This window comes from Asterias amurensis, chromosome 8 (assembly GCF_032118995.1).
Source record: "Asterias amurensis chromosome 8, ASM3211899v1".
Classification (NCBI taxonomy): Eukaryota; Metazoa; Echinodermata; class Asteroidea; order Forcipulatida; family Asteriidae; genus Asterias; species Asterias amurensis.
This window is the reverse complement of record NC_092655.1, coordinates 3939060-4169837: the sequence shown is the minus strand read 5'-3', so window position 1 is coordinate 4169837 and position 230778 is coordinate 3939060. Positions and strand designations below refer to the sequence as shown.

Here is a 230778-nt window from a genome sequence, read left to right as displayed (position 1 = left end):
AGGACATAATTGCACGCGACACTGGCTTTTTACTCATATTGTTGATTTGTTAGAGGAATGAAAATAAATTGAATAAAAACCAACTTGTTTGTACTTTTCATTGTTTCATTTGCGCATAACTATAGATACATTTTGTTTCCAAAACCCTGATAAACAGTCCATCATCTAATTGGACTTTGTTTGCCCCCTTAACGGAAAGACCACCTGCAAACTTCAAAGACCTACTGGGTGGTTTTCTTTCTTATAAAACACTTTTGTTTAACTTTGTATTTTTCTCCCTCAAAAATAAACTTATCTTTCTCCTATTCCTATAACAATATTGGTGGTATATTTATTCCCCCCAAACCTCGTGGACTCTTTGGTGTAACATTTTGCTTGCAGTCTGTTTAGTCCCACAAATATTCACCTGGCGTAAAAAACTGTCTTCTTGTTTTCCAAAAAACTTTTGATGAAAACTTCCAATTGACCTTGAAACTCCACTGAAGAGAACAAAACAAGAGCCTAATTGAACTATGTTGCAAAAAGTATTAGAAACAACATATATTTAACAGGACACATGACAACAAATAAACAAACTCAAACAACTCAAAATCTGTTGGTGTATTAGTTTATACTTCTGTTAATATAAGAAAACATAAAATGTGTACATAATATTGTTACAATTACCATAATTATAATGAAAACTGAGCAGAAACCTTAAACCAATATCTACGCCTAAACCAACACAACTTTCACAAAATGTTTTGCTAATATCACATGTATTATTCTTCGAAAGACATGGAATATAAGTTTGTGAGAAGAATTGCTTTCTTCTTTTGCTCAAAGCTTTTTTATTCCCCAAATTCTGATCCAGAGGGGTGGCCATAAGATTAAACTTCCCCTCTCAACATTACAGCGAAAAGGAACTTGAAATCAAAGTGAATATTTCTTACAATATCAACATGCAAACATAGCCCGAGCCCGAGCTGTGGTATAAAAGTTTTCCCTTTTTACACAAAATTTGTTTCAAATGGAATTCCACTTTGAAAGGGCAAGGCCATTTTTATTTTGCAAAAGGGCACTTCCATTGGAATATCTTAAAAGTCAATGGGAAACTTTTGATGGGACACTTAGGCCAAGACCAGGGGGCACTGCGCTAATTTCAAGCGCTGGATTTCTAACCCTTGGTTTTAATAATATAATAATCAGTTATTTATAAAGAGTTGATTGGTTAGGAGGGAAAACACATCATTTTGTTTCCGGAGGAGTGAATAAATAAAACTCGTCTAGTTTTAAACCAAACACATACAACAAACAAGCTTCATAGATTTCATCAAATTTTTATGAAAGTACAAACAAAAAGTCGGGAACTTTGTGCACATTCATACAGGCTTATTTTGATTGCCATATTCAAAATGATGAATACTTCAGGATTAAATATTTGTGGAGTCTTTGAATGGTACTTCCTCAACTTTCAAAGTATTTCAGAAGAAGATTTAAATAATTAACAACCCCTTCTCATCCATTAGCTTTCACATTGTTCAATGAGTACCTCACCCATTAGCTTTCACATTGTTCAATGAGTACCTCATCCATTAGCTTTCACACTGTTCAATGAGTACCTCTCATACATTTTAACCTCATTACAGCTATACCCCTCATTGATCCGAGTTTTCACAATGCACCTCCATAACAGTGTCTGCCTCTCATTATGTTAAGCTTTTCTGTGAAATTATGATTCGTGCTCAATCACCTTGGGTTCCATTTGGCTAAGCTATACCTCAAGTGCTATACCTCTCACGGTAAGCATTCAAGTATACTAATGAACCTCTCGTTTACATTTATTTCAAATTATTCAATACGAAGTCTCATCTGTGTAATTATTTTCCACCAGTTCCATGACACCCTCTCATCCTTGACAGCTTTTACATGTTACCATGACAACCTCTCATCCATGTATGCACTCATGAGGTACCATGACTACCTCTTCTCAATTATTTCTCATGGGCTCCCATTATGTTCCTAGCCTAGTCTATCTTTTGCCAATCATGCGACATCACAACCTGTCTTCCCCGCATCAACCATCGCCTCTCGTGCGTTCTTTCATGAGGTACATACCTCTCACCCAAAGGCTCCACCATGACTATCTCTCAACAACAACTTGTATGTATGTGGTACCTAAAACACTTGTAAGCTGATGTAAGCTTTCATGTACCTCTAAGTACCTCAAACAAAAGCTTTTTATGTAAGCTTTCATAAGTTACTATGAGGAATGTCCACGGCCAACACCTCTCGTCTGAGTAAGTTGTTTGTGTGGAGCTATGACTATCCCTCATACATGCAAGCCTCACAACAAATTGGTACCTCCAGATCATAACACATTTTATGTTGTACCACACCCTTCTCTTATTCAGAGACATTTTATCCACCTCTCATTTACATAACCTTCACTTGATGGTACCATTCCTCACTTTCCTCATCCATGTAGACCTCCTGTGGTACACCTCGCACATTATTTTGATTTGGTAACCTCGCACTCGTGCACGCTGCTATTTGGTATTCGACAATCTCTCATGCAGGTAAGCTTATTTTCATAAGCTTAATGTACAACCATATACCTCATTTATGTACCTCTCATCAGGTGAAGTTTGCAGCAGCCCCATGTGTAATCTCTTTTGAGTAGTCTTGGTTCTGATCAGAACCAGAACTAACAGGTTCTTTTTAGAACCCACACAACTTAACATTTATTTACACATGGTGCTACCCACAAACCTAACCTAATTATACTCCCACCATGCAAAGTTTCAAACCCTAGAAGTACCTCTCGTCCATATTAACTTTCATGTTTACATTCAAGACTAGCTTTCATGTGGCACCAAAGACTTTTATGTGGCATGTTTTTAATGATATATTTATTAAGTAGGCCTATTTTTTTTAATAGTTTGATAACCCAACGAGAAAATATATCACTCAAGTTCAGCTAGAAAACTACTGAGCGTGAGCCTGCTAATTGGGGAACAACATAGTCTACATCTGTGGAACTCACTGGGGGAAAAGCACATAATCTTTAACCTAGAATACTTACCGTTTCAAAGTATTGAGGTAGTACCAATTTTAAACTGAAATAATACATTGATCAAGTTTCAACAAACTTGTTTCAAAATCTTAAGAACATGAATGTGCACAAAATAGGATAAAACAAAACTTGCTAATTGAATAAATATTCCCATAAGTGCCTACCGAATTTGATGAAATTTCCAGTTCGATAATTAATACGACTGTACTCCACCAACAAACAAAACAGTATAAAAACTGTGGCAATAGACATCACTACGCTTAAAAAAGGCTCTGTGTATAGGAGGCCTACTGCTTTTCAAACAAAAACTGAGCTGTTTTGATTTTCCACTAGTAATGCTTCAATGCCTCTTAAATCCCAAGTGATTAGAGATAACCATTTAAAACAATTATCATGATAATCTTCAAATATCACATGCCCATCACTTGTTAATCTATTAAATTGTTTTGTATGAAATAATTACCTTTTTTGTTAATTATTTTATAAAATAGCAGATTGTTCTCTTAGTGTAAGTTGGACAACAAACCCTAGACATACTAAAATATTGCACAAACTAAAAAACAGAAAATAGAGGTATGTGACATTTTCATCTTAAATACCTTTTTGATCTTTTGTACACATTAAGACAATCAAATTTTAAAAGGGCAAAGGCCTGATTTATCAGCACCATGATTCTTTGAGTAGATAATTTACAAAGTAAACTAAAGTCTGCCATCATGGCTGTCTAGTTCCACATGTGCAATAGCATCTGTGGCTCACTGAATCCCATCGAAATATGAAGGGGAACCTGACTATTTTTTGTATGGGAAAAATACAAGATGGCTGCTAAAGAATGAAAGTTGGTCGTACAAATCACACAGTCGATAGTTTAAATTTAAATTACAAACAAACCATGCACAGTGAGTTTTTGTGGATGGTTATATTGACAAATCAAAAGGCTACATGTATGATGATAAATAATCAAAAATGAATAAAATTCTGAGTTCTAGTTTCTTCTTTGGTTTATAGACTGCAAGTCTTGGAAGATTGGGACTCATTAAAGTGCGCAAGTTTGTTTCCTTCACACCTTAAAGCAATGAATGTGGGACCAAAGTGGCTCCAGAAATTGAATGAAAAAGTGCAAGACTTGCACAGCCTTACAGTGATATGGACCAATAGCAAAAACAAACGCCAGCCCTTACCATTGTTTATCACTGGAGGCTAATAAACCAACACAACTGGCCCCTGACTTATTAAGACTGCTCATCCTTATTTTCTTAAAACATTTCCTTAAAAGGATTATTAAAATTTGTTACAATAACTTCTTGATTAAACCAGTTCCTGTGCTATATAATAATTATTATTATTACGTGCAGTGGAATATAAAAACAATATAAAGAGAAGAAATTATTTTTCTATGGCCTTGATACAATAGACACAACGACAGAGTATGGCTCAAAAGCAAAATAGAAGCGATGGAAAAATGTTTTTTTTATTATGGACAATATTTACAACAATATTTTCTATAACAAGTTTCTATTACAGTCAATACTTGGATATTTCAAGTGAAGTTCACAGTTACAAACCTATGTTCCGACATCCCTATGTTCAAAAATTCCAAAGTTTGTATCATTAAGAAAAACAATTTCTTGGGGGATTTGAGAAATAATCTTAAATTTGAATGGCTTGAGGTACGTGAACTACGTGAACCAATGCTGTACAGTATCACCTAATGCAATGATACAAAACTCGACTGTGCAGTTATTTCAGAAGCTTTTTATTATTTTGAGAGTTGCATAAAGATTGGCTTATTTTCATGGAACTTGCAGTATCAGGGTGAGAACAGCGCTGAAAATCCATCTGTTTACAAATTTGAAGAAAATAAAGGAACTATTCTGTTGCAGCACCTACATCAATCGGTATCTATAAATGACTGGATAGATTTTCTGAATAAAACAAAACAAAACAAAGGCAAGCACTCGACTTTAAAAAGTTGTTTTTCACTAACAAGTTTGATAGAATGAGTTGGTTGTGGGTGGGGGAGGGAGTGGGGGGGTGGGTTGTATGCAGATGAGTTGTACTCGAGGAACAACTAGAGGCAGAATAAGCAATCACAGGCCTGATACTTCACGGAGGCAAGAAGGTGATTGCCTCCATGCCCTTGGTCTTTGCCTTGGTGCCCTTGATGGCCTACTGATGCTCCAGAAGAAATTTACAATTTCCTCATAGGGTGCCCTAATGCCTTGGTGCTCTTGCACTTTCAAAATTGAAGCATACAGGCCTGCAGTACTGCTATGAGCCACAGTGATTGATACTAAATTATAACATGAACTATTCAGACAAAATATCGGAGCACTCTGCCACTATCGTGAAGTTTGTTGAGACATCCAACTGCATGTCTGACGCTCTGCATGGATGTTCAGAAATAAATAACTTTCACGCCCACATATTTATTTCCTAAGTCATGATGTGATGATATCAACCTTTTTGTACAGAGGATAAATTCAGCAGCTCCTGTGGTCTTTTTTTTGTACAAGTGCTCAATTGAATAAATTGGATACAAAAATCAATAGTTTGTTTGAGTAGCTGAGCTACAAAGTATAAAAACAAAACAAAACCAAAGCAACACGATAGTGAATTTGTGGTTCGATAGTTAATACATTAAGGTAATTGATTCAAACTTCAAAGCGGAAAAAAACAGAATTGGAATTAGTCTTTCATCCATAATGCAACAGCTATTATACATTGGTCAATCTGTTTATGCATAGTGTGCATTCGAGTGATGTAGAAATATCTAGTCTTTTTCTGACAACTGCTGGAAAAATAAACTGCTTTAACGATTTTCGTTATATGATATATTTGTGTGGAAGAACCACCAGTTAATAGACCTTATGCATATGACATCATTTGCGTTTGGCGCCTTCACCTAGAGATCAAAAGGAGATTGTTCATTGGCCAATCGTGTCAGCATGCGTACAAATCTGTGCATTTTCATTGTGTCATCAAATTACCTGCAAGATGGCGACTGAATGACGTCAATGCATAAGATCTATTAAGATAATTAGCTGCCATTATGTTCCCATACTGTTCCCAATAATATCTGATATTATGCCAAAGGGTACACCTTCATGATTATGATCACACTATAGTTAATGGTCCCATGACACCCAGCCTATCAACCAAGATGCAGTCTCTATGAATATGGCCTAGCGAACCATCCCAGGTGAAATAAATAATGGATACATTTTCCTATCCTTGTCCAAACCTATGTTATCCATGCAATGGCAATGTAGGCATAATCTGCCTCATGGTGACCATGGACCATGTGGGCAGGTAGAAAAAAAGATACGACTGTTCATTTTAGTGTCAAGATTTATCCATACAGAAAGGTTCAGGGGTTGATTTCACAAAGATAGTCTTAACTCATAGGACTGGCCTCGAAGATATTAAAAAACTTAAGGCTAGTCATAATTACTTGTCCACAGTCCTAACTCGAGATAAGACTCTCCGTGAAATCCACCCCAGGAAGGGATTACTTACATCTAAGAGTCCAAAACAGGAATGTCATTTTGTGAACTTGTTATCAACAGAGACTCTCACATCATCATAATGAGATCACAAATTTAAAATTAATTTGAAAAATAATAAATATGCTTGGCCACACCTTTTAAAATATCTACTGAGAAACAAACATGCTATTATACTTGTAACAACACTCAAAAAGAAAAAACCCGAACCAAAACACAATAACTAAATGAATAAAAAAACTGGCTTGCCGAACAGAAAGAAAATGGCATGAGTAGGGAATGCCTTGAGTAGGCTTAGCTGTGAGTAAATAATCACCACGTGAAGAGATAAGAACACAATATTTCACAGAGAGCAATAATGTAATTAAGAACCTTCTAACTCATCACTGAATGAAAATGAATATCGCAACTATTTAATAACGCTTGGATTTAGAGCATTAGTGCCCCAAAACTCTCCATTCAAACCAACTATCCTGTCGTTTATGATTCACAGAGGACGATATCATCTCACATATGTACTTCTATAATGCTCCCGAGGCGTCTGACTGTATCAGGTTTTTCTTAATAAGCAAGTGTAATGGAGCCAATCAGCACATTAGAAGCGGTATAAATATTGCAGTGATTTTTCGGGGGGATATCGATGGGCAGCCGTGATGAAATTAAATTATTGATGGTTTGTACGGTCTGAAGAAGTAAAAAAAGGTTAGGAAAAATGTTTAAGCTTTGGTCCATGGACTTGAAAATAGTATATTATTGATGGGGAAAGGAATGATATTTAAGCTAAAAGATTACTCAGTACATGTATAATTAACTGGTATCACTTATTTCGAGATATATTTCTGACTACATTACATTCTGAAATACCATCCTCTTTATGACCATTTTGGAAATAGAAAAATTTTGAACATCAAAAAAAAAAAAAAAAGTGAATATTTTGAATCTGATTAAGATTTCAGGACTGAAGCCTTTCTCAGGCATGTGGCAGCTAAAAGCACACAAATTTGTCAAACAAAGATGTTTTTCTTTCATTAATTTCTAGCAACTTTGATGACCAGTTTAGGCCAAAGTTTCACAGATTTGTTATTGTATGCATATGTTGGGATACACCAAGTGAGAATACTGGTCTTTGACAGTTACCAATAGTGTCCAGTGCCTTTAAAGACCTTTCGACTAATAACAGAGTCTGCAAAGAGCAAAAAGTATCAAATGACCCGACCACCTTTTAGTAATGCGAGAATCACAATTCATAATTGCGCCAGCTTGCCAGGGAAATGTAAAATTGATGAAGCTTTGATGAAGGTATAATGTTGAGGTTATTCCCAAAATAAATATGACATTCACAGAGTAATATCCTTATAGTTTGTACTCAACTATACCAATGTACTCCCTCCCCATGCCCAAATAGAAAGGTCAAACTATTTTAGCGGCCTTTATGTATCTTTACAGCATGCAGACTAATGATATTGTTTCAAAATAAGGTTGAGTAAAAGTGCACCACAAACTATTTACAGAATATATATAAGATAATTGTGTACAGTCAAAAATATAAAATCACATGTAGAAACAAAAATAAACTAGATGAAAATAAATGTTATCAAACACAAAAGAAGGTTTGCAGTAGCGATACAGTGGAGAGTTGTTTGTGTAAACCTTCATTCGTGACTTATTTTCATCATGCAATCAACTGGATCCTCGGGGCGAGATGATAATATTTGATCAGAATTCTTAAACTGCTGGGCAGTAGTGATATTACAAACAACACAAATGATAAGCTGATATTTCAGAAAGAGTAAACCTAAGCGTTTGGTTGTTCCCAAGGAATAAATTTTGCATTTTTTTTTCTTTTTGGTCCCCAATCATTGCACAACTATTTTAGTGTCTGATCATATCACTGGCTGTGTCTTTGACTAGGCTCCTACTTTTATGTGTATTAGGCAACATCAACAAATAATAATAATAGTAATAATAATAGCCCATAATAAAATAGAGTCTCTATGCGCTTCTGTAAAGTAAAAGATGGGTTTTAAGTTTAGATTTAAATTGTTTAACAGTCTTTGACATTGGTACAGTCTTTGACATTGTCGGAAAGAGAGTTCCATAGTTTAGGTGAAGCATATTGGAAGGAACGTTGACTGTTGAACTTTGTGTTCATACAGTGTGTCAACCTTGTTTTGATAATAACGGCTCTATGACTAGTATTTATTTCTTTCCTTTCATTACAAACAAAACTGAAACTGATCTCCAGGGCCCAATTGCAGAGAAATGTAGAACACTTTAAACCAAAGTGTTTTCATATCAAGAATTATACGGACACTTTGCAGGGAAGGTGGAGTGAGTAGGTATACACATTTAAACCGGGGACCTATAACAAAAGATGACAATAGAGGTGTCCCAAAATGCAGTTGCCTTTAAATATATTTCCCAATTCATTTGCGATGGGAGGGGAGGTTTAGTCGTGTAGTTGAGATACATTTGGGTGAGATTATTCCACTTTTACAAATATGTGTTTGTCATTCCTACTAAACTATTAAGATCATACAGAAAAAAAGCAATGACTACCTTCTTGTGGTTATATTTTATAGACAACAAAAGACCACGGATAATGAGCCAGAATAACATGTTTACCCTACAGAACCCTACAGCTTGGATACTCCATCAAACCACTGGGTAAACTCAGCCTTTATCTTGGGGGGACAACTTTGGTGGGTCTTGATCAAAAACTAAATAATCAAACAGAGAATTTTATCATGTGCTCTAATTAATTACTCCTGCCCGAATACAAAATAAACGCACGATCGCTGATCATCTACCTCCTGATGAATGATTTATGAAATGCTTTGTCGATATTTTACTGGCAGGCACTTTCCTTTTTGAGTAATAAAATATTTATAGTCATTACGGATACAGACTCGCTACTTTATATTCCCAGGCACAAGACATTAATAAATATCCCTTCTCTCTCGCTCTAGGACCTCTCCGTAAATATGGAGATGTTTAGAGAGCAACATCCAACCCCCTTGGGTGGCCGACATTTTAATGAGGCAAAACGAAAAGGAAAAAGACGTGACAAGGGAAAGATAAAGTCTCATCGGTCTTGAACTATCATCTACATAACTCAAGGACGTCTGATCAGTGAAAGATATGGTAGTTAGTAGTATTTGAACAGCCAAATCTTCAAGAGGACTCCTGGGGGTTCAATATGGATTGTTCGGCTTCAAACAAAACTATAATTGTCATAACTCCAGTATATTTTAAACAGCGAACAGAGATTATTAAAATGGTTTGGCTTTCAAAATGTCTACATTTCCCCTGTTGTGAATGTCCCTATTTCAAGTGAAATAGGAATATGCATTTTCTATATCTTCTTGGCTAGATCAAGAAGGGGAAGAGAATGAACATTCCATAAGGATGGTTTCGTCCAACAATGGAACAAACACAGCGGACGATAATTATTTCAATTGCGACAATTTCAGTTAGGAACATAGAGTTTGAACTGCCTCTAGCTACCGGGCAGTCTCGATGGTCTAGTTGGTCTAGAATTGCAAAGGTCAGGGGTTCGAACCCCAGCCCGAGTAATATGCATTTTGTTATCACAGAACTATGGAGAGTATCACAGTGCTAACACACATCGATGTATATGGGTTAAACCAAAATTAATTAGTTCAGTTTCTTCAAGACCTCTTAAACATCTTAAAACCACCATGAGTCGAATATCCACTGCGACTCCTTTAATTTTCTCCATACCTTATGTAGATTCTTTATCAGTTACTAAGTGCTTTACAAAAGCCTCTACTGGGAAAGTAAAGCGACTCCCGCGTACCAGAGTCGCCAAGTTCCACTAACGAGAGTAGACATCTCCCGTCCCCGGATAACGCAGCTAACCCATAGGCTATCCAAGTATTTTGATCCCATCAGTGTTTTGATCCCCGATGCAGTTTTTCCTTGGCATTCAATTCTGGAGTTTCCAAACTGTGACGTTGGAAAGTTGGATAATCAATCCGCCGTTTTTACCCTCAATGTGACTTTTGGGAAATCAAAGTATGATTAAAATGACCACAGGTGAATATTAAGGTGTGGACGACTGACGCCGCCAAAATAACACGCCGTATCAGAGATTGTGATTTCGGAATCGTTGATGCTGATTGTCTGCAGGATATAAGTTTGGCGAAAAACAAACCGATAGATAATGGTATCCCTGCGTGACTTTGGATTTATAGATGGAGAGCCAATGGGTGAAAACCTTAGGCATAGCACATTTAAGGATATGAATTACAGTGAGTTTTGCTCTCAAAAAAGGTGGTTGGATAAAAGAAAAAGTGATGAGTAGAAATATCTTAAACCACAACATAGTAACAATACACTTTAAAACAAAAAAAGTAACAATTCCATGAGTTGCTGACTTCAAACACAGCCTAAGATGATTTAGTGAGTTAATAAGTTATAAATGTGTGTAAATATAAGATAATGAGTTTGATCGTTTTGTCAACAAATGTTTGCTTTCGGTTCTGAAGTAAGGAACTAAAACTTAATATTGTCATCCAATGAAATAAATGTGTGCAAATACAATTGGGGATAAAACGGTTATATATACATGTATACATAAAATGGTTACAATGTACATTGTGTGTAACATATAAATGAAGCATTCACAACAACTGGACAAAACATTGCAAACAGGTTGCCCATTATACAAATTTTGCTGCATAAATAAATAAAATGAGATATGTATTCAAGTATACATGGAGTCATATACATACACCAGTGTTGCTTGGTCAGAGCATAACTAAATAATTGGCCAAATTTGTCATATTTTTTACCGTATTTTTGACCGTATGAGGGCATATATTAACTGAGTTCAGATGATGCAAGTGAAAAGAAAAGAACTGGCTTTTCCTGTTATTATGTGTTTTACAACAATAAGATAAAACTGTAGCTGTGATAAGAAAACTCGCTACTGAAAGCACCTTCATGCGGTCAAATAAAATTTTGCTTAGCAGACTTATTTGCTAAGCACCATTTTGGGCTTTACATTGTGAAAATTGGCCCCTGTACACATGTATGTAGCCACACTGAGGCTCGAGTGAAAATGGTCGGGTCCCCCATTACGTTGAGTGGGAATCACGATTGGTTATTGCTGTTGAATACGGGGAACATAGTCATGATCAAGGTGGCAGTATTATAAAGTGAATGTTGTTTTACTGATGAACTATGGATATGTGGGAAAACTGTGATGTGTGGTGTTTTTGTTCATTTGTTTTCTTCAAAATAATGCTTTGATAGAAAGGCAGAATATAATTTTAAGCACGATAACGCAAAAAGAAGTTTCTATTCAAATCTATGATCATAATGTGGCCCGGAAGAAACCAGTCTGGTCCCATTTTTACAGTAGTGTGAATGTCACTATAATGTTCAGGGGTTTTGACAGCAATATTCACAGCATGATAAAGACCTATAGGCCTAGATCTTTCTATCGTTGATAGACAAACCAAGCTGCTAGGCATGGACCACCGAATGTTAGTAAAACACTCCATATGTTAACAGTTTGAAACAAATTCAACATTTCCTGCAAAATTTTAATCAAATAAAATACCTCCAATGATTATGTTTTTGTTTCCAACAAATTCAACACTTGTTTGTGTAACATTTTTACAAACAGTAGCTATCTTTTTTTCATTTTCATTTATGGCTTTCCATAGTTTTCCCAACATTGGTTGGCAAAAACATGGGCTGTGACACTGCAATAGAAAGGTATACAGGTCCCAGTGTATACATTAAACATAGAGTCCCATAGCAGCATTGGAGGCCAACCATTAATTCCCGATTCAGACTCAATTAGGAAGGCCATGGCTCATCCGGACTATGTGAGCATTGATGACATCAAGATCTAGCCAGAAGCTCAAAGATTAAAACGAACTTTGAGACAGTATTGAGTTTCAAGCAATAAGCTAGTCTGAGAAATAATGCCACCAATGGCGTTCGGCAAAGAAGACGATATCCAGTAATGGGTTCACATACACATGTTTATTAGGACTGTCGGGATTAAAGGCACTGGACACGTTTGGTTATAACTCAAAATATATATTAGCATAGAAGCAGCGGATAGCTGTTAGGAAACATTGTGAGGAAACGACTCCCTCTGAAGTAATGCAAATTTTTGAGAAAGAGGTAGAATTGTACAAAAATATTTGAATCTGAGAAACACTTCAAGCCTGAAGCCTTTTATTTCTCAGGCATCTGCCAATACTCAAATTTGGTGCGACAAGGGTGGTTTTTTTTTTGTAGTTTTTTTCTTGCAACTTCAATGGCCAACTGAGCCCAGATTAAGTTTTCACAGATTTATTTTGTATGCATAGATGTTGGGATACACCAAGAGCAAATACTGGTCTTTGACAATTACCAAATGTGTCCAGTGGCTTTAAGACTGGCAACATGAAAAGATTTCAGTGACTCTAGATCTATTTCAGTGGTGGGCTAAACAGTTTGAATATTTTCACAGTAATGTACCCCTATATGCAAGCAGTGTCCTGCCACATCTAGAAAATAAATCCCACACACTCCATTGATGGAACTTGTGCATCACCATCTAGAGGGGCGGAGCTTCTAACCTACCTCCCCTCTCCCACTGATGCTCACGCCAGGCATTGACGAGAAGTATCGCCACTATAACAAATGTATAATTGCTCAGCAAACAGCTGCAGCGATCCAATTAGCAAGCAGTACAGTCATGTGACAGATGGGATTGTAAACCACACCTAGGAAGCCAAACCCGTCCAGGGGCCACTTTCAAGGAGCTAACTGAAACAGAAATTATCGCTGAATAGTTTTTCTGCTAAGCAAAAAAAGGCATGATACAAGTCACTGATGGTACATGGTAATACAGTATTTTGGGTGGTAAGCAATGTTTTATTGGCTTTAGTGGATCTATGTCATTGGGCCCTGGGCTCCATTTCATAAACAGCTTATTGATCTGATGAACTGCGAATAATTGCTGAACAACTCATCTTAGAGGTATATCTTAGCTCTTTGGGAAATTGGCTCCTGGTCTTGTAATATTTAAAAAGCTTTTAAGAAAATGGCCTACATTTTAGACCAAAAGCAAGGATTTGAGGTTATAGGAATTGAGGCGAAGAAAAAAATTAGATTAATGGTGGATAGATTACCATTGAATCCATCAGTGACATGACAATTATAATGAGTTGTCTTTCTTTACCATTACTGTAATAGACTATGCATGTCTTGCGGGTATTGAACATTAGGACCAGTTGAAGTGCGCAACTTTGTGATCATTCCACGTTAAAGCAATGTACGCGAGACCAAAGTGGTCCAAAACACCTTTGAATACGTGCGAGACTTGCATGGTCTATAGTGTAAATCCGCAGACTGCTCCATATGTATGTATATTATATACAAAGTTATGTTAAGAACTACTTGTGTTACTGCTGCACCGTTGGGAGTTCTGTTTGCTTATGTGCTCCACTAGGTGCTGGTGACGGCTGTTGTTGTTGTTGTGGTTGTTGTTGTTGTTGTTGTTGTTGTTGATCTTGCGATAATGCATTCTCTGTGGGTGGTACTTGTGTATCTAAGCTGGTTGCCGTGTTATCGCCGGGCTGGTTAACGGTTCCATCCTCCGGCTTTGTTTCACTTCCATTACTCGCCGGTTCTATCTTATTCGGCCTGTTGAAGGTTTACAAAAATTTAAAAGAATTATTTCCAGAATAAGCATATAAAATCACCAGTTTGAAGAAAAAGTTGTATTTGAACTGATCTCACTTCAAATAAAGCATGATATTACACGGTCACCCTAAACTGTGGTCAAAGACATTACCAGAAGATTACAGAAGAATAAAAGGGGACCAGTTGCTTTATGACTTAATGTTTCTTTTGCTGGGTACCATACTTCAGCTTACATGTAGAAGGGATCTGCCATAGGCCTACTTGATTTGTGCCATACACGAATAAATTAACAAATTCCAGGAGTTATGAGCGAGGAGTACTGCCAACTGCGGAAACCGTGAGATTAATCACCAGTGGGAAAGAGGTTGCTCGAGGTAAATTTCTTTGTCGCAAAGTTCTGAGTCGAGCTGGTACACATTTACAAGATTTGGCTATAACTGGTGAGTCTGCTGCCATCCTATTTAGTTTCCACAACTGTTGTAAGTATTTTTCAGAAATACAATACTTTCTAAATCTGAATCATTTTTTCACGTATATATCATGGAAAAAGGTGACAATTACTGACAAAATTGCTCTCATCAGGCCCAGGATTCCCTTAAAGTGAAAAAAAAAATAATAATAAAATAAATAAATACAAACAAAATAAAACCATCATGACAGATGCAAGGTTGTTAACCGCTTTTGTGTTTTTTGTCCCCAAAGCTTAAAAAAACTTCTTGCAATTTCAATCAGGAAAAAAACTGTCGAACGATAACACAAGACAATGTGACATAAAGATCTTCGCTCCTCAAAAACTTCCTACAAGTAGTACAAAGCTTTTCTATCATCAAGTACAGAGGGTAAACCTTAAGGCAAGCCACTGATAAAACACACACAAAAACATCCACACAAAAAACCCTCTACATTTAGTCACAGCAATACAAAAAAGATAGAAGTACATCTCCCGAGGGATGTTTCTCCGTATACAGACGACTCACGGGGGCGCAACAAAAAAAGGGAAAACTCCTCACAAGCCTCGTCAGTGTCGGAATATCTTTTCCAAATTTCTACATTCCCTTAGAGAATTAATTCAATTACCGTCCGACAATGACTGCGCCTTGGGGGTCGAATAGACTCTCATAAACATGTATCCATCAAAAAGAAGGTAAAATCATGGGGGTGCATGCTGAAAATTAAGAAAGGTGTGTTGCTTGGAGGAGTTAGTTTCATTCACTGTTTTCTTAAACAGCTGGAAATGGAACAAGGCCTGGATGCGGATACAGGGGCGATGGAACTTCACCAGTTAAATATTTGACCCAAATAACGCAACATTTTTTTCCTTGCAGATGCACTCTTCTAGAAGTACAATTGTACCTGCATTGAAAACTGCAAATAATTGCTCACAATACTCTCATCAATTGTTAAGAATTTAAAATCTAAAATGACTTAAATTCTTAAATCCTTGAGAAATGAAACAGAGCAAATTGGTTTTCTTCAAAACACACACAAGAAAATGTAGATGATGGATGTAAGTTTCCTGTCTGCTAGAAAATTGTTCCCCTAAAAAGACTTCCCAAATGACGTCTAGCACCAAGACTATTGGAGAAAACCACACTCTTGTGGAACAGGTGGTACTCCCTCAAGGTGTGGTTTATTAAGTTGCACCTAGTTTAATAGAACAAGCAATTAGGAAAGTATGCCCCCGGTGCACCAGTCTATGTCCACCAGCTATTCCTACCATTATACGTACACAACGTTTTAGCCATCGGGACATTTTTTGTTTGCCCTCAGAGAAACAGCTTGGAAGGTTAAGAGTGTTCAGTTACCTCATAAAAATGAGACAGTGCGAAAATGATATCAAATTTCTTGAACAGAAGATAAAGACAAAAAATCCTCATACACAGGCATCTTCAGGCGCGTATGCTTCGTTTTTGAAAGGGCAAGGTCACCAATGTACTTTCTCTTTGGTAAATTTCTACTGTAGCATTTCAAGGGCACCAAGGCAATGATCAGGGGTCATGGATGCAACCGCCTGTGATGCCTCTGTGAAGTATCAGTCAATTTTGAACGTACACAAAGATAGTTTTCCTGAATTCATATCTTACTTTTCTCTGTTGTACACTTTGAACTCTGCATTCAAGCTGTCAAGCTGGGCCTGCATTTCCTCATCCTGTAGTAAACATAAAACAATAAGAAAGTTGTCTTTAAATCAGATTTTCCAGTATACTTGTTTCCCATAAATAAACAGGTTTTCTAGTTTACAGGTTTGATAATTACATAAACAGGTATATTACAGATTTTCCAATATATAAACAGGTTTTCCGGTATACATGTTTTCCAATATAGGTTTTCCCATATACATTGTATAAACAGGTTTTCCAGTTTACACATTTATCAAAATATAAACAGGTTTTCCCATTTGTAAACAGGTTTTCCGGTAAACATGTTTTCCAATATAGGTTTTCCTATATACATTGTATAATTAGGTTTTCCTATATACACATTTATCAAAATATAAACAGGTTTTCCCATTTGTAAACAGGTTTTCCGGTATACATACTTTCCAATATAGGTTTTCGCATATACATTGTATAAACAGGTTTTCCAGTATACACATTTATCAAAATATAGGTTTTCCAGCATAAAGGTAGGAAGCTCTCACCATCAACACCTCGCTCATATTTCAAAGATGGTGTGGCATTTCCAAAGGGAATAACTGAACATTTCAATCATTGATACAGTATTTCGTAGCACGCTACATGTTTGGAGTCACGCGTCAACCCTCGGTGGAAAACTTGTCCACTTCAAGTTCTCTTATTTCTAACAAGACTACATACATCACAATAAACAGCAATCTTGTGTCAGGCGACTTGCTTGATACAAAAAAATGGACGTTTGTAATGCACAATACCCATATCCTGCGCATTACACACAAATTTAAATATAAATGCAAAGAGAAAGTACAAATTACTCCAACTACACAGCAATTATCCTAAACATTGGTTTTAAAAAATGGGCTTCAAGGCCAATTTCAGTTTTGTTATCCAATAGATAGACTTCTTATTAACATGGGAGGAAAATTATAATTCCCTTGCCTCATGTTAAAATGGTGTAATATGCCACTGTGTTGAATTGCCTCCAAATGCATTGTTCGTCTGTATTCAAAGAAAGATTGATGAAAGTCAAGTTCAGTTTTGTAATCCAATAAATAGACGACTTATCAACATGGGAGGAAAATTGTAGGTCCCTTGCCTCAGGATAAAATGGTGTCATATATCACTGTTTTGGATTGCCTTGAAATGCATTTTTTGCTAAATCCAAAAACAGTTTGATAATAGTCAAGTTCAGTTTTGTAATCCAGTAGATAGACTGCTTGTCACATGGGAGGAAAATGGAAGTGCCTAGCCTCCCAATAAAATAGTAGATCATGTCACTGTGTTGGATAGCTTCCAAGTGCATTTTTTTATACAAAAATAAGTTTGAAACACTTTTCAAGAATGGTTTTTAAATTATTGTACAAAGATAATTTTTTGATTCCTATTTAGATAATAAGCAATAACTTTTCTGTGCTTAGCAAATGTTAGTGCTTACGCGCTTCAGCTTCCTTACTTTACTTTCAAGAGAAGAAAATACTAGATGGCTATTAATAAAATGAATAATTTCTTCTGAGAAGTAACAACGTTTATCACGGGCTGTGATGAACGACACAGCACGCAGCTGCTACATTTTTAAAAGCGTGCCAAACATCGCCTTTAACGTGAGCTAAACCCCACAGCGCAATATCCACAGAAAGCCATTTTCTCCCCGCTACACAATGCGGACCGACCCCTTTCACTTATTCCCATAACATTTTGTTATTCACTACAAACAAGCTGACGTTTTTGCAGATTTGGCCAGTCGGAGACAGAACGGTGCCTAAGACTGCCGGAGGCGCTTGCCGTCCACCTGTGGCCAAACACCCATTAAGAGTTTGGCAAACACCTGCAAACAGACACGTTTAACAAGAACCTGCTGACAAAATTCATCTTAAAGGTAGTATTTGACCCCCAGATAAACAAAAAAACATACCAACATTATTTTCAAGAAACATGTTTAAAAGTAGAATATAATGATCCGACACACAAGTATCACCGAAGTCGCAGGGCTTTCCTTTTACGTCGCGAAGAAAGACGGATGACCATTTTGTGGAGTCAAAATTTTGACTTCATAAAATGGCCGACCCTGTTAGCCAGATAATTAATCCGTATCCTTCCAAAATATGAGTAAAGTCATGATTCTGTTTTTGCAGGTAAATTGCAAAACATGTTCTTATACAAACTAGTTAGCATAGAGCTATGCTGAAGAGAGAGAATAACCGTAAATTCCTTTAAGATGACGCACAGTAATGAAAGCAAGGGTTAATTTATCAAGCAAACTGCGATCTCTGATTGAAGATGATAATAGTGAAAATGTATTTTAATGGATTTTCCCCCTTTCTTTTTCTCTAATGTGTCACATCGAATGTCTTAGGGTATACATTGCCGTTGAAAAACCTGGCGCCAAATAAATACTCTCAAATTAGTTGTTATTGGAAAATGTTCAGAGTTTATGTTCAAGGCTACAGATTTTTCTTTGTGGAGGTAGACAGTTACACATTCTGCCTGGATTGCAATTACATTACAAAAACAGATTTAGCCTTCGAGAAACTCTGGGGTCAAACTGATGAGCCAAAAACTATTTTTTTGCATTAACACATACAGTGTAGGTCCCTTTGGTTGGTAAAAACACATTTAATTGAACATATCAAGTTTATTTATATAAAATATTTCTCAATTAGTCTTTGGTGAGACGAGAAATGAACTAAAAATACCCCCCAAAAAACAGATGGAATAAAACCCAAATAAACATCCTTTCTAGTATTCATGATTGACAGGATTCAACCTGCAGGGCTTTCATGTTGAGAAAAAAAAAGGAGAAAGAAAAAAAAAGGAGAAAGAAAAAACACCGGCAGGCATCGCAACTGCATCTATGCTACACTCTTAAGGATACATACAATACAACTGTAAATTCAGCGTCATTATTCGAGAGAGAGAAGGGAGGGGGGTCATTGATGATGTATACTTAAACACATTTTCCTGCTTCCTTTTGTCCGACGGCAAATTAAGAACGAATCCAACGGGGACAAGGACCCTTGATGTGACATCAATATTCATATATCTTTGGGGACTGTTGCAGCAAACCACCGGAATGGGATGGTAGCCATTAACGGACAAAAAGAGAACAAAAAGATGGGTCTCACAACTGCTCATGTCCTGGGCACAATTTCATAGAGCTACTTTTAAGGAGAGAAAGTAGCTAAGCGCAACTAAAGTTTGCTTTACAGATTAAGGTTACCGGCCATACTACCATGTCACATGTTCAATTTGTGCCTGGTATCCTGTCCATTTCTGCTTAGTGGAAAATCGTTCAGCAATAATGTCTGCTTAAGCAGCTCTATAAAATTAGGCTCAGGGGCAGATTTCACAAAGCAATAAAATTCATTGCAAGACAAATTGTCGGTTTTACCACAGTGATTTGTATTGCGGGTTTTACCACAGTTATTTGTATTGTGTCATCACACTTTTACTTAGCAACTGCTATTGATTTGCAGTCGAGATCAATTATATCTCTTTGTGAAATCGGCCCCTGATAGTGCAACAAATTCTGCATGCTCCAAATGTCAATGTGCAAATCTTTAGGTCAATTTCGTAGTCAATGACGTTAACCTTGACCAGATCAAGGCAATCGATTATTGAGACTTGCTTCATACTCGGGGAAGTTGATAATAAACAAGATTGTGTGTCAAGCGACAAAAATATATCCAGAAATCATTTGAAATATGTGATGAAGGTTAAGTATCTAGAAGTAGAACAGCTGTTGGGCTCATTTTTCACAAAGCACTACGATTCATCTTAAGAAGAGTTGTCAGTGTAACCATAGAGATTTGGTATATTGTGACATCCCATTTTACTTAGCAACAATGATCGATTTGCAGTTAAGATCAATCTTAGCTCTTCGTGAAATCGAATCTATGCCCCTGAATATGGCTCTTGAAGGGGCACAGCAATTTGTCCTGTGTGAGGAAAATGTAAACTTGTATTGGAATTTTGTAAAGGGCACCATCAGCTATTTTGGGGCCTGCCTTTAAAAAAGTAAATTGAAGGAAGGACAAATGCCCCTTCGGCTTTCTTCGGCGACAGGGCAAAATAAAAACATTACACTTAACAGCAACTCTCTTGCATTGACTACATTTTCAAAGTGATGGCATCTCAAACTCATCCTGAAAAAGTCAGGCATACATGGAGATATTTCTAATGATGCACAGGTTGGTATATAAATGGTTGTTTCATCGTTATTTGTAGACTTTTGAGATGCTGGTGGCAGCAGACATAACACTCCTTTACTGCGGCTTTGAGCATGCACATACATGCTTAGTATTGAGCGTGTAGCTCTGAGCATGCGCAATACTAGCGAGAACTGTGAAAAGTGTGTCCAAAAGTCTCCCATTTAATGTGCCAGCTTCTCTCTCTTCAACTTACAATATCTTTTCCTTTGGAGCTCTGCTTGGCCAGGCGTTTCTTCTTCTTATGCAAGGGTTTGGCCTCTATGATCATCTCCTCAAGTTCAAAGGTCGGGTCACAGTTCAAATGATCCTTCTGTTGAAATAACAAATATAGAAATGGGGGAGAAAATCAGTATGAGTTTCTATTATCTTTGAATCTAAACTTGTTTGTGTTTTATATGGCCTTAAACATGAGTGAGAGTCCTAGCTACATGGTAGTAATCAGATGTGTATGGCTTCTGCCTGACTGGCACCCAGAACAATGTATACAAATGTAGACGAATGGTTTAATCATTACGACATACATGGAATCACAATATGGTCAAAGAGGCTTCATCAACAAGGCCAACGTCAAAGAGCAAAAAAGTCCGCAGGTCAAGTGTGACTGCCTGCTTCTTAGCAATCAGTGAGGGACCTTAAAGTCACTGGGATGGATTCCACAAAGAGTTAAGATTAGTCTTATCTCGAGCTAAGGACGTAACTTAAGACTAACCATACAATTTTACTATCTTCTAGAACTAGTCCTAACTCTTTGTGAAATCCACCCCTGGTCACTATATAAAGTAACATAGTTACTTTAAAATAATTGTAAGCTTCAAAACTTACTTGGTAACTAGCAATTGAGAGCTGTTGATAGCAGTATAAAACATTCTGGGAAACGACTCCCTCTGAAGTAAGTAGTTTCTGAGAAAGGGGTAATTTTTCACTAAAATAATATAAGACTACAGGCCTGAAGTCCTTTATAGGCATCTGATGAAAGCACACACATTTGTGCAACAAGGGTGTTTTTTTTCTTTCATTATTCTCTTGCAGCTTAGATGACCAATTGAGTCCAAATTTTCATGGTTTTTTTTATTGTATGCATATTGTCTGGATAATAGGCAATCCCTAGTTGGTTAAACACAAACAAAAAGTCTGGTCTTTGACAATTACTAATAGTGTCCAGTGCCTTTAAACAGTCTGGTTTCTGACAACAAGACACCCATGATGTTAGTCTCAATCTATCCATACGACATGTCATCGTTGCTAGGCGATACCTTGTTTTCAACGGGACTCTGGATCCAGACTTGAATTTAATTTCTCGAGTGGAGAGCACGTAGTTAATAGATCTCATGTCATTTTGCTGGCTTGATTGTCAAGGCCAATGCATTCAACATAGTCATTGCTCATGGTGAAATGGTACAGTATTTGCAATTGTTTGTCTTAACCATCAGATCTAAGATTATGTCACGATCCAATATTGTACCTCCCAGCCCTTTTCAGGGATGACTTTTATTGAAAAAAAAAATGTTTTTGTCATTACTGGGAACTTTAAGTAAAAATTGTATCTTTACTAAATGAGGCATACAAAGTCATTCTTGAAATTTAAATTATTATTTCAAATCATTTTGTTCATTTTAAAGTTGGTTTACAAGAAAGGATGCAAAATAGTTTAATGTGGTAAAATATTTTGCCTTTGAGAAAGACTCTGCCAGGGTTTGAAACGTCAGCATTAAAGGAACACGTTGCCTTGGATCGGACGAGTTGGTCAAAACAAAAGCGTTTGTAACCGTTTTTTATAAAATGCATATGGTTGGAAAGATGTTTTAAAAGTAGAATACAATGATCCACACAAGTTTGTCTCGCAATTGCGTGGTTTTCCTTCTACTGTGCGAACTAACATGGTCGGCCATTTATGGGAGTCAAAATTTTGACCCCCATAAATGGCCGACGTGTTAGTCGACGAGGTAAAAGGAAAACCACGCAATTTCGAGGCATGTTTGTGTGGATCATTGTATTCTACTTTTACAACATCTTTCTACCCATATGCATTTTATAAAAAACGGTTACAAACGCTTTTCAAAGACCAACTCGACCGATCCAAGGCAACGTGTTCCTTTAAGTATTTTTTGCATACCCTTGGAAAGAGCAATTTGAAAGCTACTTTGGTAATAATTTTCAAATCTTGACTGACTCCAAGTGTTTTTAATGTTTACCTGTAAGGAACAAAATGCCAAACTGTATTTTAACAGACAAAACAACTTCAAACGCTGACACTACCGTTACAATCTTAAAAAACAAGGTCTTTGAAAAGGTTTTTGAAAAGGTTTTTGAAAGGTTTTTGAAAGAAATAACGCAATTTATTACCCAGGGTCAATACCATGGTGGTATGACCCTACCTTTAAAATACATACTGTACACATCTGTCTGATACATTTCTTGCTGGGGGGGGGGGGATGGAGATATTTCTTATATTAAAACAAAATAGAAATAATATCGAAGTCTTATATAGCGCACGTATCTACCAAACAAGGTACTCAAGGCGCTGAGTATATACAAACTTTCAGAAAGATAGGTTATTGCAGTGATTAATTCTGAGACCCAATTATTTAGCACCTTATAAGGGTTTACAAGGTGCTACGGCGCATTAAGCAGCCACAACCAGGAACACCGGGGCGAACCCCTTCTCTTTTCAATAAGTGCACTGGGTTCTTTTACATGCGTTACACAACACAGAAAGAGAAAAGGAGAGATGGGATCCTAACTAGGACTGTTTCATTGTCACATATATTACTAGCTAGCGGGGAGAACACATGACGAAGTAATAAAGAGTCTACGCTGTCAAATTAAGCAGAGGGTTGATCAATCATGGAGGAAGTGAAATTGTATGACAATTTTGTTGATGCTGGCTCCACGGTATTCAATGCATAATGCAGCATTTTCATTTTTATGATTTAAAGGTAAGGTGTGGTGTTGGTGATGTTGGTTAAAGAATGTACTGTTTAAAGGCACTGGGCACTATTGGTAATTGCTCAAAATAATTGTTAGCAAAAAAACTTACGTAACAAGCAATGGAGAGCTGTTGATAGCATAAAACACTGTGAGAAACAGCTCCCTCTGAAGGAACATAGTTTTTGAGAAGGAAGTAGTTTTCCACTAAAATATTTGAATTTGATTTCGAGACCTCATAACTAGATTTTGAGGTCCCAAAATCAAGCATCTGAAAGCACACAACTTCTTGTGACAAGGGTGTTTTTTCCTTCATTATTATCTCCCAACTTCAACGACCATTGAGTTTAAATTTTCACAGGTTTGTTATTTTGTGCATATGAGCAGATTTCACGGTTTAGCTGGAAATTTCTTCAAGTGCAAGTGCATACTCTTCACAACTACATGTAGGTAATCTCCGCTTAAACAGCTAGCGCCGAATTCAGCGCTTGCACAGTAAGCGGAGAACAGTGGGCACAGAATGAAGCGGTAAGCAGAGCCATGAAAGCAAGGCCCATCCAGTTGATGATAACTTTTGAAGGATTATACTTACAGGGGGCACAAATGAAGGCTTGATCTTCATGTCCAGAACGGCGTCCCAGTCGGCATCGGACATGAACGGATGCTTACACAATGCCGCTAGGCTGATAAGTCTCTGTTGGGGATCTCGAACCAAAAGCTGCAGAATCAACAAAAACCATCGGTCAATTCTTTTTAGTAACAACATCTTGTATTTGAACTGAGGGTGTCTTGGGAACTATCGAGGGAGATGGGTGTACTTTGGGAATGTGGACAACTTGATCCGGGGAAAAAAGATGGATTCCTTAATAAGTTTGGGATGAGAGATTTTATTGATGGCTTTCATGAAATTCGTAGGAATCTTTGGAGCTGTCCCCTCCAAACATAACAACATTTTGCGCCATGAATGCTATCATTCACCGACATGGTGCACTAGAAATGTTCGTTATTATTATCATTATTATTATTAATAAAATACATAAAAAATCCTTAGTAACCAAACACATTGTTCTTTCCTAGTGGTTCCTTCTTTAGTGCATTTGGGTGTTTCGTTTTCTACATGTATTTGTGTGGTAATGTTGACCACTTGATACCAATGACTTTAACATATGTAACCTTTGCTAACAAAAAGAGTGACTGCGTACATTCAAGGGCCATTGTGGCAGGCAAGATACTACACTGATCTAAGTAATATTTTACATTTTGAGTCATATTGTCCACAAAACATGGAGTTATAAAACAGCTGGACAAGTTTTGAGATAGTAATAATAATAATAACATGCATTTATATAACGCTTAATACATGGTTTCTAAGCGCTGAAATATAAAATAATTAAAACTGAAGGGGCACCAAGACCAAGACCAGGGGCAATAAGAAACCTATTGTACAATGTTTCAAATCGCTTCTAAAACTTGTTTACCTTTAACCTTCATCTATTCTTGAGCAGTGTATACTAAGTATCTTAAAGGTTTGGGGTCACATCGTTCTTCTTTTGCTGAATACTGATAAATGGGAATTAGACAAGGGTTTCAGACTTTCTGAAAAAAGGAAACGTGACAAGTCAAGACTGTAACCTGCCGATCAAGTCATGATGTGCCACTTTCAGCTGAGATGAAGCCGTTTCTATGCAATCCATGAGGAGACATGTAAACAAGGTATATGAACAGGATGAACGTGATTTGAATAGAGCCAAGACAGTTTCCGATCCTCCAATCTTCAACTACTTTTATTATAGACGTCATAGCTGTAAAGGTTTGCAGCGAACGTTGCATTCGCAAGCCTTTTTTTCTGAAAGTAACACCAGGGGTCGATTTCACAGAGAGTTAGGACTAATCCTAATTTATAAAAAAAATGTATGGCTAGTCCCAAGTTAGGATGAGTAACTCCAGATTAGACTAGTCTTAACTCTTTGTGAAATCCACCCCTGTAAACATAGATTGGGAGTTCTGCTCTGAACAGAGTACCAGTGCTGTAGCTTATCTTGATTGATGCAACGTCGGCAACCAGACACCTTTTTAGCAAACATGGCCAATTGTTGTGGTACCAGCTGCTAACACATAGGATTTGAACTGCCTCTGCCTCCAGCTTGGTGGTGTAGTAGCAAGACATCTGCTCTAGCCAGGCAAAGGTCACGTCTTTAAAATCTAACCCGAGAATTTTTTTTTACAGAAATTGGGAAAGTACTGAATATACAGTGCAGTGTTTAACACAACATGGTGTGTAGGAGTAAAAACAAATAATACTCTTCATCCCGAAACAGAACTAACATCTATGGCCAAAGTTGTAACATATCTTGTATTCACAAAGCTGCAGTGGAGTGTAAAACACACTGAGTGCTAATTGACATCTTAAACAACCCTGAGACAATTTAACCAGCCATGGCTGCCGCAGTCCCGATACCTGTTGCAACTCTAGACGATTTGGGAAACACAGAGTGCTCCTCTTCATGTCATCACAGTCTCTAAAATATTGGTGCCTGCGAGCAACAAGAAATTTACATACACGTCCTAGGTGTGTGTGTGTCTATGCGAGTAAATGTTAGCGACTGGACCCTGATGGAAGGCACACAGTGTTTCAAGAGAGAAGTGATTGGTTGTAATTGTGCTGCTGGCGAGGCTGGCGTTTATACAGGTGGGTGAAGCATGTCTGGCCGGAAGGCCAAATACTTCAAATAGAATCATCTAACCGCAGCTTCAGTTTCTCCCTTGGACTCATGATTTATTTTCCCCACAGGAACTTGATGTCTTCTGTCGTAGAATTTCAGCATGTGGTTTATTCTTTATTGTTTTTTAGTTTACCTTTGGGTAACAAATTGAGTGGATAGCGGGACTTGAACCTGCCACCTCCAGATTAACATTTCGGTGCTCTACCAACTGAGCCATCTAGCTTTATGTCAACGCTATCCCTTATTCAGGTCTGATACTTCAATGAGGCAATGGAGGCGATTGCCTCCATGCCCCCTGGTCATTGCCTTGGTGCCCTTGAAATGCTTTAGTAGAAATTTACAATTTCCTTATATTAAAGGGTGCCCTTTACCAAGGAGAAAATGCCTCGGTGCCCTTGCCCTTTCAAAAACGAAGCATTTAAGTCACATATATTGACAAACTTTAAAGTGCATGCAGTGATCCTGCTGTCATCGATGCATCATCCAAGACTTGACCGTTTTGTTTTTACAATCAAATAACTCTCCCCTGTTCATCAAATAGTGCACCCCGGTACTCGCTCAAAACCTGGCATGTTCGTGTAGAAACTCAAAATTCCATTACAATAATGCATAGAGACAGATTGCCAAGTAACTGTGTACACAAGGTTGACTCGTGTGAACATCAGGTTTACATAACACAAGGGTCTCATCTGTTATGGGCTGTCCACAATGAATAACCTCTAAACATGCAGTGCGTTCTTTCTGTAATTATACATGTACAACCTGGCATGATGATCAATACGTTGTTTTTACTAAGGGTTGGGCGGGGGGATCTTTAGAAAAATTCCGTTGAGACTGAAGGCTCAGGCATGTCATGCTCCTCTCAAACACATGATAAAGGACGACTCCATCCTCAACTTATTTCATTCCATTTACTAATTCTGCTTGTGAAGCGAAGGAGTCCAAGAAAAGTAACTTTAATCACTGTACTAGCCAAGAACCCAATGGAGAGAAGTCAAGAAGGACATTTCAGTTTTAGATGAAGGAGGAAAACCCCAGATGATTTCTTCAAAGGAAAACCCACGCAGCCAGGTAGAGATTGAAAACCCATATCCTGAGGATACGTATAAACTGGCATCACATAAATGAAAATTTGTGTTGTTTGACTTGACAGCCTCCATCTGCCTCAAACAACAAAGAGGGACTTGGGTTGGGAGGTTGAAAGGGGCTTGACAGAATCATAAAAGCATCAAAATATTGTGCACAAAAATACAAATTATAAATAAATGTCTCCTTTTTTAACGCCTTCATCAACTGAAAATTGTAAAAGTAATGACTCCATTCTAAAATGATTATCTATTACAAAAGGAAATGTTTTCCATTTTTTTAATGCCTTTGATCAACTGAAAATGTTAAAAGTAAATGAATCCATTTTATGATGGTTAACATTTGTTTCCAATTAATTGTCCATTGAGGCATTACACTTTTCCAAACGAACAGTTGTGACATTTTAAGATAGCAATTACTAGGTGAAACATGTTTAAGATAGCAATTACTAGGTGAAACATGTTTAAGATAGCAATTACTAGGTGAAACATGGACTGTTATTGCCTGCCTTTGAAACATAATAGTTGTTATGCTGTGATGATGAAGTTTATTGTACATCAGGTCAACTCCTGGGCAAGTCCACGAATGAAAGGCATTTTAATCAATACAATGCATTGGATGGAAATATGTCACTTGGAAAGTAATTTACTTTCCTTTTAGCGGAGGAAGTTGAGTGGAATTGATTGAAGACAAACATCACAATCTATTGTGACACGTTTAGTAGCTAAGAAAGAAGTCTTGCATATTTTTTATCCCGCTTGCGATTGACTCCACTAGAGTAGAGCTGACAACATTTGCATCTTGCAATCAGGGAGATGTTATTAATAATAATATGAGACATTAAAGAGTGCATAGTGCAGGAGCCTCTATGAGCAATGCAAAACATAAAAACAATAAACCAATAGTTGTAAAAAATACATATTCTAACAAATGAGTATTTTTAAGTATTTCGCTCAGAGTGCTGGTCAGAATTTTATGGTTCTGGGTGGTGGCTGCCCAGCAGCGCCCAATATGGCTACAACATTGACGCTTCACTATGATACAACATGTCAATTGCAAATTTGCTACAATGTACACAAATGTGTACCCATCCACAACAAGATTTACAACAATCCTCAGTCTTTTGTTAATGTTTCTCTTCTTAGATCTATAATCCTTATGGTTTAAACACTAAGAGCCACTGTATGTAATGGTATTCAACAACGACCCCCACCTTCTCCCCAAAGCTCTTATATAAAAATATGAACGGGAATATTGAATAGACAACGACTCAACTTTGAAAATTATGAAAGAGAACTTAATACCTTCAGTACAGTAGATTACTGAAGGGCAATGTATTTATTGCTTGTGAGTATTTTGCATGAAATGCAGATGAAGACCTTGTGCGGCGAAATCAGGGAGCTCAATGTACAAGGAGAATATTAAGCTGTGGTGAAAAACATTTGCCTGTTGTCTAATCTGCCCGAAGGTTCAAATATAGTGATTCTAAATCTTGATGTAGATTGGAAAGATATACTGAAATCACTCTCAACTGACTGAGAGAATTTTGATGATGATTCTTTGAGATACGCTCGATCCCATGGTGAAAACTTTTATCATTCATTTCTTCCTGATTAACATCACTTGACATCTTCAAATTATTTTTTAAAGGGCTTAAGGCACATGGTCAAGAAGTTAGCATGCATTTAATTAGGTTTTTTTTTCATCTGTGAGCTCTGCTGAGTTGGACTGCTAAGGCGTTCTCTTGAATCAAACTCAAATTCTAGTGGCCGGGGCGTGGCGTCAAAGTGTGGTGGAAACCCTGGTGTGATACTTGTGTCCTTGAGCAACCTTTTTATTTCATTAATTGCTTCTCTTCACCTTAGAGTAAATGGGTTCATATCAGGGCAAAGATGGTTCTTGTGAACCAAAGAAAACAAAAATCCTTGTTCACCAGAATTCTGAAACATGAAACAACCTAAGGAGGGTATAATAAACCTGTCTAATACGATCAATACCCAGGCCCTCAAAATCCCGCCCCAAAAAGAGAAAAAAAATCCTTAATTCTACACTCTGGACCAATGTTTGAGGAAGGTCTACTTACCTAATAAGAACATACCCTGTGATGACCCCCCGCCGCCCAAAAAATAACCCTGGCTCAAAAAAATTCTGCAACATGTATCAAAGTAAGTATACTAACCTGTCTAATAAGATCAGAGAGAGCTGGATTCCACGACGATGGGTAGTGTGGATGAGTTGATTGATACATGTGCATCATATCACTGATGGAGGAATTAGAATGGATGTCATACGGCCTCTGTAGGGATGGAACACCAAACACCAGCAATCCAGACGGGTGATCGAGCCACAACCGCGGACAAGATGACAACACCGAGACGACGTCGACACCGATGCACAGATTCATGTACGTTGAGAGAGGAAAGAAAAAAAAAACGGAAAAGAGCGAGATAAAAAGATGGCAATATACAAGGTAACAATCAATGTTCTTGGTTTTCAAATTGATCCCCGGCACACACCGGTGATTTATTCAAAGTTCCGGTGATAGGGCAGATGGTTGCATCCACTCAGGGCCAACGCAATGGAGTGTGCCACAGCTGAGTCTTAATCGAAGACAATTATGACTACCTGTTCTCTGATGCTCATGCTTCTTATTTGAACTTGAGTGAGGAGCAATGCTCATTCCCGTGGGGGTGTGTCCAGGGCTTAATTTCTTAAAGCATATAAAATCGCTAAGCACAGACAAATCATGCTGAACAGAAACTGGTTCCCAGCCAGAAGTACATAAAGTTCACATTGTGGTGTTTTTTTTCTACCTAACAAGTTTCAGACACAAGTCTAATACATTCGATATAAATCCTGAACATACTTTTAATAATTTTACATAAAATATCATGATTGAAATGAAACAACAACACTGGCTTAACAAAACCCACACTAATACCTTTTTGTTCTTCAAAAGAAAACAGTCCTTGTGCAAGACTACTTTGCAATGCAAGCAACTGTAAGTCAACTGGTTCAAGCGCTTATATGTGGTGAAAACCTCTTATGGTCAGTCTCAAGTATAATGTGCCGCTTATAAAAACACAGAGAATTTTGTTCCAAGACTTGACTTCAGAAGAGGACAAATAATACTGCCTTTCCTGCTAATGGAAAAACATGAGCTAACAAAACAAACATGTATGTTTTTGCATGGCATGAGAGGGTCGTCTTATCTATCTGGCTCAAGCAAGGTACATTTGAGAATCCCAAATGGGTCCTTGATCAATAAAAGGGATAACCTACAAACCTACAACTCTTAAAGGGAAGGTACACAATTGGTAATCACTCTCAACATTAATGGCAATAACAGGCCTGTATGCTGCATGTTTGAAAGGGCAAGGGCATCAAGGCATTTTCTCATTGCAAAAGGGCACCCAATGAGGAAATTGTAAATTTCTACCGGAGCATTTCAAGGGCACCAAGGCAATGATCGGGGGCATCGGGGCAATCACCTTTATTGCCTCCATGACATACCAGGCCTGCAACAAGAAACCATTAGTAGCCTTCAGAAGCTTTCAGTTTGTGGAAACACCATGAGTATCGAAGTTATCTCTTTCTCAAAAACTTTGTTACTTTCAGAGGGAGTCGTTCACCACAACGTGTATACTGTCATCAGCTCTCCATTGCTCGTTACCAGGTTACCAAGTAAGTCTTGATGCAAATAATATTTTGAGTAATCACCATACATGTCAGCCTTGCCTTTAAACGGGACCTCAATAAGTAGCAGGCCATGTGAATAATTGACCGGACCTCAATAAGTAGTAAGCCATGTGAATAATTGACCAGAGAAAAGTCTTTATTTTTCTCTCTCTCTCTCTCCCACGATCTAATCAAGCTAAGTCTGAAGTGCTTCGCTGAGTACATTTTCACATACCTTAGATTTCAAGGCAATCATCAGGCTTGGGTCTGTGCCCGGACCCTCTCAAGATTAAGTATAGAGTTTCTCCCTACCTCGACCCAACCGATGATTAGTTATATTTAATGAGCACTCTAAAGCCATGGGATGATGAGGCATAAGAAACGGAAAACACTTCATCAATCACCATCGGAGGAGAATTTGAATTCCTGCGCAGCCTTATGAAGGGATTTGTGCTCTTATCAAAAGGGTTTTCAAATGTTATTTATTTATTACTATTATTTTCTTAGGGGTTATAAAACATAACCTCTCCTTGCTATCCACCATCAAGCCATAGTGACTGATCTTGTCAGCTAGCAGGCCAGATACATCACAGAGGCAAAGAAGGTGATTGCCTCCATGCCCCCTAGTCATTGTCTTGGTGCCCTTGAAATGCTACATAGGGTGCCATTTACCAAAGAGAAATGCCTTGGTGCCCCCAAAATGAAGCATACAGGACAAAGCACAAATCATATTCTGTTCTATTTAATGCTAGCATTTTCAAAGGCAGTTTGTTGAAAACTAGAGAGTATACATTGGTAACCTGACCTTTAAAATTACAAAGCTGTACTCCTGGTCTTTAAACGTAGACTTAAGTTGTAAAAATGGTAAAATAATGGATCTAACAAGCCGACAGTTCAATGCATATATACTTCAAACCATTTCAAGTCACCTCCCATTCACATGGATGCAGAAGTTGAACAGTGTGGTAATCTAAATTAAAGATGACAGTATTTTTCCCAGACTCACAAATTGCAACCCAATCACATTTTAGGTAATTCATGTCTGCAGTATTTGCTCTTAGCCAGGCCTAGACAAAAATATTCAGGCAAACAAGAAAACGAAAGAAAAAACGAGGAGAAAAAAAAGAGAGGAAAAAAATGAATGAGGTTGCCATGAACGCCGAAAGGAAAAGCCCGGAAATAGAGATAGCTGTTTCCATGGAAATAGCAATTCACTCCGCATGGATACCTATTGATTGTGGATTTAATCTTTAAATTCTTTCTTGGATTTGTCCTCTTTCAGAGATGAAGACAGCGGAGATGGAGCGAAAGAGAGAGAGAGAGAGAGAAGTGGGACGAGAATGAATGAGTTCACATCTGACCTTTCCGCGTAACATCTCGTAGGCACAAACCCCTAAAGACCACCAGTCCACTGGAAATGTGTAGCCTTTGCAATCTGCTGAAGCTGTATTAAGGATATCTGGAGCTGTAGATAAACAGAGGAGAGATAAAAGACAAGACAGATATTGACATTAAAATCATGAAATTATAAATTAAACAAAATGTTGAAAAGCACCTCAGAAAAGATCTGAATGATAACTTAAGATATATTTCTCAATTCTTTGGGAAACTTTGACAAAATGATTGTGTTAGTGAAACAGATATTATGTTGTCTTGAAACTCTGGCTCCTAATTGAGAGCGTTTATCTGATAACAAGTTGAACAATTTCAAAGCAAAACTATACATAAATAGTCACAAACAAAAACATGAAAATGTTGTTTATAATGAAAGACCACAAGGCTGGACGGCCACTTCAAGGTGAGGGCTCACTTTACTGATTTGGGCTATCAACCCAGATCAACTGCCACTAAGGACACGTTGCCACCTACATGTACTCCTGGGGCTGAAGCAGGGCTGCCCGCTTCACAGTCCATTACGAGTCTGACTGGTTAGAGCAGAATGCACTGCCGTCCCAAGCATAATTTGTTTGTGCTCAGTTCCTTGAAAAGGTTCAAGGTTTGCATTTCTACATTCCTCCTCCACCTTCAACCTTTACATGTTTCAACACCAATCTCAGCCACTGTGTATATCTTATGGGGGAATCTAATTGAAGTTTGCTTTTAAAGTGACAACTTGCTGGGGGATGGGTTTGTCCTTTGACCCACGATTGGATGATGCATTGCTTTACACCCACAGCTGTCTGAAAAAACTTCATCACAAATCAGGCCTGATACTTCACGGTTGCCTCAATGCCCCCTGATATTGCCTTGGTGCCCTTGAAATGCTCCAGTAATTTTTTTTACAATTTCCTTATAGGGTGCCCTTTAACCAAGCAGAAAAGGCCTGACTAGTAACTTGAGTATTTGCTGAAAGTTCTACAGTGTATAACTTTCATATTTGTCCCAGTCTCAGTGCCGAGTTCGGAGACGGCCTAATCCAAGCGTCCTGAGACATCTTCTGCTGCCTCCAAAGACAAGATGAAAGGTTTTCCTCATCCTTATTGAGGAAGGTTTCAATTTCATATAATGTCGCTTAACAAAATTATCCGCCAGACAAAAGTCTGTGGGGGTACTAGACGCACGTAATTTACACCACATGACATTTCAACTGGAAATATACTTCTTAGGTATTTTTTGTTGAGTGTTTTATGAGTTTTGTAAATTCTTGTTTTTCAATCAAATTCCTGAAATGAATAATAGCATGAATTTTCTATGGAATGTTTTGCCAAAGGATTCAAAGCACAAATTCAGCAACTCTTTGCAGATGTATGTATGCTTATTTAAGCCGGTATGGAATTTCATAAAAAACAGTGGTCTCTGTTGCCCTGGTCTTGTTCTTCTTGGTGCCCCATTCAAAGTGTCCCATTAACTTCCAAGATTTGTCTTTACAAAATGAAAAATGGCAACTGTGTCGCTCACAACTTATCACGACAACAGAATTCACTTACAAAACACAATCAGACATCAGTGACACAATCCTTCAATCTTTTCAGCACGAATTTTACTATATTGCGCCTGCTGCAGAAAATATGCCGCAATGCAAAAGCTGGATTATTTGAGGCACAACTAGCAGAGTAGTAAATTTCAATAGCATAACGAGAGGTATCGATACGGCGCGCTTCCCAATAGTGGGGAGGTTGGTCTACAGTACACGTACTTATTATATTAAACTGATCCAAACAGTAGATAACGATTGTAAAGGAAAGCCAGCAATTTAACCATTCACTGAACGCATGATGTTTTGACAGTGCAGGGAAAGGAGCAAGAGTGCACATGTAATAACGTGGGTTAATGAATCGTTGCAACAGGATAAATACATCTGGATGCGTTGACGGCCGGTAAAATAACATCAAGGCATTTGCTGGACCAATAAAGTTTGTACTGTCTGATTGGGAAGGCGTTACGTTTATACTGTATTGTGGTGCAGCAGGCTTCCTTTTATCTTCTGCACGACAGCTATGTTTTTTAAATCTACTTGGCTTCTTCTTGCGTGAGGAGGTGAGATGCAAACAAGTTGTGTTTGTTTAGGTCCATCTACAATATTTTACTTCGGTGATAACTTTTATGAGTCTATATTGACTTGTGTTCGTTGTGGAAACGTACGTAGCAAAAACCTGTTGAAATAAATGTCATTTTCAAGCTAGACCACCAGACTACCAAGCGTTCTCAGTAGCTGGAGGGAGTTCAATACGTAATTTATGCAGTGGGTGGTGCATAGATTTGTTTAATTAAAAAAAATGAAAATAGACGTTAAATCTACCTACATGTTTGAACCCTTACTATACCAATGTGTGTAAAGCACTGTAAATACTTATTAATTTCACCAAGTCCTGTAAAATAAAAAAATTACACACGCATTACTTCGGTAGTTAAAAGCACTCCGCACTAATGAAGTCACTTTTGCTCCAAATACCCAGCTGTCAGACAAACATTCCACCACTTAAACCACCACCGCATCATCGGCATACAAGACCGCACTAGTATTACAGTCAGTACATGGTGTAAACAATCAACTTGAACATGTACACGTTCAAGTTCAGCGTTCTCCCTCAAACAGTGGTCCCGTTGGCCTAATGCCAGTTAAAACACCCGAAGACCAGTCAAAAACTCCTCTGGCTAGTTCATTATTGAAACGCATCCCTATTTTGTTTGAACATTGACACGTGAAAAGGTGCTGGACTATTGACATGGCTGGTCCTACTGGCTAGTCCATGTAATCACTGAAAAAATTAAGAGCGAACCCTGGTAGGCTGTTAGTGAAATTTGGCACGTTGTCCGTCATCCGGCTCCTATTTTTAGTGTAAGTGAATGGGGTGCTATTAACTACCACTTCAGCATACCAATAGCGGATTTTGTGTGTGTGTGCAATACCTTAAACGAAAGCTATTAACGTTCTCAAACCTAGAGGAAGAGCTTTTTAAAACTCAAATTAAAGTGTCAGAATTAGGTCGTATTGATCCAAAATGTTCAGCATGTTTACTTACTTACTTTCAAACAGAAAAGGCAAACCAGTGCTCAATTTCATGACACTTCTAAACGCCGAATTCTGCACAAACGATCACCGTTCTCCACTTGAAGGCAAGTGCAAAATTTTTGTGCTAGCAAAGAATGCCTAGTAACAGGGAGTACATACGCGCCCAAGCCAAAATTCCCTTCTTCCCATGAAAGAAGCTTGACGTAAGTGCAAAATTCCCTGCTACCGCAAGCACTGATTCATGCTTATGTATAAGCAGAGCCATGAAATTGCGCCCAGTTGTTTTGACGGATTAAAAGCGATGTACTACCTTGTGTGTTATGCCAACTTTAATATGAACATTAAGACCTTGCTACATGTAGTTTTCCTGTACACATTTATAAATGACTAAAACAACTAAACAGTTCCAAAAACAGAATGCTTTGCCTTTCAAGAAACCAAATAGTCCAGCATACATGTATAACGAGCAGTACAAATAGGCTCTCCACAGAGCCACCAACACTCACAAAGAGATTTTACATGGTGTCACCATGCACAAACCTTACTTTACTTATAACTGCAGTCTGAGACAAAACCAAGTAGGACTAAACAGCACAGGAAATTACACTCCTTTCAACGACTGGACGCCTAAATCTTTTCCACAATATTTCCATAACCTACATATACCCCGGGTAGATTGACATAGTTCTGTGTACACATACACTGTACATGTAATGCGTACCCGGGGCATTGTTTTCTCTGCAATATGATCGTAAGAAAATGATCCTCTTTCATAAATACGGCATATTAGTAGATATTAAGGGGGGGTCAATGCTGTGTTGTTTTTAATAATGTTCTCCCTGTTGGTTCAAATTTGTTTGAAGGAAAATTGTCATGTTGGTAAACTCCTGATTCTATGGAGAATATTTTATTCAAACATATGTTGGATATGGATTTAGAGAGGGACTTATGAAGAAGAAAAGGGCAAGGCCATCCATTGGAAAATCTCAAAATCTACAGGGAACTTTTGAGGCAAAGGCCTCCAAGGTCTGACTGTAATTCCACGCAAGATCAGGGATAAAGAATATAGTTTGCTTTTACCCTTACACCAATTAGATGTGCCTGAATATTCAGTACTAAATCCTGAGTTCCATGAAGAAACAAAAATCCAGAGGCAAATTACTTGGGTGGGATTTGAACCCACAAACTTTGCATGGCTAGAACAGACATCTTACAACTACACTAGACCAACAAGCTACATGTAAACCGGCGGCAAGAGGCAGTTCTTCAATGACATGGAGAACCTTGATCTCTCTGGCTTCAACAAATCTTGTTTCGTTTTTTTTTTTTTTTTAACTCTCTCTCAAAAAAGGACGAGGTTTTTCCCTCAATCTTTAGAGACTTTGTTGTCAACAACCAGTCAGATGCCCCATTATCCAAGCAAACAAATCTCAGCTTGAAAGAGTGCATTTAATTGAACAATTGGTCTGCACTACACGTTTCACATTTACAGCGGCGGACAAAACCTAACAGTAGAATAAAACACCTTGTTATCACGTACCACGTCGCAACCAAGAATACACAGTCAATGTTGTTTACTTTTTAAGGAAATTAATTCTGTTTTGTTTTCCTGCTCTAGTGCCTTTGATTCCAGTTTAGTTAAAATAAAAACAAGTCAATTGTTTTTACGTATTTTGAGAATCCCAACACTTTCATCTTGCAACCAGGGAGATTATATAGTTTTTTTAATATTATATTTGGTTTGCAGTAACACCATTGCCAGGTAGACTAAGTTCTTTAAAGAACTGTCTTTCTATATATTCTACATTTGTCGGACTGGTTCGGAATATATTAGGTGTTGGTGACAAATTGACGACTGCGCATACAAATGTATAATTACTGGGGAGATTTATGGACGAGGAGACACAGGGCAGACGTGGAGAGAGACAAAAGACAACGAGAGGAAAGATGTAAAATGATAACAGGCATCAGACTCTAGCTCCTTGAGAATACTGTAACTATGGCAACAAACAGCCCATCAAGCGATGGCGACGACGGCGGGTTCCGGGTCGCTGGGTAAAAAAAATCCCAAGGATTAATTTACAAGTACCACAGTTTTTGTTTGCTGGGCCTGTGATTAAAATGCTGAATGTGAAAGGGCATGGCCGTCTTCAATTGGGGCTGATCCAGGGTAGAGGGATATCAAATAACAAGGATAGAGAAATCAAACAACAAGAAGGATGAATAGGAAAGTCACAACCTTGTACAAAGACAGCTCAAGATTATCACACAAGATAGGGAAGAAAACAAAAACAGAAAACTTAATAACACATAATAGAATTGTAACAAAGTGACTGGTTACAATGAATGTACTTCACATACACAGGTAATCTAGTGCAGTTCAAATCTGATTTTGATATTTTAAATAAGGCTGGCTGTTTTACAAATAACTAAGACTTTAACACAAAGATTTCAAACCAGAAATTTGAAATAAAGCCATGGAAACTATTAAGATACACAAGGCCCTTCGTTTTTTCAAACAAATTCATCCGAGTATCCAACTGATATCACAAATGATGCATTTTTTGTTCCGTGGTGCTTACAATCTCCTCAGATCTCTAAAAATTCCAGTCTGAAGATGTTTTTTGAAGACTGTACCAGAAATAAATGGCGTAGTAAGTCCTTGTTGGCACACGGCAGTTTTGTCAAATTCCTTGCTAAATTGGTCGTTGAACCTCTAAGCTTGGCTGTACAGAAAAAATAGAAAGCTTGACACAACAAAAAGCCAAAGTATCCAGATTTCCCAATACTTAAGGCATCTATTTGGACCTACATGTACATATATTGGGACCAATCTACATGCAAGAGGTAACTATAAATGCTAAATTGTAAACTTGCGGGTACAACCATGTATAATATTTCTTTTCAGGGAGTGTTGGCTCTGAAAAGAGCTGCTTAAAACAGTCTGCTACCGGTAGTCTTTAGGAGAAATCTACATGTATCATATCATGTGAATTTCCTCTCCCAGTCTGCAAGCAAACAGTGTGCAACAATTGGCGTCAAAGGAGCCAATGTACATGTACATCAACCCAAATTTCAAGTTAACTGACAACAAAATAATTAAAAATGTGATTATACATGTACAAACTGGTGCATAATTAAGCAAACCTATCAAACAATTTATGATGTAATTAGAGGCTGGTAAGCCAAGGGAATGCGTAGGCTTTTAATCACAATTGCGACGGTCGTTTTAAAGGCACTGGACACTATTGGTAATTGTCAAAGACCAGTCTTCTCACTTGGTGTATCTCAACACATGCATAAAAAAACAAACCTGTCAAAATTTGAGCTCAATTGGTCGTCGAAGCTGCGAGATAATAATGGAAGAAAAAACACCCTTGTCACACGAAGTTGTGTGCTTTCAGATGCATGATTTTTAGACCTCAAAATCTAAATCTAAAGTCTCAAAATCAAATTCATAGAAAATGACTTCTCTCTTGAATACTACGCTACTTCAGAGGGAGCCGTTTCTCACAATGTTTTATACTATCAACCTCTCCCCCTAACTCGTTACAAATTAAGGTTTTTTACTAATAAATTTGTTGAGTAATTACCAATAATAGTGTCCAGAGTGCCTTTAAGGAAAGATCCCCAATCTGGTATTGCAATAGACAGAGCTACACAATGTTGGGAATCGATTGACAATTTTTGTTAACGACGCAAGAGAAGCCGACAGGGAACTAATATTCACTGTCTAGGTGGACTTTGTCTGCATATTTTTGATGGGGTACTTTGTTAATTAACGTCCAAACTGCATTGTGGTAAACGGCTGTACAAAACAAAATAACAAGCATTTTTCTCGCAGTTTCCATCTGCAGGGTGTGTAAGGGAGTACGTACATGTAGGTAAAAACTAGTTTTACAAATAATTTTTTTTTTTAACAGAAATATTTAACATTGACTATTCTGAACGCAGAATTAAAAAAAAAAATGCACTAGTGAAGATTAGCACCGATTCTAATAATCCTGTTACGGAGTAAATAAAATTATCGTCAGTTGTGTGGAAAGGGTAAGTGAGAGTACTTGTAAAACATGAGCCATGTAGCTGCTGCCCCAATGCCTTCAATGTATGCAGTTTTATCTGCAAGGCACATTGTACTCTTCTCAATGCATGTGCTATTTGTGACCGGTTGGAGTTGTTTTGGCTGGTGCATTTTTTTAGTGTGCAGGTCTTTTGTATTTTGTTGCTTTGTATTTCTAACTTAACTTATTTTGTAGGTTACCAAGATTGCCCGGTAACTGGAGGCAGTCTAAATCATATTGCAGTAGCGGGTAAGCTATTAAAAAAAAAAAATTTCATTTTAGAGTATAAAAAGGTCAGTATATTCTGCTCAACTATTTCAACGCACTATACGTGTAACTAATTTATGGTAAGTACTTTTCTCTGAGATAGAAGGTTGAAAGACCCACTAAGGACCCAATTTCATGGCGCTGTATACCACAATTATGCACTGAAAAGTGCAGTGTAAAGTGCATGACTCTGTGGGTCGCACTCACACAATATCGTACTGAATGATATGCGCAGAGTTCCACGGTGAGCAGCGTCTGATGACAGCCCAGGGCGCAATTTTACAAAGAGCCAAGATTGATCTAAATGTGTATCGATCTTAATTGCTCTAAGCAAAAGTGTGATGTCACAATACAAATCACTATGGCAATATTGACAACTCATCTAAACAGATGGATCATAGTGCTTTTGTGCAAATTGAGTCCAGGGGCCAATAAAACCTGTGAGCAGAGGCTTCCTGCTTACGGAGCGAGCGGTCCTTCGCACCATTCTTTTTTGTAACCATTTTGCTTACCAGAAACAGAACAAACAACACACCAACTTGCTGGCCGTTTTAATTCTTGTAATAAATCCGATGTGAATGGCAGCTCTGCCATTGTCATCATTATGACAAGCATGATTTGGTGAAAACAATTTTGTTTTATGTGGGGAGGTCATTACCAAAGTATAAGACTACCTTTTAAAGGCCCTTGACACCATTGGTAATTGTCAAAGACCAGTACTTGGTTTATCCCAACATAGATGCAAAAATCTGTGAAAGTCTGTAGAGAGTAATGAAAGAAAAAACATCTTTTAGGTTCAAAATTTGTCTTTTAATATTTGAACGAGAAATCACCTCTTTCTCAAAATCAACATTACTTCAGGGGGAGCCGTTTTTCACAATGTTTTTATACTACAACAGCTCCCCATTGCTCATATAACCAAGGTAATTTGTGTGCCAACAATTATTGTAAGTAATTACCAATCGTTTCCAGTGCATTTAAGCATTGGGTATACTACCCCTACAGTGGACATGTACGCATTTGCCAACACCACCAATGCTCTCCAAATGGTGTAGGCCAACATGTATCTAGGTGTAATGCCATTGATGCGGTACACGTATGTATCTCACCATCTCTGGATGCTTATTTATACACCGTTCTATACTCCATGGTAATTGTAATAATAGTCATCAGCGTAGCATGTACAAGTTCAATTCTGTTTATGTAAATGCATATTTCACATTCTGAGTTTTTTTTTTTTCAGTGGGGATTTCTACGCGTGAAATGCAATGCCGAAGTAAGGCAATGAGTTTGATGAATGTGAATATCAGAACGATATAATGTTTAATCATAGAGCAAGGCTGAATTTCAAACAGGCCGCTTATTAAGAAAATATTGATAACAAAATTCCCGCTTAGCAACAAACGGTACATTGAATGTGTGATAAAATTACTTTGGCTGGTAACCCTCATCATCATCATCATTGTTATTTACATGTAGGCTGTGTTCATCCAGCGTAGGATGTAGCCCTCCGTAACATGTAGACACCATTCATTTCCATTTATTGCAGTTCTAGTCCATGTTGTTCCTGCATAAACCCTGTTAAACCCTGGTAACCTTATGCTGGTCAACAAATCTGGTTTTCATTTGTTGAAAGATGAACTACAATATGCTCCATTTAACTGAACCTCACCCCCTTAAATTGAATATCCCATTTCTCAACTCATGTAAACACACCTGTATACTTCGTTTTAGAAAAGGCAAGGACACCAAGGCACCTCCTCCTTGGTAAAGGGCACCCTATTTGAGGATATTGTAAATTTCTGCTGGAGCATTGCAAGGGCACCAAGGCAATAACCAGGGGGCAGGGAGGCAATCGCCTTTGTTGCCTCCTTGAAGGTTAATATTCCCACCATATTGTAAACATGCACCTGACAGCGCTTTTTATAAGTTGTGTGTGCATATATTATTCAATATCATTGAAGAACTCACACAGGAGTTGGAAACCAATTTCCCCTTCTAAGAGACCCCCGCCAATGCAATAATAACAAACACAATATCAACCCCCCCCCCCCCTCTCATTTTCTGACAATGCTCTCCGTGACGATATATCGTCGAGAATGCATCAACTAACTGATTAACTGTTATGAGTTACCTCAGCATCATCACAACAGCTCTATAGCCCCAGCCAAGGAAACAGAAATGTACACACAGAGACGGACAATGATTATTTACGCAGGATGCAGCCTCGACAGCCTCTATGACTTCTGTTAAAACTGTCCATGTCTGTTCTGAATGTACACAAAACCCCCATCCGCCAACGCAAACAATTAGGTATATTTATTCAAAGTTTGTTTTGATGATTTGTCTTTAGCTGAAATTGGTCTGCCCTTTTGTCCGAGCACAGGAAATTTTTCTGAACAATAAGCCTTTTGTCAGATGAATTGCTTAGAAATACACGCTTGGGTCTCTGACTATAAAGCTTCAATACAAGCAGACGCCCACTGAGTTAATGGTTTGTAACTCCATTTCACATTGCCTATTTAAATGCCGGACAACTCATTCGTTTACTTGACATAATTAGTCTCATATTATTATTGATTGTCGGTTCCATTGAGTCCTCTGTAAATATACGCCGACTTTTGTACACCAAAACTACTGAATATCAGAAAATAGCGTATTGCATACTATCCAGTAACATCACACCATGGGAAAACAACCGCATCCCTTGAGGAAAATGCCAATAATGTATCGCCAAGGCCTGGATCTGAATGTTGCCAACACTCAAAAACTCATCTAACGTGTTGTGGGCGAGAGACTGCATGATCGAGGCATGCTGCACACCTTGAGTTCGAGTCAATTACACTTGTGTGAAAGGTTTAGGCATGATGCGGAGTAAGGTCGCATAATGTTAGTCACTAATAGCGATGAGGGGGATAGGCGAGAGGCACTGCGCTCTATGTCTCTGACACCGATATTGAACATAGACTGATCAAAAAGTGCAAATTAGACCACGATGCTCAGAGATGGCAAATGTCACTTAGTCTCAGTTTGAAACTACACGTCCCATCAACTGATGAAACCGTGCCATGGCTCATAAAATTAATGTTGCAACTTTTTTAATTTAAATAAAATAAAATAAAAACCATACATATTTCCTTCTCTGCATTTGCATATTGAGTGAAAATTGTGCAATACATTTTGCACCCCTCAAGAACAGCTAAGAAAATACTTAGCTTTTACACCTGGCAGGTTCCTTCCCCCCCATAATGGGAGACTTTTGAGATGCAGGCGGCAGCAGACAGAACGGCCCTTTTTTGCGGCTCTGCGAATGCGCTCACATACTTAGTATTGAGCGCGAGCGGTCTGAGCATGCGCACAACTGGCCAGAACTGTGAAAAAGGACAGTCCAAAAGCATCCCATTACCTTTCATATCTTAAATCAAAGTAGACCACAGTCAATGAATGTTTTCCCTGTAAAAATAGTGCTTAACAAATTGCTGCTAAGCGAAAGTGAGCAGGTAACCAGTCACAAATTTCAGATGTGACATGGTTTTAAGGCTGGTAACCTTAGTCTAGTAAGCATATTTGTTTTGTACTGCTTAAGCAGCTCTATGAAATTGGAACCTGATTGATTCACAACGATGGTAGTGCGATAATGTTTTGCATCTATTTACATGGATCATTTGGCATGTGGAGTAGGACGTCTTATTTTCTGCAATTCAATCCAGTTCTACTGGTATCGCTTTACTTTAAAAACAAACCATTTTATACACACGGGAGCAAAGTCAAGCTGCAATAATCAAACTAGGTCTGTGTTTCTCGGTACGACTTGTTTTCAGATCACTGCAGACGTCACGTTACGGGGAAGGGAGGGAAGACGGGAATTCACTAGGGGGGACTTGAAACAAAAAGAACGAGGAGTCATCACTGGGAAAATAGGGGTCCCCCGGGGACCCCCAGTTAGCTTGGTTATACCTCGGCCAGAGAAAAGGAGGCCAGTGCCTGGGGAGAATGTCAGAAAAAAAATCACACAGTGTGGCGGCTGGGATGAAACTGTGAGGGTTTGCAAATTGAATCAGGGAATCTGTACCGACTTACTCACCCATGTATGGTTTGGTTCCGGACATTGACGTTGCTAGACACCCTTCTTGCAATACTGTAGCTATATTGAAATCTGTTATGTGCACATGACCTGTCGATAGAAAGAAATTGAGGAAAATTAGATAACTGTGAGAAAAGTGGATCCATATTATTCATTATAGTTATTGCATTTTTGTGAGGCAGATCAAGGCCTCAGCGATGACTATAAACTGTGTTTTTTAGGATCGCGCGTCAATATTTCCGTTGCGCGACCGACTAGAGTTTGGTCAAAGAATTTGCTCACCGGATGCTCTTTACCAAGAAGAAAAGACCATCCTCTTTAATATGCTTGGAGTTAACAAACAGACTCTTCATGACACACTTATAATCTTATGCCTTTAAAAAACCCACACAAACACACTAAGGTCCTTTACTCCGTTTTTGATGGTTTAACATTAAGCAAGTGTTTAAAGACTACAGGCAAGGTATCAATGGGCATCCATAGTACCTCCTGAGAGAAAAGAACACTTGCGATGCAGAACTCACTGCTAGCAACAGAAGAAAAGTCTACGCTATCACCGTCATCTATTTCATCAGCTGGATCTTACTCCTGAGGTGTATTTAAAGGCACTGGACACCTTTGGTAATTGTCAGAGACAAGTATTCTCACTTGGTGTATCTAAAACATATGCATCAAATAACAAACCTGTGAAATTTTGACTCAATAGGTCATCAAAGTTGCAAGAGAATAATGAAAGAAAAAACAACCCTTAGTTGCACAAATTAATTTGCTTTCAGATGCCCAATAATATCTGAATGAGTTAACTTTTTCTCAAAAACTACGTTACTTCAGAAGGAGCCGTTTCTCAAAATATGTTATACTACCAACAGCTCTCCATTGCTTGTTACCAAGTAAAATTTTATGTTAACAATTATTTTGAGTAATTACCAATAGTGACCAATTCCTTTAAGATCCCTCTATGATGTTCGACTCATTTATGGAAAGACTGACCACAGTGGCTAACCATGAACTTAATTTATATGTGCCGTTACTGTTTTAACGATCAAGCCACATTTGTCCGAACACCTGAGACCACTGTTCTGAGATTAAATGCATTATAAAATCTGACCGACTTAATTGTTAACCGGAGGGTTAGAAGACAATGAGAGCAAACTGATTGAAATTTTGAGTTGGCAACCCGCTGCTTTACCAACACTTACTCAGAAGAGATTTACACAATTCTCCCACTTCATAGAAGAAGCAAATATCTCATGAATACATTAGTGTCAAGTGATGTGCTAATGCTCTATTTTGAGGCCTTTTGAAACTTCCTATTATTAACATGTGTTTTATCTTGATTTTACTGTATGTTCAACTGTATTGTAACTCAGCCTATTAGGCTGCTACATGTACAATATGCACATTTGAATAAACCAACAATAAAAAATAGTGAAAGCAAAACAAACAAAAAAACGTGTAAGTAATGCAAATCTGAGGACGTTAGTGCTTTGAGTCGTACAAAAAACACCCAAACCTTTTAATTTTCAAAGTCACAGTGGAGGAAACAGAAAATGAGGAATTCATCTGCTGTTACTCAATGACGGCCATTCGCCTCATTTAACTTCAGAAAGAAAAAGAATTACACATTCCATTCAACCAATAGTAAATCAGGAATGTTCACCTTTGGGGGGGGGGAACAAGAAATCAGTATTGCATTGTGAACACACATGACTTGAAGTTAAAGAGACAAGGTATCTACTGCGTAGTTAAAGGGAAGGTACGTTTGGTAATCACTTTTAAAACTAGTGGGAATAAAAACCTTTGGTTAGAAGCCTACAACAGCTTTTGACAGTTATCAAAGTATGTTGAGAAACATTTCACTTCTACAACGAAAATGATTACAGTCTTAATGGCCCAAAATTTGAATCTTTACTGTCGGAACAACTCTCAAATTGAATGGTTCCAAAACAATACTTTGCCTTTAAACATGAGTGAAGGTTTTGTAAATGCCAGGAATAATATAAATGAACAAATGAAAGGACGTGTGAAACACCATGCAATTACATGTACAGGCAGGCACTGCACAATTTCATAACAGATGGCCAAGTCGGTATATGTCAATGTCATTTGCTATGACATGAAATGGTACATGAAATTTCAGCAAAGATAAAAGGAGAATTTAAACCAGCTGTGGCCAGTCTGATGAAGCAAGCCACTAGTGTAGTGGTGAAACGTCACTGACAAATTTATTATTGTTTTAACAATGCTAAACTTAAATGATATCACACCACATGTACGCCATAACTTCATAACCGTGGAAAACATTCATGGGTTCGCAAAAGAAAAAAACCCAATTATCTCCAAAATCACGTATCAGAATTTGCTCAAGTTTAAAAAATGTAAACAACTGATGTCCAAACCAACACAACTTTATTTCAGTCACGCAACCCAGGTGTAAGATCTTACTAAAGTGAAAGAAAATCTGAGCACATTTTTGAAGGTAGTTAAAAGCAAAATTTATGTCACAATTTCTGAATTGAAATTTAAAAATTGTACAAATTGGTCTTTAAAGGAATGTAGTACGTGTACACTTCCTACACAAAGTCGCAAGTCCCAATAACACTATGCATTAAAGCCATTATACACTTTCGGTAAACAGTATTGTCCAAGTCCCACACTTCGTGTATCACAAATTATATATAAAAGAACAAACCTGTAAAAATTTAGTTTAACGTTGGGTCAATATTGGCCAACTGTAAACTTCCTGCTGAAATTGATCGGTAACGTTTTTTTGTGGAGCAATCTTGGTGGTCAAGACAGTTCCATTCAATGCTGTCTGGGTTGTGCTTATTGAGGTCCTTCGGGCAATGTATTTTTGTCTTCTGGAATGGGTGTTACAAGTACAGCGCGTCCGCTCCTTTATTATTTTGTAGCCAGAGCGCCAGTAGGGGGAAACAAATTGTGATTGTGATCAATTGAATTAAAGTGGTCAGGTGTTACTTGTGTTCGGTGCGACATCAACACTGGTCACTTTAAGATAAAATGTAGACGCTACAAGAACATTTCTGGTCCTTGAAACGTTCCAATGAAACTCTTTGCACATAGAAACACTTTTAATTAAAAAAGAAACCCCAGACATTTATTTCCTAGACACAAATGAAGTTAATGAGCAAGACGTGACAATACTGTTGACTCTTCGTCAACAACTTCGCCAAAGAATACAATGTGTGCATACTGTAGAATTTGTTGCTGTAATTATTTTACTCTTTTATTTTTTATACTGCCGTCGTAGATGTAACATTGTCCTGTGGGATCATTGCTTTATGCGGGCCCTAGATCTGTCATACCATGGTTAATACTAAGCTTGTAACAAACAACCTCGATGACTTGTTGGAATTGGGTTTCATTAGGAAAATGTCTTTGTACACAGCGTTCCTCACCAACCATCCAACTAATCAACTGAATGTCAAGGGGGATTTCTTTCTTGAATGTAATCAGGTGAGGTTATTTGGAAACCAAAATTAGATGTCTCCATTCTCTGGGTTCCTTCTCTTTAGATTCACTGTGAAATAATTGTTATTGACGATGGTAAAGAAGGACAATGATGTCTGTCGGTGGGAATTGTGTCTGTGAATTTAAATGTACATAAACAGGCTGATTTGATCATCACAATCCCATACAGAAACGCATCAACAATATTTGTTGTCTATACATAGACCTTATTGAATAACCCCTCTGTTGCTATCAAAGTCGCCATCTTGTAGGGCAAACCGTATGCAGGTCTAAACCGGTACATCAAAGAAGCATGCAGCACTCACGGTTTGATTTCTAGATCACATGCGCGTACAAACACACATACACGCTCACAGACACCATTTTGTAGGGCAGATATTTGAGTAGTGACCTCATATTCAATACGGTCTATTCACCTTTTATGAAAAAGCATGGTTATGTCCAAGCAGGAAGAATAATCAGTAATTGGTATACACAATCTGAGAAACATTGCTAAGACTTAAATGCTTTTGAATCCCTCTAAAAACACAAACCATTGAAGGGAATTGTTTCTCAAAATGTTAGACATAATCAACAGCTGCAGTGCTTCTTACCAAGTGAGTTTCCAGTCATTAATTTTGGGAGTATACCTTCCCTTTAAACAGTTTCTGGAGAACGTTAGAGCATTGCATTTTGAATGCGGATGAAAAGTGGTCTCAGCAGAAAACTTCCATGTATGCATTTCAAGTATTACTTTCAAAGATTGAAAGGAGAGTGTCCGAGTTGAATTACACCTTGCTCTATGATTACACACACTTGTACACCTCGGCATATGTAAAAAACAGTCTGAAAATCAAGACGCCCCAGTCATAGGTAATGCTCGACCTTTATGTAAGCGAACACATGAATGATCTGCTTACAAATGGCATACAACGCCATTCCTAATCAAGCAAATTATCAACGAGGAATCTATTTTTAAAAATACAAACCCAAAAAATAAATCATAACAAAAGAATGATTGTTAATGGCACCACTATTTGCAACTCAAAATTATTGCTACCATAAAAACTTAATTGGTAATGAGCAATGGAGAGCTGTTGATTGTATAACACATTGAGAGAAACAGCTCCCTCTGAAGTAACATACAGTGTTAATATTAATAGACCACAGGCCTGACGCCTTTTGTTAGGCATCTAATGAAGGCACAACAAGTTTGTTCTACAAGGCTGTTTTTTTCCCTTTAATTATTCACTTGCAACTTCGATGACCAATTGAGTCCAAATTCTTACAGATTTGTGCAAATGTTGGGATACACCAAGTGAGAATACTGGCCTTTGACAATTACATTAGGTGTCCAATCCGGTGCCTTTAAGTAAACAATGTCAAGAGAACTCTAGTGCTAAGTAAAAGGACTAATGGTTCACTTACCATCTTCATCCAGTAAAATATTGTCCGGCTTGATGTCCCTGTGGCATTAAACAAAATAACATGACATGATTAGAATGTTATCTTCAATTCCTTTTTGTTAAAAATTAGGTTTTGGGTTGAACATAAAAAATATTGACTAAAGCGGAACTTGAATCTCCAATCTCTGGATTACCAGGCTAGTGCTCTACCAACTGAGCTATCGACTAGCCCTTCTTTTGGTGGTCTCCCTATGTTGTTAATATCTTTGTTCAGGGTGCAAGTCAAAAGGCATTCAACCTGTAACCGTTTTCGATACAACCTGGGAAGCAACAGCCGAGGGATCAAGGTACGTGTATGGGAAGAGCAGAGTTCAAAACCATAATTTCAGGAGACAAAATTACCATGTCCATCAACTTTACAAATCACATTATGGCTTATATGTTTCAATGGTTATCAGAAAGCAATTGCAGTTTTTAATCTAAAGCTCACTTGAGTTGTTGCTATAGTACCCTGTCCTCATGAGAAATGTCTAAAATGTCATCATTAAAGGGAAATGTAACATTTAACTTTGTGATGTACTCATTTTCCAATAGATACATGTAGAGTCCTCATCATGTGAGTGAGGATAGGTTACAAGTTTCTGACTGGACCAATAAACCGGGGCAGTGCATGTATGTATGTATGCTTTATTTTTGAAAGGGCAAGGGTACCAAGGCATTTTTCTCCTTGGTAAAGGGCACCCTACATGTAATCTCTAGCAAATTGTAATTTTCTACTTAAGAGCATTTTAAGGGCATCAAGGCACAAGGGGCATGAAGGCAATCACCTTCGCTGAGATTAAATCAGCTGATCCAAGGAAAAGTCGCATGCCTGAAGAGAATGAACAGACAACCACTTATCATGGTGTTCGGCTCAAAGGAAGCCAAGTCTGAGGGCGTGGACATTCCAGTATACCATGGCAGGATATCAGCCATGGCGAACGGCTCAAGTTATTGCCATTCACAGGAAGTGCCTACTCAAATTGTCCACCAATCCCGGTGCTTATTATGAGAACCTTTGTTGCCTTTCACTTTTCAAGTTCGGGTTTCGTTCTTTGTGACATCAATATTTCCAAACCAAAGGACGAGGAAAAATAAAACTGCAGATGTGCAAGGACATTTTCCTGAACAGCGACATGAAGGCTAAAGAAACTGGACACCTTTGGTAATATTCAAAAATGTGAAAATTTGGTCTGAATTAGTTTTTGAGAAAGAAGTAATTTCTCACTTGGCTTTTTCAGGCATCTGATGAAAGCCTAATATTTGTGCAACAAGGGCGTTTTTTCTTTCATTATTCTCTTGCAACTTTGATGTCCAATTGAGTCCAAATGTTCACAGATTTGTTATTGTATGCATACGTATATTGGGATACAACAAGTGAGATTACTGGTCTTTGACAATTACCAAAGGTGTCCAGTGCCTTTAACTGCCAAAAACCACAGGTTGTGTGAGAGGAGAATCCGAAAACAACAACTTCAGCCTGTCCTGCTTTCTATGTTTTCCACAAATAGCTTAGGGCATAGAAAAGGGTATCAGGTGTGCTACATTGATGAAAGTACAGACACCTCATCTGACAGGCAAACAAACAGTACATCTGCTGAAGCGCCTTGTATTGGATAGTAGAGCTTCCAACGGTCCTGGGATTATGGAAGTAAGTACCATCTGGGGAACAACTCATAATAAATGTTGCTTCGGTGGCAATTTCTCCGTGAGCAAATCAGTGAGAATCAACAAAACGAAGCTGAAATTTCACTTTGAAATTGCTTTCTTGATGACTGCGATCCACATGACCATACAGTGTAGTGTTAGTCAGAGGGATGTCAAGATGTCCTTTGGACACCATGTTTTATCTGTCATTTACATGTAGATGTATTGTAAGTGAACTATTTGGACAACCAGTTTTTAAATTTCCAGCAAATATTGATACTTCTGTTAATAACAAAACCTGGCTAAAACTATGCACAAGACTAAATGTAATATGCAAAAATAGAAAAAAGGGAAGGTACATATGTACAACTTTTTTCAAGGGTAGGAAAAAAAAATCATTAATTGTTGGTTCTCTTGCTAGTCTGAAGAAGCCTTGTAAAAAATCCCTACATGTTAGTACACCTATCAACGATGATGTACATGTAGCACCAGTGGTACATTTAGGTAAACACAATTATGTGCAGGTTTTTCTCTCTTAAGTATAAAGCAGGCACCCTAAAGGTTCTGTGTGTATGAAGGCCACAGTCCGTAATACTCCATCTCTCTCAAACCGAGTCCGGGCAACAGGCCTATTGATTTCCCGGCCCAGTAAAATTAGGGTAAATGAATAGGGAATAATGAGAAAATGGAACAGGGACATTGGCAGCAAGTGGCCAAGGGAGATAACGGGGAGAGTATCAGGTGAATAGATCAGGGAAAAGAGACGAAGACGGCCAGCGTTGTAACCAGTAATAGGGCAAATTTTAGGGGTGGGCTCTAAATCCAATTTAGTCCACCAAGGGCAAGTGGTTCAACAAAATTATTCATGTTAAGATATGAGGGCCATCACTGCTGAAGTGCAATCTGGGGGAAATCTGTGCTGGGCAGCACTGGTTTTTTTGCTCAGAGTGCTGGGTGAAAGTTGTTAGTTATTTGGCAGGCCTGCCCAGCACTGCTCACCGTGGCTACAACACTGATTGTAACCATACGCCATATGGGGGGGGGGGGTATAAAGAAAAAGGAAGTAATAAAATGTTTACCAGTACGCTTTTGAAAAGCCGAATGAATTTAACGCATATTAAGGCATTCAGACTTAAAAAGAAAACACTCTGCCCCCATTTCATGTTGCCGCGAGTTATAAGCACCACTCTGGTTTATTATTTCTGTGCATTTTGCCGATATTAATGTTGTCATCCAAGTGACTTCTTTACATGCCCAGCTATTGTCCGGAATTACTTGAGATTTAATTCCTCTCTCTCCATATAGTAAAACCTTGATGTATTGTGACTGTATGTATGATGAAATGATGAAATGATTGAAAATGTCAGGTTTCTTTGTGGTGTCGGAACTAATTCAAAGATAAATCCTTGCTTTCCGAGATATGGGTCAAGGAGTACTGCATACTTCAAAATGTTTATTACAGACATCTGTCTATCTTCCCATTCTTTTAATGATTCTCTTTTATTTCATCTTCCCCTAAATGTTCCTCCTCCCTCATTTTTCAGGGTCCGTGGTGGGGGGGGGGGATTGAAGGAGATACCTCAATGGTGCATTTTGGCGGCCGTAACCAATAACTGTTTTGGTCATTGGCCAGTGAATAACCATTGGCCAATTCAACCAAAACAGTTACTGGTTACGACCGCCAAAACACACCCCGACAGGAAAGAAACTCAGTGGTAGGCACCACAGACATGCCTACCACAGACAGCTGATGGCAATATAAACTACTGAAACCAAGCAAGTGTCCAACTTAAGTTTCCAGTTTCAATTCCATGAAGGAGGTAACATCAGGAAAGAAACTCACTGGTAGGCACCACAGACGTGCTCACCACGGACAGCTGAAACCAAGCAAGTTTTCAACTTCAGTTTCTAGTTTCAATTCAAATGTGCAGGTGTAAGTAATTTGATTTCAAAAGGTGAATGAAGAATATCAAAGCTACTACCACAACCATGTCAAGTAGTGACCTGGAAAATAATAATACAGTTCAATGGAATGGTACTCACTCATGTAGCTACCAGCTATGTACTGTATAAAAGCTGACCAAATAATTGGTTGATTGGTTAAGATTGGTTCTCCTGCACATTAAGCAGGGCGGTACCATGTTTTCGTCAATAGTAATTTCATTTGAGGGAAAGTTAATGTCGCCGAACTTCGAATCGCGAGAAAATAAAGAATTAAGAGCGCTCTACTACAGCGAGACTCCACTCCCCTGTGGCAAGGGGAGGATTGACTTCATTCATGTCATTGCATTTTGCAATCAAATCCGCCTGCGACGCTTGCATAGCCAGGCCTGGAATTTCATCTTTGAACATGTTAAAAGGGCAAGGCCTTATTTCATTTTGCAAAGGACACTTCCATTAGAAAATGTTAAAGTCAATGGGAAACTTTTGAAGGGCACAAGGGCATTGCCAAAATCTTTTAGATTCCAAAATATAAGCAGCTGCACTAAACATTTTGTTGTGGTAATATACAAAGTACAGGTGTATCTTTTATTAGGCAAGTAACCATGAATTCGTGGACCGTTACATGTATACATGTATGCCAATTGGTTTGTCATACTATGAACAAAGAAAAGACAGAAAGAGCAGGCAAACAGTTGTAGAAACATGACAAACGTTGCATCAACAGCTCTCCATTGCTCGTTATCAAGGAAGTTTTTGTGCTCAAAAATATTTATGAGTTAATACCAATAGTGTCCAGTGCCTTTAAAGAGCATTCATCTCAGTTCCTCACGTGTTATCCCAGTCAACATCTCAATGAATTTGACCACTGAAGGGAGTTCATCGTTTGAAATCGAAATCGCTGAAAGATTATTTGAAGAATGCCCCGACTGAGGAGACAATAGGACAATGGCAGCTATATTGACTCCCATGGATTGGCAGAAGTCGAAAGGAAGCTCTCGCCGCAAATGAAATCATGGTCTGAACGTGCTTGATGAATAGCACTGATTTCCCGTTGGGAGATGAATTTTATGGGGGGGGGAGGGGGATGAAAGGCTGTATGCTTTCTTTTTGAAAGGGCAAGGGCAACCAATGCATTTTCTCCTTGGTAAAAGGCGCCCTATAAGGAAATCGTACATTTCATGGGCACCAAGGCAATGAGCCATTTTAAGATACATGGTGAACACGTTCATATGACACTATTGGGTTTGAGTAAATTTGCCTACAATGTATACACCCAAACCACTAATGACCAGGGGGCATGGAGGCAATCATCTTCGTTGCCTCCGTGATCAGGCCTTGGTTGAGATAGTTAAAGGAAGATTGGGAATAGTCAAGCCTCACCTGTGAATAATCCGATGTGCGTTGAGATAATCTAAGGCCAGCGCGATCTCGCATAGATACAACTTGACTCGCTCGGTGTCAAACTTGACGCCCTGCTGTATGTGGTAGCGGAGATCCCCGCCCAGGAGTAGGTCCACCACCATGAACATGTCCTCCTCATCCTGGAATGTGAACCACAGGTTGACCAGGAACGGATGCTCTACGTTCTGGAGGATCTCCTGCTCCTTCAGCACGTTCCGCACTGCATCCTTGCGAATGCACATTGCTTTGTTCATGTACTTCATCGCAAACATCTTCTTGGTGTCCTTCTTCTGGACTATACAAACCTGAAATGACACGGAATAATATACTTTTTGTTAAACCTCAGTCCATGGATCATGCTCATCGTTTGTCTCGCACTTGTAACACATGAGGGGACACATCGCAAGTTGACGATTATTACATGATATGTAAAAAATGAGGTGGAATGTTATGTTACTGTTTTAATATGTCTGCTGTCTTCAGGCATTTTAAACTGCAGCGTTTTTCCTTAATCCGTTTCCAAGTACCGTTTAAAACACCTGAGAACAATATTCTCAGGAGGGGGGGGGGGGGGCTTCACTACTAAGGGGCCTCACTACTAACGTATTCATTATTTTTATTGACTTGAAATTGTCTTTAAAGTGCGTCTCCGACATAATGCAATCTCAAAATTAGCTAAGCATGGACAGTATAAAATCCATGACAAACCATTAAGTTTTAGGGGAGTTTCTTTCTATGACCAAACAAAAAATCTTTGGTCTATGAGTACTGGGTCTATTCTTGTCTGATAGATCTGTTTAAAAAGCCATGTTTATGCATGTCTAGCTCCCTCTTCAATCCAGCCCAAGCCTACCCCACCGCACCCTAACACAGCGTTCAGATCCCCATGAGATATCCAGGCCTCTCCACACTCGGCTGACCTCAAACCCTTCATGATGAATGCTCTTTTATCTCTCTCTTCCCCAGTGCCTCAATGACTGATCACCTTCTTCCGGGCGGACCCAAATTCCAGGCACCGTTTCCAGATTGCAAAAGTCTAACCATTAAAGATGCAGATCAACAGTTAATCTCGGGCCTGCACTTACATGGTACCAGTTAGATCTGCCGTCCACAGTACGTTCAAGTGAGTTACGAGGGGGAGCTTTGTCATCAACTTGGGGCTCTACGAATATTGGATCAGACATTAACAGACACTTCTGTAGTATTTTGATAGAGGGACAGTACAAATACTGGCAGGCCTAAGGGTTGTGATGGCATGGATGGGGTTTCATCAAAAGGCATGGAGTATTTGGTTTATCTTCGGCGCTAAAACAAATATGAGAGAGGAAGGGCCAAATGAACATGAATAATTGTGTTGTTTAAATTTGTACAGTGGCTATCACTTTCAGTACCTTATGGAGACCAAGGACAAAACAAACAAAAACGGAAAAACAAAAGGTCTCCATAGGGGAATTCTAAAGACTGAGGTACTCGCTACACAATGAAATTGTGCACAAAGTTTATGGACTTGTGTTTAGTGCAGCTCTTGCCAAAGCATGCAAAGAATTAAAGAATGTGGAATGCAATGCCAACCTGAGAACGAAAGAAGTCCTCAGAATAACGGGACTTAAAAACAATATGTGGACTTACACACGTCCACACAGTGTTGTTTTATGTTTAGTGTTCAAAGAATTTTCTTAAAGATGGTGTCCTAAATGTAGATTGCAAGCTTACAAAGCAAATAATTATGTGGTCAGCACGATATTGGGCCCGGGCACAAACAGGTTTTAGAACATGGATGTCCTTAATGTAAGACTATGCATTTGCTATCACTACTCCTGGTACACGTACAGTAATTTGGTAATGGACTAAATATACATCCGCACAACTAGTACATGCTGTCAGATTTTTGTGACAAACCTTGGTGACAAGTTTTTAAAGAAAACATCCCTTCAGCAAGCAAGCATGCACCAGTCTTTTATGAGTCATTTCAATCAGAGAGACATTCATGCAGTCCCCTCATCAAGTTGTTTTGAACAGAGTGAATATGACAGTCCGACCTAATGCAATGAGAGTTCCACTCAGTGCGCTATGACAGCCCCCGTTGGCTTGTATCACTAATGATCTGGAGTTCCTGCTGCTACCTGTTCCCTTAGCCAAATATTGATAATCATGAAGGTGATGTTACATCCACACCCAGTAAATAGAAATTAAATACAGCGCGATGTCAGTGAGAAGATGTCTGGGACGGCTGAGCTGGAGAATGATTCAAACATTTTGTGATTACGTCTTCATAATGAGGTCCTGAATTAGACTTGACTCAAGTGCAGGGTACCTTGATCAGAGTACAGCGACTGATTTCGCTTGTATTGCAGAGCAAAATGCTACAAAAATGTTTCAGTTGCTAATCTAAAAATCATGATTTGTTACTCAGTATTGGCACTCTATTGTGCACAACATAATTTCAGTATAAGGTTTTTGCTAGATGTAAAACAAACTGTTGGATGAAGTTGTTCCCTGGAGTAATCGCACTACAGGGCTCAACATTAACGTTGGACGGGCTTGAGGCAAGTGATTTTAGTGTCAAGCCAGTAAACTAACGACTTGACAAGCCAGGTCTTAATGTTGTGGTCTTTAGTTTCCAAGTACTTCACATTAACTCAAATGAAATCTTCTCTTAGTGCTTGTTGGCCCTCTCCACAATTTTTATTATTTTTTTTTTTTTAAATCATGTGCCCCCTCTTGTGCCCCCATAATATTTTAACCTAAACTGCTCACAAAAAGTAAGGAAACTTTTTTCAATCCAGTATATTTGTTATTATTTAATACTCTATTTGTATATGGTATATATCATTGCAAAGCTGAAATGTTCCTCTTCAAAATGATACCACAATTGCAATGATTACATGTTGCTGGACTTGACCACGTTAATGAGAATGAGACAAAGTCACAAATCAAATGTGCCAAAATTAGCAATTTTGTGTTACTGTGTGAACAATCAAATTGACACTAATTTAAACAATTAAGCAAGACAACTTAATCCACTTTATTGAGACAAGAAGTTTGGTATAGAAGAAGACAACTTACTGATCTTAATACACTTTATTGATACAAGAAGTTCAGTAACGAGTGGATGATCCGAAGGCGTTGATGACAGCCTGGCACCTTCTTCTCATGCTGCACAAAAGTCTTGTGATGCGCTGATGATGAGGGATGGCGTTCAATTCTTCATAAAGGAACCTGGTTAAGTCAGCCACAGTTGATGTGTTGGTGGTTCTGGCGCGGACAGCGCGGCCAAGCTGGTCCCACAGATGTTCCATGAGATTCAGGTCTGGACTGTTAGCGGGCCAATCCATCCGGTGCACCCCAACATTGTTCAGGTAGTCAGTCACCAGTCGGGCTCGATGGGGGCGAGCGTTGTCATCTTGAAAGATGGCATTTTAGTCCAAGAGTCTGCAAGTATGGGACTGCAATCGGCTGTAGAACATCGTCTTACAAATACCCATCAAACAAGGTGTTTTTCAAGAGATGAGGGTTAATTGTTTCTGATGAGCTCACTGGTGCAAATCTTTGTGTAAATCATTAATGGTTCTGAAAAGCTTGACCGGTTTGATTATTGAGCATTACCTATTGACCATTTAGCACAGATAACGGTAATTTTGGCACATTTGATTTGTGACTTTGCCTCTTTGTTATTCGTGTAGCCAAGTTCAGCAACATGTAATCATTGCAAATGTGGTATCATTTTAAAGAGGAACAGTTCAGCTTTGCATTGATATATACCATATACAAAGAGAGTAATAAATAATAACAAATATACTGGATTGAAAAAAGTTTCCTTACTTTTTGTGAGCAGTTAAGTTTCGCTCTGAGAAAATTCCTGATAAATTTGCAGTCTGGATTATAAGCACAATGTAATAGCCTCTTCATCTTCCCCCTTTCTTTAAAAGAGAAAACAAATCGGAGAAATCAAAAAGTCAATGACTATTTGAGTTTTGACATTTGAACATCCATATGAAATTACAAGCACTTGTAATGCAAAAAGTACATGTCTGTTGTCAGGTAAGACGATGTTGCAATAACCTCCTGTAATGGCGCCCCATCTTCCCATTACTTCACGCCTCAACTCAGGCTGTCAGTGGTCAGTAATCCCAAGAGACAACACTTTGTTTTAACTGCGTCAGCTGTCAGTGTTGGTGCTGACAAGGCGCTAATGATCAGCTCATGATCTGGAGCCATGATCTGCACGGCTAAAAACCTCTGCTGTCTTCTTTAAAGATTCAGAGATTGCCTCCATGCCCCCTGGTCATTGACTTGGTGCCCTTTCAATACAGTATGTATGAAATTTCCTTATAGGGTGCACTTAACCAAAGAGAAAATGCCTTGGTGCCCCTGCTCTTTCATAAACGAAGCCTACATTAGGCCTGCAATCCATGTTCTTGCATTTCAGTTTCAACTCTTTTTATAGTTGAGGGGATCAACGACTTCATACCGTACATGTCAGAAGGGTTGAATGATTCAAAAGTCTTCTCTAAAGAAGTTTGTAAAGAACAACGCGCTGATTCTATGTTTGTCCCTAATAGACAGAGAGGAGCACATTGAACATGAGCAGTCTCGTGATTGATAGTCTATGAGACATTGCATGAAGTACAAGAGACACGTTCAAGACTTCTTGATCAACTACAGGGAGACTGCAGCTGCGGCTGACATTAAAAATAAAACACTAGTTGATGGTGCCTGCTCTCATCCTTTCTTGAAGTCCCACTAGTTTTTTCTCTCTTCAAGACCCCCATCCACACCAACAATAATTTGGACAAAAAACAACAAAAATAACAATAAATTAACAAATAATATTTCATGTAATATTGCTTCATCTTGGCATCATTATTTCAACCACTGATAAACTTGCCTTTAATTGTCCTGAGAATACATGCACCAATCCTACACACACTACATCTTTAATAAAGGGACGCTGTATGTTAAATCACTAATATTAACTAACTTGATCGTTAGGCGAACCATGTAGCTCTAATAGGCACTTAATCAAGCCTCTCAAATGATGTACTTTGAGTAAGGATGACTATAAAGAGTACAAGTCAAAAACGCAAAACAAATTACTATTCACCTGCAGCGATATGTGAACAGAGTGTAAAGTCATCAAGTGATAAACCAGCATGCAAGAGTTTCGCTCCCCAATCTTGATTCTTGTTTTGTCTTTTTCATCTTTTTTATTTTGTTTTTAGTATCTGATTCACAAGAGGGAATGATTGCAGTCAAAATACCGACAATATCTAAGATTCAGTTGCTATCACAGCCGACGATCAGCCGACACTGTATAGGGTAATTTTTTGACACAAACTTAATGTTGCTGCTACATGACGACCGGACACAAAGCTCAAGCTGTCAACTCTCTTCAAGATCCTGTTCGGATAAAAGTTGCGTGAGACGAGCATTGCATGTGGATTGGTAAATCTGGGATCGTACTGTGGCTGTATACACGTGTGGTGCATACAATATTGTGTAAATTCTAATGCTTTTTTTTTTGTTCACAGTTCAGAAATGTACCTGTACAAAGTGTGCATCTTTTCTTTTTCTTTAATTTCTCTTTGCACGTTACACTGGCAACCAATGATGTTACCAATGCATCATCCCAGTTTGGCTCGTACGTGACCTGTATAAGGATTATTCCACTCAAGACTCAGACATGTACAATTTAAAATGAGAAAGTGCTAGAATTAGCACTCCATTCCTGAGACTCGATTACGAGGGGAAATCTACAAGACCGCAGGACTTGTTGCTCAAAATGAGAACAATTTATTTATGATTTGTTTGAACAACCAGAAGACATGTAAGAGAAGGTTATACTAGAATAGAACTCAATTAAAGGTATTTTATCAGACTGAAAGCCAACATTTGAATGACATAGGCCCTACTACTTATAGAGTCTAAAGGTATTACTATCCAACTGAGTTAAGTTTAAAAAGATGATTATACTGGCCCAATACCGTGAACACTTTAACTACTAGCCTCAGGCCGGTGAGACCATAAAAGACTAGATATGAACTTCCTCAAGACATCATCCAGCTGCCCACCTTGGAGCAGTTCAAGGAGGCCATCAGTTGCGAGTAGGCAGGCATTCAGAATCATGTTTTTACTTGCACATCTCTATTTTGTATAAATATGTTTTGACACCCAATGAGTACACAAACCATCCACTTTCAGCAGCCGCACCCCTTATGCTAAACAGGCCAAGTTGACAAGTAGCTGAAGTAGATGTAAAAAGCGTGTTTTCAACTAAGGCATAACAACACTGTTTAGTTTTATACTTCCAGAGCTGTCACTCGACACTGTTTATTCCTCGCCATCAAGCACACTCTTCTTGTATTTTCATATCGGCTTTCTTATAACACTTTCAGATGCCTGGAAAAACCCGCTACATGTATTGGAATTCAGACCGTATGTTGGGCACAGCTGATGGACAGCGTTTTAAAGTGCTCTCTCACCAGTCCGGTTTTTAAAACCGGCTACAGACTTTTAAGATCTCAAATACTAGATATAAATTGAATGGCTTAAAGGCAAAGTGTACTTTTGTTTCTAAGAAACCTTTCCACTCTTATAATCCAACATGTTTATAAATGTAGATAAAACTAAGCTGTCAAGACTTAATTTCAAAAGGTGGTAGAGTTTTTGAGATATCGCCAAAATATTTGCAGAGCCTTTGACGCCCACTACCTTTATCTAGAAATACAATGTAGGGCTTAACATTTTGAAACAGTATGCAACTCTTATTCTAATTCTAATAATTCAATACCCACTGTAAAGTTATTGAATACTGCTACGGAATGCATCAATTTTTTATGGGACAAAGTGCATACTCAAGTGCAAACATGCATTCTAGCTATATTGATTTCCCACTGGGTTTAATACAAAGTATCATACATCCTAGGTAAAAAGGATTGTACATCCACGTACAAAGTATCGTACATCCTACGCAAAATCAGGGTGAGGTTACAACTTATCTGTAAGATAAACAACTAGCTAAAGAGTCTCTCCAACCATCTCCAACCGACTTCCAAGAGGCTAGATTCTGCATACTATCAAACATCAAGATGTTCATTTCTGTCCTCAATTTCACGTGAAAGTGTTAGAGTGCACGATAATTGGATTGCCTGCCACAAACATTTTGGTTCAAAGTGCTTCGTTAAATATCAGGTAGCAGAGAACTTTCCAAATTTGATTGAATCTTGGGAAATATCTTCCTGTTAACCGAATTACTTTGATAATAATGCAATTTTTTGGCATATTTTTGTGGATTTGATTGAACTGTTAGGAGCTCGCACAATTATGTTTGGACAGTTTCAAGGAAAGCCCAGGTCAAGCTAGACAACTGTTGTTAAAGGCACTGCACACTATTGGTTGTTACTCAAAATAATTGTTAGCATAAAAATTACTTGTTAACGGACAATGAAGAGCTGTTGATCGTATAAAACATCCCTCTATAGCTGTAAGATATAGAGGGATGAGAAAGAGGTAATTTCTCACTCAATCACAAAGCCTTTTTTAGACATCTGAAAGAACACACATTTGTGCAACAAGAGTGGGTGTTTTGTTCTTTTACTATTCTCTTGCAACTCCAATGACCAATTGAGTAAAAAAAATCACAGATTTGTTATTTTGTGCATAATGTTGGGATACACCACCAAGTAAGAATTCTGATCTTTGACAATTACCAAAGGTTTCCAGGGCTGTTAAGAGAGAATGTTGACTAAGGTTGGGACTGGCTCTGGTCCTGAATGTTCGCATTTATAAGCACTTCAGACTTTCACAGTTTATGGTGAACACGATGAGTGAAAGCCTCTTGTGTAAAATCACACGTGGTATCTCAATTTGGTCAATAAGCAGAGATGCACACATAAAATTTGATATGCTGAAAGGCTGGCCAATTTCCTTCTTGTCACAAGAATTACATAGTGCACATGACAAACGACCAACATTTAATCAATCCTCCCAAATCAAAAGTAATCTTGAGTATGCAGTTTATGGTTTACTTTGATAGATCTGTGTGCTACAGAGTGAAAGAGAGTGCACTTTCAGCACGCTAAATTTGACAAGCAAAATGGGATGGCGCCAAATCGTTATTGCACGATGAAACACAAAATATTATCCAGTAACAACATGTCCTAACCAATGTGCATAAAATCATGTGGATACTTCATAACCAACAACAGAGTACTGTGTAGAGTGTATTATAAACCTCTTTGCAACACCCACCCTCCCCCACTTCGATAACCACCACCCAAACAACAGGAATTATTTTTTACCTTTCCAAAGCTGCCCTTTCCAATGGCTCGTAAAATCTGGAAATGGTCAAAGTCAACTGAAACAAAAGAAAAACAAGAAATGTTGCTAATTAGAATAAAAGAAAAGCAAAAGTAATGCATGACTGTTGTTTAGACAACTTTCATGAAACCTGTGAGCACAAAAACTTGCTAAGCACAGAAAAGTATTGCTTTTGATAGAAACAGATGATCAGCCCAAATTGCATTCAGTTTATAGTTGTTGCTTAGCAAAAAAATATTTTGTCAAGCAGTGTTTTATGCTTTAAAACAAGTTTATGAAATTGAAAAAAGATGATTTAAAATAAAACACCACCCCTAAAACAAGTTGATGACATTCAGAAAGGTTTGTAAAAAAGCTGGAAGTTTGTTGTTTACAAAGGCGCTCCATTTCAAGCAGATTCGCGCTGAGAACATCTGCTTAGAGCCTACAGTATAGGCTTCCTGGGATAAGCCCCTGAGCCCAAATTCATCAAGCTGTTTTGGGGCTATTTCCCCCTAAAAAGCCACAGGGATTTTCTACTCTAGTCAGAAAATACCCACCTCAGATGTTAGCACATGCGCACTGTAAATATGCATTTGTAGGTAATTGAGTTGACATTATTTTCTGTAATAGAATTATCCCAAATCCACAAGGGTTTTCTCTCCATGGTAAGAAAATAATCATCTAATGTACAGTATACGTATGATAGCATCAAATGAAATACGCATGCGCAAGAATTGTTAGTATTTCAGAGGTGACATTTATGCATTTTCTGTAACAGAACACTAGTTGAACTACATTTGTACTTATTTAAAAAAGAAAAATTAGCCTGGCGCCAGTCAAGAACTTTGTTTCTCGCTTATACACATCATGCAATGGTACGTGGTTAAGACATGTAAGAAGACAAAGCAAGATACAGTGGGTATTTTAAACAGACCCAAGAAACACCTGGACCACGGCCTCCATTGCCCCTAGGCTTGGTCTTGGTGCCCCTGGGCTTGGCCTTGGTGCCCCTTCAACAGTTTCCCATACATGTAGACTTTAAGATTTTCCAATAGAAAGTGTCCTTTGCAAAATTAAAATGACCTTGCCCTCTCAAAGATGAAAATCCTCGCCTGATGAAGTACTATGTACAGTACAATTCCATGTCATGGGATTTTCTATGTAGAGATCACAGCCAGATTTGCCGAGAACCTGCACAGTATCTGATTCATGAAATAGGACCCATTTGAGAAAGCCTCCACTTACGTCAAAACAAGAATCAGACTCGCTACACGCACTATGTGCGAAATACATGTGTTTCTACGGGTCAATTCGGGCCTCCTGGGCAGATTATACCTGCAGGTTCTTCATTCCAATCCCTTTTCTCTTTCTACTGGTAACCAATGCTGTAACACTAGATCTTTAACAGTTAACTTCTGAGAATTGATTGCGAGCTAATGCATTGACTTGGAGGAACTGCCGATAAAAGAACCCCCCTCCCCCCCCCCCCCCCAAAAAAAAGATACCCTGATTGCATCCAGTGGAAAATCCAATCACAGTCAGCACCAATCTGCTCAATTAGACCTCTGTCCAATTTTTTCCCCCTTCTTTGGGAGGGGGGGGGGTATCTCGCCATCCCATCTGAAGACGACTTCAAGAGAGAACACAAGCTCAGAGTCTTAAGAGGCTGAAATTGCATGTCAGCTTATTAATTGCTCTCCCTCTTGTGACAGGTATCAGCTTGCACCAGGGAGAGGCAAGAGGCTCCCACATGAAATGGAATGAGCTAAACCTAGTTAATCTGACCAGGGTTTTTTTTTTCTTCTTTTTTTCTCCGAAGCAACCCTTGGCCCTGTTGTCTGTTTTTCCCCCATGGGCATGTTTTTTAAAAGTGGGTCACCACATTAGGAGTGGCTCAGACTTGTTTTGTGAAGAAAGCAGTTTAATCTGTGCTGCATTTAAATTGGAATGGGTTGACACCTCTGAGATTCTGGCGTGGCACCGTAAACTCTGTTAAATTACCTTAGATCTTAAGATTTTTTAGACTAGACATTATATAATGGTATGGTTGAAAGGACAATGCTTGGCATGCAGGAACACAAGAACACAGGTGTAAATGCAGAGCAGATTTAACATGGCCACGTTTAATTTTATGAAGTAAACATGGATTTGTACCATGTAGCTTTTGTCAAGGATTGACAAAATATCCTAAAACAATTGTACCCCTTTTTTGTTTATTTTCACACTTTCAGGTGTACAAAAACATTTGTCCAGTTTGTGCTAATAATAACAACAATAATGGTACTAAATAATATTTATAAAGCGCCTTTTACAAAAATAACAAAGTGCTGATGTATTCATGAACGTAAGGGACACACTTTAAGTGTAAACACAAGAAACTGTTCTTCCCTCCATCTTCAAGAAGCTCAGCATTAAACATGTTTACAAAGACAACAATCACTGATATTTTCGTACAAATTCTAAAATAGCCTTTTTTAATCATTATTTCAGAAGTACGTATTCGGTACAATTTACTGTACTGAAGATACAACAGATTCAACTCGGCCTCGAAAAGGTCATTCTAAAAATAACCCAGGTCAGACCCGTCTAACACAGAGTGTCCGGTCCAACACAAAGTGTCCGTAGTTTAGTACAATGAATTGAAAGACTGTACTTGGGTATAATGAGGACAACATTACATGTAGGCCGTATCAGAATCGTGGCTACAGCTAAATAGTGTACATGTACGGCTAAGACGGTTGCTAAGGGTGTTACTGAGGTTGTCTTACAATACTTCAACGTATACTGAGGTGGTTATCAAGCTCCGATAGCCCTCCTTGTAGCCACCAATTAAGACACGTCCTTCATGTCCAGTGACAGCTTCAACTTTCTAGAAAACTTTGAGAACCTTGAAGAGTGTTAAAACATGTGAAGAGCACAGCACGGTACACTTTAACACTCATCCCAATGTTTAAATAAGCATGAGACCTGCAGAACAGAAAAGACCCATCGTGCACATCTCTATTGCAGTTCATTTATTTTGTTTCAATGTTCTATAACTTCAATTGGACACGTGACATTTTGTCACTGCATTTTATTAGAAATTGAATTTACGTCCAAGGCCATTGTTAACTTATGCAGTAACTGCTGAAATTGTCGCTTGTTACTTGAGGCCTACACCACAGCCTTCTATGGGAATTTCTCTGTCAGTAGAAAATCCCACGGTCAGAATTAGCCAAGGCTGGACTCTCCTCTGTTGCATACAACCGGACAGAGCCTGAGGTTACATAAAAAGGTCCCTGACCATGGGCACAAGTGGTAAAAAAAAAAATTCTGATGAGGAAAGCTGAAGCTGTCCAGAATTTAAAAAAACTGATGGCTCAGATTTGTTATTATATCCTTGGGCGACAATGTTTGTAGAAATAAAATGAAAATTTACGTCTCTGTTGTCGGTTTATGTACCCCCTATGTGAAACTTGCACTCAAGAGCGATCTGAATCCCCGTGTGTAAGAGAGAATCTGAATCCCTTGGGAGAGATTCCCCGGGTCAGAGAAAACCCCCAGGTCAGAGAGAGCCCCCAGGTCGAGACAACCTCCGAGTAAGAGACAATCCCGGGTCAGAGACAATCTCCAGGTCAGAGACGATCCCAAGGTCGGAGAGAATCCACAGGTCAGAGTGAATCCCCAGAGGTCAGAGAGAATCCCCAGGTATGAGACAATCCCTGGATCACAGAGTCTTTTTGTCACAGAAAATCTCTGGGTCAGATACAATCTTAATCGTTGAAATAAGTATGTATTTTTATACAAGGTACAAATGATTAGACCTTTTCGAAAAATACTTTTAATACAAATGTAATGTTTACAATACAGCACATGAATTACACACTGTCAACATTTCAGCCAAAGGTATACCTCCTCAACTGTACACGTACAGTAGGCCTATGTACGTATGATAACCTGAACAGTGGAAGTATGGAGCCCTTGGACTTTGGCCATTATATTATTCTACTCTATTCAACAAAAGTTAATGTAGCCGCCAACTACAGTATTGACTGTGTGGTCTAACCCAAGTTTAAATTACATTTTTGTGTAACCATGGGATCTGTACATTTGTAGTCTACCTTTGAGGCAACAGGCAATACAATTTTAGAATCAATTTACTTGGCGAAGGATAGTGCGCCTTTCATCTAGTTAAGGAATTCATATGTGATGTGTTGTGATTTTCATGATCTTAACCTTTAACGAAACGTAGGAACTTTAAGTTCCTGGCCTATGAACCTTACAGATGAAATCTGCTATTATACATTTACGGTAATGAAACCAAAGACGCCTCATAATGTGAACAGCTCGCAAGGCCCTTTCATCACAGGGAATCTGAATATCTAATGGAAATTTTTAAAGGGGTACCAAGGCCAAGACTAGTGCAACAAGGGCTCAGGCAACCGTGTAATTCCAGGCCCGATTCCGACAAACAAAGTGCCTAATATTGCATACAGATGGGCAAGGAGTGTTGTACATCAGTACACCTTTTAACACAAGATCACAGTGCCATTGCTGTTTAAAACAAAGAATGTATGCAGGCATTTAGGAATAAACTTCATTCAATTAACAATAACAAACAAATGGCACTTCAACCGTTAGATTTCTGTCACCAAAGAGCACACCTCATGCATAAAAATTGCATTTTTACCGTTTCACTGCTCCACAGTTAGATTAAAAGAAAAACACCCACCAACCCTCAAAGCTGCACCGTGCTGAATGTAATGCATCTTGTCAGTCACCATAGCAACGTTTAAATTATATATTTATCCTGTTATCCTAGAAGCTTGTCATGTGTCTGGAGAGGCTGGTCACCTCTTGGAATCGGACCCCTAGGCAGGGATTGGCTTGGGTTTATTGGTTAAAGCAGGGATAAGGGGGAGATTTGGGTTGAGGATCAATTCATCTATGTGGTAAGTACATCGCCTCAATTTATTTTGCTTTATAAGTAAAGTATAAAAAAATTATAAATAAAAGGGGTTGGCAGTATCTCCAGGACCTTATTTACAGACCTCATTTTGGAAACTTCAAACATCAAAAACATGTGGGCATTAAAAGGATGTGGGTAGGCCTACTACATAAACACAAACCTCCACACAATCAATTTACATTCATGGTTAAAATATAATGATGGTAGAAAGCCTCCCTCAAAATATTACTAGCTGCTCAGTGCTGTAGTTTTAGAGACGCACGTAAAACAACTTCAAAAAAATTACTTTCACCTCATGAGACGGAAATTATTTTAGCATAAAAGTACAACGGATTTTACGCGACTCTTCTGAAAAGATTGCTCTGTGATTTTCAATGTTGTTTTTTTTACACTTAAGACTTATACTAATTCATCTTCATTCACAGTGAGTAGGGATTGGCCAAAAACTACAAAAAGAACCAAAACCCTTTCAAATCTGAAGAGAAATAAACCAAAAATCCATTAGAGAACCATCACTTTTTAAATTATTTTTAAACGATGTCAATCCACTCCGTATCAGAAAAAAATAATAATAAATTCAATTTTAGGAAGGTTTTATAAAAAATTTGTTCAGTGTGTCAATTCCAAATTGGTATGGCCCAAGATAGTTATGATCTAGGCTTGAGGACCTGTAACCAATAAAGAGCAGCCGCTGCTGCTCCATAAATTTAATTAGTCCGACCCATCTAAGATGGGACTAGTGTGTATTGATACAGTTGCCTAGCGACCTACTACATGAAGCTCTATGTGTGCGTACTGGTGGGTAAACGGCAGTAAATTATTATTAACGAGCTTCAAAAACAAGAAAGGACGACATTGGGAAATTTATTGTGATCAATGTTTACTCCGCACATCCTATTTTGAACATTATCTTAAATTGTAAAGTTACTAACACGTATGCCTTATTGTTAGCAAATGTAAATTTACCGCCATATGTTTTAAAATCTTGTACACTTTATGATACTACATGTATGTATTAAATACAAGCACTTTTAACAACTTAATCATAACACAATGTATGTAAAAGGTATTAAAATACCTTTTAAATACACGATGTACCTTGCATTTAATGACGATTTGATCCCACAGCGTAAATTATGCACTCAATGTTCAAGAGGTACATTAGGTCTACTAATTGGTGTAAACAACATTTTTGACAATCTACCAATTGTACACAAAAACTACTAAACTAGTCTTATTTCAACATCTAGGGCCTAAATGAATAAGCTGACACAAACATCGTGATGAGCAACATGCCCAAAACCTTCAAGGCAAAGGAGCTGCTTTGACAGCTGAAAAAAAATTGCAATTTTCTGCTTAGAAATGAGTAGATCCCAGTTACAGCTGGTGCATGTGTCGTGGCATTTTGGCTGAAACCCTTATCAAAATATTAGATACTAAGTGGTTTGTTGGTGCTCTGGAAAAATGCAGATCTACTGTGTAGCTCAATAATTTGGAGGGGGGGGGGCTACGTAGTTTACAATGCAGGTGTTTATTTCTGGGGGGTTTTACAATGAAAGTAAACAGATCCCAGTCTCGACGAATTTGGGGGTTTTAATTTCCGTCAAAATTAAACACGAATTTGGGGGTTTTAATTTCCGTCAAAATTAAACAGTACATATATTAAACTCACTGCCACCCCCTTTCCCTCCAACTAGGCTAACAAAAAAGATTTCCAATATCTGTAAAATCAATCAATTAGCTCAGTTGTAGATTCCCCAACCAAGCTCCTTATTTCATCTTGAGACAAGATGTACTGACAGGACATGGTCAACCAGCATGACACAAAATGATGGTCTCAGGGTTGTCTCGGGGATGATAATCAACAAGCAGGGATAGAAAATTACACACAGGTAGATTGCAGGCCCGAGCTCAGTGATATTTCAGCCAGTAAACTCATGGCCAGATAAGTCCAGCAGCCGATTTTATGAAATGCTAGGATTAATCTTGAGACTCGTCCTAACATTTGATGGGTTCAATGTGTCTTAATGTCTATGGATACAGAAAATGACTTGTCCTAAGTCATAAAAATCCTAAGTTTGGAAGAGTTTGTTGAAATCAAAAACAGCAGTCTTGTGAGTCTTAGTAATAAATACTAATAACTCACTGTACAGTTGTATCTTTATCTCCAGATAACTGTTTACAAATTCTAAAGACAAACAAGATAAATCTTCTCTTACTAACAAGTTTTTATGCTAAAACCAAATGTCATACCCAAATGAATTGACAATTTGCCCCCCCCCCCCCTTAAAAAAAAGAGTACATTTTGTGTGATGATTTACTCAGCAGACGCCAACTTGTTATGATGCATGAAATTGAATGCAGAGTTGCAATAAATTTTGAGTTTAGTGACGAACCTAATGATGATCGCAACACTCTAGTGACGCTCCTAGATATAGAATGAACTATTCAGTGCAATGTGAACTGGTGAACAACATGCAAACGTACTCTCAAGTTTACCAGTACCCCACTACTGAACACAGCAGGGGAAATAAAATTGGTATGGTAAAAACAAATCAAAAGGTAGACAAAAATTGAATTTACTTACTAAGGGCCCTATGGGTATAAAGCGTTCAACTTTAGTACAGTCATGCATGTACCATGTCCACACACGATTGCTGTATGGTATAATTTCCAATAAACAAAACGAATGGGAAACTTTGCCTGCGGTGGATATGAAATCACCTAAAATTGGTGTTTAATCAAATCTTTTCTCGATCAAAATTTTGTTTTGGATGGATGGCACATTGAGTTTCCAGAATTCCCAAAAGCCATTCACCTGTGTTCACTGTTTCATAGTTTAGAGTGAAAAAAATTGTCTGTATTTTAGTTTTTTGTTGTCGCGTGTCGAGTGTTTGAGGCATTTCAAAAAGATGAGAATACTGGAATATATTCAAAATTTAGTGTTTGGAACTCAATTTGGAATGGTACAGTACAAGCCCATTCCATTGTAGGTTTATATTGTACACAGTTGTATGAATGTACCATTCCTTCTTCCATGGTTGTACACGTAGCGAATACAAACAGTACACATGTCATTTAATGTAATGAACGTCATTTATAAGCTGTCCAAAGTTTCCAGCACATTACCACGCCAGGCGCAATTTCCTAAAGCTGCTTAGCAGAAAACATTGTTTTTAAAACATTGCTTTGTGGAAATACGAAGGATACAAGTCACAAAAGGCACATGTGACATAGCAGTTTGGCTGGTATTCTGGTCAGCACAATTTTGCTGTACTTAGCTACTTTTTGTGCTATCAGTCTGACCAGGCGCCAGTGGAAGCAGGGTGAAACTGGGCCCTTAGACAATAATATGCTTAGAACTGTAAACAACTATACACTACCGTTTTATTGTACAATCAGCCCAACACTGAAGGCCTACAACATTATGTTTCACACAAATATGACCCCCAAAAAATACGCAAAACTTGTGTGTTGTAAAAACAGAGAATCCAGACTCAATCTTCAGCCAATTTTTGCAACTTTTAGTGAGCACTGTTTGAATAAAGATCACAATGTAGTATGTACTCCATGTACCGTGAAGTACTCGCTCAATTAATTTGATTCTCAATTATGCAGCACAGTATACTCATCTGTACCTGTAGTACTGGAAACTTATTCAAATTAGACGGTCATTCCAGCCATGAAACTTGTTAATATTGTATTGATTAAATTAAATATTCAACTACCTCACTCTGCAATAAAGTTATCTGCCATGTCTGCTGAAACTCTTCAACAATGGACACACACATTACCAGCTATTTTACAAATATTTGCAACAAAATATTTATAAGCTGAATCATCTTGTCTTAGGCGAGTTAGGGGTCAAAGACAGGAAAACTTCATAAAAGTCGCTAAAATGCATTTACATCGCCAAGGTATTTGTCAGAATTTCAGTATTTTACTTTCTGCTTAATTTGAAAAACTTATCAAGAATGTAGTATGTTGTTATACAAGCAGCCATATCAAGGAAATTTCATAGAATATCGAGGAAGACATTCAATTCCCCCCAAAAAGTGAAAAGGAAACTGATTTTCTCGTGGCTCTGTGCACAAAACTAGGCACAAAGACACCCCAGCAGTGGCGCGCATCGCATGGCAGCGCCCAGCACTTGCGCACCTGGATCGGTCTATAGAGGGAGAAAATTCCCACGAGTCCCTACATTCTCATGAGAGAATACTACAAGTATAAAATGCGGAACAGTTCAAAGGAACATGTAACCCCATGTTGCCTTCAGGTATGATTTGGGCACTGTTGTACATGTATAAAACATCTTCCAAAAAATGTATTCATTTCATGGACAAACACTTTCAAATGCTTTCTATAGCTCAAAGCAACCAATCCAAGGCAACTTGTCTCTTAAACTGGGCACTTCTACATACATGTACCTTGGAGTGATAAAATGAAATTACATATTGCATGTAATCGAGGTTTCAAGGGCTAATTATCGATCTGTGTAAACCACGTGCAAAATAATTCACAAAGCATTAAACACTGCAATGTAAAATGACAGTGATATGGCGCGTGTTTATAACATTTTATGAGCAGACTTCAGTGAGACAGTTGAAGTGGCAGCCAGTGCACAGACAGTGCAGGCCTGCAGGCCAGGTACATTGTACACCTTTGACCACAGGCCAGCCGGCCTCCATGAGGGTGCATGATAATGTCACCCATTGCTTAAGACTCAAGTGCAGAGGACGCTTGAACTGACAGAATTTTTTAAGCAAGCTTCAAAAACAGGATTGGTCTTAGCATGGAGCTATAGCTCCATGGTCTTAGCTATTTCTTGCCAGAACTGTAGAGCACTTTACCCCAGAGGCAAATTAATTTGCCTCATGTAGGTATTTAACAAGCCATCATCTTGTATCCTTTCCTGGAGCAGCATCTCCACTGTGTTGCCGATGGCGACTGTACTTGGCAAATAGTCAGTTAGTTCTACTTGTAGCAGAATGCAATGTGGTACACTTGGTCCCATAAGTACAGTATCATGTGCAAAAAGGATACTGTCACAAATCGTGCAATATGGTACAAAACATGCTAAAATGTTCTTGTTTACCTGAATCTTTTAAGCTTTAAAAGTAAACACTTATGTTGTTGACATCTTGGCCGAATAAATAATAATAATAGTTTTAAGCTGCGAAAAAATCTGCTGGTCTACATCTACTAAAGAAAGAGTTTTGAATTTGAGGCTGACTTCTGGAGGCTCACAATATGCATCAGTGTAAAGTCATTTTTAAGTTGTTGTTGTTGGAGAGAAAGCTTGCTTTAAACATCAAGAAATAGATGGAATTATTCAACAATGCCATATTGGGAAATTCAACTCCCCCCCCCCCCCCCCCCCCCCCCCCCCCCCCCCCCCCCCCCCCCCCCCCCCCCCCGCAATGTAAGAAGCTAAAAATAATTCACAAGGGCATACTAATTATTTGTGTGTACATTACATTTTAAAGTATCTCTAGTTAAAAACAAACCTTGAGGTGTCAGATCAGTTGAGTGTACTGAATTTAAAACTCAAAAATAAGTTAAATAGGGCCTATAAACTTTTCTATTTATTTTTGCGCTGCCTTACATTTTATGAATATTTGAACCTATTAGTTTGTGCATTATTCTCTACAATGACATGACTGAAATCTCATGCAAATCAAACTACTAAAAATCTTTTTTAAATAACCATCCACATTAAACATAAGTATTGTACAGAGTCCAGAATAGCCGCGGTGAAAAGACGATCAACATCGATAAAACATGTAGTTCACAAAATGATCAAAATGTGGAACAAAAAAAAGATGATTTAAAAACCAACTTCATTATTCTATAATGCAACCTAGACTACTATGGTGTATAGTGGTCATGTATAATCAAATTGACAGCACAGCCCCCTGCAAATGTAAACCTCTAAAATAATTTAATTCACTTTTATGCTACACAGGCAATTGTTCAATACAGCTATAATTGAAAAAAGGTAGGGTCATCCTTTGGAATGACCTTGACTGAAGAACTGTGTAATTTTTCAAAGCCTCATTGTTACGATTGTAATGGCAGTAAGCAAAATGCCTGCGTTTAAGTGAAACTAATAAATTATTAAGAGTGCATCGACAAAATTTGAATCTCCATTTTTTAAAGATTCCAATTTTTGTAGTTTTTGTATTGTGAATGCTGCTGCCACAATGTGTTTGCGACTGTCACGGCGGATTCAACACTTTTGATGAAAATACCATGACGGGGCTTATTCCCTATGCTTTCTAGGCATCCTTTGTTCCAAATTCTCCCAATGTACCAGGTAAGAGAATCACAACACTCCGATTACAATAACATCATCTCTGAAACAACTTAATTATTTTTAATACTTGTTCAGTTTGTGAGTTTCTCGTAAAAAAAATATATAAAAAAAAGAAGAGAGAAATAAAATAGTTTTGTCTCACCTTCTCCATTTTCATCAAATGATAATTTCCTTCCGGAATGATTGGCTCCCATTGTGCACCCTATCTTGACGACAAGATCAAAGGTTCTACCCCACACCGGGGCAAAACACTTCCAATTAAAAAATGACAACCTCCCGACAGCAGTAACAACTGCGGCCACTCAATATTCCAGATTTGGGAAGGGGGGGGGGGGTGCTCAGTCGACGGTGTGTCTATTACACTCTGCCGGGTTCCTGCATAGCGGTGCGTTGTGTACCAAATATCACAATATGTAAACCATCCAGGAAGCTTTTTCCCTTTTGTTGTTGCAAAACCCTCTAGAATCACCAGCAGATGTAGAAATTTCCTGCAATTGTCCACAAAAAAAGTTGCTGCAGTCACAAGAAGAGAAGACTTGATTTTCCAAGCAATGATCCACGTAGGGCTGTGTATCTTCCTCCCCGACGGGCTGAGTGTTGGCTGGAGACTGTATAGCTCACTGATAGGATACGACGACACTCACTGAACCCCTAGCATCCTCACCACACAACCTTGATGTGATTGTATGTATGACAGTCCATGATGGCGTTGCCTGTATTACCACAGCAGGAGAGCCAGTCTTGTGTGTCCCTCGTCGTACATGTACGTGGTCTTACCTGCATTAATCAAAGGGCAAAAACAGGCGAAGCTATAAAATTGCATCAATGAAATAGAACGCATCTTATTGATTTAGGGAACACTGTAACCGCCAACCAGCATGTTTCAAATGGTTTCACAAGGAGTGGATTTTGTTTTCAATTTCTTTAATTTTGTTGGTATTCAATAGCTGATTGTAACCTTGGTGATTTATAAATAAACGCAGTTTAATCAGAAGAGTCAGAGTTCAAGTGGCTGTGTTCACAATCACAATGCCAGGACAAACTAACGTCACCAATTTCATATTTGTTCAATATCAAAACGGTTGTGCAGCTAATTAATTGAACATACAACATGTACTCTTTTAATAGTTCAATTTAATTATGAACTGAAATCAGTCCCTATGTTTGTATCAGTAGAGGATATCAACAAATTTCCTGTGTGGTAAAAGGAGATTAGGAATGTACTTTAGAGCTTGCATTTTAATAGGATACAATTACACTGTAATTAAACAACGCTGGACAACTACATACATTGCAAAACATCTACAAAATTTAAGTTGCAGACTATGATCTGTTTGTTTTGGTTCATTTTCTTCTTTCCTGTTTTTGTTATTTCTGTTGTTGATGGTGAGGTACCGTGTTCCTTATGGAGCAACATTGTGTTTATTTATTATAGGCCTAACGACCTGCCTCAGGGTGTTGTTGTTTACTTGTTTGTGTTTTTCTTTTTGTTGTTCTTTTGTTTTCTTTTGTTCCCCATTTTTTTTTTTTTTTTTGAGGGGGGGGGGGGGGTTTGGGGGTACAAGACAAGTGCCCCTCCCCTCAAGAAATTAATTATTTTACTGACCATTGTAGGATGGAAATTAAGTGAAAGTTATGATCAGGTTTACAACAGGATTACATGGCTGGACATTGCTCTAAGCTTAAACGTACACAATAATTACATCCCCAGAAGAAAAGGGTTAATGAGATTACTGGTATGATAGGATTAAAGGATTGTTTGAGGGACAGATTAGAAAAGGGATAAGGCTTGATAGGTGAATGATTCAATTGGAGATAGTATTGGAAGATTGTACAATTCAGCAGAGCATTCTCTATGAGTAGGTCTTTGCTCTGTCAATTTTTGTTCTACAGATTGAATTAAGTTCAATATAAACAGGAACTGAATTCCCAACAATTGTGTCCAGTTTCTGGTCATAAAACAAGTTGACAATAACAGTACGTAATTAGAACAATATTAATACTGAGTTCTTGTGAAGTGCTTTATAAAACGGAATATCAAAGCGCTTAGTATTTTTACCCTGCAGAGTATAGGGAGCTACATTTTAAGACCTTGTATTTCTTTAATAGAACCATGCAATGGTTCAAAAGGCTGTGGCGCTATGCTGCATTGATCAAACCAGGAACAATGGGGCAAACCCCTTTTCTTCACGAAAGTGCACTGGATTCTTTTATGTGATTACTCAGCACACTGGATCTACAGCTTTATGTCCCGTCCAAATGACACAGCAATCATGGTTTAGGTGTCTTGCTAATGGCGACACTGTCATGAACGGGACTCACTTTGCTGATCAGAAAGACCAGAGCTTGAGTCCGGTGTTCTTATCCACTTGGCCAAGGCCAATACTTCTTTTTAGAGCCAGGACATGCAGGAAGGTCACAAAAGGATGTCTCATATAATGAACTGGTCAACTATTCAATATACATGTAACACTACTATACTACATCAAAATCCCACCCATATGAAGGGCTGCTTCATAAAATGTAAATGAAATGAAACCCCTAACGCCAATACTTGGTCAATATACCTCATATGTACACTTGACCACAAGAGGGCCTCATTGTACATGTTGGTGATAAAATGCATTGACATCCTTTAAAGGAGGTTACATTTAAACCTTTATATTAAAGAGAATATCAATCTATGTTACTTTTCTGTATGCTTCGGCAAACATTGACTGCATACTTTGCTTTGACTGCATACTTTGCACTCGTGTGTACGTGCCCAATTAAACCTAGTCATTATCTGTAATACTCGCATTGTGTTCACACTGGTGACACACGGCCCCACATTAATATACTGTAAATCACACCACAGTAGTGAAATGTAACTGAAGTACCTACCATGTACATATAATCCATTACAGAAAAAATTTGAGCTTGAAATTCTATATTATACAGAACAAGTCAGATACATGTATCTGGTCAGGGCTGGGCAGCTTTGGCATTAGGTGAACCCTTTTTTCTTTTTCACATATAAATGTCAAGTTTATGAAATCTAAACCACTCCATAAATGGGATATGTGAAAAAAAAGACAGCTTCAATTACTATTTGTCACACTACAATATTGTGTACATGTATTTATTTATACTCGAGTGCACTGGAGGGCTATACAGAACTTACATTAAAACAGGCACTAATGTTACTGGTGTCAATCTACAGTTAGACAGTCAAGTCATATCGTGCTGTATGATGCAGAGCTTTGTAATGAGAGAGCTGTGACAACTTGTGATTAGAAGACATTTTTGTTTTAAAAACAAACAGGTCCTGCATACATGCGCATGCGGGGTGCCTGACTACATACTGCAAAATAGGTTGTGCTATGTTGTACATTGGTCCGTTAGACTGAAAATGGCTTCCAACAAGCACTTGAGAAAGAAAACTGTTACCTCGATTCGCAACTCTCTCAATACACAGGCAGCTCTGTGTAGTGCTACGTAACGACATAAAACATTAACAACATGGTGACTGCTCTCACCTCTCTGTATCAAAACCATGGTGTGTTCCCGACAACCCAATGCTGCAACAACCCCCAAGATCTATACACCAGGGTTAAGGTGAGGGTTAGGGTTGGAGTTAAGATTAGCAACATTCATTTGTCAGAATACATTGTGGGGTGTCAGAATACATTGTGGGGTGTCACAACAGGGGTGTCATGCATGGCAAAGGTTGAGCTTGAGTCGGAGCAGGCATGACAGGGGTGACAACATGAGCAGTTAAAGCAGACATTAGGGTGTAGTGGACTTAGTGTTAAAACATGGGTGTATGTCACATCCTATGGTTGTTGTAGAAAGCCACCCTATATCTCTATTCATAGGATTAAAACAAATGACCAGTTCCAAAACCAAAGTATGAAATACCAGTATGAGATCCAATGTCTGCTTTGCAACACACCCTGTGTTGTGTACACTGTACCCCTCCATGCAGTATTGCAAAAGGCGCATCTTCATGATCTTGAACGACATACAAAACTCAATAATAGCCACTGGGCTATGGTGTTTAGGACGTAGAAAACTGTAATTTATTAGTCTTTGTTCAGCTTCTCTTTGGAGGAAATGAACAAAGACCAAATAATGATCATTGATTACTTTTGAATAAAGGTCCCACAATAGATTTTTTAATTCGCTGCATATCACACGACAAAAGTGGATAGAAAACAAACACAATTTACCTTTTGTGCGATAATGTACTATTGTACCCGAACAATTCATGAATTGGCAATTCTGCTGAAAAAGCACTTTCAAAGATTCAAGGTTTCCATTGATGAAAGGGCAATGCCATGGACACGTTAAATCATCATGAATATTTCAAGAAACACCAACATCACAACAGCAGAAACAGAGGTCAAAGTTTTAGGTGGCATCCCCAAAACTCAATGCACATTTAAAGTGAAGGCATCTAGCCAGGCTAAGCCTGCACAATCGGGTTGTACTTTTTCATTTACGTGTACATAACTTGTACTGTATAACTTGTAACTCTGAAGTAATGTTGTTTCCGAGAAAGAAGTAATTTTCCACGAATTTGATTTTGATGTCCATCATAATGAGCTTTTGAGGTATCGATATCAAGCATCTGAAAGCATCCAACTTCGTGTACAGTGTTTTTTCTTTCATCAGTATCTTGCAACTGTGACGACCAATTGAGCTCAAATTTTCACAGGTTTGTTATTTTATGCATGTTGAGATACACCAATTGAGCAGACTGGGTCTTTGACAATTACCAATAGTGTCCAGTGTCTTTAAACTATGATTTTAATACCAGGGAAATATTGCTTCTTGTGTCTAGCAGCCCAAAGTTTTATGGATTAAATGTAAATAATTGTTTAAAAACTGGTCCAATGCCATTACCCAGTGTCTTCTCAATCTTTTTCAAAATCATCACTTGTCAGAAATGTCAAGCTTTTTAATCAATGTAGGAGTGGGAAATGCTTTTAAGAATGTTTTTTTTTTGAATGAATTTTAAAATGAGTTTCTAGTTCATGAACAAAAGCTTTTTCACACCCTGGTTAAGAGATGATGCAAGTATGGTCCGTAAATCCAATAGAAGAACAATTTGATTTGTACTGAAAAGGAAGCTGTGCAGAGGAAAAAGAAAATTTATGTTTTTTCATACACTGTGTGAAATTCACTGCTTTCCACTGGGACACAGTAGTGCACAAAAATAATCAGATTAAATCATCCTGGATTATCTGTTGACCTTTTCAAATGTTTTCTCAACCACCCGTCAATGTAACACAGATTGTCTCTTTGTGTGTCACTTAAAAAGGGAAAGTGCTGTGGCTGCACCCATTTATGTCAGAGACAACTAGGCAAGCATCTTCTATGAGTAACAATTGACAATATTATGTGTTAAGCCCTATAATATGTTTTATTTAAAAAAAAATATTGAATGCATTTCGTTCGTGCACTTTTAAAGAAAGATGTTCCTTAGTGAAATTTGGCTTTTACGTTTACACTCGGCTTTGCCTTAGAATTGGAATAATCCAGATTTCACCTTACGAGTGATTATGCGACCAACACTCCAATGCATCCAATAATTGAAGTATTATTTGTCTATATTATGTAAACAAGCACTACAATTATGCTTGCACGTATGAGCAATTAACCTGCACAGGTAGCCTTCATAGTAATTGCTGTTTTGCTGGCAGCTACTAACTGGTATAATGTCACTTTCAGTCCCCCTTTAAACACATTGCTGAAAAGGGAAAGACAGTAAGAATTTGTCTTTGTGCCAAAAGTCCACAAGAATCCAAATGGTTACAGGTTTCTTCAAGCAGGGCTCAAGCACAACCATGCTTAACACGTTCGTGGTTGTGGCTTCACACGTATGGAGCCGTACAACCACGCCATTGTAATGTGCACGTTTCAGGCGCAGAGTTGGGCTTCACACGTCAGTTTGTACATTATATCTCATCGAAAATTTTCAATTTCCTCATCGTATTCATATTTTTTTTTACTATTAATATTATTGAAGGGGAACAGGCCTTGGTTGGTGCCCTTGGGCCTTGCCCTTTCAAAAATTAAAGCATTTACACAGTACAGACTTGCTATGGTTTGCACAACAAAACACTGACATCCAGTAAATTTCACTCCTCTATGGTAAAACAGTAAATTACGACTAGGTAGAACTAGTCTAGGTAGTATTGTCACTGTATGTCACTGTCGGTGTCAGTAAACAAAACAATTGCACATGTTGAAGGTTGAGCTGATGCAATTGCAAGGCTGACTTCATTTTGACAGAAATACTTTTGTTCTTGAGCAATTTAGTATTTTAAAGCATTTTATGGGTCCTGGGAAATATCATGAGACAGAAACAGGAACTACTCGACTGCACACACAACAATTGTAAACACTGACTGAGTTAAACAATGAGTCACTCTGCGTGTTTTGGTCCGGACGGACACTGTGTGCGTTCGGGAGAAGGCGTTTCGACTTTTGGAAACTGCACAATTAAACATTAGAAAAGTTAGTGCAAAAACTTGCAACACTAAGTTTTTTTACACTAAAAACCGTGTGAAGTTAGTCTAAGTTGGATTAAACATCTCAAATGAAAACAAAAAATGAAAATTTACTCACCTAAGCTGGACTTCCGAGAGATTTGCCAACTACTTTACGAACTGTCAAAACGTATCATCCCAATCCAAAACAACTATCGTCTGCTCATTAAATTTCCGCACACACATTTCTAGCCTGCCTCCGGTATCGACTCCTGTAAATCGGCTAGAAAGTCAAACCAATAAAAAATGAATCGATACCGACCTCGTAATCAATCAGCACATGAGGGCGGTATTGCATTTTGCTTACTCGGATAATGGCCGACCGTTTTAGTTCGCAAAGTAAAAGGAAAACCATGCAATTTAGAGCCATATTTGTGTGGATCATTGTATTTTACTTTTTAAACATCTATCTAACCATGTACATTTTATAACAAACAGGAATGCTTGGCAGTGGGAAGATAACGGCATCTTGCCGACGCGAATTGACCAAACAAAGATAATTTTGAATAACGAAAGTTTTGTTTGGGTGGGTTAAATAAATTCCTATTTTACATAAGGAAAGTTTCGTTTAGGTAGGTTAAAGACATTGGACATTTTTGGTAATTGCCAAAGACATGTCTTCTCACTTGGTGTATCTCAACATGTGCATAAAATAACAAACCTGTGAAAATTTGAGCTCAATTGAATACCCTTGTCACACGAAGTTGTGTGGTTTCAGCCAGGTGCTTGATTTCGAGACCTCAAATTCTAAACTTGAGGTATTGAAATCAAATTCGTGGACAATTACTAAAAACTACGTTACTTCAGAGGGAGCCGTTTCTCACAATGTTTAATTTTATTATTATCAACCTCTCCCCATTACTCATTAGCAAGTAAGGTTTTATGCTAATAATTATTTTGAGTAATTACCAAGTGTCCACTACAGATAAGGTTACTTACGAGGGATGACTACGAACAATTACAGGAGCAGAACTAAAATAAACTTTGAACTGAACTCAACGGAAACAGGAACAGAAATGACCCAACGGTCCCTGCTACAAGAATCTGCTAAGCAGCCAACGCCCACGGGCATTCCAAAGGCACTCAATACAAAGTAAATATCAGAAATGCAGTGATTGGCTAATTATGTTAAAGAAACTGGACACTCTTGGTAAATCCCACCTTTCCAGGAGAAGGCAGGGCGGGACAATACTGGGAATACCTAAGGATAATACAATACAAAAACACTCTTATCGATGGAGGGACGATTGTAAGTGCTGCACAATGTAACGTAGGGACACTCAAAGGTAATTATTTTGTATAGCGCTCTCTTTTTGAATCCTCCTCACAGTCCACGTGAATTTCCCATTAGGGACAAACTTCACTGGGACACCTGCCCTCCTGACCCTTCTCATGCTCAATCTCCCTTAAAGGGAAGGTACATGTTTGGTAATTGTCAAAGACCAGGATTCTCATTTGGTGTATCCCACCATAAGCAAAAAATGACAAGCCTATGAACATTTGGGCTCATCGATGAGTTGCGAGAAAATTATGAAAGAAAAAACACCCTTGTTGGACGAATTTGTGTGCTTTCAGATAAGAATAAAACACTTCTAGCTAGAAGTCTTTTATTTTTTTAGTGGGAGATTTCCTCTTTCTCAGAAACTACGTTACTTTAGGCAGAGTGAGTCGTTTCTACCGTTAGCTCTCCATCCAATGCTCGTTACCAAGTCAGTTTTTATTATGATCTCGCCAACTTCAACGACCATTTGAGCTCAAATTTGCCCAGGTTTGATATTTTATGCATATGTTGAGATACACGAAGTGAGAAGACTGGTCTTTGACAATATCAATAGTTTCCAGTGTCTTTATTGTGGGTGTTTCTCCGGACAACTAAATATCACGCCTGTTTTATGGACAACCTTCGCTTTTGCCAGGACAACATCAATTGATACCCGTAGTCTCTAAACGGCCCCTCTGTAAAAGCTTTGAGAGGAAAACAAGCACTTCAAGCAAACTAAAGAGACTGATATTACACAAAGTTTATTACTTGAAGGTAAGAGATCTTGAAAACAAATCAACCTACTCGAGTGATCAACCTCACTGGTGAGAAATTAATTTCCTGATAGGTAGTCCTTGTATTGACAACTCACTGAGAGGTAATCGACACATTTTTCCAATTAAGGACACTAGTTTGGCCTGGACGATTTAAGGTGCATTCATGAGCCTTATGCATCGTGATAATGTTTTCAACTCTTTAGATGGATAGGCAGGCCTAGATACTTTAAGTTTTGCAAAGTGTCTGTTTGTGCACGCCACGCCCAAGCTTAGTCGAGTATCATGAATCACAGACACGCCCCTTTTCCCCAATATTTAAATCCCCAACTAATAATTACCGTTCACGAGAGGGCGTCAGCATTATCAACCCATTAGCTGGCCGTGCAGCACACGAATGGTCAGAGCCTTTGAGTATTTTTTAAGGGGGAAGACCAGCAGAAAACGACTGATCCATAAAAAAGATATACAAGTTATTTCTGAATAGCTTTTGAAGATTGAGATTGAGATAACTTTCACATCTCAACCAAAAAGTAATTTTAATCTGTGCCATGATTCGTGTTTCTAAAGCAGTACCCCGGTTGAATTCTTGTAGGCATATGTTCCATTTCCTAATCAACATACTTCCAGCTTATGACATGAAACAAACATGGCATACCAAATTCCATCTCTGAATGGTTAGTATCACTGCATATTGTCTGTAATGACTCTATATGAATTGCTCATTAAGGGTTTTGTAATCACAACAAAAAACCTACTTGGTTAGAAGTATGTAGCTTTCTATAGTAGAAAGCTTTGCTATTAGTACGTAGCTTTCCTAGTCTTCACACAGGACACCATGCAGCACCATGTGCTTAGAAACGAAGTATTAAGCGCGGTATAAATATGTATTATTATTTATTTATTATCATAACGAAGAGCATTGCGAATAATTCCAATATACTTTGAAGTTATAATAATCTGTTATAAACATCCGTTTTTTATTCCCCCAAATTTGGACCTGAGAAGCGCTACTGACAGTAACCTATTTTTATAAGCAAAGGTTTTCTTTGCTTAGCAATTCGTTATGCTAATAACAGGCTTTATGAAATTGGGCCCACGTGACCTAAAAGAATCTCATCAGGGAAATTGGACGGGAAACCTGCGAGTCTTTGGCCGTCAAAACAAGCACACACGTCACCACAGACCTTAGATCCCTGTCACAATCCAATCTTCTTCATTTTCATTTTATCCCAAATGCATCAAATTGTTATCAAATAAACGAAAGTGTACTTCAACGCAGACTACTACATCGGAGCTTGAGCCTTGAGGTTGATTACCCTATAATGGGCCGGCCAAGCCTCTCGCAATCTCCCTGAAGAAGACGGAAATGGAACAGCAATAATGCATCCCACGAGACTTACAGACGGACATTTTAAAGGCAATTCAAACAAGTATTCTGCGTTTACGGCTTATTAATGACCTTGCCCAGATATGACGCACCGCCCAGAATCCTAACCCCCCCCCCCCCACATCGAACTATCGAAAAACTACTACTATATTAAGTGTACTACCTAGACAATAAATTAATAAAACTGCTTAGAAAATACAGAAATGTATCATACAAATACAACAACTTGATAGGTTTCTTTGCCAGCCAAGAAATGAGGAGGGCCCAGCCACAACAGAGCTGAATTATAATTTGGGCTGGTAACCTGTTTCTTCTAATCAATACTGTTCTGTGCTTGGCAAGTTTTGTGTACAGACCTTGATGAAACTGGTCCCTGACCCGACCGGGGGTGGGGTGGGGGTTAATTCAGTCGGAAATGGGAGTGCCTCTGCTTGGCCGTGGATTGCCAACGTAAAAAAAAGGGAAACTCTATGATTCTAAAGAATCGAAAAACACAATATTGTTGCCACATATTTTTATAAATAGGTTAAAATGGAAAACAGAAGACACTCGATAAAACAACAATACGTATAGTATACACAAGGGCAAATCCATTAGAGTTGCGTGACTTCGCAGTTTGGGAAAACACAGTCAAAAATAGTACCCAACGTAGCGTAGCATGTTTCAAATGGTTTCAATGTCATCCTAATTCAGTCATTTGTCAGCTTCATGGAAAAAAACTACTTAATTTCTCGTTTACCAACCGCAGGGGGTAAGCCACATGTAAGTTCTTGTGTTCTTTCTCAAAAGCTTTTTTTTTCTCATTTTAGATACGTCCCTGGACAAAAATCACAGTCAAACCCAATTCGGGTGCAGCGGGCGTGAAATTCTTGCGTGACCTGTTGACAACTTGAACAAGGCCAGTCATAAATCGGGCCGATTACGAATTGGCGGTTTTGATAACACAGCAACGGCTACGACTGTTGCCCTACACTTCAACTCATGGTGCCGCGGTGATCCAGCCTTAGCTGTAGCCACTCATTCGGACACGGGCTAAGTCCCTGGTTGGGAGAAGACATGAAAGGTGCTGCAAGTATAACACCACTCTCAATCAAAGCATAGAGCTTGCTCTATGATCAAAGTTACTTAATTAACACAATGGTCATTTTATGACTGGCCTTCAGTTGAAATTTATTGTTGATGGGGAACTGGAGTTGTTATAAAATTGTTTTATTTGTTGGAGTTCACCCGGTTAAAGGTCGACTTGTTCTTTTTCAGATTAGAAGTCTGCTTTGTATAAGTGTAGGGAAAGAGATGGGAAGTAATCATAGGTGACCAGAACCAAACCTGCAAGAAGAAAGAGAATTAATGTAAAACTGAATACTGTCCTCAAGCAGGAGCTTCCAAACAACATACATTTTGAGACGTGTCACTTAGATCAATGAGACAGAAAACATAAGGCCCATTACTGGCACATTCTAATTAGCAAATTTCATGGGTTACGAGCGAGCAGCGCATGCTGAGGGAAAATAGCGTAGGAGATTGATGACACATGAGAACGAGGTTGGGGCAAACCCACCCAGTCCCGTTGTGTGACTGAGGATAACAACCTGGGCCCAATTTAAAATGGGCTGCAACAAGATGCAAAGCACAACCAAATTCGGCTTACCATAATAAGGTTACAATCCTAATGACCAAGGCACGTGTAACATTTCTGGCTGGTGTCCTGCTAAATTCCGCTTAGCAGAAAACTGTTAAGCAGTATTTTCTGGTTTAGCAGCTCTCTGGGGCCCTTGCTGAGACTGCGGTCATTTTGCATAAAACATGATCGGGTTGGACTCGGGCTCCGCCAAATAATTTTTGAGCAAATCTAAGAGGGAAATTTAGCGGGGAAATAGTATCTCAATCAAATTTCTCTGCAATATTTTGACCGAAAATCCGTCTCTGATGAGCAATGATTGACACATGCTGAAACTGCTAGGATAGTTTTAGTGAAATCCGGTTTTGTGCCATGAAACTGCAAACAGCCAGTTGAGTATACAGTCAGGGCCCTCAGGGAGAACATAGACAACTGATGGGCCTACCCTGGTTTAACAGAGAGGCCAATATGAAATGACTAACAAAGAAGCCAACAAAACGAAACATTCCAAGCGAGGAATTCAAGTTGGTTTGTTCCGTTTTTGAAGCCGCTGTAGACTTCTTTGTGCCAGAGCATGATGCCGTTTGGTTACAACCATGTTGTTGTTATGATTATTTATAATGTACAAATAAATAACACAACATGTGTAAATGCATATCCCCATCTTCTCATATTATTTCCCCCCATAAAGCCTTCATCCATTGTTGAATACCGCCTAATGACCCATGAAGAGTTCTTCTTTGGCAATGTATAATTCTGGATGACCATTCAGGAGTTATGTGTGGAATAACGGACCTGGAGGAATGCGTAATGCCTTTATTCAAATTATTTAGTAACTACCCATCGAGACGGTCTTTCAGGACCCCCTTTTCAAGAGATAATTGGGTATAGGTGTCTCCTTTTTAACGGGGTTTATGTTCGGCTGCCAACCGAAGTCGTTTATATACCGCTGATGTGTCCTTAAAGGCACCGGTAATTGTCAACGACCAGTATTCTCCACTTGGTGTACCCCAACATAATGCATAAAATAACAAAGCTGCGAGAAGCTGGACTCAATGGGTCATCGAAGTTGCAAGAGAGTAATGAAAGAAAAAAACATAATTGATGCACAAATTTGTGTGATTTCAGATGCCGAAAAAGGGCTTATTTGAACTCAATAGGTCGTCGCAGTTGCGAGATAATGATGGAAGAAGAAACAACCTTGTCACACGAAGTTGTGTGCTTTCAGATGCTTGATTACGAGACCTCAAAATCAAATTCTGAGGTCTCGAACTAAAATTCAAATATTTTAGTGTGAAATAACGTCTTTCTCGAAAACGACGTTACTTCAGAGGGAGCCGTTTCTCACAACCGACAGAACGCAAACTTTAAAGTACCAATGCCCAATTTTATTTCTCCGAATATGTTACATAACCAGAATGTGGTACTGCACGGTTTAGGTTGTAGATACCACGACAAATCAATAATGCACAATACATTATAAAAAATATATTCAAATGGAATTGATGTTGTTTTGCCACGAAGTGCCTTAATGGCCTGCACATTTTTCACAGAACTTTACACGAAACAAAATCTGCAGCTGGAATTACAATCATAAGTAAACTTTAAAAGCACACAAGCAACTAGCCAATATTGTTATATGGTTTGTGCACAGTCCAGGCCCATGCACAAATCTTTCCAAACATGTACTAATCACGATTTGAACATAACACCAAGTCACACATCACGAACCACAATCCATGATCGATATGCAATGACAAAAAAGCCTTAAACACCAAACAATTCTCAATAAGTGTTGAGACCGTCCATACGTTTTAAGGCTTCTTCCCTTTGAGTTATCAACAGAACAACTTAAGCGGGAAATCTTCCATATAGTCGCTCTGTGTGGGGGAACATAGTTCCACGAAATTGTTTTCGACTAAACAGTATAGGCCCCCTAATCGGTCGGTTGACACATATAAATGACCAGAGAAGCCTTATGACTTCATCAACCGTTCCATGTTCCTTTATGGCTGTCTTGAAAGGCCCTTTAAGGAACACTCAAAGGATTTCCAAAGATGTGATCAATTGACGTCATTAATATTCGATCGTCCTCATTAGTTCGATCTTGTTATTTAGATTCTTGATGATATCACGCCCATATGATTATTGTTTGATCTCCATATATACACCAAGTGTCAGTTTTGTGACGTACTTTCAGACAGCAATGAACCTGTTAAATTTAAGGGGGGGGGCACAAGGGGAGCACAATTGTTTTCTACGGGACACCATGAAGCAATGACAGTTCCTTGCTCTATGGGGAAGACACTACACAAAGATTGTTTATTCTAAAAACATATGTGAAAAATAGGCCCCAATGATCGGCTGGAAAACATTGTTGGTTATTTGTCATAAATTGAAACAAAGGACACTTTCACGTGACTTTATTAATGACACTTTCACTAGCACATTATTAAGGACACGTTCACATGGCATTTTTAAGGACACTTTAACAGGAAACTTTCACGGGACACTTTCACAGGACGACACAATGATGACACTCTCACAGGACACCTTTTAATGACACTTTCACTACCCATCCACAGGGCAATTTTAAGGACACTTTTGGACACTTTCACACTAGAAGGACACTTTCACAAGATACTTTCACAAGACACTTTCACAAGACGCTTTCACAGGTACATTGATGGGCTCATACTATACTAACAATAAGTATATACGCACACCTTGAACGTATAGGCTTATCGCTGCAAGCAAACATTTGAATAATTGATTGAACTACGCTATAGTCTGCTCCCGATCAATTGATCATCATAAAACAACATGCCTTGTCCATCAAAAGATAGAAGTTTTCCTCGAAAAGAACGGGTCGATGGGATGGCCTGTGGAAGATGTAAGGGGGGGGGGGGGGGGGTAGAGTGGGTGGTGGTGGTGGGGAGGTCAGCTGTAGCGAGGTGAGAGCACTGTTCTCCCTATGTCTGAGTAGTATTGATCGGGTTCTACACGCCACCTTCAGACCTTTTATTCCAACTCACCTTCAGCGCTTACTGAGCCGTCAAGGTAAACCCGTCTGATATTTCCTGCTATAGGGCCACTTAGCAGCAAAAATAACAGCAGACAAAACAGGTGTCTGTGAGTATGAATGGAAACGAACCAGGGTCTATGACATGCATGCGTGTTTAACTCTTTTTTTTTTCATGGCACATAGCCAAGAAGCGTGGTGAGCTCGTTGGCAGTGCATGATACTAATATGAATATTATTTAGACAAATCTGCTCAATTTTGTAAATTGTGTAACTTTTATCTTCTTTTGGAATTGTGTATTCTCTGTATGTTTTCCAGCGACTCGACCCTTGGTTGCCATTGTTTAAAAAAAATAAACCGTCAATGAAATTAAATGAAGTGAATATGAATATAGACTCCTCTCAATATTAATATGAATATAGACACCTCTCAATATTAATATGCAATAAAACAACAGACATTTCAATAGTGCATAACAGAGAAAGAGGTTAGTTCTCACTCAAATATTAGAGCCTTTTTTCGGCATCTGAAAGCACACATTGTGCAACAAAGGTGTTTTTTCTTTCCTTATTCTCTTGCAACTTCGATGACCAATCAGACCAAATTTGTACAGGTTTGTTTTTGTATGCATAAAGTTGAAGTGGATACACTGGCTTTGGTAATTACCAAACGTGTCCAGTGCCATTAATCAGAGTGGAAGTTGGAATAAGATGTGCGTTATGTTGAGAACGAGGTTCGCGTGACATTGCATGTATGTGCTCAACTCACTGAACTGTGAGTGGTTCTGAGAGGGCCCTTTGAAACCCAGTCAGAATTTAAGCTCCAGTCATTGCTCCATGATCAGACACTTGAGCATTGATCAGATTCATACTTTATGAATATTTAATCACTTATCCCTTAAGAGGTTGTGCATGGTTGATCCATAGTCACAGGGCGAGCCGATTTTAATGCTTGTCTTGTACGTTTTGTGACTATACCTGAAACTTATTTAATAATAAGCATAATGTTTTTGAAAGAAATAATCAAAGTGTTCACACACTGGGAAGTCTAGCATTATTAAATATTTTTTAGGAAAAAGGGGTCAATATTATTCAAATAAAAACTAAAGTCGTTGCAATTTTATACAGTGAGGCTATTAAACTGCACAACAATTTGTCATGAAAATGTGAGCATAGTTTCTAATGTAGATTCTTGACTTGAAATCTGACCCGTTTAAATGACTTTCAATCGCTAAGAACAAGATCTACAACTCTCCCATGTACTCCCAAATGAGCAATTCCTAGCCACAGTTTACGGTGTGGTTTTTAAACTTTGAAAAAAAAATAATAATAATGAAAACGTGAGCTAGTTTCTGATTAAGATTATTGGGTTGAAAACTGTTGTTTAAATTACTTTCATTCTTTAAAAACAAGATTTACAACACTCCGTTGTACTCCTCAATGAGCAATTCCCCTAGCCGCAGTTTCTACGACACAGTGTCCGACCCAGAATGTCTTGTTATCCACACAGTGATTGCCAACAGAATGTGTTGTTGTCCACACAGTGATTGCCAACACTTGTCAGTCTTATTATTGCGTCTAATCCGTTGGGACAGGAAAGGCTGTACCCGATGAAGATTCTTTTCAGCTCAGAACTCGAGATTTATCGAGTTCTGGGAAATCGACTTTTGAAACTAGAGACAATTTAACTGTAACCTTGTAGACAACTGGACCTTTCCTAACAAGTCAATTCTCGCGCTTAAATGAGATCTTAAGTAACGAAGAGCGGCGGAAAGGGGAAGAATTTTACGCTGATAAGTGGAACTTTAAGCCTTTAGACAATGGTGGGGTGCATAAGGATTGGCTCCAACGAGCCATGTACCGTAAATACTCAGCAGACCAGACACTTTCATTGAGGTATTATCCTGTGCCAGCTAAGCCTGTCACTTTTCAGTGTGCAAAAAGCCAAAATCAAAAACAAAGGTTAAACAAACAAACAAACAAACAAACAAACAAACAAACAAACAAACAAACAAACAAACAAACAAACAAACAAACAACGCACCGACAAACAAGCAGACAACAAGCATAAGAACACAACAGCAACACTAAAATTGCCAACATTTGCATCTTGCAATCAGGGAGATTGTGTACAACAATCAGTAAGATGTCATCACTGCATTCAAGAAAACTGGGCAAAGTTTCCATAATCAGAAATATTACTTTAAAAAAAATCATCAGAACATGGAAAGATTGGTTTATCTTCAGGGAACTTTCTGCAGATTCAGCAAGCGCTTCATAATCTCAGTTGAAAGTAAGAAAGAACTTCCCAAAAACATTCCGGTAGCTAAAAGGAGACATGTCAGTTAGGTTAACTTGACCACATCTGTCCACAAGGTTTGAAGTTCACATTGAATAAGATTATATCATGCACGAGGAATGGACTACATGATTATTTTGATTACTTGAATTTTTACCGGTGAAATTAATAAATGACATTGGAATTATACTCAAAATAATTTTCTTAAAACACAAAAACATATTAATATTAATATAACAAAAGGAGGGAGCACGTTTTCCACAGGTTAAATAAATTATGTTTGATTAATTTTGCGAATGAAATTTTCCAAAACCAACTAAACTTGTTTTGAATACACAGGCTAAAGTAAAAAAGTGAAAACTAAACCACTCGTTTTGTTGCAAAGAAGAAAAGTAAGACTAGATCCAGAGTGAAGTTCGTCTAACTTCACTCAAAAAGAGAGACACATATTATTGACTTTCAATCTCAAAAGAGCGAAACTTAGACAATTCACTCTTTTATATTAAGAGAGACATCTGACGTGCGAATGGGACGTGAGTACGTTGTCAAGAAACTATTCTCTTTCCAGCTCATTACATGGCACATGACGTTCGCGTCGACCATCAAGATACCCGACTATTGTTCTCACTTAACAGATGCCGACATCGCCTGTAATTAAGCCTAATTAAAATTATCCAGTAATTCAACTAAGTGGATGCAATCTGGTCGCCAGTAAAAGCACATCCGTGTGACAGCTAATTAGAAGCAGCAGTTGGATCATGAAGCTAACTAGCGGATGGTCCATCTGCCATGCATACCAAAGCTGCCCACATGATTCCGGGATCAAAGCCAGAGAAGTTGACTGACCGCAGGGACAGTGTGATGAGGAACATTGTACACTGATCAAAGAGCAAACATAGGACTGAAAATACAACAGCCTTGACGATTTGAAAACCTATGGGCGTACCCACACTCTTCCTACAGCCTGCGGGGACGAGAGGGTAAAAGGGGGAATGGAAGCACCCCGATTTTGCCGAAAAAGGCACGCCCTACTCCTTCAGCCCTAATGTACATTTTATTTTTTCAAACCTATATCAAAAGTAATGTACCCTACCAACAATGACGTCACTACCCAACGTCTGGGTTGATGTAGAACCAAAGTAGCCTGGATGTGGGTCATTAGACTACTTTCAAGTGGCCATAACTTAATTGCACATCAAATTAATACTGCTATGCCACTTCACATGATTCGGTAGTAGATACGAAATGGTCGACGGTAACTTTTTAGATTATTTGAAACACTGACATAGTTTAATGTCTCCCCATTGGAATAGCCATCACAAGACTTCAGGCGTGAAGCCTTTTATCATGTAAATGAGAGAACACAAATCTGTGCAACAAGGGTGATTTTTTATTTAATTATTCTCTTGCAACCTCGATGACCAATTGAATCCAAACTTTCACAGAGTTGTTATGTTATGCATGTGTTGGGATGCATCAAGTGAGAATACTGGTCTTTGACAATACCCAAGCTATCCGGGGGGGGGGGGTATTTTACAAAGAGTTAAGACTGGCCTTATCTCAAGTTAAGACGAGACACTCGTACTAACCTTAGACTATATATAAGTTTTTAATAACTCCTAAAGAGTCATAGAAATAGTTCTACGTTATAACTATCTTTGTGAAATTGACTCCAGGGGTGGATTTCACAAAGAGTTAGGACTAGTCCTAACTTAGAACTAGTCCTAGGAGATATACAAATTGCATGGATAGTCCTAAGTTAGGACGAGTAACTGGTCCTAACTCGAGATAAGACTAGTCCTAACTCTTTGTGAAATCCACCCCGGTGCCTTTAACCATGCTTCCAGCACTCTGCACTGCTGATCGGAAACACCTGAGCTCGAAGCCCGCTCCCTCAATTCGGCCATCAGTACATACCACAACAGAACAGCGCGTCATTTTGATTATTCATAACAAACCATGCACCATTAGGCTAAACACGAATAATTAATTGCTTGGGCTCAAACCCAATACCTATAAATAAATGCAGACACATCAATCATTCAGTGCAAGATATGTGGCCTTTGGTTTTAGCTCACGATGAAATAATGCCGGATACCATCCTCGAGAAGGTGATGATTAAAGGCAGTGGACACTATTGGTAATTGTCAAAGACTAGCCTTCACAGTTGGTGTATCTCAACATATGCATAAAATAACAAACCTGTGAAAACTTGAGCTCAATCGGTCATCGAACTTGCGAGATAATAATGAAAGAAAAATAACCTAACACGAAGTTGTGTGCGTCTAGATGGTTGATTTCGAGACCTCAAGTTCTAAACTTGAGGTCTCGAAATCAAAGTCGTGGAAAATTACTTCTTTCTTGAAATCTATGACACTTCAGAGGGAGCCGTTTCTCACAATGTTTTATACCATCAACCTCTCCCCATTACTCGTCACCAAGAAAGGTTTTATGCCAATAATTATTTTGAGTAATTACCAATAGTGTCCACTGCCTTTAATTAATCCCGAATAGAACTATTACCATAGCCCCAGCCGAGAATAGAGAGTCTTTAATCTACCCCTTTTCAAACACATTACTCGGTTCATCAATGCTCGTTATTATCCATTATGAACACTAGGTTTACACTAGATCTATTCCTCCCAGAACATTCACGACATCGTCCATTTCAAGAGCCCAATTCCATAAAGATGCATAATCTGCTAAGGTAAATTTACGATCTTTCACGGTCACCGTGCCTCTTTTTTTTTTATTCCCAAGGATAATTTATCAAGAGCTCCCTGTAACTTTAAATGTAATTCATGTAATTGTTGTTGCATGCAAAATGTCACGAGTAACAATAATTAAAATGGAATCAATAGTGTCCAGTGATTTTTCAACACAACGGTTGGAGAACTATACTTCGCTTCTTATTGAAGAAGAAAGAAAAACAACCCAGCAATTAAAATAAAATAATTGAAAGGGTAAACATTATTGTATCAAAAAGTGTGCTTCATTCAGTATTTACACCAACACAGTACAGAAAGATTAACTTTCATGTTCTTACTCCAATGGCTCAGCCCAACGAATGCCGAGCGAGGCATACTTTAAATTAAAGTGTCATTGCGTCGTGTTCAGAACAAAAAATCGAAGTCAGTCCGGGTTATCAGGTCCCCAGACCATTTGACGCTTAACTAATCCCAGTTGTTTGTTACCCCAAGAGAGAGTCACATACCATGGACCAATTGTGTCGTGACTAAAAGCAATGGACAAACATCTATAACGGCATTACACGTTATTCCAATGACCACGAATAAAACACAGATTTCTTCTTCAATAGTTCAGTCAGCAAACACTCAGATTTGAAGAAGACAAATGGATGTGATGAAGTTAACTCCGACCATCCCCCTGGGGGAGTATTCACGCACAATTCACACCAAATCGCATGGAAGCGCCACTCCTATTATCCAAAGAGGTCTGTAGGGTTCGGAGTCCTTCATGTGGTTTATATGAATCTTCTTTCTCTTTAAATGGTTTCTTAATTAATTGAAAATTTTGTTTTGCCTCTGAGAGGTATATTTGTCCCGCCTCAATTTGATAGTTGAAGGGGTTTTGACATTCTAGTTGATTTTATTTAATTTACTGAATTGGTCATCGAAGTTGCAAGCAAATCATGAAAGAAGAAAAAACATTTGTTGCACAAATTCGTGTGCTTTTACATGGCAAAAAAGGCTACAGGAATGGAGTATTTTAATATGTTTTAGTGAGAAATTACCTCTTTCTCAAAAACTTCGTCGCTTCTGAGGGAGCTGTTTCTAACAATGTTGTATATTATCAACAGCTCTCCGTTGCTCGTTTAAGTTGCTGTGCTAACAATTATTGTGAGTAATTAACATAAGTGTGCAGTGCCTTTAATTTCTATACAATAAACATTTTGCATTTCCCTTATATCAGGATATCACTATCGGTTGTTGCCTTTGGAATTAAATTGACACCCGGACCATGCTCTGGACTATCAGCGTGAAAAGTAGCATCCATGCCGGACGACGCTGCGACAATGTTCCACTCTTCAGATGATAATTGTTCGGTCAATTTAATGACATGCCGCATAATAGGTTTATTGCATTCATTTTATCCCAATAAATAATGGCAACCTTCAGGTTTATATGCAATCATTTCCTTGCTGTTGTTTGGCCAGGGTATTCAATTAGATACTCTAGGAAAAATGGCCTAGTGAAACGGAGACGAAGAAAAAGACAAAATTAAATTACGGTTGGGGGGAAATCATTGTTGATGATGCTTTTGTTTCGGTTGACATTTTGTTTGTCCAGTATAATTGGGGAGTTACGTATACTGGCAACTTTAATGATCATATTAACGATACTCGCCAACTTAAATTTATCTCCCACAAAAGAGATCTACACATGGTTGTACCCGCAAGTTGTTTATTTATAGCTTCTTCCTATAAATTTATTTCCTTCAAAATTTACATGCTTTGCATTCACAAGCATGATGTTTGGTACTCGAAAACAAGAAATAGGAAGATTTTATAAAGAAAAGGCCTACAAAGGGTTGACCTAAATGTACACCAAGTGTATAACAGGTTCTAAAACATAAGACAGACATAAGACATAAGCAAACTTTATTGATCTTCAAAAGAAGAAATTGCATTGCTCATACAAGTCTTTAAAAACACACCAAATGTGAAAATGAAACAACAGGCAGATACAAAAATAGCACAAGATACACGCACAAGGATTTAAGAATAAAAAAACATAAATTCGCCGACAGGGAGTATGTCTATACACAATATAAAAATATAGAGAACACATTTCAGGCTGTTGTAATAAAACAAATTCCAAAACATTTCTGCATGAAACTTTTCTCAGAGGTACGGTTATAATTGTGGGGTATTAAGCGATTTCAATAAAGTGGTTTCTTTTTCAATTCCTTGGTTACACGGAAATACGGCCATTGTAGAGATGACCACTAATGTATTTGCACTGTAACGTTACGATAGAAAGATCTATTCTTAATGTTTTCTTATGGATTCTTTATGTTACAGGTTTGAATCAATGTTGAAGCGCCGAATGTGCATAAAACGAGTTACAAATTATTCATTTGTTAGTCACTTAGCACCAAAAGTTTCTGGCGTTTTTCATCTGTCTTTAGCTTTTTTAGAGAGCCACTTTGTGCTTGGTGGCCCCCGGGGCTGGATGTATCTCATTGAGATGTTTCCGTGCTTAGTATATAGTGCTTGTTAAGTATTTGCCCAGTGCCGAAATTTGGCAAGGGGGTCTTTTGGGTACGTAGTTGAAGTCATGGTGTTAGCAAGTAGAAAATCAGACGTAGAATAAACGTTTACAATTAATTATTCACTTTTAAAACGTTTACTTCACGCCCAATTTGTGCTTGCCCACCATGACTTCAACTACTTACCTAAAATACCACCTTGCCAAATTTCGGCACAGGTAGGATAATGAAACACAAATAATACTGCGGCTGGAAACATCCAGCCCCGGGGGCCACGAAGCACAAAATGGCTCCCTAAAAAAGCCAAAGACAGGTAAATGAATCAAAAGGCTGGTAGTGCTAGTGATTGCCAAATGAAATGACAGCTCTTCAACGTACCAAATTATGATTTGGTTCGTATGATTGCGAATTTGTAAAATTTTACACAACTATAATTGTTTGTGTGCGCACGGGTTATTCTTAATAGTGCGTTGAAATAAGCAGTCTAGATTTCCAACGGTATCTCAAAAACGCTTCCACCTTTAGAAATACAATGTTCACAACTTATAGTTGTATTGTCTACATTTATACAGGAATTAAAATAATCAAACGGTGCCTCACTTTGCCTTTCAGATTTGCTAAATAGAGAACGCAATTTATTTTTTTGAACAGATGCTACTCATCTGCTTTTCGTTGATCTGATAGATAGGGAATATGTTTGTGCTCTCACCATAAGCAAAGTCAATTGCATTGCCCTCGGCTTACATATATTATATACCCAGCTTATTGTTTGATATTTCTAAAGAATTGTAAATACAGTCTGCACAAACGCCATGGAACACCTGCAATTGTATGTCTGGGCATAACTGCACCTTCCGGGCATCTAATGAGCCAAGTTGTTGGTCTATCATGGCCGAATCATCTCGCTCCTGTACTCCATTAAAAACGATTCCTTCAATGGTAATTCGTTTTCTCTTTATCGATTACTTAGCATGTTTATTAATGACAGGTGTGAACTGCAGTATTGTGTTTTGTGTTTCACTTTAAATCTCATCAAATCCAAGCAAACCGCATGGAAGCCAACGGTACATTGTTTTGCGCCAGAAATCAATTCAAATCCTAGAGGATTCAACACTAGACACAAACACAATCACCATCAGAAAGCAACATCACCAACACTCATACAATCATAACAACAACAACAACATCTATTAAACAATGTTACTTCAGGCAAATTGAACTCGAAACTGAACAATAAGTGACCACCATTGCTTCATTAGCCGTTGAATGAACCAACCATACCCGCGTAAATGAAATACAGACCATAGTACAATGACGCAGGGAATAAAGCTGCATAATTTAATAAATATTTATAGGATTAATAAGCACACGGCATTGAAGAATGAACCATGAACTTTCACTGATAAATTTACCATTTCACCAGAGTTTGTTAAATCATTACTTTTCTGGTAATTATGCAAATCGCAGAGACCATCGATAGACTCGGTCGTGGTTGACGCCAACATAAATATACTACATTTCACGGCACAACTGCAGTATAAAATTTACAGTTGTCACAAGGCTAAACTCTGGCCATGGGATATACTTATTTCAATTAAATGAAATCATGTATATTTAAAAGAGTCGCTGATATTTACTCTGTCATCGTCATGCAACTGTTCAATGTCCCTCCCTTGACCGCATATAATATGTATGCTAGAAGACTTCTAACAGGCCTAAGCACAGAGGGGTATATGAGTACATTCAAACAATCAATCATTACACAAACACGCATCTCAAGAATGGATGGTCAAGTTTTTGAAAAAAGGAAAAAACAGGGCACAAAGTATACACTTGTTTTGATTCAGGTAATTTTATCGAATCAAGTGGTGAATTTATATAACAAAGTTTCCGTACACACATAGGGCCTAAACATAGTTCTTCCCTATGACATGTCTTATAAAGAAGACGCCAGAACGCGACAAATGATACACGTAGCAAACAATGCACTACTTCCATAGCAACCAGTGTACTACATCCATAGCAACGGCAGCTCCCTGGTACCTAGACGTCTTTTTATGTATCACAATAGGAGCTATATAACAAAAAATGTCTGATTTTTTACTTTTAATTTGGTCTGGTCCGTTGGCGTTCTACTTTTCGCTAAATACAAAGCTGCATGGATGGACTAACAATGCTAGTGAAATCTATACACTTTCAGATAAATATTGTTAACTCGAGTTCAGGGTGGTTAAAGTCGTCAAGGTGTGGTTCGAATCCACATCATGACAGTTGTGTCCTTATCAGCAAGATGCTTCTACAATAATTGTTTCCCTCATCCAGGGAAACAATAAACAGAGCGGAGGATGATGGTTAAAAAAGCCTGGTCATTCACTACGGATTATTTTAATTAAGTGTTTTTTTTATTTTTTTATGAGAGCAATGCTTGCTCGATGCATAATACTACCAGCAACAAATGAGCGTTTAAACTATCGCATCAAAACATACAAAAACAGGGATGTTTGTACGACTGTTAGAGTGAACAGTTTTATAAACATCTCTTTTTTGTGTGTAATAGTTTTAATTCCATCCAAATTGTTTTACTCAGACTTTTAACTATGTAACTGTTCATGTAATTCTGCTCCTGTCAGCGAATTTAATTGATTTTTAAATAAACCATTGAATGAAAATAAATGAGTGTGTTCAAACGTATAACCTTGTCTTGAACAAGTATCCAAACCACACAACTGGGGCCATGACATATTATGGTCCCAGCCTTGAACAGACTCCTTACGTGACTTTATGATATTCTCTGTCCAATGAGAGTGCAATTTACAAAATTGAGGCAACACGATCTGGCCTTCTCAAAAAATGATTATCAGACATGACACCTGGGACAATTTGTGCAATGCTGTTATAAATAAAGCAGGAACTATATAGCCTGCACCAAAATGGCAGACTGTATAAGCAAAAATACGAATGGGACTAGTCGTGACCGATCTACATTACAAAACAATGACAGTGATTTTTTTGACGGTAACCAATTTCTGCTAAAAGCTACATTTGTATGCGGTTAGCAAACTTCTGTACTTTCAAGTTTTATGAAGTTGGCAACATCATAGCCAATGTGTGTTTCTTGATAAAACGTTAGTCGGTGGCATGTGATTTCCGCTGGTATGACAACAAAAACCACTATGATTTTGCAAATCAAAAAGATCCTTACATAATAACCGGTAGTAATACATGACACACCTAGTCAACAAAGAAAACATCACACAATGATAGCATTACATGTCATTTTTATTATTATTCCATCAAATACAATTTCCATCAACTGCATGATTAAGCAAAATTTCATGACAGGGTTCTGCGATACAAACAGTCAGTACATCGAGTGATTTTATTTAGTGGTGAAATGTATCTCAAAGGCTGTTTCTTGTTTCTTGTTCTATCCTTATGCAAAGCTTGCTGCCCATAATTCTCTGGGGCAAACGGGCGTATATGTGAACATGCAATTGCTCTGAAACAGTCAATGTAGATACAACAAGAGAAGGATCTCATTTCTATTTCATCAGTTCGCCTTGAAAAAACCCTATACCGTGATTCGGCTTAAAGACACCTTTGGTAATTGTCAAAGACCAGTATTCTTACTTGGTGTATCTCAATATATGATGCATAAAGTAACAAAGCTGTGAAAATGTGGACTCAATTGGTCATCGAAGTTGCAAAAGAAAAAACCTTGCTGCACAATTAATTTGTTTACTTTCAGATGCCGAAAAAAGGCTTCATGCCTGGTCTTTTAATATTGAGTGAGAAATAACCCCGTTCTCAAATACGCTAGCTATTTCAGAGGGAGTCGTTTCTCACAATGTTTTATGCTATCAACAGCTCTCCATTGCCCGTTACAAAGTAAGTTTTGAATGCTAACAATGATTTTGAGTAAGTGCCAATAGTGTCCACTGGCTTAATAAGCTACTGCAAGGCTAGTGCTGCAGGCACTCGGTGCATGACGGCACAGTGTTGTACTATAGTCAATGGCCCCCAAGATAACAATGCAAAGAAGTGAAATTAAATATTAGACATCCGGGTTTGAATCTATTTCTACATCTCATTCTTTTTGCATATCTTCACCTTGTTGGTTATGCATTCCGCATCATCAACATTCTATAATGATATGGACTTTTCTTTGTGAAGAATTAGAAACCCGTAAAGGGACATTCTACGAAAGAGTACCGTAGTGAACCACGAACTACCTACATATCCCGAAGCCTACTAGTAAAGATCGAAGCAAAATACAGCCACTGACATTTTGTCTGAATATTCTTCAAGACCATTAAATTGAATTGTTCGCCACTTTTTTTGTTAAGATGTAATGATTTTCATCTGGGATAAAGAATAATGATGTTGTTTGCTTTTCACCATCTATTTTGTGGTGGATATGCCCTGTGTGTTTGCTGAGTCATGCTGGGAAAACCAACAGGGACACAGTGTTTCAAGTCCCTCTACATTATGTGGACCTCTTTGCTCCCAGATTCACACTTCGTATGTTAAAACTTGTACTTGGTTGGGATTCGAACCCGCAACCTCGCATCGGTGTCAGTCAAACTATATCACACTTTACCATTGCTTCGTCATAAAGTCAACTTACATGTTATTGTCAGCCCCATTGGCTACACAAACTTGGGAGCTGATATTGGTTTATGGAGATCAGTCAATATTATATTAAAGGGGTTGTGTCGGCAATGATCAAAGCAGGCTTGGAATTATAAACTCTCACACACAGTAACTGCACGCGTGGGCCATCCTCTCATAAATATTACCACAGATGTCGTTTCGTGTGTGCGGTAATAAATATGGTGAGAGTTCATAATTCTATTTCGAGGAGTCACAAAAAGCAGCTGAGCACAACATATGCCTTCGACGTAGTTTACCAGTCAAAATATCATGTCACATGTACAACTTATGACTGGTATCCTGCTCATGTTTGCTTTGCACTACGTTCTGAAAAATTTAGTCTTGGTGCAAGACGTTGTTATCCACACTATCACTCAACTGTCGTAATCCACCGCTCGCTCCCTACGCTCGCCGTACACGTTACTACTTGCGACAAGACTATATGTCAGAACGTAGTGAGAACTAGTTTGGTGTGAGGGGTATAGTATAGGTAGCTGTAGGAATTGGTCACGACAACAAACAGCACCTTTAACATATGTAACAATATAAGTAATATGGCCATCATGGAAATTTGTTTTGTGACAGCAGGCATGGTTACACAATACGACTAATTAAATGTTTATTTTTTTGCAGCACTTGGCATAACAATTATTTACTCCTTAAGAAACTGTGCTCAAATCTGTATAACAAAAATTGCACATGACCAAACTCTCATCAAACTGTAAACCGGAAATATTCGTGTTTTCTTCTGATAAGACCGCGTCAATACCCTCGACGAACATATTAAAGTCCATACAATTATATGTTTACCCATTCCACTCTTGCGTATTATTACTACATGCCAACATTATCAATCTTTAAAAAACAAAAAAAATGACATTTCAGTTTTTACTTTTTTATAAAATAAACAACAAAAATAACAGTCTTCGGGTTTTTTTGCACAATGTTATAATAAGTGGATTAAAAACATATTACAGAAAATAATGCGTATATTTTCATATTTACAATCCATCGCATATTTACAGCCACTAATAGTTAACAATTTAAAACTTTGGTTCGGAGGGACACACACATACCTTCCTCGTTAGTTTGTTCCTTTAAACATTTGACATGGAGTAACACCCCCCCCCCCTGTTCCTTGCTCAATGCACCAACCAACCCGCAACCAGTTCAAACAAAGTCAGAGCTGCCAACATTTTCTCCTGCAATCATGGAGTTTTTGTACAGCAATCAGGGAGACACATATAGGATTACATTTTTAATATAATATGAAAATGGCTGGCCTGTATGCTTCGTTTTTGAAACGGCAAGGACGCCAAGGCATTTTCTCCATGGCAAAGGGCACCCTCTATTAAGGAAATTGTAAATTTGTACTGAAGCATTTTCAATGGCACCAAGGCAATGACCAGGGGTCATACAGGCAATCGCATTTGTTGACTTCATGAAGTACCAGGCCTTAAAAGGTTTCCATTACCTGGAAGACTTTCAAATTTGTATATCGATACATGTACACATTGGTTTATTTTCAAGGAGCTTCCTATGCAGAATCAGGTAGAGTTGGCAGCGCTGTAATTTTTTTTACTGGTATGATTTCCTGTTGCAGGCCTGGAATTTCATCTTTGAGAGGGCAAGGCGGCCATTCTCTTATTGTAAAGGGCACTTCCAAAATGTTTAAAGTCTATATGAAACTTTAGAAGGGACATCAAGAGTCAAGACCGAGGCAACAGGGGCCACTACCTCTGTGGTATCCACGTAACTCAATGGATGCTGTTTGGACATTGCATACTGCATTGAGTAGCATACATACTAGATCCAGTCAAAGCTTTAGAGTATTTAGAGTATTTTGACATTCGTATTCGCTCTGCACTTTAAATTAATTTCAGTGCATATGTATGTAACACTTTTACCAACAACTTGTATTTTTTTCACAATTCAACTGACAGATACCAGCACATTTTATAGCTTTGTACTCACACTGAACAGTGTTGGAAAGACATAGGAAATTAACTGTACAGTGTTTTACTCCCCTGGTTATTGCCTGCTGTTGAACCAGCTGGGACCCCCGTATTTGGTTTTGATAGTAAGTAAATCCATAAAACACAACACCTCCCATGCCTTTTCGCATGACTAACCAATAAATGCACCATTTGGTTACCATACCCGCATGCTGCTATGCATAAAGCTATACGAAACTCAACGCATGCTTACAACATAGTTAGGACCCACTCTATGCTTACAACCACCATGGCGGTATGCAACCATGGAGGAAAAATAACTGGCATGATGTTTTGGTCCTGTAGGATAGGTTAGGAGTATTCAAGTACAAGGGATTACCTATACATGAATACATGTACTTTCAGGCTATTGAATCATAATTGTTCACATTTTTTCCAGAGGCGGAAAAAAATTCGCCGGGAATCAGACTAAAGTAGTGAGAATATCCTGCCTGTTATAACAAACACACCAAACTTCAGTGTAATATTAATCATGGTATAACATCGAATGTTGACATTGACTTGTAAACATCACACTATAGCTTAGAGAGTAAACAACATGTAGTCATGGCACTGGAATCGTCCTGAAAGGCCAGAAAACATTTGTACCTCTTTTGCAACCTCAACAACTTTGTTCAGACACATAGGTTTTGTTGACAATAAATTATTACTATAATGTCAATAATTACTTTTAAAAATGCTTTATTTCAAATGACACTTGTGCCATTTCAATTTGACCACACTGGAATATTGGGGAAGAGCTATCTCAACACAGGCTCAAATTATGTTAAAAAGAGGGAAAGAAAAAGCTTCGTTTGGGTAAATCCATTGGGAAATTGAAATTATTTCAAGGCCCGTAAAATCACGAAACAAGCGACCGGATGAATATAAATTATGCATAGGACTAACAGCAAGATCAAAAAAAGGAATTGGTATTGTTATAACATGCAAGGGAAACTTGATAATTTGTTTGTTTTTTACTCCCTGAACACACAGGCTCAATGTTTTAAACGAGAAAAAGCTTTTTAGGTAAAACCATGGGGAAATTAATTTTTTTCAAGGCCTAAAAAATCACGAAACTGTTGGTTATTATAGAGCCAACGAAAATAAATATGCATAGGCCTAAACAGCAAGATTAAAATTATGCTAAAATCATTAAAAACTTTATAATTTTATGTGCTTTACTCTCATTGTATAAGCAGTTACACCGAACTGAATTGCGTATACATGTAGATCTTAAGATGGTCAGTTTTTTTCCAGCTTTGGGATTTAATCCCTAGAGCTCAAACAAACAAAATGCCATTCTTTGTTAACCCTATTCTTTTGTTGTGTACACCTTACTGGGGGTCGCAAGGGGGGTGGGATGCCATGCCAGTGTTCACCCATCTTTTCACGTTGTTGGATTCGGTTCACTTGTTGTAAAGAGGTTCTGTTTTGCATACAGATAACGGACCTAATGTACAAGACTTGTAGTTTGGCTTCCCCTACTGGAGCCATGGAGTAATTTAGAGAATGCAGCACAGTCGTTTGAGTAACATCAACAAGAATTCCTAACAAACCAAATCGATTCTTTCAAGCCTTCCTTACCTACACCCCCCCCCCCTTTCCGGTAAACAACAGATGGAGGGAAGGAGAAAAAAGAGGGACCTCAGTTTGCACACCAAACTGAAAGTTATAAAAACACAATTATTCTAACTTTAGGGTTTGGAATTGGTTCCCCCTGGGGGCAAAATGGGTTGAAATAGAAAGGGCATTGCCTGATCTTCTGTGCGTTAGAGAAATACAAATAGTATTTACTAAAGGCACCGTTTAATAGATGATAAATGTTCCTGATGCTAGACACACTTATCGAAGGTTCAGCTCACATGCCACAAAGGGGAAAGCACAATGAATTAACCTTTTTATGTTTAGAGTTTGTTTAGGGTCTGATGATGTTAGATCAAACAAACATAGAGCGAGGAACCGAAGGTCTAAACTAAAGTTAAATGTTGAATGTCAGGTTGTGTTAATAACGGTTGGTGTGAAACCGTCACTCAAGATGCACACACACGTTACCTTTAAGAGCCATGATTGGTAATGGTATGATCTTGGAGGCAAGTATAGGATCAGATTTATTCTTGAAATGCGGTTGTTAATATGAATTATTACTATGAATTTGTTATCAGTACCCATTGTCCCTTCTCTATGATGTAAGTAAGTAGTAATTCCACTTTTATTTTAAGTTCATGTGTACAAAAATGTGATGACTATTTCAAAGGTTGATTGTTAGAATGTTAGATGCAAAATACAGGATCAAGCGAGGTATGCGAAGATGTCTTTAAGAGCTGTGGTGACCCAGTGGTTTAAGAACGTTTCTTTTTCTCCTTATGGAGACAGCAAAATCATAAATATTGTAAGTCAAATCGTCGAGGTGTTAAACCACATGGCCCTTCTCGGAACCACCACATCTTAAAATGTATACGTTTCCACAAAATCTCACTAGACTGTATCTTCACATTGCAACGTTTTATAATCCTACTTAAAATACATTGTGTAATGGGATGAGAGTGTACAGTACACAAAATTAACTATAAAACATAGACACTACATGAGGCGTTCCATGGTTGACAAGTCGACTGGCAGGGACATCTTAATTCGGACTGACCTTTGACATGGATGTAGACTGTGCAAACTCGCGCGTATTCGAGCTTCCGGGACCAAGTTGGTCCCAACTATATTGAAATTCACGTGTGCGTGATTCCGTTTCTTCAGATAATAGTTTATATAAAAACTACCTCATGATGTTGATTGAGAAAGTAAAAGTATGCCATGTATACGAAAGTAAATTAACCAACAAACAAAACCAAAGAATAAGAATTGAATCTCGGGGTCTTGTGCCTCACGAATGTTGCCTTACTGACGTTCTTGTTGCCAAAAAACGGTGTTCCAACTTTATTTTAGTATCCTCGTACAATTGTAGATGTATTTATGACAACTTGATATCATGGGCATGTTTATTTGCACGAATTTGGTATAAATACAATTCAGAAAAGACTTGATTTCATGGACAAAATATAGTCTTTGTTCGTGTTAGGTTTTTTGTTTCGTTACTGATACGCGCGAGATTTGCACAGGCCTACAACTTTGGCTGCAAGCCACATGTACACGTCAATATACGTCAAGCCACTATATACTTGTAATCATTAACATGTTTAGAAGTTTTTTAGGGATGCCACTTTCTGGGTCCCAGAGGACAATCTGTCTTTGCTCATGGACTTTGTATCGGTGCTCTTCTCGGGTCCAATTAGATACACGATTAGGTATCAAAGATGCGTAGGGTCGTATGATGGGCGAGCCATCCTTCAGTTTACTGACGAGTCATTTGGTTCCACATCTACGTTTCCATTGACTTCGCGTTCACTTTTATCAACTTCATGTTTAATCTGAAAGGTGACCATGACAGAGTGCTGACTGTCGTTGTCCTCGCTACTGTCGTCGTCGTGTCCATTGACAGGCAGTGGCACCTGGCGGAATGTCACCTGCGTGCGCCTATAGAAGTTATTCCCCGATGTCCTGAATCGAATACATGAGCAACAAAGCATCCGGCGGTACGCAGGTCCAAAGTCCTTGTTGAAAAACGGATAAATAATGGGGTTGAGCAACGAGTTCAAGAACCCCAACCACAGCAAACACGACTCGAGTACTGAGTTGATCTCACACGAACAGTAGGGCCTTATCAATGTCACGATGAAGAACGGCAACCAGCAGAAGATAAACGCTCCCAAGATGACGCCGAGTGTCTTGGCCGCTTTACGCTCGCGTTTGAGTGAAATGCGCCTCGGTCCCTTCTTGATCGACCCCGAGGAGAACCTCGTACGTAATGATATGAACTCGGCTAGTCTTGGTAAAGAGGGTCTCCTCTCCTGGGAACGAGAAGTGCTAATGGTATCCTCATTTGAGCTATTAGAATTCCGTGTGGAGTCTATGGATCGACCCACATCAATGGAGTTTAATTTCACTGCCGCGCGTTTGATGGTTGCAGTCTGCCTTTGCTTCAAATCAGCCAGCTCGCTCTTCCGAGCCGCGCGATAAATCTTAAAATAAACCAATAACATAACGGAGAGTGGAAGATAGAAAGCCCCCAGCGTTGAAATGATCGTATAGTACGGGTTCTGTGAGATCAGACAGAAGTTATACTCGGGCCCGTGTTCATTTCCTCCCCATATGAACAGGGGTTGAAACCCAATAAACGCACTTGTCACCCATACGATGAGTATGAACAGTAGCATGAGCCTAGAGGTGCGTTTATTTACGTAAGTCATCGGTCTTGTTATGGCCATGTACCGATCCACACTGATCATACACAGAGTCATGATGGAGCCAGTGCACGCTAAAACGTCGCATGAAATCCACAAGTCACACACTGCCGGTCCCCAAATCCAAACTTTCTTAATTTGGTAGGCTGCCGCAAACGGCATATCCAATGCTGCAACGGCAATGTCTGATATCGCTAAGTTGATGATGAGAAAATTGGGTGGTTTACGGAGCTTGCGGTTGAGACACACAGATAAGATGACCAGTATATTCCCGAAGAGAGTTAAGACGATGACGGTACCGGTGAGGAGTAAGATCAAGACGGTGGCCCATGGCGAGTACGGTGGGTCATCCTCGCCGGGTAAATCCGTCCCATTCCCCGGTGTCCACTCGTCGGAGAGTGTCGTCAAGTCCCCCATTGTCCGGAAAACGGGCTTGTTGAAACCTCCGATTCCCACAGTCCATTCCGACACATCGTCGGCAGCGTCTGCGACAACGAGTAGCTGTAAACTAACTGTTCGTGGTCCCTCAGCAGCACCATATACATATATTGTTAAAAGACCCTGTCTTAATCAAAAGACTACTTTTCACTCAACCGTCTCGAGATCGATAGCCCATGCCAAATCCTTCCATGGTCCAGGATAATAATAGGGCGTCGTTTACCGAACTATTCTCATGGTCTCTTTTTGTTGTCCCTACTGACTTTATGTTAAATTCAGCGGGGGATCAAGATACCCATTTTGGGACCGTCCAGTCAAAAGAGCAGATACCAAACCAGTCGATTTAAATTACAATCACAAATGAAGGGATTTTTTTGTTGTTCCATGTAGATAACAAAAGGGGACTCCGGACACAAACAGTCCGGCCGTGTATTTCGGTGGGGGCACTGCCCGAGAGCCTGACTGAATCGCCTCTCGCCTCGTTAGGTCGCGGAATGATCGCTGTGGATGCTGGCCACCACCTCAGACATCAAAATAAGATCTTGTCAGTCTCGTAGCACCATAGAGTAAGGTAGCACCATGTAGCACAGCTCCTTGTCCTCGTGTAGTGTAATTACCGAAACCATCTGAAACAATGTTCCTCCCAAAGTCGCCTCAGAAGTGTTTCGAAACACGGCCTTGTTAATTCATGGTAAAACATACACGATCAATCACCGGCCCTTCTGACATCAATCATGACCACGTGTGAAACTCGTCTAGCTTGACACTTTACAAACCGAGCCCCTCACTCAAGCAAACAGCGAAAACACACGAGTGGTCAAGCCAGGATAGAAAGTGTCATGGGCCAACACCGCTGTGTGTCCGGCAGTCAGCAAGCACCACGGCTAGAATTGAGAGCAAGCTGACCACCCCATGCTAGTCAGTAATTGGGTTGGTTCGTATTGGACGATCCACGTGCGCTAGCCCGCGTGTGTCATTCATTCCGACCAGTCCATTTTTTTTGCACTGGTCACTCTCTTTCCGCAACAATAATGACATATACTTTATGTATCATGGTTATGTATGACGTGCAGTAAACTTCCTCGTTTGAGATAAAGTGTTTGACCATGGTGTGATCAGATTATTGCATTGGGGACTCACAAGGCATGTCAGACAAATAAAGAAGCCGGCTTCATACCAACAGATTTACGGGCGACACCTTCATGGTTCAAAAAAACACCTGAAAGCAAATTAATCCTGGTGACGAGGACGGGCCATCCAGCGAAACAATTTCCGCAGTCAAATCACCGACCCTCGTTTAAAGGCAAAGTAATATACATTGGGTTTTTGGGACCGTTTTAACTCAATATGAATGTAGATAATACCATGGAGGTAGAAATATTTATACCTCCATGATAATACACAATAAAACTAGCGTGTGAAAATTTCCTTTCAAAAAAGGTGGTCGGGAGTTCGAGATATCGCCAAAAAGGCCAGAGCGAATAAAGTCCACACAGGAAGAATAATCTCTATACTAGAAATACACAATCTGAGAAACATTGTTGCAGTAACGCTTTTTACATCCGCACTTTCGAAGAGACATGTTTCTAAAAAATCGTTATACTATATCGAACGCTGCTGTATGCTTCTGACAACAAGTTTGTAAATTGCATTGCCATTAAATAAAAAAAAAAAACACAAAAAAACGTTATTACAAAAAATATACATTCCCTTTAAGGGAGAAGGAAGGGTCGTATATATGCTAAAGGCACCTTCGTAAAACCTTACTCCATGGTAAAACCTATGATAAAGGAGTGTCATCCTCTACAGTACTTCATTTTATAACATGAATAGATGCAGAAGTTGCTGGAGCAACTGCTTATGACGTCTAATCTTGTCTGGGACCTTCATCCTCCGTTTGGGACAGAATTGGCGAATGGTACATTAAAATCCTCATTTTCAGACAGGGCGAACGAAATTGCATGACAAAGTGTTTTTTTATATTTGTAATGATGATAGTGTTTGGGTTTTTAAATTTACCTTTTTCTTCATTAAACTGCACTAGGACTATTATGAGAACAAATCATACAGTGGTAGTAGTATATTGACTTTAGTTTAACGAAACTTAATTCATTGAGGTATGGTTTACATTTTCAGTAACAAGATACAAATCTAAACATAAATACGTACAAGGGTTAAACCATTGGGCAACACTACGTACATGTGCAGGTTTTAATATACTTTTTTTCTGGCTATTTAATCACAACTTAACACTGATTTTTGTTTAGGATCAACCAGTTGAACATCGGAATCAAGTAGATATATGCCAACATTTATATAACATTATGTGCAGTGCAGCCATGTACAGACGTCATGGAAATATGTAGTGACTCTTGACTTTTACGTTATTTGCCGTAGTAGGACACCGGCAAGACTATGTCAGTTGACAGTTCAGCCATGTTGAGATATGACGCACCTGTCATTGCAATGGTACATTCCTCCAAACGACTAATTTAACATACAGGGTAATGGTGTGTGTAGTCTTAGCTCAAGACGTGATTATGGTAAGTTGGTTGAAAGGGGGCGCAGTTTTATAGTACTTTAGAGAAAACAAACTCAAGGTTTTACAGTACAAATACTGAGCACCTGGTTGGGAGCGACACCTGGTCGCGACAGCTTTATATACACACGTTAAACATGGTATTGAATTTATGTTTCTATTTTTATTGCAGTATCTAAACCACTTTGTCGTCAGGGTGTAGTGCACTTTTATGAATCTGAAAGGACCTTGAACAACGAGCGCTTGCGCAGAACTGCCTTAGATTACGTAATGTTATATAATGTCTATTTTTAGGTCATTGGGAAATATTATTATTACAATGGTTTAAAATGGCGGCATCATATTGTGTCTGTTCTCATTGTTCGCATAACGGTAGCTCATGCGGCATCCTAATATCTCAGCATTCGTACACATAGCTATGCCTATCCAGTAAAATAAGAATATGCCTATCCATCGAGGTCTACATTCAAATTTCCACTGGCAGGCAGGTGTAGGGGCCTACCAATTTTTGTCAAGTCACTCATTTCCCCATCTTGCACAGGGAGATATGCAGATGGTCCACTTCTTTACCAAAGGAAAGTGTTGTGGTATTATTTAATCATACCACATACACTTCCCACACAAACCTTATTTTAGAGACCCCGAAAATAATTGCATTAAATTTGTTTCAAGATGTTTATTATAGTAAGTGTAAGTACAATAAGAAGTTATTTCGTCTCAAATGCCCCGTTGATTAGAGATCAATATAAGTATTGTGACATTTTTAAACCTCCTAAGATTCAAATTTCCCGATTGCCCATTATTTTGTGAATGATGCGGCCAGAGTTGCTGAGGTGGTACCCACTTTGATCTACTAAACATACTGGGTGGATTCCATGCCTGGGCATTCTTTACTAAAAAATACCAAGACAGTTTTGAACTGTCTTAACAAGACACTTTAATCAGCTGCAACTGTTACAGGGTGTACTTTCTATTGTTTAAGTCATTCTTCTTGTTCCTATAACCCTCAGGCAAGAAAGGACCGTGAACTCATACCCCACACCCACTTTGACCGTTCAAGAACCGCGATGGATAAGTGAGATCTCCTTGGCCGCAGCAGGTCGCCTGCTCAGCCCTTGGCCCCTTCGACTAGTGACCCCCTCCACCCCCCCCCCCCCCGCCAAAAAAAAAAATCCAGTTGATGCATCGGCGAGCAACAAGTCGCCACTTACTGCTAAGAATTAAGCACCGACTGTGCCTGCTAAGCAGATAGTGCTGTTCTTTGCTTAATTAAGTCTGAAGGTACACACTCCCAAAATAATTATGGTTCACCCAATCATAAAAATACACAACAAACGTGGACAAGGCATCACGGAAAATAGAGGGCGCTCGTTTCTTATAAGCAAAAACTCAGCAACGAAATCCCAACAACGGACACTAAAGCGACGCCCTGGAACGGGTTTCCACTTGAAGACCTGACCTTAACACACTTTTACAAAAGATGGAGCATAACACAACAACTGTCCTCGTTCATACACTTGAAAAGTCAAAGTCCTACATACAAAGTGACCTCTCTTATTCCATAGAGCACCCGTCTTATAAAACTATAGTCAGTTCCCGTATAGAGGAAGGCCAATACTACGTGGACGCCAGCCGCAGCCAGAAATGCCTACCAATTCGATTTTACAACACATGAATCTGTTAAACAGCATTGAAAGAAGACTAGCACCAAACAACCATAACGGTAACTTAACACATCAGACATATTGAAGCTAATTAAAAGTTTGAGATAATCTAACAATATTGTATTACGTCAATGACGTCTTATCACTATGCAATTAACACTCTCGCCATGTATGAAGGTTGTCCCAAGACAGCTAATTATAAGCTATATATACTTTCTCATTCTTGTTTGATATTACAGCAGGATGTAAAGTATCGGTCAAGGTAGAGTGATATAAGTCCATCGGTCAAACTTTCTACCCTTGAGGGGTGCATGATACCCTAGAGTTTAGCAAGGCCTCCCACTCACGGTGATCATAGAAAAAGGACATTTTCTATATATATGTACATGTAGCGTGATAAAGTGAAACATGGGTATATGGGTAAAAACCAAACATTAATAAAGTGAAACATGTTTAGATCTCTGGTCGAAGGTCCAAGGGTGAGAGTCATTGCTGACATTGAAACTTGGATCAGGACCTTAGGGCGTATGTAAGAAATGATGGCATCTACCTTTTGGTAACCCCTGGTAGAAGTGAGGTGAGGGTACTTGAGCAATATTGTTTCTCTTGGAAAGCAAACGGCCCCCGAAAAGAAACATTTATTTGTCGTCCCCCCTCCCCAATTAAACTATCAGACACTATGAACTATTGGAGTCCGTCAAATGTGCTTGTTGTGCCCCACGCCCTGATTCATGGTCCCAGTAAGAAAGTGCAAAACGACTACAACTTATTGATGCAAGGTTAAGACGAGTTCGTCGTTAGGAACTGAAACTGGTCCTTAAGTTCGTAAGCGCATTTTCCCTCAGAAACCTTGAAGAACTTGACAGAGACTGTATTTAGGGTAGAGGCTCGAACTGAAAGCAGACAACAACTCGTCCTTGATAACTACATGTACCAAGTAACTTTATGATCGCATACATCGATACACACACGGCCATAAATAGGGCAAGGTACGACAATTACCATATACAAATAACGTGTAAGATGAGATCATTAGGTATGGAAAGCAAGTCGGTCTAATTACAGGCCTGGTACTCCACGGAGGCAACGAAGGCGATTGCCCCCATGCCCCTTGGCCGTTGCCTTGGTGCCCTAAGTGCCAAAGTTTTCTAAGATGCATTCGCATTCAAACGATCAGAACAGGCACACAGATAGTCTTAAGAACAAAAAACATTTTATCAATTCAAATGGCGGTTCCTTCAAAGCTCTGTCACGACTCAATTGTCAACAAAATTAGCATCTTACATCCGGATAAAAACAAAATACTGCCAAAATAAAACTATATTTTTAAATACTGAGTACAGTATATACCGAATCGACTTAATTGTTTTTTTTTACACACACAAAAAAAACCCAAATAATATTGTGACCAGAAAGTACTTAAGTGTGGCAGGGGTGATGGGTTGTGCCTTTGGTGATACAAGTTTAGAATTTGGAGTACAAGAAGCTATGTTTCTGTCCAAAAACGCACGGTGCTCATTAGAGGTGCAAGACTAGTAGACTGCGCTTTGGGTTGTGCATGTTAGAACAAAAATGGCGTCCAAGTGGTCAAAGAAAACTGGTCCTCCCTGTCGCAACTCTCTCAATACAGTTCAGATTCAGAGTACATGAGAAACGCACTTGGCTATAGGCCTTTCGCAGAATTACCATTTAAACAATACATGCATTAGCAACGGCAAACACTTGCAAAAATACTTGTTTTGCTGCTGATTAGTTTTTAAAAATTCAAATCTGCAATATGGCACTTAAGCAAATTTACACGTGACGAACTCTGACTGCGTGCCAAATTCCATACGTGTACACGGTCAAGGCTCAACTCAAGGCACAATCCCCAAAATGTTCTCCTTATTTTGTCCCCTTATAACCTCTACTCAGTGAAGGCAAACTTTTTGTTTTCACCAGTCATGTTTCAGGGAAACTAGAGTAAGGACTCTGATGACCCATTATGCCGATGTCTGGCTAATATCGATCCATGTTACCAATGTTAGTTTTCTCAATGACAATCGTGACTGACGGGTGAATAATAAATATAGACATAGAGAAAAATAACCCATTGTGATTTAAACTCAGCTTGGAAGTTATAAAATGCCAGTACATAAACACTTCAATGGCTATGGTCCGATATCGAAATAGGCTCTTAATAATAGATTACAGTTCAACAAAAGATTACCTATATTATTGAATGATGTTACTTGAGCTGATGTTGCTCATCGCCTGATGTCTTTACCCTTTTTGATTTCGAAATACACTCACACGTGAAAACACTCAAAACATTTCGTATCTTTCGTGGGCTTACGGAAGAAAAGTCTAAACCAATGATGAGCGTTGATTTTGTCCAGCTCTTGATACTAGTGTTTTACCAAACAAACAAACAAACAAACAAACACCTAAACAAACAAATCAACAAATATATTCATAAATAGCATTACAAAAAATGATAACAGTGCGTTTACTTTCCCTTTTGATATTAAAGTATCATACTTCCATTTAAAAAATATCTGATTATGTCATCTGTGCCCCACATGATGTGTTTTCTTTCAAAAGGTAGTCTTGAAAGTTGTTTACAGCTTATCTTTAGTCAAAGTCCTCTAAAAAGTGTTGCTCTATGATTAAACACATGTTGTACTGCCCGTCTAGCAAGCATTTTGCCACCCGCCAATCACCGTGGTCATGCCTTTTCAACGCAGGCTACAATAAAAGGAACATGTTTTTCTATCGTTCTGTGCGGGCACTTCGCACATTTTCTGTACATTTTGCCGCCTTTTCAGGGTCCCCCTGTCACCATTATGTTTCGATTAACTACCGAAGGCTTTAGATTGTCTGATTGGAAGAGATCGCGTCTTTTGGGGTCAGTGACCCTGATGGTATACCGGAATCAATGTGTGGAGATGGTGGATCAGACACATTCATACGAAAGAATCTAGGCCTACTCGTGTTAAAACAGGTATGTGTACTTCATACATGGATGGTTATTTTGGTGTTGTTTATAAAAGTGTACAGGAAAACTTTTGTTGCATCGAACGTTTCTCAGACCATTTTTGTTTTAATTTCACGATTGAACGAATTTCGACGGAGCGGTAGCTACAGAAAGTAAAAACATTTTACTTTTGGAATACGAAGTCTGGTCATTATATTAAAAAAAACTCTTTAAAACCTTTTAAATAACATTTGCATATAATGATTCTGATTGGCCAAACCAGTAGCAATTCAGACATGGTCAATCATACGTTTGCATATTCATATAATCCAATCTGCAGTGTCAATAAGTCATGACGTGGCCGACCTAACGACACGTAGACAATCCCAACCTGAAAAAAAGATTGTGTAAGTCTGTACTAAATTGCACAAAACACATTGATTTGTTTCGCATTAAAAGCATTTATTTATTTATTTATTTATTTATTTACCTGCTGTTTTTATAAGAGAACATTCACTTCTGTGAAATAAATAAAAATAATATTAAAATTTAAACTTAAGGCCTATGGACATTACCACAATTATAGATTAGAAATATGCACATAACATATGCCCACACCAGATTAAACATTGTTGGTGAGAATTGTTTTTAAAACAGTTTTAATATGAAACCTTACTGATAACAAAGTAAATATGAAACGGTACATATGAAAAAGACAAATACTTGTGAATGCAATACATGTACACGCACTGTTACAGTCCAGGAAATAGCATTCGAGTATCCAACTAAATTACAGTTGCTTATTTTGCTTGATGCAATGGATATAAGCCTGTTTCGTGCTTCCATCAAAGTAAAAAATGATCAAATTTTAAAGAAATCTAATAAGAATGTAAACCAATTCATAACATTTTGAAAGTTAGCAGAATGATTTGACAATTTTAAGAACAATAACAACATGCACATTAAAGACAGCTGAATTCAAACGAGTTTGTTTCACAAATGGCAAAAAGTTTCAAATACTTGAGTTACGTGTTGTTGGATTTAAATGACGCCTTATATTTTATTTTCATTTACTATTACGATTTTTTTGTAAGTGAAGGCAGTTGGTCCTTTGATATTCAACTGGTGAAAAACCTGTGACGTCACCGCAGAAGAATAGTAGGCTTTAAGTTAAACAGGAGGAAAACAAAATGGCTGCCATCCTCGCTTTGGTTCCAGAGAAAATAAACATGGTGCCCATCCTTGCTTTGGTTACAGGAGAAAACCAACATGGCTGCCATTGTTGCTATGGATACAGGAGAAATCAATATGGCTGCCATCCTTGCTTTGGTTACAGGAGAAAACCAACATGGCTGCCATCCTTGCTTTAGTTGCACAGTTCTGAGTTTGAAAAAAACAACATGGCTGCCATCCTTGCTTTAGTTGCACAGTTCTGAGTTTGAGAAAAACAACATGGCTGCTATCCTTGCTTTGGTTGCACAGTTCTGAGTTTGAGAAAAGTAACTTCGCTGCCATTCTTGCTGAGTTGGTAACATAAACTTGAGTCATAGAAAAGCAATTAGACGCACAACAATTCAGCTCACTTCAAACGTTCCGCTTCCCCTCTGAGATTCCATCCACCCCCTCAAACCAGTTTAATGGAGCCGTCCTGATCCCTCGGCCCATTCGCTATCGCAACATTATGTTCATACTCGTCCCTCGGCGACTCATTAAACATTGGTATAGATGCGAAAGGTGTTAATGATGCGTAACATCTGTCACAGTTTGAATGAGCTATGGGCGGATAATGCTGTCGATAACACACAAACGTAACACCAAAACCAAGAAGTGAGCCAATAACAACATCTGTGGACAAAAAAAACATGTCCTGTCTTGAGATCACCGGGAGTTACAATTTTATTCATATTTGGGACAATTTCGACAAACAAAGATTTATTTTAAATGCGAATCTATCCAAATCGCAAAACAAAATTTGCTCTCGCTTTACGATAAATCAAGCCTAGGCTAGCCTATTGTTTTTATTAACCTATACATTATATCTACTCCTTGGTAGTATAATATAATGCAAGACAGCTCTCTAAAGCAATGCCTCAAACCCTATACCACAATAGTGCTGTACACTATTCTACCTACAATATGATTTTACCGACATTACAGTGTGATGTCACAAACAGATTCTGATAACCTGTTTTACGATAAATCAAGCGTAGATTCTCATATAGTGCATAGTGTAATTAACCCATACAATATATCTACTCCACAGTAGTAGAATATAAAGCAAGACAGTTCCCTAAAGAACAAAATCTACCTGACAAGTAGACACACACACATGGTGTTACCACAAACTGAATCGATATTGATACCTAACCATGCAATGTCTCAAATCCATAGTAAACACTATAATGCTGTACACTGTTTAACCTACAGCTCCCTTAATAGATTAAGTTTAAAGTTTAAAGAATGCAATTTCTTTTTTACCCCTACACCGATGTGTAGTAAGCACTGTATACTCGGTACTTTAATTGGTTTTGTGATGAAGCAATGGCAAATCACTCGATTGGGATTCGAACCCACAACCTTTTATACTGTTCCAAGTTTCTTGTTTGAACCCAGAGGAGAAAATTGAACACAACACCATCTCAGCCCTTGTTGTTTCTCATTTATACACCTGGGTGTAGAGAAGCAAGCATCTTACTCAAGAACACAAGTATAGAGACAAACACATTTATGTAATAGAGGGGTGGGGGACACCTACAACACAGGTCATCATTACCAAGATTTGGTTTGTTATATAGCACACATATCCTAGAAGCTAGATCAAGGTGATTATCCCTATTTGTTTGGCATACTTTTAGAAGACTCCTCTAACTCCCTGGGGAGCTTACAAACTCCAAGCTACTGAAATTCGCCTTAGATAAGCCCTTATCAAACACAATACTCAGTCACGATTTTGTTGGTCTATTGAAGCCTGCTAATTTACTTCCTCAGTCTAACAACTATTACAGCAATTTGAAACTAAATATTACGATTTTGTTGGTCTATTGAAGCCTGCTAATGTACATCCTCAGTCTGACAACTATTTAGTCTGACAACTATTAAAGCGTCTTGAAACTAAATGTCACGATTTTGTTGGTCTCTTGAAGCCTGCTAGTGTACATCCTCAATAGCGATTTGCAACTAAATGTCACGACTTCTTGGTCTATTGAAGCCTGCTAATGTACATCCTCAGTCTGACAACTATCATAGCGACTTGAAACTAATTGTCACGATTTGGTTTTTCTATTGAAGCCTGCTAGTGTACATCCTCAGTCTGACAACTATCATAGCAACTTGAAACTAATTGTCACGATTTGGTTTTTCTATTGAAGCCTGCTAGTGTACATCCTCAGTCTGACAACTATCATAGCGACTTGAAACTAAATGTCATGATTTTGTTGGTCTATTGAAGCCTGCTAGTGTACATCCTCAGTCTGACAACTATCATAGCGACTTGAAACTAAGTGTCATGATTTTGTTGGTCTATTGAAGCCTGCTAGTGTACATCCTCAGTCTGACAACTATCATAGCGACTTGAAACTAAGTGTCATGATTTTGTTGGTCTATTGAAGCCTGCTAGTGTACATCCTCCGTCTGACAACTATTATAGCGACTTGAAACTAAATGTCACACTTTTGTTGGTCTATTGAAATAACACTTCTACCAAGTCTTATCTTTAACTACAAAACCAACACAAGATTTCAACCAAAGGTTGTTGACAAGTTGATGACAAATTGCTTTGTGAGCAATCAGTTTTACTAAGATGAAATCAGGATGCTAGTAAGGGACAAATAAGAAAGGAGCTTACCTTGCCAGTGATGATGGTAATCAGCCGTTCTTGAAAGAGCAATCAGCATGGCTGATATAACAGGTGCGGCTGCAAGGCACAGCCTCCAGGAACTCCCACGACCCTGGGCCTCAAAGCAGCGTAGCTTGCCTGCCAGGTACAACGAGGCAAAACCTAGACCAGCAAATGCAACTGCAGAAAAAGAGGGAGGGGGGGGGGGGATGAAAGAAAAGTCAAGTTCATTATTCTAAATCATTTAATGTCCATAAAATGAAAATTTCCATTGTCAAAATGCTCACAAAAAAAATATTAATTACAAATTTCAAACTGCCACACACATTTAAAAAAAACATGAATTCCATACTTTGGTAAATTTACCCGATTGACATTATGAAGCAGTAGGCCTCAGTGATTTGTGGATAAAGATGTTAAAATTTATAAAAATCAAGCATAACTAATGCGTTGAGTGCGTTGAGGAGGCTTTGAGGTTGATTAGGATCAATAAAGCAAAGTGTGATCCCCTGATCCACCTCTTCCGAATGATCTACATGCACAGTAGCAGATACAGAGCTTATAATTGTAACTAATAATAATACTGGGTTCTTATATTGCACTTTATCACACGCCTAGGGGCAAATCAAAGTGCTCAGTAATAGTTCCTGCAAGGTATGTGGAGTGGAGCCAAGTATATGAGACCTATTCCTTTATAGCACCCTTGGTTTACAAGATGCTGTAGCGCGCCAGGAACACCAGGGCGAGCCCCTTCTATTTACAATAAAGCCTGTAAAGCCTGCAAATGCAAAGCAAATTTTTTGTCACATATTTCGCAGGAGTTGAGCAAATATAAATCTCTGTTGCAAATTTGTGGCGTCAAATATCATTCACCATTAGCAGGAAGTATGAATTGGGCTTAGTGAGTCAGCTTGATGTTCTACAGGTCTAGGCCGTTACACAATGCCTGTCTTGGGGTTGACTCATCTTGGATGAGGAGACCTTGCCCTCAGGAGTGTGTGGGAGTGGGAAATCACCTTGGACAATCATCTCACTTTCTATATCATCAATCATTAACAGGCATTGTATGTAAGCTTTTTTTCTTAAGTAGCCCACCAGGCTATGAACTGTACACTTTTACTTGCCCCCAGGAAGTTTTAGTCGCCCAAATCTTTAATGTCTAATGTCAAAACTGTATATCTTTGATGTAATAACAAAAGTGACCACAATGAAGGCCCAAAATCCTAATGCTGCTTAAGCATGAAAAGCTGCTTAAGCACAAAAAGTAGCTTCAAAGCACAACAAAATTGTGATTTACCAGAATAAGGTTACCAGCCAAACTACAATGTCACCAAGTCAATTTGTGACCGGTATCCAGCTCCTTTTTCCTTAGTATAAAATTCTGCACACACTCAAAAATGATTGAACACTTTAAAAAAAAAGTAGGTTGCATATTTTTTAGTCGCCCACACGGTCATGTGGTCTTGACCAGCCCAGGCCTGATACTTCACGGAGGCAACAAAATTGATTGCCTCCATGCCCCCTGGTCACTGCCTTGATGCCCATGAAATGCTCCAGCAGAAATTTACAATATTCCTCATAGGGTGCCCTTAAACAAGGAGAAAATGCATTGGTGTCCTTGCCCTTTCACAAACGAAGCATACAGGCCTGCCAGCCCATAGCTATTTTTACTAGACAATTCTACTCCCCCCGCTAGTGTTAGGCCTAATTGTGAGCCCTTCTATCTAGTGTTACATGGAAGCAATTATTTCTATTTGTAACCATTAATTAGTTGAGAAAATAACTAATATGAAAGAGGCTTCCTCCTGTTTCAACAAGCCGCCCACACAGTCACACAGTATATAATGTTCATTTAATGAAGAAAATTCAGAGGTAACATCGCAACTGGATAATATTTGCTGAAGAACTTAGGCCAACAAAAGTGTCAATATTAGTACCAGGATGCTGGTTGTAACATCTTTAGCAGCTTGCCAAACCACCATTCTATTATTACTCAGGTTTGATACTTTACGGAGGCATTGCGGGCAATCACCTCAGTTGCCCCTTATGCCTTGATGCCCCATACACATTCAACAAAGAGATGCCTTTTACAAATGAGAAAATTCTTGGTGTTCCTACCCTTTCAAAAATGAAGCATCGGGCCCGACTTCTATGATAGCAAGATATATTATTTTGTTTTAAAGGCAGTGGACACTATTGATAATTATTCAAAATAATTATTGGCATAAAACCTTTCTTGGTGACGAGTAATGGGGAGAGGTTGATGGTATAAAACATTGTGAGAAACGGCTCCCTCTGAAGTGCCATAGTTTTCGAGAAAGAAGTAATTTTCCACGAATTTGATTTCGAGACCTCAAGTTTAGAACTTGAGGTCTCGAAATCAACCATCTAAACGCACACAACTTCGTGTTGCAAGGGTTGTTTTTCTTTCATTATTATCTGGGAACTTCGATGACCGATTGAGCTCAAGTTTTCACAGGTTTGTTATTTTATGCATATGTTGAGATCCACCAACTGTGAAGGCTAGTCTTTGACAATTACCAATAGTGTCCACTGCCTTTAAAGATGCTATACTAGCATATAGGTTAAGGAGCTGGTTAGGGTACAGGTGGTTTAGTTAAGGGGCTGGTTACATGAGGTTAAGGAGCTGGTTAGTGTTCAGGTAGTTATGGAGCTGGTTCTAGGTAATGTGCTAGCTCTATGGTTAGGTGAGTGGTGATTAGGGTAGCTGGTTATAGGTGGTTAAGGAGCTGGTTAGTGTGTAGTTGAGGAGCTGGTTACAGGTAATGTAGTTAAGGAGCTCTTGTAGGTACAGGTTGCAAGCAACGGGGCAGGTGGTTCTGGTGCTGGTTATTGTACATTTGGTTAAGGTGTAGGTATCCAGGTGTACTAAGTGTAAAGTATGTGCTCAGCCGCAATTAATCACATTTTGTTGGCATCTTTTATGAACAGCATATTGAAAATCACTGAAGTTACAGTTAATGCCATAAGTTGACCACCCAGCCTGATTTCAATGAAGAATAAGAACTACTGGGGTGTGTCAAATACAATAATCTAAGGTGCGCACCAAATAAACAATGTGTAGATTTTGGTTCAACTTTAATTTTGAGCCGCATTGACAGACAAGGTTTTAAAAGACATGAGTCAGGTTGGATAGTCCACTATTTCCGTTGAGGAGTCTTATATAATAAGAGTACAAGGCTAAAAGCGCTTCTAACTGGCTGTCAAATGAAATTTATATCAGGTGTGATGGGTTTAGATAGCCATGGGGTTATTATTTGTAAAAAACAACAAACTAGAATGGAACTTTGGTAAAGATTCTCCAATAGGAAGTTTTGTTTTTTAAGGAACAATACAAAGGAAATCCGTTGCTTTAGGGCCCACTGAAAACTGTTCTGGTTTGAAGTTATTGAGTTGACGTCTTTGATTTTAGTCCACTGTCATTGGTAACTATGTATCGTTTCAAATTTGTCTTTGAAATCAAATATGATTCATATTGTTGGAAATGCCATCACACCCAAACCAATACCAAATGGTGATCACTTCTATGACACTATCACTGAAGTATTTTACAATTTTTCAATTAGATTTTTGGGGTTGAACAAAGAAAAATTGACTAGAGTGGGATTTGAACCAACAACCTCTGGATTAACATGCCGGTGCTCTACCAACTGAGCTATCAAAGTCAATAGCTCAGTTGGTAGAGCGCCGGCACGTTAATCCAGAGGTCGTTAGTTCAAATCCCACTCTAGTCAAACAATGGCTTAGATAGCTCAGTTGGTAGAGCGCCGGCACGTTAATCCAGAGGTCGTTGTTCGAATCCCACTCTAGTAAATTTTTCTTAGTTCAACCCTAAAAATCATTTAACAAATTACCCAGTTAATTTCCCTTGTAGTTTATATTGATTTTTCGATTTGATAAAAATCATGGTATTCTACTGAAACACAATATGTAGACCCTACTGCGTTGAAATTTTCGAAAGCATGGAAGTTTGTCTTGAGAGTAATGTACATTTTGTACCCTTTCACAAGTTTGTTATGCACGTGTTGGGATACACCAAGTGAGGATACTGGTCTTGGAAATTACCCTGCCTTTACGATTTACCTCATTCATCAAATGATTTATTCATATAAAAAAATGTCAAGCATTAAGGTATGTGTAACATTTTCTGTGCCACACAAACAGTGGACAAGTTTTTTTGTTGTTCCAATTTCCATTCTGACAGACAAGAATTTGACTTGAGTCATGTTGGATGGCACACAAGGAGAAGGTCTTATGTAATAAACAGTCCAATAACAGTAAAAGGCCAACAGTGCTTACATGTTACAACTGGCTGTCAAATGAAATCTACATCAGGTCTGCCAGGGGTCCTGATGAGTTCAGATTGCCATGGGGTTATTTAATTGTAAAATAAAACTGGGAGAGAACCCCGCAGGCAGAGCTTGTTCCAATGAAGAAGGTTATTTTAAGGAATAATGCAAAGGAATTCCATAGCTTGAGGGCAAAGGAAATTGTTTTGGGTCGAAGTTATTTAGTTTTCAAAGAGGCGCTACAAGGTCACTAAAGCTTTTGCGATTCACTTTTTTTTTTTAATAAGAGTCCTAATGAAAATAGAAAAAAAACACTTCAAGTTTCTAATCTTGCTTTCAGTGAGATGTCATTTCATTTGATACAGTGTTTTGTAAGGTATTTGTTTACATGTGTAATGTCTGTTTACTCTTGTAGGCCTATTTGTTGTGTTTCACCGTATTCCACGAACTGACACCAACCTTGTCTGCCAGCGCTCTATCAATTGAGCTATCTAACCCTAAGTTGACAGTCTCCCTATCTTGTCAATATTATGGTTCCAGGTGCCACTCAGAAGCCATACAACCTTTAACTGCCATACAGCCAGGGAGCACACCCAAATTTACGACACTACATCTACAAGTTGGAAGCAGCAACCGAGGGCTCACCTTAACGGAAGGTGACTTTTATTTCATCCAGGGTTTAGGCCTTTTACTTGGTATTTAAGTAAACCTGACTCATTTTGTCTAACAATGCCATCACAGCTTAACCAATGCCAAAGGTGATCTCACTTTTCCAAGGAGAAAAGAAGCCAATATCCGGTTGAATTTAGTTTACAATGCATGACTAAGTATAAATCAAAAGGATTTGGAAATCAAAATAAATTTCTTAAAAACTTTAGACAACAGTCAATAAAGAACCAAGCGAGACAATTTAAGTCAATAGTGTATAAACATATTGTCCTTCAAGTTGTACGATCACACCATTTGTCAATTGATGAGCCATGCATATTGAATACAAAGGTCAATTTCTTGCTCATTCGAAGTCATCAACAGAGGGCACTGTTACATTTAAGAATAATTACATTTTTCTAGCAGCAAATTTATTCTTGAACATGAGGAGTAACAGCTGTCCTTTTCATATTAGGATTGCTTAACCCCCCAGTCTGCCCCATCAAACAAACTGCTCTGGAGTAGGGGTAAGTGGTGTAAGTGGTAAAACACCGGGGTATTCTTGTAACGTGCAACCAAAACCCTGTGGAATGGGAACACAGTGCGCCAAGGCAACCATGGGATAAAAAAAGTCTAAGAGCCTCCACGGGGCTATATCTTACAAGGAATAAGAGCAAGCCTGATGCTTCATGGAGCCAATGAAGGGGGATTGCCTCCATGACCCCTGGTCATTGCCTTGGCACCCTTGCAATGCTCCAGTAGAAAAATTTCCTCATAGGGTGCCCTTTACCGTAGAGAAAATGCTTTGGTGCCCTTCGTCTTTCAAAAATGAAGCACAGAGGCAAGAAAGGAATACATGTATAGTGTGAAAAGGGCTTAGGATTAGTGTGTAACTTTACTCACATGATGAATGGCCACTGGGGAAACTTTTCCGCCCTTCTGTAATCATATCAGCATCTCCAGTACATTTCATATCCAGTGAGGTCTTGCCATCAGGGAAGCATCGCCAGAAAAAGTCAGGTCTTGGTCTGTGGCATAAAATAAACAAACAAGATTCAAATATTGTTTTGGCAAAGTCACACTAAATTGAAAAAAGGGCACAATTTCATAGAGCTGTTAAGCAGAAAATATTGCATAGTAAATTACTTTGCTATACAAACAGTAACTGGGGCACCAGTTGCAACAATGTAAATTTTATGGCATTTTGGCTGGTAACGGTTAAGCATTATTTGCTGTGCTTAGCAAATATCAATGCTTACAGGCTTTATGAAATTGGGCCCATGTTTTCAGAATGTTTTAAAAGCCATACTATGCAATCTGAATATTTTCTATAAGGGTTTCTCTTGATGAAAAGAAATGAACAAATTGTGAGAACCCTGCTCTAAATACTCAAACCAATTGATAGTCATCCCACAAATATTCATGAAAAAAGCCCTCTTCTTACTTGAGGCATATTTCATTAACCACCTTTTTTTTACACTTGCTTCATTATGATGAATCCTTGGGCAGCATACACGCCAATGTTGATATAAGATTTAAAGAGGTGATAACACTATTTCATAGGTACCCCCTTCTGTTCCCTCGTCATTTGGCTTGGTAGTTAATTAGCCATCTCATTATGATGAATCCTTGGGCAGCATACACGCCAATGTGGATATAAGATTTAAAGAGGTGATAACACTATGTCATAGGTACCCCCTTCCGTTCCCTCGCCATTGGGCTTGGTAGTTAATTAGCCATCTCAGCTCACTGGGGTAGTATGCAGCGTTGAGAAAAGACGTTAACTTGACCTTAAGAAGAATTTGAAACCTGTATTTTGATGACTTGGCCTCGAACGACGTGTGCCCTTAGGATGTCCAGTTATAACACTCTTATATAAATGATTTCTTTACAATAACAGTCATAACATCCACATATATCCAGCAAATAAATTGAAACAAAATATACTTCAGCTATTTCATCATCAAGACGACAGGGCCGTTTTCTAAAAATGAGTACTGGCCCAGAATTGTTTGAAAGAAGACCAGAATAGTTTACTATGCAAACTAGTTTTATTTGAACAGTAATCTGGAGGACTCAGGTTCAAGTCCCTCTTTACTAAATTTGTCTTGAATCAACCCAAAATGAACTTCTTTATCATCACCATTCAATACTCAGGCATTTGCTGTCTTTTTTAAGGATCAGAGGCTTTCTTTCAAAATATTACCAACTGAAGATGGATTCAACATCAATCTAGAGCATCACTTACCTTCCCACAGTTAGCTTGATACAATTAGTTATTACTCCATTCACTACAAGGGCCAACGTAACCGCTGTGAAAAAAAAAAAAAAACCTTTTAATTTTGGTTTGTAATCAATTTAAAAATTAACACTGTAGTAACTTGCAAAAGTATCTTTTCTGTATAGCGCTCTCTCTTCGTTGTTGCTGTTTGGTGTTATTATTGTTTTAAAAGATGGCTGCTGTTGAGTTCAGTCACAGATAAATAAAGTTAGTTACAGTTCAGTCAATAATTGTCTCAACAAACACCCTTGAAGAATGAGCCACAAGACTAATCTGTTGCCTCTGCTATACCCCAGATACGGGTCAACAGATCTATGGGTCATTTGCTGTCCCTCACACATCTTGGGGTTTATTGTCTTGTATTTTGTTATGTTCTGTTTTATAGGCAAATAAAGTTATAAATGATAATAGTAATAAACCTTGCCACCATGCTTGGCAGAAAACTCCTAAACGAAAAGGCAACAACAAACAACAAAAAACTATGAAACTCACCAAGAATTGCCTGGTGTGTGTCCTTTTTATCTCTTCTAATGATGGCAAATATTGCTATGATAGTCAGTGGTACCACAGATATTATTGTCTGAAATAAAAAAAATAAAAAAACAATTATTTGCAATTTGAAATAGGTGCAAATAAGAAAACAAAGTTAATCGGAAATGAGATAACAAAACTGAAATTATTTCCAATTACAGAATAAAAGTGCACAGTTCCACAACAACAGTGTATTTTCTCCAACAAGAAAAAAAGAACCAGGCTTGTCAAATTAGGCATGTGTATTCACCCTATTGCATGAATACTGGCATGCGCTTGGTAAACAACAAAATAAAAGCAAATGCTTTTGTTGTGTTATTTACCATGCGCATGCCAGTATTCATGCACAGGGCCAATGTTGGCACATGATGGGGAGTGAACCAGTGAGAATTCAGCTGTCAATCATCAATATATAGGAGGTAAAGTAATATCGGCAAATTTCTTCTCCTATAATCTGTCTTCACATCACTCAGGAAATGTTGCATCAAAGAGAACCATGGGAAAACCACCTGAGTTTATGAAAACAATCCTGGGCCCAATTTTATGGCTGTGCATACCGCCGAATTATGCGCTTACAATTACCATTTTCCGCTTTCTGTGCAAGCACCAAATTTCTTTGCAAGCTGTGTAAGTGCAGAATTCTTTGTAGCCTGGAGTAGACATGCACACATGCAAATATTCACTGTATCTGTGTGAAATAAGCTTGAGGAAAGTGTGGAATGTGCTGCTCACAGTAAGCAGGGCAATGAAATTTGGCCCAGACCAGTACCAGGATAGACTTACAAAGAGTGCACGTGTTGTAGTGTAGCTACTGGTGACGGGGTTTCTATACAACCACATCTCCTCAGGTTGAATGATGCGATGAAATGGCTCCAACTCTTCAGTCACTCTGTCAAAGTAAAGTGAACAAATATCAATTATTGACCTTTCTTTTCAAAATATCACAGCTCGAGTTTTTTTCCAACCCAGATTGGACAACCAAACCAGGTTGGGAAAACTATGGAAAGCCATAAATGCAAATCGCTACTGTTTGAAAAAAATGTAGCAAAAATATACAAACATTGTGGTGATTTTGTCGAAAACAATAAACTAATTATGGAAGCCCCTTCTTTTGGTGAAATTGCTCCACACACATCTTACTGTCACAGTGCTAAGTCAAAAACAGGAGAAACTTATACTCACAGAAAAATTGCAAAGAGACCAAGCCGGACGGAGATTTCAGACATCATCTTAACTGCTGAAGGATTCACAATACAGCGCCAACCCATGCTGGGAACTAATGCGTCAGCAACCTACTGATGTACAGCAGTTGCTACTGATGACCATGCGTCTTAGGACAGGTTGTAAAATTAAGTTCAATCAAAGTCTCTTGAAGGTGTTTCAGGTTTCTGAAAAGACAAAAAAATACCAATAATTTAACCATTCATCACAGAACAAAGTTCTTCAACCATACTGCGCCATAAAAAAGACAAATAATTATCCTCTTCCATGAATTGATTGATTGCTGGTTTTGTTGAAAGGTGCTCTAGTATATGACCTTCCCTTTGGAGGATTCAATAACAGTAACACCATACCCAGTCCCAGTCAGAAAAGTTTCCATCCAGCCACAACTTTTTCATAAAAAAAAAAATGAGTGAAAGTGGTGGCAGGATACGGAAACATTCCCAAAGAAAATATTGGGAACTCCTGGCATAGAGCAAGGTCACTATTTTGAATGATTGTATCAACACTAACACTAAAGACGTTTTCGCCCATTTCTGTCGGTGTGGTCAGCCAATCCAAGCCCAAGAAGTGACAAGATTTGCCAGTTGTTTACCATTTTTAAAAAACAATATTTTGATAACAATGATTTATATGGACACGTTGCACACATCATGAAGGGTTGTACATAATTGAATATAAAAAGATAGACAGAGGAAAATGAAAATGCACACACATAAACTAAGATTAAAACAGAAGAATGTCCTAAACAACACAACACTTCCAACCTCAACAGTGCAGTGTTGTGTAGTCAGTAGTGTACACCGACCGAGTGCTGTGTTGTGATGTTTTTTGGTCAATAATTCGGAGGTCGGACATGGTCGGACTAGCCAAGTCCTTTTTCTGAATAGTCTACACTATTTCTACACTCCTTCTTCCTTTTCAATATTAATGTAATACTGTAGTTAACAGCCACAATAAACCAAATAATGTACTTACATTTTGGAGCAGACAACATTATTTCTGACACTTTTGACAAGACGACACGTTTCCTCACAGGTTCACACGTAGAACTACTCGTATGCTTGTGGAGCGGATCGGGTACCAATGAGATATGAGTGAACTTTGACCTCTTAACGTTTCCATGTCATCAAGTGACGCTCGATTCAATTGAGTGCACAGCAGGTGCATCGGACATTACAGGTGCACGGTGGAGGTTTTTCACCTGCGGTCCTGAGACAAGCTGAGATCTTTTTTAACAAACTTCCTTGTAGATATCTTCAAAATATACAAATAAACACGTAACAGCAACAGCTCGACAGGACATGGACTGTTTATTTCGCCATGGCGTGGGAAATGTCTTTAGAGGCGTACCAGGCTGCCTTAATTCTAGCTGGCTGTGGGGATGCTTTGGGTTCATGTAGCAAAGCAAATTTCAAAGAGATTGGTGTAGTAGAAAACATTGATGTCAAACCAGCACATTGGCCAGTCAGCCAGAACACCGTGTTGCATCTGGTGACCGCCGAGGCTCTGGCCACCGGTCACCATGCTGAAAGTTTATGGCCGGAGTTTGCAACTCGTTACGTGGACTGCATGTCAGCTTCCATGATGTCCAACCGGAGACCGAGTACAAGTATACTTCGGGCCACTGCTCGCCTGAGACCGTCCGAGACACAGGGCTGGGAGTTGCCCTTCGACGGGTCCCGGACGGCCATTGAAGCCTGTCCCACCGCCCGTTCAATGTGCATTGGACTTCGGTACCACAAACCCAGCCAACTTGGCTCTCTCGTAGCAACAGCTGTCGAAAGCGCTCGGATGACACACCACCACCCAACTGCCTATCTCGGGGCCGTGACATCGGCACTTTTCACGGCGTACGCGGTCCAAGGAAGGGAGGTTCGAGAGTGGGGAGCCGGACTCCTCCAAGTGATCCCGGAGGTGCTGGGATACATCATCTCCACCGGAAGAGATGTTGATGACAATCAAAGAGAATGGTGCTATTTCGGTGACGCGTGGAGGGAGTACGTCGCCATGCGGGGTATATTAGATGGCGAGAGCAGGCCAAAGTTCCCCCGGAGGTATGGAGCAGAGAGACGGCGTGAGGTGTATCAGCGATTTGCGGCAGATAACATGGTTCCCGGAAGCTGTGGACACGATGCACCCCTCATTGCGTAAGGAAAACTCTGATTTGGGGCGTAATGTTTCTTTATCCGTTCGTTATTTTATTTTTTCTTTCTAATGATCCAAAATACAAAATTACAGGTAAGCTGTTGGCAAGTGTACTTACAACAAGCCCCCTCCTCCCCATGTCAAACAGTGTACATGTACAACCTTCTTCTGATATAGCGCCCTCTTTGAACCATCTTCCTTCAGCCCATTATTAGTTTCGTATTTGCGGGGACAATCTCCGGCCAGACACCGCCCCCCCCCCCCCCCCCCGTGATGGCCGCATCTTCAAGATATATCAACTTGCATGATACCCGTTATAATTCACTAATGACTTATGGTTTGTATTTTATTTTATGATGTTCGGTAGACCAACATTTTAACGCTTTGCAGTTATTAATTTTCAAAAGAAATTTCCTTACTTAGGGGTCGAAACGTCAGGCAATTAACTAATGATTGCATTTTTTGTAAGCAGTTCGCATTGAGTTATTATATTTTCTCAAAATTAATTACGGATACATTTATCTATTTTCAGCTACGATGCTTTACTGTTCTCCGAGTCCTGGGAGGACCTTTGCAACGGAGCCATGTTCCACGGTGGTGACGGTAGTTCAAGCGGGTCCATTGCGGCAAGCTGGTGGGGGCTCATACACGGTCTGATCGGCGTCCCTGACCGGCATCACGCTCAGGTCGAGTTCAGAGACAGACTCCTCGATGTTGGAACTAAACTTTATGCAATGAGCTTTTAATGTTATGCAAGTAACCGCAGTTGTGTGCTTCCAGGTGCCTACAAAGGCTTCAGGCCTGAGGTCTTTTATATCAGATTAAAATTAGTTTTTTTTTTACTACGTTACTTCAGAGAGATAGCCGTTTCTCACATTGTGTTATCAACAGCTCTTTTTTCGCTAGAAGATATTTTTTTAGTAACAACCAATTTTGTCTATTGCCTTTGAATTAGTTTCCCATGGCTCTTCGCATAGCAACACGCACAATATCCGCGCCACCCTGCCGCCATTTTGGGACTCCAAAATGTACACAAAGAATATTGAGTCCCGAAATAGTGGAAATAGTCGACGTGCATTGCGTGTTGCCGTATGCTTTGGCACAATCGTTGTTTAAAATTAGAAGCGTAGGGACATATCAACAGAGTATATGCATTGGAAACTATCTTTATTGTTATTTGTAATCTTGATCTTTCCAAATTGCACAAACCATGCATCTTTAAATTTAGTTTTATGACAACAAAGTGGTAGCTATATATTGACGCAAATTTCGTCGGCTTTACTCCTTCCAAAAATGTGTACATAATACGGTTTCAGCAACTTCAGTGTAAGTGTTATATTCATTATTAAAACTTTGAGTGTGTGCTTATAGACGATGACAAATGTCTTTAAAAGTATAATTTTATATAATTTCATTTCACTTAATAATACTATTGTTGTAGTAGGCCTACACATAAAATATTGTGACAATCGTTTAATTTAGGTTTTTTTTCTTTCTGAGCACCATTGTTCAACCGTGGCCGGCAGCTGTGTATTTGAGGTCATGTTATGCTTAAAAAAAGAGTGGCATGACGTCCATTTAATTTGTTTAATTCGCCAAGAAATCACCGTTTATAAATAATATAATTATTTTGTTGTTCTGTGAACAAAGAAAGTAGGTGTATGGAACACTTGTTGAATGGGTGTGTTGTTGGGCCAAAGCACTAGCCATCCCCAAGCCTTTGCCCTGCCCTCCCCTTTCTGGTCAACTAACCACAGCTATAGCCACCACTTCGCGCAAAAATCACCGTTTTTTAAACCTTAGTCAACCGATCTATGATATTTTCTAAAGAATGTAAATGTCTTGGACAATATCTATTATAATATATATATTTTAAATTACTTATTTATTGAGAACTATTATGTCAAACATTGTTTAAATTTCGACATGAAACAATAAATTAACGTGCAAATGAGAAAACAAACTTTCATTTGATCTTGTTTAGACCTAAATCCACGGGAAAATGTATAGATAGTTATTTTATAGCAACGAAAGTTGTCGCTGTATAACAACAAGACTCCTCTTGTATGAATAGTTAGGTACATTGGAACAGAAACCTCGAAATTAATTTCCTGTCCTGTTCAGGACGGCTTAAATTCCTGTTTCTCGAATGCATCGCCATGACGACGGTAACCGTGACAACATAAACAACGATCTCAAACATGGCCAGCCCAACTAGAACTTGCCAGTTGTTGAATATAGTCCAATGGATCCCATAGCTGATAGCCTTACTGCTTGTCGGTTTGGTGCTTCTCTCTAACCGGCTGGTCCGCTCGTCCACACCGGTGTTTTCTGAGACAGTTCTTGGGAGGGTGGCAGTACTCTGGTCATCGTCTGGCAGGTTGCTTTTTCTGGTCTCGTTTATAGTTGTGGATTTTGCGTCACCGACTTCGACTTTCTCTTTGTTAAGAGGTGTCTTTTGATTTGAGAAAAAGAAAAAAAACAATGTTCTAAATAATAGTCTTCAAAGAACACCTCAAGAAAGGCGTCGGAGATTGCATGCAACGCCATTGCATTCAACGGATTCACAATAATCTATAACGCATGCAGATTGTGCATCCGTAGGACACTATAATAAGTTATGAATCAGTAAATAAAATAAAAACTGAGAAAAAAGTGTCCCCATAGGCTCCGATTTGTTAACTTAGATTTTGCGGAAATCACAAACAAAACACAAACCACTCGAGGTGTTTACTCGAAAACCCGACCACTCGATTTAATTAAATTTATTTTCCTCTATATTGAAAAATAAAAGTGATAATTAACTCAAACCGTTTATTTGTCTTGCATTTTATAAACCAATTCCACTACAAAGTAATTAAATATGTATCATGTAAAAACATAACGAAATGACGGCGCTCTTTTTTAAAAATAACCAGCAAGATATCATAATAAAATGAACGCCTCCATGTGAATGTTGAAAACATTTTTACGACCATAAAAAACATAACTATATTATAATGTGGTTACACTGCACATTTGGTTCCATATACGTTTTCATTTATTATTTTCATAAAGGCCTTTTTTGACAGCCTTATATACCTTCCCAGCTTTCGGATCTGAGTTTTCCAAGGTATAACTCAGTTGTTGTGTCACGTCTGTCTGCAATGGCGTTTTGATAGTTGATGCATCTGTGATGTAAACAAATTGTCATTATTAACTCTAACAGAATCGTGTTAAAAGGGGTGGGGTGTGGGTTGGAATAAGATAATTGATAATTAGATTCGCCGTGGCTATAGTACACAGTTTGACAACACGTACAAATCTATTTTGAGAGCAGTGGTGGCTCTGAGAAGAGCCGGTCTGTACTCCTCGACACTATGACCGAAACGAGTACAAACCGGCTCTTCTCCAGAGCCACCTCTACTCGCATGAAAGATTTTACACGATGTCATCGCAAACCTACTTGCCTTAATCGTGTCACATTCACACATTCTCAAATATGCATCCCTGTAGAGATATCTTTTGTTCTTTCCATTGTCCCTGTACTTAAGATTTTCATATAGACTTCGTACACAAAATTTCTTGTGGAGCACTCGGTCTTTATATTTTCCCTATGGAGTCCTTTTATTTTCCCGTTTTTGTTTTGTCCTTGGTCCAGTCTCCCAAGGTACCCAACATGAGAGCATTTTACACAGGGACCTGCCCTACACAAATATACATTTATTACCAAACTTAAATTTTACTCACTCGTTATTCCAGTGTTTTGAATCAACACGAAACTACCTGCCGTCACAAGCCAGAAGAGACATGAGATTTTACAGTCCACCCCGTGCATCGTGCTGGCTTCAGTCTCTCTATGGGTCCATCATAAAGGGAGGAATGTTTATCTCGAAGGGAGGAATGTTTCTCCAATTTTTTTTCTAAAAAAACAAACTTGATCGTATTTACTCGTCGCAACACGTCAATGAACGGTAGCTATGCTGACTGAAGCACGGGAAGGACTGGTGCAGGTCTTCTTCGACCCAGTTTGTGCATGGCTCTGCAAGAATGCATTGTGCAAAATTAATCAGCCGTCAAATCTTAAATAAGCGTAGAAGGAATTACGTCTCATAGGACAAAACCATTAAACAAAAACATTAAACCTTTGGGTTAGGAAAAACAACATTGTGGGGATGTTTTTTCTGTGGTGCTGGCAAAAAATTCTGAACGGCGTTTTTCGGTGACCGTGTTGTTAAAGTTGAAGCTTATTGTCACAGCTTTTAATTAAGCACACACAATCACACTTCTTACGCTAAAGAACAAGGAAAGGCCATCCAAAATACACAGTGCCTGCACTATCAGTTCCACTAATTAACCAGTTTGAAATTTCACATGGAACAATGTCCCTTTGATGATGGCACAGCGCTTTCTCATCGGCGTAGGCCTACAAGCTGGTAAAATTCGTGAAATTCCATTTCGTAAAATCTGCAATGGCTATCATAACATGTTATCATACAACGTGTGTCAAACTCACCATTGCTTCCTATGATGCAGTCCTTAATTCCCCTGCTTATTCACCAAGGCAACGATGCTTCCTGAATACAAAAAACACTGTACGAGCAGTGACGTGACAAATTCCACTAATGGACACATTTCAAAGACAAAATTTCTCCCCAAACAAAATGGCTGTGGCGACTGGCTGATTTTCACCTTGAGCCCAACGTATATCATTAAGTTCTCAATTGGATTTTGAGAAGCGATTGATGCGTAGTTACTGCAACTGAAGTGGTCTGGATAAAGACACGGAGGTTGTGACAACAGGTTGTTGGAGGGTAGTCTTTGTACATGGCGGTGTTTTATATCCGCTAATGGTTCTGCACCAAACAGTCTAGGAATTGCGTCGTTTTAAAGGTGATTCAGAGATTGGTTGTATCAAAGTGATGCAAATTTATAGGCAAATTTATAGAAAGATACGGAAAAGGTATGTTCGGTAAGGTTTTAGTTTAATAAACAGTGCCTAATAACTGGGGGGGGGGAGCTCGCCATTTACAATAAAGTTTTTGTAAAATGCGCGCGAGACTGCATTCATTTGGGTACGTTGATTTGAATCATAGTATTATGATCAAGGCCAATTATAAGACGATATAGCCGTCTGATAATATTTTCGAAGCTGCGAATAATGAAGTGGGGTTGTTGTATACTTACAATGTTAAAGGATTGCGTGTACTCTGAAATTTATTCTGGGTCGATGAGTGTACAGAAAATTTCATTGTTACGTGAACCAAGACTAATTTTGTAGAAATGGATGAAAGGAAGATATTTCCTCATAGTTGCGCAGTATACTTTGCCAGCGTGTCAATGCCATTCCAGCTCGTGAAATAAAACTCATCATAGGCCTAATGAGAGTTTAAGGCAAACACAATTTAAATTCACGTGTTAAGCAGCTATGGTGCAGTTAAAACCCGTTGCATTATAAACTGGTTGTACCACGGTGGCTTGGATGAAAGCGCGATCTATTCGCAATGCTCGAACACACCAGTACGCGAGGAATCACCATATTATACTCTGTATAGTATTTGACGAGTTTGTGATCAATTCACAAAGCTTGTAAGAACAAAATCCCTCTAAGACAAGGAAAACCTTGCTTAGCAAAAGCAGGTTAGCAGCCAACACTCCATAAAGTTTACATTATTGTGACTGGTGCCCCACTCTTTTTATACTTAGCAAAGAAATCATATATATGTTAAGCAGCTTTATGAAATTGGTCCCTGGACATCACAGGGACGAACAAAATGATCCAAAACGCAGCTACATTATTATTCCTAACTATTTTGTTGTATAGTGCATTTATTATAACAAATGCACAGTCGTAAAACACTACCCGGGTTTTTGTTATATTTTCATAACGCACTAATAAAAAGAAAAAGGCCTATAAACATTTGACTTAAAAGCGACTATTAAAAAGAATCAATATAACAAGTACAGGTTCTAATCCAATGCTCCACAGTAATAAAGTTGCATGGTCCGATTTTGCCGAAATACATTTTTAAGCAATTGTTTCCCTTTGCAAAAATTTGGACACCCCTAAACAATCTGGGGGTGGGTGAACGATTATGACTGAATCTTTTTTTTCAGAATCAAACGTGTTTTTGTTTACAGATTTCGTAGGATTCTTATACTACAATGGCCTTTTTTGTATGCTTCAAAACAGGAAAAAAAAGGGGAAAAAAAACAATTGCATGGGGGATTGGTCATTAGTAAAGTTTGACAAAACCTTTAAACGCAAGCTTATAATTCTCTTGAATCTATGATCTCTCGAAATTTAAATAATTTGAATCGAAATCAGCAAAAAATCTTTAATAATATAAGATTGTCATACATGATTACTTCTTAAACAGTTTTAACTGCTAAAACACTTGTATAAGTTCATAATAATAAAATAGCACATTCTGCAGCAAAAAAAAAATACCACATAATCAATTTCGAGGTCTTTAGTACGTATGTGCGTATGAATCACTTCTAACTAAGGTCTTGTGCGCATGACGTCATCGACGTGACAAGTGAACATTGGAGGGTCCACGATCGGCAGCCCTTTTACCATAATGTTGTGTCCGTGTCTGTAGTGTCTGATGTGATAATACTATTTAGGTGGGCCTCTTCTTCGTTGAGATGAAGATGGTTACGAAGTCGCCCTTTTCCAAGGATCCTGGAGAAACAAAAATGTTAAAACACATTAATTTTGTTATCTTGAACTGTACCGCAATTTGTTTGTTTGTTTTTATTTATTTCCGTTTATACAACACACTTTCAATTAATAATATACAAGGCGATTGACTTAACAAAACAGACTAAACCAAGTTATACACAAGTTGAGTCCCAAATTGAACAATATGTATGAATGGGTGGTGTCATCCGCGAGAGAAGGAAAATGCCTATTTGTAATGGAGCACCCAAGACTGTTGTCAAATTACAAATAAGTAGATACTAGCAATTAAGAGCAGTTAATGGCATGTATTATACTACTTACCTGAACTCCAGGGTTCAGCAGTGGTAGTGTTGGAGAATAGGATCTGTGGAGTTCTCTTGAATGAACAAAGGAACCCACTATCAGCGATGATCATCAGCCACCCCTCGCTTCCACCTACACACGGACTCAACTTCTTATTGATGAGCCAACGTCTTGTTCCAAGGGCTTCGGGCGTGTATTGCCTGCATCAACAAAGAGGGTAGTCGTTTTGTAACGAAAGGCCATGTACATACACTGAGAAGAATCAATGTGTTTAATAACTTGACGTTTCGATCAGTGTGCCCCGGTCGTCTTCAGGAGAATATACTAGACTCTTTTGTTGAATGCTGCTTAAGCACATGCCTATGGTTCAAATCGCATTGGGCTAACTATAAGAAGTAAGAAGAAATAAGAAGACCCCCGTATTCCGAAAATATCTCTACGAGTAGTAGAACAAAAGCAAGACAACTTCTCAAAGAGCATAATCTATACAACGAGGTGTTACAAAAAACCTATAGCTCACCATGCAATGCCTCATATACTATATCCATATCCAACTTCTACTTACCCTTCGATTGAGAAGACGTTGCACTCTGACTCTTTAGTCAGATCACTCCAGGGTGAGAATATGAGATTCTCTTGGGAGAACCAGCTCAAGCTGTCCGTGCCCTCCCCATCGAAGATGAGGCAAATCGTCTCCATCTCATCCTTGTATACAGAAAGCTTTACCTGATGGGCAATAATTTAACACAAATTTACATTATTTTGGGGGTTAAAAAAAGATTTGACTAGAAGTAAGGACAAAAACTGAAATTGTTAGATTTCATGGACCGGCACAGGCTGTCAGCAATACATCTTGAAGCCTGCTAGTCCAGGCTGTGTCATAAGCCCCAGGACCGCGTCGTCACTGCAGGGTCGTGAGGGACAGAGCTCCGCTGGCCCCCAAGAGCAGTCCCTCATGAAGGCCAATAATGGGTGAGAAAAATCAGCTCCTCAAAAGAAACCGCCGTACACGAACACAATAATGGGACCTGACCCCCCACTACCCCTCTTAGATAACATGGAATAGTCCATTCTAGGACATCAAGGACTTTGGCTCACCCAGAGCAGTGCACGTTTGAGAAAACAGTGAAATAAATAACAAGTGACATGACGAGGGTCGCCAGCCCTCAATTTTTAACTAGTGAACTCCTTCAACAAAATTAGGGAACCCGGTATCAATATTTTGATGGAATCGCCTACCGATAGTTCTCCATTTTTGTTCACCAGTGCACTGCTCTGAGTGCAAATGATTAGTGATGAATACTCATATATTCACCTTATCAATATTCAGTTCTTCCCACAACCTAACGTGATCAGTCTTGTAGTTCCCTGGAAAGGATTTATCAAGCTTACGCGCTGGTGGAATGTCAGTGTTCAGCGAGAATTGTTGCCGCCATAATTGTTTGTTGTTTGAAAGAGCTTGGAATCCGTCTGTGAGCTTGAACACCATCTCCCAATTGTCAGATTCTGTGCGAAAAAATCGTATCAAATATAAATACATATGGTTTCCCATTCATTTTCAGCCAAACAAACATGTTTAATAAAAACGCATTCAATTTCACACATTCTTTGCGACTTTATGAATTTGAATAACTCATTTTAACAATTCAATGCCGATGCGACGGAGTATTCATTTTCGAACGAAGGTGATGGAGCCGGAGGTTAAACTTGAACGAATGTTTGTTGAAAATTGGCCTTAAAACATATATTAGGTCTACATCAGGTTTGTTACCAAATACAAATACAGTTTAATGTTAAGCTAAGGTTTACTCGTGTAAAGGTGATGGTATACCTACTGGCAATAATAAACACTCAAACGCCATGATTTACATTACTGTCAAGGTTAAAGTTGTTTTGAAAATTAACGAAAAGTGTGATGTTTCTTTTTACAGTCTAAAACAGACTACGCCTAAGTGGTTTTGGTGTGCATGCGCAGTATGCAATTTGCATAAGTATTTTCAAGGAAAAGGGTCTGTTATTAAGGAACCGGACCTGTACAATATCCGTAGTATTTATGTTCGTCCTCTCCCTCCGATGGCACCTGGTTGAGGGCGTAAACAATGTAATCTCCACAGTGCAGTGCTCCCAATGCGAGTCTGATGTTACAACATCCATCTTCCTCTGATGCAGAAAGAAGAAACAAATAAACGAGGACTCATTAAAATAGAGATGTGGCAGGACATTCTGTTCCCCGGTGATTCTGTCCTCCGCACGGCGAACATTTTTTTTGATAGTGCCCTCTTAAAAAAAAAAGCAAATTAAAGAAGGGTAAACATAATCGTTTTATTCTTTAAGAGAAATTTTCTTTTGATTTACCCCATGATTACACCGATGTGTCATTCTGTGACCCACATGCATATTACTCAGAAGGGGTTCGAACCCAAGGATGCAAATTGTTCAGCTACCTGTATTGATGCACCCTTCTAGAGGAACGCGTGCCCCTGGTCGGTCTGGTAACTTGTCGTCAACCCATATTGGGTACTGGGTACCGCAGTGATCCAGCTCCACACAGCTTGTAGGCATATCCAGAGGTGCTCCTAAGGAAGTTTGGTCAGACAGAATGAACATAAGCGAATGCAATGACAGAAAAACATATTCACAGACTTGTTTTCACCTCGGACAAATCGAAACACATTATTAAAAGCTTAGGCCTACTTTCGGTTGTCTGCATGCCGTGTGCAATGTGTGTTGTAAAATTATACATGTCATTGTATGTCATTTTGGATTTGACCCGATTATAAACCAAGTACTAATACTGCACCATTTCAATTATTTCAACCTAATAATATTTTTATACCTTTGGTGTCAGTGAAGCGATACCAGCCGGGTCTGATGCTCTGATCACTCAATGATCGCCCGTTGTAGTTTCTCATATCACGGCCTCTCCGAATATCAGTCAAGACAACATGACTCCGGTCTCTACAGGGGTTAATCAGCACTGTTATGAAGAAAAAAACAGAAAAAAACATAGAAACTGTTGAAGTCTACCAAAAGAAATTTACAAACAATGGGAGAACAAAGATAGGTCATAAAGTTACGTATGTATATGTTCTTATCTTAAAGCGGATGCAGGTTTGTCTTACCTCGCCTTGCTCCGGCCTCTGGGACCCCAGTTCGAATCCCGACGAGGGCACTATGTAAAGAACTAAAATGTCTTCATTGCAGTCTTCTTGTTTTCATGGTGTAAATATTTGTATTGCTTATCTTCTTACAGTTTTTAAACTCTACATTCAAATCTACTCTATTTTTATAATGTCTTATCGCATATTTGCTGGTTTTTGATGTTTGAATGAACACAATTCAGCCTTTTGGCCGCTATGTTTGGTTTTTAATTAACCAATAATGAAAATAATAGTAAAATTGTCTCTTCTTGGTTTGCTCTAACAAAGAGCGTTGGAAATAGTATCCAATTCCAAAACAGAAAGGCAGCGTATCTTACATGGAGATTTGATGAAGATCGCAATCACATCGGCACTTTCAACCAAACCTGCGGAGAAATCAAGAACCAGATAACATAAAATGTTTACGTCATTGTTTTTTGGAACAGCAGTCCCTAGATTTCAATAAACACAATTACCGTATCAACTCCAAGCTGACATGGAAACTGGTCATAAATGGGATTTGATGTCAGATTCTACATCAGGTTGACTCATTTCCGGATCATCTCGACTCAGATTGTGGGTTACACTGTCCTTGTAATGGGTCAGGGGAATTCAATAAGATTTAAGACTGGTCTTATCTCGAGTTAGGACGAGTACTCTCGTCCTAACTTAGGACTACAGTTTTATTTCCGATGACTACAGCCTAAAGTTCGTTGTGAAATCGACCCCAGGTCCATTGGAGACATATTTTGTTCTTTCCTTTGTCCCTGTACTTAAGAACCTCCCATATTTGTACACACAGTTCCTTGTGGAGCAACCCAGTCATTAGAATCCCCCGATGGAGTCCCCTTGTTTTTCATTTTCTTTTCGTTCTCAGTCTCCATAGTGAGTATGAAAAAAAGGTCAGTTCTGACCCGGGAGTTTTGTGAGTGTAGCATTATAATGGCTCGCACCACTTGCCCAGCGGACTGAGGTATCCCGGGCGCTGTACAGGAAACTCTGCTGATGGTCGCCGTGGGTGGAGAGGCAGTCATTTGAACTGGATGACACGGCTAGCCAGCCCTCAGCCTTAGAGCAAAAATCACCTTCAATTCCGTCCACACTGTTGATGAAGAACTGCCTGGAATCTTTGCTGTTGGAATGAGAAATGTTTAAAGAAGGAAATTATTGAGCTTATTGTTTAGTCTGCTTTCGAGTAGTTGATGGGTGTTTTTAGCAAAAAGGAGTTCACATATAGAGTGTGGTAAGCAAATGTAGGGTATAGAGATACTGATAAGGTGGGGCAATTTGATTCAGGTGTCGGGTATACGCAAATGAGTTCATTTAAAGGCACTGGTTGGTCATTCCTCAAAATAACTGTTAGCAAAACCACTAACTTGGTAAATATGAGTAATGGAGAGCTGTTGATAGTATAAAGCATTGTGAGAAACGGCTCACTCTGAAATGAGAAAGAAGTAATTTCTCACTAATTTTGAATCTTCTAAAAGTCTGCGGGCCTGAAGCATTTGTTATGCATCCTAAAGCAGACAAAATTGTGCAACAAGGGTGGTTTTCTTTTATTATTCTCTTGCAACTTCGATGACCAATATTGAGTCAAAATTGTTAATACCTGCCCATGGTGAACGTTGTGTATGTGGTGTTCGATGTCATGTCGGTGTACGGCGTCTCGATGATACGGTCTCTTGAGAACCAGTTGAAGCGATCCGATCCCACACCGTCAAATATGAATCGCCGTACCTCACGACCATTCTTATAAAGTGATAAGCGGATCTACGAGAAAATAAAGTAAACTCAAAAAGTTAATCTTTCAGTGTATTAAATGGTTTGGGTACCTTTTTTGTGCGACTTAAAACACAAAAGCCCTCAGATTTACATTAAACTTACACGGTTGAAAGATAATGATGGTTAAAAGCTTCCCTCATCGTGTGACGTCAGATACAAGGCTACCGTTGAGTTGCCTTGTTTAGGCCATTAACCTAAACAAGAACCTTTTCCGAAAGAAGGATTCGAATGCAGCTATGACTAGGGACAACTTGTTTTGCAGAGTTTGGTAGGCAATGTTGCCTACCACAGATACTGCCGTTATTATTTTGTCACATTGGTCCCATTGAATTAGCTGTACACACCTGTTGGACATACATCTGGTGCCAGTTTTTGACGAGGCTGCTCTTGAAAGGTTCTGGGTACGAGGTGTCCAATAGCTGAGCCTCGGGGACGTCCGCATTCACTGATTGGTTAGATGCCCACAGCTTGTAGATGTTGTTATGGTACACGTCTGGTAACGAGACTCCTTTCATTACAAGATCCCACTCAATGAACCCTATTTTTATAGGAGGAAACCAGAATGTGTTATTTTGTTTTTAAAGGTTGTTTTATAGATTGGCTTTTGTTTACTAAGTGACGATTCAGAGAAATTCTTATTTAAAAGAAAGAACAAAAGTGACATGTGATAATTTGAGCCGAATACACTTGATGAGAAACAAACGCAAAATGTCATGACAAAAAAACTACGAATCCACCAACGTTTAGCAAGGTGATTGTGAGTACCAACCGCATCTCAGATTCAAATGTTCTTGGGGTGAAATTATCAAAACCATGTTACTTGGAAGAGAATCTTTTCTCAACATTGTTTATAATATCAACAGTTGCTTCTCACCTAAAGTTGTTTGGTAAATAATTTGAGAATTTATACCAATCTATGACTTTACCTAAAGGTCCCCTAAATCACCCACACTTTTATAAAGAAATACCCTATGGGGTATACTATGCAGAGTTGTGGACTCGAGTCAAGTGACTTGGACTCGAGTCGGCTTCGAGTCGCTATTTTTGTTATAATTGTGACCCGACTCGTAACTTTCAGCACTGACTTGTGACTTGGCTTGAACTTGCAAATGATTCATTGTTCCGTTGTGGAAAGTGTCCCTTAAGTTGGCGTGAGCAAGGGTCCCACTTACCAGTGCAGTAACCAGCAGCCTGGTCTGTGTTGAGTTGAGGCAAGCGGTAAATGTAGAATCCACCACAGTTACGTACAAGCACCATGATCTTGATGTTACAACAGCCTGGATCATCTGTTAGAGAAGAGAATAGCAAGTGCGCATGACGGAATGTGTTAAATTACTTTCTAAACACATCCGGGTCAAATGTGACCCACTTCCGGGTAAGATATGACCCGGCTGACCCGGATCTGCCCGTTGGGCCTGAAACAATTAACCACTGTGCACCCCGGTTCAAATCCCAACTCAGATCAAAGCCTTCTTCCTCTTCTTCTTTTTCCTTTTTAGTGTAGCCTTGAAATCATGATTGAAGCTAAACGCACTGCTAGACACACCGGGGCGAACCCATTCTCTTTGTGATAATTTTACTGCGGTCTTTTACTTGCGTTGATGGTTTTTATAACAACACTTGGGACCTACACCTGTATGTCCAAACCAAAGGAAGAGGCAATGGTTAAGTGTCTCGGTTAAGTTATTAAGGACACAAGTGTCGCGACAGGGACTCGAACCCACACTATGCAATACACCAGAGCTTAAGTTCGGTGCTCACCCCACGCGACTTTGGCTTGGTCCTTTTTGGGTCAAGTCATTGTTGGATACGATTCTTTCCGATTAAAACAAATTCAGATTGATACCTACCTGTGTTGACGCACATTATTCCTTTAACCGTCTCGCCGGATTCAGTATACTGTACATCCAATAACCAAATTGGGTACCGTGTCCCACAGGAGCCAATATTCTGACAGTAATGAGTAATTTCTTCACCTAAAATGACCAAATGACAAAAATATACATCATTAAATTATATTGAAATGTCGTTTGTCAATGTCAGTTCGGGGAAATAAGCTACTGCTGAGCATTTTATGAGGTATAATAAAATGTTGAAGTAAACTATGAAGGATAAAAAAAAAATGTTTGTTTTTATTCTGAAAGCTTACAAAATTTCATGTGAAACATTTCTCTCTGAAATGCAGTTATGGGCATTCTAGGAAACTATAAATATGAAAACACAAACAAGAAAGTTGTTGTTGGTATTGTTGTAGTTTATGTCGTTGTTGTTGTCGTCGTCGTCACTGCTGCTGCTGCTGCCGCCGCTGCTGCTCGTGATGTTGTTGTTGCTGCTACCGTTTTTTATTTTTTATTTTTTTATTTATTAAAATTAAATGATTAATTCAGAGTATTTCTGTTGATGTGAGTGGTTTACCAGCAGGACTGTCGAATCTGTACCAGCCGGGTGCGAGTTGTGTGTCGTCCACCACCGGGTCTCCACTCCCTCTCCAATTTACCCCTCGCTCTCGGTTATCCAAGACCTGATAACTCTTCTTTCTACAAACAGGAGCCTCTGCAGATCAACAAATAAACAATCAAATAACAAATAAATAAATGAAGAGCTAATAGACATGTGCGAAAAGAAAAGTGACGGTGCTTCTATAAAGTTTAGTTTAATTTATAAACAAACAAACAAAAACATTTTGAAAATAAAAACTACAAACTAATAAAATACAAACAAATCTTTCAGAAAACGAGCACAAATCTAAAACATGTTAATCTCCATTGTACAGGAACATGTGAAACTATTGAACTCGTTTAAAATGGAGTCCCTTTTGAGAGATGTTTTGCTTACCTTCTGTCTTCATAAAAATCGCCAGTTCATCCGCCTCCCCAACTTGCTCTGAAATCAAATCAATGTTTTATACTATCAACAGCTCCCCTTTGCTCGTTGCCAAATAAGTTTTTATGCTAACAATTATTTTGAGTAATAACAAAAGTGTCCAGTGCCTTTAAGGCGCCAGTTCAAACAGAAAAAGTCCAAAATGTCCTACCTAAATCCCAGATAGTTGCCGCGTTAGTTCTACTGTATTTGAACATCGGGAAGGGACCATCGTTCTCCCAGCCGCATCCACCAGGCGATGCGATCATCAGAAACCAACCATTTGCGTTCCAACAGTCAGACATTGCCGTACGCATCATCATGAAGCGATGGTTCAAATGACTTCAGACAACAAGAAATGGACAAACAAAAACAAAATGTTTTTTAAACATTTAAATGCTTAGTCTGGTTAATTAAGGGTTGTTGTTTGTAAATAAAAAATTGTTCCATTATTAGTATACGTCCAATGTTTGTCCATTTACATTATCTTTGTCTGTCCATAGGTTGATTGCTACACCGGCATCGGCTCATCAAATCGGCCTCAATCTGTTTCTTTGGCTGTGTAAACCTTACACTACTCCGTTCGCTATTACATTTCAACTGTTGTTTTTACTTACTCGGCATGGATATATTTGACAGATGCATTGAGATCCTTATACGGGCTGGATAGAACCTTGTCACCATCAAACCATGATGTCTTATCTGTACCGGACCCATCGAAGACGATCCGAAGAACTTCAATCCCAGCCGAGTACAAGGAAACCCGAACCTGTGGTTATAACGAATTTACACTCCGTTAATACGAGTTCACAATCGCACTCCGTCATAATCACGGATTCTCAATAAACCGTGATGACGAATTCTTGATCAGTTATAACGAATTCACAATCAATTATTACATATTCACAATCGATTATTACGGATTCACAATCAATTATTACGGATTCACAATCGATTAAACGAGTTCACAATCCGTCATTGCGATTACTTGAGTACTTTACTAGCGTCTTTTGGGGTCTTTTATCTTTTCACTCCTTATACTTTCTTCTTTGCTTGTGATGTGAGGATCGGGTGTTTACCTCAGCAATATTCAAGGAGTTCCAGTCTTTCACCAACATGCTCTTGAAATGTCCCTGGTAACCTGTCCCAATGACCGCAGCCTCCGGTATGTTCTCATTGAGAGCCTCTTCGCTGGTCCACAGATCGTATGGGTCTGGTTCGGAGATACCAGCCATGGCCTTAAAAACCATCAACCAAGGTCCACTGTCTAAAAGACCAGAAATTACGAAAAATCAAACACCAAATGGTATCATGACCGCCTATCGCGTATTTATTGAATTGAAATGATGCTGAGATTGAACTGGAGTAAGAGACATCGTAAGGACAATAAAATAAGCTAAATGGAGATGGGCTGGACGCAGTGCCAGGAGAACAGGAACAACCAAGGACAACCAAGGACAACCAAGGACATGGAAAAGGAAAGGAGTAGACAGAGAAGAAGATGGAGAGATGGCATCAGGGTATATGCAGGAGCAACATGGACCAGAAATGCAAGAAATATAAAGGAATGACATTTACACGAGGGCTGCATTCTACACTGGATGAACTCAGCCTAATAGATGCTGATGAGATTGAACCGACCTGTACAGAACGCTGCAGGACGGACGCAACGTGGAAGTCTGGGTAGGTGGTAGATGTAGAACGCCCCACAGTTACGAACCCCAATCATAATCCTCACGTTGCAACACCCATCTTCCTCTAATAGAAAAATACACCAAGATAAAGGTTACAAGTTTGGGGTTGAACAAAGAACAAATTGACTGCATCTACACTTGAACCATCGACCCCCGTAATAACATACCGGCGCTCTACCAAATATCTTAGCCCTAGTTGACAATCTCCCTAAATTATTATTAGCCAATATCTTTTCAGGAGGATATAATTTAGGCGGGTAATATAATCTCCTGTAATTAAACGTGGAATTCCCTTCATCAAAGCAAATATAGATTGTGGTAAAATTGTGAGTCTAAACAATAGGTCGAAAAACAAAGACAAATCCCCAATGTATACGGGGTCGACAAACGCATGTGTGGGTGCGTGGTGGTGTGTGGTGTGCAGGGGGTGGGGGCGGAGCAAGGGACCTGATTGACCCCCCTAAATAATAAGTAGTTTTATATCCTGTCAAAATAAATAGTGTCATGCCAAATACAGATTCTATTTCCACATTCCATTTTGGTTAATTTGTTCCCATTTCCCTCTACTGGGAGTAAATGTTTCGGTAATTTATTTACCACATGTGTTTTGCATTTTTGGGCAAGTTTAAATATCCCCTGGGTGCGAACCCAGACCTAGCAACATTTGCCCCTTAAAGGCTGTGTTTATTTTTGGAAACTAGCTGTTTATCATACTATACATTTGCTTTGCTTTGAAATTACTAAATAAATTACCAGTATTAATGCAACCAGTTACTACTGCATTGTTCCTATCCGCTGGTAACCGGCCGTCCATCCAAACCGGGTACCGGGTTGCACACATTCCCATCGGAACGCACTCAGTGGGCATCCGGGCACCTGTTTATGATATTAGAAAACATAATTTTTTTATTTTAATAATAATTTATAAAGGAATTTTTTATTCGCATTCTGTGATTCTATGGGATTGATTTTACAATGCACTTGCGATAACCTTCGTTCGGTAAAATCCAACGGCCTAGATAAAGAGTTGAGCTGTTTTGCTGAGTGGATTAGGATACGATAGGTTAAAAACCACAAATCTTGACACACTTTACAGGGACAGTGAACATTTAAGAGGCCCTGGGGACTACAATTGGGCCGAGATGAAACAAGTGACCTCTAGATTCAGTTATATAGTGTGGCTTCAAACAGGGTTTAACATCGAGTAAACTCAAATGACGCTAGAGTGGCCAAAAGGAGTTGAATCAAGATCGTGATGGGCCTTGATTTAATAGCATGCCAAAACATGTGACAACATAATAAAGAAATAATTGATGTGGTAACTTTGAACTTGAGTTTTCCACTCAGTCCGTTTGAATATAAAAACATGCCCCTAAAATCTTGTTTTTATGGATTCCCACTTCGTAAAACAAAAATGCACAATAGTATTTAAATCATCTTATCATTGTTATTACAGACACAGTTTCACGATGTGTAGTGTGTTTGTTTAAGCTGACCCTTGATCAAGTGACATGAAACAAAGAAATCAAAGATGCATTCAGTGTAATTCCATTGTTTAAATAAACTGTTACCCATCTTTACTCAGGCCTAAAAACCAAGGAGCAGTATGTTTTGCTCCATGCTGAAACGTACAGAAAGTGACACAAAATCTGAAAAAAAATATTTACCTGAATTTCCCATGAATCTATACCATCCTTCTTGCAAGGAGTGGTCACTGAGAAGCTCGGTGGACACCACATGCATAGAAGAGAAACCGGAATTCCTCCGTTCATCGTCTAAGACGGTGTAGAGATCAGCATCACAAGCATCCTCGACAGCTGCAGGAAAGTGAAATTAGAAAGTAAAATGCTCATGAGTATTCTGGTCTTCTTCTTTCGAGACCACCATCTACTCTTTCTTCAAATGTTTGGCCAGGGTTGGGCGCATCTCACAGCCTTCTCGCTTGCTGCCTATCATTAATTATGTTTTTGTGTAAACAATAGTGTAGTTGGAATTTTAAAAGCTAAAATGTATTCCATATATTCCGAGATGTTTTTTCTTACCGGTCTGGGAGGACCCATCGGGATCGACGGCTCCTTCCTGACACCCACAAACGGCCACCAACATGCAAGTCAATAACAAACGCATACTTAAGACATTCATCTCTAGTTCCTGAAAAGTCAAACAGACAAACATAACTGCATTAGTTGTCGATATCTTGTTGAGCTTTTCCTCGAGAGACAGTGGTTCATGTATAAGTTGCATTTGCGAAAGTCTAGTGCGTTTTGATAACAGTTTGACTCGCAAGTGAAATACAGCCTTTGTAGTGTTCACCTTTTTAGCTTTAAAAATTATGAAATTTGAGAACTTGTGTTACACTTCAAGGGGGACACAAATAGACAACGTCTAACCATAGATATCTTTTCTATTTTGTCTAACCTCAGAGCTGAGGTTCCGTAACTATCCGTAAGTATCCTTGAAAAAGATAAGCTTTGTACCATAATCATATGTATATAATATGTATGTTTTTCATTCATAAATTCTAAGTTTCAAAATGTCTCAACATACTTTCAAGAATCCGTGAGTGAGTCCTCGACAAAATAATGTCCGACGCACGAGCTAGCTGAATCCTTCACGTGGAGTGGTTTCTAGCCTCCCGTCCGGGCATCACTCTCTTTCCCCGGTTGTTGTTCCCTCTTTGCTACTCGTAACAAGAATGCTGCCCTGTTCTTAAAATTTTAACGGCAACAATGTTTCTCCTGAGATAGATCTGTGACTGAACTTCTAAGACACCTGTCACCAGCCGTCGTTAAACTTGCCCCGAATATATCATTCGAACTTCCTCCTGTTGGTCAAAAAGAAACCACAGGAACTCAGGGGTGGGAACATTCTTTCTGAGATGCGAACTCAATGTGAACTGTTTCATGTTGTGCGAGTGGCTACCAAAACAATAATAATACTTATTGGTAAACTGAGAGTGCAAAACTCTAAGAATATGAGTGTTAAAGTCATTTAAAGGAACACGTTGCCTTTGATCGGACGAGTTGGTCTATAAAAAAGCGTTTGTAACCGTTTGTTATAAAATGCATACGGTTGGAGAGATAATTTAAAAGTAGAATACAATGATCCACACAAGTTTGCCTCGAAATTGCGTGGTTTTCCTTTTACTGTGCGAACTAACACGGTCGGCCATTTATGGGAGTCAAAAATTTGACTCCCATAAATGGCCGACCGTGTTAGTTGATGAGGTAAAAGGAAAACCGTGCAATTTCGAGGCATGTTTGTGTGGATCATTGTATTCTACCTTTACAGCGTCTTTCTACCCATATGCATATTATAACACACGCTTTTCAAAGACCAACTCGACCGATCCAAGGCAACGTGTTCCTTTAAAGTCGGTCAGCGGGGATTATAGGAATTAGATTCTGCTTTCCAGTTTCTCCCGGGATTCATTTTGTTGTGCCCCGGCATACCGGTAAAAGTTATTGACATGATGGTATGTTCCATGTGGCTTGGGTACCTCCTGGCGTCTGTGGGTTTTACGGAGAATTTCTACAGCTGCTAGGTTGTTTGACCGGGTAAATCTAGATCCCGGCCCCGACCCAGTTCACCCAATGTCATCACATTAATCTTGGCTGTGCTGCATGTTTAGTTCGCCGTATTTTTGGGAGTCGCTGTACAGTGTATTCCCAAATGGCGAGCACGATAACGGTATATTTACTATGACGTTTTTTCAAGGGGGTGAAAACATCTATTGACAAACTGGAGACGTAAAGTGCCGGTGTGGCAGAAGACTCTGCCCACCCCCGCCCCCATCACCCCCCCCCCGGAAATTATGTCCCCCATAACTTCTTCTGATACTAGTGCCCTCTTTTGAATCATCCTCCTACAGCCCAAATTTCCCATATTATGGGGAACAGAATCTCAAGAGATAGAATTCCCTGAGACCTGTTTCTCGGGAGATTCTGTCTCTCCATAATGATGGGCTGCATGCACTGCTGATTCAAAAGAAGTTTGTACACTGTGTCTGTGCGTGTGTGTGTTGGGGGGGGGGGGGGGGTCGTCTCAGGGAATTCTGTCCGCCCGAGGTTCTGTCTACCTTATGGGAAATGGGCTGGAGGAGGATGATTCCAAGAGTGCGTTATCATGATTAATTTGTACACGGTTTGCCATAATTATGGCGGACTGACTCTCCGGGGGGGGGGGGGGGGGGGCACACAGAGAATCCCCTGCCCGCACAGGAGCACTGAATTTCCGGGGGTGGGGGCATTACCTTCAGCCACGCGGGTGTCGCATGCAATTATGTCCTCTGTGCAATACTATCCGGAGGACATAATTGCATATGTAATAACGTCCGCCGGACGGTTTGTACGTATGCAATTGTGTCCGCCCGGACGCTGCTGCATAATGCAATTGAGTTCGCCCGGACACAATTGCATATGCAGTTGTGTCCGCCCCCATGCAAAATCGTACTTGCATTAAATTAAACGCCCTTGGTCGATGGAACACATTCACCATTTATTTACAAGCTATTATTAAAGTGCATGTCATGAATGACATGGGAAATGTTCGGCCGTTGGGTATTCGCTGCAATCATAAAATACGTAAATATAAAAACGTTAGGTTCAGTGCATGCACGCTCGCAAACGCGCGCACATAGTTACATGTACAGTCAAGTACATGTCCACCGGACGGTTTTTGCATAGCCCCGGACACGATTGCATATGCAAAAGTGTCCGGAGCGGACATTATTTGCATGGCGGACACAATTGCATCTGACACCGGCATGTTAATCCAGAGGTACAGCAGTTTGTGATGTGAAAATATCTTCACTTTTACCAGAGGAGAATCATTCATGAAACATTGAATGAGGGCGTTGATGCGTAGCTAGTTTGAAATAGACCTTATCGCAAATACCAATGCGCAAGCGCAGACTGTTGAATGAGGTGCATTGTGGGATAGATATGAATCAAATTTTGCTACCAGCTAGACCACAATGCACCTAATTCCAAGCTTTACGCGCGCGCCCCAGTATTTGCGAAAAGGTCTATGGAACATTCACAAACAGCCTGGCCTATATTCCGTCACAACATACTAGCGTTTTAGTTCTTGGGAGACCGATCGATCCACTGCTAAGTCGATTGCAATATCCCCCCCCCCCCCCCACCCCCATCAACACGTACATATGCCATAGCTTTGATCAGCGAGCATAGTACAAAGCCCTGTCATCAAGAGCTTTCAGAATTTAAAGTGAAATGAAGTGGAAATAATTAAATCAAGGATGATTGCGTTAACAGTAACACGGGAAACAAAATTTGTGACTTCATGGCATGGCGTTTTACCGAAGAGTCTCTGTTATGGGAAAGGCATAATTTTTTGATATCTGCCAGGGGTCTGCGTTTTATATTTTCTTCGAACTTTCAGCAGACATATCAAGAGGAATCACAACAAGAACTGCGTACGGATGGTTGCAGATCTACATACGGTAACCAAAGGTTGTTGTTGCTTCTTTATTATACTTTTGATATGACCAGGGGTGGATTTCATGAAGAGTTAGGACTCATCTTATCTTGAGTTAGGGCGAGTTACTTTAGGACGAGTTACTTTAGGACTAGCCATGCGTTTTTATATCTCTTTGGACTAGTCCTAAGTTATAGGACTAGTCCTAGCCCTGTATTATACAGACTCTTCCTCTGTACAATCCGATAGTATAATACGAAAGTGTAAGGCTGCCAGGGCTAGGACTAGTCCCAACTCTTTGTGAAATCGACCCATGCACAAGTAGTATAGCAAAAGGGCATATTGGTAGCTCGTACTGTGAAGTTTTCTTGTCGGCTTGCTTGCCTGCGTTCTTTTCATTTCGCCGTCTGCACCCATTTGCCTTATACCGACATTTAAGCCCAGAACCCGCCCACATGTTCTGTAGACAACCGTGGGTCAGGTGTAATGTAGAGTGAGTGAGGTGGTGGGTTGGGTTAAAGGCCCTGTACAACTTTGGTAATTGCACAAAGACCAGTGTTCTCACTTGGTGTATCCCATCATAAGCAAAAAATGACTAGCCTGTGAAAATTTGGGCTTAATTGGTCATCGAAGTTGCGAGAAGATGATGAAAGAAAAAACACCCTTGTTCTGACGAATTTGTGTGCTTTCAGATAGGAATAAAAGGCTGCTGCGGACGGGAGTAATAGTGAATGTCAAGTAAGTTCCACCAATCAAATGACATGGATCTGTATGTCAGCAGAAAATTAATAATACTATGTGTGAGGCCTCAAACAAGATAATCTTGTATCTAGGCTACACTAAGTAACATGGATGTACAGGCCTACATCAATCGAGTCTTGAATAAAAGTTGTTTGCTGCAGAAACAATGGAAATATGATGTTATTTTTTTAAAAAGTAAAACCATCTAATTACCTTATGAGTGTAACCTTGCTTCTTCATCTTATCCTCAGCAACTTGGTGGTAGTTATTATTTCCAATATTGTTTTAGAAACACATATTCATAACCTGTAAAGATAAAACATTAGATTCTTAAAAAAAAAGTTTTGTAAATTCATGTGTATTAAGAAGCAAGTTAGGTCTCATTCTGTAAAAAGGAAAGCATGTAAAACTGTAGAATATGTAAAGGTTTATACATTTTCTACGAAACAAAATTGTGATTCAACCTGATTTTTTTTTAACCGGCCTCCTCCATTTCCCCTCACAGCCGGCTCGTCCTCACCATTGCCAGAAATGTGAGTTGAAATAGAACTTCTAAAGGTTGTAAATTGGTCAGTTCTGCAAATAATATAGAAGACTTGTATTTTTCTTTTGTGATTGGAGAGGGCATATTGAATGATAAAAAACATCTTGCTAAGAATGTTGAACGTAATCTTATTCATTAAGCCTAATCATTAAAATACACTATCTAAAAAAAATTACATGCCTTTCATAGAGATTGGACTATAAGTTTTTGCTTCAGTAAATGTGTCATCTTTAAATTCTGAACCAGTAGTAGGTAATTGCATTCTACTTACAAACAGCTTTCATGTATTTAGATCATTTATTTATGGGGAAGATAATCCCATTATTAGGCCTAAACAAATATCATCATATTAATTCTACGGAAACTATTTTTGGTTTTAAAATCATTCATGGGAAATTATCTTATTTTAGGCCTACACATTTGGCAATGGTGTTTGGCCAACTCTGATTAAAAGTTGCCTTTTTATAGACCAACATCAAGAAAGACATGGAATGGAATTTTGAAAAAATAGCAAAAAGGCCTACTTTTAATTTATATAAACTAAAAAAATTATAAGACTTATCATCTAATTGAAATGAAATCTCATTTTATTTAATGTATTTATATCTTTTGTTATGATTTCAATTACAGTTAAATGTAGGCCTACTTCAAGGAAAAGCCATGTCACTTCACTATACTCCTACCATATTACCTGGAACATGGGCTAAGACTTGTCGTCTACTTCAAATTCACATTAATTAGAAGAAATGTTTTTGGTGTAAGACTTATCATTTATAACATCTACTTTTAGGCCCCCGTTTGTTGTCTTTTCTGCAATTGTGAATAACATTTAAATGTAGGCCTACTTCAAGGAAAATGGCATGGCATTTTGCCCCCAAATCATTTAATTAGAAGACAGTTTTTCCAGTGTTAAGCTCATCATCTATTGGAAAACTGTTCTTATTTTAGGCCTTCATTTATTTCTTCATTTAATTTTGTTCACTAACACTTAAATGTTGACAGACAAGGGGGAGACATTTCAGTGGGGGGAGGGGGGGGGGGGTAGACACTAAGCCTATTCCAAACTCATGTTACCTAGACGTGTGGGTTTGACTTGTCATCCATTGAAAACATTATTTCCTTAAAATATAGATTAATAGCTAATTACCATATAGCCCTGCACAAACGAAGTCAGCGTAATCTAGAATCAACTATAAGTTGTTTCTTGTTTTTACAGGTAGGCCATAGGCCTATTAATCTGAGGAAAATTAATAATACTATGTATTAGGCCTCAAACAAGATAATATTGTATCTAAGCTAAACTAATGTACATGGTTGTACAGGCCTACATCAATTGAGTCTTGAATACAAGTAGTTTGCTGCAAAAACAATGGAGTTATGGTGTTTTTTTTATTAAAAGGAAAACCGTATAATTACCTCATTAATGTTATCGTGCTTCTTCATCTTATCCTCAGCAACTTGGTGGTAGAATGGTTGTTTTTTATTTCTAATATTGTTTGAATTGATTTCAAAATTCAACACTGTCAATGTAAATTTGATTTGAAAATAATATCTTCAATTTCAATAATAGACAAACTTGACAAATCAAAGAAGTTTAAACAGCATTCTCCTATTGCCCTCAGCAAAACATTAAAAAAAAGGTTTGTTGTGTCTATAGAGGGCGCTATTCACAGCTCTATAAGTTGCCAGTCAATAATGCATGTAAACCACATACAGCAAGTATCTAGGGAGGTACAAATGATCACAGGGGGAAAAAACAACTGCTTTATGCAGTTACATCCTTATTTTTCTTCAAATAAAAAATATTCACCAAGTATATTACAGTGTTATTGTTATCTATGCATGTAAACCACATACACCAAGAAAAACCTGAACCTTACTTATCCCAGGAAGGTAGAAATGTTTACAGGAGAACAAACAACTGCTTTATGCAGTTTGTTCGTGATTTTTTTTTACTGATTCTTAACAATACACAGACAATATTTTGATATGTTCCACTTATAAAAATAATAGGCCTAAGTCCATCCTTTGCAGATTTCAAATCTTGATTTTGAGCAATATCTTGAGAGTATTTGTGTCCTTTGGAAGGATCAGCTGTCTATCATTTCCATGGCAATAGGGAGAAGATTTATTTCAAATTGTTTCATGAACCACAAATTCAGAACCTGAAAAGTAAAGATAAAACATTAGATTATGAAAAGATATTGTTGGTATATTAATGTGTTTTAAGGTTAAACAGGTTAGGGCCATTATGTGAAAAGGAAAGCATGTAAAACTTTAAATAAAAAAAGGTTTACACATTTTCTACGAAAAAAAGTGTAATTCATCCTGATTTTTTATTATTTTTTTTTAACCGGCCTCCTCCATTTCCCCACACAGCCGGCTCTTCCTCACCATTGCCAAAAAAAAGTGCTCTGAAATAGAACTTCTAAAGGTTGTAAACTGGTCAGTTTTGCAAATATAGAAGACTTGTATTTTTCTTTTGTGATTGGAGAGGGCATATTGAATGATAGATATCATCCTGCAAAGAATTTTGATACGTAATCTTATTCATTAAGCCTACATATTAAAATACACTATCTAAAAAAAAATGAACATAGACATTGGAATATTGATTTGTTTTGCTTCAGTAAAAGCCTACTTGCCTAATTTATAGACCTACATCAAGGAAGACATGGAAGGGATTTTGAAAAATAGCAATTAGGCCTACTTTAATTTTATATAAACTGAAAGAAAATCTAATATTATTTAATGCATTCATTTATTTATTTATGATTTCAATTGTGAATAACATTTAAGTGTATGCCTACTTTAAGGGAAAAGCATATCACTTTGAAAAAGAGTCACTATAAGCCTACTTTAAATTTATATTACCTGGAACATGGGGTTAGACTTGTCATCCACTTCAAACTCATATTAATTGAAAGAAATGTTTTGTAGTTGTTAGACTTATCATTTATAACATCTACTTTTACGCCCTCATTTTTTGTCTTTGTTGAAATTGTGAATAACATTTTAATGTAGGCCTACTTCAAAATCATTTTAGAAGACAATTTTTATAGTGTTAAGCTCATCATCTATTGGAAACTTATCTTATTTAGGGGTAAATAGCCATTAAGCCTATTTCAAACTCATATTACCCAGAAATATGGGTTAGACTTGTCATCCATTGAAAACATTATTTCCTTAAAATACAGATTAAAAGCTGATTACCATTTAGCCCTGCACAAATGAAGTTAGTGTAATCTTGAATCAACTAGAAGTTGTTTTGTTTTGTTTTGTTTTTAGATGTAGGCCATAGGCCTTTAATCTGAGGAAAATAATTAATAATACTATGTATTAGGCCTCAAACAAGATAATCTTGTGTCTAGCTAAACTAAGTTTCATTGAGTACAGGCCTACATCAATTGAGTCTTGAATAAAAGTAGTTTGATGTAAAAACAATGGCAATATGGTGGTATTAAAAAAAAGGAAAATCATCTAATTACCTCTTGAGTGTAATCTTTCTTCTTCATCTTATCCTCAGCAACTTGGTGGTAGAACTGTTTTAGTATATTTGTTTTTCAATTTTGTTTAAATTCATTTCAAAGTTCAACACTGTCAATATAAATTTGATTTGAAGATCTCTTCAAATAAAATAATAGACAAACTTGACAAATCAAATAAATTTATAGACACCATACTCCAAATTGCTCCCAGCAAAACATTAAAAAAGGGTGTTGTGTCTATAGAGGGCGCTTTCCAATCTGAGTGGATAGTCAATAATGTATATTTTTGTAAACCACATACAACAAGTATAGGGAGGTGGAAATGATTATAGGGAGAAAACAACTGCTTTATGCAGTTACATCTTCTTTTTCCTAAAAATACAAATATTCACCAAGTGTATTACAGTGTAATTGTTATCAATGCATGTAAACCACATACACCAAGAAAAACCTGAACCTTACTTATCCCAGGAAGGTAGAAATGATCACAGGAGAACAAACAACTGCTTTATGCAGTTACACCCTCTTTGTTCTTGAACAATAATAATAACCAAGTGTATTACAGTGTACTGGTAATCAAGTTATTAACCACAAGGGAAATTTACTGATTATTAACAACGCACATAACAAGTTCCACCTGTTGTCATTTATCATATGACTAAATCCATCCTATTGACATTTCAAATCTTGATTTTTAGCAATATCTTTAGAGTATTTATGTCCTTTTGAAATATTGGGTCTTTCATTTCCATGGAAATAGAGAGAAGATTTCTTTCACATTCCAGTAAGTTGAGACTGAGTTGAGACTGTAATTCCAAAACAATAAACTTGCAGCACACAGTTAAGAGTTGGTAAGCAGCCTAACTGTTCTTGAGTTATACAAGGTCTTTGATGGGCAATCTTGTTTCACCGAGTTCTCTTGTTATCTGAACAGATGAGCATTTGTTTAATTATAGTGTTTGATGGTCTAAATGTAATTTTGCTGTGTTTGTTTTTTTGTTTTGTGTATCTATGTTTGTCGTCCTGTATTAATTTTGTTTAACCTGATTAATTTTATAAAATTAATTTTACCTCTTCATATTCATTCACTGTACTTTCACAGCTTTAACACTCACTGCTACTCATCCACCAGTTTGTTGTTAAAGTTGTTAAGAACTTAAGAAGTTGGACAAGTAAAATAGTTTATGAGGTTCAAAAGAGATTGGTGATGTTGGCTAAAGAGAAGCCAGTTCCACACACAGCGATTCGCTGAAAGGAAGGGACGAGTTCAAAGTTGATAAAGATGGCCACCAGTTAATGGAGAAGAAAACAGGATGACCCCTTCAGTTAAAGAGAAGCATCCAAGATAGATGATCCGCCATTTCAAAGAGAAAAATGTGCTTGGGGAGAGGGGGGGGGGGGTAGGGGGGGGGGTAGGGGGGTGACCACCCAGGGAAAAGAAAGTATAAGAAAGATGACCAGCCAGTTGAAAGAGAAGAAAGTGAGATAGATAACCCTGTCATACATTTTATAAGAAACTCCACACACTATTTCCATCACTTCATTCATCATCCTTTAAAATTGGTTACAAGTAGGCCTATTGACTACTTTATTTAAATAACATGTAATTGTTGTATTTAACAGTGTTGAAATGTTTTGTTTTGTTTTGTTTGACTGAGTGTCCATTGTTTGTGAATGTTGCAATGTGTTGTTTAGTAACAGTCACTGTTCTCTCCTTAATGTTTATTGTTTACTTGCTCTTGGCACAAGTCATTGATAATGTTTTTCCTGGCTTCTTTGTTCATTTATTGTCAATCCACAGAACATTTTGCTGGCACAACAGCACGCTTTATCAGATTCCATGAAGCAGTTGAGTACATGTGTTGACTTCCAATACTGATCCTCCCTTTTTCCATAGACATTTCCATAGACATTTCCATAGACATTTCCATAGACATTTCCATAGACACATTTCACTTTGCTGGCACATATCTTGATACTTGATGATGTTTTTTCCTTGTTGGTGACTTGCCAAAGGCTTTGAGTTTGTTTTGTTCACATTGTCTTTCCATCTTGAATTTACACTGTAACAATGTCAGTTGCTGACACAAATCTGACAACTCGAGGCTTTTTCATCCTTAAAATGTCATTATACTATAATATATTAAAAGCTGTTTCCACTGGAAAGCATCTTGCCACAAAAGGGTTTTGAAAATTGGGTCTTTAATGTCCACTACCAAAATATTAAATAATATTATGACAAAGTACTGATATTTGTATAAAAGGCAAACAAATAAATTGGATCACTACTACTCAATTAATTGTGAATGCACAGTATAACATTGTTTTTAGAGTCGAAAATCATCAGACATTGTTCTTTGGCATATTGAGATCTCAATTATATATAGTTCAAACAATTCACATGTTCCAAAAGAATATTGTCACAATCATGTCACTCCATTTTTGTGTGCAGTGCAGATGATCTTGGAGGTGGCTTCTTGGACTTGTAATCCTGGGAAAAAATCTTGAAGTCTTTAATTGCCTTGGCATGGCTAGTTTTAAAGACACTGTCAAATGAAGAAGTATGGTCCTTGAAAATGTTTGAATCGCAAAGAAGTCTCAGTCCCTACAAAATTGTGCTTTGATTGGTCTGTTTGATTGTACATAATAAATGTATGACTGCGGTGTTTTTGTTTAAGTTGTATATGTTTCATGATTGTTACAAGATGTTTTTATTTTTAACCAACATTTATTTACCAATTATTAGTTTTAAAAGTCCTAATTCCTCTATTATCACTTCCATTCATCGATCCATCAATCATTTTAAACTTTCACTCACATCCTTTCAACAACCCACAGTGATTTTTACTCCCAAGTGAGGATATTGGTCTTTGGCAATTACCAAAAGTATACACTGCCTTTGAAGAGATGGCACAAGGGTATGATATTGGCTTTGTGACACTGAAGGTAGGCCCTGGAGATGACTTCATGACTAACAACTAGGCGTCTCCATAGGTCTCTGTTGTTTGTTAGATGTCCTGCTGCCACGGCAGCCTCTTGGCAGAAGTGCTTAAAATCGTTGAACCACCTTTTTCAGGTTGGGTGTGCTTCCTGCAAATATGTGTCCTTATTTGAGAATTTTGGGCCTTAATACAGTAAATATGGGTCCATATGCCTTAAAAGATGGGTCCATAGTTCTAAATACATGGTAAAGATGGGTCCATGCTTCAAAAGATGGGTCCATATAGGCCTTAATACATAGTAAAGATGGGTCCATAGGCCTTAAAGGATTTGTCCATAGATCTTAATACATGGTAAAGATGGGTCCATATGTAGGCCTAAATACATGGTAAAGATGGGTCCATAGGCCTTAGAGGATGGGTCCATAGGCCTTAAAGGATTGGTCCATAGATCTTAATACATGGTAAAGATGGGTCCATACCTTAAACGATGGGTCTTTATATCTTAACAGATGGTAAAAATGGGTCCATAATATGCCCTAAAGAATGGGTACATAATGCCCTAAATACATAGTAAAGATGGGTCCATGCCTTAAAAGATAGGTCCAAATAGGCCTTAATACATAGTAAAGATGGGTCCATGCCTTAAAAGATAGGTCCAAATAGGCCTTAATACATAGTAAAGATGGCTCCATATATCTTAATACATAGTAAAGATAGGTCCAAATAGGCCTTAATACATAGTAAAGATGGGTCCATATATCTTAATACAAAATATAGTGAAGATGGGTCCATGGGTCTTTAGATCCTAATACATAGTGAAGATGGGTCCATACCTTAAAAGATGGGTCTTTAGATCTTAATACACGGTAAAACTGGGTCCATATGCCCTAAGAATTGGTACATATAGGCCTTATACATGGTAAAGATGGGTCCATATAATAAGCCTTAAAAGATGGGTCCATAGATCTTAATACATGGTAAAGATGGGTCCATGCCTCAAAAGATGGGTCCATATAGGCCTTAATACATAGTAATGGGTCCATAGGCCTTAAAGGATTGGTCCATAGATCTTTTATACAGGGTAAAGATGGGTCCATATTTATGCCCTAAAGGATATGGGTCCATATATAGGCCTTAACACAATGGTAAAGATGGGTCCATAGGCCTTAGAGGATGGGTCCATAGGCCTTAAAGGATTGGTCCATAGATCTTAATACATGGTAAAGATGAGTCCATGCCTCAAAAGATGGGTCCATATGTAGGCCTAAATACATGGTAAAGATGGGTCCATAGGCCTTAGAGGATGGGTCCATAGGCCTTAAAGGATTGGTCCATAGATCTTAATACATGGTAAAGATGGGTCCATGCCTCAAAAGATGGGTCCATATGTAGGCCTTAATACATGGTAAAGATGGGTCCATAGGCCTTAGAGGATGGGTCCATAGGCCTTAAAGGATTGGTCCATAGATCTTAACACATGGTAAAGATGGGTCCATACCTTAAACGATGGGTCTTTATATCTTAACAGATGGTAAAAATGGGTCCATAATATGCCCTAAAGAATGGGTACATAATGCCCTAAATACATAGTAAAGATGGGTCCATGCCTTAAAAGATAGGTCCAAATAGGCCTTAATACATAGTAAAGATGGGTCCATGCCTTAAAAGATAGGTCCAAATAGGCCTTAATACATAGTAAAGATGGCTCCATATATCTTAATACATAGTAAAGATAGGTCCAAATAGGCCTTAATACATAGTAAAGATGGGTCCATATATCTTAATACAAAATATAGTGAAGATGGGTCCATGGGTCTTTAGATCCTAATACATAGTGAAGATGGGTCCATACCTTAAAAGATAGGTCCAAATAGGCCTTAATACATAGTAAAGATGGGTCCATGCCTTAAAAGATAGGTCCAAATAGGCCTTAATACATAGTAAAGATGGCTCCATATATCTTAGTACAAAGTATAGTGAAGATGGGTCCATGGGTCTTTAGATCCTAATACATGGTAAAGATGGGTCCATACCTTAAAAGATGGGTCTTTAGATCTTAATACACGGTAAAACTGGGTCCATATGCCCTAAGAATTGGTACATATAGGCCTTATACATGGTAAAGATGGGTCCATATAATAAGCCTTAAAAGATGGGTCCATAGATCTTAATACATGGTAAAGATGGGTCCATGCCTTAAAAGATAGGTCTTTAGATCTTAATACATGGTAAAAAAAATTAAAGATGGGTCCATATGCCCTAAGAATTGGTACATATAGGCCTTATACATGGTAAAGATGGGTCCATATAATAAGCCTTAAAAGATGGGTCCATAGATCTTAATACATGGTAAAGATGGGTCCATACCTTAAAAGATGGGTCTTTAGATCTTAATACACGGTAAAACTGGGTCCATATGCCCTAAGAATGGGTACATATAGGCCTTATACATGGTAAAGATGGGTCCATATAATAAGCCTTAAAAGATGGGTCCATAGATCTTAATACATGGTAAAGATGGGTCCATGCCTTAAAAGATAGGTCTTTAGATCTTAATACATGGTAAAAAAAAATTAAAGATGGGTCCATATGCCCTAAGAATTGGTACATATAGGCCTTATACATGGTAAAGATGGGTCCATATAATAAGCCTTAAAAGATGGGTCCATAGATCTTAATACATGGTAAAGATGGGTCCATGCCTTAAAAGATAGGTCTTTAGATCTTAATACATGGTAAAAAAAATTAAAGATGGGTCCATATGCCCTTAGAATTGGTACATATAGGCCTTATACATGGTAAAGATGGGTCCATATAATAAGCCTTAAAAGATGGGTCCATAGATCTTAATACATGGTAAAGATGGGTCCATACCTTAAAAGATGGGTCTTTAGATCTTAATACACGGTAAAACTGGGTCCATATGCCCTAAGAATGGGTACATATAGGCCTTATACATGGTAAAGATGGGTCCATATAATAAGCCTTAAAAGATGGGTCCATAGATCTTAATACATGGTAAAGATGGGTCCATGCCTTAAAAGATAGGTCTTTAGATCTTAATACATGGTAAAAAAAAATTAAAGATGGGTCCATATGCCCTAAGAATTGGTACATATAGGCCTTATACATGGTAAAGATGGGTCCATATAATAAGCCTTAAAAGATGGGTCCATATAGGCCTTAATACATAGTAATGGGTCCATAGGCCTTAAAGGATTGGTCCATAGATCTTTTATACGTGGTAAAGATGGGTCCATATTTATGCCCTAAAGGATATGGGTCCATATATAGGCCTTAACACAATGGTAAAGATGGGTCCATAATATGCCTTAAAAGATGGGTCCATAGGCCTTAATGTAGACCTATACATGGTAAAGATGGGTCTATAATACGCCTCATAAAAGATGGGTCCATTAGGCCTTAATGTAGGCCTACACATAGTGAAGATGGGTCTATAGGCCTTAAAATATGGGAAAGATCTTAATACATAGTACATAGCCTACGGGTCCATAGGTCTTAAAAGATGGGTACACATAGATGGGTCCATATAGGCCTTAAAACAAGTAAAGATGGGTCCATGGGTCTTAAAAATGGGTCCACAGGTCTTACATACGGTAGTAAAGATTGGTCCATATAGGCCTTAACACAATGGTAAAGATGGGTCCATAATATGCCTTAAAAGATGGGTCCATAGGCCTTAATGTAGACCTATACATGGTAAAGATGGGTCCATATGCCTTACAAGATGGGTCCATATACCTTAACACATAGTAAAGATGGGTCCATAATACGCCTCATAAAAGATGGGTTCATTAGGCCTTAATGTAGGCCTACACATAGTGAAGATGGGTCCATAGGCCTTAAAATATGGGTCCATAGATCTTAATATTTATAGTAAAGATGGGTCCATAGGCCTTAAAAGATGGGAAAGATCTTAATACATAGCCTGTGGGTCCATAGGTCTTAAAAGATGGGTACACATAGATGGGTCCATATTGGCCTTAAAACAAGTAAAGATGGGTCCATGGGTCTTAAAAATGGGTCCACAGGTCTCACATACGGTAGTAAAGATTGGTCCATATAGGCCTTAATAGTAAGCGTGGATCCATATGCCTTAATACAAGTAGCGTTGGGTCCATAGGCCTTTATACATACAGATGCCTTGAAAGATGGGTCTATTTTAAAGACCTTAATACATACGTAAAGATTGGTCCATAAGCCTTAAAAAGAGGGTCAATTTGCCTTATTACAAGTAAAAGTGGGTTCATGCCTTAAAAATGGGTACGTAGGCCTCAACGTTAGTCCATTTATAGGCCTTTAATACAAGTAAAGACGGGTCCATATAGGCCTTTAATAAATACTGAAAAGATATCTTTTCAACTTTTTATTAAAAGCTTATATGGATGCCTTAATACATAGTAAAGTTCGGTCCATAGGCCTTCATTAATTTATTAAACCCGTCCTCCCAAGGTAGGTCTCGGAGATGGCTTCCCAACTAACTAACTAACATGTGTCCCCATAGGTCTCTGTTGTTTGTTAGATGTCCTGCTGCCACGACACCCTCTTGGCAGAAGTGCTTTGACATCGTTGAACCACCTTTTTTCAGGTCCACTATTGGGTGTGCTTCCTGCAATGTGTCCTTATATGAGAAGTTGGGGCCTTAATACATAGTAAAGATGGGTCATTGTGCCAATTCCACACACGCACCAGTTTAAAGTTGATAACATTGAGTTAACATGGAAGAGAAAGTGAGCAAAATGACCCATCAAGAAGAATATGAGATGGTCACCAGTTTAAATAGAAAAACAATTGGGATAGATGATCCACCAGAAAAATAGAAAGTGTGTGTGTGTGTGGGGGGGGGGGGGGGGGGGTGTAGAGGGGGGGGGGGGGTCAGTGACCCACTACTATGATAATAAGAGGGATGGCCCATTACTTGCATCAGTACTCAAACACTCGGTATTGGAAGGTACCAATACCCCCACACTATTTCAATCACTTCATTCTTCATTCTTCCTTTTTTTGTAATTTACAAAATGGTTAATTAAATGAACATTGAAGTAAACAATTATTTAACATGTGATTGTTCTATTTTAATGATGTTGACATGTTTTGTGTTTTTTTTTTTTGACTGAGTGTCCATTGTTTGTGAATGTTGCATTGTGTGTTGTTTTGTATCAGTCACTGTTCTCTCCTTAATGTTTAATGTTTCTTGCTCTTGGCACAAGTCAGTGATGATGTTTGTCCTGACTTCTTTGTTCATTAAATGCCAATCCACTGAAACATTGTTCACTGTCATAATATTGTATGCTGACACAACAGCACTCTTGTTTTCCATAGACATTTCCAAAGACAATTCCACAGACATTTCCATAGACATTTCCATAGACACTTCCATAGACACATTTTTTCCATAGACACGTGTTATTTGCTGGCACATATCTTGACAAAGTTGGTGATGGTTTTCCTCCCTGGTGACTTGTCATAACTGTCTTGAGTGTACTCAGTTCACATTGATTTTCCATATTTGATCCTGACTTTTCACTGTAACATTGTCAGTTGCTGGCACACCTTGACAACTTGGCGTTTCATTCTTAAAATGTCATTTTATATAAAAGTTTTTTGTTTCATGGAAACCAAAATGTATTGCCTTGAAAGGGTTTTTAAAAATTTTCTTTTCACTTCCATGAGTTTACCAAAATATTAAATTAGTAACAGATTGCCATACATCCCTCATTTTCAAATTTTAATACAATAAAAAAGTACTGATAATTATTTGTTCATCAGTGAAGGGCAACAAAAAAAACAGTGTTTCTTATACTCAATTGATTATGAAAGCACAGTATGACATTGTTTGTAGAGTCCAAATAAACATACATTGTTCTTGGGCAGAAGAACTCACAACTCCATAGTGTTTCAAACAATCCTGTGTGTAACCATAATTGTAGATTCACATGTTCCAAAGAGTTTGGCACAATCCGCGCCACACTTGTTAGTGTGCAGTTAATCCAATAATATTCACAGGTGGCTTTTGGATGTCCAATTCCTGAGAAAATATCTTGAAGTCTTTAATTGTCTTGGCATTGCAAATTAAGAAGTAGTCCTTGAAAATGTTTGAATCGCAGAAGTCTCAGTCCCTAAGAAATGGTGCTTTGAGTGGTCTGTTTATTTGTTTGTTATACATGTTTGACTGCAGTGTTTTTGTTCAAGTTGTCAATGTTTGATGATTGTTACAAGTTGTTTTATTTTTAACCTACATCTATTTAACAATAATTGGTTTTTAAAAGGCCCAATTCCTCTATCATCACTTTCATTCATCAATTCATCTATCATTTTAAACTTTAACTCACATCCTTTCAAAATTACTTACAGATATTTATATACCAAGTGGGGATACTTGACTTTGGCTATTACCAAATTAGTACCCTGCCTTAAAATGGCACATGAGGTGGTATAAAAAGTTGCCCCCTTTTGAGGAATAAGAGGTTCATGATATTGGCTGAAACACCGAGGACTAAGAATTCCTCAATAAGCCAACTTGGAAAGAAAAAGCAAGGATGAAAACTAATACCAAGTTAATTTTCCAAGCATAAAACTATCAACACGGTTATGAATACATGCGCCATGGTTACGAATACATGAATATATATTCAAGTCGGGGAAAAATACCTTTATTACCTTTAAGGGAAGAAAACTAATATTGTTTAGTTATTGAGAAGGAACTGGGGTTCCTGCCCCCAATGAGAAGTTCCCCCCAGGTGAGCCTCGTGAACTTCTAAAAACAGAGAACAGTATGTAGATTGACATTTGGCAACATTCTGAGGACTATATAATTCCCCAAAAGAAGTATGTTGACATACCAATGACCAAGCTCATTGCCAACAGCACTGAGGATAATAAATCCCCAAGTAGCCTAAGAAAGTGCCAGATAAGACAGAAGATGGACAGTAAACTCAATATTATTACACCATAACAATAAAATATGGAAAGAAAAAGCAAGGATGACAACTAACACCAAGTTAATTTTCCAGGCATAAAACTATCACCATGGTTACGAATACATGAATATTCAAGTCGATCAAAAATACCTTAATTACCTTTAAGGGAAGAACACTAATATTGTTTAGTTATTGAGAAGGAACTGGAGTTCCTTCCCCCAATGAGAAGTTCCCCCAGGTGAGCCTCGTGAACTTCTAAAAACCGAGAACGGTATGTAGATTGACATTTGGCAACATTATGAGGACTATATAATTCCCCAAAAGAAGTACGCTGACTTATACATACCAATGACTAAGGTCCATGCCAATAGCACGGAGGAAAATAAATCCCCAAGTAGCCTAAGAAGTTGCCAGATAAGACAGAAGATGAACAGTAAACTCAATATTATTACACCATAACATAAAATATGGTTAAAAAAACATGGCCTTAACCTTTTAAATTCAAGGGGGCATAGGCCTTTACATAGACAATTTGGATCCATATGAATACATGAGTCCATAAGGCCTAATAAATAGGGGACAGTACAGATGGGTCCACATATCATGCCTTAAAATACATAAAGATGGGTAAAATTAATGATCTTAAGGTGCACATCTTAAGACCAATAATTTGACACATCAACCCTAATGTGAGGATTAAGAATTCCTCAGATGAGCCAATATAGGCAGGAAGAGATCAGCATACACATGTGTACAATGATTATAACTTACAACTCATGATTTCTCAGAAATCATAAAAAACAACACAAGGAGATTTTATGAGCCCTAAAAAAAAAACACAAGTGTGATTTTGTTTCGAAGACCCTACTTAAATTTACCTCAACAATTTTAACATGACGACAGCTCCATCTATTAGGAGAAAGTATTGGGATTCCGGATTCCTCAGATTTAATAAGGATTCCTTAGACAAGCCGACAGAAGAGGCAGAAGAGATCAGATAAATACAAAGATTATAACTTAAAACTCATCAACAATGATTTCTCAGAACCCTAACACAAGTCAGATTACATCTCATGACCTTACTAAATTTCAATTTAATTGTTATTTATTAACAAACAAACCTTCTAGGGATAACACAAAGGTCAACATAAGAACAGCCCTATCCATTGAGAGATTATTTGTAGACCAATTATGAGGATTAAGGATTCCTCAGATGAGCCAATAGCAGGAAGAGATCAGAGACACTTGATACAAAAATTAAAACCTACAACTCATGAACCATGATCTCTCAGAACCCTACTCACAAGTGAGATTATATATCTATGACCCTACTTCAATTTAGCTGATATGGAGGCTATACACACTAACAGCTCTAATTAAGAGGATATTTTTTGTTTTGACCAATTATGAGGATTGAGGATTCCTCAGATGAGCCAATAAGGCAGGAAGAGACTAGCATACAGTGACATGCTACAAGTATTTAAAAAAAACATCAACTTTAAAGATGGACTATAATGGTACTCCTACATTAAAATCACTATCAGAACTTGTTTATGTTGTGTTCAGCTATCAATTCATTGTTGTGGTCATGTTTTTCTCCAAATAATTTTGCTACAATTTGACCGAAAAAATTTGACCTCGATTCTTCGATTTTGAAATTTCCCGCCCTGTACTGGTTCCCGGCTATTAAACCAACAATGAAATCCAAGCGGATTTGTAAACCAGCGGACGTCATGAACGCGGTCAAAAAATGGTGATGTCATACCCATGAAGCAACGAGAGTAAACAAAGATTACGCCATGTTACTCCGTGTGTTGTGTATGCGTTTTCATCCACACTATAGGCGTGCGTGTGTGCTACGAAGCTTTTTGTTTCTAATGTATCAGCTATAAATACTGCCGACTATTTGGTTGTTTGTGGATGCACTAGAAGTTTCAAAGTTTGTGTAAGAAGCCTGGATCGATTCCGAAATTTAAACCTCTAAGCACTGAGAGAATTCAGGGGGATCTTCTACAACCAGGCCCCAGCCAGTGCTGCTTGTGCATGCTACGACGTCGGCGGGGTCCCTCTGCCGTGGCCCTGGTCGCAAGTGGCCGTGGAACAGCAAAAGAATCAAGTGGCATTACAGAAAAGAGAGGGAGAAAAGCCTGGTAAGTACTTGTTAATAATTTTTACAAATCTACTACTGAGAAACTATCTCCATTATTAATTCAGGCCCAATACATGTACATGTAATTGTAATAAGAAAAATAGTAAACAATCTCTAGTTTCTACCCTTTTCATGCAAGGAACAATCATCTTGTTGTCAAATGACACGATGTCATGCTCTGAATCTGACCCGACTACCATAAAATAGCTACATAGTGTATTGACTCTGTTGAGTGATGAATCCATGTAGCCACCCAAGAGCTTTAGGCATGTTTATGCCCTGGTTTACACTTTCTGGCATGTTCATGCTCAACCATGTGTGAACACTATATTAATCCATTTAAAAAGTTGATTGTTACAGTTAACAGTTTATTGGCCTCTGACATGTATTTTTATTGGTCTATACTGGATTGCTGGACATGTATTTATATTGGTCTATACTGGATTGCTGGACATGTATTTATATTGGTCGATACTGGATTGCTGGACATTGTTTTTGCCAAAGCTGCCTAAGAATGGTTCGCTTTTTTTTTTTAAGGCACAGCTCAAAAATATGTTCAAACTCCCATCCATATAATTGCCCATCCATGGTCATTCAGAATTTTTCCCTCCTAATTCAAGAATTACCAATTCCAGAGAAGTTTAGTCTGAAGTTTTCCTATAGCTGTGTTAATTGGCTTGGCACGGTTAATTATGGAGTGTTTACTATATTTGCATTTGTAAAATAAGGCCAGTTCTTTTTCAGCACTAGTTTTTTTATTTATTTATTTATTTTTTGTTTTTATATTTTTTTGTACAGAAATAACTCGCAGCTCTACACTACAATGAGAATGCAGGACGAAGACAATGCAGTACGGAGACATGCTAGCCAGAATTAGAAATGGAGACCTAAGATTCTTAATAGCACTTTAGGTAAGTAGTAGGCCTATGCATGCAAATTTTCAGAGGATCAGATGATTTCTTCATTTTTAGTTTTTCAGCTGCCCCTTTGAAAACTGTTCACGGTGGAGGGGGGGGGGAGGGGATGGGGTGTTGAATCGCAAGAACAACCCCCCCCCCCACCCGATCTGTACCTGAACAGTTTTGTACTAGGTGTAGATCTGGGGGAGGGGGTGGTTGGAGGTCATGTTTTCTATCTGACATAAAGAAAACCTGCCCCCTTGGTTTTGTTGCATGTGGACTCCTTTTGTACTGGTTTTGCGTTAACTCCTGTAAGGTTCTTTTTAAAACTACGCCAACTCAAAGAGAGATTGTCAGTACATGGTGTTACGTCAAACCTTCCGAGATTGTATTTCTGCCTTGTAAATTTTCAAGAAATCCAACATAACGATTATTTGGTTTTGTTTTTTATTTTTCATTAAACAGATACGCATAGAATGCATGCACAATGCACTTGTTCATTGTCAGCAGGGTGACAAGACATGAAAACAACTCCATCCACAGCTGATGTGTAACCCCCGTGTCATTGACATCAACCTTCACCAACCGGAAAAGGATGCAACAGCTTTTTTTTTTGGGGGGGGGGTGGGGGTTCAAAGGTAGTGGGTTCAACTTTGTTTGAAGAAAGAATGACCTGTGCCCAATTTCATGGATCTGTTCACCACCAAAATGTGCGCTATGATCACGGTTCTCTGCTTACGTCCAAAGGCTAAATTTCTGCGCTTAATACTTTGTAAGCGTAGAATGCCTGGTATAAACCAAGTATGCACCCATGACCCGCAAAAGGCAAAATTTGCTGGTAACCTGTGAAACACGCTTGACGCAAGCACAGAATTTCCTGCTTCCGCAAGTGTCGATTCTTTGTTTACAGTAAGCAGATCCATGAAATTGGGCCCTAGCTTGTACACATTGATGTGGGTTTTTATTTTATTTTTTATATATATATTTTTTTTTTGGGGGGGTAACCAGGGTAGTACAATCAACTTTGTTTAAAAACAGAATGACATGGTCTGTACACAATGATTTTATTATATTCTTTTAATGTACAACCTAATTTACATATTACAAAGAGAACCACAGCTAACTAGGTACATAACATGGCTTAGGTTTTCTTTTTTTGGGGGGGAGGGGCGTTGACAGGGTTGTATAGTTAACTTTTTTTGATGATGGAATGTTCAGATGATTTCGCTATCACTAGGCAACCTTTTTTCAATTTTGATATTTTAAACTCAAAAATAAACTATTGTCGTTTGCAAATACATACAGTTTTAGTGTTGTCGTTATTATGGAGGTGTACATGGCTTCTGTTTTTTTGTTTTGTTTTTATATTTCTGCTAACCAAGTTGAATGTTGTTACCATGTTAATCATAGTGTATTGTTGACAACAGGGGACAAGTTTATTGCACATAAGTGCTAAATTAATCAATTTGAACCACACACCTAATTTTATAAGTCATAGTAATTTACATTTTGTGTCTTTCAGAGGGGTGGGTGGTTCAAATTAAATTAATCAATTTGAACCACCCACCCATCTGAAAGGAACAAAATGAAATAATATACATGTACATTTATACGTAAATTATTATGGCTTATCAAATTATTTCTCACTCCCTCTGGATCATTATAACTTGGAAAATTGTTACGACTGAAGACAAATAAACCAAAGCAAAGCTGCCTAATCCGTTGGTGGATACGAAAATCCTTCCACTGTACTGTACACGAGGGTTTGGAAACGTCCTTCGTGTTGCTGCCATCAAACATGTCAGTGGGAGCGGTTGAACGGACAAGATAGTCCTAAGCTCACCACTTGCTGATAATCATCATTGCAGTGTTTTCTGTAAAACAAAACAAAGAATTCATACAAAATTATTAACAAAAGAATTCATACAAAATTATTAACAACAGATTTGTGGGTTGCATGGTGAAGTGTTAATATTGCATGTGTGTACCTGAATTGCTTTAAAACTATACCCATGCCAGAAGGCAATCATAATCCAAAGTAGCAGTTACATACATGTACATGAGATATTTGTGTAGATGCACATGTGTCAACCACCACGCAGTTACTTGGTGGAGAAAAACAACAACATAGGTTATCTACAATATCAGTTTAAATTGATAATGTATGAATTTTGCCAACAAAGTATAAAACGCAAGACAAAAATTACCCCTCCCCTCACATTTCTACTGCCTAAGTCAGTGCATGTGTTGTTCACATACATGTATTATAACGTGAATGGAGGTAAACAATAAACCTTGTCCATCATGTTCGTTCATGTTTTAATTTAGTCAAGGATAGCCTTCAACTATTTTTGGGAGCAGAAATAAACTGATCAAACGAAGACATACCAGTCTGTCTTTAGCCGTCGATCATCAGGGTTTGGCTCATCGTCTTCGGCCTGACGATCATCGTCTCCGGGCTGGTTAACTACATGTACTCATAACACGTCTTCGGCTTCTCTCTCGTCCGGTGAGCTCCCCTTATCGCTAGAGCCCTCACTTTCCTCTGAAGTGCCTCCCTGAAATGCCTTTTCCTCATCTATACTGTGGTTTTCCCAAGACCCGCTGCCATCGGACAGTTTCGCTGTTTTTTGTGTCAAAAAAATGCAGCCTATAGTGTCCGATGTTATTCCACATTCAATGTACATGTAAAATGCACGCACACGATCGACCTGACACACTGTGTACAGAGCTTCGGTACGTGGTGTGACGTCACACACTGTGTATGAATGGTTCGTGGGTCACCGGCTTTTGCCGAAACTGAGTTTTCTGGGTCGGAGTACGCCGCGCGAATTTGTGTTTTTTTTGCATGAAGGTAAAGGTTTTATTGAATACTACTAAAATATCAGTCCTTATTTTACATTTCTTGTACAAAAATAGTAATATTGGCTATATCAATAATCTGTTATAGTCCACCTTTAATTGTTGATGAATAGTAAACACATCTTCCAAGGAGACCACAAAGTTTAACAATACAGCAGTTCCATCCAATGAAGGGGGCTATTGACCAAGTATGAGGATACAGAATTCCTCAGATGAGTCAATTAGCATGCAGGAAGAGATCAGACACTTGATTCGAAGATTAAAACATGTAACCCATGAACCATGATTTCTTAAAACCATGACACCAGTTAGATTATATCTCTATGACATTACTAATTTGTAAACAAATCACCTAAAAGTTTGTAAACAAGTAAAAAAAGGTCTATAGGCATTAATACAAGTCATGATTGGTCCATAGGCCTTTGGGTATTATATGCCTTGAAAGATTTTCAAACAAATCACCTAAAAGTTTGTAAACACCACAACAGGTCGAAATAATATGATATTATTTGTATTGACTAGTTACAAAGATTAAGAATTCCTCAGATGAGTCAACATAGGCAGGGAGAGAATAACACATTTGTATCAAGTTTAACAGAATCCTAACACAAGTGAGGTTATATCTCTATGACCTTATTTCAGTTTAATTGAGTAAAGCATAAAAGCAGGACAAGTTCTCAAAGGAAAATAATCTACCCAGTAGACATGGTGTTACCACAAACCAAAATAATACATCAAATCCAATTGTTTTTGTGTTTCTCCATACAGCAGCCTTTAGTAAACACATATTCTGGGAGACCACAAAGTTTAACATGACAACAGCTCCACCATAAGTGGAGATTATTTGTAATGACCAATTTTGTTATGAGGATTAAAGGGTTCCTCAAAAAGGCCAACAGAAAATAAGAGCCAAGACAAAGAGTGCAAAAATGTTACAGTGGGTGTTACACCACAACACATATGCATTGTCATCATTAAGGGCTTGGCATGGGCATACAGTCAATGCAGAGGATAAACAATCCTCAATTATGCCAATAGAAACAACATACAGAATGACAAGAATATTTCCACACCAGTGTGTATCACACAAACTTCCATTCACTCACAGAGTTTCACTTTATCCATCTAAATCTATCATTCCTGTAAAAAAAAAACTAATACAGTAAATTTTATATTAGGCCTAATTGGTTTAAAAACTTGTGATATTGAAGGTATTTAACATCACATTCAAACCTATTTATTTTGTTGAGTTGTTGAGCAGTTTGTGGTCTGTTGTTTGTTTTTGTTCTGTAATGTTTGATGTTATGTACTTGTATTTGATGTTTGTTTTGGATGTTAGCACCATTTCAAACTGTAAAGACTAAAGTCTCAAAGTTTTTCATATCAGTTTAATTCAGTTAAGTTCAGTTTATTTCCACTCAATCCGAGTAAATGTTGAGGCGAATATTAAGAGGTTTCTTGATGTCCTCTTTCAGTCTCAGCCTCTTGAATGAATGTACTTTTCCAATCATCCCTGTTATGTTGCTGAAGAGACGCATTCACACATTCTTGTTGGTCGTGAACTCTATTCAGTGTCAACGAGGCAGGTGTTTCGCACAATAGTTAAAAGTTATACAATTTCTATTGTAGTGAGCCTCCTACTACGGCACTCAAGTTCTGTTTGGAATCGGATTAACTTTAGCTATTTACATGTCTAGACCACTAGTATTTTGATATCATCAAACTGACACGGGTTAAATTGTTTAAAAATGCACAATTTGGTATTAAACGTTATTGAACAAGGCTAAAGAGAGACCCAAGGGGTCGGGAAACATTTGTTTGTGCCGAGTAAACACAGCATAGGCACATACATGATATAGGGCCTAGTTTTAAAAATAATACATTACTACTAGGCATACATACCCCCAATTTCTTCCAGTTCTCTCGGGCATTTTTGTAATTCACTCGCAGTTTACAACGCTTTGAAAACTCACCGAAATTGTCCGCTGTTGTTCATATTATAAGCCTGCACGCCCAACACTTCACGGTAAGCTTGGTCCAAAGAGAAATGACTGCAAAGGAAATGTTCTTGAAAATATTGTCCTCCGTTAAGATGAAAAAGAAACCAGCTCCACTTGCAAACGTTTCACGGTCAATGACTTCATTGGAAAATTTCCCGGAAATATTGTCCTCCGCTGAGATGAAAAAGAGAGCAGCTCCACTTGGACACTTTTCCCGGTCAATGTATAAGAATAAAAACGGAAACATGATCTGACAAAAGGAATTTCATGAGAGTTTCTTTCACATAAGTTTAGCTTTAGTCAGTTCTGCGTTAAAATTTCACTGCTACTGAAAAAGCGGAGTCACTTTTGCTTTTTTTTCCACAAGGGGCGGTTCACTTGATTTATATCCTTGCGCGGTCACTGAAAATGTCTTCAAAATTCACCTTTTGTTCAATAAAACTTATATAATGCTTGTAAAGTATTCTCAATATGGATTAAGACGGATACATTTTATGTTTGTTTTAATTTTTATTTTGAAATTAAAATAAAATAAACCCATTCCCTTTGGTGCGAAGGGATACGAGTAAAGTGGTGAATGTCGTCTGCCAAAATTTTAGGGTAACCGTTTCAGGGCTTGCCATTGGTCAGCAGTTGTGAAAACCCTTCTACTGATTGGCTAATTTAGAATGCGTTATGCAAATATCCTCCCGATCGTCACATGATGAACTATTAATAACTACATCTCTAAACCATCGCTCTGGCTGGTTTACTGGTTTCCTGCTAAATTTTGTGTAAGTAGCAAGCAGGTCGTTTGGTAACCAGTGCTGGTACTATAATTGAGCATACAGCTTGCAGTGTGCACTTTCTTGTTTGCTTGATGAATTCTGAGTGTGTGTTTTTGGATAGGCCATACTTTTTTGGGGCAAACTGGCCGCCTAATAATAATTGTTTGAAAGTACTAATAGGGTTCATAAAACAGCATGTTGGGTAAGAGAAATCGTTCAAAATTTAATACCTATTCACACATTAAGTGGAAAAAACCCTTGCTTTTCAAAGACTGTCAACTATCACCATCAGGAGCTTGCCCGGTGTGGCAGGAGATTCTGTTTCCCGGAGATTTTGTACCCCCTCGCCCCCCCCCCCCCCCCCCACCCCTCCCATCCCCTGCAAGTCTCTTCTGCACTTGATAATTGCCATTCTGAACAAATGGTTTCGGACGGTTTCATTTTTTTAATCGACTTAGAAAACTTCCTATTGAAAAGCATGACAGAGTGGCAACTGGGTGTTGAGATGGACTCGTTGAATAGAACATTCCATCCTTCAACTCATGAAAATATTTGCACCATTGCACTCATAAACAACTACGTTCCTATGGGACGGTAAGTTTCGCAAACGTCACAGATTCAGCATCCTAATCCAGTCCACCCCCCCCCCCCCCCCACCCCTTCGCCAGCAACCATAGTATTGCCCCTCCCACCCCGCCATCAAAAAGGGGGTCAAGTACACCATAGGGTAACATAGCTGCATGCACGCAGAACGCCGCACCCACCCCTGTGGATATGCAGTGCGTATCCCTGTCGTATAAGTATGATTTATTCACGTGGAAAAGCAGTCGTGAGTCGCACCCATTGATCTCCATTATACTGTATGGGGTCGCGCTAGTCTGGTTCCTTGACCAAAGATTCCTTGACGTCTCTTGTTAAAAATTTGAGCCTAGTCGGAGATTTTGGGGTCTGGGAACCAGACTAGGGTCGCGCAAGACGCACGCAAGACTGCCTTGTTCCCACGTGCAACTCGAGCAACGTGCTGAATCGACCCCATGGCACATGTATCATAAAAACGAATGTCCGAATTAAAACCTTAAACCTGAACTTCAATCTGAAACTGACTCTAAAACTGATTTTAATAGAAATGTTTCTCCAAAAATGCTGTAGCCCCGCGGCTTGAAAATATGGGGGAAGGGTGTAGAATCTACATTGACACCGTACACTGTTTGACACGTGGCCAGCAAAAAAAACTAATGCTTAGCAAATTTCTTTGCTTTGCTAAGCAAAGTATAAGTTATAGGGATCATTGTAGCATTAATTTTGGCTGATAATCAGTCTCTGTTTAGCAAGGTTTGTCTGTGCTAAGCACCTTTTTATGTTTACAACAAGTCATATAAAATTTGTCCCTGCTGTTTGACACAATAAACCCACTTAATGCAATTATTGATTCGTACTTTCAGAACTTTGCCCATGCCACGCTTTCCTCGAATGGCTATTTTATTTATGAAAACGGATGTAGATAATTAATTTGGGAGCTACCATTGTTTGTGATGTCAAAAATTATACTAATATAATTTGTTGAACAGCTGTTTGAACTATTCAACTTCTGACGGTCTTAATATGAATAATTCACTAAAACAAACAAGCTGTGCTATTTTATACTTGATATTCACTTCCTGCCGGCCAGACCTTCAAAGTCAACTTGAATTTGGGATGGAAAATCCTTCACCTTGGAAAGACCTTTATTTGAACTTTAAGTGTGCCTAAAAACCTAATTCTGATGGTTTCCATTCCAATGCTGTCCAAAATTGTATCGGTGACTAATGGTGTGTGACCCCGGTTCGAATCCCGGACACGGCCTGTGGGGATTGAGTCATTCTGTCTTTCTTCGGGGGGGCGGGCAATTGTTTCTATACATCAAAGTTGTTACTGGTACGTGCTTTTTAATGGCAAATTATTTTCTTCTAAATCGATTCAAAATAGGGAATCCTTAAATAGTAGGAACAATTTGTTTGAGGATGGCAATGTATTACCATGGTTATACCACCAGAAACAATTTGGGGGCGTTCCCACCGCCATGGCCAGCCCAATCGAGCAAGTCATATGCACGGATTCGCCCATCCATGGGAACAAGGTGGTGAATATGATGCGCATGCGGACTGCTACTACCGGTGTGCGTGTGTGTGTGTGTACGCGCCGGCCGCATCCATGCGATGTGGTGAATAACCTAGCCTACCTACACACCCAGCATCGCAATACGTGAGTGTGTGATGGGGAAATTCTGATACAAAATCCGGTTCCGTAAGTCATAAATGGACAGTTTATCTGACGGAAATCGATGGTACGCAGTCCAAACTGCACTTTTAACTGTGAACTTGTATTCGTGGTGTAGACCATCATCATTCCCTAATTATCCATCGGTCTTTGTGAGCAGCGGTTCGAGTGGTTTGCCTGCCCGGGTTGTGTGCAGATTTGACGGACGATAATGCCAGTGTTTGGTGGGTCATTGCAAGGCAGTCGTGTCAGCAGTAGGCATAAGAAAGATCCTCACGATGTAAGATCACAATTCAGTTGTTTTTAAACCGCGAGTTATACCATATTTTAATGTCAATAGTGTGTTCGGTTCTGCCAGTCATTTATGTCTTTCTATATTGTTTCAAAATGTCTTTCTCCACGACCACATCAATACAATTATTTAACACCCAGTTTGAATATAATTTTGTATTTTTTAACATGGAGGCTTTCGGCTCTTCTTGAGAGCCTAATAGTTTCTACACCTTAGTTAGTAGAACGTTTGTGTGAAAATGGCAGTTTTTTATGTGTACAATGTTTGCTCAGCAAAGTTTTGATAACGTAACCCTTCGTCATCGGCAGGAGGGTTTACATTAATATCACAACTACTGTAGTTTGCTAACATGATAACATGTACTAGACCCGGTAAACTGGGGCGCTATATTCCTTATTTAAAAAATCAGCACCCCAGTTACTGACCGATATAATGTCAAAATTTTGAAAAAAGGTATCGTAGGAGGTCCTGTTTTCGCGGTGTCCCTATTATCGTTGCAAATCTTTTACCTCTCTGTGCGCGATGTAAACAGTCCCAAGATAAAAATTGTGTGGTTTTATATGCCAAGCAAAGAGTCTCCTCTTCTTTGACAAAAACTTAGAAACATGTAAGGCTCCACTGGTCATTTGCACTTGTAAATGCAAAAAGTTTGGTATTTTAGGCATTTCTACAAGGTACAAAAATATGTCATAATGTTGAGGCCATAAAAAAATATTTGCCCACCGAAAAAGTTTCATCAAACGCTATTTCAATTCACAATTCATGATGATCAAAATCATGTGACTGAATGTTTTGCTGAGCATTCTTAAAGAAAAATACAGAGGCTTAAAGAAGCCATGTGCCTTATATCATTTTCTAATATTTTTTGAGATTTTTATTTTGTAACCCTCGTATCAATACTATTATTTATATTAAAATTTAAACATCAGCTTGTTGATTCAATTATAACTGTTTATTAATACGCTTTATTATAAGTATTAAGAAAAAAAGTAGAAAAAAAATAAATAGAAATCAGATTTTGAAGCCAGTAATTATTCACACTTTTTATTTTTTTTTATTTTTTTAAATTTTTTGCAAGTTACCATGGTAATTTAAAAAAAAAAAATAATAAAATATTTTGAATAAAATGAAGGCAACTGCTGGCTATACAGTCATACACAGAGTCTCAAAGAACACTTGTAGTCACTGCAGATGTTTCTTCCATGTATGGCTTCACCGGGAAACCATACTTTCTTGTTTGCCGTGAAAATAGGAAAAACTCAAAACAAATGGGGCCAGTTGAAGTCATCCAAGATCGGTGTGTGGTGTGAACATTTCAATGTCCATCAAGTTTTAATATATGTTTGCATACTTCGTATTAACAAATGAAGATAATTAGGGCATCGGTTGATATATTGCATCATTATTTTTTTCCAAATTCAAAGAAAAAGGCATAATAGCGTGATAACTGGTAAGCAGAGGATACATGTATAGCGCCCCAGACTGACCGATAATGTTAACATTTTGAAAAAAAGGAACATGTATGGCGCCACAGACTGACCGATAATGACAAAAATTTTGAAAAAAGGAATACAGCACCCCAGTTACTGAGTTTTATGTAGACAAAGTATTCACCTTACAACTTTGCATTTGCCTTTGATGGCACTCCTTTTTATTTTACTTTCAAATTGTAAGCATAACACATCAACAAAAACCAATGCTTACAAGTACCCAGACCGAGTATGGGGCCCTGTACTGTATTTTTTCTCTAGAAAATTTTGACGCAGTCATACCATCCAACCAGTACAAATGTCAATTGTTTGGGAAAGCAGTGTATGATGCCCTGGTTTACAGGGTGTCTACCTTTACGTTTGTCTTAACGCTTACATTTTTCTGTGATACAGAAACTGCTCTAGTCTGAATCGGATGTCACATATTTTCCATTTTGGGGTTGTCCTCCCAGCATCTATAAATAAGAGTAAAACTATACGCTCACTATCTGCTATTCATCCGCTTGCGCTGTCGGATTTTTAGTTACATATAGGCCCTAAATGAATTACCCGGTAACAATAATTATATTCAAAAATCATCCACAGCTATTTCGTTTAGATTTTTCTCTGTGTCAGAAAATCCTGCCATTAAACCACTACAGAGCCAAAACGTAAGGTCAGTGGTGGTTGATTATTCAGCCTTGAGAGCCATTATAAATTGGTATCATCATTATTTATTACTGGTCATGAATACATCAAACATTGGTACACTACGCTGTTAAGCCCAGTACAACACATAAATGTCTATGTGTTGACTCTTTTCAGAGGTTTATTTCATGATCTTTTTTTGACTCTCTGTAAATTCTCGGTGTCACTCAGGTCTGTGAGGATGTTCTTTAATTACACACTTTGAACTTTGATGAGTTGTCACAGGTATTTTGTCTGGAAGTATGAACAAATTGTAGGGCCAAAGACCAAGATCTGTGCACTGTATATCGTAGGCCTATGTGCACATTGTCACCATATCGACCATGACATTGAATGAAATAAAAAAAGTCTACAATTAATATGTAGATATCGTAGATACCAAATGGTCTTACATTTACTGTTCACAGCTGTGTTGGTTGTTCTGTCATATTTGTCATGGATTGATGTGCCCCATCAGGGCCCAGTTTCATAGAGCTGAAAAGTGGCTTATATCACAACCAAATTATGCTTACCACAATTAGACCCAGTAACTGGGGCGTTGTATTCCTTTTTTCAAAATGTTGACATTATCGGTCATACTAGCTGACCGATAATGTCAAAATTTCGAGAACAAAATAATTGCACCCAGTTACTGGGTTTGTACCAGAATAAGGTTACCAGAGTAAGGTCACTGTATGTACATGTACATGTAGTATTTACGACCGGTATTCTGCATATATTTGCTAAGCAGTAAATGTTTTTGTAAGCAATATTTTGTGCTTTTAAGCAGCTCTATGACTTCAAGCCCGGATCAGGGCCTGTACCTGTCTGTGCCATGGGTAAAGAATGTGAAAATGACTCAAAGTCTACAGGGGCTACACATTTATTGTATGTGAATATCTGCATACATTCTGTCCTTATCAAATGGTTCCGGAACCGACTAAGAGCTATGTACACATACGTATTTAATCATTGGTTTATCATTGTACAGTACTACAACACCATCTCATATTGCAAAATGTAGCTCAGATACCTTGCAAACACAGTGCTTAAGTATGAGATTGCCATTCGGGTGTGGTAAAGAGCTATGAACCAATAACTGAGGCATTTACATGGACAGTGGTGTCTTGTCAGCACATCTGCACAGCACAAATGCAAACTAAACTGCAGTCTGCTTGTGTGTCACTCTGGGACCATTTTATGTTTGCAGAACCTTTAAAATAATGTTGTTTAAACACCCCCTTCACCATCCCCCCCCAAAAAAACAAAAATAAACAAAAACAATTAACAACAGCTATAAAAACATGTTATGCGAAGTCTATGCCAAGAAAGTATAGGGCCTTATTGAGACAGCAAATCTTGACACCCAAGCCATATTTATTCTTGTATAGTTGTGTGATAAAGAATTTTACAGTGAAACACATGCCTTGTACAACATTGTACATATGCCTATGTAGCCTATTATCAAATTGCACTGAATGGGGGTTGTACAAACATGAGTGGTTGAAAAGAAAAAGTTGTTTTATACATCATGGAGTCTACATGTATGTATACCTTCATGTTCACATTACAAAACTATTGTGTCCTATTCGCATTTTATTTCCTTGTGGCAAAATATTTGTTGAAATCAGTGCAGGAAAAATCTAAAAGGCAGGCGTGTTTTAAGGAACAGGGAAATCTAAATTGAGAAACTCTTTCTGTTTGGACAAACACAAACCTGACAATTGCACTGCAATCTTTTCATACAGTAAGTTTTACATTGAAATAAAATGAAGACAGTTGAATGCCTTCCTCCTACAAAAAAAGGAAATAACACAGTCAACCAACTCACTGACGGTGGATACTTGTTGCTTGGCAACATGACACAAATATTTACCTCGGCTCTTGGCTTGCAGCTCTATGGTATTCTATGTAAACAACGCTATTGTTGTTGTCTTAGCAGGGTTGTATCAGGATTCCTCCCTAGTTCATATCTAGGGGGTATTCTGGGAACCCCAATTTGTTATTTGGCCGAAGCACGCTGAATTGAGCAAAACAAGGTCTTTGAAATGGTTTCTAGTTGGTATTTATCTCGGTTTTTAAAGAAAGCCCTATGTGTTATCTTGAGCATTCTACAAGGTTTGCTCTTGATGAATTTGTTTACATGTATGTGAATTAAAAAGAAAAAATTATTTTGTTGCTGCAGAAATTGGCGGCTATTGACCCGCAATTTTTTTCAGGTTTTTATTAGTTATAATATTTGTTGACACCTTGATACTCTAGAATGGAAATTTCTAAATTCAACTACAAACAAAGAGTTCTCCAGAAACTATAATTTGTTCACTGACGTTTTATGTGTTGTTTTATATTAGATTTTTTGTTATAATCCATTATAGTTGTATGTAGAATTATCAAAGTGTTTAATTGTAGGCTACCACAAATTATCTTTCTCAAATTACACAAATCAACAAAATTATGACAGTTTTAAATCATATTTTCTTCCCAGAGCATTGACATGGTATTTTTCTCTACCTTACAAATGATTTAGTTTTTAAAAGCAAGGCTGGTATATAAATAGGAAAATTAATATTATGAAAAGAAACGTTGACAATACTGTGCATGGCAAGATAAATATTAATATCATTGTGTGATTGTTCTTTGGAAATTATTGATCCATGACGTTTACAAAAAAATTACAACAGCTGTTGCTTGTCCACAGGTTGGCAAATTATTAAAAAGAAAACAAACAAAATTATGTATGTTTTTTTGACCTTATTAGTGAAACATTCCAGTTTCCGGAGGCCACGTAAGCTTTGGTCTTAACTTTGTGTACATGTAGTCTGGATTTGAAATGTTCATTTTGGTGATACTTACGTCTCAACTTGCCCTGTGGGCTACTAAAAAACTGTGCAACCTACTTGTTTATAATGCTCATATTACTTCCATTTTAGACATTTGAAAAAAAAAAAACATATGAAAAATATGTCGCTTTGTATGAATGTAATGTCAATAATAAATGTAAGCTACTGTACATGTAGGAACATACACGACGACATAGCTGTATAGAGTAGAAGTAGGTAAAACATTGTGTGTTAGCCTTTGTTCAAGACCTTCCTGAACCATGGCCAATCACAAACAACCCCTGCCATCAGTCAGAGGACACTTCATGTATTTCCACACAAACCGCGCTCATCCTTGATAGATACATGTAGATGCCAGTAGACAGCATCGATACGGACAAATTGCATCTTGGCTTGCAGGAGCGTCAAGTGCTCAAATTATGCAGCCATGCTGTTTACTAACCAATCAGGCAACAAATTTGGTGAAATGTGCGCGTACTGCATGCCCTTACGCAAAACGACTGTGTGTTCCAAATTGTCGGTAAAGATGGCTGATTTACATCATATTGCAACCTATCTATAGCGATAACAGGAAGGTCTTGAACAAAGACTAGTATTTAAACATGTTTGCTTTGGTGCAAAGCAGTGCAATTTTTAAAATTGTTATCTGTAAGCAGGGCCTATTTATACTATCTGAGTGAGCAACAGTGTTCTGTAATGATAGCTTTCTCTATGTTCACATTAGGAAATCATTGTACTGTACATGTACAATCAGTGCCAACTGAAACTGGGAATTTCCCCATGAAACCATTTAGGGGCCTATTCTTCAAATAAAAAGTATCTGATCACTCGGTTCCTGTGTGCATTACGATTGAAACCATGCAGCTCATCGGAATACATTTTGAAAGCTCATTTCTACTGTCCATCAAACCTATTTGTTGCTAATTCTTTGCAGTTTGATAACATCCATTCCAATCTGGTACAAAGGAATCTGAAGGTAATGTAAGGGTTCCTGTACAACTAACTGAGCACATAATTGCATGCTGCATTGGACCCCCACGTGTAGCAGAGCTGCCAACTCTGCAGAAAGTTCCCTGAAAGTAATTAACCAAACTTTCCATGTTCTGTTGAACAAATTTAAAATAATATCTCCCTGATTAGGGAATTTTTTTTCCAGATTAATGTCGAACATGGCCTGGAGTTATATCTTTCAGAGGGCAAGGCCATTTTCATTTTGCAAAGTTGATTTCCATTGCAAGTTTTATGGGAAACGTAAAAAATGCTCCAGTGTTCAAGGGCACCAAGTCAAGGGGGGGGGGGCAAGGATGCAGTCGCCTTTGTTGCATCTGTGAAGTACATAAAGGCCTGGAATTACACAAAAGCCACGGAGGCCGTGGCATCCATTGTCCTTGATCTTTGCCTTTGTGCCCTCCAAAAGTTTCCTTTAGACTTTAAGATTTGTCAATGGAAGTGCCCTTCTGCAAAATGGAAATGGCCTTGCCCTCTCAAAGATGAAATTCATAGCCTATTTTGCTTGGTGTAATTCCAAGTCGTTTGAATGTAATTCTAATAATCTCCCTGACTGTAAGATGCAAATGTTGGCAGCTCTGGTGTAGTGTAGTGAGGTTGAGGATGATGATCTCACATTATGTAATGTACATGCTGTAATTATTAACCGTTTACTTGGATTAACCATAGGCCTGCTTTAGATTACAACTTTTAACACTAACCACTAACAAACAAAAGGTATAAGGTGTACATATAATATATGCAAATGTTTGGTGTGCACCAATTATCATGAATTAATTATCACTGCCATATTTGGTTCACACAATAACCAAATTGAATGCTAAACTTTCTTGCATCTCTGATTATTAACTACTTTTTGATCTCAGTTTTCAGGTGAAAGCGACTGAAAATCGGACCTACAAATGTACACACGTAGCATCTTTAACGCTTTTTAAAAGTTTTTTTTTGTAGTGATCGGATTAATGTTAAATGGTTAACTAATGAAGGGTTGAAGGGTAATTAATCAGTAGGTTGTTATTTGCAATTATTTATTTGTTTACTTTGCATGATGACTGAAACTTCCTAAAATAAACAATGGGAGACTTTCCAATGCTAGGTGGCAGCAGACTAACCGGGTATATTTCCATTGTTTATGTAGTTCTGAACATGCGCATAATTCTGATAACAATGGATTTATCTAGTAAGTCTGCTGCCACCTATCGTCCCAGAAAGTCTCCTATAACCACCTATATATGCATCTTATCACGTAAAGGAAGGCATCTTGACAAAAGAAATTGCTTTTTAACTTTTATAAGCAGATTTCTTGAGTGCTAGCTATTTTGCACCTACAATAAAAATTTCTACACACTGCTTAAATTTCTTTTAATGAGATTTTTGCGAGTTAAGTTTTTTAATAATGTCTGGTCCATTCAATTTATTGGACACAAGTGAATACTCAATCCCAACCCAACCTCTCCCCACCCAGACTAAAGACAGTAGTTGGTTGTTTGGAGCAAGTTGATGTCATTGCAACTTGATGTCATTGCAACCTCTCAACAGGCAGTGGAATACCACAGGCCTGTAAGCTTTGTTTTTGAAAGGGCAAGAGCACCAAGGCATTTTCTCCTTGATAAAGGGCACCCTAGATGAGAAAAATTGTAAATTTCTACTGCAGAGAATTTCAAGGGCACAAAGGCATTGACCAGGGGGGCATAAAGGCAATCCCCCTTCGTTGCCTCAGTGAAGTATCAGGCCTGACATATCACATTTACCAATAAATTTCAAACCAAACATGCTTTAACTTTATTTAACTTCTCTCTATTGTAGCATGTGCTGAACTCGCAAGACAACAGTATGGAACCAACAGCAGCAAAGCGTGCAAACTGTGTCAGTGTAGAGAGTAACAATGCTACATCTGAAGCTTATAAGATGCGTATCTGCGTGGCGACGTGTAACCGTGCCGACTACTCTAAGCTTGCGCCCATAATGCAAGCCATCAAGAAGGATGAGGAACTGGAGTTATCAGTCATAGTCCTTGGATGTCATCTTATTGATGATTATGGGTAAGGAAAATAATAAAAATGATGTAATGATTTAAAGCCCCGATGTCTGTCGAAAGTGGCACTGATGCCGCGACGCTTTGAAAAAAAAAAGTATCATCACAAGCAGAAAACAGAGCGCAACAAAATGGTTCTCTATGCGGATTTTAAGAGTTTCACATTCTCAGATTAGGAGTTCAAAAGCCTGTGGGGTATAAAAGGTTGAGGGTTGGGCTTTGGGGATGATATACTAAGGAGTGTGCAAGTTTAGTAGTGTTCTAGCTTCTTGGAACCTTTTTAACCTGTGACATCACTTAAACCTCCCTTTTGCAAAGTTTACTATTCTCTTTGCGTCTGTACCATATGTCTTTAAAAGTACCATTACCATTGACAAGCAATTCCATTGAATGAGTTATAAGAGTTTTTGTTTTGTTTTTAACTTCTAGGTCAACCTATCGTTACATCGAGCAGGATGGCATATACATTGACAGTCGTCTTCATACTATCGTTAGAGGTGAGGATGAGGCAGCTATGGTGGAGTCTGTTGGCCTAGCCATGGTTAAACTCCCCGATGTCCTACTTCGTCTCAAACCAGACGTCTTAATCATACACGGTGACCGCTTTGATGCCTTGTCCCTCGCTGCCTCTGCTGCCCTCATGAACATTCGTATAGTGCACGTGGAAGGTGGAGAAATCAGCGGAACAATCGACGACATGATCCGCCATTCAATCACCAAGCTGGCTCACTACCATGTCTGCTGCACCGAGCGGGCGCACAGCCGGCTGCTGGCCATGTGTGAAGACAACACAGCCATCTTGCTCGCCGGTTGCACGTCGTATGATAAACTCTTGAACACCGACTCCACCAATAGCTCAGCTGTGATTCAGAAGTGGGTGCCGTTGGACGGACAGCCGCACGAGTACATTGTGGCCTTGCAGCATCCAGTCACTACCAACATCAAACATTCCTTGAAGATGTTCGGGCTGATGATTGATGCCCTGCTGGAATTCGGCAAGAAAGTCATCATTCTCTTTCCGAATATTGATGCTGGTAAGAGAAAGAAAGGTTTTCATTTTAAAACATACATACATGAAGACTACATAACAAAAACTTGGTGCATGTATTGGCAGTGGAATGCGATGCATGCGGGTCAAGTTAGTGACTAATTAGTTGACTGTCTGGCAAATTCCTTGCTTTTATCACCAAATACACAATCCCATCACAGGCTGGAATGTTGTCTTTGAGAGGGCATGGTAATTTTCACTTTGCATAGGACACTTTCATTGCAAAATCTGAAAGTCTATGGGAAACTTTACAGAGGCATCAAGGCCAAGACTAGGGCAACAGAGAGCAAGGCCTCAATGTGTAATTTCAGGTATGCCATTGTGTATGCTGTCAGCCACTCAAGACTGTCCACATCTACTCCTCAACTCACTCAATCACATGCAGGAAGTAAAGAAATACCATATGCAATGAGCCCATTACATTATCTACTTCTCTTCCCCTCACTCAACTCTATGCAGGAAGTAAAGAAATGACACGCGTGATGCGGCTAAAAGGTGTTGAACATCATCCGGACTTCAAGACCGCCAAGCATATACCATTTGAGGAGTTCATCGTTCTGGTGGCTAATGCTGGCTGCATGATCGGTAACAGCAGTGCTGGGATAAGGGAGGCCGGAGCGTTCGGCACTCCAGTTATTAACCTCGGGTCGAGGCAGACAGGCAGAGAAACTGGTGAGTGGTGGCAGGGCTTAAAAAGCAATAGTGATATAATGAGGGCTTCTTATATACACCACTCGTATTTGAACTAAATGACGCTCCAGGCGCTTTATCGTACATTATTTCCCTGCAAGGTATGTGGGACTATGTTTTAATTATGAGACCTACTCCTTTTACATACTGTAGCACCATGTTATGGTTTACAAGGTGCTGTGGTGCAATATGCTACCAATCATCGTTTGATTTCACAAAACTTTGTAAGTTGTGTGGGTTTTAGGGAAAATATTCAGTCTTTTGTCTTAAATCGGGACGTTTAATTCGTGCCCATTAAAAAGGTGCGACTCAAGAAAACAAAAAGTCAAAGTGGAGAAAAGTTTTGTGGAGACTCTGCTATGGGCGAAACATCAGGCCATTAACACTTTTGTAGCAGCTAGAATGTTAATTACAATAATGGTTTTGTGATTGCAGGTGAGAATGTACTGCATTGTAGAGAGGCAGACACCACTCAGAAGATAATCCATGCCCTTGATATTCAGTACCAGAAACAGTACCCACCGTAAGTTCATTTATTAAGGGTTAGATAGCTTAGTTGGTTTAGTGTCAGCAAATTAAGTCGGATTTTGTTGGTTCAAGTGTCGCTCTAGTCATTTTTGTTTTCTGTTCGACCCAAAAATATTTAACATTTACTTGATATTTCGTACTTTATAAAAGTCCTATATAGCGCACATATCTACCATATGCGCTGAGTATAATACAAACTTTCAGAAAGATAGGTAATTGTAGTGATGAATTTTGAGACACAAATATTAAGCACCTTATAAGGGTTTACAAGGTGCTACCGCACATACAGCAGCCACAGCCAGGAACACCGGGGCAAACCCCTTCTCTTTTCGAAAAGTGCACTGGGTTCTTTTACAAGCGTTACACAACACATGGGACCAACGGCTTTACAGTCCATCCAAAGGACGAAGCAATGGTTCTTAAAGTGTTACGGCTGGGGATTTGAACCCACACTCTGCTGATCAGAAACACCAGAGTTTGAATTTGGTGCTCTTAATCGCTCGGCAGCGACACTTCCTTGGCTGCTGCTTCCCAGGTTGTATTGTAGACTTTGGTGGGATCCCTGGCTACATGGTAGTTGGCAGTTGCATGGCTTCTGACTGGCACCCCCGAACAAAGACATTTACAAAATAAGGAGACCGCCAACATAGGACTAGATTGTTCAGTTGGCTGAGTACTGGCATGTTAATCCGGAGGTTGTTGATTCAAATTTCTTTCTTGTAATTTGTTTCTTTGTTTATTACCAACTTAGGATTGCATCTACTTTCAATCAAATCCTCTCTGTTGTTCACCTCCAACAATATAAATGTAGACAAATGTTCAAACTTAAAAGAAAGTGGAAGTAGGCTGTTGATTTTTAAAGAGTAATATCATTGCCTTAACAGGACTATAAGGTCATTGGTGTAGTTTGTATGTTCTCATAAAATTTGTTTTGATTAATTTGTAAATATAATCAAGCTTATTTATCAAAAGTGGTTTCCCAAAAAATTGTTTGTCAAAAAGAAACAGTCGTTTTCTAAAAGTAAAACAGTTATTTGTGGGTGTTGATGTATTTTGATATGCATGTTTCATTTATTGACCATTTGATAATTGCGGATATGAACTTGCAAATAACCACCTTTAATAACACTGAGCCTGCGATGTGTAAACTAATAAATCTGCTGTACATTTCCATATCAATTAAATAAAACTGATGAAAAAACAGCAAACCAGGTTAACACATTGTTATTTGGACCCTTCTTTAGGTCGTACATTTATGGAGATGGCCACGCAATTCCAAGGATCATGAAGTTCCTTAAGTCCATTGACATCACCTGCGAGACCCAGAAGTCATTTGTATTCCCACCCATGCCTGCGAGTCATAGTCGGGATATAGACCACATATTGGAGACGCAGAGCGCCCTCGCTGTTGACCTTGGGGGCACGCATCTCAGGGTGGCCCTTGTTGACAATCATGTAGGTTTGACATACTGATTCCTTTAATAAGTTTAAAGCTATTGTTGCCCGAAAACGTTTGAACAAGTAAAAGGTTGCTGAACGAGCACAGGCCTTGAAGGAGCAAGGCGACTTTCAGAAAGAGGAAAATCTTAAAGTTTGTGAAAATTTTTTGAGAGGGCACCAAGGCCAATACCCACCTATGGCCATTTCCAGTGCCTTGAACACTATTGAGTAGCCTTGGGTTAGAGGTTGTTGGCCTCTGACTGGCACCCCGAACAAGCATTATGCCAAAGTAGGGACAGTCAACATTGGGCTAGATATCTCAGTTGGTAGAGCATTTAAAGGCAGTGGACACTATTGGTAATTACTCAAAATAGTTATCATCATAAAACCTTACTTGATTACGAGTAATGGGGAGAGGTTGATGGTATAAAACATTGTGAGAAACAGCTCCCTCTGAAGTGACGTAGTTTTCAAGAAAGAAGTAATTTTCCACGAATTTGATTTTGAGACCTCAAGTTTAGAATTTGAGGTTTTGAAATCAAGCATCAGAAAGCACACAACTTGGTGACACAAGGTTTTTTTTTCTTTCATTATTATCTTGCAAATTCAACGACCGATTGAGCTCAAATTTTCACATGTTCGTTATTCTATGCATATGTTGAGATGCACCAACTGTGAAGACTAGTCTTTGACAATTACCAATAGTGTCAACTGTTTTTAACAGGTCCTTGGTTCAAATGCCGCTCTTGTTAAATAAATGTTAAGTTTTCTTTGTTCCGTCCGAATTTATACAAAAATAGTAATAATGTAATGTAGCTATTGGCAGAGTCCACAAAACTCAATGTCAAACTGGGGCATGTGCATCAAAGGTTTGTGGGTAACTAAGCGAGGGTAGTAGATTTCAAAACTAATTAAACAAATACAAAAATAAAACATTTGTCCAGAACCAAGAGCAGCTTTTTCGAGAAAGAAACAAAATTTGCATTTATAATCAATAATCCACAGCAATTACGATGAAAACTTCTTGTGGACTTAAAAATCAATACTTTGTTTACATCAACACAGTCTGTGTTTGTTTTGTGATATGGTTGGCCACGTTGGCACATTTCAAACAGATGGTGTTGAGCAGGCAGTTGGTTTTGGGGCATGTGTTTTTTCCTGTGTTTTTCGAAGATCGATCAATATATGATTAAATTTTTACAAATTGATCACCGAGGTGTTCACAATGTTTTGAAAAACAAAAACCAAAAGAATTTTTTTACTTAACAAAATCATTGTTTCAGTAACAAAACAGTGTCTTCTTTAAAATATTCCAAATAACATGTACGGTTTTTGCAGATCCTTAAAAAGCAGGCATGATATTCTTCTGACTTTAGTCTGTTGTCCAATTTTGTTTTGCCTTATATGATTTTTTTTTATTAATAAGGTCTGAAAATTCTATTGTGTATATTATGTAGGCCAGCCCTTGTTCTCTATGCACAAGGACCGTATGTTATGCTTGAAAAAGGTTAGAAAGTTTTAAACTTTGAAGTTTAAGGCCTTAAAGAAGCATTGAAAAGTGATTAAAGCATTATAAGCTTCATGTTGTTTTTTCTAAGACCTCAAATAATTCCAAATGCTGCTACCGTCCCTGTCAATCATTTCTATGTAATTAGCATTTTACCCAGAAATGTCTGCATTGGCTCTTCTCTTTGCAGGGGACAATACTTATTCAAGAATCTAGTGCCACCCCTGCATCAAATGAAGAGCGGATGACGCGTCTGTTAGAGATGCTGATGAATATATCCCAGAAGGCAATATCTCTCAACTGTAGAGTACTGGGAGTGGGTGAGTACAACCCCAATATTTATTTATAATAATAATAATAGTTGATTGAAGTCATATTGCGCTCTCTCCAGGACCAGCCTGTTCACGGGCGCATAACACTAAATATGCCATAAGAAAGTTGCACAGAAAAGAAAAAGCAAAAAAAAGATCGAAAAAAAATTAACACACAGAAACAGTTTGAGAAAAAGTATACCAGTACATGTAAAAATAAGCAAAATAGAAATCAAAGGTACATGAACACCAAAATACTGTAAAAACTGTAAAAACAATGCAACTTGGGTACAATAAAATCATCATCATTCACCCTAACAGGCCTTTTAACTTCCCTCTTGAAGAGGTACAGCAATTTTCCTCTGGTAAGGGGCACTTTGTTTTTATTGGCACCTTGTAGAGGAACCCACAGCAAATGCACGCTGTGAGATGCCAGTTTTGTCAGCTTAGAAAATGGCCGCTTGCACGCATGCCGGAGCGCGTATATAGGCCAGTGCGCCCTCTAGTTCTTATATATAACTCTATGAGTGCACATCACACACACACACATTCAGTAATGTTTCCACTTGTATTGCTAACTGAATTTTTTTAGTAGATGTTTTAAAATGAATTTAAAAAGTGTTGTGGCTTTATACATGTACATGTATCGTCATTAATATATTTCAATATATTTGTTAATTAGAAAAATGTAAATGTGCAGGTACACATGTACATGTAAACCACCCATGCAATGGTACATACATGTAAAGTACTGCACCCACACATTCAGTAATGATTAGTTCCATTTGAGCTACTTGAGTTTTTTTGTTATTATTTAAAAAAGACAATTAAAAACTACTTGTTATTATATTAGTTAATTAGAAAAACGTAAATCGTGTACGTGTACACCACACAGAGGTAGTGGTACAACTGCTTTTGGGTGATGATTGATTCCGGATGAGCTACCAGAGTTTTCGTTTTGATATTTTTTAAATAATTTTTAATGCTAATTTTATGTTTTTCCTCTGGTGATTGATAACAGGTATCAGCACAGGAGGCAGAGTGGATCCTAGCCAGGGAGTTGTCAAACATTCCACTAAGGCACTGGAAGGTAAACAACCCGTTAAACAAACAAACAAACAAACAAACAAACAATCAGAAGTCAGTTCAATTTCTGTCCCTATTGTGTAATATATTGAATCTAACCATCCTGGGTACAACTAAAAAGATCCGATAGTTATTCACAGTTATTTTACCCATCACAATAAATTCTCCTGAAGACGTGCAGAGTATACGTCGAGACTAAACCGGCTCTTCTCAGAGCCAACACTCACACAAAAGAGATTTACACACTTGCAACCGCCAGTTTACTATTTGTATATAGTATCTTCTAGAATAAGTTTTATAGTTTCTTCCTAGAATAAATTTGTTCTTCTTTTGGCGCCCAGAATAAAAATCTGTCAATCTGCCAATTTTTCAATTGAGTCTTCTGAAGTTTGATTTTGATCAAGTGTAGGACTAAGAGCGATTGGCGAGTAAAGTTAAAACTGGTATCAATCTTAATTTGCTTAATATGAAACAGGTAAGATTAATTGTAAAAATGAGGATTTTAAGATTTTATTGTTTGAAGATAAGATTGATTAGTTTGAGATGAGATTATTTTTAAAGCTTACTGAAACACCTCTTCTTCTTCTTTTCGCTGTGTAGGTTGGTCGGAGATTGATCTTCGGACACCAATATCGAGCTTGTTGCATCTGCCTGTGTGGGTCGATAACGATGGCAACTGCGCTGCTCTAGGGGTGCGAGCCTTCGGCTGCGGCAAGGGTATCGATGACTTTGTTACCATAGCAACTGGAACTGGTGAGTAACTCATCATATATTTTTACCTTTTCATGAACTAGATCTTAGATGATAGTTTTGAAACATTTGCCCTTCCCGTGACGGCGTGTGCTTGTTTTAATTGTGTTGTCCGAAGAATGCTTCAAAGGCTTTTTCAAACTCATTATAAACCTCTACCCTCACAGGTACCTATTTATACCCTCTGGGTGTAGAGATGCACATTATATAGTGTGCTGAGCATATATATATGCTCAGCACACTATTTGGCTCGTCTAGTTATTTGCTTGCCCCTTAATTTGTTTGCCTCTTAATTTGTTTTTAATGTTGTAAATAGTTTACAGTGTCGCCTTATGTTTATATGTAAACAATGATATGGCTCACTTCCAAGAAATGTTAACAGATCTTATGATTATCTCTTCTGTTTAAAGGTCAAAGTTTGACCTTCAGAGTAAACTTGGCTAGCTGTCACCTTTAAGATTTGAAGACAGGCCTTGAGTTTCGTTCTTGAAGGGGCACAGCAATTTTCCTGTAGTAAGGGCTCTTCTATCAGGAAAATTTGTATTGGAACTTTGCAAAGGGCACCAAAGCAATAGCACAGGGCACCATGGCAATTGCTGTGGGTGCCATGGGTTATTTTGAGGCCTTTATACATATTTATGATAGTATTGTTGTATTTTGTCAACTCAGGAATCGGTGGAGGTGTTGTACTCGGCGGGAAACTGATTCACGGGACAAATTTCTGCGCAGCTGAGTTGGGTCACACCAAGGTGTCGTTAGGGGGTCCAGTGTGCCAGTGTGGAGGGACAGGATGTGTTGAAGCGTACAGCTCTGGTTTGGCACTCCAGAAGGAAGCACAGAGGCTACATGCAGGTGAGGAGCTAGGATGTGCCTTTGCCATGGGCTAAAATCCTACCCTAGTAATATGCCTGTGGACTTTTGTTTTTTCATGTGACTCGGGGAAAGTACTAGGTGTACAGTGCTTATACATCCATGTATTGGTAAAACACAAAATGATAGTGTCTTTATCCGCGATGCAAATTTTCTATTTAAATCAATGTGGTACCTGCTGTTCAAATATAAGATTCATCGTACAGCCTCTGTCCACAAGGAAACCTTGGTTGACTACAAGTAAGACATCTGCTCCGGCTAAGGTGGTTGGATTCGTCTTATTCCTTAGGATTTCATCCACAGGTCTCTAAAAAAGTACTGAGTATCATCAATGTGTGGATAAAACACAATCGGTGAAAAGGATAGATTTTAGAAATAAGGGTTTAATACATTTGTGATGTCTCCTCTCATTCAGATGGCGCTCTGGGTCAAGGAGATGGCTTGATTGAGAATGATCAGCCAGTATCCGCTAAGCATCTTATTGATGCTGCCAAGAACGGAAACAATGATGCCCAGGAGATCCTCAATAGGGGTAAGGAACTTGGATGATATTTGTATTGATTTTTCTGGATTTCCTTCTTATTTTAAAAACTATTCTGTTTTACAAAAATTCTCGTAAAATGCTTTGACATTTGTTACTTTTATGTGTCTTTGATCTTTCACTGCAAATGTGCATTAACAGAACCAAATAGCACTTCTGTGCATTTTTGTGTGACCATGTGGTCTACTTAGCATTTACTAAAACAAATTGTACAAATTGCCTTTTCTCTAAAGGAGCTAAAGCCATCGGTGCCCTCGTGGTGAACCTAGTGCACATCCTGAACCCCTCAATGGTCGTACTATGTGGTGTCTTGGCACCAGTCTATTTCGAGACAGTCCGCAACGTCGTCAGGAAAGATACCCTCCCGTCTGCATCCAATCTGGACGTCAGGGCCTCGTCCCTCCAGGAACCAGCCCTTCTAGGAGCAGCTAGTCTGGTCCTGGAGTATGCTACTCGGAGGACATACTAACTTGTCATTCTTGCTATCCCAGTTTGGGTACACTGTTACCCTGATTGATCCCGCCTCTCCTATTGAAGATACTATTGTTCTGAACCAGTATCCCAATTGGGTATACCGTAACCCCGATTGATCTCACTTCTCCATTTAGAGATGCCACTGTTTCCAATCAGTATCCCAAATGGGGTTTACTGTTACAAAAAGTAGAAGCGTCTGCTCCCCAAAGAGATACAATTGTTCCCAATTGGGACATACTGTTTTCCTGACTGATCCGACTTCTCCCATGGGTTACCAATATTCCCAATAATTACCCCAATTGGGATAACTTTTTTCCCGATTGATTGAGCTTCTCCCATTAGGGATACCGTTGTTTATGGAAACAGTTTAGGATAAACTCTGTAGAGAAAGAACAAAAGGTCTTGTTCATTATGGATCTATTGTTGTATTATTAATGAAATTATTTTATGATAATTAAACCCATGAGTTAAGCCCAGTTCAAACTTCGCGAATGCGAATGCAAATGCGATACACATTTTGACTGCACCAATTAACAGCGAATAATTCACATCAGTTGAAATGTGTTCAACTCCTGCAAAAAATGTTTTGTTACGCGTTCTCTTACGCAGGAAGATTGAACCAGGCTTTACCACGGTTGTACATGTTCAATATGAATACATATATTCAGGGCCAGTATTTGAAATCTAATCCCATGAATTGAAACAAACACTAACTTTATCCACCGGAAAACTTGAACCCCTTATAAACAGGTACCAGGCAAAAGCAGTGTACGTTACTCATGGCTAATAGCTGGTAAACGGTTTCTGTCTATCAAGATTGTGCACTGGGTTCAATACCTCACACAGAACATTTCACACTTACAACCAAGCTACAATCCTGGCCATATCTCATTGGGCCCCCATGCCACCTTTCAGTATTGGCTATCCTTGCGGGGTCTTTGGCGCTCCCAGCAACATTGAGTGGGGGGGGGGGGGTTAGAATGTTTATTGTCATGGGGGAAGTGGAAAATAAACATTTTATTGTTATGTTGCAAATGGGTGGCCCAAGCATTTTGGCCAAGATTGTAGTAAGGATTTTAAACTTAAGCTTTGCGGAGACACTGTGTACATAAAAATATATGTGTTGTTCTGAATACCATGGTACTTTTCCCGACCACCAAAACCCTTCATTTGTTTGCGATTAAATTCTAAATGATCTTGAGGGGAAAGGAAAACCACTGCTGATAAAACCATAATTATATCCTTATTAATTATTTTTTGCTTATTTGTTTTTTTTTGCTGTGTTTTCTTTCTGTGATGAGGTTGAAATTTTAGGCTTTTTACTTGACAGCGATGGGTTTTTCTTTTCTTCCATTGTGAATGATTGCATACAAGCCAAGAATGCACACATCTTAATTTACTCGAATGTGTAACTATTTAATTTTATTAATGAATGTGTAACTATTTAATTGTTTTAATCAGTTGTTAATTACAGGCCTCTATATTTCCGGCTAAATCTGTAAAACTGAGTGTAAAATTTGCCTGTATCTTTAAAATAAATTCATGTCAACCTTGCTCTTTTTATTTGTCATTGCTGCATTCATTCCCAAGTGCCAAACATTGAGATTCAAGTTTAGGACTGTTTAAGGTTTCATGAATGACACAGTTCAGTCGAAGCATAATTTGCCTTCATTAATTTAAGGGCCAAATTTCATAAATTGTGCAAGCACAACAAATTGCTTTGCTTAGTGCAAATAGTTTACCAGCCAAAATGCCATATAGTCACCGTTGCTGTTATGACGATACCCTGGTCATTTGTTGCTAAGCCAAGAAGTTTGATAAGCAGAATTTCCTGAAAAATTGGGTTCTGGGAATCTCTGGAATTATTCAGACAACATATTTTTTTTTTTATGAGAAAATTTCTCTTGAGCCACCATAGTTGGCTGCCTCCAGGTTGGCTTAAAACAGTGTACTGGGACATGTGCTTCATTTAGCCCAGTTTAGTGTGCCATATTAGGGTCAGGCAACTCTGAGTATTCTGTAAAGATATTAATTTAAGTAATGCTACTTAATTATTGATACTGTGGTATTGTTGTTTATTTGAAATAACAACATTTAATAGAGTACAAAAAATAGAACTTTATTCTTTTTTTCCAACAACAGAAAGGATGAGAGACCCAAAAACAAAATTTGGCGTCACAACTATTTTTTCGCTGCAAATATTCACAAGAGTCAAACACAGCTCAACCACTGCAAATTAAATTCGTTGCAAATTTGTGACGTCAACATTTGTATCGCATTCGCAGGAAGTATGAACCTGGCTTAAACGTTGCGCGCCAAACCTCTGTTAGAACACTTCTTGCTGTGTTTTTATCACAAGTTACATGCTCTCCAGCAATAGGAATAGTGAAACTGTAAGGGGTATTTATGAATCACTAGGAGCATTAGACAGATGGAGGTAGATTTGAGACGTTATTTCAAACAGCGTAATCCTTCCTTTGACATTCAGTTTGTGTTAATCCTATATTTTCAGTTTGATGCTAATCGGACATTGTCAATAAATGTTAATTAAAATAGAAGAAACAAAAGTCCTATCTCTGTGTTGTTTTGTTTCAAAAAGTTACCTGTGCTTTATGCGACTGTAAATTTGAGGAAAGTAATTCGAGAGCCGACACTAAATGTTGGGTATAGATACCTATTTTAAGTACCTGTAATACTTTTAATGCTCACAAAATATCAGATCTACTACTATCAACACAAGTGACTAATATTATGTACATGTTTACATAGAAAACTGTGAATTCATACAGAGAATAAATAGTCTTAATAGCACAATACAATTTACAAATGTAGGTTATTCAACACATTTCAGATACAAACCTCGCTAAGCCATTTTGAGACAATATGGTGGACAAAATAACTGCACTGTTTGGCTTGGGCTAAATCTGTCATAGGTTCAACATCAGAGCTGCAAACTTTTGCATCTTGCAATCAGGGAGATTTTGTAAAACAATCATGGAGGAATTGAGAATAAAATTCACCATAATAGGGACACAGTTTCCATAATCAAGGAGATTTGGCACCCAGCTCTGCACCAAAACCAAACAGTTCACTCCCATAATAATAAACCGTTCTTCATGCATCTTTTTTGAAACGGTAAGGGCACCAAGGCATTTTCTTTTTGGTAAAAGGCACCCTCTGAGGAAATTGTAAATTTCTACTGGAGCATTACAAGGCACTTATGCATAAATTAGGGGGCATTGAGGCAATCTCCTATGTTGCCTCGATAAAGTATCAGGGCTGCACTCCTGTGGTGTTCACTATATCTCAAGAAGGCTAATATTAACACACAAAAATACTTTGCAGTCTCAGTTTTCACCAGTATAATTTAATTTTAAACCACCAGGGATTCAATCAATGTTCCAGGGGTCATTTTCCAGGTTTAGTGTAGCTTTTACGTTGGGGTTTTCTCGTCGTGAAGGTTCGTGCAATATATGCTTCTTGTTGTAGCTGCACATTCAATTCAGATACCTGCAAAGAATGAAAAAAAAAATCATTCAATGAAATAGTCTTGTTGAACCTCAAATAAATTAATTATTCCTAATACAACTTCAATCACGTCGTATATTAACCATGAGGAATTTCAAGCCGGCCATTCATATTGTTAATTTGCAAGCACTTCCAAGTATTATTTGTGAAATCCGTATAGAACCGATCAAAAACAATATAACTTGCCTTTGCAAATTATTGTGCAAGATTGTGGAATACAAGAAAGAGGTAGGGAGTTTCCAAAGTACAGCTTCTGCCCGAGAAACACATTGAAATCCCCTAAATCTCACCTGTTGCCTGTGGCTGTCTTTCTGCTTGGCTAGTCTCTGCTTCAAGTCACTTATCTTTGAATCTCTAAGGCTCAGTATGTCATCCTGCTTCTGTTTTTCAGTTTCGATGGCTAGTAAGGAAAGACAAGATTACAAGAATAACGGCTGGTATAAAGACAACATCACTATCTCTGTGGTTCTCAAGTGTTCTTTAAGCTTTTAAGACAACCAACGTATCAATATTGATGTCAATGTGGTGCAATGTCTCAAGTTTGTCTACGTCTTGAAAAATAATTATCTTATAGGCTTAAAATTAGGCATTATTTCAAAGCTCTTATATGTATTATTAAGCACATAAACCCAAATTTTGAGTTTTGGCGAAACCCAAACCCAAACAAGCTGGATCGATAGTCTCCAACTCTCCGTTACCTGAATATCTCATCTTGAGCTGACTGCTCTGACTGCTTTGTTTCTGCGTTGATTCTTTGAGCTGTTTAAATCTACAAACAAAGTTCATTTAAAAGAAATTTGAGTTGAACAAAGAAAAACAATGGCTAGAGCAGGACTTGAACCTGGGAGGGGGGGTATTTCAGAAGAGGAGATGTGTGTGCTACAGCTAGGGGGCTGGGGAGGGGAACACCATCTGCTGCGTAATGAGAATGGTGCGAGAGAGCTTCACACTGAGTGCACATTGGACTTTTGCCATAATTAAGGGCAACATCAGGAAATAAGATATTGGGTCCTCTAGATTGTGTTAACATCTACACTTACGAGGCTTCAAAGTTCAATCTCTCCCTCTCCAGTTGTTTGGTAAGGACCTCGATCTCTCCCAGGGCAAACTGTAGCTTACTGCTCTCACTGGCAAGTCTGGCTTTGGTCTCCGAGTGCTGTTGTCTTTCTTCCTGTCAACACGATTGTCATCAACATTTATTTCCACACATAAATCAAATAGGCAATTATTTGATTATTTAACTGAGATAGAATATATCCCTATGGAGGCATGACCCTACTAGTCATTATGCAAGAAATTCTAAGTAAGTGAATTTTTTGCAGCCGGATTGGTAACTGTACACTGTGTAGCAATTCAGCTCTTTCAATATTTATTGATATAGGGCGTTCTTCACACATGGAGCTCTCTCTGACATTGTCTGATCAAAAAACTTCCCCAAGTGTACTTCCCCCGAAGCGGCACTGAGGCTGTAGACCATGTACTACTCTAGGCTTGTTACACTCCACATTGCTAGGCATTCTTCGCTACACAGCTACAGCAGAAATTTGGTGCTTGCCCCATGAGCAAAGTGTAGAATGCAGTAGTAAGAAGAGCTATTAATCTATATCAACTATATAGTTCCACACCTAGATTCACTCACAGCTTACGTATACGTTCCACAAAACCAACAAGCAATTTATACACAGTTTTTATTTGTGTATTTTATCTTGGGAAGAGGAAAAACAATTTACCTTTAGTTCCGCAATGATTTTTTCATGCTCTTCTTTTGTCACCATCTCAGTTTGATCTGACTGCATCTGGAGAGAGGTAGACAATGAAGTTAGTAATAATGTTTCTTCAAAGAAAACAGGTGCTGCTGGAACTATTATTCAATAACTGCAAGATGTTACAAAATATCAAGAGTTGGTGGACCTAGACATGGACACAACCATTGGCAAATATGTGGACCTTATTTACATCCTGAGGCAGCTAGAACTTAGAAGTTATTACATCCATTAATAGGGGTAAAAGATGATAAAATATTCGGTACACCTAGTTGCGTTAATGTAACCCTCCTCCCGGCCGTCGGGAGGAGGGTTACGTTATCACAACTACGGTACACCTAACAAAGTCTAGAAATACAGCCTTACACTTGTACAGGTAGCCATGACGGCACATAAAGTCATAGAAACGCTAAACTAAAGTCAAGGGTAACTTTTATTACGCTGAAAATGAAAGGAGAAACTATCTTACTTGTCTTTTCCATGATTCCAATGTGCGTCTTTGGGTGAGAAGAAGGTCTTGTAATTGTTTGTGCACAAGGATGTCAGCTGTAACACCAGCCATGGTAATGGTCTGTCGGATGCTGGAATATGAACTGACGGCTAAACTATAAAATGACCTGCAGAGAGAGTAAAATTAAGAATTATAATTCAGAATGCTATTGTCAATGATGGTCAGATGGTCAGTTCACTTTGTTTCATCCCCAAATGAAAATGAAAGAAAACAACTTACATCAACACATAAACTACTGAACCATTAATACGTGGCCCATGTGGATGTAGAACTGGAAGGAAAGGTGGGAATGGGGGACTCATCCGTCCTACGTGAGGGCTAGAATAACTGACTGGCAGCAGTGGCGCTGGCACTCACCCGCACTGAACAACACTTTACAATACATTTACAAGTTCGGTCTATTCTGATTCATTCAATCACATCACAATACTTGAAACAAAAGTTTCAACTAATTGTTTACAAAATAAGGACAACAGCAATGAACGAAAAACAAACCTGACCTTGACCAATTGAACCGTGAACATCGCAAATCCCAAATGAAATTTCCCGGCAATTCCTGCAACTGTGAGCGACTTGGAAACTTGTTTACATTTTGAATTAGCGCCACCATGTGACGGACAACTAATTCCACCACCACCATATCAAAGAGGGCGCCATGTGAAAAAGTTTCATTATTTTTTTTCTCTGATAATGATATTTTTTCTGCCGCTTTTATTTTTCAGTTTTGCACATTGAAAAGCATTCTTTGGAGTAGCACTCAAGTCCAGTCAATATTTGTCTTGGTTGATGTCAAATTTACCATTATTATTAGTGTTTTTTATGAAAACAAAGAGGAACTGGATCGGTCTTTTGTATAAAATTAAAAAAAATTAATTAATATGGTTTTGTTTGTTACTCATCATCAATAACCGACCTTCCCCACCAATTCAACCCAGATGCCATCCCAATAATGCTGTGTTTATCCTGCTTTGAACAACGACATCATTGTCGCAAGAACTTTTTTAGCAAGGGTTATCCCCTAGCCCCCTGGCTGAGATTTCTTGCAAAGTTGTTTTTATATTTTTTTAAACAACTTTCCAACAATGCTATGAAATGAAATGAGTCTAGCCGTCAAAGGGTGGTAATTTAAATATTAACATGCTTAAGTATCGGACATTTACTTTTTACTTATTTATTATAATCCCCCTTTTTTTATTAAGAAAGAATAATAATTCACTCATATTTTTGCACACGGTACTTTCCCAAAAAATTAATTAGATGTAAAGAGATACAATGCAAACTTTGCCTCATCATCCCGTATGCAATAATCGTATCAGACAAGTACACACATCGTCTGTGCGCTCTGTGTGTACTCGATGCATTTGGTGACGTCACGGCAGTACACAAGATGGCAGCGGCGACTCCTTGTGGAACGAATCGTTGCAGCAATGAACGAAAACAGCTGAGGAAAGAGTTGGAAAGAGGCCGAAAAAACCTCATTGCGTACATTGGTAAGATCCTTAGGTGTCCGGGTACGTGTTGGTCGTGTTATTGAGTTAGAATGTGGACGGGAAAATTAATTGGTACTCGATTTAGTTTTTTGTTTTTGTGTGAAATTAATGAAACGCCGGGTGTGCAGTGTGAATGTGATTGTTGTACACAATCATATTATTGCAATTAGTATGAAATGAATGTATACTGTACAGCCAGACAGCCGGCCAGTCATATAGTTCACGTAGAAACTGTGTTGTAGAGATCTGATGTTTTTGTTCATTGTAATGTACAGACAGTATTTGTACCAGGAATCGTTGTTTTGTTTGAAAAAGTATTAATTTGCATCAGTTCTCTTGCTTCTCTGGACTAGACTCTCATCAGCTCTGCAGTTTCCCTATATATTAATTACATAAATTAAAATAAAACAACACAAACACAAATTATGAATGTGTGACTGGCTGTGAGAATTTCATCACAAAAATGAAATACTCATTCAATTGTTCTTGAGTTTTAATTTGTTAAGGCTAATTGTTATTTAGATGGACTGGCTACATCATTGTAGGGTCCTAGGGATTGTAGTGAGAGTGTTGTGTCACTGTGTGTGGTGTGGTCACATTAAATTATTTATAGTTACCTGTTCATGTTTGTTGTGTTGTCATTTAGCCTTCGAGAAAGACTCTGCTAGGGTCGAAACGTCAGGCCATTAACTATTTTGTGCACATTAAATTATATAAACATTTCCATGTCACATTTTTAGCCTTTAATTTTAAAAAGGAAACAACGATAACAATGTTGATTTTTGGTCAGTTTCCTTCCTCCATGGACAGACTAAGCATGTTGAACGTATGTTCATAACCAATTTATTAAGTTGCTCCACTTTGACCCTTGAACAACTCGGCAGTCATTGGTGGCTCCTCAGTCTTCAGGCTTGTTTGTTTCGGCAAACTCCAACAAGGGGAAACAAACGTTGATCTCATTGCTCAATATAAACATTGATTTAACGTACTATGATGATGAGTTTGTTTCTGTACGGGATAGCCACACCAGGCGTTTGTACAGTAGCTGACAGATAAAGATACAGATACAGATAGTTTCCACAAGGCTTTAGGCCCTTAAAATGTTCAAAAGATTCACTGGACCAGAATTTCTCGCACAAGACTGGAATAAAAATGTTGGAAAGATATTGACACAGTTAACAATACAATAAACTAGTTTCTCGTATTGTCTTTAGAATTGAATTTTTGTTATCAGATTCAAAGTCAGCATTTGAACATTCTTTTTTGCAGTTAAAGATAACACACAGTTGAAAAACACAAGACCACCAAACTTGTCCGGTTGTGAGTTTGCTGGCCTGATGCTGAGATCACTGGCCTAGGGCCTTGTGGTCCAGTGTATATTTCCAGCTCTGAAGTGTTTCATGTAGTGGTAGGTGATCAAAAAAGATGATCTCTGATCCCTCGGGGTCGTGAGAGATTTTCTCCATACATAAGGGTTCACACAGTTTTATTTGTTACAGAGAAATTGTACATAGTACATTGTCAGTGCATTTATACACTGGTCTTTAAAAACAAGAACTCTATGCGTGCATTAATAATTAGTGTTCAGTTTTGAAACGAATCAAACTTACAAAATTTTAATGTACATATATAAATTTACATGTAAATATATGGAATTGTGAAAAACTGTATAAATAAATTCTGCTCACTATACTTATTGTACTTTGATGTAAAATGTGAGTAAAATTAATTTACATGCGATTCTTAACAAACTAATCTATTAAAAAAGTACTTTAAATTAAATAACAGTAAACAAAAATCAGAGGTTCATAACATGGATAAGTTTGTAATGTATTTAATGTCCAAGTTAAAGTCTTGCCTGTCAGATTTCTCTCCCTATATTGCTTTTTACATTATCCAATACAAATCAGGCAGGATTACTGCTACATGCATGAAATCCATGCCCTAGGCTAGCACTAGGTTTCATACAGCCTGTATGATACTGTACACAAGATAAATACCTTGCCAGGCATACGATACTTACCACATCAAGACTAGCAACATGGGATCCCTGGGGAGTACAAATGTCCATGTTGGAATTAGGGATGATCTTTTAAGCCTCTCTCGCTTTTGATGACAATTTTAATGAAATGACGCTTTGCATAAATTCCTCAATTTGATAAATTTGATTAAAAGTTGTAACAAAAAAACGTGCATATGAATATGATTTGAGGAGTCTTTTTTCTCATTTTCATTCGTTCTAGATTAAGTTATTTCTGTGATGATTGACAATTAACATCTTGCAATGTCTACTAGAAAAAATAGAAGATCGTGAAATCTTTTTTTTTTAATAATGCGCCTTTATTTTGAGGAGTCTTTTTCTAATTTTTGTTCACTCCCAACTCAATTATTTTGTGTGTGATGATTGACAGTTGAGTTCCTAAACATCTTGCAATGTCTTGTAAAAGAAAACAGAAGATCTTGTACAAAAATAAAATAAACATTTTATGTTTGTCGCTGAATGAATACTAGTGTTTTATGAATTTGTCAAATGAACGTGCAAAGAATTTTACTGTGAACTGGGCAAGGCCATCTTCATTTTGTTGGGTTCTTTTTTGATTGACATATCAATGGGAATATTTTAAAGAGTCACCAAGGTCAAGATCAGCTACAAGAGCGGCTGTTATGTCTTCGTGTCATTCTAGGCCTGAGAGAGCTTGTCTCCACTGTCAGCATTATTCACAAAAATCCTCCCAAAAAACGTTTGAGATTGTGCATAGGCTAGCTTTTAGTGTCTATCAAATCCACTCAAGAAATAAGCGAGTAGGTTGTGATCCAACTAAATGTTGGAACAGAACAGGAGACCTTCGTGGCTATAGAGGGCGTCCCACCCAACTTTTTCTGTTTTTGTTGCTGAGAACAATGGAAAAGAAGTTAGTGAGTGAGTGTACCAAAGTAAATTTGTTAAAGCTGTAATGTGTAAAGTTGTGTTTCAACACAGCTGAGTGTGAAAGTTTCTGTTTTCTGCCTTTCATTAGTCATCTGAAAGAAAGGTTAAATTCTGCATTATGGGAATTGGGAACATCTCTATGAGGTACGCCTAATTCTCGCAACAGAAATTTAATATAATGCCACATTTTCTTTGGTCAGGAGACATTTTATTCAATTGCTTAAAGGCAGTGGACACTATTGGTAATTACTCAAAATAATTATTAGTATAAAACCTTTGGTGGTGACGAGAAATGGGGAGAGGTCGATGGTATAAAACATTGTGAAGAAACGGCTCCCTCTGAAGTTATTTTCCACGAGTTTGATTTCGAGACCTCAGATTTAGAACTTTAAGTCTCGAAATCAACCATCTAAACGCACACAACTTCGTGTGACAAGGGTGTTTTTTTCTTTCATAATTATTATCTTGCAACTTCGATGACCGATTGAGCTAAAATTTTCACAGGTTAGTTATTTTATGCATATGTTGAGATACACGAACTGTGAAGGCTAGTCTTTGACAATTACCAATAGTGTCCACTGCCTTTAATGGTCTTTTGTAAATGGAAAAAAAAAAATGTGTGTGCTTGGAAGAGGAGCGTAGAGCCTTACATATTGTACGCCCTATTTCTGGGCTCTCAGCAATCTTTTCTCAAGTAATGATAATACGTATTGATGATCATTGTCTTTCACATATCTTTGAAGTTTCATCATTATCAGACAAAGATAATGGCCTTTGTGTACAACACAATGATAACAACCCTCATACAATTTTGATTATAATATCTAGTCATCAGTGGAATAGTTTGAAGTCATCAGTTTTCATCAATCGAAATTACCCGCATCATTGTCAAATAGTACACACCTGTGAAATATTCAGCGGACCAGATAACCAAAAATTGTTCATTAAAAAGTGAACTTGCTTGATTACTTCTTTGCAATTGCAGAGTTTTATGTGCACCTACATGTACAAAGCAATTGGCATTCAAACTAGGTCAGTTTTCATAATGACGACATCAACAGAAATGTGGTGCTAATTTGTTACCCAGTCAGGTATACTAAGTTTTATAATAATTGATGTGGAATGTATCCCCTTCACAACATCCCCTGAAAAAATACAAATAATCATGTATAAGCAGGACAAGAACAGTTTTGTACACAATGCGTTACGATAAATGTGTAACAGCAAATCAAACCAAAAATATTTTTAAAATATTATCTTGTGGGATTGTTGGTCACCAAGCAATCATTAATCAAAAGATTTATTGCCCTGCGTTACAACCCATGTTTTGTGAGACTTTTTACAGCCCTTTTTCATTCCACCCTTTTTTACTTACATACATGTACCTGTACAGTGAATTGCAGGCTAGGCCACATATTGCATTTAAAAAAAATATATACAGCAGTTCTTGGCAGTTCATTGTAGTGGATGCCGGAATACAATCTTGTACAGTTTGTTTGTGCTCTCCTCACAATACATTTACAAATATTTACCTGGATGTAAAAAATATAAACCAAATAATGAGTGATGGAGAAAATACATATATTTCCATTCCTTTCAACTCTGCTTCGCCTTCTTGAAGTTCACATTTCATACAGGATTTACTTCAACTCCAGAAAATATTCTCACCATTGCACTCATAAACATTCATTATCATTCCAAAAATCTGTTCACCTTGTATGATAGATCATGTAGGCTTCTATACACAATGTACATGTAGGCTACATAGATTGTATAATTTACAGCATTGCCTGTGGGTACAGACTGTCCATTTTTGAGTACGTTTGAAATGTTAATTAAAAGCAACCATTCAATTACATGTATGCTGCCAGTTTAAAGAGATGTTTGTAGGCATTCAACCCTGCTTTGTTGTATGCATTTTGGGGGTACCATTGAGAGTATTGTACAGAAGACACTGGACACTATTGGTAGTTACTAAAAATAATTGTTAGCATAAAAACTTACTTGGTATCAAGGGTGTTTTTTTCTCCCATTGTTCGTTTGCAACTTCCATAACCAATGGAGGCAAAATTTTCCCAGATTGGTTATTTTGTGCAATATGTTTGGATACACCAAGTTAGAACACTGGTCTTTGATATTAACATGCACCAATGGTGTCCAGTCCAGTGCCTTAAAAATATGTTCAATGTTCGGTAACGGTTGGATTTTGCTTCTAGACAATAATAATCCAATGCGACCTTTTAAAAGGAAGGTCGTTCTCATGGGTGTCTGCTTCATTCGGACTCTCTCCTGCATGGAGCATAATTATGGTTAATTGCTTCATCTTCAGTTCATATCCCAACCAATACTTTGCTTTCCTCCTTGCATATGTTGGACATTTGTAAGATGCAAGACTTAGGATGTTGCAGGAGGGGGGGGGGCTCATCTGAAGCGATCAATTTATTGGTGACAGGTGCGAATAATGTGATGGAGATGTACTTAAATATGACCTGAAGGCCGATGAAATTATAATTAATATTTCTGTGAGGTGGGAATTTCTATAGGAGGCCTAAAAGCTGTTGCCGTATTCAGACCCAGGATTTCTATAATGCATTGGGGAGTTAGGACATCCATTAGACTCCAATCTGTTGAAGTATTGCACGCTTTGTACATTTGTACTTGGGAGGAAAGATTGCAATATCAGCTATCATCTATAGGCTTACTAAACTGTCTGAATAAGTTAAATACAGTCCTAGTCTACTGTACATTGTATTACCTGCTGTCACCTCGCTGAAGTTTAGTAAACAGGCAGATTGACTTGCATTTGTGTGAAAACACTGTGACAGTTTGTTCATGTTTTCTCAGCAAGTAATAATCAGAAACTTGCGCAACTTTCCTGCTTAAGGAAAGCACGTTTCAAACCGAGACAGAAAGCCTGGCTCTGCTGATCAGAAACACCAGAGCTCGAGTCTGGTGATCTTGACCGTTCGGCCACGACATGCCAAGATGGTGACGATTACTCATCGAACATTGTAATGGAAACAAACACTACAGGCTCAAAGCTTACCCATATGAAACGTATGAAAAGTATCCAACGTTAAAGCAATAATAGTAATGGCACAAACCTACCTGAAGTTTAGCGTACCACGTACCTAGAGAAAAGATTGGAATGAATCAAAAAATTCTATCAAAGCTTAGCTTTTGTTGGGAAAAATAATTTCTTCATGTATGTATCTCATCAGTTGAAGATTTCCCTTGTGTGGCATAGCAAAATGCTGTCACATCATGTTTCAGAATACACACAAGAAATCTCATTTGCTAATCAATATTGACAATCAGTGTTATATTGCTTGCAAAATTGTAGTCTGGTAGTGTAAAATTGCTTGATGAAATCGTTCTCTGATTCTTGCTTAAATGAGCTTAAAATTAAAGAATGATTTGGGGGGCCTATGTACAGGCCTGTATACTTCGTGTTTGAAAGAGCAAGGGCACCAGAATTCTCATTGGTAAAGGGCACCCTTATGAGGAATTTGTAAATTTCTACTGGAGCATTTCAAGGGCACCAACAAAGCAACAAAATTGACAAATCTGGTTGGTAAATGGTAATGACAGGAATAACAAAACTGTCAACCTTTTTCAGAGGAATCAGACTTGAAAATCAAACCGACATACTAGGCTTCGTTTAGTCCCACGCACAATTGTAAGCACACTCCAAAAAACCCAAGGGTCAAGACGTTTAATTAATGGTTCCTTTTACGAAAACCTGGGGGTAATTTGCGGCTAAAAAAAATCATCTAACAAGAGTTACTTGTGATCAACCTGCTCAAAATACTTCCAGTATCAGCTGACTGATGTTTTTGACATGCTGCTTGTTTTAGCTCTTTAAAGGTTGTGTATGCCACAATTTATTGTATTTTTTGGAGGGACAAAATCATGTAGGCGTGTGCTCAATTTCACAAAAAATAGAATAATAAAACACAAAGTAAGACGAAGAGTGGCATCTGATGAAGCAGTTGTTGCAATGAATTGAAAGCTAATTAAGCAGTTTTACGTGTAGCCTAATAATATTCAAGAACTACCTCTAGTGTATGCAGGCTTGTAGGCCCTATGCGGCATTTTTGAAAGTGGAAGGACACCAAAACATTTTCTCCTTGATAAAAAGGCATCCTACACATGTACATGTATGAGGGAGTTGTAAATTTCTACTGGAGCATTTCAAGGGCACCAAGGCAATGGACCAGGGGGGCTTGGAGGCAATCACCTTCCTTGCCTTCATGAAGTATCAAGCTTGGTGTTTGTGTAATGTATGTTATAAATGTTTCTGAAAAGTAATTTGGAAATGTTAATTTGGTTTCCCTTCTCCCTCCCACAAAAAGTTCCACCGAGAGAGTTATTTTGCCAATTCTGTTGTTGTTTTGTACTCAAAGTAACCGCAAGCTACTTTAAATCCCTGTAGGTGAGTGGTTACTTCTCAAGTTGTTCCAACTGGATATCCCTTGCACGTCAAGTCAATAAAGTTAGATTCCCCTAAGGAAGGAAGTTCATTGCCCAAACTCCCAAAATAGAATCTCCCAATTGACTTCTGATGTACGTGTACGGTAGGGTGGTAGTAGGCCTACATGTTTATACATTTATGTGGACATTCGGATAGCTGATACAACTAGAATTTAAACAAACATTTTAAAGGAAAATACTGTCAATTTCTAAGAAAGTAAAAAAAAAAAGTTATTGCTTTGCCTTTCTCCTGAAGACGATCAGAGCATACGTACATGTACTTGATCAAAGCGTTTGGAGGGGTTAGAGGGCGGGGCACATAACACATCAGGCCTGAAAGTTCATTTTTGAAAGGGCAAGGCCTTTTTTCTTTTTTTTTGCAAAGGGTACGTCCATTGGAACATCTTAAAGCCTATGAAAAACTTTTAAAGGGGTAGCATAAGCAAGGTCAAGCCCAGGGCAATGGGGCCATGACCTCTATGGTATCTTTGTAATTTCAAGCCTATGTGAGTCTTGGCAATGCTGTGGTGTATATTGATGAAGAGGCCTATGTATTTTAAGAGACTCATTTACAAATTGGATTCTTTGAGAAACTAATAAATATGTATAAATCAATCAATGTTTGCATTTATAATCTCCGCAATTATTAATTTATTAATTTATTTTGTTTGTTTAACCATGGCAGCCCCATCAGTATTCAATGAACTTAAAATACACACTATGGGTGAAATACAGAAGCTGCTAAACATTAAGTGAATGCGTAGAAATTCTAATTTCTAATACAAAATAGGCCCTAAAAATACAATTAATGCAAAAACAACACATCCAACCACAAAAGAACACAGCCAAGCACAAAAACAGCACACCCCACCACAAAAACAGGGCATTCGGAAAGAGGAACATAAAAGTTATGGGCATTTTTCTTTAAAAAGTACGTGTAAGAAGCTCATAACATGAGATTCAGCAGCCATTGATTTTTAACAGGAAGAAGAAATGGAATTGAATGGGGAAGTTACTCTTCAAAAAAAACTGTAACAAAGCATCGGGACTTTACCTAATTTAGTTTCCAAACTAATGAAACTGTTTTATAAATGAGCTCTGCTGAACAATGTACCATTCATGTATGGTCAGGGTGGGAACTGATATTAAATTTCATGAGGGACAAATAAAGATGTTGGGTTTTACCCTTTCACTGATGTGTGCAAAGCACTGGCCATACTCAGTACTTTCCCCAAGTCCTGTTTTATGTTTCCTGAGCTAATGATTTTTTGTCGGTGCATTGTTCATGTACAGGGTCTTGTGTCACATAAAATGCAGTACAATACACATTTTTTTGCCTGTGCATAAATTAAAGTACTCTACTGCAGGATGTCATTATCACTCTCCCAAATTAATGGAAGTTGTTCAGTCTTGTAGAAACGGCGCTGCAAAACAAATTTAGAGCCATTCATTATAATCAATATGAACATATTGAAAAGCGTTAAACCAGACTGTCAATGTGTTTCTTGTTCTTTAGCTGCATGCACTGTTCATTAGCGGTAGAAATTCTTCTGCAGGGTTTCAAAATGCAAGAGAGGTTAGCAGTATTTTAGTCAATACCTCTATCATGTAATTAACCAGCTTGGACTGACAGTCAAGTTCATGAATGTTTGTCCATACATGTATGGCGTAAATTTAAATGGTTTAAGGCCACAGCTACCAACTCTCCTTGATTCTTTAAGAAAGGTCCCTGCAAATGTTTTTATGTTCTCATGAACAAATTTGAAAAACGCTCAGGATCATGGAAAATTGGAAATATTTTCTAAAATTGTTGAATAATTGTAATAAAAATGTATCTCCCTGATCAGTGTACAAATTTCCCCTGTTTGCAAGATGCAAATGTTGGCAGCACTAGTGGACTGTCTGTGATGTTTCTTTTATTGGGTTTTTGATTGATGTAGAAGTTCACATACAGGCAAGGCCTGATACTTCACAGAGGCAAAGAAGGTGATTGTCTCCATGCTCCCCTGGTCATTGCCTTGGTGCCCTTGAAATGCTCTTGGGAGACGGTACAAATATATTGCATTTTCCTCTTACACTGTAGGGTGCCCTTTACCAAGGAGACAATGCCTTGGTGCGCTTGCCCTTTAGCATACATCATGAACTTGACGTATATTTTTAAACATTTAAAAATGCTTTACTCTTCCAAAAACCTAGTACCAATAAAACGTGTATTAAAATAACAGATGCGATGAATTCACATCATGTACATGTACGGTGAACATAAACCAAAAACATCCTTGAATTAGCATTATTGATGAGGCAGGGGCACTCATCTACTGGGGGTCTGCCATGATGCCAAGGTTAAAGTCAACGGAGCACATGATTACCTCCATAGGCTTGTGATCAGCCTTGTCTTGTATTGTATAATTACACCAAGTGATATGTGTGGCTTGCTCCACCATCATGGATGTTGCTCGCAGGGCTCATAAGTAATTGGTGTACATGTACGTGTAGATTGGTCAATTTGAGCAGTAGTCTAACGCACAATGGACATATACTTGTATGGTGTATGTGTAATTTGAAAGTAAACACATTATATTAGGATGTGCTGCGTTTTCTAGTACATAAAATTATGCTGTACTGTGTATGCAGTTTATAAACTAAGTTTAATACCATAACCAATAACGAGACTTCAACGGAAGAGAGGTTTACTCGTGGTGCATCACACTGTTTGTACTTTTATTGCTACTTTATTGTCTCAATGTACTGTACAATGTACTTCAGTAATGACCCCGAAAAGAAATTGTGCAATTTTTATCCGAAAGCCAATTTGTTATTTAGATTGTAGTTGTAGCAAGCATCCTCAGTTTGTTTTCGTCTCAAGTGCCCTCGTTGATTATAAATTAATACCAGTTCAGTATGTCACTTAGTTTGGAGCTCGCGTACGGGTGACTTTGAGAATTGGAGTGGTGTCGATTTGAATACTGCCCTCAGTACGGCCTGAAATGTAGTGGTACATGTACTGTTTGTTCCAGCTGTCACCACCCTAAACGTGGATGGATTTAACATTCTTTATGGAAATACTGGACACTTTTTGCTGTTTTCTCAATAAGTAGGCATTAACAAAAAGTAATGAGCAAGAAAAATGGTTCTTGTGATCCTTCACACTTTAAAAAGGATATTGCATTTTCACTGGTAACCACTGATTTTATTTTTTCGCTAAACAGCATATTTAATGATGATATTTTAGATGTGTGCTTAGCTCTTTCTTTTTAACTACATGTATACTGTAAATTGTGGAGGGTGGAGGCGGGAAATAGAGTCAGAGGAGAGAAGATCTTTCATAACTGAAAATCGATCATCAATAAAACGATGCATACATGTGTATCTCAGGTTGTTTTGTTCATGTGCCGAGGGAGTATAGCGGATGTAGAGATGAATTTAGGAGTTTCATGTTTGTCTGATGAGTTAGTCTCAGCGTAGAATTGTTAGTCGATTCCCAAATGTCGTTCTCACATCCTGTTTCTTCATTATTCCTCCTCCGTCATGTTTTAAACTTCTTCTTTTTGTGGATTTTTTTTACTTCAAATCCCAAAGCATGATCAATCACAGAAAGGCAGATTGAGCCTGGAGGAATGTTGGCATGGGTACAATCGGTGTTTGTAGCCGTCCAGCTATTTCTCGCAACTCTTGGCCACTGCAGTCTAATAACAATTGTCATAGACGACTCTTGCTCTTGCTCACTTCAGGGGAAAGAAACATAATTATGTTTGTCACTGGCCCCCCAGTTTACCCATATGGGGGTCTCAACTCTAAATCCCTTTGTCTTGTTGACCTATTGGAAATGCTGTACACGTATTGCACTGTATCATCCTTGTCAGTACTTATGTCTATGTACATTATTTGGCCTGAGGGCTATTCAGTCATTATATTCTTTCGTTTTGTCTCACACAAAGCATTTATTTATTTATTTGATTACAAATGCATGGAAATTAAATTTGCAGGGGGGCCTTGTTATTAACTGAATGCGTATTAAAATTAAGTACAAGTAATGTATACGGTATGCAAATTCAGTGAGCGTGTGTTTCTGTGTTTCCCACAAACCGCAGACCCTAAGTACACTGTAGTTATTTTTATCATTTCTGGCTTTTGCTAAATATACTACGCCTGTACATGTAGTTTTAGAATAATGTATAGTACTCATTTGTGTTACCACAAAGAGAACAGAGTTATAGCTTCAGTCAGTTACTTACATTGAATCAGAGGTGAAAAAAACCCAAACAGCAAGATGTCTACGTTTTTTAAGATTTATGTCTATGCCAGCTGCTATATTGTAAGACAATGAATCATACTTAGATTGCATTGTTTCCTTGTTTTCTTTGTGGATGTGCTGGTCAGTCAAGTGCACCATTTAGTACTACCAGTAGGCTATGTGTTTAAAACAATGTGCTCTCCTACCAGAAATTTGAAATAAGGTGTCTCAATATGTTGAGTACATGTTTTAAAGGCAGTGGACACTGTTGGTTATTACACAAAATAATTATTAAGCATTAAACCTTTCTTGGAAACGAGTTAAACGGGAGAGGTTGATGGGATGAAACATTTTGAGAAATGGCTCCCTCTGAATTATCGTAGTAAGGAAAAGATTAGGTGTCTTATACACATTGTACCACAAGTTTTGTATAGCTCTCTTCAAATGCTCAACATACATTACACAAAAAGAGGGAAAAAGTAGGGCATCTTTTATATTCAAAAGGACATGACTCAATTTTATAAATTATAGAGCACTTAAGGCAATGTCACATGAGGCAAATTGACAGGCAACAAATTCCAAACAATCTGAAATAAGAGAAAACTCATAAATTTTAAAGGTTTTTCCCCCATTATTTTCCTGGAGATGGTGCGTAACTAACACACACATTATTGTAGCCTATGGGCATAGAACTTATAGGGCTATATATGAGTTTAGTCTGAAATAAATTTGTGTGCCAATCCAAGCCCATCACAGCTCACACATGGAAAATGAAGCTATATACTTTGCCATTGGAATGATAAAATGAGCCATGCAGAATTTATGCTAATTGCAATTGATGCGATGAACACATCAACGTGACCTTGGCCAATATAAGAGATGTTGACATTGGTTTGCCTGACCCAGCTGCATTTATAATTTGATGTTGACAGTGTACATGTATGGCAAAAATGTACACAGCTTAGGCATACATGTATGTGTGCTAAACTTCCTACACATTGTCGGCTCAGTACAAGGTCGTTACCGGTAATTGCAATTTTATATTCGTGACGATTTGGGCTTGAAATGAATGCATTTTAATTTGAAAAGATCCAATCCACCAACAAATGTTTTTGGTAAAAAATGGATGGTTATTTTTTTTTTTTTTTTTAAGTGTACATTGCTCATATATTCCATCTTCCTACACATTGTTGGCTCAAGGCTAGAGGGTTGTTAATTGCAATTTCATATAAATCCATAATGATCAACAGGGCTTTGAATGACAATATTGTCTTTTCTTTTCTGGTCATTATTGGTTTTTTTTTAAATGTAAATGGCCGCAGAAGCTTGTCATAGTATTGGGGTTGAACAAAGAAAAAAATTACTAGAACCAATGACCTGTGGGTTAACGTGCCAGGGCTCTACCAACTGAGCCCTACATGTTGTCATTCCTATCTATTTTATTATCTTTGTTTTGGATACCACTCGAGCCTCATACAACCTTTAACTACATGTACGTCATTGGGACAATTAAGTTTTATTGTACTCAGTAGGCCCTACTGTGGTATTCAGTTATTGTAGGATGTGCACACGTGCAGGTTTCTTTCCTGTGAATTTGATCTCTTTCCTTTACCATACCTGACCCCCTCAACCCCATCTTTGGTACTTTCACTGTAACCTTCATAGTTCAAACTTGCTCATTCTCGAGGTTACCCCCTAACTTTGTTGTCATTATTCAAAGAAGTGCCCTTTAGTATCGAGAAGATTTGCAGTGCCCTTTCAAGAATGAAGTTCAAGGTCTGATGCCATCTTAAAACACAAACATTTTAACTTCAGACAAGATTGGTCTGGCTGATCAGGGAATTAGAATGTAGTGGACTGACAGTACTTGCTCTTTATGTTGTTCCAGTTGTTGTTGTTGTTGTTGTTGTTGTTGTTGTTGTTGTTGTTGTTGTTGTTGTTGTTGTTTTGGGTGCTTTTTGGTGGGAAGGGAGGGTAATTAGTTTGGACTCTTTGAAACAATTCCAGCTGTTATATGCTTCAACATACATTAGTGCTTCAACATACATAGTGCAACTTCATTTGTTATTGCTCTGTATTCCCTATTTAGTCCAAACAGAAAGGTCATAAGTCCTCATACATACTTTTTTTATTTGCAGATCACAAAAAGACGGAATTTCCCATATGGTAAATCAATATTTGTCCATGGGTACAATAGGTCAGCCCTTGTACTTGATCAAATGTTCATGAATACTTTTTTCCAAGGACCAAATATCATGTCCTTGAAAAAATAGGGAAGATGCAGGGCTTATTAGGTTCCAGAAAAGCATACCTCAAATAATACATGTACATCATAGTGTTATATATAAGAACTAGAGCGCGCACTGGCCTATATACGCGCTCCGGCATGCGCGCAGGGGGCCATTTTCTAAGTTGACAAAACTGGCATCTCACAGCGTGTGTTTGTGCGGCCATTTTGTAAGTTGAACAAACAGCATCGCGTGAGCGTTCAATAAAAAAAACCTCAAACGTGTATTTCATATTCAACGCGCGTGCAGAATGACGCGCTTGTCATCTTGCGGTCCCGTGGCGTTTGTGCGTGAAGCATCACTCGTGCGCCCTCTAGTTCTTATATATAACTCTATTATGTACATACATGTAAGGCACAGATATAGTAGTCTGGTGTCTGTACACTATTGGTTCTAACCCATCTTATTACTGTTCAATTGCTTGGGAAAACTAAAACCATTGTTTAATACTGTTTTATTTTGTCATGTCTTTGCATTATCCAGGTTTGGAGTGTGTTGTGGAGAGCCTGTTTGGAATCGACTTTGTGAAGAAGATTTCACCATTCAAAGGTATTAAAATCCATATCTGTTAAGAAACTACAAAAAAGACGATCCCTCTACTGGCCCTAGGCCCATTTTCAGGAAGTTGGTAGACAAACAAGAAAGTGCCTCTAGAGATAAAATTGCTTAGCAGAAAAAGGTGACCAGACACAATTTTATTGATGCACAGTGTTGCTACTGGTGCCCTGAAGTTTTTCTTAAGCCAACGAAGTAACTCTTACTACTGTAAAACAGCTTGTGCAATTTGGCACTTGTCAGTTTATCTTTCAAGTGCCATTTTAAACAGCCAATAAAGGATGATCTCAATATTTCAACAATTATCTTTTTTATGGCCAAATAGACATCGTACATACCGGTTAATAACCATTTTACTCTCAAAATTTGCATCAGCCAAGAGTAAAAAACGGCTTATCTATTATAATGACCCCTTGGTGCCAGTGGCGATTTCCCCTAATTGGGTTTGAACACAGTTCTCCAGCTTTGGCAAACTGAGGGCGCTATTTTCCCACATCAAATAGCCGCCACTGACGTCACGATTCCTTTGTGGCGCTGGTTTGTTTGACCCCGCATTTTTTCAGAAATTTTGCTTGAAGCTTTCTGGAGAAAAACCCATTTTTACCATGTTTTAACGTGAAATAAGAGACTCGTTATATTTTTTTAATGTTTCCTATGGACTGCAGCTATTAGAAAACTGTAATATCTATATATTAGAGATCATCCTTTATTGGCTGTTTAAATGCTCAGCCAAGCTACACTTTACCAAAGTAAAAGTGAAGGTCTAAGATGTACACTGTACAAGCACACTGTACAGTTGGCTAGAAACATGAGGAATGCATATTTAATCACTTCCTATCATTTCAATATTGTTAATTGTTTTTTTAATACACCGTTTCCTTGTATGTAGTTTGTTTTAGATGCAAATATTTTTCATTTCCTGAATTGAGACAAAGGAGGGTTTTTAGACATTAGTGGTTTATAGGGAATTTTACATTTTTTTATACAAAAGCTACGACAGTTTAATGCTGTTTTCTAAGCAAGAAGACACTGAACATGTTTTTTCAACTGAAACATTTAATCTTTCTTTATAATTTTGTCTATAAAACAGCATTACATTACAGAAAAAACAATCTATGATCCTACCTTTAAATTTGGACAGGGAAATAAAGAACTTGTGAGCTAGGGAGGGAAGGCTGCGGTTCCCACAGCAAACAGTAAGACATTTTTAGAGAAGACTTGGTACAAGTACTTTGGAGACATGGCCTCTTGCCAAGGGTGATCGGTTTAGGCTTCTCAAAAATCCTTCAAATCCTGCTATTTGATTTTGATGGATGGAATGATTAAAGTCTTAGTGTAAAATCTGTCTGCCCGCTTTATTATGTTTAAGGACAGGTTTTGCAAATTCTCCTTTACAGCAGAAACATCTAATCTCGTTTGAAAGATTAAATTGATAGTTGAACTTGCTATTTTGCTGTACATTCTTCATTCTTCATTCATATTACACATTTGGATTCTTATAAATATTATATTTCTGTGGAATGTTTTGCCATAATAGAATGCTAATGTTGCAAAACCACTTCCGACCGTTTAACAAAAAAAACCATGCCCACTCACGAGCAAAATTGCAATCAGAAGAAGTGAAAGACTAACAAGGAAAAGTAATCACAATCGACCTTTAAATAGCATCTTCCACTTTCTTTGTGAATTTTTGACAAGGAAACAATATGTTTCTGGAAGGTCTGTTTTGAGAAATGCTTTTGATCTGTTTTAAAGCAATCAAAAGAATGTTGCCAGGGGAAGTAGACTACATGTACATTGTACATGAACCAGTCATGCCTGTATGCTTCATTTTTGAAAGGGCAAGGGCACCAAGGCACTTTCTCTGCAGTAATGGGCACCCTACGAGGAAATTGTGAATTTCTACTTGGAGCATTTCAGGGCAACGACTAGAGGGCATGGAGGCAATCACCTTTGTTGCCTCCGTGAATTTTGTTTTTGTTTTTTGGGGGGCCTCTTAAAGATCAGCCAAGTTGTTATCAAATAGCCTGAAAAGTCTTTACAAGCTTACCGACAAGCTCTTGTACTCGATAAGTTTGTCCAACCTTAAATGTACGCATTGTGTGTCAATACTTCAACAGTGTATGATGTACATTTAGCTTCCGAAACAGCATTACTGCTCTAAAATCTATTCTGCGGTAGAATAAATTCTACCTGGCAAGTAGACACACATTAGGGTTATCGCAAACCATTTACATCATGTATATGCAGTGCTTTAAATCCCATATGCTCAAATTTTGTTAGCACAAGATTTGATTACACACATTTTTGAAATTTGAGTAATCATTTGACGGTCTACATGGTTGTACATTGTACACACGTAGATATCTACGTGTAAATAAATGTCTTGAGATGACAAATAAAACACTCCCAACACCGTCCAAGGGCTCCGATTTCCCAGAAGAGCCAGGATTGATCTTAACTGCAAATCATTCTTAATTGCTAAGGAAATCGTGATGTCACAATAGAAATCACTACGGTTATAATACTGACCACTCATCTTGAGATGAATCTTACTGTTCTCCGTGAACAGAATGCAGCCCAGGATGTATCTTATTACGGTATAAGGGTTGTGGTACACTATTGGTGATATTGGACTGCACATGATTGATCACAATTTACGACATCCTTTGATGTTTGTTTTCCGGTCTGTATAGTTGTGTTAATTTGTGCTGGTGTCACATCAGAGGTATCCTACACTGTGTGTGTAATACACACAGGTGTGACTCTCAGTCGCACCTTACCCATAGACCTACATGTATCACGAATAACTTACATTGAATTTGACAACATCCTGCTGTAACCTACATGTAACTGACCAGTCTGAAAGACAGGGGGCATGGGATGATTAATAACTAATGGCAGTTATAAACAAAATAACAAACAACAAGTTTGATTAGCTTCACTGTAAAAGTGCACTGATGACAAAAATAAATAATCATAAAACAGGCCTGCAGCCGATTTCACGAAACACCAGGATTAATCCTATCTCAAGTTCGGATTGGTAAACTTAGGATGGGTCCAAAGCATCCCTTTTTAGATACGGGTTTTAACTCGTCCTATGTTATAAGATTAATCCTAAGTTACAAAGAGTTTGGTGAAATTGACGGCTGGACTCGCATCTTTGAGAGGGCAAGGCCATTTTCATTTTGCAAATTGCGCTTCCATTTAAGTCTATGGGGAAGTCTGTAAGGGTCAAGGCAAAGACCAGGGCAACAAAGGGCTATGGTCTCTGTGACCTTGTTTTAAAAAAAGTTCTTGTACATCCTCCTTAAAAAAGCAATCCTTCAGAATCCCTGTCAAAGTTAAGAAAATAATCACCCTTTTCCCAAGAAAATAATCACCTCTTTTTGACAAACTGCAGTTGCACAGCTATGATTAGACATTTTGGTACCTTTACGTACATGTACTGTATGTACTGTACATGAAGTGTAGAAGCGGTACTTTGTAGTATGTGGTGTCTAATGGTACATTGGTTGCTATGGGTATAGTTCACTTGGTTTCTATGGGTAAACATTGGTTGAAAATAAACAAAAGGGAAACCCCAGAGACCCATCTTTGAATCTCTCTTTACTAATTCCAAAAGCTGAAACTGTGTCCAGGGTGTTATGAAAATAATATGATGGTATAATCCCTCATAGGATAGGATGTTTAATTAACGGATCATCAACGGTTTATTTTTCATCTGTGACTTCTCTCAGCACAAATTAGTTCTGACACCAGTCATCCTGGGAAATATTCCAGTCTTAAAGGCACTTGACACTTATTGGTAAATGTTAAAGATGTCTCAAAGTACAGTATGCATAAAACAAATCTATGAAAACTTGAACTTCATTGGTCATTGACGTTGCAGAGAATAATGAAAGATAACCCTTATTGCACAAATTTGTGTCCTTTCAGATCCCAAATAAAAGGCTTCAGGCTTGAAATCTTATATTATTTGAGAGAGAAATTACCTCCTTCTCAAACACTCTGTTACATTTTCAGAGGGAGCCGTTCTCACAATAATTGATACTATAAACAGCTCTCCGTTGCTCGAAACCAAGAAAGTTTTTGTGCTTGAACAATTATTTTGAGTAATTACCAATAGAGTCCAGTGCCTTTAAGCGGCATTTGCAAATTGAGATTCATTTAGCGAAGACCATTTTTAGGTAAATTACAAATTGGTAAATCCGTAAATCTTATGGTTCACCACAAGTGGTTTATAAAGTAGGTAAACTAATTGATGTGAAACAAACCGACTGGTAAATACATGTATAAACACATGAGGGCGCTTCGCCAGTGACCTTGAAGCAGATGTGACAAAGACATGACCGAGCTTGTAAACAATTGTGGCAGAGAAGCACACCAATATTAAAAGTTAGAAAAACAATTCTTGGTTGTTCGCACTGGACTGAAGAACATGTTAAATGGGTCAAACTACCCATTTGCTTGGTGAGTTTACCCCGATGAGAATAATAATAATAATAATAATATTTATTCGGGCAATCACATTTACAAGCACATGTACTACATTAAAAAATATTTAAGAAAACAAAGAAAAACAACAGTGGGGTGCCCAGGAGAGCATAAATGTTAAAAAAATAACTATCGCCAAAAGGCGTATGTCTCCTAAATCCCCAAAAATACATTAAGGCAAGAGAGGGCATATAAAAAGCACAGAAGATAATAATAATTACTGCAAACAACTATAAAAGGCAAACAAGCAGAGATTTACACAAAAATACACACAATCCAAAAAGGATATTCGTTAAAAAGCAGAATGGATTTTATAGTAGACTTGAAAGAATGTGGTTACTATGTAATTGAAACACTCGTTTTGGTAAATCAAATGACCCCGGCCCAGAGACTTTTCACTAATTTACTAATTGAAATGACCTTTTTGATATAATAAAGGACCCTGAACCCGTCCAGAGATAAAACTGTTGGCAAGAGCGGCTAGCCAGGAGGACTCCTTTGTTGTTGATCTAGGAATCCAAAAGCTGTGGTGCACATGTGCTTTGGTACCCTTTGCGTTGGCTTTGGTGCCCTATGCTTTTGCTTTGGTGTCCTACATGTATATATGCTTTTGCTTTTATACCCTTTGCTTTGGTTACCTGTACTTTTGCTGCAGTGCCTTTTGCACAGTTACAACTTTACATTTTCCTCATAAAAATACCTCTTGCCACGGGGAAAATCGAGGGGCAAATTCAAGGCCTTTTCATGTTTACTTCTGAAAAAAATGTTGGAGCCGTTATTCTGCCCGTGTATGTGGTGCTTTAATTGTGCAGGTTTTAAAACGTTAATATCTTCAAGCAAACTTGGATTCTCGATTCTGATTGTTGTTGGATTGCAATAAAGGGTGATTTCAACCCATATTGAGCACTCTATATTACATTCGGTATGTTGTGCTGTTCTGATTTTGCTCACTGGGCTTTTTTAACCGAACATTAAATTGCTTGTAGAATACAGACAAATATAGCGCAATCGGAAACAGAAGCGCTATACATTATTTCAAGTCCTTAATCTACTGATTGTGTGCTAACTTGAAAAAATTATTTATATTGTAAACGTAGAATTCAGACTTATGTTGAATGTTTTTATTTCAACCCATGTAGTGGAACATCTGTCAAGGTGTGTCATAGTATTTTTTCAAGATTGGTTAATTCATTTGAGAACATAAACTTAATGTTCAGTTTCCTCCAATACTTACTTCATTATAACCAAATGTGGCAGGTAGAAAAAGTGTATGCAAACCGAAATTTCTGTATAAATATATGTCAGGGCCAATTACATGACAGACTCTTCGATAAGAAAAATGTTTGTGCCTGCTGACCCTGTCAACACGACTTTATGTGCATTATGAAGACTTTTTAAAAATAATCCAGGGCTCTAACTTGGGAGGAATCTAGCAGGGCTTTGTAGCTCAACCTTTTTTTATTAGACCAGCAAGACCGTAGGTACACATTACGGGCCTGGAATTTCTTGTGTGAACATGTTTAAAGGGCAAAGCCATTTCCATTTTACAAAGGGCGCTTCCACTGAAAAATCTTAAAGTCAATGGGAAACTTTTGAAGGGCACCAAGGCCAGGCAACACTGGCCACGTCCTCCTTTACTAAAATTTAATGCCATCTTCCTTTGCTGCCTTCAAGTCAGGTTCTAGGTTCAGACAACATTTTGTGCACCAGCCCTATATTCTTCGTTTTTGAAAGGGCATGAGCACCAAGGCATTTTCTCTTTTGTAAAGGGCACCCTTCATGCGTGTAAACTCTGTGAGGAAATTGTAAATTTCTCTTGGAGCATTTGAAGGGAATGAAGGCATTGACCAGGGGGCATGAAGGCAATCACTTTGTTGCCTCAGTGAAGTACCATGTATCAGGCATGTAAATTATTTTACAAGAACTGTTCTAAACTTAATTTTCAGTTTCCTTCAATAAGTTTATTTATAACAAAGTATAGGTGCACAACTACAAAAATTTTAGGAACCTGTCCTTTCCCTATTTTTTACTTCTTTACTATAATTGACAGCCATCTCTCTTTGCTGAATTGAAGTCACAGGTTCTAGTCTTAAAACCTGTCCAGTTGGCTAGGTGCCTCTCCCTCAGGAGGAACACATATTGATTGGTTAATTCCCACCACAGGGACCCTACCTTAACCTTGACACAATTTGTTCTTGCATTACAAATTATTATTTTTGTTGGCATTCAGATGATGAAGAGGAGGAAGTTCAAATCGGCGAGGACTGGCAGAGCGAGGAGAAGTGCCTTCTTTGCAAATCAAGACAGCGGGCTGTTGAGGTGAGAAAGTTTTGATCATCCATGTAAATCCATCAGTTAATCACTCGATAGTCGTAAACCTGAACTAACTTGTGTATTTCCTCACTCACCTGCCCCCGCCCCCTAATCTGTCGTTCGCCTTCCTGATGAGCACAACGTGTTGGAGAAGACAGTGTTGGTTAATGACTGACGAGCTGTGAAAAGGAGATGCGACTTTGACGATCGTTCTTATCGAAAAATGGTAGTGTCATGTCTAAAACGTTAATCATAGTGTTGACAAGTTAGAACTCTTTTTCTCAAACTGAAAGGCAGCGTTGACATTTTGGCACTTACATCCTATTTACATGTGTAATCCCCGGAGACATCTTATGCCGGGTCTAAATTAGTGTTTATGGCTACAGATATGGCTCGATCAGTGCATTAATCATGCGTTGAAATATGGGACGTCCTTAGTGACACCATAAGCACCAGCCATAGCCGAAGCCATAGAGAATTTTGATACAGTCTTAGTGCAGCAAATGTTTCATAGAGATGTTGGGAAAGAAATGACGTTTTGGGACGCTAGGTGGCAGCAGACTTACCAGGTATATATCCACTGCTCCTGATAATGTGCGCATGCTCAAAATAACGTAAACAATGGAAATCTACCCGGTAAGTCTGCTGCCACCTACAATAGCAGTCCAAAATCTCCTTTTAAACCTTTGTGTTTAGCAGGTTGCAACCAGATCCTTTCATTATTAGAATTCCTGCTTTTAAAATATATTAGTTTATCGTTCTTGGTTGTTGTTAAAAAGTGGCGTGGTGATTAAATTTTGGACTTGAGCTCAGTACCTATGACTGAGAGAGAATTTTTGAGACAAAAATGAAGACAAATCCCACAACCACTGTTTTCCGCTTTTACAAAGTAGCCAGCAGGACTTCATGTACATGTAGTTGGACAGAGTTCTGACTGGTCCTCATGAGTGTTACCTTGCAAGTGGCCAGCGGACGGAGAACGCTGTATGGCATGTTACGGACAGAGCCTAGTGGATTATAACCTTGTTGCATTCATCTTTACTTCAAGTTGAAGATTCACAGTCAAGACATTCATGATTGTGTTTGTTTGTGCATTACAGGATACCATAGCACAGCATCAAGCTTACATTGATAAGATAGAGTGCGGTCTAACCAATGGAAGAGGACGCCCAGAACATACCTCTCAACAACAGAGGCTTTTAAGAGCTGAGCAGTGGCTTGCTAAATCAGGTACATACAACAGTTTTACATATATATTTTTGTGTCAATGCAGCACTTATGTTACACACGAGTTTGAAATTGTCAGAACATCGTTTCTCGCTGAAAAATAATTGCCCCCATGTGACAAAGTAGGCGCCCAGATACATAGGTGTAAATGAATTTTTTTGAGGATTGGTGTTCAGTCACAAATGATGCGTGCTCTCATGATTTTAATGGCATAAAGAAAGTAACTGTAAGACCTACTACAGTTTCATCTCAGTTCTAATTGATTTTCTGTATCCATGTCTCTTATGGAAAAAATACATTATCACAGAACATGTACACCATGGATGCTTTGATACAGGTTTTAACCTTAGGCGTTGCCATCAACTCATCAAGAGGTTGCATTAATTATTTGTAACCATGCCGGAGACATATTTATGTTAAAATAAATTCATTAAATTATTCAGTTTTTTTTCCCCCGGCTCTTGGAAATGAGTAATTTCCAGGGAGGAAAAACAAAAAAAACCCACAACAACAACAAGACGGCAGGCCTGATGCTTCACAGAGGCAATGAAGGCAATTGCCTCTTGCCCCCTGGTCATTGCCTTGGTGCCCATGAAAGGCTCCAGAAGAAATTTACAATTTCCTCATTGGTTGCCCTGAGTAGAAAATGCCTTTGTGACGTTGCACCTTTAAAAAATGAAACAAACTGGCCTGAGACGGTAGAGCTCCTGGGTGAACAGTCAAGCATGAGGGATCCATTTGTTAAACATTAAACATACTTGTCATGTTGCTGTTTACAGTTTGTAGACATGTATGCACATTACATGCAGTACATTATGCAATCTCCTTTTCGCCAACTAAATGTAGAGTACATGAAGCTCAGTTGGTAGGGCGCAGGCTCGTTAATCCTGAAGTCGTAGGCTCTTGTCCCTCTGTTTGTTCAACCCAAAATTATTTAGAATTGAGTTAGTTTTCCTTGTGGTTCATTTCTTGATCATTTTTATTATTTCAAAGATCTGTCACATTCACAAGTATTACTTTAAACTTACACAAACATTGATGTGAAGTCAGAGCATAATTGATATGAAACCGTGTGTGTGCAATCTGAGAAGATCCAGACTTTTTGGTTACTGATTTAGCAATTTTTGGATCGTTAACCTGTTACCTTAATGTTGTTGACTAGTGTCTTTGTGTGAATATAAATAAGGGTATATTCACCCCAAATTTAACTTTGTTTAGTTTTCTTGAAGATATGTTTCATTCATCATTAATTGTGGTTTTTGATTCTTTCTTGGTTTACTGAACGCTATCCACATTCAAGAAGTATATTTAGGCTATATTTACCTGAAAAAATTGACTTAGTGTAGTCTTCTTGATGGTTTGTTTTATTTCACATTGATTGTGTTTTCTTCATATTTTCTTGAGTAAGTGAATGCTATCCACCCACAGTTTATTTTGGGTACATTCACCCAAAAATTAACTTCTTGATGTGTCAGTTTACTTACCGTTAATTGTGATATTTTCTTTGGTTTAGTGAATGATATCCACACCCATGAAGTTGAGTACGGTTCAGACGGTGAGCAGAACCAGCCTCTGGACCTGAGTCGACAAGGTTACCTGGACAGAGAGGCTGCTTATGTAGACACACAGGGGGTGCTAGGTCCATCCAACAAACAACACATGCTCAAGGTGCCATCTATTACCGTGCACAGGTAAGACAAATGTGATCCTGGGTTAGTCTAAAAGGCAGTGGACACTATTGGTAATTACTCAAAATAGTTATTAGCACAAAACCTTACTTGTTAATGAGTATTGAGGAGCTGTTGATAGTATAAAACATTGTGAGAAACGGCTTCCTCTGAAGTAATAAAGTTTTTGAGAGAGACGTTATTTTTCACAAATTTGTTTTTGAGACCTCAGAATTAGATTTTGAGGTCTTGAAATCAAGCATCTGAAAGCACACAACTTCTTGTGTTTTTTTGTGTTTTTTCTTTCATTACTTTCTCGCAACTTCGACGACCAATTGAGCTCATATTTTCACAGGTTTGTTATTTTGAAGACTGGCCTTCGACAATTACCAATAGTGTCCAGTGTCTTTAATAGTGGTTCTTATATAGTAGCAAAGTATGCACTGTTTTCAAAATGGCAAACATGGCTTTATTAACCACTTTAGGTCGATGTTTTGGGCTCTAAGAAACGTTTGCCACAAGTCTGTCCAATTGCAAACAAAGATTTTATTGTTGCAGATAAAGACTACCTACATGTAATTTGAGGTAAAGATTACCTAATTAATGTGTCATCCAATGTGAAGTGGTTTAGTAAAGGCATCAATTGGTTGTACGTGCAAGTTTACTTTTTATAGGTACTAATTCTGACTTTGTAGACAAATTCAGATTCCGTCAAACGTACTTGAATTTATACTTTGTCACACACTTGTTGGGAAGCTGCATTCATACTAATTAATCATTGACTGAAATGTTTTTTCATCTCCAGGCCATCCAAGAATAAAATGGGTCGTCCTCCGAAAGGGTACGGATCAGCGTCATACACTCAGGATGACTTGAAACTCGCTCTGACAGAGGTCCGCTCAGGGAAGGTAGGCACACGGCGGGCAGCAATGCTGTTTGGCATACCCCGCTCAACGATCCGTAACCATCTCAACAGACACAGCTTCCTTGTGGTAGAGGAAGAGAATGATATACTGGAGACACAGAATGCGTCAGAGTATCGGGGAAAAAACGGCCTTGAGGACGAGATCGGAGTCAACGGGAAGCTGCTCTCAGATGGCAAGTTCCAAACCCAAGATGAAGGGGAAGACATTGTCAGCAGGCTACGTAACTTCTTGGTTAGTCACACGATCCCCGTGAAACACCTTGATGACGACTTGGAGAATGGGCTGAGCCAGGAGATCCTTCAGGACCTTGTGGCCTCCTATGTCCGGCTGAGCCTGGTCGCTGGCCTAGATGCAGACCGTTTACATGAGGAGAATGTTGCCAAGTGCAATCATGACCAGAACGGCGAGGCTAAACTGCCTCAACACTTACTAGAGACACTCATACATTGCCATCTGACTGCTGAGGAGGAATGTTCAAAAGTCAATGGCAGCCGTGACCCAAAAGCCTTGAAGTCCTCGATCAAGCAACCACGCCCCCAGACTCTTCCCGACCTGAAGATTCCGCTGTACAAGCCCATGAACTCTTGTTCTGAAAACCAGGAATCCGGCGACGAGAGTCCGAATGACAAGGCAGATAGTCAGGACGGCATGGACATGCAGGAATGGAGACAAACATACGGTATGTCCAGCAAGCCCTCATCTCCACAGCAGTCACAGAGGTCTGGATGCTCTCAAGATAGCGCTGGAAAGCGCCCGAAGCGCGGCCGCTATCGCTGCTACGACCGAGACTGTCTAATGCAAGCTGTCAACGCTGTCCAAAGAGGAGAGATGACTGTCACTCGTGCTGGTAATGTCTATGGTGTCCCGCATTCAACATTGGAGTACAAGGTGAAGGAGAGACACTTGAAACGTCTAGGGAAGCGGATGGGTAACCAGAAGATTAAAATGGAATACGATCCAAGTGAGTCATCACCAAGCTCTCAAGGGCTCCCAACCACTGTCTACCAACAAGAGGTCCAGCAGATGTCTGCGATCAATGCCACACACAGGCCATTCGAAAGCTTTGCCGAGAGGCTTCGTGCAATGAGCGAGAAGCAAGCCATGCACACCAATTTCAGTTTCTTAAAGCAGAGTCTCGCCGGGCAGCAGCAGCAGCCGCACCAGCAGCCGACTGCCTACCTTGCCCAGACCTTGTTAGCACCAGGTCTAGGCATCAGCCCGGAGCTCTCTGACAAGTGCTACATTCTTGATGGCCAACACGCGGCTGCTATAGCTTCTCACTCGCTAGGTCTGGCAAAACAGTGGATTGGTTGGCCTGTTCACCCTGCCTTCAAAACCGCAGCTTATCCTCACGTCAAGGAAGGATTGAATGGATCACCTGCCGTCCTCTACGCTTCACCTGATCTAGTTGGTATGCGCAACTCTTCCGTCAGTGACGCCATCAATCGTCTAGTCGAGGCACAGATATACGACTCGCTGTACGGAGGCGAGACACAAACCCCATCGTCAAGAGTCACAGGTAAGGGTGACGCTTGTGGCTCTACCAGCCACATAGAGTCGTCAATCATAGAAGCCCTCGATTCGGGGCCATCTACATCCAGTGTCAAACAAGAACCAGGTTCACCTGGTGGGGTCAGAGGTTATGGGTCATCTGAGGGGTCAAAGAAGCGCCCTCATTCAACGACAACAGAAAGTGAAGCACCACACAGTGCTACTAAAGTCCCCAGGGCTGGTCAAGAGTAGTTCTCGCGCCTAAAGTAGCTTCATTCTGATGTCCTATTTACTTAATGTGTCCTAGTTTATGCTTCCTTGTTTATGCTTCATGAAATTAAAGTTGTTTTTTTTCCCTGGGTTGTCTATGGTTGCCCAGAAGCTACTTGTGCAGTTGAAACTGATTTTAGCTTTATTGATGAGCAACACTAAAATACAGCCGTAATCTTGGATAAAAACAAGTCTGTCCATTATATGAGAAGTGATAACTATGGGAACTTAATGTTACATGTATGCTAATTGAGTTTTACAACAAATTGCATCAAACTGAGGGATAATCTTACCTAAAGAGTGATGTTCAGCAGTTGCTGTGTTTTTTGTTTTGGGGGATTTCTTTCAGAAAATGAAGTGCAAAGGGTCAGTGTAATGCCACACTGAATACACACTCCGCTTGTGTGGAGATACTCATCTGCAGTCTGCAGAATGAATACCAAATCGGGGTTTCATGTACTTTGTGTTCTGCAGAATGAATTCCAACAAGTCATGTAGATGGTCACACTTTTGAAACTGATAAAAACAGCACAATGCAAGTTCTTCAACAAAAATAATTACCACAATACACGCTGTAAGTGTCTACTCTTGAGGTCAACTTATACATGTAGTAGGCCTATAACCATAAAAAACATAATCATATATTTACTACGTGCACATTCTGTATTGGAATGTGAGGGATTTACTTACATGTTATATTGTACATGTCAATCTAGTCGTGGTTTTTCTGTGAATTAACCTTGTTTCTGTTTTAAATTCCTTTTAGCTTTCTAGTTTGCCTTTTTTTGTCCTTCTCTCCTCTTTTAGTTTCGTCCCTTTGTTGATAGAGTTTCTTCAGGAAATGGACTCAGATTACTAGTACTTATTTCAAGCACTGAGCGTTTTAGGCTAGGCATGGAGTGGAACAATAGAAATGAAGTTCAGCCAATAAATCCTTTTTTAGAATTAGATTTCAGATTTTCTGGCAGTAGATGAAAATATGGGAAAAAAATGTCATTAGTTTCTTGTTATTAAATGAATTATAGGAGGCCTTGAACGGGGGGGGGGGGGGGGGGGGGGGGGGGGCTGGAACAATGCTTTGTCCTTGGGTATAAGTGACAAAACACAGCTTCACGGCGATACCCAAACAAGCAGACTCCAACAATTACTGATGGGCCGTCAGTAGTCAGCAGCTACTTCCGTCTCGCCGGGAATGCATTCAGCTACTTTTTTGTCTCTTGAGGATTTTTCATGTAAAAATAATTAACCATCGATCTTGACTTTGAATACTTTTTTTTTCATTGAATCTACTTGTAGGTCTAAGAACACTTTCTGCTCACAGCATAACAGTTTTTTTTTCACTAGAGAAAATAGAATTGGCTGTTGTAAACTGCTTACCAACCAAAAGGACCTATGGTATAAATGCAAACGATTGTTAGTGGCCTGATGTTTCGTCCCTAGCTGAGTCTTTCTCATAGGCTAGTTTTTTTCACTAGTCGATAATGTAGGAAAAATTCCTTTTACCAATGAATTACATGTAGCCAGTAAGACCACTAATGTAGGTGTGAATTGTGATTGGTCCTCAGATGTTTTGCCTCCATTGGAAATACCAGAAATTATCTGGTATTGCTGAGCCTTTTTCATTGTTTTTTTAATAATAGCAGCTTCTAGTTTTGATCCAGCCAGTGCTGTTTCAGAACTTGCATATTAACTTTTGCTTATTGGAAAATTTGTAAATGACCGCAACAAAATATTATAAAATATGAATTCAGGTGAAAATTGACTCGTCCTAAATGTAGTGTGTAGTATAATGAATATTTACCTCGTTAAAGATTGTATTAATTAAGTGCAAACAAAATGTGTAAAATATTGAACGTTTAAAAAGACAGACAACACAACAACAAAAACCAAAAAAAAAAAACACTTGCCTCGAGCGGATATTAATATATTTATTATCTTTTCAATTTGTTTTTTTTGTTTAGCGAAATAGTCTATGTGTGGAGAACACTAGTGCAATATAGCGACCAGATTTTAATTGATGTAGTATTATATATATAGTATATATATATATATAGCTAGTCCTTTTGTTTTTAAGTTCATCTCACGTTATAGTGACAATCGTAATTAATGTTCAGTGGGCTTACAGTTGCTCTAAAGCTACCACTAGAAATTGAAAATATAATTTCTGTTTTTCACAGCATACATGTACACAGCAATCATGTTGGTCAAATTTGTAATGTAAGATTAATTAATTATGTAAATTATATTGCAGGTATTTTTAGACTACTGAGTCGTACCTTAATTTGTATAAGAAATTGTCTAACCAAGCCTTGCTTGGTACTTGGTAGTACTCCTAAATACTCTACGAGGAAGTTTAACAAGGAGCCACTGAATCCACCAAACTCAGGGCAAGCCAGGGTTGGATTGTGGAGAATTTGTGGGGATGAATCGTGGGGATGAAACAACTGGTGTATTTTGACCAGGCTCTTGATACTCAAAGTATAGTTTCTGAACCGTTAGTTTGTAGATGTGAGTGGTTCATGCACGCATGTAGACATATAATAACCAAAGGGGAGTAGTCACCCACTTAGTAATTGGTGTACCGTATGTACA

The 230778-nt window shown here is 38.4% G+C and overlaps 9 protein-coding genes and 1 long non-coding RNA gene across 13 annotated transcripts; 4 read left to right on the top strand and 6 right to left on the bottom strand.

Annotated features, from left to right (window-relative positions):
- Positions 1-600: 600 nt before the first annotated feature.
- LOC139940691 (serine/threonine-protein kinase 32A-like) lies at positions 601-80063 on the bottom strand. Its single transcript, XM_071937052.1, has 12 exons — positions 79944-80063; positions 73471-74105; positions 62064-62119; positions 53743-54068; positions 48755-48792; positions 43856-43945; positions 32352-32455; positions 29492-29608; positions 24096-24221; positions 20772-20888; positions 16320-16384; positions 601-14235 (listed from the first exon to the last, which is right to left on the bottom strand). Exons 2-12 carry the CDS (start codon positions 73520-73522, stop codon positions 13995-13997), a joined length of 1332 nt encoding a protein of 443 aa, XP_071793153.1. The 5' UTR covers positions 73523-74105; positions 79944-80063; the 3' UTR covers positions 601-13994.
- Positions 80064-104533: 24470 nt separating this feature from the next.
- On the bottom strand, positions 104534-107784 carry LOC139940655 (5-hydroxytryptamine receptor 1F-like). The gene has a single exon (XM_071937006.1). The coding sequence runs from the start codon at positions 106816-106818 to the stop codon at positions 105448-105450; it is 1371 nt and encodes a 456-aa protein (XP_071793107.1). The 5' UTR covers positions 106819-107784; the 3' UTR covers positions 104534-105447.
- A 6314-nt stretch (positions 107785-114098) lies between these two features.
- LOC139940519 (phospholipid phosphatase 5-like) lies at positions 114099-127915 on the bottom strand. The gene is made up of 8 exons (XM_071936812.1): positions 127803-127915; positions 126786-126991; positions 126387-126492; positions 125565-125652; positions 125040-125103; positions 123695-123819; positions 117843-118013; positions 114099-115843 (listed from the first exon to the last, which is right to left on the bottom strand). The coding sequence occupies exons 2-8, from the start codon at positions 126869-126871 to the stop codon at positions 115623-115625; spliced, it is 861 nt and encodes a 286-aa protein (XP_071792913.1). The 5' UTR covers positions 126872-126991; positions 127803-127915; the 3' UTR covers positions 114099-115622.
- A 76-nt stretch (positions 127916-127991) lies between these two features.
- On the top strand, positions 127992-129973 carry LOC139940518 (ADP-ribosylhydrolase ARH1-like). The gene is made up of 2 exons (XM_071936811.1): positions 127992-128974; positions 129505-129973. Exons 1-2 carry the CDS (start codon positions 128148-128150, stop codon positions 129716-129718), a joined length of 1041 nt encoding a protein of 346 aa, XP_071792912.1. The 5' UTR covers positions 127992-128147; the 3' UTR covers positions 129719-129973.
- A 149-nt stretch (positions 129974-130122) lies between these two features.
- Positions 130123-132842, bottom strand: LOC139940520 (uncharacterized). The gene is made up of 3 exons (XM_071936814.1): positions 132702-132842; positions 132054-132142; positions 130123-131427 (listed from the first exon to the last, which is right to left on the bottom strand). Exons 1-3 carry the CDS (start codon positions 132787-132789, stop codon positions 131047-131049), a joined length of 558 nt encoding a protein of 185 aa, XP_071792915.1. The 5' UTR covers positions 132790-132842; the 3' UTR covers positions 130123-131046.
- Positions 132843-132871: 29 nt separating this feature from the next.
- On the bottom strand, positions 132872-148307 carry LOC139940517 (uncharacterized). The gene is made up of 24 exons (XM_071936810.1): positions 147968-148307; positions 147463-147571; positions 147088-147237; positions 146174-146296; positions 145368-145484; positions 144806-144993; positions 144344-144495; positions 143899-144068; positions 143700-143747; positions 143280-143417; positions 142715-142840; positions 142037-142150; positions 141209-141402; positions 140692-140852; positions 140036-140214; positions 139421-139468; positions 138779-138919; positions 138387-138518; positions 137974-138102; positions 137258-137448; positions 136508-136668; positions 135961-136142; positions 133468-135639; positions 132872-132993 (listed from the first exon to the last, which is right to left on the bottom strand). The coding sequence occupies exons 2-23, from the start codon at positions 147560-147562 to the stop codon at positions 135578-135580; spliced, it is 3006 nt and encodes a 1001-aa protein (XP_071792911.1). The 5' UTR covers positions 147563-147571; positions 147968-148307; the 3' UTR covers positions 132872-132993; positions 133468-135577.
- A 2387-nt stretch (positions 148308-150694) lies between these two features.
- On the top strand, positions 150695-195115 carry LOC139940505 (bifunctional UDP-N-acetylglucosamine 2-epimerase/N-acetylmannosamine kinase-like). 3 transcript variants are annotated; one of them, XM_071936794.1, is made up of 13 exons: positions 150695-150894; positions 182671-182712; positions 184551-184786; positions 185209-185813; positions 186287-186499; positions 186953-187040; positions 188290-188500; positions 190183-190312; positions 191325-191393; positions 191990-192142; positions 192809-192991; positions 193425-193541; positions 193784-195115. In XM_071936794.1, the coding sequence occupies exons 3-13, from the start codon at positions 184578-184580 to the stop codon at positions 194017-194019; spliced, it is 2214 nt and encodes a 737-aa protein (XP_071792895.1). In that variant the 5' UTR covers positions 150695-150894; positions 182671-182712; positions 184551-184577; the 3' UTR covers positions 194020-195115. The 3 variants fall into 3 exon arrangements, with proteins under 3 accessions (XP_071792895.1, XP_071792893.1, XP_071792894.1); XM_071936792.1 differs by lacking the exon at positions 150695-150894 and adding an exon at positions 176412-176728; XM_071936793.1 differs by lacking the exons at positions 150695-150894; positions 182671-182712 and adding an exon at positions 176412-176728.
- LOC139941103 (uncharacterized) lies at positions 167021-170122 on the top strand. The gene is made up of 3 exons (XR_011786534.1): positions 167021-167665; positions 168463-168575; positions 169029-170122. It is a non-coding gene; the product is annotated as an uncharacterized lncRNA (long non-coding RNA).
- A 152-nt stretch (positions 195116-195267) lies between the features above and the next one.
- Positions 195268-200426, bottom strand: LOC139940506 (spermatogenesis-associated protein 24-like). Of its 2 annotated transcripts, none has more exons than XM_071936796.1 (7): positions 200327-200426; positions 199785-199932; positions 199283-199348; positions 198593-198723; positions 198251-198321; positions 197843-197952; positions 195268-197534 (listed from the first exon to the last, which is right to left on the bottom strand). In XM_071936796.1, the coding sequence occupies exons 2-7, from the start codon at positions 199875-199877 to the stop codon at positions 197433-197435; spliced, it is 573 nt and encodes a 190-aa protein (XP_071792897.1). In that variant the 5' UTR covers positions 199878-199932; positions 200327-200426; the 3' UTR covers positions 195268-197432. The 2 variants fall into 2 exon arrangements, with proteins under 2 accessions (XP_071792897.1, XP_071792896.1); XM_071936795.1 differs by having other exon boundaries at positions 200322-200423.
- Positions 200427-201210: 784 nt separating this feature from the next.
- Positions 201211-229222, top strand: LOC139940514 (ligand-dependent nuclear receptor corepressor-like protein). Its single transcript, XM_071936808.1, has 6 exons — positions 201211-201316; positions 215724-215789; positions 222523-222611; positions 223706-223835; positions 225346-225523; positions 226305-229222. Exons 1-6 carry the CDS (start codon positions 201214-201216, stop codon positions 228166-228168), a joined length of 2430 nt encoding a protein of 809 aa, XP_071792909.1. The 5' UTR covers positions 201211-201213; the 3' UTR covers positions 228169-229222.
- Positions 229223-230778: the final 1556 nt, after the last annotated feature.

Excerpts from the sequence above, each read along its gene's own strand:
- LOC139940514 (XM_071936808.1), top strand. The coding sequence starts at position 201,214 with ATGGCAGCGGCGACTCCTTGTGGAACGAATCGTTGCAGCAATGAACGA. Across the intron at positions 201,317-215,723 it reads AAACCTCATTGCGTACATTG|GTTTGGAGTGTGTTGTGGAG; the intron begins GTAAGATCCTTA and ends TGCATTATCCAG. Across the intron at positions 225,524-226,304 it reads CCATCTATTACCGTGCACAG|GCCATCCAAGAATAAAATGG; the intron begins GTAAGACAAATG and ends TTTCATCTCCAG.
- LOC139940691 (XM_071937052.1), bottom strand. The coding sequence starts at position 73,522 with ATGGGAGCCAATCATTCCGGAAGGAAATTATCATTTGATGAAAATGGA. Across the intron at positions 62,120-73,470 it reads ATTTGATGAAAATGGAGAAG|TTGACTTTGACCATTTCCAG; the intron begins GTGAGACAAAAC and ends CTTTTGTTTCAG. Across the intron at positions 29,609-32,351 it reads ACGAGATGTTACGCGGAAAG|AGGCCGTATGACATCCATTC; the intron begins GTCAGATGTGAA and ends CCATCCCTACAG.
- LOC139940519 (XM_071936812.1), bottom strand. The coding sequence starts at position 126,871 with ATGGGTTGGCGCTGTATTGTGAATCCTTCAGCAGTTAAGATGATGTCT. Across the intron at positions 126,493-126,785 it reads GGTCTCTTTGCAATTTTTCT|AGTGACTGAAGAGTTGGAGC; the intron begins GTGAGTATAAGT and ends TTACTTTGACAG. Across the intron at positions 123,820-125,039 it reads ATCAAGCTAACTGTGGGAAG|ACCAAGACCTGACTTTTTCT; the intron begins GTAAGTGATGCT and ends TTTATGCCACAG.
- LOC139940506 (XM_071936795.1), bottom strand. The coding sequence starts at position 200,350 with ATGTTCACGGTTCAATTGGTCAAGGTCAG. Across the intron at positions 199,933-200,321 it reads GTTCAATTGGTCAAGGTCAG|GTCATTTTATAGTTTAGCCG; the intron begins GTTTGTTTTTCG and ends CTCTCTCTGCAG. Across the intron at positions 197,953-198,250 it reads GCTCAAGATGAGATATTCAG|CCATCGAAACTGAAAAACAG; the intron begins GTAACGGAGAGT and ends TTTCCTTACTAG.
- LOC139940505 (XM_071936792.1), top strand. The coding sequence starts at position 176,660 with ATGCCAGTGTTTGGTGGGTCATTGCAAGGCAGTCGTGTCAGCAGTAGG. Across the intron at positions 176,729-182,670 it reads ATAAGAAAGATCCTCACGAT|TTTGATAACATCCATTCCAA; the intron begins GTAAGATCACAA and ends AATTCTTTGCAG. Across the intron at positions 188,501-190,182 it reads TGGCCCTTGTTGACAATCAT|GGGACAATACTTATTCAAGA; the intron begins GTAGGTTTGACA and ends TTCTCTTTGCAG.
- LOC139940518 (XM_071936811.1), top strand. The coding sequence starts at position 128,148 with ATGGCGTGGGAAATGTCTTTAGAGGCGTACCAGGCTGCCTTAATTCTA. Across the intron at positions 128,975-129,504 it reads CACGATGCACCCCTCATTGC|CTACGATGCTTTACTGTTCT; the intron begins GTAAGGAAAACT and ends ATCTATTTTCAG.
- LOC139940520 (XM_071936814.1), bottom strand. The coding sequence starts at position 132,789 with ATGCACGGGGTGGACTGTAAAATCTCATGTCTCTTCTGGCTTGTGACG. Across the intron at positions 132,143-132,701 it reads TCAAAACACTGGAATAACGA|ATGCATCAACTATCAAAACG; the intron begins GTGAGTAAAATT and ends TTTACATCACAG. Across the intron at positions 131,428-132,053 it reads CAGATCCGAAAGCTGGGAAG|ACACCTCTTAACAAAGAGAA; the intron begins GTATATAAGGCT and ends TCAAATCAAAAG.
- LOC139940517 (XM_071936810.1), bottom strand. The coding sequence starts at position 147,562 with ATGAATGTCTTAAGTATGCGTTTGTTATTGACTTGCATGTTGGTGGCC. Across the intron at positions 145,485-146,173 it reads AACTGGTTGCATTAATACTG|AGGAAGATGGGTGTTGCAAC; the intron begins GTAATTTATTTA and ends TTTTTCTATTAG. Across the intron at positions 143,418-143,699 it reads GATTTTTATGAAGACAGAAG|AGGCTCCTGTTTGTAGAAAG; the intron begins GTAAGCAAAACA and ends GTTGATCTGCAG.
- LOC139940655 (XM_071937006.1), bottom strand. The coding sequence starts at position 106,818 with ATGGGGGACTTGACGACACTCTCCGACGAGTGGACACCGGGGAATGGG.